This window comes from Rhineura floridana, chromosome 6, assembly GCF_030035675.1.
Source record: "Rhineura floridana isolate rRhiFlo1 chromosome 6, rRhiFlo1.hap2, whole genome shotgun sequence".
In the NCBI taxonomy this organism is placed as follows: Eukaryota; Metazoa; Chordata; class Lepidosauria; order Squamata; family Rhineuridae; genus Rhineura; species Rhineura floridana.
Genome location: NC_084485.1, coordinates 100,216,235 through 100,465,773, shown reverse-complemented (window position 1 = coordinate 100,465,773; position 249,539 = coordinate 100,216,235). Strand labels below are relative to the sequence as shown.

Here is a 249,539-nt window from a genome sequence, read left to right as displayed (position 1 = left end):
TCACCAGATATACACCAAAACATCAGCTGCTCAGCAACTTCCCTGAAATGATCTCTTAAGAGGCTGCTCTAACCCCTCCCTTTCAGGTTTGTAGCCAATAAGTGAAGTCAAGGTTGTGATTAACAAGGGATTTCTGGGCCTCCAGGCAATACCTAGACTCCATTGCAAAGGTAGGAAACTATTGTTTTTTCCTGTTTAAACCTTCCCAATAGGAAGCTTTAATCCAATACTTGATTTTCTGGGAGTGAAGCTGCAGTGCTAATCCCACATACCCAGAGGAAACCCCTCTGAATTCAATAGGACTAACTTTTGAGTAGACATGGTTAGGATTGTGCTGTAAATTAATGGGACTTTTGAATGAACATAGCAAAGGATTGTATTTCAGTTACATCTTTCTCTCCCCCTCCAAACCTATGGAATCCTAAATAGCAACATGAATTAATCTGTTGAGTAGGATTATTAGAAATTGTCAAATTAAATATAGGAGATCTCTTACCAAATACGACCACTTAAGTTTTGGAGAAATTGATCTTGAGCTGTTCCTGCTGACAATATTTAGCCAACAAATCCATCTGCTTGTTCAGACCACCCCTTGTCAAAGACAATATAATCCATATCATCTGCATATAAGAGAATACTGATCTTCCTATTTCCTCAAGCACACAGCACTTTTTGTATAGGTGTTTGATTATGCAAACATTTTAAGTGTTCACACAGATATTTTGCCATAGAATGTGCAGCTACCACTTGCTTTCAGATCGTCTTTGTCAGGTCTATAAATAATTGCACAATGTTCCACATCCATCTGCATTTTATTTATTTATTATTTTATTTATACCATGCCCTTCCTTCCAGCAGGAGCCCAGGGTGGCAAACAGAAACATTAAAAACACTTTAAAACATCATAAAAAGACCTTAAAATACAATTGAAACAAAACATTAAAAACATTTAAAAAACTTTTAAAACATCTTTAAAGAAAAGGGTTAAAGATATTAAGACATATTAAAAGCAATTCTAACACAGACGCAGACTGGGATAGGTCTCAACTAATTCTAATTCTCCTACTTAGTTGGAAACTCAGTCTATTGCTGCATACTTTACAGCAGGGCTGGGGAATGTATAGCTCTCAAGATGTTGTTTGACTACAACTATCATCAGCCCTGGTCATTGGCTATGTTGGTTGGTGCTGATGTAAGTTTGAGTCCAACATCTGGACAGCCACACATTACCCACCCCTACTCTACAGTATTCATGGTTATATGTAGTAACTTGATGACCTAGGAGTGTTTCCTGTATTTAATAAACATCTGCATGCCTGCAGCCACACACATGTGCACACAGACATACACACCTTGATATTACCATTTGTAACTATGTGTCTCAACAGCAATACCCGAAGCATAGATCATTAGCTGCAAGCCATTTCCTCAGTTCTTGGATAGTGACTGATATAATAAACATTAATATTAACAACTAACCTCATAGGAAGTGAGTGGTCAGAAGTCAATTGTTTAGAAGCTTCCTGTACATGAGGTACAAATAGTTCTTTTTCCAACAGAAGAAATCATCTCACCCACAAATCAGTATGTGGGAAAACAATAGGAGCAATACTGATGTCTAGAACTATGGAATCATGTGGAAACCAATGCAGTTCTTTGTTAGTCCAGAAAAGTTAATAGAATTTATTTATTTATTTATTTATTTATTTATTGCATTTATATGCCCCCTCATAGCTGAAGCTCTCTGGGTGGTTTACAGCAATTAAATACATTAAAAACAAGTATACAAATTTAAAACCATACCAAATTAAAACCCATAAAAATTGATAGGCAAGTTAAAAATGTGCTATTCAAATGCTGTTAAAAATGAATGAATGAATGAATATCACTAGTGTACACGTGCTTTCCCTGTCTCCACTCCTTGCACATTGAGAAGGAGGAAGACTAGATGGTGCAAGAGGATCAAATTCACATATACATAGCATAGGTATGTACATAGCATAGGTTGACTAACTTGATGGATGCTGATTTCAGCTTTTCTTGTATATGTCATAGTCCATATTACTGAACTTTCACCTTTGCCATACAGTCTTGGGCAAGTCACTGTCTCTAACCCTCGGTGTTCTATCAGTAAACATTTGAATAATGGTAACCAGTAGTGTAGTGTCAAATTCAGAAGTGCAGGGTCCCTTCATGATGGTCACAGCCACACCCCTTTATAAGAGTATACAGCCTTCTAAGATTATGGAATAAACTGGCCAGGCTTGAATACTGCTTTCTGCTTCTCTATCACTATCACCATTTGATTGTCCTTCCTCAGTGTCAAAGATATTCAGTGTCTACGTATTTATCTTCTGCTGCTACCAAAGTGCTTGATGAAGTAGATGGGATGCTATCATCAGGATTCACTGTCTCTTCTTCTGCAATTACAGAATTCTCATTATCCACAACTTGTCTTGGCTTTTTGAAGTAGGCACAAATAAAGGCTTGCTTGCAGTTGACACTCATTGGGATTCTTCCCAGTAGCTAACATTGATTGGCTTTCATGCTGATTGGCTCATAGGATACTGGAGACACAGGTAGACCGCTAGGACCTGGCTCCCCAAAAGCTAAGGGGTCTAAGACTCCACGGGACTCGGACGATTATATCCCTTATGACCTATCTTCCAAAGTTCACTACATATACTAATAATGACCTCAGTTCTCCAAGTGCTGGTCCTTATGTAGCCAAAATGGCACCATCCATACACAAGAGGGAGGATACCCCCCCCAAAATGGACTGCCTTCAAGTTGATACCCGACTTATGGCGACCCTATGAATAGGGTTTTTGTGGTAAACAGTATTCAGAGGTGGTTACTATTGCCTTCCTCTGAGACTGAGAGGCAGTGACTGGCCCAAGATCACCCAGTGAGCTTCATGGCTGTGTGGGGATTCGAACACTGGTCTCCCAGGTCATAGTACAACCCAGCCTTTCCCAACCAGTGTGCCTCCAGATGTTGTTGGACCACAATTCCCATTTTTCCTGACCATTGGCAATGCTGGCTGAGGCTGATGGGAGTTGTGGTCCAACAACATCTGGAGGCACACTGGTTGGGAAAGGCTGCTCTAACCGCTACACCACACTGGCTCTCTAGATAAACCCAAAGGTTTGCAAAAATACAACAAATGTTCAAGGGAGGAACCCTCAGGGGGAAACACTCTCCTCCCCCCCCCCAAAGAGCCCAGCTAGCATGTCCAGTGGCCATGGAATGCTGACTAGCTCTTGGGGGGGGGAGAGAGAAATCAAAGGAGAAGGGGAAATGGAATGGAGTAGCCTGGAAAGGGCAGGGTTCCATGCAGCCAGCCATGAACAGGACTACTTCACACTGCAGAATTTTCTTGCAGGTACCACTTGAAAAAAGTATGTTATCACTTTGCAAATGGAACTGTTATGTCATTATTTTTAAATTATGCTCAGGTGTGCAAGCTGAACTGATTAAGTTAGAATGACATAGTTTGATCTACCTTCACAGACAGCAGTTTGGGAACAACAACAATTGCAATCACACTTCCCAGTACATGAATTCTCTTTTACCACTATTGGGCAAGAAACAAACTGCCATGCAACCAACAAGATGCATCATCAGTGGGTTTAAGGGGGTTGAGCTGAGTGCATGGAACCACTGTTGTTGCTTCTATGGATGTAAGGGAGTGAGGTTAAAGGTAAAGGAAATACAAACAGAAAAACAAAAACAAAAGACAGTGATGATTTCCTAAATGCAATACCATACCAACTACAACAAGATTCCTATGAGTAAAGCAGTAAACTCAGCATCCCACAACCGTTTTAGGATTCCTAATAAAAAACCAAAACTAAAAAAATCCTAGCACCCAGTCAGCCAAGGTCACAGAAATCCCCATGCAGCACAACCTGACCCAGGGGCTGCAGTTAGTGCAGAATGCTGTGGCACAATTGCTAGCAAGAGTGGGACCCTATCAGCACATGATACCTCTGCTCTGAAATCTGCACTGGTTGCTGATTTGCTACCAGGCCAAGTTCAAGGTGTGCTTTCCATGCTACGGGTGCCATATGGTACTTGTTCTGCTCTTGTAAGAAATCATTCCTTTAGTGTTGCAGAACTTACACTTTGGAACTCCCTGCCTATTGACATTAGGCAGACACCTTCATTGTAGTCTTTTCAGCACCTCCTAAAACATTCTTGTTTAGGCAAGCCTACCCAGGAATGTAGAAGCTATTGTGTTTTTAATCTGTTTTTAACTCATTGTTGGCTTTATTGCTTTGAATGTTTTTAAATACCTCTCTTTAACGGTTTTTGCAAACAATACTATTGTTTTAATTCCTTCTGTAAACCATGTTGAGATTTTTTTACAATAAAGCAGTATACAAATGTTGTAAATAAACTACATAAATTTTTTGAGTCACTGTGGCCCTTGGGTCTCTTTCTACTTTGAGGAACAAAGGAATCTACCTTATACTAACTCAGGCCATTTGATACCATTTAGCTCAGTACTGATGACATGGACTAGCATTGGCTCTCCAGGATTCCAGGCAATAGTCTTTTCCAGAAGTTTTGGACCTTTGCATGCAACGCATATGCCCTGTCACTGAGTTACAGCCCTTCCCCTGTTTAAAAAAGTATCTTTTAAAATTACTCCTTCCAATTCACTAATGAATGTGCAGCATACCTAGGGCAGATCCACATCGTTCATTTAAAGAGCATTGAACACACATTTGAAGAGCATGAATCCCTCCACAGAATCATGGGAACTGTAGTTTGTTAAGGGTGGTGAGAACAATAACTGTGAGGGGGAAACAACACTTCCAGCATTCTTTAGGAGAAGTCATGCACTTTAAATGCGAGTTGGATGTGCTTTAAATGTATTGTGTGCATCTACTCAATAAGCTTTGCCTGCATGTAAATCATTTTAATTAATTTTTTAAAATGGAAATGGGCTACAAAGTTTACTTGGTGACCATGGGCTACTTACCATCTCTCAGCCTAATCTGTCCCTCAGGATAAAAACAACAAAGGGGAACCATGATAACCCCAAGGAAGAAGGGCACACTTAAAATGTAGAGGAAGTAATAATGTGCAGCCATAGTATGAAATCAAATACTTATCGGGACCTGGTATGAAGAAATATTTATATAAGCATGACTGTCAAAGATGTTTATTATTTCCACAACCTGTAAAGATATTTGTAGTGCAGTCCTATGATTGTTTACTCAGAAGCAAGTCCCAATGTATTCAATGAGGCTTACTCAAACAGGGAAACGTGCACAGAACTGCAACCTCAAGTGATAAGGAACACTCAACCAAAATTCAGAATCATGCCACTTTAAGCTGTTTTACAACTGTTTATATGTTCTATGGTTATTGGGTTTTAAAGGGATTTATTTCTTCTTGTGAGCTGCCTTGGTTTCCAGTCGGCAACCCTATCTCACAGGGTTGTTGGAAACACACACACACACACACACACACACACACACACACACACACACACACACACTAGTTTATTGTCCAAATGAGTTGGTCATTGCAGAACATTTTTTTAAAAATAAAATAAAATCACTGTTATTTTCGTACATAATACAATCATTGATATCTATGTAAGCCCTGCCTAATTGCTTTAAAAATAGGATTTGAGGGGGAGAAAGATTTACAACAGAAACAGTCCTTTGCTATCTTCACTCAAAAGTCCCATTAATTTACAGCACAATCCTAACCATGTCTACTCAAAAGTAATTCAATGGGGTTTTCTCCGGGTATGTGGGATTAGCACTGCAGCTTTACTCCCAGAAAATCAAGTATTGGATTAAAGATTCATATTGGGAAGGTTTTCAAAACACTGCCATCTTCAACAGCCCAGGAAAATTTAAACTTGTTTGACTCCTGAACACAAGAGAAAAAAAGACTTTTGGTACTGCTGAAAGCTATATACATACTCAATTTATGAGATTTTCAGATAAACAGGAAAAAACAATAGTTTTCTACCTTTGCAATGGACTCTAGGTACTGCGTGGAGGCCTAGAAATCCTTTGTCAATCACAACCTTGACTTCACCTATTGGCTGCAAACCTGAAAAGGAGGGATTAGAGCACCCAGTTAAGAGATCATTTCACAGAAATTGTGGGGGGCAGGTGAGCTGACGTTTTGGTATATATCTCATGAATCAGACCACCTAGAAACTTAATTTTTTTAAAATGAAAGCTGAGAGTTCGGAGATTAAGCTGAGAGGACCCCAAAATTCCAGAGTCTCCGGGTGAAAACCAGACACCTGGCAGCCCTAATTGGATCAGATCTCAGATGCCTGTTGTATACTGTAGAGTTTGACCAGGACATGGGAGACCCAGGATCCAATCCCTACCGAGTCATGAAGTTGACTGGGTGACCTTCAGCCAGTCACATTCTCTCAGACTAACCTACGTCACAGGGTTGTTGTGGAGGTAAATGCATGAATTACCATTTAAGCTACTGTGAGTTGCTTGAAGGATAGAAATGTAATAAAATAAAAACTTAACCAAAATATGGCTAGTTCTAGAAAGAAATTATAATCCAACAACTTTCTTGATATTATTTTATAGCACAAAGGAATGCTGATTAAACTATGGCCAATCCATACACCATTTTATTAAGCCTTAGATACACTGATTTAGCTTACCCTATTTCTGAAAGCCAGCGTCAATGTTGGTGATAAAGTCTACAAAGGAAAATCTGCATAAACTTCAAATACAGCTTCCAATAATTATTGTTTCCTAACAAAACACTTAATCTGCAGCGCAGGAAGTTCCTGTATGGATTATTAGAATACCCAGTTCTAAACACATTGTCTAGACAGTCTAAACAAACTCCATTGAAATATGGTTGCATACTTCACACTTCCTGACAGCTGGTATAGCACAGGGGGGAGGAGAGTCTGGCTGGGAATCGAGAGTCTGTGAGTTCAAATCCTCGCTCATGTCTCCTGGATGTCATTGGCCAGCTAAAGAACACCCCCACAGTGAGTGGCTCAGGGGTTATGTGCCCTGCCACCTGGGCAGCCCTGGGCAAGTTGCATAGACCCAAGGAGCCCAGTTGGCAGTTGCAGACAAGGAAGAGGCTGGCTTGTGCAGCTGTGGCAAGCTGAGCAGGCCCTAGTCAGCTAGAGAGGAGTAGCCTCAGAGGGAGGCAATGGTAAACCCCCTCTGAATACAGCTTACCATGAAATCCCTATTGATAGGGTAGCCATAAGTTGGGACTGACTTGAAGGCAGTCCATTTCCATTTCACTTCACACTTCCCTGAGTTGATAGGCTGGTATTCTAGGACAGCCCTAACTGGGTATAATTTTATTTAGATGAGAGAGCAGTGGATATACATGCTGGTTTTGTAGTGTTTGCCTGATTTACAAATACAGGAATAGAGAAAAAGCACAAATGGAGATAAAGAGGCACTCATACAAGGCTGCAGATAGACTACTCTGTGGCTGCATTTACATATCACAATAAGGCCACATTCACACCATACATTTATTCCACTATTATTCCATTTTAAACAGCCATGGTTTAGCCAGGCTTTACCCAGATTCTAGCTATGATACTTGGTGTCTGCTTAGCCCATTAGGTGGCCTGGATTTCCAGCTTTGGTGGTTTTTTTATGCAAGTCTCTAGGCCTTGTGGATCCAGAGATACAAGACAAAATGTGGAGGCTGTTTTCTGCCCATTTGTGGGAAATCAGCCTGTTCCTGCCTTCTACTGTTCTTAGCCAATGAGGAACACCACAGCTGTCCTGGGAAAATCAAGAATTTTAGTCTGCCTGCTGCATATACAGAATCTAGCAGTTTAGAAAACTCCATATGCTCACCTGACCAAAACATGCAGCTGCACCCCTTATCCATAGATTTTCTGGTTGAATCAACAAGGAGAAGCAGCCTTCATCTTCTGTGTTTCATGGTATGTGTCTTAAGTGATGAATGAAATGGGAGTGTCTGCCTGCGAACATGGAAGATGGAACAAAGGTGACTGAATCCACCAAACATTCCCTTTCCTGAACAAATACAAAATAAAAAACAAACCTCTCTGTAGAAAAGGCTGTGGTATTAGCCTTTGCATTTTTTCAGCCCTGCCCCCATCCTGTTAAATGGTGTTTACTCCTAAGAGCCTGTGTGGTGCAGTGGTTAGAGTGTTGGACTATGACCTGGGAGAGCAGGGTTCGAATCCCCACACAGCCATGAAGCTCACTGGGTGACCTTGGGCTACTCACTGCCTCTCAGCCTCAGGGGAAGGCAATGGTAAAACCACCTCTGAATACCGCTTACCATTAAAACCCTATTCATAAGGTCGTCATAAGTTGGAATCGACTTGAAAGCAGCCCATTTCATTTTCAAACATGCAGCTTCATTCACCTGTTGCCCGGCAGAGCAACTGAACTGATAATATTGAAAAAATTATTTCTATCTGTGTTACAAGTTACAGTGGTGTGTTCATTTCACATTTCCTAATTATTGGCACAGGCAACCTCTTGGTCACAATAATGGTTTTCATTTATGCTTTACTGGCTTTTTTTTTTATGTTGGCTTTTTATACTGCTCGACTGACTTGTTTTATGTTTGTTTCGATTTTGTGTTTTATTATGTTTTTATACTAATTGTGTATTTTTATTGTTTTTATTATGTTTATAAGCTGCTCTGAGCTCTGTTTTTTACAGTGGAAGGGCAGAATATAAATCTGCTTAACAAATAAATATTTTATAGAGTTGGAAACTAGAGTCTAGGTTTGAAAATGTAAGTAGTTTAAAAAAAAAAGATTCCTCACATCCTTCCTCAGTTTTTGATGGTAATTATTAGGCACCAAAACAAAACAACTGGACAATTCAACCATTAATATGCTTAATTTGCATAATATAATATGCAAATTAGCATGCCCAGATTTGTGGAACTGGAATATGGCAACCCTACAAATGGTTCCATTTCCCTCTTCACCTGATTCAAGCAGAGATAAACCAAGAAACTGCAATTAAAATTTGTTTCCCATGACATAGTTTTAAGCTATGGAATTCGCTTCACAAGAGATAGTGATGGCCACCAACTCAGATGACTTTAAAAGAGGATTAGACAAATTCATGGATAAGGCTATCCATGCCTACTAGCAACAATGGCTATTTTCTACTATCAGAGGCAGTAAGCCTCAGAATACCAGTTATTGGGAATCACAAGTGGGGAAAGTGCTATTGCATTCAGATCCAGCTTATTGGTGTGGCTTCCCATGGGCATCTGGCTGGCCAGTGTGAGAACAGGATGCTGGATTAGAAGGGCCACTGACCTTATCCACCAGGCTTTTCTTCTTATGTTCTTATGACATCTGAACGCAGAATCATTGGTTTCTTCCCAACAAACCAGGATCACTAGCCACCCTTATACCATGGTTTGTTCTGCCTTGTAATCGAGAAACAATCTAGGGTTCAGACAAGCTGAACTGCAGACTCCTGGTTTGTGTCTCACACACCAGGGGAATAGCAAAGCAGGAGTGATCAGATATCATGCACTAGCACACTGCTCATTTCTAATAAACCATGGGCAGGCAGACTTCAAGACCAGAGTGCCACACCTTCAATAAACTACAATAAACCTAGTGCAAGCTGGTGCCCATTGGGATGGTAGGGCAGAAGCCAGGGAGGTCAGCAGAGGGTGGAGCCGGAGAACATGCCTAGTGGAGTTCTGCTGAGTTCTACAGAGGCAGCACTGAAATTGAGGAGGAGGCTCTTCCCATGGACTAGTCCATCCTGGTGGTCATGCTGGCTCAGGGCCGACTGAGTTTGGTGGAATAACGTACCACTCTTCCTAATCGACCAGCCTCCACTGAATAAATCTGGTTTATTACGGCATGTGACTGCAACCAATATCAGATCTCCAGGGAGAGGCTATGTCCCCAAGGTTCTTTCAGTCAAGTCACACCTATTTTTTGCACTTACCTTAAATTTCCCCCTCTCCTCAACTGGGTTGGCATCATGTTATCCAAGCTCTGTTGAGTATCCTATTAAAAACAGAGATTCCCAATTATTTCCAAATAAATTTGTTCATTTTTAAGGTGCACAAGACTCCTTGTTTTTACTTTCTGATGTTTATGGAGGAGAAAAGATCAGTGTGCTAATTAACCAGCAATATGCCTATCAAATGAAACTGTCTGTCTGCTACCATGACAGCACAATGACACTTGCATAAAGGAAAGTTATTTAAGGATCAGAATGCCAGAAAAAGAACTCTTCAGTTGATAATAAAATTGGGTCAAGTGATATATGAACCCACTTCCTCTTTGATAAACATCTATTGTTGTTGGATTAGCCCTGAAAAGGCACTCTAGAGCAAAGAGCAGTTATGTGGAGCTAGTTCAATCACAGTTCTGACCTACTCATGGTGCAAGTGCTTATGAATGTCATAGATATGGTCTGGAAGGAACGCATCTGTGCTTAATGATGCGTTAGCTTCTAAAATTACAGTAAAAGTAGAAGCCTGCAGCAAAGAATTGGCTGGCTGGTTCAAATCAATGCATAAAATTCAGCCCCACTGTTTCTTGGCCTTCATTACTTGTCACGGTTGCCGGGATACAATGCTGCACGGACAACAGCGTAGGCAAAGCTCTTCTATGCAACAATTAAGATAGGGGTGGAAAACCTCAGGCCCACAGGCCCAGTGCAGCCCTCCAAGCCTCTCTATCTGGCCCTTGGGACTCTTCCTAGGCCACACCCGCTACTCTCCCTGCTTTGCACCCTCCTTGAGTGTTTTTTGCCTGGCTGAGAATGTGTCATTGAACTCTCTCAAGGTAGTGGGGGTTATGTGTAGCCAAGGGACTAGTCTAGTGTACAGAAGTAAAATTTACATTAATTGTTCTGCCCACTTTTGCCTCTGGTCCGGTGCATCACTGGCTTGTGGCTCCCAAATGTTTGCCCAGAAGGGAATGTGGCCCTGAGGCTGAAAAATATTCTCCACCCCTGCCTTAAAGGCACAGCAACTCTTGGCAGAGTTCTGACTCTAGAGTTTTGAACAGCAGTGGGGAATCTGTGGCATTCCAGATTTATTGGACTGCAGCTCCCATCAGCCCCAATCCACATGGCCAATGGTCAGTCCAACAATATCAGAACAGCCATGGGTTCCCTCCCCCAGCTCCAGACCAACAAACAATATGTCATCACTGTTCCATTGTCCATAATCCCCAAATATTCAAATCTTTCTTGCCTGACCTTTATTCTTTCCAACAACATAAGTCTTTCCTCTTCCTAAACTAATGGCTTTCGTTGTGTGTTTGTGTATCCGCCCCACTGGATGTGAATTGCTTGGAGAAGGAGGAGAAGATTCCAGGGAGAGATAAAATACTTTGGGAAGAAGCGAGTTCAGAGAGAACTACTGATTTCAACTTGAGATACGTCCCTAGGCATGGTTTTAGGAGAGGGTCGGAGATATAACGCAAATAGTAAGGGACTAGTAAGCAGGACCAGACTGTATATATCGGGATCTCTGTATGTTCATTTACTAGGACAGATGATTGGTACTGGCCATGAGATCAGGGCCGGCACCAGACCTCAGTGTGCCCCTGCCCCCCTGTATGCATGCACACTTAAATGCACCCAGTCGCACCACCTCTTGCATTGCTGCATCAGAGTGCATGACACCATCTTGAGTGATGGTAGGCATGTGCATGCAGTGTTCTGGGCCTTCTCCTGGCCTGGCTTTCACAACCTGTTAATCAGTGAGTGGTGGCGGAGATTGGTTGGTGCTGGTATTGTGCACCCCCCAGTGCCCCACCTAGAAATGTACCCCCCCGCCCAACAAGGAAGAGTGGCTACAGGGCTGCTACCTCTATCACCCATTATTTCCTTGGATCTCTGCTTACTTTGTTCATAACCTTTAGCTACCCTGTCTTTCAGTTAGTTGCCTCACCTCATGGATGACCACCTTGAATACTGTGTTTGTTTGTTTTTCCATATACACCTTTTTTAGTCACTCATGATGGCCTGTCTCTTCTGTCCTTTTCCACAAACCTCTTTCTTCATGTATGCTTCTCTCAGCTTTGTTTTAGGGTGCAATCCAACTCGCATTTCTGTTGGTGAGTTCTGGTGAGTTGGATGTTGAGGAGCCCGGGCTGTGCTGGCAGGGTCCTGGCTGTGCTGGCCTCTGCCAGCCTCTGCTGGCAGCAGCCCTCCACTGTGGCTGAGCTGTGGTGCTGCCAGGAGCCTGCCTGTGCTGCTGGGTGTCCACCTGGGATGGCCAGCCTGGTGAATAGAGGGCTGGTGGAAGCCGACGGAAGCCCTGAAAATGGGGTGTTCCGGGGTGTGTGACAGGAGAGGAGTCTTGGGGGGAGGGACTTACACAAGATTCTCCTTGCATTCAGAGCCCTCCCCTGGGCCCCCTGCAAACTCCACCGGCCAAAGGCTGGGGCAGTAAGATAATTATATAGCCACGAGAGTGGCTGTATACTATAGCCAGCATGGGTTTTTTACATTCCGCAATGTTAAATTGAAAATACACCCCATGCCATTCTGATGCTTCCCATAACCTCATTTCAAAACAAAACCTTACAAAACTTATAGTCCTGAACTCAGAAATGTTTGCTTAACAACCCTCTCTATTTTAATGGTGATACACAAAACAGTCAGAGAGAATAGACAATTCAAAGTGTAAAAAGAGAGGAAAAAAACCCAGAGCCCTTTTGGACTTTTTTCTCTGAGAGTTCTCATAATTTGTTGAAATTCATTAAAAATCAGCCATGTTCACAGAGTACCTGTAATCTGAATACTGACCTTGCCCCATACTCTGACCTTCATCTTCTGCAGTTTAAAAGTTTTAAAAATGCCTGGCTGATTTTTAATTAATTTAATACATTTTGGCTGGAACCCTATGATAACATCGGGCATGCTCAGTAAGAACCAACTGTCAGAGTTCTAAAAGCCAGACTCACAGCTGCTGGGCTTGCTGAATCAGGGGACCACACCCACACCAGACTTTGATTTCGCTTGAGACAGTCATGGCTTCCCTCAGAGAATCCTGGGAAGTGTAGTTTTTGGTGTTGAGAGGAGACTCCTGTTCCACTGAGAGAGCTTCAGTGGCCAGACTGGTTTAACAGTCAGCCACTCTGATTGAAGTCTGTGAGGGGAACAGGGCGTCTCCTAGCAACTCTTAGCACCCTTCACTAACTACACTTCCCAGGATTCTTTGAGAGAAGCCATGACTGTCCAAAGTGAAATAAAGGCCTGGTGTGGATGTGGCCAAGACAGCTTTGGTATAAATTTGGGTGGGAGGGTACATGTGCCTGCTGTAGAATAAAAAGGTGGGGGAAACGCTGAAAAGCAATGATACTGTTCACAATGTTTTCCTTTTGGAAAGGAAAGGGGCTTCCCCTCTGCCCAGTGCCCACCCACCCAATCTCCTCCCCTCCCTGCTCCTCCCCCAGGTCAGTGTTGGAGTATGACCTGGTAGACCAGGATTTGAATCCCCACACAGCCATGACGCACACTGGGTGACGTTGGGCCAGTCACTGCCTCTCAGCCTCAGAGGAAGGAAATGGTAAAACTACCTCTGGATACTGTTTACCATGAGAACCCTATTCATAGGGTTAACATAAGTCAGGATTGGCTTGAAGGCAGTCCATTTCCATTTCCAAACATGATTGCACAGAAATAAATCCCATTGAACTCAAAAAGTATGCAAATGATCAACCCCCCTTCTCCTTCCTTCTATCCCCCCTCTTGGCCCTTCCCTCCCCCTTCCTTTGCCCTTCCCTATCCATCCCCATCCCCTTCAAATCCCCTCCTTCCCTTTCCCCCTCCTTCCGCTCCCCTTCCTCATCCCCATGGTCAGTTTTACCTATCTTAAGCATGATTGCATGGAAGTAAATGCCATTGAACTCTATAAGCATGCAAATGATCAAACCTGCCCTCCCCTCCCCCTTCCTTTGGTCCCCTCCAATACACTCCTTCCCCCTCCCCCTCCTCCATGGTCAGTTTTTCCTATCCTAACCATGATTGCATAGGAGTAAATCCCATTGAACTCAATAAGCATGCAAATGATCAGACCGGCTTTTACCCTCCTTCTCCTCTCCTCTCCCTTCCTCCTCCCCTCCCCTCCTCCTTCTTTCTCCTCCCCTGCCCACTCAAGTCCTCCCTCCCTCTCCCCCTGGTCACTCTTACCTATCCTAAGCATGATTGTACGGGAATAAGTCACACTGAATTCAATAAGCATGCAAATGATCAAACCTGTCCTTCTCCTCCCCTCCCCCTCCTGCCTGCTTCCATCCCAGTCCTCCCTTCTGCATTTCCTCCCCTCCCCATCCCCTGTGGTCAGTCTCACCTATCCTAAGCATGATTGGAGGGGAGTAAATCCCACTGAACTCAATAAGCATGCAAATGATCAATCCACTTTCAGCAAACTTGCACAGGATCCCATATATGAATTCTGTAACTAATTAAACAAATATACATATGCAGATAAACAGGTTTTTGTTTTTACTATGAACAGAAAATGCCAGTCCTGCGAGAAAGCAGGTTGAATGCAGGTGGAGGAACTATAGAGAGCAAGCAGTATATGTGGGACATTATAGCTCTCAGAAGTGCTGCCTGTCAGCACTGCAGAGACAAGATTTGTTGTTCATATGAATTTCAGTGGATAGTGTGATCTGAAGCTTAGAGATGGGGGAGGGGCTCTGTACCTTTTCATATACTTATTCACTTTTTCCTTCACTTCCTTTAGTTAATGTTCCATGCACTGAAAAAATTTGAGTCAAGACAGTCTGTGATACCTGTTGGTCTTCCTTACAAGGTCATGTATACATGTCTACAAACCTCACCCATCTGTTATGATTTAAGTTCATTGGCACAGATGTAGTAGCTTGTTACTGAGCTGCAGCTATATTGGAAAATGTAATCAGAAATATCCCCCCCCCCGTTTGCTTGTTGAGATTCAAGATTTACAGTATATATATAGAGGAGGTTATTCTATCTACCTGTAACACTGGGTAAATAAGTAGCAGCGTAACTGGAATTTTAAAAAAGGATTTATATATATATATGCCGCCCTGGGCTCCTACTGGGAGAAATGCCGGGATATAAATCTAATAAATAAATAAATAATATAAATTCTGTACTTTAGTGTCTGAAATACATATATCTCTCTGCATAGCTTGCATCAAACATTGGATAAGAATGGAAAGACTATTTATTACTGTCCACAATTCTTAACATTCCTCTGTTTTATTTGCTAAAATTATTTTTAATGCTTGTAAAAAAGAAGTTTTTAAATAAATAAAGGTAGCCTCACACTGGGGCTCTTGTGTGTTATTTTTTAATGCAGTATGTGCCAGGGTCATGCAGTTATTAGATCCTCCACTCATATTACTCACTAATCTTAGGATTTATTAAGATATGTTCCATTTAAAACTGACATATGCACTTGATTTTGCTGGTCTGGGGGTCCAGGCCAGGCGCAAGGGCAATGTTTCAATGTCACTCAACCACGTAACATGTTGTACAAACCATCAGAAGTCTGGCTGGTAAGCAAGTGTGAATTGAAGACTAAGACATGCATCAGGTCTGGTAGGTCATTCTGTAGTTGTAAATTTGTGAAAGAAGCAATTAGTCTGTCCAGGAAGTCAGGACAGAGTAAAGGCAGCATAAGTGTGGTGAATGTGGAATGAACATTCCCTGCCCTGAAAACAGATACCTCAGTATGCAGCAGATGGATGTTCAATCCACTTTCATCAGACTTTACAATGTCTGGCTACCTTCATCCTCAGAAGCCCGGATCACAGATAGAGCAAGGTGGAAATTAAAAAACACAACATAGAATCTGAAAGTAGACTGGAGCAGAACTAGCACTTTTCTGTAGACAACATTGTGACTACAAAGGCTCTTATAATCTCTAAAGGAACAGGTTCATAGTCTGGGAGTCGTTCTAGACTCTTCCCTGTCACTTGAGGCTCATGTAGCCTCGGTGGCACGGAATGCGTTCTACCAACTTCGATTGGTAGCCCAGCTACGTCCCTACCTGAGTAAGGAGGATCTTACATCAGTAGTACATGCTCTGGTAACCTCACGTTTGGATTACTGTAATGCGCTCTACGTAGGGCTACCTCTGAAGACGGTTCGGAAGCTACAGCTGGTGCAAAATGCGGCGGCCAGACTGCTAATAAGAACGAAGCGGTCTGACCATATAACACCTGTTTTGGCCCACTTGCACTGGCTTCCAATACGCTTCCGGGCCAAATTCAAAGTGTTGGTATTAACCTATAAAGCCTTATACGGCACGGGACCTCAATATCTGTCGGAACGCCTCTCCCGCTATGAACCGGCTCGTACACTACAGTCTGCTACGAAGGCCCTCCTCCGGGTCCCGACTCATAGGGAGGCCCGGAGGGCAGTGACAAGATCAAGGGCCTTCTCAGTGGTGGGCCCCGAACTATGGAATAGTCTCCCCGAGGAGGTTCGCCTGGCGCCGACACTATCATCCTTTCGGCGCCAGGTTAAAACCTTTCTCTACTCCGAGGCATTTTAATTTTTTGTTAATGATTGTAATGTTTGTAATTTGATTTTAGCCTTTGCTGTTTTTAGATTGTGAAATTTGATTTTAGACTGATGTTTTTGTATTATATTGTATTTTATTGTATCTATGTTCACCGCCCAGAGAGCTATTGCTAGTCGGGCAGTATATAAGTTTTAAAAATAAATAATAAATAAATAAATATAGGTGTTGGTTACTTAGAGATAAGATAAAAGGTTTTCTGTGCGTATTCAGAGGTACTCTCAGGGCTAAGTCATGACCATGTCTGGGGCCTCAGGGGTCTTAGACCCCTTACCTTTTTGGGAGCAGGGTTCAGCAGGATCCCTATGTCTCCAGTGTCCTACGAGCCAATCAGCATGAAAGGGGAGTATGTTAGACACTTAGAAGAGACTTCTAACCTGCTTCCTTGTCCTTTCCTGCTGATTGAAGCCAATCAGAATGAAAGGAGGTGAGTTAGCCCCTGAGAAGACTCTTCTCACTAGCTAACATACTCCCTTTTCATGCTAATTGGCTCATAGGGATGTCTGTTGTTCTGGGAGAAGGCATGTGTGAGCACCGAAGAGTGTGGAGATGATGATGGAGAGCAAGCAAGCGAGTGAGGGTGTGTGGTGTGACTATCATGAAGAGACCTTGCACTTTGGAATTTGCTGCTACACTACTAGTCATGGTGATGAAAATAGACCATGTTCAAGGCTATTCAGGAACTTGTTAAGGCCTGGTTAGACAGCTAGAACAGGAAGCAAAAGCAATCTGCTTATAAGTAAGGAAAATGTACAATTCCATTAAATTGTCTTTCCACAAAGTGGAAAAATGAATACATTTAGATTACAGTCTTAGTGGGTCAGAAATAGAAATAGGATGTTTTAAAAAAGCAGAGAGAGTCAGCTTAGTGCCTATTCTGGACACTTCCCGAATTACTATTAATAGTTCCCTTTTAAACATCTAACTGTTCACCCTGTGCTCAGCGTGCACAATTTGAGAAATATATTATGTTTGGTACATTTTGTAATTATTTGATTTTAAAACCACAAAAAAATCATTTACCTATTTCTTCTTCCTTAACTACTGTAGTTGTTATGTGCATATACGACTATGATGGAAGTTTTGATTTACAGACAGGTTGCATGTTTAGGGTACAATCTTATGCCCACTCACCTGGGAATAAGACCCATTGAAATCATTGGTACTTCTCAGTATACATGTGTAGATTTCATTGTTGCACTGGGTACAATGAGACTTACTCCAAGGTAAATGTGTATAAGATTGCAGCCTTAAGTCACAGATCTTATTCGTATTCATCGGTCTCAAATAAAGGGAGTATTTTTAAAGATAGGGGGAAAACAAGGATAGAAAGGAAAATAGGAAATGTTTTAATGCGTGCCTAGAACATCTGTCCCACCATATGTTGGCTCAGTCTGCTTTTCCAAGATCTTTCATTTATTTTAAAATTTTAACTGTTAAACATTTTAAAGATTCAGATATGGTAAATTACAATCCAGATACTTTAAGATAAGAGACTTTGCTCAACATACCAATTTGGTTCAAATTAACTGGAAGGGCCTCGAGTGAATATGCAGTGTTATATGCAGGTAGTACTAGCTTCTGGTATTTGTCCATAACATGACAGTTAAATCGGATTATAATCTGGACCTCAAAGACTGGAAACCACTCTAAACAATGCGATCCTACACATCAGAGGTAAGATCATAGAGTTTATTGAGACTTCCAGTTAAGCATATATATCTAGATTTTTGCCCAAATCATTTGGTACAGTCCACAGTCAGAGACCAGGTCCCAACAGAAGAGCTTCTTTGAAATGAGGCTGTGGAAGATTTATTATTTTATTATCAATCTTAAACAAAGAAGGGATAACTTTCTGTGGATACTTCTGAGAGAAAATGCCTAGAACTGCTATTAAAAAAAGGAGATCTACATCTTTTTGTTTCACTTCCCAAAGAAAATATAACCTTTGGAGTTTCAACATGGGTCACGCATGACAGAATATTATTTATTTAAAAGATTTCTAGCCTGCTGTTCATTAAAATGATCCCAGACTGGGGACAGCACACTCATATATGCACAGCAAAAGATGTCACAACATGGTGGTGCTTGATAAGTACCAAGTTAACGCTGAGTCACCAAATTGTTGTATGACATACCTGTTTTAAAAAATGGCAGCACTACAGTAATGAAATCCTATGTGCTTGATCTGGCAGATAATGAAGGCGGCCCTGTTCTCAACTGTATACATGTTAGCAATTTCATGTTTCAGATATTGATGTCCATGTGAAATGTGTGCTTTAATGGAATTATGCAGTGTGTACTGATACAAAGACAAATCAAAGCAGGACTGAAACCAAACAAGATAGGATATGACAAAGCAGAGAGAATGCGGTAAGCAACATTTCAAAGCAATTTAATAATGAAAACGAAGCATTGCTATTTTAAATGTGATATTTTAATGTGAATATTCAATTAACTCTTTAAGTTAATTATTTAACAATTAATTATTTGTTACCAGTTCAAGCACAGTATCTAAACTATCCTGAGCAGGTCTGGGTCTGATCCATGCCTGCACAGGAAATTACCAAGCTTCCTGGAAACCCCGCATACACCACCGAGTTCTGTAGGAAGAAAGGTGGGATATAAATGAATAAATAACCATCTCTACCAAACATGAAATTATCTAGGGCAGTCAAGTGGTAGCTCCTGGAAAAAACAAGGATGTGAATACAGTTCAAACCCTAGGGGAATAAAGAATATAGACTTTCACTTTCTGTTTGTCAGAGACTAGTTCAGTCACTGAAAGAGACTGGAAAAGGCTGCTGATAGCAAAACACTTGAGGTGGTGCCTTGCCATGATGGGCTGATCTTGGGGAGTAAAAGGGGAGAAGCCTGGCTGGCAAAGGGGGATTGTAGAGAATATGGCGGAGTAGGAGTACAAAGTGGAAGTTTCCCATAACTGAGGGCAACAGCAAAACTACAGAGGAGGGGGAAATAGCAGAGGCAACTGGGGGGAGCAGTATTTGGGAGTGTGTTGTGGTCATTTCCCCAATAATTATTATCTAGCACTCGCTCCTATGACATAAAGCCAAAATAACTTCTGGAAAGAAGAGTTAGTGAGAATGTGGCGAAATAAGAATGTCAGCATATAATTCATTTTTTTAAAAAAAAGAAGTTTCTAGTCTTCAGACCACCAAACTCGAAAAGTCAAAAGAGTGTGAAGCTAGTAAAACTAGACAAAACGAGTCAGGCATATAAACGAGTTTCGATTTAACAGCAGATGGAAAAATATGGAATCTTCTTTAATCATCCTTCCTCGCCATCGTCGTGAGTCCTTCAGCACGTCAGATCTGGATCCCTTCTTTTCCTCTTCCTTCGTAGGAGGGACATGAAAACGACAACCCTACCAAGAATTCAATTCACTCCCAGCATTTTTAAGCAGAGTCACTGCTCACTCCCCCCGCCCCTCTCTTTTGTCCCGTGTCTTTCAATGGAGTTGGGAGGAGGCGTGTCCTTTCTTTTTCTCGCTTCCGTTCATTATTCTCACCCTTTCCGAGGCGGGATGAGCCTGAATCCCGACCACTCCCCCATCAGTGAGACATTTGGGGGTAAGCGGGACAACCCCTCCTCAGTCCTTACACCCACCCACCCACCTTGCCTTTGCCGGGCCATATATATACTAGGAGAGACGCACAATCTCTCCTCTTTCTTTTTACTGGGCAGGGGAAACGGGTGAATGGTGTTGTGCCGGCGGGTGGGTAAGCGCAACGACTTTTGGTTGCGTGCCACTCATGAGCATTACGGCACCCATTCCTGGTTCTTTTGACTGTTCTCCACCAGCGGCGGAGAGAAAAGCGAGAAGCTTTTCCTTTTGTCGATCCTGAGGAGCCATGGCCGAGCGCCGCGCCTTCGCCCAAAAGATCAGCAGGTAAAAAAGGGCCCGTGCGCGGCATGAAGGAGGCGCTGGTAACATCTTGGCCCCTGAGCGTTTGCTGTCGGAGGAGCTTGAACTTCAGTCTGTTGGGAGAAACGCGCTAAGGGCCTAGCAGGAGCAAAAAGATGTCTTGTCTCCACGCACCCTCTCCCCGAGACTGTCTATTGGGTTGTTGGATTATGCTTGATGGGGGCGGGCTGGAAATTGCTCTCATATGTTTGTGTGGTTTTGTGTGCGCCTATTGCTGATCCTGCGAAGAGTCACACCCTCTTGCCTTTCTGGGTCGCGCATTTTCCCCTGGGTTAGCTTGATGGGTGGGAGCCCTGTGTTTTCATGTGTATCATAAAGGGCACTGTGTTCTCTGAGTGACCCCAATCTAAAAACATTTTCTGTCTACTGGACACACTGTCCTCGGGCTAAGGGGCACGGGGTGCCTTGCAGGGTTTCTTCTATATCTGGCAGAATTTCCATGTGAGCGTTGTCCCAATATGTGGGGCTTTGTGATGTGCTGGGCTGTATGCTGGAGGAATAGGTGCACTGTGTGATTGTGCTCTGTTTTGTAAACTGCTTGCATGGTATCATTCCCAAAGTATGCTGGCCATATGTGTATGTGGCTTGTTTTTTCTGCTGTGATCTGGCTGAAAAGCTGTAGTGCATTGTCATTTTTTTGTCTTCACATTTGTAGAATTACTTGCAGGCCCTCCTTGTCATACATTGTTCCCTGGATTCCTCCATCAGGTTGTGTTGTTATATTTTATTCCCACAATCCATATGTCTGAAGTGTGTTTGTAAGAGCGTGGTTTTAAGCTGCACACCCTGTGCTCTTGTGGTGTTCTCTTTCTGTGAGGGTGAGTTTCACCATGGTTTTGTTTTCAAGGTTGTGATATTTGTATGTGGGTGTAAGAGGTTTGAAATGTGCTTTGAAAAGAATGGCGATACATTATGCTATAAGGTGAATCTGGGGTGGGTTCTTGTTTATGTATAGAAGACATAATGATGCCCTGTCTACTATACAGCATGGTAAATCCCTCTCCCTCCTCAGCCCGTGGAATAAGGTGGACAAATGTGATAATCAGGAGGAATAAGAAAACCCTCTACAATTTGTTGTTTTGCATGTCCCTCCAACTGTCATGCTATTGTAGTGGCACTCCCCTCAAATTCTTTTTTCACAGTAATGGGAAGTAATGCATTTTCTCAGGGTACAAGATGTAGGGGAAGTCCAGGCTTTTCAGATAAGTTCCAGGTTCTGCATTGCTGCATTATTCTGCTTCCCTCCTTTTAGAGATAACTTCTTTTTAAAAAGTCTGTGTTCTCCAAAAATATTCCTGCCAATTTTTCTTCAGTAGTATAGCCCACCTCGTATGTGAATTTTGGTGAAAGTTTATTAAATCAACATTTCCTTCCAACATGTTGTCCCGGTCTTATATTCACTAAAGGTATGCACAGTTCATAAAAGAGAAATGCCCAAACTTCTGGATTTTTCATAATGCTGGATTTTTGCATCTAACTGGGGGGCTTCTTTGTATCCCACTGTAGGCTGGTGCTAGGTTGGTCAGGACTCAGAAGTGCACCTTTTTGTGCTCCCCTCCTGCTTTGGAACTTTCTTCCATGGGGCATTAATCTGGCACCCTCCTTTTTAAGTTTCCACTACTTAGTGACAACCATTTTGTTTAGGGTGGGCTTTTTATTTGCCTTGGGTTTTATGCTGATTTCTAGAGTTTTGATCTCTCTGCTGTACCACCTATTTTTAATTTTTTAAAAAATATTTTGATCTGACTTACTATAATTCTGGAATGTTGTTAGGCACCTTGACTATTTTGTTTTCAATATTTTCAATATGTTATAGTGGAAAGATGACTTAGATAAATGAACTTTAATGAATGCAAATCTGGGAGAATGTGTTGATGAAAATTAAAGGAAAACTAGCAGATTTTAATCAGAATTCATATGCAAGTGTGGACAATATGACCAAATAAAAATCAGAGAATATTTTAATTTTTCAAAAACTGGAAGTACATTGCTCCCAAATTAGAGTTCTCTTTCCTAGTTGTAAATATAAACATTTTATTTTCCTACTAGCTTGTATGTAAGATGGTTAAGACATTCTTTTCTTTCTCCCTACCTATAAGTGTGTTTTTAGATTATAGCCATAAATTTGGGTAATTGGGAAAATATTAAGGAAACTAATATTTACTGTACGTGCATGTTGTTTGCCTGTATGTTTAGATAGGTGATGCTAATCTTCATGGTTGGCTTTTGGTTCATGTCTAGGGGCGTGGTCACAATTCCAGATTAAAAGATTTATGATATTGTGCAGTGCTTTCTTATCTTTTTTCTGTTACAGAATTATTAGAATTATATGAGTGGGACCAGCAACAAAATGTTTCAGAGTGGAGTGCACTAGTTCAGTTTTAGCGAGCCATGCCCTCTTCCAGAATACTCCATTTCATTTGCCCCTTCCCTTGACAGATATTCTGTGGCCACTGAAATTGCTCAATCCTCTTTTGGAGGAGGGGTGAGTTGCCCCAACTTTTCCTTAGGCTATTTTTCCCCATTTTTTTTTTTGTTCTGCAAACCTTTGGGTTCTCCTGAGCATGATGATATCTCCCCCCTTGTTTTTCAGTGGCTCTGTTTTGGCTACAGCCATGCCAACACTTCCCTGCTGAGTTCCCAGGGCATAATGACAAAGGACTTGGGCCACAATGCAGTTAGGGAAATCTTGCCAATGGATTTTGCAATGGGAGAAGCTCATTGGTTAAGTAAATTCCATTAAAATCAAAGGGATTTCCACTTAAGTGCATTCACAGTTAGCCTTCCAAGAAACTTCCTCTTTTCTCCTGGCAATTAGAAATGACCACTGTGTTTGGGAATCTGGGTCGCAGGTTGCAATCCTAAACATACTTACCAAAAAGCAAGCCCCCATTGAAATCAGTGGCACTAACATCTGAGTATACATTAATAGGATTGCATTGACAGACTTTTTTTCTCCTCTCACTGGTGGACCTAAAAGACTCCATTTTGCTTATCAGAACACTGAGTTATTGATCAAGCTTGCAAATGCTCTGACTACTTATCTGAAGTAGTGGCTGCATCAGGTTGACATTTGCCAGTTTAATTGTAGCTATTCAGAATAGAGCAGCAAGAAGAATGTTACTTTCATCCCTTCTGAATGGCACGCTGTAGCAGCAGTGACTGAAACTATTCATGGCAAAGGATCCCTCCAGAGGAAAAATGGGAGGGAAGAAGATGAGTGTCAATCTTTTTTGTCACTAACTTTGTTTATGGCTGAAAGAGACTAGAAGAGAAGGGCTATGTTTGATCATTTCATGCTAGTTTTTTTATTTGAAGTGTTGTTGTTATTATCATCATCATCATCATCATCATTTTGTTCACTTATATCCCGCCTTTTCCACACAACAGGGACTCAAGGCGGCTTACAAAAATTAAAACAAATACTGCTAAAAACATATAAGTAAAACATACAGAAAGTTTAATTAAAATGTAATTAAGCTATTAATAGAATTAAACCATTTAAGCATGTGTTTTAAATTGTTTTTATATTGTTTTAAATTTTAAAATTGTTTAAAATTGTTTTTAAAATATGTGTTTTAAATTGTATATTTGTTTTAATGTTTTTGATTGCTGTAAACCGCCCAGAGAGCTTCGGCTATGGGGCAGTATACAAATGCAACAAACAAACAAACAAACAAATTAATTAATTTAAAACATAGCAATTAAAAAAAACACAAAATAAAAATCAGTAAAACAGCAGCCTATTAAAAGCTCTTGCAGTCATATGCCAAAAACCTGCCAGAAAAGAAAAGTCTTCACCTGCCAGTGGAAGGACAACAGGGAGGGAGCCAATCTAACCTCCCTAGGAAGGGAGTTCCGGAGCCTGGGGACAGCCACTGAGAAGGTCCTCTCCTGTATTCCCACCAGACATGCCTGTGAGGGTGGCAGGACCAAGAGGTGGGCCTTCCCCAATGATCTTAAAGTTCAGACAGGCTCATATGGGAAGATACAGCATTTCAGATTGTTATCCAGATAGGAGAAATATTCTCTGGTATATCTATAAAAAGTGGGGATACACCAGCTAGGAGAAGGCTCTACTACCAATCTTGGATTTCATTTTCATGCAGGTTTTTAAATTTCATTTATGAATCACTTCCCTGGAGTGTTTAACAATAAAAACATCATAGAAACATCAACAATGAAACATTTGGGGGCCATAGCTCAGTGGTAGAGCAAAATGTTCAATCACCGTCATCTCCAGGTAGGGCTGGGAGAGACTCTCTGTCTGAGACCCCTGGAGAGCCACCCCCAGTCAGGGTCAACAATGCTGAGCTACATGGACCAGTGAGTCTGATTCAGGATAAGACAATTTCCTATGTTCCTATAAATAAAAAGTATTTCGAATCCATTACAGTTGCAGACTGGAATAAGAATCTCCACTTAAAAAAACTTATTGGAAAAGGAAAGCCTTCAATAGGCCTCAAAAAAGCAATGCCTGTCTGATATGTAACAGGAGGAAGTGCTAAAGGGTTGATGCCATCACACTAAAGGCCCAGTTGCTACACTTTACAGATTTCTGCCATGGTTCCCAACACTGGATAGGCTCTTCTTTAAAAAGATGCCTTTTAAAATACCTAAAAGACTCCTAGTGGAAACTATTTTTTTTTAATTGTTTGGAAGCCATGAAATGTTTTCACTGTTCTTGAAATATTGATATTTCAGAAGTTGGAAGTTTGACACTTAGGTCCCGCCAAGACATTTATACTCTCAGATTTTCTTTACTGTGAACAGCTGCACCTATAAAACAATTAAACTATTCTACAAAATGCTTAGATAATCCCAGCAGTAAAATTAGATGCTGTCCAGCCCAGAGGCGAAGGATTCAGACTGAGGCGAGGTGATGTCTTTTCCCCATTTTATTAAAGTTATAGTTACATCCAAAGCGGTGCATGTGATGTTCCTGCTTATAGTGTAAATATAAGTGTTCTTTATATAGAAGACATATGGTAAGTGGAGTGAAAGAGGAGGGGGGAGTACATGAGCAGTAGAATACTGGATGATTGGCTGAGCATTTGAATGGCTGGGAGTATAAATGGAAGGATGACAGTTGAATCTGGGTGGATGTTAGTAGGGTGGAGAAGAAGGTGTTTGGTGGTGGATGTTGGGAGTGTGGAGAAAGAGGTGTTTGAGGGTGGAGGTCAGGAGTGTGGAGAAAGAGGGAGTTGGAGTTCTGATTAATAATAAGTCAAATACAAAACAGGAATAGATGAAACCATACTCTTGTGAAACATTCTAAAACTAATCTTGTTATTTCTGATATTTAATAAATACTTATTTGGTTTACCAAAGGCCTGATCCTTGGCTGGGGGATATTCATACCAGAAGGGAGGGCAAGGTAATTACCAAGGCTGAACAGAAACAGTATCTAATGGTGGCAGCGGTGAAGGGAGGAATAATAACAATTCAAGTATCCAGAGCAACCCAGAGTTGTATGCGTTATCTATAAAGATACAAGGGGGTTGGGAACAGCAAGGTTTTAGGCCTGGGTTTGGTACCGAAACAGCCTTGGTTGCCCTGTATGATGACCTTTGTCGGGAGAGGGAGAGGGGGAGTGTGACCCTGTTGATTCTCCTTGATCTCTCAGCTGCTTTTGATACCATCGACCATGGTATCCTTCTGGGAAGGCTCACGGAGTTGGGAGTTGGGGGTAATGCTTGGCAGTGGCTCCGCTTCTACTTGGTGGGTCGTCAACAGAAGGTAGTGCTTGGGGAACACTGCTCGATACCCTGGACTCTCCATTGTGGAGAGTCCCACAGGGATCGGTACTGTCCCCCATGCTTTTCAACATCTATATGAAGCCGCTGGGTGCAGTCATCAGGAGTTTTGGAGTGCGTTGTCACCAGTACGCTGATGACACGCAACTCTATTTCTCCTTTTCATCTTCCTCAGGTGAGGCTGTTAACGAACTAAACCGTTGCCTGGCCGCGATAATGGATTGGATGGGAGCTAACAGACTGAAGCTTAACCCAGACAAGACCGAGATGCTGTTAGTGAGTGCCTTCGCTGCCCAGATGGTGGATGTTCACCCTGTTCTGGACGGGGTTACACTCCCCTTGAAAGAACAGGTTCGTAGCTTGGGAGTTCTTATCGACTCTTCCTTGTCTCTTGAGGCTCAGGTAGCCTCAGTGGCAGGGAATGCTTTCTACCATCTCCGATTGGTAGCCCAGCTACGTCCCTATCTGGACAGTGATGACCTCGCCTCAGTCGTTCATGCTCTGGTAACTTCTAGATTGGACTACTGCAATGCGCTCTACGTTGGGCTGCCCTTGAAGACAGTTCGGAAACTACAGTTAGTCCAGAATGCAGTGGCCAGATTGTTGACGTGGACCAGAAGGTCCGCTCATATTACACCCGTTCTGGCTCGTCTGCGCTGGCTTCCTATTTGTTTCCGGGCTAAATTCAAAGTGCTGGTTTTGACCTATAAAGCCTTACACGGCATGGGACCGCAATACCTGGTGGAGCGCCTCTCCCAATATGAAACTACCCGTACACTGCGCTCAACATCTAAGGCCCTCCTTCGAGTACCATCCCATTGAGAAGCTCGGAGGGTGGTGACTAGAAATAGGGCCTTTTCGGTTGTGGCTCCCGAACTATGGAATGGTTTCCCCGATGAGGTGCGCCTGGCGCCGACGCTGCTATCTTTTTGGCGCCAGGTGAAAACCTTTTTATATTCCCAGGCATTTTAATGCGTATTATTATATGTATTGTTGTATTTTGCTACTGTTTGATTATTTTTGTTTACCTTTGTTGGTTTGATTCTATTGTTTTATTGTATTTATATATTCCTGATTGCTTTATTTTATGTACACCGCCCAGAGAGCCCTTGGGCTTAGGGCGGTATATAAATTAAATAAAATAAATAAATAAATAAATAAGCACGCAGTCATAAAAGTAACCAGCTAGAGAGAGACTCAGGCAAAGTCTCTGGGAGTATTGGTTATAGGACGTGACTGGTGGTGCTGCCTAGCAGGGGGATCTAGTGAGATCTGTGCTAGAGCGGAGTGAGAAACCATATAAAGGACGGTCTGGACTGGTGGTATCCCTGGTGGTGCCTAGTGAAAGGCAGTAGCCACAAGCAGGTGGGAACCTGACAGGGAGAACTGGGAAGGGCGTCACAGTGCGCTTCACACACCTGTCTACTCTGACTCACTACTTTCCCTAACTATCCTAGCTAATCAGTCTCTGCGGTGTTTGGGGAGAGCTGACTCAGCACTTGTGCCTTGGGAGACACCTGCTTAAGTAGGGAAGGTTTTTGCGCGTAAGCGGCGGCTCCGTCTGAGTCCTACCCTTTGAAAGTCTCTCTTCTCACACAGTCTCTGGAAGTGGGATGCTGATTGGCTGGGAAGCATTTGAAGTGTCTGGCGGGGATTCCTGCACACGAGTAGATGGTACGATTGGAGAGTCACTTCCCAACTGCTTGGGCAATGGACTCGCAGGCAGGGCAGGAGCTGCCTCTGTGGAAGTGCCGGACATGGGAGTTCGAGGACTGCCAGAACCCTCCCTGCTCATCTCCCTTCCTCCGACTCCCCAAGGAACCTCCTCCTCATCTGACTCCCCTCCCTGATCTAACTCCCCCTTCATCTGGGGCACAAAAGATTCCTACTGGAATCCAGTTCTAATGGATTTGGAACATCATCCAGACTGCAAAAAATTCTGTCCTTTTGTTGTTACGGAAAGTGGCAAAATTCTCAATGATTTTATCAATGTTAAGATTTCACTGTAATCTGCAACTGGTTATGTTGGCTCAGTGCAAAGCCTGAATTGATTTCCTTTTTTGGCAGTTGTTCAGCTGATGTTACCAAAAAGAGTACTTCATTGCACTTTCGTTTTACTTCTTAATAGCCGCTTTTTATGTAACCTTTTAAACCATGGGTGTACTTGTGTAAGCCACATCTGTGTCTGAGGATATATGGACAACATGTTCTGGAAAACACTAGGTTAGAAGTCCAAAATAGGTGTCAGTTGCTCTGATGTTACAGATCCCATTTTTGGCTGTTTTATGGCAGAGGAAATAAAGGTCCAAAAGTCTATGGGCAACTTTCAGCAAAATCAAAGAATGACTGAATTTACATCAAGGGATTTTAAACAAAATATTGCTGGTGCAGATTGGTTGGCCATTATCAGAGCCTTTTACCAGAAATAGCATATAACTGGGCTCTTGTAGCATAGGGCAGGGATAGCCCCAGCCATCAAGGATGATGGGGAGTGTAGTAACAACATCTGGAGGGCACTATGTTGGCTATCCCTGAAACACTATCACATTATGATTCTAAACACATTGCACATCTTTTTTTTAAAAAAAAAATCAATTTCCTCTTTTAAAATACTGAAAGTTAGAGGGTGCAAAATGTACTTCTTAAAAGCAGTTTCCAAAATTTACATTTGGTCTTGAGAAATGCTCTCTATTTTTGTATGGGCTTTTAATATACTGTCACTGAAGCTTTGTTTCAGAAAAAAAACATTTCTGCAAATAATTTCATTGAAGCAGAAATGCAGTAGAGTATTTTTTAATGTTTTCCACCTCTGTGCAGTCTTTGAAATCTGATTTCACATGTAACAGACCTATCCTTTGGTAATATTTATTTATTTATTATACTTGTATACCTCCCCATAGCTGAAGCTCTCTCGGTTCACAGTAACTAAAAACAAATACTGTATTAGAAGTCACAGTTTCTCGTGGTGAAAGATTGTCAATGTGTGGCTTGTGGTTGCATCCTGGAACCAATCGGTAGATAAATTCCATAGGCTTAATTTTTTTTCTGTTGCCGGTGAATTGTTAGAACTAAATATATCCATGCCACAAGAAAGGGTAGCTAAAAGTTCCACAAATAGATTCAAAGTGCTTTTAAGGCAAACCATCTCTTTTTGCTGTAAGGTTGACTTGATCCTTAGCTTTATCATCAGGGCACTCCCTATAGAATTTAGGTCTAGCCTCTAGCTTTAAATATTAATCTGAATATCCCTGGAGAAAAATAATGTAGGCATCAGTATCATAGCGAATTTGATTATCTTGTTATTAGTCGCTTTTAAGGATCCTCCGTGGTGCAGAGTGGTAAGTGGCGGTAACGCAGCCAAAGCTCTGCTCACGGCCGGTGTTCAATTCCAACCAAAGGAGGAAGTCGAATCTCCAGTAAAAGGGGTCGAGGTCCACTCAGCCTTCCATCCATCCGTGGTTGGTAAAATGAGTACCCGGCATATGCTGGGGGGAAAAGAAAGGCCGGGGATGGAACTGGCAATCCCACCCCATATATACGGTCTGCCTAGTAAATGTCGCAAGACATCACCCTAAGAGTCAGAAACGACTCGCACTACAAGTGCGGGGACACCTTTACCTTTAGTCGCTTTTAGTACTTGGAACTAAGCCAGGTAGGTATTGTGTTTTTAATATACTAGTATAATACCAACATTCTTTACCACCCACTGGTTTAATATGCCAGTTTTATATAATAATTTCTAACCTTCCATATCCCGGATATTTTGGGCAGGTGAAAAGAGATTAAAATGTAAAATATCTAGTTTAGCAGATCTTCAGGAGAATTTGTAATGAGAACATCTAATTGTCTTGATATGATGGACAAATGGAACTTCAAAAGGATGCAATAGGTTGATTTTAGAGTTTGTTGTCCAATAAATCATAGAATAGTATAGTTGGAAGGGGCATATAAGGCCATTGAGTCCAACCCCCTTTTCGATGCAGGAATCCAATTTAAAGCATACCTGACAGATAGCTGCCCAGCTGCCTCTTGAATGCCTCCAGTGTTGGAGAGCCCACCACCTCCCTAGATAGATTCCATTGTCATACCACTCTAACATTTAGGAAGTTTTTCCTGATGTTCAGCTAAAATCTGGCTTCCTGTAACTTGAGCCCATTATTCCATGTCCTGGGATGATTGAGAAGAGATCCTGGCCTTCCTTTGTGTGACAACCTTGAAGAGTGCTATCATATCTCCCCTCAGTCTTCTCAAGGCTAAACATGCCCATTTTTTTCAGTCTCTCCTTATTCTTGTTGCCCTCCTCAGAACCTGTTCCAGTTTGTCTTTATCCTTCTTAGAGTGTGGTGTCCAGAACTGGCTGTGGTATTCAAGACGAAGCCTAATCAGTGCTGAATAGAGGGGAGTTAGTACTTCAAGCAATTTGGAAACTGTACTTCTGTTTATGCAGCTTGAAATAGCATTTGCCTTTTTGGGAGCCACATCACACTGTTGGCTCTTATTCAGCTTGTGATCAACAACAATTCCAGGATCCTTCTTGGATGTAGTATTGCTGAGCCAAGCATTCCCCATCATTTAATCTTCTCCTCACCTCCTCATCCAAGTAATTAATACAAATGTTGAAGAGCACTGGGCACAGGACTGAAACCTTGCTCGTTACCTCTAGTTTGAGAAGGAACCATTGATAACCACTCTTTGAGTACAATTCTGTAGCCAACGGTGGATGCACCTGATAGATGTTCCATCCGGCACACATTTAGTCTGTTTGCCATGGGACCTTACTCGTAAATGTTTTGATTTTATCAAAATCGGCTTTTCTGAAGTCCATGGTGTGCACATAGCTACTCTCAGCTTTTGCTTCCTTTAAAATCAAGAACTTAAGTAAACACGATCACTAGCTGCCACTTCTTCTACCAAGTCACATTTATTGGTTAGAATCAAGTGTAGGGTAGCCAATCCTCTAGTTCCTTCCTCCACTTTCTGTAGGAAAAACACAAGTCAGAAATTTCTTGGTGGGACCGTATTTGGCAGAATTTGTCTCCCAACAGATAGTGGGGTAATTGAAGTCCCCCATTACTACCATATCATGCCTCCCTGAAATATTGGCCATTTTCTTTTGAAAAGGTTCATCCTCATCTTTTCCTTGATTGGGTGGTTGGTGGTAGACTCCAACCACCATGTTCCTTTTATTCCTTGCCCCATTAATTTTAATCCAGATATTCTCAGTGGGGCTACCAAGCACATCCTTCTGTATTTCTGTGCAGGGATATATACTTTTAACATATAGTGTAACTCCATCTCCTTTTCTGTTCCTTTGTCATTGTTATGGTTGCTGATTCCCATGCTGTTTGAATTTGAATTATGGAATTGCATGGTGATCACATAGGACCAAGTAGAAATGTCAACCCCATGGTATCAAAACCACCTTTGCACTTGAGTTAAAATCACTTCTAGAAGTCACTGTAAAAAACCCTCAGTCCTGGGAAAGTAGACAAACATACAAAATTAGGCTTGCACAAATATACTAAATCAGGCTTGTGACTCACCAAGCAAAATGCACTCACCAGCCTTGCATTTTGGTTGAAACTGCCCCTCCCCGCTCGGTTAAAGGAAGTCAGCAAAACAAGAAACTTTATTAAACCACTTGTAGGCAACCGTAAATGGTTGGTGCGGTACATTTAACTTGGAGGTTCACAAGTTGTACAGGTGTTGTACGAAATGGACTGGCAAGACTGGTAGCATATCTAGACATAGCAAGTGTCATGATAAACTTATAGAGGATACAGCATCACTAACAATGCAATCCTACACATGTCTACTCAGAAGTAAATCCTATTGAATTCAGTAGGGTTTACTCCCTGGTAAGTGGGTATAGGATTGCTGCTTTTATGTTTTTTGCCTTACAGCTTTTGTAGGAAAAAGGGTCTCAAATTCAGCTTTGGTGTTAATTCATTATTCATTAGATTTGTCCAAGTTCTATGCAGAAGATTGAGCCAGGTAACACATACAATAAAGAGGTAATAAACACATCCTTTTAAAAATGAAAGGACAGTTTCTGAGAATTAGAACAAAAGCTACAGCCCTTCTCCTATAGCTGCATTCAGTCTGCAGACCACCTGGCTATTTCTGGTCAATGTTGATTTGATCTATGAGAATTCTAGTGATGGATGTTGGCAATGTAGTAGCTGTTGATTTTATTGTATCAGTCAGTGGTTTCATAAATAGAACTGATCAGGGCTCTATACATGTACTTCGATATATAATTTTTCTTTATGAAGAATAGTCAGAGTGTTCTACAGACCAAATTGAGAGTTTTGAGGTTTGGTTGTTCCAATTCTCAGAAGCTGTCCTTTCATTTTCAAAATAATATATTTGGCATTTCTTTAGCTTGTGTGTGTGTCTAAATTCTGTTCTTCTTGCTAACCTTACATGACATCACAGCCTGCAAAAAGCAGGATTCAGTGTTTTACTCTTAAGATTATCAAAAGCACTGAGAGCTCATCCCTCTGACTTGTTTTGCTGATGAAAGGAATTCTGGCTTGAAAGACAGACCTAATTGTTTGAAGAGTTTCAGGGACTCATTTGAGCATTAGATATTATCATTATTATATTAAATGTATATCCCAACCTTCCTCCTAAAGGAACTACCAAATGTCATAGATGTTTATTGGACTGCATCTCCTATTATCCCTGATCATTGGCCATGGTGGCTGGGACTGATGGGAGTTGTAGTCTAACAACATCCGGAAGGCTGCAATTGCCCCACCACTAGTATAAAGTATTCAAAGCATTATCTGCAAGAGTTCTTGCATTCCAGTCCTAAATACATGTATTCGGAGATGTATCCCACTGGTTTCAAAATACATTACTTCCATGCTTATGTTCATCATAGCTCAGGGCAGGGATGGGGAACCTGTGGCCCACCAGATGTTTCTAAATCACAACTCCATCATCCCTGATCATTGGCTAGGCTGACTGAGACTTATGGGAACTGTAGTCCAACAACAACTGGAGGACACAGTTTCTCCATCTCTTACCTAAAGGAGTAATACAGAGGAAAGGGGTCTGTTGTATTTCCATCATCTCTCTTCGGTGCTAGTGAGAGTTGGGTGCACCAAAATCTGCTCATTATTAGAAGGCAAGACATTATTGTAAACCATTCTGTTAAGGGGGCTAAAAAGGCCCTTTTACGAGGACACAGTGATGAAGAACACAAGAAGAACCTTTATTTTCCATTTGGTGAGCATCTTGTTTTCTCACAGTGGACTGTCCAGATGTCTCCTGGGAGCCCACTAATAGGGTATGATGTTGTGTACCCTTTGAAACGTGGAGGTTCTGTTTAGCTATTGATAGATCCATAATAATAATGCTTTTGGCCCTCCAGAAGTTGGACACCAACTCCCATCAGCCACTATCAGCAGGGCCAGGGACTTGCAAAATCCTCTTTTAAAGCTGTCTAAGCTTAAGGGTTATCACCACATTTTCTAACAATGAATTTCATAAATATGCTTTGCATGAAAAATTGCTTCTGTTTGTCTGTCCTACAACTACTGCCAATCAATTTCAATGGGTGACTGTGAGTACTAGTGTTATGAACATAGTTCTTCCTCTTAATTTATCTCCTGTGCTGTCTCTGTCTGTCCTCTTTTGGGCAAACAATTGCCTCCATTGCTGGCCTAGCATTTCTTTTATATCACTGGCTTCTTCGATGATCCCAGTGATGGAAAAGCACTGCAAGAATTTATGGACCTATGAATAGTCCTTTTGATGTCCTATGCCTGGTCTTGTCTTCACATGCATAGGGCTTGTGAAGGACTTTGGGTCAAAATACGGAAGATCAAAAGCCTTTACTGTGGTCTATACAGTGCCTTGCAAAAGTGAACAGACCCATGACCAATGCCCATATATTACTGAATTACAAATGGTACATTGTTATTACGTTCTGTATGATATTTTATTTTGAAACACTGAAACTCAAAATCAATTATTGCAAAGTGACATTGGTTTTATGTTTGTAAGAAATGTTTGTAAGAAACATAAAAAAATGGAAACATGTTGCTTGCATAAGTATTCAACCTCCACACATTGATATTTGGTAGATCCACCTTTCGCTGCAATAACAGCTTTAAGTCTTTTGGGGTAGGTATGTACCAGCTTTGCGCACAGTGTCAGAGGGGGTTTGGCCTATTCTTCTTGGCAGATTTGCTCCAGGTCATTCAGGTTGGTTGGATGTTACTTGTGGACCAGAATTTTCAAAGAGCACCACAGATTCTCAATAGGATTGAGATCAGGACTTCGACTGGGCCACTGTAGGACAGTCACCTTTTGTTCTTGAGCTACTCCAGTGTTGTTTTGGCCTTGTGCTTGGGATCATTGTCCTGCTGAAAAGTGAATTTCCTCCCAAGCTTGTTTTTTAGTGGACTGAAGCAGTTCTCTTGCAGTATTTCCCTTTATTTCGCTCTATCAATTCTTCCTTCAGTTTTAACAAGATGCTTAGTCCCTGCTAATGATAAGCATGCCCACAGCATGCTGCTGCTACCACCATACTTCACTGTAGGGATGGTGTGTCTTGAGGCATGGGCAGTGTTAGGTTTGCGCCACACATAGTGCTTGAGTTTTGGCCAAAAAGCTCTATCTTGGTCTCATCTGACCACAAAACCTTTTCCCGTATGGCATCTGGGGCACTCTCATGCTTTCTGGCAAACTCTAGACGTGCTTTCAGATAGTACTTTTTGAGTAATGGCTTCTTTCTTGCCACCCTTCTATACAGGCCAGTGTTATGCAGAGCTCTTGATATAGTTGACTGGTACACCATTACTCCGCTCCCAGCCACTCAACTCTGTGGCTTCTAAGAAATGATTGTTGGCCTCTCTGTGTCTCCTCTCACAAATCTCCTTCTGGTTTGAGCGCTGAGTGTTGAGGGACAGCCTTTTTCTTGGCAGTGCCTGGGTGGTGTGATGCAGCTTTCACTTCCTGATTATTGATCCAACTGTGCTCACTGGGATATCCAAACACTTGGATATTATTTTGTACCCTTTTGCTAATCTATGCATTTGTATTACGTTATCTCTCACTTCTGTAGAATGCTCTTTGGTCTTCATTTTCCTTCATATTCACAGCCTGATCAATGATCCTTTTCAACAATGGGGTTTTTATCCTGACAATGTGACAGCAACTTTAATGGTTCACAGGTGGAGACTAATGGTAAGGTAACTGTGTCCTCGCTAGGGCAGTTTCTTTCATCTGTGTAAACTGGGAGCTTCCACAACACAGGGGTTGAATACTTATGCAAGCAACATGTTTCAGTTTTTTATGTTTCTTACAAACATTTCCCAACATAAAACCAATGTCACCTTACAAAATAAAATAACATATGGAACGGAATTACAATGTACCATTTGTAATTCAGTAATAATATGAGAGCATTGGTCAGGGGTCTGATAACTTTTGCAAGGCACTGTATAGGTTATTTTCAAGTTTGCAATATAAATGTTTATTCCGTGGACAAAAGGTAATTGTTACCCTCATGTTATCAATGAAACGTTATTCTGGAGGATTCAAAAACAAATTATTTTCTGAATCATGAAGCCAAAGTGAAAATTTGTTAAGATGCACAGAGCAATCCAAACCCTAACTTATGTAAGGCTGGGAGGAGGTTTGGATTAGGCAGAAGGGTCTCTCTGCCAAGCTCTCCTGGTTCAGCTGGCTTCCTGTTGGCTGGCAGACATGAAGTAGGGAGCCAATGGAAAGCCCTCAAATAGAATATTCCAAGGGGATTAGTGGGGTTGAACCAGTCCATGACCCATTGGATCCTGAACCAGTCTCACTATCATTGTGCAATGCTGTTGGACCTGGATTGGGACCATTTGCCCTGCCCTTTCACCAAGGCTGTCATAAGCAGCAGGACTGCAGATGCGGCAGTGGTTCCGCAGTGCCCTGCCATGTGGATTGTACCCACATCTGGTAGTCATTGAGCTTGGTTGATGGCACCCTGAATAGGCTCATGTTCCTTGCCATTCCTTGGAAGCATAAGAAGTAGGAATTTCTCTGCAGGACAGAGTGAACCAAGCTCTCTGGTTGCTACTCTTTGTTTATTTTTTTTAAAGCAGACCAAAGAAAAATTGGCTGTTCTTTTATTTAATATGAAACAACACCCTAATTAATTTTTGTAGATATAGTGGAACTTTTTCTTCTAGATCTGTTCTCCCCATTCCTTCTTTCTTTCTAATTTTCTTCAGTACTCTTTTTCCTTTGCTTTTTTTTTAATAAACTCAGTTGTTAGGACATGATGCAGGTTCCTGTAAGTCAGTTGATAATCCACTCTGTCAAAGTTTTAAAATTAAGAATGTTAACAAAAAATAAATATGGAATTTGACTTGCATGTTGGATGCATATGTACAAATAAACACATACACAGGCCACGTGGTTGAATGCAGCTGACAGATTTTTTTTTATGCCATCACTGAAAGCAGCCAGCACATTGTATAACTGAATAAAAGAACTTTTCTCATTCTAGAACTGTGGCAGCTGAAGTTCGGAAGCAGATTTCAGGACAATATGGTGGATCGCCGCAACTTCTCAAGAACCTTAATATTGGGGGCAGCATTTCCCATCATACAACTGTAAGTAATTTTTAAAAATATATTTATCAGTGAATTTATCACTGTATTTGTGCGGATCACAAACTGCTTTAAGCTGGCTTTCTAAAATGTAAGAGTAAGTATGCGTGCTTGTTTATGAATTGCATTCTTCGACATGGATGCTGGATGTGTGGATACCCAAGTATAAAACCCATGAGTCTCTCCTTAAGTGTGAAAGGCATGCATGTAAAAATGAGGGCATACCTCTTTGCTGTATTTGGGTGGCAACTAGGTTTGCTCTTTTTTTTAGTATTTTAAAGGGGCATATCTGTACCCAAGGGCAAAAATTGAGAATTGGTCTTTAAAGGTAACAGGCATGTTTAGGAAATTAAGGTGCCAGCATGTATGTCTGCACAAGAGAGATTGGGTTGTGTGAATTCTTGTGCCAGATTTCGACTATGTAGTGTCAGAATCGACTGGAAGGCAGTCCATTTCCATTTCAGAGTAGCTGAGAACAGCAGCGTAACTATGGATTTTTACCCAGAGACAGCTACATATCTAAAGGCTGATCTAGCTTATAAATGCACAGTAGGATGTGAGATTTTCCTGGTTGTAGAGTTGGATACCATCCAGGATACTAAACCTACCAGGTCTAGTTCTCTTTGTGAAGACGTTAAGAGCTATGTGTAAAGAGTGGCATCCAAATTTTCCTTGTACATACACAAGGAAGCTTCCCTGAATTATTCCCTCCTCCGATTGCAGCCCCTGTGCCTATTTCTAGGCATTTCCCAAGGGTTTCCTGACCTTTAGGAGATGATTTTTGGAATGCTGGAGGGGCTGCCATCGGAAGAAGGAGCTGGTAAAAGAAGAAGAGGTTTCCTCACTCATAGTTTTGGAAGCCACTCTTAAATAGGTTAGTGCTTTGTGATTGCGAATTTAGCAATACAATACTGATGATTTAAGATATTGGAAACGTTTGTATAATTATCCCTACACAGATTTCCAGTACATCTATGTCTTTTGGATATTATTAATGTAAAATATTAAAAACAAGCAATTGATTCTTCAGTCTGGTCTGATCTAACTTTAGATGAAACAAGATTGGCTGTCAGACAGTGTTGAAGATGTATCTTTGAAACTCATTAGTGATAGCTGCATATTCAAGATAATGGAATTAGTTTCTGGAATGGTGGCAGTATCAGTTTGCTGCTTCAAATCTTCATAAAATTAACAGGAGGAAATAGCTACTGTGTATTCCTGACATTTCTCACTGAGAATTTCAGCAAGAAATATTAAGAGAGAGCCAAGGAGAATTTAGGAGAATGGAAAACAGTGATGTTAAATGCATCCCAAGCTGTTACAGGTTATAGTTCACATCTTGAATACTCCCACTGAAAAGTATTCCCACTGAAGTTGGTGGGAGGGCTGCAGCATAAGGGTTATGAGTTGCAGCTAGTTTCCTGCCCACACGGAATACCTTTAATTAGTGCGAATAGTGTTGTGTATTCATTCTCAGTTCATACAATCTATGACAGGGCAGTAACTCTAAGGAATTATCTGACTATGCAATGATGTGGAAGACTGCAAATCACCTGACAGTTAATGTAAAAGTCATGCTGAAATTAAATAAAAGGTAGTGCATTTGTTAAATCTTGTTTCATTTAAATATGAAAAGGTCAACGACTCTTACTCTTTCCTTTCATTTCTGAGACATTTCTTTGAGCTTTTGCCATTGCCCGATGGGGCACTAGAATTAGAGCAAGATTTATCAAGAGGGCTGGTAAGAATTCATTCTGCCATCTTGTGGTACTGTCTAGAAAAAATATCCACTCTCCTTCCAATACAGTTCCTCCAGATATATTGATAGAAAAACGATCAGTTGACTGAATGAGACTTTGAGACCCGGTTGCCTACTAAGTTTGCAAGCCAGATCACATCCCTAGACATTCAGCCTGTGCAGACTGAACAGTCATGAATTAATTAAATAATTAAGGTTCAAAGCCTGTACTCAGATTAAATTGGGATGTAAAAAGAAGTCAGAATCACAGGGCATAAGGTAACTGTCAGGCAAACTGATTCTATAGTATTCATTGATAAAAAGATTTACTTCTGGTGCCATTCTAAATTCATTTATCTTAGTTCTCTGCAATTTGGTGTTTTAAGACCCAGTTCAAACACTGAGCAAGACATCTGATATAGTGCGAGATGTATATGCTGATCGTTGCTTGTTTGAATGTGTCTGCACAATAAGCCTCCCATCTTCCTGCACATATCTTCAAACATCATGTGCCTTCAAATAAACAATTATCTCTTAATGATCATCTGGTCTACTACTAGGAGAAATGGATTTCTTGTATATACTGTGCTTGCATCGGTTGTGAGATCGTCCTCTTGAGAAAAAGAGTAGTTGGCAGAAGGTTATTGGCAGAAGCAGGAATGGTATCTAGATTTCTGGGCTTGCAACATAGTAGACAAATATGTATTTGGATATTTCCTGATTGAGATCAACTTTGCTAAGTCTCTTTGCTTGTGCACAAGTCTAGTGCAACATTTGTAAATAGTCATAATTTTTGTAAATGAAATCAGAGCATAACTGCTCCTGTTTGATAAGATGCTCCAGTTGAAAATGTATGGGGCTTTCATGGGTCAGTGATAAATGGTTCGCCAGGCACAGAAGGGCCCACTCCTTGCTTAAAAAGAAATAGAAATTAGTTTTTCATCTGGCACCATTACCCTAACATAACTGGCTGTGTAAATTCACCCTGATAGTGAATGTGTGTACTGAGACTCTCTAAACAAAATGTTAGGTTGCATGTTGTTGCATGCTGTCCAACAGTGTATAGTCTGAATACTCTCCAGTCCATTCCGTGAAGCTCATGTAATAATAATCCTGCATATTTAAAATACTGCACACCTCCAAAGAAGAGTGAACAGCATGTCACGATCACTGATGTATCCTTGCAATAAAATTTATTTATTTATTTAGGATATTTGTAGATGGTCCTTCATAATTCCACCGCCAGCTTTATGATTTACAGCCTACTTCTTAAAAACAAGTAAACCAACCTTCCGCAACCTGGAACCCTCCAGATGTTTTGGCCTCCCAACTCGCATTAGCCCCAGCTGACATGGTCAATGGTAAGGGATGATGGGAGTGGTAGCCCCAAATGTCTGGAGGGACCCAGATGGGGGAAGGCTCGTGTAAACAGTAAAACATTAAAACAGACCCCCAAAGTAGAGTGGAATGTTCACAAAAATGGCTAATGCTTAATAAAATATACAGTTATTAAAATGCCTGAGAAAATAGAAACATCTTCATCTGGTGCCTAAAAGATAATAAGATGGGCACCAAGAGGAGGGCATTTCACAACTGAGACAGCATGTATGAAAACCGGCTTGCTTATCGGTTAGTTGCCTTATCTCTGATGATGCGTGTACCCAGAGAAGAAGGGCTTCAGTGGAAGACATAAATTGGAGCAGATTCTGAATAATGCTAACATGCCTGTTCTATCTGTCACTTTTAAACAGAAATTCCCAAATCTCCCAACCCTCATCTACATAATCTTCTACCCCAGGCTTCTTTCGTCTGCTTTCTACCACCTACCTCTAGCCACTTTTTGTGCATCCATTCTGCTGTCCATTGCATTCATTAATGTTGTCCCAGCACCTTATGCTATCTGAGGATATCTGGCATAGGCCTGCAGTGTAATCAATTTCTATCCTGCAGGGGAGGTGGGATGCATATGTGGCTCGTTCTTTTAAAGGGCAAAAGGGAGAAGAAGATTGCTGTTACCAGGAAACTGCAGTGGATGGCAATTCGTGTTGTCACGCTGTCATACTTTAAGGGATAGGGCACTGGGATAGTGTCAGTCCAAAAGGTAAGGTGCAGCCCACTTACAAGGAGGCAGTTGTTGCTTGCCATTGATGAGCAAGTATGTGCAGCATGGTATGGCTGAAACAATGCATGTTACTGCATTGTAAACATTAGCTGTGGTACACTATCTATATTTCTGCTAAGTGACCAGAAAAAAAATCTGCTCTGCTTTAGTGCTTTCAACAACAGCTCGATCTACCGAAATGAGCAGGTAAAACTTTATATGCCATGGGTATAAACATAATCAGCTGTGAATCTTTGCAGGTTGAGCTGCTTTTAATGAATGATAATGCCTTTAATAAACGATAATGCTTTTAAAGGCACAGCCAGAATGGCTGGTTGAAACGTTGGCAGCCCTGTTTGCAAATGAGCTGGCAACACAGAGAGTGTTGGGGATCTTGAAAGACTGAACACTTCCCCAAATCTAGCACAATCATTTAACAATAATTAGTATTGGAATAGGTGAAATAGCACAATAATTGCAGGAACACACATAACTGAAGATTGGCAAGCTTCAGTGTAGTTGAGAGCTCTGTGCAGCAGAAGAACAACAAAATTTTTTCATTGTTACTTCTGTTTTTGCTCTACATAAAATGATAGAGAAGGAACTGCATTTTTGTTAATGACACATGAGTTTCCAATTTTCATTTTCCTCATATTGCTACATGTTTTTCTGTTTGTTTGCAAGGATGCCTATTCACAAGTATATAAATAGATCTAAGTTTAAAGGCATAAGAGCAGAGCCAACAAATAATATCTGGCAACTTTATGGAGATCTTGCAATGACTTTAATCCTGCTGGCTGCCATGATGATAATATTAAAAGAGGAAAAAATTACTGTTTTATTGAAACTTTGGTGAAAAAATTTAAGTCATGTAAAAAAATGAAAACCTTTATTTCGGTTTTCATGAACTTTTCTTGAATATTCCTTCCCTTTTTAACAAGAGAGAGGGGGAGAAAAGAAGGGTTAGGAAGAATGATTTTTGTACTAACAGGTTAAAAAGAAGAAAATTGTGTTTGGAAGCTAAAAAGGATAATACTTTTCATATTTAGAAATCAGAGTAAAGTGTTAGAATTTTTCCTGCTGGAAAATGTGGCTTAATAATTCTCACCAAGATGGTATTCCTGTGTCAGGGCTGTACTACTACAGATTTTAGGTGGTGGTAGGATTGGATCTGATGGAATGCTCTTCCTTATGAAACATTTCTCCATGTTGAAAACTTGAAAGTCATGGAGAGAGCTTCTTTCTGACATGCTGGTTTCCAGGTTTTGTGGGACAGCATTCCATCATGTGAACCTCTAACTGTAGTGTGAAGTGGTACAGGCCATACACAGGTTTCTGATCTTAATGAGAACTAGACGTTAATGCAGCACACCTTTTTTCGGAGTACTCCATAGAGTTTATTTCTGGGCAAGCATGCATAGAATTGGGCTGCATGATAGCTATATCTCATGACCTATTACATTCAATGGAGTTTTTGATGAGACTATGCAAGACCTAACTTTGCATGTGCCTAATAATAATAATAATAATAATAATAAATATTTATATACTACCTTTCCTCCAAGGAGCTGAAAGTGGTGTACATGGTTTTCCTCTCTCCATTTTATCCTCAAAACAACCCTGTGAGGTAGGTTAGGCTGAGAGGCAGTGATTGGCCCAAGGTCACCCAGTGAGCTTCATGGATGAGTGGGGATTTGAACCCAAGTCCCAGTCCAACTCTCTAACTACTACACCACACTGGCTCTTTTAAGTGGAGGACTGACTAATGTTATATCTATTCTGTTCTCTTACACGCTAATTAAACTTTGGTAGGTTTGCCAGTTGAGTGGGAGTGAGGGGAACAGCCTGTCTTTCTCTTGTGCTTTTAATAGTAGCTTCATGTGCAGAAATCTGCAGGCAAAGCTTTTCACAGCATACAGATAAGTATTGTTGCCTGACAATGTCTTCCATATCGCCTTGCTGATAAAGGCAAAGCTACAGTGACTGGCTGAAAAATTGACAACCCTTTTTTGGTGCTATACACATACTGCAATTCCTTGCTCTAATGTTTAGGGGGTTATGCTTCCTCTTTGTACTGAAAAGGAAGAGGCAGAAGAGAGAACAGAGATAAAAGCTCTCACATTAGTAAAGAATGTTGTCTGTTGTGTGTAATTGGTCTCTTTAATGGAAGATTTCCAGTGTTATCTTTTTTGTTTGTGGCAGGGCTCCTTTGCCCTTAACAGCCGCACTGAAAATAGAAATTGAGCATTACCATTGTATTGCCATTACAGGGAAAGCTCCACCTGGTGAATTTCTGCCTGTTGTACATCTGTTAAAGGCATAGACACACTGTTTTAAAAAAAGAAAAGAAAAAGGTATCAGCATTACTATGAAAGTGTTTAAAAGGCCCTAATCAGAACTAGATCTTTTAGCACCGATGTAAAATGGTTTTATTGCTCACCTTAGACGCATCTGAATAGGATAGCTATAGTATAAAAGCAAACTTGCTTCTTATGAGTACACCTTGAGCAGCATTTTGTATAATCATTCTGAACAGTGCTGAAAGATAAGTCAATATATGATGTAACCAATCTACATATTTAATCTAGGCAGTTTAGCTACATCTTCATTGTATGTGCATTGTATAAAACAGGTCAGTTAAGTTCACCTTTAGGTAAGCATCCTCATTCCTGAGGTACTGGAGAAAAATGTCGTCAATAACAGGCACATTTTCCTTTCTCCATACTAAGTTTCCTTCCAGCTTCAACAGCAGGTATTTCCTCCACGGCTGCCTGCCTCTGTGCCTTGCTTGACATTTCACGTTCCGGGGGGGGGGGGAAGCTCCAGAATTTTGGAAGTGTGACAACTTTTTCTCATCAGCGTTGGATTCTCAGAAACAAAATTAAAGTGCTCTGTGATCACAGTGAATTGGAGTCTTTTAGGTTCTGATCCATGCTTCCTTGACTTGTTCAGTTGGCAGACTCCTGATAAGTCCAGAGACGATGATAACTGGTTACATTTTTATTCCATGCTATCTCCCATGTTTTACCATCCAGACAGTGAATGGTGCAGAATCATCTAGTGTGTGTCATGGACATGTGGGGATGCAAACCTGAGCTTTCTCTTCTGTTGAGCTTCAACACTCTGTCTCAGTCTTTCCCAACCTGGACTTCAGCTGTTATCATCCCCAGTCAACACGGTCAGTGGGCTGAGTTGATGAGAGTTGCAGTCTGAAAATCTGGGGCACCAGATTGGGGAATCCTGCTCTGTCTGCCACTTGCCTGGTTCTATTGCTGTCCTCCTTTCAGAAATGCATATGGAGATGTGAAGAAACAGTTTCAACATCCTGGGCTGAAATTTTCTAACATTATTGTCTGATGGTGAATCGGTGGCTTTTAGTTTTGTGGTGGTTTTTGGCTCTTTCTATGTGTGAAATGATTTGTTGTTGTTGTTGTTGTTATGTGCCTCCAAGTCTACTACAACTTATGGCGACCCTATGAATCAGCGACCTCCAAGAGCATCTGTCATGAACCACCCTGTTCAGATCTTGTAAGTTCAGGTCTGTGGCTTCCTTTATGGAATCAATCCATCGCTTGTTTGGCCTTCCTCTTTTTCTACTCCCTTCTGTTTTTCCCAGCATTATGGTCTTTTCTAGTGAATCATGTCTTCTCGTTATGTGTCCAAAGTATGATAACCTCAGTTTCAACATTTTAGCTTCTCGTGATAGTTGTTGTTTAATTTGTTCTAACACCCAATTATTTGTCTTTTTTGCAGTCCATGGTATGCGCAAAGCTCTCCTCCAGCACCACATTTCAAATAAGTTGATTTTTCTCTTATCCGCTTTTTTTACTGTCCAACTTTCACATCCATACATAGAAATCAGGAATACCATGGTCTGAATGATCCTGACTTTGGTGTTCAGTGATACATCTTTGCATTTGAGGACCTTTTCTAGTTCTGTCATAGCCGCCCTCCCCAGCCTAGCCTTCTTCTGATTTCTTGACTATTGTCTCCATTTTGGTTAATGACTGTGCCAAGGTATTGATAATCCTTGACAAGTTCAGTGTCTTCATTGTCAACTGTAAAGTTGTATAAATCTTCTGTTGTCATTACTTTAGTCTTCTTGACGTTCAGCTGTAGTCCTGCTTTTGTGCTTTCCTCTTTAACTTTCATCAGCATTTGTTCCAAATCATTAATGAAATTATTTGTTTTTTCTTCTTGGGTTGTATTGTTTATATTGTTTAGGATTATAATGTTGAATTTTACTGTATTTATTATATTTTAATCTGTATGTTGCGTAAGTTAATTTTTTTGAGGAAACTAATAAATATAAAGTTGCACACTCTACTTACCCTCTTTACCTGTCCTACTGTTTTAGTGCAAGCAAGGCCAGGGCTTCAGTGGAAGAACCTAGATGCTGTTATTGCTCTTTAGAAAAATGTAATGTAATGTAGCACCTGAGAATGTATGTCTTTAAGAACAAATTATTTCTATTAAAGGCCGTGAATTCTAGAGCCTGCCATTTGGTGGGAAAATGGATATTTGTCAAGTTACATTTACCATATTCCCCCATTGTCATTTTGTTTTGTTTTTCTTAGAAACAGCCTGAGGTACATGGTGTTCTTGGCATCATTTATGAAAGCACCAGGAAATCCCACTACACCTACGAACATTCTCCTGTATATTAGAAATGGTTGTTAACGTTTTCTCCTGTGTTTTTCTCACAGCTCCACTGAATGGATTGCATATGGTGTAGTTCTTACCAGTTGCCAATTTCCTTTCTTGACAGTAACTCCTGTGTCTTTACCAGGGAGAGATTTAAGGGTACATCTTTTCCCAATTGGAAGCAAAACCTGCATATCTTAAATTTATCTCTGTTATGCTGATAATACAGATATGGGTCTTCTTCAGTCCTTCGCTACACAATCACTCAAACATCTGAAATATGGTTTGCCTGCGGGGTTAAATTTACTGTCTGTCTTGGCTACTTAAGGACCTTTTCTGTCTTAGAATATAGTAGAGCAGACTTTGATCTGCTTTACCTAATGCCTTAGATTTTTCTCTCTCTGCCCCGTGCTTGGTAGTACAAATACTATTTTATTGATTGAGCCAAGTAGGTCAAGCACCCATTTTAGTTGATTTTCCTTGACTGGCATGTTTGCTATTGTTCTTTTATAGAGAATGAAACATGATTTAAAGGATTCGATAGCCATTGGTAAATATAAAGATTTTAACTCCTAGTCTCTGTTCTGGTTCTGTGTCAGTACAGGACTTTTGTATGTGCAAGCACACACATATGTACTTTCACAATTAGCTGTTTAATCCCTGGCATCTCCAGTTAAAGGGTATGTGGTTGCAGAGTGAGGAAAGACTTTTTCCTGACGCTTTAGAGACCTGCTGGCATTTAGCGTAGTGGGCTAAAATGGAGACTCTTGGCCGAATTCTGTTTCAGACAGTTCCTCATGTTCATATATACTGTTTAAAGATATTTACATTTTTGATGACATATATATTTTTAATATGATATTATACACCACGAGAGTGGCTGTATACAATAGCCAGCGTGGGTTTTTCACATTCCACAATGTTAAATTGAAAATACACCCCATACCATTCTGATGCTTCCCATAAGCTCATGTCAAAACAAAACCTTACAAAACTTATAGTTCTGAACTCAGAAACGCTTGCTCTAACCCTCTAAATTTTCATGGCGATACACAAAACAGAGAGAATCAAGAGTTCAAAGTCTAAAAAGAGAGAGAAAAACCCCAGAGCCCTTTTGGACTTTTTTCTCTGAGAGTTCTCATAATCTGTTGAAATTCATTAAAAATCAGCCATATTCACAGAGTACCTGCAATACTAATACTGACCTTGCCCCATACTCTGACCTTCATCTTCTGCAGTTTAAAAGTTAAAAAAATGCCTGGCTGATTTTTAATTAATTTAATAAATTTTGGCTGGCAACCTATGATAACGCGGGGCATGCTCAGTAAGAACCAACTGTCAGAATTCTAAAAGCCAGACTCACAGCTGTTTGGCTTGCCAAATCAGGGGGCCACACCTACACCAGACTTTGATTTCACTTGAGACAGTCATGGCTTCTCTCAGAGAATCCTGGTAAGTGTGGTTTGTGAAGGGTGCTGAGAGGAGACTCCTGTTCCACTGAGAAAGCTCCAGTGGCCAGACTGGTTTAACAGTCAGCCACTCTGATTGAAGGTCTGTGAGGGGAACAGGGCGTCTCCTAGCAACTCTGGACATATACACAAGATTAAGGCTGCAATCCTGTTAATAAATCCAGTTGAACTCAATGAGGCTTACACATATAGAAGTTTACACTGTATGGCAATATTTTGTATTAGATTAGCCAGTTTCTTTAAATGTGTTACAAGCTGATAGTCATTGCACAATTCTGTTAGGAATGGACATGCAGAATAAAAGTAAATTAAAATAGAATGCAGAACATTTTTTCCCTACTCATATTAGAGCATTTGAGATGCACTTAGAACAAAGGCTCTTAAAACTAGGCTTGTTCTTTTGATCACTTGCAGCATATTTGGTCCTGTCTTGACAAAATAGCTCGTGCATCAAATTCCAAGACACTTTAAAAATGAAATGGCACTAGGAAATACAACAGTGTTGTATGGATGGAATAACAGATAGACATGCTTAGCTAACACATTGCTCATGTTGTAGCAGGTGATATTGCAGAGATGCAGGTAGGAGGGCAAATAGAAACAAGCGTTGGCTGGCTGAGAGAAGCACTAAAATACCGCAAAATACTGTGTTTGACATCCAGGGAAGGACAAAGTCGATAGGAAGCGGAGTTTTATTTTCAAGCTAGAAAGGGGACATAACAGTGAAGAATAACAGAGCCTTAAAGACAAAACGCTTGAGTGTCCTTGTAACGGTCCAGTTATAAACATTTGAGATAGGGTTTTATAATACAAGCACTGACAACTTTAACTCCACCTGTGCCCTCTCACCAGCAGAGCAGGCTGAAGGGTAATGGTTTATATAAACTCAATCTATCAAACTGGTATCTTACTTTAGTTAAGGGCTGTGTGCACATTTATATAGATATAATGAATGTATATCTTTAGGATGGCTATTCCCTTATAAGAGATGTGATCTACTGAAGAAGGCAGAATATTTATTTATTACTGGAAATGCCGAAGGCATTATAGTAATAATTTGTGGCTCTTTGTTGTGGGGGTGGTGCTGATGGAACTATTTCCCAGCTATTTTAATACAGCTATAGAAAATCATACTATTAAACGTGGCCTTGCACTGTTGCCAGTAGTTGGTGTAGTGTGGTAGAGTAAATCTGGTGCTCCCACTGGTGCGCCCACACAGTCCTGACCTTGCCACTGCCCCAGCCAGGTAAGCTGTATTGATGTTGGTGTCAGGAGAGTGACTCCATGGCTGTGCCTCACCAGACCGGCCACTGTTGCTTGTTGCCTAATACATCTGTAGAAAAAGTAAGCTGAAGTCAGTTGCGAGTTAAAGTTCAACATGATCTTGACTGTCAGCTTGACCTCCAGTGCTAGATTATTGTACAGTTGTATTTGATACAACTGCCCCTTTTCTTCAAAGTATTTTACAATCCTATACTTGTCTGCTTTGAAGCAAGTACTATTTAGTTCAGTAAGACTTACTGCCAGGTAAGCAGGTGTAGGATTTCAGCCTTAGGAGCTTAGCAGATTTCCAAACTTGATGGCCATTGCTTCTGTATTTTACAGTTCTTCTTCTTCACCTTGTAGTGACTACACCTTGACTAGTTAATTTTACTATTGCATTCATAAATACAACAGTACAAAGAGTTCCAACTAATCCAGTTTCTCCCTAGAGATGTTATGCAGAAAAACTTTCTGACATTTAAACCAGAAAGGAGAGTTAAGCTTTCTAGGCTCCAATGTTAAGCCTACATTGTGTTTAAACTTATAATTAAAACAGAGTTGTGTCCTGCTCTTTGTAATATAAGGTGTTTACTGGGATTCAAGCTGATAGAGCTGCATGAGGCTTTGCAGCATTTTATGACAGAGTGACTAAACCTGTGGCTTACCAATTTGCCTAATTGTAGCCAGTGCGGTGTAGTGGTTAGAGTGTTGGACTACGACCTGGGAGATCAGGGTTCAAATCCCCACACAGCCATGAAGCTCACTGGGTGACCTTGGGCCAGTCACTGCCTCTCAGCCTCAGAGGAAGGCAATGGTAAACTCCCTCTGAATACTGTTTACCATGAAAACCCTATTCATAAGGTCGCCATAAGTTGGAATTGACTTGAAAGCAGTCCATTTCATTTTCATACTGGCAAGCTGGCACCTCCCCCCCCCCATGATTCCTGAAACTTTCTTGAGTTGGGCTGGAATGTTTAACCATGTACTGGCGTCATATGGTTAGAAACTCTAAGCATTTAATGGTATTGCACAAAATTAAAACAAAAATTGGTTGAAACATCCCTATAAATAGCAATATGTGTGTTTAAAACTGTTGTGCTGTGTGTAGTTGTGTTGCTTAATTTTGTTTAAAAGCGGCACCAAAGCAGCAGAGAGTAACAGCAGATGTTGAAATGCGAGTATGCCAGCATGTGCGTGCATTTGCCTTAGAAAGCAGGCTTTTACACTGCATCAGCATCACTGAGACTTGAGACTCAGTAAAATAAGAAAAGCTACTTTATTTAGAGAAATACATAGTAGATAGAAAAGGCATACCTAGTTCTAACTAACTAGCTAAGTTGGAGGCGTAACGCCCAGGTGTGGCAGGGATTAGCCTCATGCTTGGAGAGAGCAGAGACAAAGGGAGTCTCCTCTCTCCTGGTCAGCCGGAGAACAAAGGAATGGAAAGGGCAGAAGGAGGAGGGGCAGGTAAGCTTCCCTAAACGCGTCACAGTCCAGTGACAGAAGGAAGTCAGTCAGAGCATCACAGGTAAAATGTAAACAAAGCCTATCCATCTGGAGGACCCTAGCTCTATCTTCCTTCTGGAGCTTAAACAAAAGAACAAAACAGGAGTTGCTCTTGCCCCACTTCCAACAAAAACAGCATCTTACTTGCAAAATAACAAGCTACTCTACACTCTCCATAGCAAGGATCATAATGATGTCCAAACTTTGATCCTACTTGAATAATATTTGTAAAGATAAAATGTTGTTGCTGTGCCTATCGCTGATCACAAAGACCAGAAATAGTTAGACATAATTGATGCTATAACTGTTTCCCATGATCTATTGACAGAATAGTTTTTAAAAATGGGTATTGTTGGAGTCACATGACAAAGCAGCGACTAATGTCAAAGAATGAATTAAAGGACAGAACTATTAAGATGAAGAAATTTACAGTTATAGTAATCTAAGTCCTACTTAGAGATGTGAAATTTCCAGAAATTTTGAAGCCATGGAAAAAACCTTTTTTTCTGTTTTTCCCCCCAGAAAAAATGTAAATTTTTGGAAAAAATTGAAAAAGGCAATATTAGCACTTTTTACAGATTGAAAGTCACTTTGTTACTTCAGGAACATAAAATGTAATTATGTACAAGTTGGTTTGGCATAAAATTATCACATTTGGTATATTAAAAGTACATTTTATTCAAACAATTATTACAAATTGATTTACTTTTTAAAATTTTTACATTTTTTGTAACAAATGGATCTACAAGATCCTGACCGTAAGGAACACCTGAACTGGAAGGAACTAATTAATTTAAGAAATTTAGCATTGAATTCAATGATAATGTCGGGCATGCTCAGTATGAACCAACTGTCAGTGTTCTAAAAGCCAGACTCACAGCTGCTGGGCTTGCCGAATCAGGGGGCCACACCCACACCAGACTTTGATTTCACTTGAGACAGTCATGGCTTCTCAGAGAATCCAGGGAAGTGTAGTTTGTGAAGGGTGCTGAGAGGAGACTCCTGTTCCACTGAGAGAGCTCCAGTGGCCAGAGTGGTTTAACAGTCAGCCACTCTGATTGAAGGTCTGTGAGGGGAACAAGGCATCTCCTAGCAACTCTCAGCACCCTTCACTAACTACACTTCCCAGGATTCTTTTGGAGAAGCCATGACTGTCTAAAGTGAAATAACAGTCTGGTGTGGATGTGGCCAGAGGCTGGTTTGGTTTAAATTTGGGTGGGAGGCTACATGTGCCTCCTGTAGAATAAACAGGTGAGGGAAACTGTGAAAAAGAATGATACTGTTCACAATGTTTTCCATCTCCTCCCCTCCCTCTCCTCCCTGCTCCTCCCCCCCAGATTCACCTATCCTAAGCTAATATCAACTGTTTTAATATAGTTGCTTCCTCCCTGCTAAAACAAGATCAGCATAGTATGTCTTGTTTCTGTTATTTGGGCTGACTGCAGGTGTTGCCACCACTAACCATATGCTCAGCGGCACATGTTACCAAAGTCTTCCAAGCTACACAGGAAGTGGATTAGACTGTGAAAGACCAAATTGTGTTTGCATTTTGACAAATCTGTAGGGCAGTACAGTATCTCAGAGAGGAGGTCAGGTCTCCTGCTCCACTGGTGCATTCACTATAGCTGCCCAGTTTCCCTGCTTTTTAGATAGAAATATCTGTTGGCTATAGGTACATTCTTAAACTGCAAGGTTTTTTGCCTATTAGTGAATTCTCTCTTATCCAGGAAAGACGCTCTTTACCTGAATTTCAATCATGCAATTGCTCTGGGATATGGGGAGGGTGAGCAGTGGCAAAGTTGGCATGATGGATACATACTGGCAGGAGCTCCACATTGGCTCTGGTCTTGAAGCTGGTCTTCCTACAATTGAGGCCCGCATTTGGAGACTTAAAGTGAAGCTCTGGCTAAAGCTACAGTTTCTTCCTGTCAGATTGGCCCCCTTGGTACTGATCGACTCATATCAATCTAACTGGCACAAGTCTATGATCAGGAAATTTGCAACTCTTGGTTTCTTGCTCCCGACCATTGCTACGATGGGATTTTCTAGAGCGTTATCAGTTATTTCCCAACGTATACTGGATATGGAGCTTCAAACCCACTTAGCATCGGCAGCATCCAGGCTTGATGTTACCTCCATCTCCAAGGGTTTTGTACCTGCGCAATATTTTACTAATCTTTCCAGTGCTAGACATAGAAAAGCATTCACACTGGCGAGATTTGACGTGCTTCCGTCAGCTCTCCTAGAGGGTAGATATCGTAGAATTCCTCAACAAGAGCGGCTATGCCCATGCGGGATGGGGGAAGTTGAAACGGCATCTCATGTGCTTCTATCTTGCCCATTTTATCATGACATTCGTTCATCAAATATAACTTCAATTACTCAATTGATCCCAGGCCAGGACCTTTTATACTATACCAGTTACCTTTTATCGGACCAGTATCCAGAAATTACTCAGTCTGTTGCAAGGTTCTGTGCCACTGCAATTATCATACGCAGAACACTTACTAGCTCTGCTGGTGTGTTTGCACTGTGCCAGCCTCTCTGTCGCCTCACCTATTCCCTTTTTCCTCCTAGTATGCCACAGCAGCGGCAGTGACGGAAGACTGGCTGAGCAGCCCCATCAACTGCTGCTGCTCTCAGCTTACCACAATTTGCCTACCTTATTGTAAAGTAGGATCCTGCATATATTCCATGCCATGCCAGCCTGAGTTTTCTTGGAAGAAGAGTGTGGTACAAATTGATAGATAAATAATATTATTTATTATTATTATTTATTAAATTTATATCCCGCCTTATGGCCAAAAGGCCCTCAAGGCGGCTTACAAAAACACGAATATAACACATCATAAAGCATAAATACAATAATGCAATTCTCAAAATTAAATAACAAATAACATTATTAAAAGAAAAGAAAAAACATTTAAATGTGTCACAATAAGAGAACCAAACACTTTATAAAAAGGCCTAGATAAAAATCTTCAATTTCCCAGCAAATAAGTAGCATTTTTATTTTTAACATGTAAATATACACAGTATATAAGTAGCCAAACAATAATAATAAACAACAAACTAATGAGAACATCTCAATAAATATACAATTAAACAATCCCCACACACTTCACAACAGTGTTTAACAAAAATATGCTATAGTCCAAATAACAGCAAAATAATAAACACATTGGCTCAAAGACCACCAGCATGTTGATAAATCATACTTTATTTTGTGAAGAACATAATTCCCCTCTCTTTTCGTAACGATGGGGTTTAAAAAAACAAAACACATTCCCTGTCACATCAGTTTATACTCATTTTAAGAGTCTGTCACATTTCTTTTCTTCCTGGCCTGTGTACTTCCTTATCTGGCTTCTATATAGTAATGTAGAGAGTCAGCGTGGTGTAGTGGTTAAGGTGTTGGACTAATCCCCACATAGCCATGAAGCTCACTGGGTGACCTTGGGCCAGTCACTGCCTCTCAGCCTCACGAAAACCCTATTCACAGGGTCGCCATAAGTCAGAATCGACTTGAAGGCAGTAAGTACATATAGTAATGTTTGTTTCACATACAATTTGAAGTCTTAGATCTTCGTAGGATTGTAGGCATTTTGCATTGCAACACTGCTATGACACACCAAATTTGTGCTTTCCCTCCAGCTTTTTAAAGCTATGGAACCTAGCAATTTACAGGGCTGGAATTCTGCTGATTATGATTATCACATGTTTTGGAGAGGGAGAGGGAGAGTGTTCTTGCCAGAGGCAATGTTTTTACATGGGAAATGTGAGGGGGAAGAGGGAAGAGAATCTACTATTTCAGATGTATAAGTTACATTGGGAATGAGAGTAAAGGCAAAAGAATCTGTCCCACAAGAAATCTATGTCACTTATCACCAATTTGAAATTAATGTCTCCATCCATTGTTTCTGGCAGGCAAGGCTAATGTGTTTCACCCTAGAACACATCAGCACTAGACACTTAAAACACTACCCTTTGTTATGTGCCTTCAAGTCGATTATGACTTATGGTGACCCTATGAATCAGCAACCTCCAGTAGCATCTGTTGTGAACCACCCCGTTCAGATCTTGTAGGTTCAGGTCTGTGGCTTCCTTTATGGAATCAATTCATCTCTTGTTTGGCCTTCCACTTTTTCTACTCCCTTCTGTTTTTCCCAGCGTTATGGTCTTTTCTAGTGAATCATGTCTTCTCATTATGTGTCCAAAGTATGATAACCTCAGTCTCATCATTTTAGCTTCTCGTGATAGTTCTTGTTTAATTTGTTCTAACACCCAATTATTTGTCTTTTTTGCAGTCCATGGTATGCGCAAAGCTCTCCTCCAACACCACATTTCAAATGCGTTGATTTTTCTAGTTCTCTCATAGCTGCCCTCCCCAGTCCTAGCTTTCTTCTGATTTCTTGACTATTGTCTCCATTTTGGTTAATGACTGTGCCAAGATATTGATATAATCCTTGACAAGTTCAGTGTCCTCATTGTCAACTTTAAACTTACATAAATCTTCTGTTGTCATTACTTTAGTCTTCTTGACGTTCAGCTGTAGTCCTGCTTTTGTGCTTTCCTCTTTAACTTTTATCAGCATTCATTTCAAATCATTACTGGTTTCTGCTAATAGTATAGTATCGTCTGCGTATCTTAAATTATTAATATTTCTCCCTCCAATTTTCACATCTCCTTCATCTTGGTCCAATCCCACTTTCTGTATGATATGTTCTGTGTATAGATTAAACAAGTAGGATGATAAAATACACCCCTGTCTCATACCCTTTCCAATGGGGAACCAGTCAGTTTCTCCGTATTCTGTCCTTGCAGTAGCCTCTTGTCCAGAGTATAGGTTGCGCATCAGAACAATCAGATGCTATGGCATCCCCATTTCTTTTACGGCATTCCATAGTTTTTCATGATCTACACTGTCAAAGGCTTTGCTGTAATCTATAAAGCCCAGGGTGATATCCTTCTGAAATTCCTTGGTCCTTTCTGTTATCCAACGTATGTTTGTGATATGATCTCGGGGGTCTCTTCCCGTTCTAAATCCAACTTGGATGCCTGGCATTTCTTGCTCCATATATGGTAAGGGCCTTTGTTGTAGAATCTTGAGCATTACTTTACTTGTGTAGGAAATTAGGGCAATAGTTTGATAATTACTGCATTCCCTGGGATCCCCTTTCTTTGGAATTGGGATGTATATTGAACACTTCCAGTCTGTGGGCCATAGTTTAGTTTTCCATATTTGTTGACAAGTTTTTGTCAACATTTGGACAGATTTGGTTTCAGTTTCCTGTAGCAACTCGATTGGTATGCCATCTGTTCCTTGTGATTTGCTTCTTCCAAGTATTTTAAGAGCAGCTTTCACCTCACCGAAAATTTCTGGTTCTTCCTCATATGGTTTCTCCATGAATGATTCTGTCATCGTTGCATCTTTTTTATAGAGTTCTTCAGTGTATTGCTTCCATCTTCCTTTTATTTCATCTTGGTCAGTCAATGTGTTTCCCTGTTGATTATTCAACATCCCTACTCTTGGTTTAAATTTCCCTTTAATTTCTCTAATTTCTCTAATCTTTTGGAATAGGGCTCTTGTTCTACCCTTTTTGTTGTCCTCTTCTATTTCTATACAATAACGTTTGTAATAGTTCTCTTTGTCCCTATGTACTAGTTGCTGTATTGTTGCATTTAGGGTTCTAACCGTGTTTCTATCTCCTTTTGCTTTTGCTTTCCTTCTGTCTTTAACCATTTCTTCAGTTTCCATTGAGGTATTTCTCTCTTTTTAACTAAAAGTACTGTCTTTTTGCATTTTCCCCTGATTATGTCTCAGACTTCAGTCCACAGTTATTCTGGTTCTCTGTCAATTAAGTTTAAAGCCTTAAATCTGTTCCTTATCTTTATATTCTTCTAGGATGTTATTTAAATTGTATTTTAGGTTATGATTGCTTTGTTGTTGTTCTTTAGCTTTACTCTGATTTTCAATATTACCAGTTCATGATGTGTACGACAGTCTGCTCCTGGTCTTGTTTTCACTGAAAGTATGGAACTTCTCCATCTTCTGCTTCTAATTATATAATCGATTTGATTCCTATTTTGACCATTTGGTGATGTCCACATGTACAGTCGTCTTTTCGGTTGCTCAAAAAGTGTGTTTGTGAGAAACAAATTATTGGCTTCACAGAATTCAATAAGTCTTTCTCTTGCTTCATTTCTGTCTCCTAAGCCCCATTTCCTCACAATTCCTAGTTCTTCTCTGTTCCCTACTTTTGCATTCTAGTCCCCCATGATTATCAGCACATCTTGTTTTGGTGTGTGATCAATGTCTTCCTGTACTTCTGCGTAAAATCTCTCCAATTCTTCTGTTTTTGCTGTTGGAGCATAGACTTGGATGATGGTTATGTTAATAGGTTCCCTGTTAAATCTCATTGATACAACTCACTCAGACCTTGCATTGTACCTCTTAATTATTTTTGCTACATCACTTCTCACTATTAAAACAACCCCGTTTCTATTTAATTTCTCATTTCCTGCATAATATATTTTGTAGTTGCCTGATTGAAAATGTCCCATTCCCGTCCATTTTAATTCACTCACACCAAGTATTGTAATGTTGATACATTCCATTTCTTGCTTGACAATTTCTAACTTTCCCTGGTTCATGCTTCTCACATTCCATGTTCCTGTTGTGTGCGTCGTACAACTCCGGACTCTCCTTTTGCATCTGTGCACATCAGCCTCTGGGCTTCCTTTCACCTTTGACCCAGCTGCGTCATTAGTCACAGTGCTACTCATACTTGTCCTTTGTTCTTCCCCAGTAGCTCAGTGAGTGCCTTCTGACCTAGGGGTCTCATCTTCCAGCACTATCTCGTGTTGCATTTTGGATACTTTGTTCATAGGGGTTTTGTGGTAAGAGGTATTCAGAGGTGGTTTACCATTGCCTTCCTCTGAGTTTGGATGCATCTTAGTCTGGTGTCTCAGCTTTGACCATTCCTCCTTGGGTGCCCCTGCTAGGAGTCTAGCCTCTTGGTCTAGACTCCTGATGGCATTGCTCTCAGCTTCTTCAACACTCTCAAACTCCCTCACCACGTTAAGGTGTGCATCCTAGAGCGGGACACTACCCTTTAAACCAATTCAAATGCCCTGATTTTACCCAAGAAACCCTAGGAACTGTAATTTGTTAAGATATACCGACAATTTTGATAGAGATTTATCAGAATTGCAGTTGTCAGGGTATTATACTGGCATTCATGGTTTTCCTTAAGAGCTCAATGTACTCTAGTTTGTTTAGGTGTCTGAATGTATTGTGTTTGGAGGTGACAAGGCAGGCTATTATGTATTCCCTGTCTATTTGTATTCAACTTTTCTTTCTCATTGTTTGCCTCCCTTCTGTTTCCCCATCCTTTGTCATCCTTGGTGTCCCATCTGGATGGAATTTACAATAAGCCATGGTCTCACTTAAATACACATCATGTTACAATATTCTGCCTTTGGGGAAGTCTGGTGATCATGGAATGAGAAATGGCCCAGTGCAGTTTAAGACTTGTCTTTGGAAGGTCTGGGTTATTTAACCAGAGGCCCCAAGTTGGTTCAGGCTGTAAATGTACCTAACAGTGTTCTGGGGGGAATGGCACAAATTCAAGAGAGATGCACTTTCTCTAAGAACTGTTTCACTGGATTAGACCAAGGACCATTTTTGTCCAGCACTTTGCTTCCAGCAGCGGTCAGCTAGGTGCCTCTGGAATATATGCAGGATATAAATTTATAATAAATAAAATCAAATAATAAATAAAAAATAAAGACAGTGGCTGTCCCATGTCGGTTTTTTCCTCCAATAGTCTTGACTAACTGCAGCTTTCTCAGGTCTCAGTTGAAGTTTTTTTCAAGGCTTGGTACCTGTTTGCAAAACGTGCAGAACTGCTGACCTGTTGGCCCTTCTTCATCTCCCCTTGTGGAAGTATAATTTTTGCCCCTCTCCTCACAGTGTTGCACTGAAACTGTAGCTTCAAAATGTCTCCCTCCCTCAAAACACTTTGAGATCAGTGCCCTATTTATTTGAGAATATGGTCACACTAACTCTTGATTCATGTAGGCAAACTCAGAGGCTGTATTTGGACATCATAATAAACTATAGTTTAAGTTGAGGTGAATGAGCCTCAGCAAGCATTTGGTTCATGCTCTTCACCATCTCCCTTCCACCCACAATATTTACTTAATATTAAGTTTAATATTAACTATGGTTTGTTTGAAACAAGTCAACCTGAATTGTTGGTTTGGAAGAAATAATAAAGCATGGTTGAACAAAAATGGAAGCAAAAACTGGAGCACTGTGGTTTAGCATGGTCATTAAACAGTTGCAGATTGGGATAGAAAACTCTCTTGACCTATGACCGAATCCTGACGAAAGAGCAACCAAACTTTATGCATTGTATAGTCAGCTATCTCTTGTTATATAGTCAGCTATCATGTGATTCTATTCAGTATTCCAGCTTCATATTCAGAGTATTGTTATTTGCCATAATCACTGCTTGACCATGACTGGGAGGTCTACATTATTTATACTGTAAAAAAATTAATTATCAGTTTTGGATAGCAGAGTATACGATAGCCAAGTCTTCATAAGGAGACAGTTCCATTGAGGTGGCACTGTAACTCACATGTCCCAATCCCAGTCATCCTCCCTCACCTGGACCTGGTGTTTGAGCAGGCACTCCTTCAAATACCTGGTCCCACCAAGTAGCTGCCTTGTGAAGAGTGTGTTCCTATTGGTATGCTCCCCCTACCCATACAGTTGGGGTCATCTGTTTCCATTCACCAGGCACAAAAATTATTATAGTGCAGTGGTTCCCAACCTTTATGAGTACAGGACCCCCTTTATAAGCTCAAAAAAAATTGTGACCCCCCCCTCCCACGCTAATTGTAATTTTAACTTCTGTTAAGTGAAAAAAATGGTGTGTGGCAAAATCACATCTCCAAATATCCCTTTCTATGAAAAGCTTCCTTAAGACAGGGAGGCGTTGCTTATGTTGCTTTCGTTTCTTAATGCAAAGGTTCATCAAATTGGTATCCCCCTCCCCCCACATAATTTGAAGATGTACTGTCCTGTCTCCCAACACCAGTGGGTTACAGTGTTGGGCTAAGATCCATGTTCAAATCCCCACCCAGCCATGAAGCCCACTGAGTGACCTTGGGCCAAACACAGTCTCTCAGCCTGACCTATCTCGCAGTGTTGGTGTAAGGATAAAATGGAAAGGGGGGGAACTATGTGCACTACCATGAGCAACTTGGAGGAAATGCAATAATGAACAAACAAGCAAATACATTTCAGCTGCAGTATGCAGACACCAGCCTCAGCCAACCTGCTGAGCTTTTTTTTAAAAAAAATAAAATAAAGAAGCAGCAATGTGGTAGTGGTGGGGATGCTAAAGGTGAAGTCTAAAGGGTGGATAGATGAGTAGGGGTGTTAGTGCGTTTAGCCCTTGAGGTGATCATTAGAACCAGAGCTTGGAAAAGTTACTTTTTTGAACTACAACTCCCATCAGCCCCAGCCAGCATGGCCACTGGATTGGGCTGATGGGAGTTGTAGTTCAAAAAAAGTAATTTTTCCAAGCTCTGATTAGAACTGATGACTTGGTTAGCGTGCACAGGGGGAATGAGAGTGGAGTCGAAGACAGATCAGCACATGCACACCCACAAACGCAACTGCCCCTCCTGCAATTGTCTGCATGAGTGCATGCATTTGGGCACGTGGGAGAGGGGAAGCCCTTCCAACATCTTGGAGAGAGAAATTGGGGGGTGGAGTGTAGGTGGAAGAAAGGGGGGATGCTGGCACACATACTTGGCCTCAGAGATGGAGGGCAAGCAAGTCTTGAGCTTCCTCACTGCTCCTTGGCTCCTTCTGGGCCGAAGGTAAGATCTGGGCAGCCTCACAAATAAGAACAATTTTTAAAAGGAGATGACAGTGAATCAGGAGCCAAGAAAGGCAGACAGGTTGGCCACCAGGAAGGAAGGAGGAAAGCAGCCTTTCCTTACAGCAGCCTTTCCCAACCAGTGTGCCTCCAGATGTTGTTGGACCACAACTCCCATCAGCCTCAGCCAGCATTGCCAATGGTCAGGAAAGATGGGAATTGTGGTCCAACAACATCTGGAGGCACACCGGTTGGGAAAGGCTGCCTTACAGCCTTGCTTCTTTTTGCTTAACAAAAAGCCCTCTCTTGTTCTGAGTAAGGGTGTCGTCAGCAGTGGCAGTGTGAGGAGACGGGAGTTGGTGATAGTAGTCCCCTCTTCTTCCTGATAGCTCCAACTTCAGTCTACTTTGGCATCTGCCACGTGTTCTATAGGCAGATGCCTGCCCTCAACGCGCCTGAAAGACCTTCTGGAGCTTCAGCAAAAGTCCTCCCCTCTCATTTGGAGCAAGGGAGAGGTGTTGTCTGCAGCAGCAGTGGGGAGCATACCACATCCAGATAGTGAAGACTTTTTTAAAAAAAAATAGTAAATAATTCATTTCTTTACTGTTCGTGGTCCCCTCTGGATTACTTCACGGCCCCCCTGGGGGTCACAGCCACTGTTATAGTGCATACTGAGGGTTGGACCAGGATCTCCACATAATGATAGCTCATGCTTCCTCTGTCCCCAGAATGAGCCATTAAGTTATGATGACAATGAGTGTGAACCCTGATAAAATGAGGTAGTGGCTTTCACAGGGTCCCTTTTCCATCATGAGCCAGGCATAATAATAAATATGAATAAATAATATTATTTAGAATTTACATAGGACTTTAGAATGTTCAGAGTGCTTTGAATACCTGTATTATTACCCCCACCCCATTCCAATTGCAGACTGGGATGGGGCAGGGCCGGATTATCCATTAGGCTGAAGCCTAGGGGCCCGGAGCTCTTGGGGGTCCACGACCCATAGAAGCAGGACAGGAGCCGCGGATCACGGGACAAGAGCTTCTGAACCACCCACCATCCCCCCACTTCGCTTACCTTTTTCTCCACTGTTTTTTGTGGTTTGCCATCAATCAAGATGGCGGCCGAGGTTTCCCTAAGGGGCTGAAGCCTCTGCTGCCATCTTGGTTGATGGCACGCATATGCGCTATACACGCACATTGCTGCCATCAACCAAGATGGTGGCAGAGGCTTCAGCCCCTTAGGGAAACCTCGGCCACTATCTTGATTGGTGGCAAACCTGTGTGCGCAGTGCGTGCAGCCGCAAAAAAAGCAGAAGGGTAGGTGAAGCGGGGGTGGATGGGATGGGATGGAATGGGATGGTGGGCAGCTCAGAATCAGCCTAGGGGCCCTCCTCAGCTTAATCCGGCCCTGGGATGGGGCTGAGTCTGAGAGTATAATGGTCTGTGAAAGGTCACCTGGCAAGTTCATGGCTCAGCTGAGACCTGAACTAGCAACTCTCCAGCTTATATCTTGCTCTCTTCGCCATTATTCTCCATCATATTACAGTTGGGAGGGGAGGTAAGAACTCATGGAACTTGACAGGTTAGCCTCCATAAGTAGTGCATACTCTGCCTCTGGAAACCCTTGCTGTGGGAGGCTAATAACACTCTTTCTGCTCTGACTTTGTGCTGCTGATGCAGGGGGGACTACTTATATAATCTCTTAAATATATAAGAGAGTAAGGGAAAGCAACATATGTATCAGCTCTCAGGGCATGACTCTTTAGTTTTTGCCACATGGGAGCTAAACAGCATTGATAATAACTGCAGGAGCAATTTATTTTCATTTTATTTATTACATTCGTACTCTTTCTTTCTCCCATGACTGAAATTAAGGCAGCTTACGTAGGGTTCCCTGCTGGTCTCCCATTAAGGCACTGGCCTGAGCCGCACCTTAGCTTCAGCAAGTTGCCTGCATCATGTGCCTTCAGAACAGGCCCTGGAATTTTAATTTGGCCTTGTCAGTGTCCCATAATCTTGTCCATACAGCTTGATGGGATGACGAGGCTGGCAGGAACTGTTGAACCTAGCATATGCCTTCCCTGGAATTTTAATTTAGCCATGTTTAATATCCTGTATTCTAATCCATATACCTAGATGGTGGTGATAAGCCTAGCAAAGACTGGACAGTCTACATAGCTGGCTGGCGGGTTTTTTTAGGGGGGGAATGATGGTTATTACTAAAGAAGATAAATATCTTCTTTTCCCCAGTGATGTAACAAAACAGCATCTGGATGTGTCTATATATATATATATATATATATATATATATATATATATATATATATTTGCCTGGAAACCTTAACATCTAATAAAATTGACAGTCGTATGTATTGCTGTTTATTAGCTGCGGAGACAAACAAAATATGCAGTGTGGGAAAATTAAGTGCAAATTTTTGGTTTTCTTGGGTTTTTTATTTTTATTTTTATTTATTTATTTAATTTGTATCCCACCCTTCCTCCCAGCAGGAGCCCAGGGCGGCAAACAAAGCACTAAAACACTTTAAAACATCATAAAAACAGATCTTAAAATACATTAAAACAAAACAGCGTTAAAAACATTTAAAAAAAAATTTAAGGGTTAAAAACATTAAAAAACATATTAAACAATTCTGACACAGATGCAGACTGGGATAGGTCTCAGCTTAAAAGGCTTTTGTTGAAAGAGGAAAGTTTTTTTATTTTTGTAGGTGCCTCTTACTGAACCTGTGGATCCAGTGGATTTGGAAGATTACCTTCTTACACATCCAGTTGCAGTGGATTCCGGTCGTTTGAGAGACTTGCTTGAATTTCCTTCCGATGATATTGAGGTTATCTACAGTCCTCGAGAATGCAGGACACTTGTGTCAGCGGTACCTGAAGAGAGGTAAGGGCTGAAAAGCAGATGACTTGGTCCTCCATAAATGCACATGAATAGGTATGGGAGATGGTCTGGTTGAAACTATCAACAGGAGTTGGACATTATTTATTTCCCATTTTCTTCTTTTCCTTCCCCACTCACAGCTATGCACTGGGACAAAGACACCTTTGAAATAAAAGGAGGCACAAGTTATACAGGGATGGACAGATGACAGTGGTGAAAGAAGCAAAGTGTGGGGCCTTAGAGAAGGGAACTGTACCTCTTGAAATTCTGGGTTGAGCTGAAAAGGAAATGAAAGAACAGTGAATTGACTAGGAGTATGAAAAGCAGAGGACCTTGAGGGACTTGTGACATGTGGTGTGAAGATGGAAGACACATTAAAGAATAGAGATTTTGGAGAAGGAAGCAGTAACCTAGGCAGGTCAACCTAGATAGGTTACTTTCCATCCTAGTTTGTTTAGTCTTTAGCATCCTGCTGATGTAATTGCTTCTTCTCAAACATTACCTGAGCTATATAGGAAGGCACTAAACTACAGCAGTGCACATGTTATTCATGTAATGTTACATTAGGCCTACTCGCTTTCATGGGTATTATAATTGTTAACATTCATACAGTAGCATAAAGTGGTTTGGGATTTCTTGTTTGACATGTTTTGAATAAACCTTGAATTAAGGGAAGGGTACCTTCCCTTAATACTGTAGTATCTAGTGATATTTGGGGCATAATATGTGTTTGCAAAATGCAACTTGTATTTATGATGATAGTTTGGTCTGTCAGCCTAAAATAAAGTAGAATATTTGAAGATACCATTTAGGTCTGTTTTTTCCTCTCTGTAGTGAAATGGACCCTCATGTGAGGGATTGTGTAAGAAGTTACACTGAAGATTGGGCCATTGTGAACAGAAAGTAAGTTGTGTATTTAAAGAGATGTAAAGTGATATATTTAAAGTTCTGTATTTAAAGAGCTGCTCTTGACCTGTGTAGGGGGAGGAGGCTGATTTTCAACGGGTAGTTTCTATATCAGTAACTACTCAGAGCTGATATAAGACCATATTGTACTTTTACATTTATCATTTTTAGGCAGATGTCCTCAGGGATACCTTCCTGAAAAAGGAAGATAACTTTCTGAATGTGTTGGAGAGATAATAGGAAAAGTATGGTCACTCCCCCCCCAAACTCATTTTTTGTCCTACTTTTTTGATGTGGTAGATACTTACAGGAAGCAAGTTAAATAAAAGGGCTTGCCATATACAGTTGAGAGAGACTGCAGCTGAGTAGTTCAGTGGTCCGTGGGATGACTCATAAGTTTTGATTGAATGGGATCTTTTTGTGTGAGACTAGAGTATATGCCAAGTTTAGTGTCCTCCAAGAGCTTTTTCAATCATTCGGTATTTTAAAGACCATCATTAACTACTCAGAGATTTATATAACCAGGCAGAGAAATAAATGCCAAGAAAAGAAGAAGGAGAATGGGGGGAAAGTCTGAAAGCAAGAAATAAAAAATAAAAACAAAAACAAAGAACCACTTGTGATAGTACAGGCGTGTCAGTTTCTTTATGGTCAGGTTTAGATTATCATTATTGATGTTATGAACTGTGGTTTATGAAGCCAGGAATGATCATTGGGGCACAGGGCTCCTCCCTCGCCCCTCCTCCCCTTTGCTGCTGACTTTGGCACTTCATTCCTGGCTTGTATTAAGCCACAGTTCCCTTTACATCTGAACTGGGGATACTCTGACTTAATGTCAGTAAATTAACCAGGATATTAAGTCAGGATCAGAAGGAGGAATGTCATACGGGATTGCCAGTTTTGGCAGCAATTGTTCACATCTAGTTCTGCCTGTACAATGCCTAGAGAAATTATTTTATGAGGCATCTCATAACTATAAAAAGTAAATATGCCTCAAGCATTCCCTAGAGCAGCCTTCTGCAACATGGTGTTCTCTATGCTGGCTGGGGCTGATAGGAGTTGTAGTCCATAACATCTAGAGGGCACCAAGTTGGCAAAGGCTACAGTAGAGTGACACTGATAAATATGGAACCCTAAGGGATTGTATTTTCAAAGTAACACCCAGTAGCAATTTAAAATATGTTAATGCTGTTGGACATTCTTCAGGCACATCTATTACATTTGGCAACCCCAAGTGTTCAGTATCTAGTCCCACCTGTAAGTCTTTTGTTGTTCTTTCTTTATTTGCAGTCAGAATGGAGACTCCAGTGAGATAGCAGAGTGCTGTCATCTTCTCTGGAGGCCAGAATAAATCCACAGATTTCCCAAGAGTTGTCATTAATAGTTCAAATGATATGTTCTTCACTATGTAGGTGAAATAGAGAAGGGAAAGGCAGAGAGTTGTCACCTGCCAATAACAATCAAATGCTAAAGGAATAAATTTAATTTGGCTTCTGTGAAAAGGATAATACCAACACACTGGGTATGGGCAGGTCTCAAAAGATTAAGCTAGAATGATCACAACATTGCAGTTGCCTTGATGTCAGAACAGACATGGGTTTTTCCCAATATATGCAACACCGCTGACAGACACTGTTTTCTTTCTCTCTCTGCTATAACAACTGTGACTCCTGAACACCTCTCTTAGGAGCTTCTTTATTTCTTCTGACTTGTGCATTAAGAGCAGGGATGGAGAACCTGTGTCCCTCTTAATGTTGTTGGACTCCAACTCCCATCAGCCCCAGCCAGTATGCCAACAGTCAGGGATGATGGGAATTGTAGTCTAGAAACATCTGGAGGGTCACAGGCTCCCCAACCCTATAGACTATGTAGCAGACTTTGCCAGATTATATATATCAGTACTATCGGAGAGCCAGTTTGTGCACAGCATAAGAACGCCTGTGTAGAAAGATTAGTCCAATAAGATGTTGCATGGGGTGGAGAAAGTGGACAGAGAAAAGGGTTCTCTTTCATAATACTAGAACTGGGGGCCATCCAATGAAGCTGAATGTTGAAAAATTGAGGACAAACAAAAGAAAGTACTTCTTTTCACAGCATGTAGTTAAACAATGGAATTAACTCCCACAAGGTGTAATGATAGCCTCTAACATGGATATCTTTAAAAGAGGATTAACTGATTCATGAAAAATAAGGGTATCAATGGCAGCTGGCCATGATGGTTATGTTCTTCCTCCACAGTTGGAGACAGTATGCCTCTGTATTCCATTTGCTTGGAATCACAAGTGAGCAGAATGCTGTTGCGCTCATGTCCTGCTTACTTCCCCTTGCAGCATCTGGTTGACCACTGTGAGATCAGGATGCTGGATTAGATGGGTCTTTGGCCTGATCCAGCAGAACTCTTCTTATGTTCTTATTAAAAGCCGCTGGGTTGAGGCCATAGGGTTGTATTCAACTACATCCTACTCAGAGTACACCCATTGAAATTAATAGATCAAAGTTAGTCATGCTCATAAATTTCAGTGGGTCTACTCTGAGTAGGACTTAGTTGAATCCAGCCCATAGAATGTAAAAGAAAGTTTATATGTCAAATAGATGCAACTGTATTTTTAATAGACAAGACCTTAAAAGCAGCCATAATTCGATTGCTCATAAAAATATATTTTCTAGGGAGGGGCTTAAACTTTCAGATGTTGTTCGTAGTTTCTGCTTACTTTTGCGGGGCAGAGACATTGCTTAATAGTTCTATTTTTTAATAGATATCACAAACTGGGCACAGGATTTAACCCCAACACGTTAGACAAGCAGAAGGAGAGGCAGAAAGGCCTACCCAAGCAGATCTTCGAGTCTGATGAAGCTCCTGATGGCAACAGTTACCAAGATGAACAGGTAGTGTGTCTTATTAAGCCTGCCTCTTTAAAAAGTTCACTTTGTTAAAAATTTGACAGATTTTTCCTTATTTCACATTACAAACTGCATTTAATTTCTTCAACTTCAGGATGATCTTAAAAGACGGTCCATGTCCATTGATGATACGCCACGGGGCAGCTGGGCTTGTAGTATTTTTGACTTGAAAAACTCCCTCCCAGACGCTTTGCTTCCAAATCTTCTGGATCGAACCCCAAATGAAGAAATTGACCATCAAAATGATGATCAGAGAAAGTCCAGCAGACATAAGGAACTTTTTGCATTGCATCCAGCTCCAGATGAGGTATTGAGAGATTAAGTGAGGCTTGTTCATACTAGCCAAACCTACACAAGCACCAGGTGCACCTTAGATTTGCCACCTCTACAGCAAGTTTATTGATTGATTGATTGATTGCACTTGTATACCGCCTCATAGCCAAAGCTCTCTGGGCGGTTTACGGCATCCAAAAACATTAAAACAAATATACAATTTAAAACACATATTTTAAAAACAATTTAAAACACAATTTAAAAATTTAAAACAATTTAAAACACATGCTAAAATGCCTGGGAGAAGAGGAAAGTCTTGACCTGGCGCCGAAAAGATAACAGTGTTGGCGCCAGGTGCACCTCATTCATCTAGTGAGTGGTTGCCTGTTATAGTAGGAATATATATGAAGCCTTGAATTCAAGAATCTTATTTTAAAAAGAGAGGAAAAATAGTGTGAAGACCTATCATGACTTGTTTGGCTTCTGAGCCTTTAGACTGCAACTGTCTTACCAAGGAGTAAAATCCACTGAGTTCAGTGAGTCTGCTTATATGACTAACACTGGATATTGTCTCTTGGCTCTAGCATAAGAAATCAATCTTTTAGTATGACAGCACATACATTTTGAAACTCCCTGCCTAATCAGGCAGGTGCCTTCGCTGTACCCTTTTCAGCACCTGCTTAAACCATTTTTGTTTAGCCTATCCAGACATCTAGAAAGTTCACATGTGTTTTAGTCTCATTTAGCTTACTGTTGATTTTAATTATCTTTTGAATGTTTTTAATATCTGTTTCATTTTATTGATTTTATTTATAATTTAATGTTTTATTCTTTTTGTAATCCCCTTAGAAGTTTTATTACAATCAAGAAGTATATAAATTGTATTTCCCAGCTCGTGTAGAAAGTGTAGAGGGAAATCAGGTGAGCCAAAGATTTTAAAGGGATTAACCCTAAGACTATCTTTGTTTTTGTTTCCATGGTTTTACTGCCAAAGGTGCCTAAAGCAGCATATGATTAAAGCACAAATGTAGACCTTTTGGGCATTGCTTTCCAAGGTACTTGCTTACAGACCTTCAATCCATTGTTCTGTAGGTACCCTAAATTAAATCCTTTCATTGTTATTTATAGCTGCAGCAAATGCCACATGCTATTAAATCTGAAGTTTAAATTGTACTTATGTTTTAGAAGAGGAGAAAATCTGTTTTGCCTTCTTTAGCCATTTAATAATACACTTGGTTTGTGGAAGGAGTGCATGCTTTACTTACTGGATTTGTGCCCAATTGCAGGAAGAACCAATAGAAAGGCTGGGCATCCCTGAAATCCCCAAGGAACACTTTGGTCAGAGGCTTCTTGTGAAGTGTTTGTCTTTAAAGTAAGTATTATAGGTTAAAATTGTTTTTTAATAAGCACATATCTACCTATATCTATACCTATGCTTACATTTGATCAGTACAAAATATAATCAGTGCACTTTGTATGATAATAATGAGGACTGACAGGATTATCAAACCCACACAATTAATTTTACAAATTCTACAGAGAACACCTTAATGTGCAAAGAGAACAGGAGATCAACTAAACCATCCCATCATATGTACAAGAGGCTGGATGTAATTACACAATGAGCTTACCCCAATATTCAAACCTAACCATGGATATAATTAATATCATTCCATTTTCCTACTTCCCATATCTGAGATGTTTTTGTAAAATAATATATAGTATATATTAAAGTGCCATTCAGTGCAGTAAAATAAAGTAAGTTTTAATTTAATGAAGGCATGTGAGTTTTCAGAAGCCCATTTAAAAGCCAATAAAGATGGGACCAAGTTTATTTCCCTTGGAAGTTCAACAGATATGGGATCACTACAGAAAAGGCCCTGTCTCAAGTACCTGCTATATTGAATGCACGACCACAAATTGATCTTGATGGCAGGCCCATGAACAGTGCCTCTGAGAGTGCACTCGAGGGCTGAGCCGGTTCGTAAGGGTTGAGCTGGTCCTTCATGTAATCTGGCCTGAAGCTGTTTAGGGCTTTAAAAATCAATACCAGCACTTTAAATTGGCCCAGAAATGCACAAACAGCAAATGCAACTGTTACAATAAAGTTGTAATGTGTTCTGCACATATTCATTCATTCATTTGAATAAAGATATGTATCAAATCTCAGAAGATTTTGAGCCTATTTAGTCTTGTCCACAACCTTAGATCGGTGATTAACACAGACAGTTGCTCTAGCTTCTGATGCTAAAACTTGTAATAGCTGGATATATGGCCTCAGTGGAAGAACATGTTTTAGCTCCACCCTTTTGCACCACCAAGTAGCAATTGAGGGCAAGCAAAACATTTAGGGGTTGAAACTCCTTTTCTACGAGGAAAGGTTAAATTGATTAGGGCTTTTTAGTTTAGAAAAAATGGACTAAGGGCGTACATTATAGAGGTTTATAAAATTATGTGTGGTGTGGAGAAAGTGGAAATAAAGAAATTATTCTGTCATAATACTTGAACATTATGGTCATTCAGTGAAATTGATTCAGGATAGATGAAAGGAACTACTCCTCTACTGAACACATGATTATTATATGGAATTTGCTGCCAGAAGGTGTGGTGAAGGCCACTAGCTTAGCTTATATGACTTTAAGGGAGACTAGACAAATTCATGGAGAAAATGTTTATCAGTGGCTACTATTTATGATGGCTGTATGCAACCTCCAGATACTAACTGCTGATGTGCAAGAGCAGGAGAGGACTGTGGCCTTCAGATCTTCTTTATAGGCTTCCCTTAGATATCTGGTTGGCTGCTGTGGGAAACAGGAGAGGTGTTTAGTCTGATCCAGTGGGCTCTTCATATGTCCCTGTGCAGCAGCCATTGCCAACCTGGTGCCCTCCAGGTGTTGTTGAATTACAACACCCATCAGCCCCAGCTGGCTGGAGCTGATGGGAGTTGTAGTCTAACCACATCTGGAGTGTACCATGTTGGCAAAGGCTGTTATAAAGTCTGCTAAAAGTCTCTGAAGGTTTGGGGATTGAATGAGTCAAACCAGACTCTTTTCCATAGTCACTGGCCTTCCTCCTTTGATTACCACTTGGCAGGGTTGTGTTGGTTTGTCCATCTGGGCGCACCTCTGTAGCAGCTTTACAACCACCTTTGTAAAGCTGTCAGACCTTCTCCAGCTCAGAAGACAGCAATTCTAACTGACTTAGTGGCATGGCATACACATGGCCATACTTGCATTTTTACTTTCTGTATGCAGTTGTCTGAAGAGTCAGCTGTTTCACTTGAAGTTCTTTGAAACTTGCAATGCCATGATGTAGGAAATGATCTGTCTTTGAACCAGCAGTGGCATATAAGGGGTAGAACGGCAATAACTCCCTCTCAGCAGCGACACTGAGCATGCTGGGATGGGGCGAAGTGAGACTGTGGTGAGGTCACAGGAGCTCTCTATCCACTACCATCAACCCAGTGCTCTTTCAACCTTGCTGAGACTTTGCCCCATCCTGTCAAGCACAGTGCTACTGCCACTGGAAGGGCCCCATTGCAGCCTATACTGTAACTTATTTTGTATCATTGAAAGCAAAGCAGTCTGTGTTTGTGCATGTGCAGACGTGTATTATTTCGTAGCGGAGGCACTATCTCTCTGTCCTGCCCACTGTTAACATTTGGCTTTTGTCCTATGGACAAAATATTTTTTTTTTTTTAAGATGAGGCTTTACAACATCAGACAGTCAACTGACTTGGGAAGACAAAGCTGAAGCTTGAAAAGCAGGATTGTCTCTTTAAGACTTGAGACCTTGGGCAGTTAGCAAAGCTTTCACTGGGGAGAATAGAAACCTGTTAAACAAGTTTAATGAAGTGGAGCTCTTGAATGTAGGGTTACCTGCAGTTGGTTCATTGCCTATAACTCTTCTCTAATAACATGAGGTAAAATTTTACTGGCATTCCCTTAGAGAAATAAAGCACAAAACTGATTTTCCACAAGGCTGTATTCATCTTGTGTGTCCTCAGTTAGGTCATCCCTTATTGTTAGGGAGCTCCAGTTAGACAAGAGTGCCTCTCGTAACAGAGATATATGTTGGACTTGCCTTCTAGAGGGGAACCACTTTAAGTCCTGACACTAATCCAGATGATACTATGGTGTATCCTTTTACAGGATACTATAAGGCCCTATACCAAGATGCAGTAATAGGAGATCTTGCCTGCAGCACACAGTTATATAAAAATGGATTACTGCAGTCAATTAAGATTTTCTTTTTATAAAAGTCATTTCATATTATATCTTAAGAGATGTTGTTTGTCTTTAATGTACAGAATTCATGTTTATCTTGTGCTATTTTTTAAAATACTCAGAATTGTGTGAAGTATCTGGAAGGATAAATAAAAGGACAGTATTTAAAGCCACCTTTTGCTTATTTTAGTAAACTTAAGGTTGCATACTCAGTCTGAATACTTAAAGCTGAATTCTGTTATTTTATTTTTTAAAAATATAAACAACATTTATTGAAAATTCTACAAATGAACAACAATAATTTCAGGTATACATATCATAGATTTACAAGCCAGTTAGAATTAGTTATATGTAGTTATTTTCTACAATATACTAATATAAATAAAGTATACAAGCAGAATAAGTGTAACAATTATAAAAAGGAAAAAGGTAAAGAAAAAAATGGAGAGATGCTGATAATATATTGTGCCCAAAGAAGCATATAATACATTACATAAATAGACAACATTCTGTTTGTAAGCATTGTGAAACACTATTCCTATACAACTGCACATATAAAATCTTAAACCTCATCAAGGCAATCTAGAGATTTAGGAATTCTGTCTTAGAAATAGAGTTCAACCATAGAACCATTGCTTCTGAGATTTATTTGTTCCTATTTCTTTTAAAGAAGTCAATAAAGTAATACAAAATTTCAGTAATTAGCTATGACAGCAACACTTATTTATATAGATAAAAAGAACATTATTAGTCAACAAACTAATAGTAACAGACAGCAAAGAGTCACATATGTCAACAGATTCTTCCAGATCCCAGTCGAGGAGAAGGAGCATCAGAATGTCCAGAAGCTATCATAAACACAAGGGCATCGTCCTTTCAAAGAATGGGTGATGAGCAATTATTGGAATTAGTGGGACTTGCTTTTGACTGCAAGTGTTTTGTAACAGTGTGCCTATTTCTGTTAGCAAAAAAATTAACTAACTGCCAATAGGTTTCATCAATGGTAAGAGAAACAGTTTTGAGACTTACCCTTCTTCTCTTTGTTCACTTCTGCTAGTGCTAAGAAATATGGAATCCATGGTGAAGATCCAAATGATGCAAAAGAAACATTTGCGTTGATTTCCATAGGGTCAGAGTAATGTAATTAATTCTGCAATTGACAGCCTTGCATAACTGCATTTAAACTAGATAAACCTATATGCGATTAATACCCTATCCCTAAACACTTAATGTAGAAGGCCTGTTGATTTTATGTGAACAGGTTCCGCATAATGGGCTTCTGGTTGGGCTTTAGCACAGTTTACTGTCCACACCCATTCGCACCTCAGAGCTTAGCATTTTAACCTCTCCCACTGGTTTTATTAGAAGTTATTTTCAACTAAGTATGTTTAAGGATGTGAGTAATTTAAGATTCAAGTAAGTATGTTTAAGAAATATGCAACAGGTTTAAAAAGGTTTATGAGTTGCAATATATTAATGTGCATAGGCTGTTATGCAATTCAGCTGGCAGACAACCTGTTCTAAACATTTGTTACACCAGCATATTCATGCTTAGGATGGGACATGCTAATTGGTGTTGCTTATTAGGCCTCTTGCGGGATTGGGGTCTCTGTCACAGATTTAGGTTTTGCAGGACAGGCCTCTAGGTGGCACAGCTGATAAGCAGAGTCTGCAGTGTGCATTTTCCATAAGCTGAGCAGGGGCATCTTGTCACGTTCCTAGTTAGAGTCTTGGGCAGAGAACAGGTGGTGGTTAATTGCATCAGTAGAGTGAAAAGATGTAGTAGAGCAGATTAAATAGAAACATGATTAGGAAAGGAAGCAAACAAGAAAGCAAAGTTTCAGAGAGATGCTCAGATTTTGGAATAAGGTATAAGGTGTACCAGACATGCATAGTCTGGAGGCATGGAGAGGAAGATGCATAAGAGTTGAGGGTGAACTGTCTATAATCAGAGAAATAGGGATGGAATATAAATGAAGCAATGAGGTACACAGTCTGCAAAGGCGAGGCAGTGGCTAAGGAAACCAGGTTCCAGAAGGTCTCTGGCTTGAGTCTCCTCTTGACCAGAGATACTGACATCAGTGAGAAATTGTAAAACAGAACAAGGAATGGTGTTGCAGACTGCAAAGGCAGTGCTGATGCTTTGGACTTAAGGGGAGTTTCTTTGAATTCAGTAGGTTAAGGCTTGTCGTAAGTGCACATACTACACAATTTAAGGGCTGTGTGGATGCTGCTGATTATGAAGTGTGCCATTGTACAGCCTCCATGCTTTTCATTAGTTATTTAAGCATATTGAGAGACATAGCAGCAGAACCAGTAAAAAAAAACCTTGGCAATCCTAATTCCACTCACTTCCTTATTCTTTCTTGTGTGGAGTAGGCTTAATTTTAGGGAAGAAGTTATGAAAAAGTATCCCAAAGTTATCTTTTGTGAGCCACACAGTTATAGCAGCATTATTTCAGGGGTAAAATAACCTTGTATCTGTTTGATTTTGTGTAAAACTGAAAACATCTCACAAATAAAACTAATGTTCTTTTCCCTTCTTTTAAAGATTTGAAATTGAAATAGAGCCAATTTTTGCAAGTTTGGCATTGTATGATGTTAAGGAAAAGAAAAAGGTGAGTTATTTACTTGGTGTTTATTTCCTTTCTGTGGAGTTTGAAGCACATGCTGGAAGATGTAGGAGGTAAAATTGCCTCTCTTCTTAGCAGTACTTGTAAAGTCTTCACTGGAATATTGTGTTCAGTTTTCATCCCCACTGTTTGAAATCACTCTGACAAATTAGGAAGTGGGATAAAAGGAACTGGAAATATTATAAAAAGCAAAACCTATGAAGAATGGCTGGATACAAAAGGCCAGCCTACAGATTGCCACCTTATTTATTTAAAATACAGTGACCTTCGCTGAAAACATGTACAAATTAACAGAAGCAGAAGGTATCTGATCCCAGCTCTGGGAGCTGGACTTGATGGGCCACTGAGTTTGTTCCATTTTTATCTTTTTATGATTGCCAGCTGTAATTTTAACCACCAGAAGAATCAAGTTAATTTTAAGAAGCTGGATTTATGTGTTCAAAGCTTACACTTAAAAATCAAAGTTATCCAAATTATATTGACTTGTGAGATTATCTCAATGACAGGCCCATTGAGTGCTCGGTTCTATTACTTATCATTTAGGGCCTGAGATGAGAAGAGGGTAGGAATGGGACCAAACATTCTGGGCAAAAAAAGGATTTTTTAAATTTAACCCCTATCAAGTATGATTTCAGAATCTCTGATCAATTGGAATTCTGTTCTATCAGCATACAGACAAAATGGAAAAATTAATAAGAAAAGAAAAGCAGTTTGTTCTTATTAAGTTTCAAGAGCATAAGGTGCATGTGTTAGCCAAAGGGAAATATATTTTACCCAAAAATATCATCTGCAGCACAACAAAGTTCAATAAGCCTCATGATAATTAAAACCATGGGTTTTTTACCAAAACACTACTAAACCCTAAGTTGCAACCCTGCGACTCTAGGTTGCAGCTAGACGGGGGTGGTGTTGGTCCCCATTGTTACACTGAGCCATCCAAACATTAGCACAGCTATACTGGGATGATTTCCATACCTACCTAGCACCAGGTTTGGGAGGAAGGTTGAGACTCCTCTCATCATTATTGCTGGAAGGCAATGAAACACCATGGCAAGGATGAGTGGGAAAGTGGGCCCCTAGCTTTGCATGCTGTTTGAGTATACTTGTTTTAAAATCATTGCTCGAGCTCCATCTCCCTCTGCAAGCACCCTGTCCATATGACTACTGGTCTGGAGTGTTTGCACCTTGTGTTGGGTTAGAGTGACAGACTGGGGATTCTGTTGGTATACTGCCCACCCTGCTGCCCAACAGACTCCCTAGCTGAGCTGACGGAGGTGGTCTCGGGTGTACTGTTGAGATCCCCCAGACTGTTGGTTCTGGGGGATGTCAACATCCATGCTGAGGCCACGTTATCCAGGGTGGCTCAGGATTTCATGATCTCCATGACAACCATGTGACTGTCCCAATATGCCATTGGCCCAACACATGTAGCAGGGTATAGTCTAGACTTGGTATTTGCAACTGGACATGGAGATGATGATCTGAATGTGGGGGGCCTTGCATCAGTCCCTCTGTCATGGACAGATCACTGCTTGCTGAAGTTTAGACTTACAGCGACTTTTCCCCTCTGCAAGGGTGGGGGGCCAATTAAGTTGGTCCGCCCCCAGACTAATGGATCCGGATGGTTTCCAAAGGGCTCTGGGGAGTTTTCCGGCTGACAGGGCTGGCACTCCTGTTGAAACCTTGGTTGAACTGTGGAATACAGAAATGACCTGGGCAATTAACACGATTGCTCCTGAGAGCTCTCTCCTGTGTAGAGCTCGTACGGCTCCATGATATACCCCAGAGCTGAGAGCGATGAAACAATATAGGAGACAGCTTGAGTGCAGATGGAGACAAACTCCTGGTGGATGCAATTACACACTGGTAAGTGCCTATGGTAAGCTGTATTTAGGGGCAGTGAGGGCAGCAAAAACACAATATTTTGCTGCTACTATCAAATCATCAATCTGCTGCCCAGCAAAGCTCTTCAGAATTGTCCAGGGACACGCTGGCCCCAAGGACATGATAGATCCATCTGAGGACCGCTGTAATGAATTTGCTAGGCACTTCCAGGATAAAATCTTTAGCATCCACCAGGACTTAGACTCCAGTGTTATAGCAGGTGAATCAAGCGAGGTATCCAGAGCACAGCCGTGTCCCAATTTCTTGGATGAGTTTCGGTTGGTATAGCTTGAGGACGTTGATAAGGTGCTTGGACAGGTTCATGCAACCACTTCTGTGCTGGATCCTTGCCCTTCTTGGCTAATAAAAGCTAGCAGGGATGGAACAGCCGGCTGGGCCAGGGAAGTGATTAATGCCTCTCTGCGAGAGGGGGTGGTCCCTGGGTGCCTGAAAGAGGCGGTAGTGAGACCACTCCTGAAGAGACCCTCCCTGGACCCAGAAAATCTTAATAATTATAGGCTGGTGGCAGATGTTCCATTCCTGGGCAAGGTCCTTGAATGAGTGGTTGCGGGCCAGCTCCAGACACTCTTGGATGAGACCGATTATCTGGATCCATTTCAGTTGGGTTTCAGGCCTGGTTTTGGCACAGAAACAGTCTTGGTCGCCCTGTATGATGACTTCTGTCAGGAGAGAGACAGGGGGAGTGTGATTCTGTTGATTCTCCTCTCAGCGGCTTTTGATACCATCGACCATGGTATCCTTCTGGGGAGACTGGCTGAGTTGGGAGTGGGAAGGACTGCATGGCAGTGGTCCCACTCCTACTTGGCAGGTCAACTCCAGAAGGTGGTGCTTGGGGAGCATTGCTCGGCACCCTGGACTCTCCAGTATGGGGTTCCGCATGGGTCAGTTCTGTGCCCCATGCTGTTCAACATCTACATGAAGCCGTTGGGTGCGGTCATCAGGAACTTTGGAGTGCATTGCCATCAGTATGCTGATGACACGCAGCTCTATTTCTCCTTTTCATCCTCTTCAGGTGAGGCTGTCAATGCACTGAACCAGTGTCTGGCTGCGACAATGGACTGGATGAGGGCTAATAAACTGAGACTCAATCCAGACAAGACAGATGCTGCTAGTGGGTGGTTCTTCTGACCAGATGGTGGATGTCCAACCTGTCCTGGATGGGGTTGCACTCCCCCTGAAGGAGCAGGTTCATAGCTTGGGGGTTCTCCTAGAACCATCTCTGTCACTTGAGGCTCAGGTAGCCTCGGTGGCACAGAGTGCCTTCTACCAGCTTCGGTTGGTGGCCCAGCTACGCCCCTATCTGGACAGGGATAACTTGGCTTCAGTTGTCCATGCTCTGGTAACCTCCAAATTAGATTACTGCAATGCACTCTACGTGGGGCTGCCTTTGAAAACAGTTCGGAAACTGCAACTTGTGCAAAATGCAGCAGCCAGATTGGTAACAGGGACCAGACGGTTTGAACATATAAAACCGATTCTGGCCCACTTGCATTGGCTGCCTGTATGTTTCCGAGCTCAATTCAAAGTGCTGGTTTTAACCTATAAAGCCTTACATGGCTTGGGACCACAATACCTGATGGAACGCCTCTCCCGACACTAACCCACCCGTACACTACGCTCCACATCCAAGGCCCTCCTCCTGGTGCCTACTCTGAGGGAAGCTGGGAGTCTGGCAACAAGGGAGAGGGCTTTGTCAGTGGTGGCCCCCAAATTATGGAATGATCACTCTGATGAGATGCAGCTGGTGCCAACACTGTTATCTTTTGGGCGCCAGGTCAAGACTTTCCTCTTCTCCCAGGCATTTTAGCATGTGTTTTTAAATATTTTTTTTAAAAGTGTTTTTAAATTTGTATATTTGTATATTTGTTTTTAATGCTTTTATTTGTTGTAAACTGCCCAGAGAGCTTTGGCTATGGGTGGTATACAAATGCAATTAATTAATTAATTCATTCATTCATTATAAATAAATAAATAAATAAATAAATTTGTTTGCCAAGTTATACTTCCCTAAAATATCATTAGTGTATTTTTGTTTTCCTGGTTTATTTTTAAGTAGGCAAAAGAGATATTGGGCAAATATATATTGCTGGAGCCAAGTGAACACTGCAGCTAGCTAACAGTTTTTTTTGGTCTGCTATAAAAAGCTATTCATAGTTGGCAGGAATGTGAAACTAGCATATGTGCAGTAACATTTTTCTATGTTGTATTCGATGAAGACTTTGGAGATGTTAAAATATATATTTCTAAGTTTAAACAATATATAGTAATTCGCTAGCATCTTCTTTTAGATTTCAGAGAACTTCTACTTTGATTTAAACTCTGAACAAATGAAAGGCATTTTGCGTCCTCATGTCCCACCTGCTGCCATAACCACACTGGCCCGGTCAGCCATTTTCTCTATTACATACCCCTCTCAGGATGTCTTTCTGGTAATAAAGGTAAGAGATTGATTTCTTTTAAAAATGAAATATGGCAGAGAAAATTGTTTTCAAATGTTATGTTACAGTGATTTCACTGATGTAATGTCCACTAATATAACAGCTTTGAAACACATGGAACAGAATATGTTTAAAAAGACAAATGGCACACGATTAATTGAAAAGGAAATCTCAATATATGATGAACTTAAGAAAATATGGAAAGATATGATGAACTTAAGAAAATTGTAGCTTGTCATAAAAGAGTAACTGATCTCTTAAGCTTGGCAAACCTGATTAGTTCGGAGATTTATAGATAAAAATGTTAATAAGTTGTTTCCCCAAAATTTCAAAAGCATCATCATCATCTTATTACCTGCCCTTCACCGGTAGGTCCCAGGTTGGGCCACAACAATATAAACACATTATAAAAACAGTTAAAACAAATTACGTTCACACCTAGAGATGGTATATATCTCAAGTGTGAAAAGCCAGGGTGAAGAGATGCATTTTCAGCATATCACAAAAGCTGTACAGCGAAGGTGCCAAACGTACCTCTATCGGGAGAGAGTTCTAAAGGTAGGGGCTGCCACAGAGAATGTCCTCTCCCAGGCCACCCCCCCCCAAACGTCTGAGGGCTGTGGAACTAAGAGGGACCCTTCTACCAATCTCAACACCTGAGAGGGACTATAGGGAAGGGAGGGTATCTTTCAGATATTTGAGGGCTTTAAACACAAGTGTGAGCACCTTAAATTAGGCCTAGAACCGAACTGGCAACCGATACAGCTGTTTTAGAACAGGGGTTATATGAGATCTAAATAGAACCCCAGCCAATAATCTGGCTGCTGTATTTTGGACCAGTTGAAGTTTCCAAGTATTTATTTATTATCATTATTTTTACCCCACCCTTTTCCCAAAACTGGAACTCACGGCGGCTGTAATCTTCAAGAGCAGCCCAATGTAGAGTTCTTTGTAATAATCCAGTCTGGAAATTACTGGACAATGGAGTACAGTGGCCGTCTCTGTTCAGAAGGGCTGAAGCTGCTGAACCACAGTGTTCTCAACCTCCACCCCACTGAGATACTCCAGAAGGATACCATGGCCAACAGTATCAAAAGCAGGGTCACACTCCTGACACTCCTCATCTCTCTCCTGACAAATGTCATCAACCAGGGTGACCAAAGCAATTTCAATGTAAAGACTGGGCCTGAAGCCAGGCTGGAATGGATCCAAGTAATCAGCTTCCTCCAAACATGCCTGAAACTGGACTGCCACCATTTTCTTAAGCATCTTGCCCCAAAAGTGGGATTTTTGCCACTGGGTGACAGTTGTTTAATGCTTCTGGATCGAGAATGTAGAACTTTTTAAACCATGAGATAAAATACATAAATGTTATTGAATAATGTAATGCGTATGGTATATGTCTACTGGATAATATAATTAGCCTGTTAATAATGTTTGAGGTCATATGTAACCCTCTCTCTTTATATGGTTATTACACAAAAATCAGATATCGACTGGACATCAGGAAAAACTTCCTAACTGTTAGAGCCATATGACAATGGAACCAATTACCTAGAGAGGTAGTGGGCTCTCCAACACTGGAAGCATTCAAGAGGCAGCTCGACAGCCATCTGTCGGGAACGCTTTTATTTGGATTCCTGCATTGAGCAGGGGGTTGGACTCGATGGCCTTGTAGGCTCCTTCCAACTCTACTATTCTATAATTCTATGATCAACTGCCCAAAGTTATCCTAAGTGAATGAACTGGTTCAGACTTTGATTCCCACTGCTGAGAAGATAGACCATAAACAAACAAAAACAAATAAAAGCAACACAAATGTTGTACAACTAATTAAAACAGAAAGACAAATAATGGGTGATATCCAGTGTCAGCAATACTCTGAGTAGAGCCATTGAAATTAATAACCATAAGTTGGATATCACTCAATAGTTCACAATGAGGGTTCTGCACCCAGTCTGGATGAAGGAAATAAATGTTCTAATTGTTAAATTGTTAATAAATCTTTAACTCTGTAACTCTGAAGCACGTATTATTTCCTGGCACTACAGGTCCCTAATAAGCTAAAGTTTCTGTGCTCATATAACAACATACAAAGAAATCTGTTCATCTGGGTACATCTTGTTGGTACTGTGTTTGTTGATTTTAGCCTTCCTTGATAGAGAAATCTGAAAGGAAAGTAACAACATCTTCTAAAACTCAGATTCCATATTGACCCTGGTGACCTCTTAGTCTTGCTGTTTCCTTTAGCTGACTGGATCCAGTCATTCTCCAATGGAAGGGAAGAGGTCAATCTCAAGAAGTTGGCTTTTTGATATTAAGAAGTAGACTATGTCCAAAGGCATATTGTTCCGTGGACAATGTTTGCTTTGACCTTTCTTGCCTTAGTGTTGTGACATTACCGAACTCTGAAAGCAACTGGGACAATACAGCAATGCTTTAGCCTGGGGGAGATACTTAGGAAAGTTGCATTGCAATAGACTTCTTGCAAAAAAAACTTCTTAATGCCATGGGAAATATGAGATTCACATTACGTTGTCCCAAATTGCCCAAGCAAGAGGGAAGCCTCATTGACAGCAGCATTAAGAGGAGATTCTGTTCTCAGATTTTGCACATGGCTCATTGCATAGGTTCTGAAGCCAGAATCTGCATATATTCACAGTAGTTGATTTTTATAAGATAAGAGAAAAAGATTAACATCGTGCAACTGAGATCAGTGTCTCACTTGTGCTTGCACGTTAGTGCTTGTAAACGCAATGAGATGAGCCTAGCTATCAGTCATTTGTTGAAAACGGTACTAAGTTAGCTTTGTGAGAAAGAAAAGGACATGAGCAAGATAAATAAGCCAGAAAAATAGCTTGTCATATGAGGCAGGTGCATACATTTTGCCCATCATGTTCTTTTTTAAATTGCCCGCCACCACCACCACCACCATCAGTTAGTTCACAAAAAAACTGTTTGCAATATAGTCTGGGCCCAAATGATATTTTTGGCAGTGTGAGAAGAATTAATTTTTGAAAAATTCCTTCCTCCAAAAGTTAACCGTAGTATGAACTCATGCAGCATTCCTCAACCTGATTCCCAGGAATGGTGGGAATTGTAGTCCAAAACATCAGGAGGGTACTGGGTTGAGGTTGGCTGATCTACATGCCTAGCTGCCCAACAAATGGTGCTGTCAGCCTTAGCAGCACCATTTGTACTTTTGAAAGAACGGGAGGAGGGAATTGAGTTCCATGCCAAACTTATCCCCCCATCTGTATGTAGAAGTATGGCTGATTTCATTATCTCCGTCACAGATTATCAGTGCTGTCAAAGCTGACCTTGCTGACCATCTGTTTGATGCTGTTTGGAGCCTGTGTGATAAACACAGACATCCAGTATCAGATGTTGTGCATGCATCAAACGTTTGCATGTGTATTTCCAGATCCAGCAGGAGGAGCACATGCAGAAACCTATTTCTATGGCCATATTACCTTACTGGGGTGACTGGATATATGAGTATTGGTTATTTTCTGGGAACAAGTGCGTTTCCTAAACATTTTCCTCCTGCTTCTCTAACTTGTTTCCTTGCTTCATGCACATATATCTTTGTGAGAAAGAACTATTTGGGGTAATGGATGGGGCCTGTTCTTCTCTGGTTTATAGCACAGCCTGAGTTTCTGTCTCCCCACAATCCCTTAAGAAAGCCACAGGGATCTAAGCCTAGATAGGTGACCTCACTCTGAATGAATGTCACATTATTAGCCTGTGTCAGTAACAGTTGATTTGGGTTATGCAAAAGGATCTTTAGAAATATAAATGCCAAAAGATAAGAAACAAACCGGATAAACTTGTCCATCAACTTAAAGCCTCTTTCTTGCTTCAAGGCTTAAATTCTTTCTCTTAAAGAAAGATAACTAAAGACAGTGGTTCTTTCTGGTACCTTCCAAAATTTGCCTTAAAGAGAAAATAATATTTCCTGAAACGATTGCTGAACTGTGTCTGTTTTTAAAATTGTCATATATACTGATAGTGAATTTATTCTCTTGAGTGTGGGTCCAGATGGAACCACAGTGTCACCGTCCATATACAAGAGGGAGCTATCAGCAGGCTTGGGAGAACCCCAAGGTTTGCAAAAGTTCAAAAACACTGTAAGCTTCTTTCCAGTCTGAACTTTGTAATAATTATGAATGTTTATTTCTGAAGCATTTTTATATGAAATTCTTTTTATATATATACAAAATATACCCAGAGAATTGAACAAGTAACAAAACATCAGAATAGTAGTTACTTCATACCAAACTAAGAGACAACACAGCCATTAACACCTATTCCAAGGGTCACGGAGTGTGGGGGGGGGAATGGGGGAGTAGGAAAACCCAGAGGAAAGAATGCAGTGTACTACCTAGGCAGGCCTCCCGGTCAGGGAGTTCTAGAGCATAGCACATTTGACATAGGAACATAGCAAGCTGCCTTGGTCAGATCCTTGGTCTATCTCGCTCAGTATTGCCTACACTGACTGGCAGTGGCTCTCCAGGGTTTTCAGGCAGAAGTCTCTCACTGCCCTATCCAGGCATGCTGGGGATTGAAACTGGGACCTTCTGCATATGAGGCAGATGCTCTACCACTGAGCAATGGCCCTTTCCCCAAAGCCCAGAACTTACAGAAAATTCTGGAAGAACACTAGTCTGTATGTAACTGGGAGCAAGGAAATTGCTCTAAAATAAATATCTTCATTTAACAACCGTAGCCTTAGTCCAGGTTCTTATTTCTAAGAGTCCAAGTGGACTCAACAAGTTGCAGTTTGCATTGCTGGTGCAAAAGAGGAAGACCAGTCTTCCTGATTGTGGGGGTGGGCATCTGGGTGGGTAGCTTAAACTATGTTGGTTAGTTAATCAGTTCATTTTGTGTGTGTGTGTGTGTGAGAGGGCGAGAGAGGGCGAGAGAGGGCGAGAGAGGGCGAGAGAGAGGGGGAGAGAGAGGGGGAGAGAGAGGGGGAGAGAGAGGGGGAGAGGGAGGGGGAGAGGGAGAGGGAGAGAGGGAGAGGGAGAGGGAGAGAGAGATGCATGGGTCTCCAACATCACGCTTGCCTTTTTCTTTCCTTCTTCACCAATCATACCCTACTCCCTGACCCCACAGCTGGAAAAAGTATTACAACAGGGAGATATTGGGGAGTGTGCCGAGCCATATATGATTTTAAAAGAAGCAGATGCTGCAAAGGTAAGCAGTTTTCAGTGTTTTTTAATCCAAATCCAGGTTGTGTCCTTGTGGGATAGTTGCCTTCATTGGCCAGTGTGGTACAATATTAAGAGTAGTGAATTTGGATGGAAATCCTGTTCATTTGCATGACTTGCTGAGAGGCCCTGGGCAAGTCACTGGGCTGGTGTGGACGTGATTCCAAACATGTTTGGTGATGTGTCATCAAGACATGTTCTTATATACATCCTGCTGCTGCGTCTTCACCTTACACTCTCCTGACTTTGATAGCAGACTATGTTTTGTGCTTGCTTTCCAAACCAGAATTGTATACCATAATCAGACTGGTTTGAAATTCTGCTTTGGAGGGCATGTCCAGTAGTTTGCCAGCTGAGTTGTAATGACAAATTATGGTTTGCCATGAAAGGAAGCAAAATAGAATGCCCAATGGGAAGTTCATGAGATGAGGGGTCACTTGGGTGCTGCCAAGCCATGGTTTGACATTACAGGACATTATTAAACAGAGAATAAGCTTTGTTCCTGTTACATCCATACTTTCTTATTTCCTGAATTATAGTATTGACTTAAAGCCAGTTCAAATGTAATGAGAAACTGTGCTTTAACAAATTGCAAAGGGTTTCAAGAGTGTAGAGAGAAGGAAGGAGAGTGTGTGGGCACAGCACTCATTCTTGGTCTAATAAACTATAAAAAGTGGCCTACTAGCCATTTTCACTCATAACAGTGAATGATGCACTCATAACAGTGAATTATGGCTCTTGGCGTAAGAAACCGTACTTGACACTGTAAAGAATTCTTGTTGGGGGGGTCAATTCCCAAGCCCAGGGCAATTGATCCAGCCAGGCACAACCTGTGCCACCCTTAACAGTTGAGTTAAACCAACACCATCCCTGTAAGGTAGGTAGACTGCCACCACACCTTAAACCTGGTCATGAACTCTGGGCCAAGGGGAAACCTAAAGTGCCAGAAATAGACCTGCCAAGGATTCCAAAAGAGTTAAAGATGCACTCCTTGTCTTGGAGCCTTAAGGCAAAATACACAGTTATATGGTAGTATGTGGCTAATTGGCCAAGGTGCTGGATTCAGAGCCAAATTGTCCCTGCAATAAGCACACACTGGTAAATAAGAGGTAAAAGGTAAAGGTGTCCCCGCACTTATAGTGCGAGTCGTTTCCAACTCTTAGGGTGATGTCTTGCGACGTTTACTAGGCAGACTGTATATATGGAGTAGGATTGCCAGTTCCTTCCCCTGCCTTTTTTTACCCCCCAGCATATGCCAGGTACTCATTTTACCAACCACGGATGGATGGAAGGCCGAGTGGACCCCAACCCCTTTTAATGGAGATTCGACTTCCTCCTTCCATTGGAATCGAACTCCGTCCGTGAGCAGAGCTTCGGCTGCGTTACCACCTCTTACCACTCTGCGCCACGGAGGGTCTGTAAATAAGAGGTAGCTTTATTAAAATAAAAGTGGAAAAATGTAGCAGCAAAATAATTCCTTAAATCAAACATCCAAAAGGTTAAATAAAATACAATAATTACAGAGAGCTCAAGTTACAAGAAAATTAACTAATCTGTCTAGCCTATTCTATACTCACACTATAGGAAGATAGGCAGTATAACTTTGTGGTTCCAAATCTCCCCCAGAGATATGTAGCCTGGATAGCAAAAGGAAGATGGAACCCCAACATCAGGTAATACCAAGGAACATTGGGGAACAAAGACCCAGAATCTTAGCTTCACTTTTATTGGAAAAAGCCCAGCAACAGCCAGGAATTAATTAGCCAATCATAGGGCTTTTGGATGATGAAATCTTCCAGAGCTTTCGTGCCTAACAGTTGCGCTCTTCTCCAGCCTTCCCAGGCCTGTGGCCTTGGGGTGCCAGTCTCAGGTTGATAAGCAGGTGTTCATACTCACTGCCTGATTAATTGGATTCAGCTGTGGGAACTGACAGTCTCATGGCCTTCTAGAGGCCCTAATTCAGGCACAATGTTTCCCCCACAATTCCTTGCCACAGAACCATCTTTATGAGCAAACCTTAGCAAACCAGGTATTCTTGACAGACACAAGTTGCATGCTGGTTGTAGCAGCCCAATTGGTACACCAGCAGCAACAAAATGGTTATGTTTATGTGAAACAAATGTGATCCTGGGTTCCAACTTAAAGCTAAGCCAAGGGTAGCCAGTGTAAGTGCCCATCCAGATGTTGTTGGTCTACAGTTCCAGCATAGCCATTGTCAGGTACAATGGGAGCTGTAGTCCAGCAAAATATGGAGAGCACAACATTGGCTACCCTGTGTGAAACTATCCCATTTCTGGTTTGTTTATCAGTTTGCACCTGGTGAGAAGAGAAGTCAGATTAAATAGGCTGTGTGGACAGTATGGTTTATTAAGCCAAGAACCTTGGCTTACTGTTATGTGTGAATGTGGCTCCTTCCTTTCAGTTGTATTACTGAATTGTTGTGAGGATGAAATTAGGTACAGTTTTAACTTCCCTGAGCTTGTGGCATAAGTCTGAAAAGGATCATAAATAAATAATAGCAAGATCTGAGTCTATTTTGCCTTTTACCTTGAAGCATTTGTTTGGTGGCAACAGATATTTCTTCTGTAGCTATAACATAGCTTGTTATAATTAAGAGACATATTTGGAGAAATCCTTTGAGTTCTGTTACTGTCTCAGTTGCAGATTCTGCGATTGTCACTTTCACCCACAGGCATGTCCTTTCATACTACCTTGCATATTTAAACTACTTTAAAGGGAGGTTTAAGAGTTCATTACATTGCTCAGCAGAATAGTAGAAAATATCTTTCATTAGAGTAAGAGCTGATCTCTTGTGACCACAATCAAACACTGCAGCAAATCATGTCTGTTTTTGTCTCCTCTACCTCTTAACCAAGAATGATAATATTCTTTGCTTCATAGAAATGTGGCTAGTTTCACCTGTTGAACACCCTTAAAACATTTGCCAGTTTTGTATGTTTTTCCATGCATTAATGAAACATTAATCTTTCTATTTCTACTATTAAATCTTTCTATTTCTGCTATTTCTACTCTTTCTTGTAGAGACAGTATTAAAGTTTCAGGAATGTTTTAGTTTTGTAAGTTTTGAGGTTTTACTTTTGCAGAACAAGGAAAAGCTAGAAAAACTGAAAAGCCAATCAGAACAATTTTGCCAAAGACTTGGCAAATATCGCATGCCTTTTGCATGGACGGCCATTCATTTAATGAACATAGTCAGCAGTGCTGGAAGCTTGGAGAGAGACTCTACAGAAGTTGAAATTGCTGCAGGAGGTAAGTAATATATTAGTTAATTACAGAGTGACTCTTAATCTTAGGCTAAACTACTTATCACATCATTTATGGTTTTGAAATGGTGTGCTTGAACTGCTTCTGATCCAGATTGGAGCTTTGCAGCTGCTTTTTCTTCAAAATAAAAGTGGCCAGTTTAAGCAGACTGTTTCAAAGGCATGAATAACATCACATGAAGCTGTGTGGAGTAAGAGTGATGTGGAGGAATATGGTACTGACTTTCTCTCCATTGCCCACTATGGGCATTAAGATCAACAAATGGAACCTGGTTAGTCTTACCACAGTCTGATGATTATCAGCTTGTGGTGACATGGAGGTGGGCTTTTTCACTGGTGGCACCAGTGTTGTGGAATGCACTCCCTACTGAAATACAAAAGGATCCATCTGTATTGGCATTCTGTTGGCTGACGTCCCTGTTTGGACAGGCATTCTCTTGATCTCTCAACCTGACTCTCCTGTTTTAATTGCTGTGCTCTTTTTAATGGGTTTGTCTTACTGTGTATTTTAATTATGATGTATTTTTAATTATTGTGTATTTTAACAGTGTTATGTAATTGGTTTTTATATTTTGTAAACTGCTGAGAAGCTTATTTTGGCATTAAGTAGTATATAAATAGTATATAAATATGCACAAAAACTTCCCTGAACATGAGCAGCATTTCAGAGCTCCCTAGTGCCTTCGTTTTTCACCTGCTGAGCTCTTTCAAACTAACGATTCCCCATGTTCATTCTAAGGGTGGTACAGTCCTATAGAAGACTGTAGTATGTGCTCCATTCCTAACTTTTCAGTTTTCTCTGAGTGAATGTTAGGGGCTGAAATATTCTTCTGCTTTCAGCTCCTCTTATTCTGTGTCTCATTCTTCTGTCATGTGCTCTGTACATCTTCTACAGCCTTTCCTTCTTTATCCATCAAGTCGTCTTGCTCTCTCTTTTAAAGCTTTGTTAAAAGCTGCTGCTTCAGTAAAAAGCTTTTCCTGGATTGCCATAAGTGCCTCCTATTCAGCGTTGCCTGATATCAGTTGGCACTGCTTCATCTTTGTTTAATTTAGTTCTGTCCTTTCTCTTGTCAGCCTTTAATTTGGACTGTATATCTGGCCAGGACCATGCCACTTTTGAGTCCCATGCTAAGCACATTTGTTGATGCTAAATAAACATTAAACAGTTGATGCCCAGAACTCTTTTACACACGGTCTGCTATATTTAATATTGCCCACATTTGGAGAAAGGATGCCACATTTAGATGGATCACCACTCTGACCCTATAAAGTTGTTCTTGCAGTTTTTTAATGCCTCGGGGTTTGGATTGGGCCTGGTGCACAATATATGTTTATCAGCTTGTTTTGCCTATTCTTTCCCTTGCTCAGCCCTTGTAATGGGGTGAAATGAAAAGAACAAGCCTGTAATAACAAATAGGTTTATCTTTCAAGGATTTTATTCATAAGCCATCTGTTATGCTCTCTAAAACCAGGCCGCTAAGTCTGTGAGAGTGTTATAGGCTGATGAGCATTTTCCAGAGGAGTGGATTAATCACTGCAGACTGCACAGCTCATCTAAAATTACTGTTCAATGTCTTTCTCAAGCTTCCCCTTCCAGAACTGCCAGCTTCATCATTTTTTGCAGCAGGAGAAAAACATAATTCTCCACACGATAAAGACTTTCATAATAGGCACAAGGCACTGGGGTACAGTTGCTGTGAGAGAACCAGAGGTATTCAGCTGTGCTCCATGGTTTCCTAGTGTCTCAGGAGTGTAATTGTCTTAGCATTAACCACCTATTCTGTCTTGCTTTTCTCATGATTTCAGACAACTGCATTTCTCTTCACATGCTGGTTCCTAAAACATATGTAGTTACTTGACCTTTTTGTTTTGTTTTTCCTGCTTTCCCTCTTAAAGAACGCAAAGGATCTTGGTCAGAGAGAAGGAATTCTAGCATCGTTGGCAGGCGTTCATTGGAAAGAACCACTAGTGGGGATGAGGCCTGCAACCTGACTAACTTTAGACCAGCTACCCTCACAGTGACTAACTTCTTTAAACAGGTATTACACAATTCATTCTTATGGCAACGTTACAACACAGTCATCATCATAGTTCATACTTTAGGGATTGACATGAAAGTTTTTAACCCTAGAAGGATTCATGTTCATAACGTAAATATTTTGTTTAGGCTAGGGCAGAATTCCATTTGGTCTGTCAATGGCTTTCGCCGTGGCAACGTGGATGCACAAATGTGGGCAGGTGTTGCTCTTTCAGTTTAAGAGTGTACTGGCCAAATAGCATTACCTTTCCCCGTCTACCTCTAATTATATGATTAAGCTCCAGGATATAGAATGTGGGTTTTAACTGATGTTACAGTCAGTGCCTGGAGAAAGAAGGCAAAACGGTCTAAGGCAGTGTGGGGAACCTGTGGCCCTTCAGAAGTTGGCGAGCTACAGCTCCCATCAGCCCTGGCCATTGGCCATGCTTGCTGGAGCTAATGGGAGTTGTAACTCAGCAACATCTGGAGAGCCAAAGATTTCCACCTGGTCCAAGGCAATGTTAGAACCAAAATTTGCAGTTAATTTAAATGTCGTCATCAATAACATACTAAGTCTCCAATGGACAAGTTGATGCTGGAATCAGAGTTTCTAACACTGGAGAGCCGTGTGGTCTAGCTGTTGGGGTATTGAGCTAGAACAGGGGAAATCTGGGCTAAAATCTCAATCAGCCATGAAGCTGTCTGGATAAGGGTAAGGGAGAACCATATATGCTGCCATGCACGGGTTGGAAGTCAGAATATAAATATAGAAAATAATCAGAGTAACAACGTTGAAAAGTGAGAGTCGGACATGGATTGAGGCTGATGTTGGAGAACAAAGGCATATCAGAAGCACAGGATGCCTTCCAGAATTGATAGGCATTGGGCTTGAGTGGGAAACAGGCATGAAGCAGAAAAGGATCCATGTCAAGAGCTCTCATCTTCTGATTGGAAGGACAGGAGCATTATGTGTCCATATCTGGGATCCAGTGCAAGGCATATCTTCCAGGCTCAGGTCATGGTGTGAGTAATGACCAGCTTTGAATGCATGTTACAATTCTGTTCCAAGTGCAGAATATAGTACAGGACAAAGAATTTAGCTTCTTGATTTTATTGATTTATTTCTTTAATAAATAGATTAATATCTCACTTCTAGCTCAAGTCCTCAGAGGAGCTAAGAACATTAAATAAGACACAGACCAAGAAATACACCAAGAACCATATGTTTAAAAAATAAAACTTAACAACCAGCCCCACCAGTCCAAGAGCTGGCATCAGATGTTCCTTCTCAAAGGGCCGCTGCTGTAAGCTGGCTCTGTGGGGAGTCAGGATGGGGCAGTCCAAGTGGAACAAGGCTTGATGTTGTCTTTCTCTATTTCCCTCACTCTGTCCTTTGATTGGCATCAAAGCAATGTCTGGTTGTTACAGATGCAAATACATGCTTGAAAATACATTAGTGATGCTTTGGGAAATCTCTGGAAGCAGAGGAGATATAGAATCAAAATGAATTATGCAAAATACTGTAAATGTCCTTAATTTGCATAATCTATACAGGCTTCAGAATTCACTTTCTCCTGGCACAGAATTTGGATTTCTGTAATGCAGGAATTTTATGTATACAACTTTTAAGGATAGAGTATATGAAGCCCTGGTTGTGACCTGTGACATAACGCTGTCTATGCCCAGAATTGTTAAGACTAATGAAGAGCACCTTCTTCTTTAGTTTACTCCTTGTGCAACCTGATAGAGCAGTAGGAACATGTAGAAAGCTATTTTTTGTTTGTTTGTTTTAGAAAGCTATTCTTGATGCTGCTACTCAACTGTGGAATTTATTCCTCTTGGAGATTCCCTCAAGTCTGAGCATCTTTAGGAAATAGTGTGTGATACATTTGTTTGAGACTGTTAAGCTGGTATGCAGGTGAAGCTGCTTTAATTGTTAGGGTAGGTTGGTTGATTCCCAAATGACAGTTTTAAAATACATGTTTAAGCTGTTTTTAGCCAAGCTTTCAGAAAGGGCAAGCTAAAAATCTAAATAAAAGAGAGACTTATGGTCAGGGTCAGTGAATCATCTAATAAGATTATTTGGTTGTTGACAAGGATACAGGTAAAACCAAAGTACATGTTTTGAGCAACAAGTAACGGTATCAGGAGAAAGATGTACCAGCTCACTGTATTAAAAACTAACTAATCAATCAGGTTCAATCAATTCAGGGATGACAGTTAAGGTAGGCTTTGCAAGACTGGTGTTTCTTTGTGTCGCCACCACAATACTAGCAATACTAGCAAAGGTGGTCAGCACCTTGCTCTGCTAATCTGAGAAAGCCTGGGTTATTAGTCCACTACTTCTTGGCTTTTGCAAGGAAGCAGATTGAGCGGTTTATAAAATGAGGACTTGGAAATACATATCATGGGTCAGCTCAGAATTCCCATAAGCAGCATGGAAGGATTAAGAAAGGTACATTTGCAATATTTGTGTGTGCTTTCAGATGAATTTCAGATGCAGCTTCAGAATTTTCAAAACTGTTTCTATATTAAGTATACTAATTTGTGGACTATTTTAAAACCAAGGTTATCTTGGCACCTGTTAATAATAATAGCAACCTATCATGATTATTATTTTTGTTCTTTTTCTTAACTTTCATTCTTGCTGACTGCTGAAGTAACTACATTTTACATAAATTCTGTGTTTTCAGCATTTATATTCTAATTCCCACCATCCCTAAACAGGTCATTATACTAAAAATCCAGTTTGTCTAGTACATGGCAGATAATGAAAATGTTCACAATGTGAACACTTTTTCTATTACTACAAAATAGCAAATACATTAGCATTTTAACTACCATAAGCTGTAGTGGTTCAAGCAGTGTGACACAACCTCATTTCTGCTAAGAAGGATAGATATCTCTGCTCAGCTCCCTAGGAACTTTGACCATTTATTATTACTAGTGAAGGTTGCCAGTCTGCACTGGCCTCTACAGCATACATCAGATGCACAAAGAGGCATCACATATAGAAATCCTTGACCCTGCTATGTCATCTATGTGTTGGGTGCGGATATCTACAGGAGAAATCCTACACCCATCAGCTTTCTGTGTGTGCTGGAAACCCAATTGTGCATTGCTCAGGCTTGTATAGGGGCCTACCTATGTAGACTTTTACTAATAGATGTCCACATGGTGGAGCCATGGAGTGAAGCTGCACAACCTTGAAGTGGACCTAGTGGTGCAACCCTTTTCTTATATATAGAAGCTGCCTTATACTTTGCCTTATAGATTGGTCCATCTAGCTCAGTATAGTCTACACTGACTGGCAGTGGCTCCCTAAGGGATATTTTCAACCCTACTTGCCGAGGAAAGAGCTATGGACCTTTTCCAGTGATGTCTCTTCATGTGATTCACATGTTAAGAGGACAAAAGTGATCTATAGCATACCCTCAAGATGAGTATCATCCTGCACTTTTTAAAGCCACTTACTATTGTGCAGTCTCACTAAACTTTCAATGAAATCTTTCTGCAATGTGGTTTGATTATGGCAACATAAAGAGAAAAAAATCCCTCCGTGTTTTAATTTTTCTGCTAGAGGCTCTTCAGTGCTTTTGTAGACTCAATGGTCCTGATACTCTTCTAGTGTGATAGGTATTACTACTGAGTTAAGGGAAGTTGCACTGATCAGTTTAATCAAGAAGTCAGAACTATACAACTCTTTTATGTTTGAAAAGGAGAATATAAGAGCATTAGCAGTTCCTTATATCCTGAAACCATTTTGGTCTTTTTTTAATTGGAGGTTTAATGTAATTAATTCCTGAATAATGCAGAAAAGAATTTAATCTAGTTATGAATATATCATAAATGAAAAGAGAGAGGAGCTCTTTCAGCACATACTCCATCACAAATGCAACGTATCAGTGGTTATTTTATGATAAAGTTCTTTGAAAACTTGAAATAAAAGGGTTTTTTTGGCAACTCTTTATTTTTTATTAACAATAGGAAGGTGACCGTCTGAGTGATGAAGACCTGTACAAGTTTCTTGCAGATATGAGAAGGCCATCTTCTGTTCTACGGAGACTGAGACCTATCACAGGTATCTTTTGTGATCTTTCTGAGAAGGCTGAGAGAGTTTTGATGGAGACTTCTAGTTTAGTAGTACTGCGGACACTTTGAATGGCTTCCATTTTGTTTCTTTATCTGCTTAAAATATTTTGTTATACAGTAATGGTATGTGGGCTCTGTGAACCATTTTATAACAGATGGGTAGCTTCCATGAGATTCAGATGTTGAACAGACAGCTAATTTAACTCCTTACTTTTCTGTGCTGAACTATAAAAGCAATAATTAGAAATAAATATCATTCTCTTCCACTACTCCTCTGAAACTGTTGTTTCAGTGGCTGCTCCCATTTTTGGCTTGGAATTTATAAGGTTTAATTCCTTTGGACCTGAAGGACTCAAATTTGGGCTCCTAGAAAGAACAGAGTGGTGGGCCTTGAGTCATTCTTGGTACCAGTGATTGTTTTTCCTACAGTGTCTTAAGTAAATAAATCCCCTTCTGGGGATTGACAATCCTAAACTTCCAATAAATTATTTGCTATTGTATCTCCTTGCTTTCTCTGGAAAGGAATTAGGAACATGTGCTTTCTTGTAGTTTCTTTTTGAATGTTATACTTGGTGTTTCAAATAAGTCAGTCCCCAAAAATGATCAGATCATAAAACTTCTTCTTTCTGGCTTAGCACCTGACCATGAGGGGCTACTAACAAACCTTCAAAATTAGTAAAACTGAGGTTATCCAACCCCTTATACTCTTAGTTGCCACCAGTCCCTTACTAAAACAAGAAAGAAAAAAAAATATAGATCAACATAGTAGTGTGTCGCTCTATACATGAAAGAAGGCATTGAATCCAGCAAGCTCGAAACCCCCAAAGAGGCGGACTCCTCCACAGAATCGTTGTGGGTGGTGATACCATGCCCCAGGAGGGACTTAATACTGGGAACGATCTATCGTCCCCCTGATCAAAATGCTCAGGGAGACCTTGAGATGAGGTATGAAATTGAGGAAGCATCCAAACTAGGAAATGTGGTAGTAATGGGTGACTTCAACTACCCGGACATAGACTGGCTGCATATGTGTTCCAGTCATGACAAAGAAGCAAAGTTTCTAGATATTCTAAATGACTATGCCCTAGACCAGTTGGTCATGGAACCGACCAGAGGGACGGCAACCCTGGACTTAATCCTCAGTGGGGACCGGGACCTGGTGCGAGATGTAAGTGTTGTTGAACCGATTGGGAGCAGTGACCACAGTGCTATTAAATTAAACATACATGTAACTGGCCAATTGCCAAGAAAATCCAACACGGTCACATTTGACTTCAAAAGAGGAAACTTCACAAAAATGAGGGGATTGGTAAAAAGAAAGCTGAAAAACAAAGTCCAGAGGGCCACATCACTTGAAAATGCTTGGAAGTTGTTTAAAAACACTATATTAGAAGCTCAACTGGAGTGCATACCGCAGATCAGAAAAGGTACCGCCAGGGCCAAGAAGATGCCAGCATGGTTAACGAGCAAAGTCAAGGAAGCTCTTAGAGGCAAAAAGTCTTCCTTCAGAAAATGGAAGTCTTGTCCGAATGAAGAAAATAAAAAAGAACACAAACTCTGGCAAAAGAAATGCAAGAAGACAATAAGGGATGCTAAGAAAGAATTTGAGGAGCACATTGCTAAGAACATAAAAACCAACAACAAAAAATTCTATAAATACATTCAAAGCAGGAGACCATCTAGGGAGGCGATTGGACCCTTGGATGATAAGGGAGTCAAAGGTGTACTGAAGAACGATAAGGAGATTGCAGAGAAGCTAAATGAATTCTTTGCATCTGTCTTCACAGTGGAAGATATAGGGCAGATCCCTGAACTAACATTTGCAGGAAGGGATTCTGAGGAACTGAGACAAATAGTGGTAACGAGAGAGGAAGTTCTAGGCTTAATGGACAATATAAAAACTGACAAATCACCGGGCCCGGATAGCATCCACCCGAGAGTTCTCAAAGAACTCAAATGTGAAATTGCTGATCTGCTAACTAAAATATGTAACTTGTCCCTCGGGTCCTCCTCCGTGCCTGAGGACTGGAAAGTGGCAAATGTAACGCCAATCTTCAAAAAGGGATCCAGAGGGGATCCCGGAAATTACAGGCCAGTTAGCTTAACTTCTATCCCTGGAAAACTGGTAGAAAGTATTATTAAAGCTAGATTAACTAATAAGCACATAGAAGAACAAGCCTTGCTGAGGCAGAGCCAGCATGGCTTCTGCAGGGGAAAGTCCTGTCTCAGTAACCTATTAGAATTCTTTGAGAGTGTCAACAAGCATATAGATAGAGGTGATCCAGTGGACATAGTGTACTTAGACTTTCAAAAAGCGTTTGACAAGGTACCTCACCAAAGACTTCTGAGGAAGCTTAGCAGTCATGGAATAAGAGGAGAGGTCCTCTTGTGGATAAGGAATTGGTTAAGAAGCAGAAAGCAGAGAGTAGGAATCAACGGACAGTTCTCCCAATGGAAGGCTGTAGAAAGTGGAGTCCCTCAAGGATCGGTATTGGGACCTGTACTTTTCAACTTGTTCATTAATGACCTAGAATTAGGAGTGAGCAGTGAAGTGGCCAAGTTTGCTGACGACACTAAATTGTTCAGGGTTGTTAAAACAAAAAGGGATTGCGAAGAGCTCCAAAAAGACCTCTCCAAACTGAGTGAATGAGTGGAAAAATGGCAAATGCAATTCAATATAAACAAGTGTAAAATTATGCATATTGGAGCAAAAAATCTTAATTTCACATATACGCTCATGGGGTCTGAACTGGCGGTGACCGACCAGGAGAGAGACCTCGGGGTTGTAGTGGACAGCACGATGAAAATGTCGACCCAGTGTGCGGCAGCTGTGAAAAAGGCAAATTCCATGCTAGGGATAATTAGGAAAGGTATTGAAAATAAAACAGCCAATATCATAATGCCGTTGTATAAATCTATGGTGCGGCCGCATTTGGAATACTGTGTACAGTTCTGGTCGCCTCATCTCAAAAAGGATATTATAGAGTTGGAAAAGGTTCAGAAGAGGGCAACCAGAATGATCAAGGGGATGGAGCGACTCCCTTAGGAGGAAAGGTTTCAGCATTTGGGGCTTTTTAGTTTAGAGAAAAGGCGGGTCAGAGGAGACATGATAGAAGTGTATAAAATTATGCATGGCATTGAGAAAGTGGATAGAGAAAAGTTCTTCTCCCTCTCTCATAATACTAGAACTCGTGGACATTCAAAGAAGCTGAATGTTGGAAGATTCAGGACAGACAAAAGGAAGTACTTCTTTACTCAGCGCATAGTTAAACTATGGAATTTGCTCCCACAAGATGCAGTAATGGCCACCAGCTTGGACGGCTTTAAAAGAAGATTAGACAAGTTCATGGAGGACAGAGCTATCAATGGCTACTAGCCATGATGGCTGTGCTGTGCCACCCTAGTCAGAGGTAGCATGCTTCTGAAAACCAGTTGCCGGAAGCCTCAGGAGGGGAGAGTGTTCTTGCACTCGGGTCCTGTTTGCGGGCTTCCCCCAGGCACCTGGTTGGCCATTGTGAGAACAGGATGCTGGACTAGATGGGCCACTGGCCTGATCCAGCAGGCTCTTCTTATGTTCTTATGTGTCCAGGAGTGTTACAAAGTTTAAAGAGGTACAAGGCCAACAAAGAGCCATGGGTCAGTGGTAGAGCACATGCAGTGCATCCAAACAGTCCCAGATTCAATCCCTCACATCTCCAGGTAAAATCTGGGAATGTTCCCACTCTGAAATCCTGGACAGCCACTGCCAGTTAATGTAGAGAATACTTAACTAGATGGACCAATGGTCAGACTCGGTACAAGGCAGCATCTTATATTCCATGACCTAATAAAAATATAGATGAGCAAGTGGTCTTTCAGAGAGAGAAAAAAACTCTTAATTTTTAATGAGAACAAGACACTTGCTTAAAGGAACTCATGTGTGTGTGCATGCGTGCGTGCACGTGTGCGCTTTGGGGAGGATATAAAAATGAAGCATGTGAGCATTGTTTCCTTGGCCTTTGCCAAAGCAGTAACCTTAGTTAGTAACCAGAAGTTGCATATCATAGCTCCAAGTTTTAGTCATAAAGCAGAAACTTTGTGATGCACAGCTTCCAATCTTAATGCACAAATGTAATTTCTTCCTTTGCAGGGAGAGCCTAAAAAGTGTTCCTGAGTGTAAACACTAGTTTTCCATCTCTTGCCCTTCCTCTGCATCCCTTCTTCCTCATCAGAGGCATTTAATGTCAGCACATTCTTCAGAAAGTTGGGTGTGGTTTCACGAGACATTGCAAATCTGTTTTTCATGGTCAACTGTGCAGTAAAATTAATTTCCACAGCAGCTATAACTCAATTAGTGTAAGAGAAATTATGTTCTCAAATTTCAAGTGTAGTAAGCAGCCTTTGTTGCAACGCTATAGTCAAAGTACTCAAACAAGTGATACCCTAGACAAAAGGAAGACTAGTCATTAATTTCACTTCATATTCTATTGGCCCCATCACTGAAAAAAACACAGTTTGGCTATTATTGGCTATTATTTGCTCAAAGCAAGCAGGACAAATTTTTATTTCTACTATTACAACTAGAGTTTATACAGAAAACCCAGTCATCTTAATTCCACTCTATCAAGATACCCAGCAAGTGGCTGTTTGCAACATTGATTAAACTACTGTTTTTTTCTCCACATAGCTCAGTTGAAGATAGACATTTCTCCAGCCCCAGAGAATCCACATTACTGTCTAACTCCAGAGTTGCTGCAAGTGAAACTTTACCCTGATAGCAGAGTACGACCAACAAGAGAGATCCTGGAGTTTCCTGCAAGGGATGTTTATATTCCAAATACAACATACAGGTAATAGTAGAAATTAGGTTTTAACTAGCGCACACAGTGCATGGAGTCATCTTCATCTAGATGTAGTGATTGAGGAAAATCACACAGAGATTGATGAGTCTGTTTAGGATAATCACACTTTCACCAATCGGGTAATTGCTCAGAGACCAGAGAGTCTTCAGGGGAATCTTTTTAATTTCTCATTTAGTGAATCCATAATAGTTCCCTCTCGTTTTTTGTTTTTGTTTTTACTGAAGCTGGTGAGAGTCACCAATTCTTAGTTTAGTACATATTCAGAAGATCACATAAGATATACTGATTCACAGGCTCATTGTTATCCTGTTCACACAATCAGAAACTCTGATTTTTAATTTTTTTTAAAAAAAGCAGATGCCACCAGTCTTTCAGTTCCTATATATAGGAATGTTCTCCTAGTATTGTATTCACATTTGCTTAGCTTAATTCTAGATTTTATTTGGCATGTTTTTATTGAATATACTAGGACTTACTTCCACGTAAATGTGGTTAGAATTGCACTGTAGGAAAATCAGTAAATAGATACTATGTGACCAACTAAACCATAGCTAGTGATCTTGTGAGCACCTTTCAGGTGTCCATTCCTGCAATGGCAGGATAGGCACTGAGTTGTTCGGCATAATACTATTCCACATCATAGGTTATATGTAAACTTGTACATCCTACTCTTCTTTGAGGAAGTATCTACAATGCTGTGTAGTGCAAACATTTCCTTCCAAGTATATTAGCTCTCTAGATAAGCACTCATTTCCATCTCTGAGAGCATTTTCCTCAAGGTTAATTTTCCCTAGTTGCTTCTCCCTAAGTTTTCAGCATTCTGACTCCTTCCTTAGAAGTTCTTCTGTCTTCCATTTAACTATCTAGCGCTAGAGTAGACTGAATCAGTTTTTCATCATTTGGGCATAAGCCTGGGAAATGAATACGTAACCATTGTTTCATACATGGAAGTTGCAGTATGAATACTGGGACTTGATTCACACAAAGTCACTGTTGCATAGGATACACTTCTCCCTGGTTTGGTTCCATGCCATTCCATCAATATTTTGATCGAGAAATTGCAGGAGTAGGGCAAGTCACATGGCTTGTGTCATGCCACTAGCCATTTTGGTTACTGATACTAAGATGAGAAATGATAATCAAGATTGAATTTTAGTTATGTGAAATGCTATGATGCTGTATCACCTAAAATTGTCTCTTTATATTGGGATGGTTCAGTTTTGAAATCATGCTTGCTAAGCCACTCTAGAGTTGACATGATTCCAAAACCTTTGTTGCAAAATTTACTGCAAAGATAAAGACCCTATGGTCCTCCAGATGTATAGCTCCCATTATTCTTGACTATTGGCCATCCTGACTGGGGCCAATGGGAGTTGGAGTCCAACAGTATCTAGAAACTATGAAACTCACATCCACTGGATGCAGTAATGGCCACCAACTTGGATGGTGTTAAAAGAGGATTAGATAAATTCAGGGAGGATAAGGCTATCAGTGGCTATTAGCCATGATGGCTATGCTGTGCCTCCATGGTTGGAGGCAATATGTTTCTGAATACCAGTTGCTGGAAACCATAGGAAGGGAGAGTGCTCTTGTGCTCAGGTTCTGCCCGTACGTTTGCCATCGGCAACTGCTTGGCCACTGTGACAACAGGATGCTGGACTAGATGCACCATTGGCCTGATCCATCAGGCTCTTCTTGTGTTCTTATGGAGGTCCTTCAACCCTGATTTACTGGATCACAAAACCCTCTAGGCCAAAGAACCATATTGAATTAAGCTGAAAGGTGATTTTCTCCAAAGTTGGTTTTATGTATAGAGTCTTAACTGTTCAGATAGATAGACTGGAAAGAGCTATAGTTTTAAATAGTGTTTTTAGCAATCACATATGAAAAACTGTAATTATTATAGAACAGTTGTTACAACACGTGTCCTTGGGAACCTGAGTGTGTGAACCTGCCACCCACATGTCCCACGAAACACACCTTGAGAGGAGGGGGATCTTTTGCTATGGATAAAACAAGCACTTTGCCCTGAAATGTGCGTAAATGATGCGTGTATATCCCAATAAATGCAGGTCCAAACCAGGCTGAAGCAAAGCTTTCTTTTATTGAGAGAAAAGAGTAGAATAGTATTACAAAATTCCTGGGTGCATGGCAGCATTACTCATTAATATCCTAACCCATTCATAACTTAAAGAGATCAAAGGACCCTGTTACTATAAGGAGTGACAGGTAGGAGAGATTACCTATCCTACGCCCAGGAGTGGGCAGTGGAATGCAGCTGAAGCAAAGTGAAGGAGCTCTGACCAAAAAGCAGGAAGTTATGAGGAGACATAGAATCACTGCCTGTTCTGTTCCTGCAGTGCCACATTGAGTTCTTTGAGAGCGTAGTTACACGTGTTGGAGCTCAGATCACCGTTACCCCCCCTCTTAGATCTCAAGCCTTGCTTTTTAAAGACTCTCTTCCAACTCCCCTGAAAGGGGTGTGGATATGAGGTGATTTTGTGTGTATGTGTGTGTGCATGTTTATTGCTGACTCTGAGAAACTCGGGCGACTTTCTAATGCTTGCTTTGAACAATGGGATAGTTCTGCTAGGCTTGAGGGAAGTTTGCCAAGGAAGAAGATAACATTTATTTCAGTTTCTCTTGGTTATTTTTGTTGCTCACAGAATTGCCTTGTGCTGCCCCTTTCACAGTACCTCAGGAATGCATAGCCAGTAAGACAGCAGGGGGTGTGGGGTGGGAATTATAGCCCAGAATGCTCCAGGGCCTTGCACCTCCTTGATTCCACTTGAAACAAAATGGAGTGTGCTGAACATTCACAACACATTTTTCTCTAAAACTTGACTTTCTTCAGGGATCAGGTCAAATTTCTTGTTTCTCAAGGAGAAATTTAATTATCTTCAATGCCAAATCATGAAGAGAGTTTGGAAGGTAATCCTATGTCTCTTTTCAACTATGTATATTTTTAGGAATTAGGGCAGAGGGATAATAATTGTGTCCAGCCAACCATCAGGGAGTGCGCAATAAATCAATGCAGGTAAAAGTCTTACCAAGGACACAGTGCTACCAAATAACGTATATGTATAATACAGTCATGCAATCTTTACAGAGGACCTTGCTGTCACTGGGAGTGGTGGAGGGCCACTGGAGTGGGAAAAATATTTCTAAAAGTGATTGATATGGATAATTAGTTTGTATTATTAAACAGTGAAAATTCCTTATAATTAGAAATGGGTCATCAGTTTGTTAATGTAATAGTATTTGATAGCAAATTTGTTTGTTTAACAAATATCATTAAGCCAAGCAGATGATGAGCTGTACAAATGTTCAAAGCCTTCAGACCAGTAGCAAATCTGTCAAGAATTTGCAGTATGCTACAACATTTCAGGTACTCCACAGCAGCTGCAAGAAATACTTCAGTATCTCCTCAACAATGCAATGATGCCAAATGAAATTCAGAGGGTTACCGATTGGATTTTTATTTTTAAAATGAGCAAAAGCAGATATTTCTTTGCACAGTACATAATTCTTATCTGGAATTTTGCCATAGGATGCTTTTAAACATTTTTAGATTATATAAGATACTTGAAGGTTTGAGCTAATGTGGTGAATAAGAACAACCAAGACACTTGTGGCACCTTAAAGATGTAAACACATTTCTGATAGACTTTTTAGCCTTTAAGATGTCACAAGACTTCTTGTTTTTGCATCGATAGACTAACATGGCTACTCTTCTGGAAATTTTTATTACAGTTGTAGATACTGTAGTATAGTGTTAGATTAGAACTTGGGAAACTAGGGTTCAAATCCCCATTCAGACATTATGCTTACTGGGTGACCTTGGGCAAATCCCTCTCTTTTAGCTAACCTATATCAGTGATGTTCTGAGAATAAATTGGGGTGAGGGCAAGGTCACATGATTGACTGTCACGCCCACATGTCAAAATTCCTTGCCCTTTACGAGCCTCCTCACACTTCTCATTTCCATCCCCGTTGTGAAAGGGGAAAGGAAAGGGGAAGCATGAGGCAGAGTTAAAGAGCAGTAATGGTAAATTGTGCAGCAAAATTAATTTCCACAGATGCTATAACTCAATTAATATACTAATGTGAGGAATTATGTTCTCCATTGAATGGAAACCACTTCCCCCTCCTTGAGCAACTTACTGCCCATCAGCTGCTTGCTGCAACAAAGGAACTACTGGGATCCCACTTTAAGCTCCCAGTTATTCCTTTTAAGCCCTCCCTTACCCACCCTTACATCTGATGCTGTGTATGGCTTCCCCAAAATGGCCTCCTGGGCCAAATGAAGAGGCCTGGTATTATTTATTTATTTATTTATTTATTTATTTATTTATTATTATTATTATTATTATTATTTATTGCACTTTTAGACCGCCCTTTAGCGACAAGCTCTCAGGGCGGTGTACAACAAGATAAAAACAGATTAAAATACAGGTGTGGGTACAATACAATATGAAAACATATTTAAAAACAAAATTAAGACAAAAAATTAAAATTAAAATAGATTAAATTTAAAATTTAAAATTTAACATGTCATGTTTGGCCCACTGGATGGAGGCTCCTCACCGCTGCTATATAGTTCTGACTTCCAGACTGTGTGGATTAACGGGGGCTGCTTCTGAATGTTCCTTAGACATCTCTCAGTTGAAAGGATATTAAATTAGATGGACAGTTCTCCCAACGCTTCTGCTGCACAACTCTCCCAACTCTGCTTCTGTGTAACTGTTTCTGTTTTAAATGTTTTATTGTAACTTAGAGTCAAACTTAAAACAAATTTACTTACAAACTAATAAATGAATCCAATTGAATCATGAAAATGCCTCAGGCTTGTCTACACTGAAATGTAGCTATTTATTGGATCTGTGTAAATCAGGCTCATAGGTCAGTCTTAGCCCTCCAGGGGATCCAGTTTGACCCGCGAGGCCATTTCCGACAAACCACACCCACTTGTCAAGCATACACTTGCAGCCAAAACAGCTGCGGAAGGGAAGTGACAGGGAAGGGAGAAAGAAAGGTGCCTTTTGCAAGCGTTGGCATGCTTTGCTCAAGGAGGGGGAAGTGATTTCCATTCAATGGAAACCATTTCTCTGTCCCAGTGATGCTCTTTGAAGCTTCACGCTGCTTGTTTACTCCTCTGAAGGCCTGCATCTAAAAGGCTTTACTTGATTGTGAGTACCTTTTCCCTGCTTTTTAAATGCCGTCTTTCAGAGGTGTAAACAAGCAGTGCATCACTGGGATGGGGAACAGTTTCCTTTGAATGGAACCCTCTTCTCCCTCCTTGAGCAAGACATGTTCTGAGGTTTAAAGGACCAGCAGGACTGTTTCAAAGCCATTTGCAAGCAGCAAAGGGCTTTCAAACAGCACCCCCAACTGCTCTTTGAATCCTCTATAACTGAGGCTTCAAAGCACAGCATCACTTAACATCATAGTAACAGCCCCACCCATCTGTCAAGCTTGGCATGGTTAGCATGTGATACTAAATCATGGGGTAGCTCTACCTAGACAACTCTTACCAAGCCCAAGCAAAGCATTGCGCTCGTGCATGCCTACTGCCCTGCCAAGAAAAGGACTTTTACCAAGCTTACTTTTCCCTTTTACAAACTCTGGCTGGCTCAGGATGCCAACATAATCCATGGTTTGAAATTGGTTTATTATGAAACAGACCACAGTTTGTTTTAAACCAAGATTTCTGGTTCATAATAACTCTATGGTGAAATTCTTTCAACTTGGCAGAAGTCCTCCCACCTACGTGGGAGAGGGGAAGGGGAGTCCATGAGTCTGATACTTCACTCAGACTCATTGAGGCTCATCCACATAGTGCTAAACATGGTTTAGCTTTGTGCGCAAGTGTTGTGGTTCTCTTTCCCTTCTCTCAGTAGAGGCTAGCACAAGGGGTTGTGGGAGGCTGCCATTGCCACAGTGGTGTCCTGAATTAAAGTTTTCTTGGAGGAGTGAATGGCAGACATTCTTTTACATAGAAGAAACTTGGGGGAGGGGGTACTTTGCAACACTACTATGGCAGGAGCAACCCCTGGGCACTGGGAGAGAATCACATTTTCCATCCCACCTGAACTGTGTCTAGAACTGAGCACATTAATTTTGTGCCATCTGGTTCAGTGGAAGCTATTTGGATGGGGAGAGAGAGACTAGCCATAATTGGGGTCACAGCTGGGGTGCAGCAAAAACATGTCTATTTTCCCTCATATGAATGACCAGTCTTTGGGGAGACAGACAGATTTTGCTCCCCCTGTATCTTACATTGTGTCCTGTTTGTTTTCTTCCATAGAACTCAGTGAAAGCCATTGATTTTAACAGGAACCACTAAAATCTTCTAAAGGGCAGAGCCTTCCCTGCTGCATCATTAAGATCCACTGTAGTGGATTTTGTCCCCCTAAATGTATTCTGAAAGCAAAAGATTACTCTCTGCCATCAAAATGAAGTGGCTTAATTCTCTTCTTTGGCAGTCCAGACTGAGCCAGACTCGGCAAACCAGGCTGTGGTGGGCTGGTGATCTGCTTTCCTAAATCTCATCCTTCCTTGCGCTACCCCAAGATTTTTCCTTACCACACTTTTTCCAAGCAGTGATGACTTGTCCTAATTTCCCTGCAGCAAGATAGGGAAGCACAAGCCCAACCTGGGCAAGCTGCTTCCTTTTGGTATGGTAAACATCTTTAGATATAGCTATCCCTCATGCTAAGGAAAGCTTCCTACCAAGTCTGAAAATCTATCTGCCCTTGTCAGTCTGCTGATCTTTTGATCATACTGGGTTGATCATACTGGGTTTTTATATATTATAGCGATATAAAGAAAATATACCATTACAGTAGGATGGAATTCTTTAGTCTGATTTCTTTGGATACTGAAAAGTGCCTTCAGTTGTCTGTGACAGAAGTAGAATGCGCTTTATTGGATAAACTCCAAATGGAGATGCTCAGTCAAAATTTTCAAAATCTGTGGGATGTATCATCAGTTTGGTTGATTTGAGAAGATAGGGTCTTCCTTTCTGAGGCTTCCAATAAAGTCCTCTCTTCTTTTCTAGTTTTCCTTTTGAACTTGGCTTGATGTATTTTCCATTCAAGCTTGTTTCTTCACATGCACTATACCACCAACCACCTGAAGATGAGATTATAAACACCTTTTAATTGATGTGGCACTGTAATGTGATTCTATGGACCAAGGGTGAGGTTCATAGAGCCCCTTTCAGCACCTGAACAGGCATTCATGTATACAGGTGGATTTCTCATTTCTCCTCATGCTGTTGTTGAGGCACTTCTGAAAATCCTTGATTGTATCAAGGGTAGGTTCTTGGATAGTGCAGGGAGTTGTGAGGGGGAGAGGTGAAAGGGACTCTGAAGAACTGCTCTGAATAACCATGTATGAAGCTGCTGTACAATCCTCCAGAGAGGGTCACAAATCCTCAATATTCATCTCCTGTCTCTATAGGAAGCTTCCTTATGCCGAATCACACCATCGGCCTATATAGTTTGCATTGACTGGCAGTGGTTCTCCAGAGTTTCAGACAGGAGATATTCCCAGTTCTGCATGGAGATACCAGGGATTGAACCTGAACCTCCTGCATGCAAAGCAGATGCTCTACTGCTGAGCTATGGCCTCTCCTTTCTATCTCCTAAAGTTCTGCCTGCTGTTCAGTTAGAGAGGGAAATATATGGGAGAGAAGGTCTAGAGCAAGGGATGGGGAACCTGTGGCCTTCCAGATGATGTTGGAATCCAACCCCCATCAGCTGCAGCTAGCATGGCCAATAGAGAGGAATGATGGGAGTTGTAGTCCAATAACAACTGGAGAGCCACGGGTTTTCTGTCTTGCGATTTACTTGTTCAGAGAGTCATGGGATAGCCTTTCAGAATAATACAGAATGCATGTGGAAAATTGCACAATTGGATACTCCTCCAGAACAATAACTCCCCATTTGTAAAAAGCTATCATATTGGGCAGAAGAGTTATAGTCTGACATACTAACTTTTTGGGAGCAGAGAAGTTTGTTTCTAAATGTGGGCAAGCACTACGTGCAATCCCTCATCCAGCATGCTTATTTATTCAGATTTTGCTGCTGGCTCCTAATGCGTCATTTTCAGGACATAAGCATGTGATTCTTGCACTTAGGGGTTTTATAACAAGCTGATAGCTACTATTAACTAATATATGTTTTTCTTCTGATTTATGATAAAAGCTAAAAGCAACAGCTTGTATAGAAAACGTCTACCTGAATCATCTTCTGGACAGTTGACTTTTCTTTCAGTGTTGTTACTGTGATCTTTTGTAGAGAATGTCACCTCTTTCTGTTCAGGCAGTGCATTGGGGATATTCCCAGTAATCCTGCTGAGAAGGACAGCATAGTCTTTTTCTGGACCTCCCGTTGTGAATGTGTACTCAATATAACGTTTGTTAGCTCTCCAGTCTTCCAGCTCAATACGCAGGATGTAATTTGCTTGATTTACAATGGAATAGATCTTTTGTAGGCCCAGCCAAAATTCTCCTGAAAATACAAGTTGCACAAACTGGACTAATAGGATAGACTGAAGGCAAGACATAAGCAAGTTCAGTTTACTAATTGTGTTAATTAAGTAGATGATCTGAGTCTTGGGAACTCTTGAACTTTTAAGGTAATGTCTCTTTTCATTTTTTTAATCACTTTTAGATTATGCTTTAATGACCAATTAAAAAGGGAAACTAAAACTAAATATGAATAGAATTGAACTTTGGAGCTTGTCAAAATCTGCAAGGGGCAATGTGCAAGGATACTTCACAAAAGTGTGAATGAATATCTGATAAGTGAAGCAAGTGGCATATTAAAAGTGGCCTTTTAAGTTGAGACCTATCCCAGTCTGCATCTGTTAGAATTGCTTTTAATATGTCTTTTAATATCTTTAACCCTTTTCTTTAAAAGCTGTTTTTAAAGTTTTTTTAAAATGTTTTTAATGTTGTTTTGCTTTAATGTATTTTAAGGTCTTTTTGTGATGTTTTAGAGTGTTTTTAGTGTTTCTGTTTGCCGCCCTGGGCTCCTGCAGGAAGGAAGAGTGGGGTATAAATAAAACAATAAATAAATAAAACTTAATTGCAATAGAAATTGAGTGTCAGCCATGAGAAAGAAAAGTACTCTTAATGTCCTTTACCACATCACATTTAAATTCAACATTTTAAGTGCAGCACAATCCTAAATATGTCTAAGTAGAAAAAAGTGTACATTGGATTCTACCTTTAAAAAAAGTAATTTTTTTATACCTTTTTGACCAGAGTATTATTTTATTTATTTATTTATTTTATTAAATTTCTATACCGCCACATAGCCGAAGCTCTCTGGGCGGTGTACAAACTAAAACTTCCATCTACAATTAAAACACATATTTAAACAATTTTAAAACTACATCCAAATTTCAAAATTGTAAACATTTTAAGACAGACAAAAACACATATTAAAATACTAAATGCTAAAATGCCTGGGAGAAGAGGAAAGTTTTAACCTGGCACTGAAAGGATAGTAATGTTGGCGCCAGGCGTGCCTCATCAGGAAGATCATTCCACAATTCGGGGGCCACCACTGAGAAGGTCCTCTTTTTTGTTGTCATCCTCCGAGCCTCCCTCTGAGGAGGCACCCGGAGGAGGGCCTTCGATGTTGGGCGCAGTGTACGGGTAGGTTCATATCGGGAGAGGCGTTCCATCAGGTAGTGTGGTCCCAAGCCGTGTAAGGCTTTATAGGTTAAAACCAGCACTTTGAATCGAGCCCGGAAACATATAGGCAGCCAATGCAAGCGGGCCAGAATCGGTGTTATATGATCGGACCGCCTTGTCCATGTCAATAGTCTGGCCGCTGCATTTTGCACGAGCTGCAATTTCCAAACCGTCTTCAAAGGCAGCCCCACGTAGAGCGCATTGCAGTAATCTAATTTGGAGGTTACCAGAGCATGGACAACTGCAGCAAGATTTTCCCTGTCCAGATAGGGGCGCAGCTGGGCCACCAACCGAAGTTGGTAGAAAGCATTCCGGGCCACCGAGGCTACCTGAGCCTCAAGTGACAGGGATGAATCAAGAACAACTCTCAGGCTGCAAACCTGCTCCTTCAGGGGGAGTGCGACCCCATCCAGAACAGGTTGAACATCCACCATCCGGTCAGAAGAACCTCCTACTAGCAGCATCTCAGTCTTGTCTGGATTAAGCCTCAGTTTATTAGCTCTCATCCAGTCCATTGTCGCAGCCAGGCAATGGTTCAGCACATTGACAGCCTCACCTGAAGAAGATGAAAAGGAGAAATAGAGCTGCGTGTCATCAGCATACTGATGGCAACGCACTCCAAAGCTCCTGATGACCGTACCCAACGGCTTCATGTAGATGTTAAAAAGCATGGGGGACAGAACTGACCCCTGCGGCACTCCATACTGGCCAAAACCAGGCCTGAAACCCGACTGAAATGGATCCAGATAATCGGTCTCATCCAAGAGTGTCTGGAGCTGGCTAGCAACCACTCATTCCAGAACCTTGCCCAGGAATGGGACATTTGCCACTGGTCTATGGTTATTAAAATCTTCTGGGTCTAGGGAAGATTTTTTCAGAAGTGGTTTCACTACCGCCTCTTTTAGGCAGCCAGGGACCACTCCCTCTCACAGTGAGGCATTAATCACCTCCCTGGCCCAACCGGCTGTTCCATCCGTGCTAGCTTTTATTAGCCATGAGGGGCAAGGGTCCAGAACAGAAGTGGTCGCGCGCACCTGTCCAAGCACCTTGTCAACGTCCTTGAGCTGCACCAACTGAAACTCATCCAAACAATCAGGACAAGGCTGTGCTCTGGATACCTCCTGTGATTCAACTGCTATAACATTGGAGTCCAAGTCCTGGCAAATGCAAATGATCTTTTTCTGGAAGTGCTTAGCAAATTCGTTACAGCGGGCCTCAGACGGTTCTACCGTGTCCCTAGGGCCAGAGTGTAATAGCCCTCGAACAATTCTGAAAAGCTCTGCTGGATGGCAAATGGATGATTTAATAGTGGTAGCAAAGTATTGTTTTTTTGCCACCCTCACAGCTCCTAAATACCGTTTAGTATAAGCACTTACCAGTGTATGATTGCAGCCATCAGGAGTTCGCCTCCATCTGCACTCAAGCCGTCTCCTATATTGTTTCATTGCTCTCAGCTCTGGAGTATACCATGTGTTGACCATTGAACCGCACTGTCACTGAGTTTGTTTTCCATCAAGTCTGAAAACTGTAGCTAGGGGGAGTTACGTCTTTGCCCAGTCTGGGAACGGACTGCCAAGGCCGTTGCTATGGTAACCATCGTGATAGACTGGGAAAAGTTCTAGCAGCTATCTGTGTTAAGCTGAGTCTTCTGTGTCATGCCTCTGAACTGAGAGGTTGTCTTCTGTTTTTACCTTTGGAGAGAGATGTACCAGAAGGGGGGTAACTGAAGAAAAAACTCTACATGTATTTACTCTTAAGCCTTTGGCCGTAATGTCTTAATAAAGACTCTTAATATGATCTAATGCTCTGAAGAAGTTTCTTGCTCAACTTAACTCCAACGTAATGTATGCTGTTTCACGCAACAACGCACACACGCCAACACCATGGAGCTGTATGAGCTCTACACAGGAGAGGGCGCACAGGAGCGATCATGTCAGCTGCCCGGGTCATTTTTGTATTCCACATTTCGACCAGGGTTTCGACAGGAGCGCCAGCCTTATCAGCTGGAAAACTCCCCAGAGCCCTTTGAAAACCATCCGGATTCATTAGTCTCTGGGGGCGGACCATCTTAATAGGTCCCCCACCCTTGCAGAGGGGAAAAGTCGCTGTAAGTCTAAACCTCAGCAGGCGGTGATCTGTCCATGACAAAGGGACTGATGTAAAACTCCCCACCTTCAGATTACCATCTCCATGTCCAGTTGCGAAAACCAAATCTAGAGTATGCCCTGCCACATGTGTTGGGCCAATAACATATTGGGACAGCCCCATGGTTGTCATGGAGACCATGAAGTCCTGAGCCGCCCCAGATAAGGTGGTCTCGGCATGAATGTTGACATCCCCCAGCACCAAGTGTCTGGGGGATCTCAGCAGTACATCCGAGACCATCTCTGTCAGCTCAGTTAGGGAGTCTGTTGGGCAGCGGGGTGGGCGGTACACCAACAGAATCCCCAATCTGTCCCGCTGACCCAACACAAGGTGCAAACACTCCAGACCAGTAGTCACATGGACAGGATGCCTGGAGAGGGAGATAGAACTCCTATAGACCACAGCGACCCCCCCTCCCCGACCCTCAGGTCTACCATGATGCTGAACCAAGTATCCCGGTGGGCACAGCTGGGAGAGACTAACTCCTCCCTGCTCGCCCACCCAGGTCTCAGTTATACATGCCAGATCGGCTGCCTCATCCACAATTAAATCGTGGATGAGGGAGATCTTATTATATACCGATCTGGCATTTAAAAGCAGCATCCGGAGATCTGAGAGCTGGCTGATATGGCAACCAAACAACCTGTGGGTGTGGGAAGGACCGGAACAAGGCACAGCCGTTAACTGCCTGGGCCGAGTTCCCCTCACCTGGCAAGTCCTCCGCACAACGCCATATCTCCCTCTACCCATCACTACACCAATGGCGGTCCCCTCAAATCTTCCCACTCGGCCATAAGTCCTCTCTCCCAGGCACATGGTGCAAAATTACACCCACACAAACCAGATATATATACACTCACACCACGTAGCCCCCCACCCCCTACAGAGTAACTATATTAAGACTCTTTTGCAGTAAAGCTGTTGATAGTTTGGACTAATGGAGCCATTCCAAGTTGGGAAAGATAAGTGATAAACGACATTTGAACAAAAATAGCTAAAAAGACCAGGCATACTTATTTTAAGCAAGAATGTGATGTTGAATTTATGTTGCAAATTTCATCACTGGGCAAACTTTGTGCAGTGGTATGACAGCATGCCTTTGATTTTGCTGAAGTGGGAAAGTGTTACTAACTTTCTCTTCAAGTCAGGATTTTTTCTAAAAGCTCGCCTTTGAATTTAATTTTTAAAAGTAATTTCACTCATACTGTGGCTTCTTGTGTTGTGTGAACCCTTTGAGATATGAGTTGGGGAGACTTCTTAAAACTGAATTTCTTTCTTTCCCTAAATGTTAGGAGGTAAATGAGCATATGTTTGTATGTGTATTAGTGGATGGATATATGTACTGCATTACTTGAGTGATTACATTTTTTGTTTTTATTAAATCCGAATCTATACTAGGTGTACAAACCTAGAAGCTGCTGTAGGGCCCCTGATATGTTTTAACATTTTAACGAAGATCATTGTAAAAACAAAAACACAAAATTTCATCTTGAGTGCAGGAGCCTTTCCCACACTGTAGCCAATCCATATTGTGTTCTAAATGAGGCTACTATAGTCTCCAATAAATATAAAAAGAACTGAAATTATCTGTAAGAAGCTATGGAAAGCCAGAACAATTTGCAGCCAATAGAAGGAAATTGAATTGCATAGAGCTTGTTTGTGTCTTCATTGCAAATTATAGCACATGTCCCAGCTGGGGGGAAAGTGTTAGTGCTTTACCAGCTTTTTGAGGTAGTCTGCATATGCAGTATTTCCTTTTAGAAGACTTTGTGATCATTCAGACATCTTCACAGAGTCACATATGCTCAATATTTTGGGATGTCCCTTACCACTTTTTGAAATCAGCTGCCAGTGAGTTCAAGTGAACTGCAAAACCATCAAGCACATGGCCAACCACACTTTGTGGAAATATTTCCTATACTATGAATGTAAGGGCAACTACATCTGTTATTTTCCCTGACCATTGGCCATGTTGGCTTAGTCTGATAGAAGTTGGAATCTAACAACATCTGAAATCCAACAACATCATTTAGGAAGGGAATCTTTAATCTTAGACATGACTGCTCTATATATTAAATAATCAATGGAGAGCCCATAATGCAATGATAACAGCGTTTCCTTAATATGCATAAGGTCCTGAGTTCAATTCCCAGCAATTTCTGGTTAAAAATGATAGCAAGCGTAGGAAATGTCTCTTCCTGAGATCTTGGAGAGCCACTGCTTGATAGGCCAGTGTTTTAACTATAATGCAACTTCATATGAGTAATACTGTACAGTAGGGCCCCGCTTTATGGCGCTTTGCTAATGCGACGGTTTCAATTAGACGCAATTAGACTAAAGCTCCACTCATACGGCGCTTGTTCCGCTTTTTTGGCAGTTTTCAGGCGTCACATGCCATTCTATTCAATGAGTTTCGCTTTTCGGCGGTTTTTGCTTTTTGGCAGGGGTCCGGAACATAACCCACCGTATGAGTGGGGCCTACTGTATAATAATTATTTCAACAATAGAGCAATATGTTTTGAGACAAGCCTAGATGCTAGGTATATAGGTAACACTACCGTTATGGCTATAGTTTGAGCTGAGATGTCCAGTGCTACATCTTCTTCAACTTTGTGGGATTAATTTCAGTTTATAAGGCCTGATGACATGAACACATTGCCTTCAGGGATGCGTCCAACCAGGGCCGGCTCCAGGAATGCTGGGGCCCTTGGGCATCAGCTTGCCCTGGGCCCTGGCATGTGTGCACATGCACATTCGCGTGCGTGTTTGTACCCCACCCCCACCTACCTGTCTCCTGTCTTTTACTATTGCCATTAACCAAGATGGTGGCTGCGGCTTCCCTAAGGGGATGAAGCCTCCGCCGCCATCTTTGTTGATGGTATGCATGCGTGCTACACGCGCACATCTCTGCCATCATCTAAGATGGTGGCAGGGGCTTCAGTACCTGAGGGAAACCGCAGCTGCCATCTTTGTTAAGGGCAACAGTAAAAGACAGCAGACAGGTAAGTCGGAGGATGTGGGGGGCCTGCGGATCACGGAAGAGGAGCAGAGGGGTGGCTGAGGGCCCCCCTGTAGCTCCAGGGGCCGTCGGCCCTGTGCCCAACCTGGCCACCCTTTAGAACCAGCCCTGCGTCCAACTATATGTCCTCTTGATCCCTGTCCGTCATGGCTATTAAAACCAAGCTGAGGAGGGCTGACTGGGTGGGTCCAGGGAGTGGTAAATATCTCTTTGTGTGAGGGGATGGTGCCTCCTGCATTAAGAGGCAGTAGTACAGCCATTACTGAAAAAACCATCCCTGGAGCCTTTAGTGTGGCAGGCCCTGCCCTGTGGAACTCCCTACCAATAGAGGTTCAGCAGGAACCATCCCTTTTTTCTTTCAGGTGCCTCTTGAAAACCAAACTTTTTAGACAGGCCATTTTACATGGTTTTTTTTTTCTTCCAACCTATGCAGTATTGGTTGATGCTTTTATTATTGTTTTTAATGGTGTTTTTATTGATTTTTAATTTTGTAATGTTTTTGTATGTTCTAAGTTCTCTTGATGTACTTTTATGAAAGTGTGGCTTATAAATGCTTTAATAAATAAATAAATACAAATTATTAATTTGCAAGTAAAACCAATGAAGCTGGTTAAACTATTTGTGGACTAAGTAATTTCAGGACAGAAGTTTCAGTAACTGCTTCACTAAGTGATTTCAGGATAATTGCTGATATATCTTGCTTAGTGTTCTGTGTGGACAAATGACATTGCCTCTGATTCTTGCCCCCATGTAGCACATCTGTTGAAGCAGATTGAAATGTATCTTTAGCAAAGTCTGCTAGAGGATGTGTTTGTTAGTCTGTGCCTTGTGTCCTAGGTGGATGATTAACCAATGCAAATAGGGGTGGTTTCTCTCTGCCTGCTCTTTTGGTGGTATGATTGGCTGGTTAAGACTAGAAACCAGGATTTTGTATCAACGGAAACCTGTTAAGCTTAATGGCTGACCTAGTGCTATTCATTATGTGGTGTACTTGTTGTACGTGGCAAGTTCTCTAGCATCCCTTATGAGGTTTAATTTTAATATGTTATAAAGGTTCTTGAGTCTGCTCTGGACTTCTTTGGTCAAATATTTTCTGCAGAACACATTTTCAAATGAGACTCAAAGGTCAAGAGCAAGACTTAAATTGATTTCTGTTTGATATAATGGAAAAATGCTTTTGTCTGCATTGGGTAGTTTTTTAGAACAGCTTATAGATGGAGGCTGTGTATGGTGCATACTGCTGCAGGCACCTGGAAAGTGCTTCCTTACAAACTTTCTTACTCAATGGGATGGAGACCTTTTGCAGTAGGAGAAGATGGAAGTAGGCACTACCTCTTGAGACAGGACATGACAGCTGTAAATACTAAGGATACTGGAGGTAATCCTGTGCTTGCAAAGAGGTAAATTATGAAAAGTAAAGAGGATGATTTTGAGGCCCCATCTGCACTACCTATACATTTAAAGCAGTACCATACAACTTTAAGCAGTCATGGCCTTCCCCCAAAGAATCATGGGAACTGTATTTTATTAAGAATGCTGAGAGTTGTTAGGAGGGCCCTATTCCCCTCACAGAGCTACAATTCCCAGGATTCCCCATGAAGAGAAATGGATTGTTAAACCACTCTGGGAACAGGGGGCTCTTAACAGTTCTCAGTTTTGTGTTGTACAGTTCATGTGTGTCAGACTGTAGGCATATGTATGTTAGGCTGTAAACTTTTAGGCCGTAAACAAATATGAAGTGCTCTATACTTGCAAATGTAAAGGTAGAACTGGGGGTGAGGTTACGGTGTGAGATTCTCATCCTACATTGTGTATATATTGTAAACAGCTGCATGGCAGATATGTTTGGATCCATTGATAGGAACCAGTTTTGTCTGGTTGTCAAATCAGATTGACTTTCTTTTCCGTTACCCACTTTGAATCTGCTTTTAGCAACTTGGGCTTCTGAATTGCATACTGTCTTTGATGCTGTGTGCATGAAATACATTAATATCTGATTCAGTGGTGATCTAGATCTTAAACTGTTCAGCATTTAGCAATTAAGACCAAAAATGGGAGCAGAAGAAATTAACTTAATTGAAACCAAGCCCAAAATAACAAATGTTGAGTCAGCCCCCTTATCTCTCAAAGGTATGTTTCACTCATTTTTGTGTGTTTCTGTTGGCATCCCGTACAATCAACTAGCATTTTAGCACATAAAAACATTTTCATTATCTAGGAAAATTATGTAGCAAAAAGAAAGCATTTATCATCAGGGTTGCCAAACCCATTTATATATGTCTCCCAGGTTTGGTTGAAATCTATAGATCCATCAGATCTGCTTTGAATAAATGTCCACGAGCTTTCTGTATATGAAGAAGGTGAATAAACTGTAAATATTGCCTGTTTTGCTGTTTTTTGCCCTTTGTTTTTGAACTGCGGCAGACATAGGGCTTGTTCATATTTCCCCCCCACATGAATGCTATACACAGTTAAATGTAGAAGACAACTTGGGGTGCATTCTCTGTCTGTCTGTCTGTCTGTCTGTCTGTCTCTCTCTCTCTCTCTCTCTCTCTCTCACACACACACACACACACAGTGTAGAATGTTGATTGAGCTGACATCTCCGTACCCTCCATGGGTATGAAAGTTATTCATGCCATCTGTCTACTTCCAATTGGAACATAAGTTATTGACCTAATGACTGTAACAGATTTTTTAAAAATATGTCTGCCTGTTTTCATTAACATATATCCCCAGAAAATAAGGTCAGGTTTGCCCAGAAGTCACAGGCAAAGAAAACAGATGATACAATTGCACATCAACATCAGCAAGATAGCAATTATGATATTTGATACAGGGTAGATAAACATGCCGTGGTCCAAGCTATCAAGACACTGGTTGCTGCCAGATTGATTAACCACACACTTCTTTCTTAGAGCTGCTTTGTGAGGTAGAAGAGGTGGTAGAATCATTATGCTTCTATATTCTTGTCCTCAACTTTTCCTAAATATTTAGAAAGGAGACATAACATACCTTCCCATCAGAAAAATACATTAATTCTAGAATATGCATTTCCTATTATAGCCATGAAAAAGTATCATATATCACACTATTTGCTTTACATTTCATCTGACTCATTTGCATTTGGTTGTGAAACCCAGAAGAGGAAAGTAACAGTTGAAGTAAATACATGTATGATGTCTTTTAATGTTATTAATGGCAAAGTGCGACATAGTTGGATACAAGATGTTAAAATATGCTGCTCAATCATATATAATTCATAGGGAATGCTCAGTTTTTGCGTGGTAGAAATTCTTTTGTTGAGCCCATGTGATTTCTGCAGTTCACTTTGACAGCGCTAAATGTTATCAGTATTTGTGCGTTCTGATCAGTATATGCACTTCACATTAGTGGGAAGGGCCATAGCTCAGTGATAGAGCATCTGCTTTGAATGCAGAAAGACTCAAGTTTAATCCTCGGCATCTTCCGATTTGGGTGCGAGAGATTCTGGTCTGAAACCCTGGAGAGCTGCTGCCAAACTAAGCTAGATGGACCAATGGTTTGACTAAGTACAAGTCAGCTTCCTATGGTCACTGATGGTATATTTAACGTAATTCAGGGCAGAAAGTGCAGTCCAAAAGAGCAGGATAAGTTTTAAATGGAGAATAAGATGGCCACTGTCACAGCTAGGCATACCTGTTTTCATTTCACAATAGACGTTAAATGCATTGGATCCACAGGGCTTGATAGAATAAATTCCATTAGATCTTTCACCTCTGTTGTAAAACCAAGTGCAGTCAGTAGCATTGCCTAAAACCAACAAGAGTTTACAAGTTATAGCTGCATTGCCAAAGACAAAAATTTAGAAAGATTCAGTGCAACCATGCAGAGATACACGCCTTTTTCAAGCAGCCATTTAAACAGTTTCTGTTCCTTAAGGTACATTGAAATGTACTCAGTGTTGTGTCAGGGACTGCTGGGGTAGGATGTAGGAAAGAATGCCATGAATTATCCCTTTGATGGATGATGATGATGATTTCTTGTTGTTATTGTTATTAATTCATAATAATAAAGAAGATTCAGTTCATCATCATCATCATCATCATCACACTAGCAAATCCAGTTGATGAGCACCAGTAGAATTGTAGCCAAAACAGTACTACTGAGAAACAAGAAGGAAGTATCAACATGCTTGGGGGAAGCTCAAGGCTTGCAGAAATAACATCATTTTTTAAAAAAGCAACCGAAAGGTACAGACTCCACCAAAACAGCCAAATTAGCATGCTCAGTAGCAACAGAATGTGACCGGGGGGGGGAGCAGACATTGAAAAGAAGGAGGGGGTAAGAGGGAGAGAGAGTAGAATGCCACATTTGTAGGGAGTGCCTGGCTGGAATCCTGAATAGGAGCACTTCTTTTCAGAGGGAGTATTCACTGCAACCTTTTGTGGTAGGTCCTGCTTGTTTTCCAATAAGAATAAAAATTAAGCAGTGTGGCTTTCAAAGATGCACACCCGTAGCAAAATATATACTAGACGAGTACTCACAGATGATAGTGTACACAAGGATTTTTTTTTTCCTCCACAGGGCAATTACCTTTATAATCTTGAACTGTAGCTGTTGTGTTAAGTGTAATATGCCTTGTTTCATCTTTTTTCAAGGCAAATAAATATGTGTGTTGTCTTGAAAACCAGGGCTGTTTAGCTGGAAAGACAGAAAAAATATTTATCAATCTGTATTTTATTAGGGAGGTAGGTCATCCATCTACCTCCAGTTTGGGGCCCAGGGAGAAGAGGTTTACTGATGGTCGAGACCCCTTACCTTTGCAGTCAATGTCAGAGTTTGAAACATCTGCTTCCCCAATATCTACAGCCATGGGTGGGGCATACTCACTTTTCTTACCACTAGAGTATTTCTGGAGGCAGTCAGCAGTATTCTGGAGCTAGGTCTGACAATGGTCAGGAGGATTGTTAACTGAAGGAAGTGTTATCTGAAGGAAGTGAGCACAGCTTGTTTCCTGAAGCCAACACAATGAGCATAAAATCCCTATGTCCCAAGAGTTTTCTTGGGGTGAAAGGTGGCTGCTCTTCCATTCCAAAGTGACCATGGAAAGGGAAGGGAAACAAGCTCAGCGTTGGTGCCCTGTTTTCTTGGGCATGAAAGGAGCTGTCCCTTCCTCTGAAGAGATTGTGGGGGTAAGAGAAGGACTTGGGGTAATGCCTCTCGACCCAAATTCCTCTCCCCAAAGGTCACCCCTGAAAGAAGGGAGGCTACGCCCTTCTCCTTTTCCAAAGTAGCTATGAGGGAGGCAGGAGTGGAAGAACCATGAAATGCTTTCAGCTGTCCAAATGTATAAGTAATTCTGGAGGATCCTTGTATATTCAGTGAAAGATTATGTCAACCCACAGGCAACAGGTAGCTGAAGTAGTTATGACTGTATTTAAAAAATGTGCATAAACATACACAGCAACATTCCAAGTATTTTGAAGACAGTGCACCCTGATCCACTCGTCTTTACGCACATGAAACCCGTTTGACTGTAGGAAATTTCCTAATAATTTCAGTGGAAAGTAGATGTGTGCAAAAGAGTGTGCCCCTAGAATTTCATTGGAAAAGTTAGCTTATTCCAGAAGTCCATATGTTCTACATAAAGCAGCACTAGAGTTTCTTTGGAGAACTTTGCTTATTCCATATAGGTGAAATGAACGTCTGGGTAGGTGGGTTAATAAAAAGCTTTCCCACCCCACAAGGTGCCACCAACCCATTTTTCTATTGGAAAAATCAGAAACTTGGGAGAAATTAGGGGTGGGCTGTTTTTCCTTATGAATTATTTTCTAATTTAAAAAGAACGAGTGAAATGTTTTTTAAGATAGAATTTTTAAATAATTTGTGTTAGCTCCACTGTAGGGCAAGATTAGCATGGTTTCTAACAACTATATGTGATAATTATGTGGCAGAAGTAATCCAAACCTCCATTATGCCACTTTTTTGGTGCTGACTTCTGCGCACAAAATGGGCAGGCCGGTGGGAGACCTGGTCGCAATATCCCAACCAGCAGAGCCCAGTGGAACAACCTGAAATGGGACATCCCAAGAGAAGTGGGCAGTTGAGCTGGCCTGGGTCCTGATGGCATGGGGCTTTATCCTGTTATAAATATAGCAAACACTACAATTTTAAGTGCTCAGCTATACATTATGTTTTATTTTTAAAGTAGCAGATTATATTTAGGTTTTATTTTAATTCCAAGTAATGCACATATTTTAATTCCCCCCTTTTGGGGTGGGTATCTCCTGGGAAAGGTTGACATGATGGTCTCTCTCTATTTTTTTCCCCATGGCTTCAAGATTTCCAGAAATGTTACATCTCTAGACTTTTTATAATAAAGAATGAGATATGTAATGCCAAATAAAAGTACATGTTTTTTCAGAGCATCTGATGCATTCATCATACTGCAGTATCATGGTCTGACATCTTTTTGCTATCTATAAGCATATGAGTGTTTGCCTTAATAGTGAACCTCCTTAAAGCTGTTGTGTGTTAATAAAGTTATATGTTAGTGGATGTGTTTTGTTGATCTCGGTAGGACTTATGTATGTATGTGTATTTAAGGTTACTGCTACTGTGAGCAAAAAAACCAACAACTCTACACATTAATTGGATCTCTTTATATTAACTAGAAAGTAAACAGTATATTATTATATATGTCCCATTGAGTTTAATGGGGCTTACTTCCTAGGAAGCATGCTTAAGATTGCACCCCTAGTTTGCAGCCCTTTTTTCATTTACCTGGGAGTAAGCTCCACTGAACACTCTAGGACTGACTTTTGAAGAAGCATACATAGAATTGTGCTATTAGGTGCGAATCGTACATAGTGCATGGCAAACTCAGGTCTGCCCCCAGGTTATCCAGCCTCGGTCCTTGATGATTGTACCTGTGCATTATATGTTGTTTCACATATGAGCTTGTTGCTCTTAAACATCGTATGTTTAGATGTACACCTCAAAGCATAATGTGTGTAAAACCTTTTCAGTAACATTCAAATTTAAATATAGCAAGGAAAGCTTATATTTTCATTACAATTCTGAAGTTGCATTGGAAACACCCAGTGAACATAATACTTTCCACAAATTTCCTTAGAGCATGATGGAAATATAGGACAATTATTTAATATTCATGTAAGGGTATTTATTCCCTCTCCACGTTGCTATTTGTTCAATAGCTGGTTCTTTTTCCATTGCTTCTTTGTTTCCCCTATTTCTGCCTCTGTCTTTTTCTCAGTTCACAGCTATCTCTCAAATTCATCTAATACCATGAAAAGAATACCCAGAATAGAGAAGTTGATTCATAAACAGCAATAATACCTTCTCCTCTAGGACTTGTATTTGTTTTTGCTGTTTGCCAATCTGGGCATACTGGACTTGGACAATGTTGAGAAGGGATCTGAGGTGATTTTCCTGCTGCTCAGTGAAGTTCTGCAAGAAAGCAAAAACAGCGGCTTGTATCCTAAGAGCAGAAGAGAAAATGTATTTGTGTAGTTCTATAAACTCTGGAGCAAGCTCTAGCAGACGTATTCCTGCAATGCAGCATTACAATGTGTTGCAGCATGAGAAATATGCTGAATATGGAAGATCAAGACCAGGGATAGGGAATCTGTGGCCTTCCAGATATTGTTGGACTACAACTCCTGTTAGTCATACTCACTGGGGCTGATAAGAGTTTTAATTCAACAACATCTGAAGAGCCGCACCTTCTCCATCCCTGATCTAGGTTTGTAGCATATGTACATGGGCTATAAAAAGGTATTGAGAGAGAGTTTGTGCAAACGGAGGGATGTTTCTGGATTTGGGGGTCACTTTTGTCTCCCAGTATTCTTTTGCCAAGTTAGAAACAGTCCTTCTGCTGGCAAAAAGGCACCTTTGAGTCCAAGTAAATTTCACCAAAGACTGTTGCCTTACCATGCTGAAGAGAACTAGCAGACATTTCCTTAATCTTATTTAGAATTGATAGTTTTTTGTAGTCAAATTATACAACAATCCCTTTTTGCTTTGTAATCTATGGGCCTTGTACTCTGCCCTAAAGTGACTGGCATCTTGGAACTGAAGGAAAGCCACTACTTGGTGACAGGAAATTGCTTTTGTTACCATCTGTTTTGGGAGTCCTCTGCCCTGCCCCACCAGAAGCAGCCATTTTGCTGGAAATGACCTTTCTTGTAGGACCTTTGATACCCAAAGGGATGCTTAGGGAATTTATTCTTTGAGAATACCTATACAGATTGACCTGATTCACATGTGTCAAGCTAATGTGTAGACTAGACCTTATCTACTCAGTTTTGCAAAGCTAAACATGAAACTAATCTTGCCTAGTATTGTACAATTGACATCCATTTACTGTTGCGAATGAAAATATGACATGAAAAATACTCCGCAGAAAAAGAAAGCACTGGAAACCTGAGACTGCAGATATTAGTGCAATAGCATCAGTAATGACTTTATGGGTTTGGATTACATCAGTAGTCAGATCACCATTTTAGTTGACTTTGGCTCCACTAAATCCATTTCATATCTACTACTTACTTTAAGTGATGCAATTTCTTCTGGCTCTTGTATTTCAAGCTGGGTCTTGAACAGTTTGGTTAATTTTTCTTCCAGCTTCTCTACTTTATCCTGAAGTTGATTCTTCTCCTGTGAAAGTATTTCTATCTTGGAGTTCAGCTCCAGAGAGATATTCCTTATCTCTTCATTATGGGCTTGCAATCCCAAAGTTGTATTTTTTAGCTCTTCTTCTTCTTCTTTTATCTCATTGGCTTGTTGTGAGATCTCATAAAAAGATTGGTCAAAAATGTTAAGCTTCCGAAAGATGTCATCCATTTGGTCCTTGGTCTTGATAGCAAAGTCTTTAAGGCCACGCCCAAGCTGGAGCAGTCCATGGGCTAGTAATTGCACATCATCTAACATAGCAAACCTTGACTTTGGCTCAGGAGATACTGGTTCAAAGGAAAAGTGTTCTCCATCTATTCTTGATGAAATAACCAGAGAAATTATAAAAAGTAATACTAGAACTATTTTCATTGTCTTTCTGCTTATGATCTACTAGTAGCCTTTGAAAAAGAAATACTTTTCCAAGCTGCTGTTTGCCTTTCCAAGTGGTAGTTCTAGTAGGACTTAGTTTGCCTATAAATATATGCTGCTGAAAAGTCAAGTTGGGGTAGTTGATAATTAAACCTGAATGAATGTAACCTGTGTCCTCTTTAGTCTCTTTGCATATCTAGGCAGATGAACCCATCTGATCAGTGTTTTATTACAGTGATTTTTCGTTCTCAGCATATATAGTTTATTTATTTATCTTATAAATATATTTGTATGCCACTATTTAATTAAAAAAAACAAAGCTGTTTACAAGCCAGAAAAAAACACCCCAGAAAAAAACACCCCATACAGTAAAACTATTAAAAATACAGTAAAAGCAAAGGTCAGTTATTACAAAAAGAGATATTAATTGCCTGCATAAACCTGGTGGAACACAAATAGTTCAGGAATAGGCTAATCTATCTAATAAAAAGTTAATTTTAAAACTCTGCTTCCATATGAGTTTTCAAATAATGCCATAATGATTGCTATTTATTTCCTGTATTCATACATAATGCTTAGCCATGGTTTGTTTTAACCATGGTTTGTTCAACAAGTTATGAGCTGTCTCATAGATGAGCAAACAAGCCACAACTTGTTTCTCCAAAGCTTGGTTTGTTTTCCAGCTGCTTAGCTCTTTCCTCTGTAGCGTAGCAAATGTGTGGGATGGGGTGGCAAAAGAAACCACAGTTAAGCAAGACGGTTAGGTTCTGACATAATGCCAAACCATGTTTTGTAAGTTAACAAATCATGGTTTCACATCATGGTTTGTTACCAGAAGACAAACCATGGTTAGACTGCTGGGCTCAATTCTGATGTTCAAACATACCATGCTTAACACACCCGGACTGAGCATTATGGATGAACCAGGCCATTATCTTGAATTGAAAATCCAGAGCTGAACTTTGCATGCATAGACTATGGTGCAGTGTGCGTGTGTAACACACACACACATGCAGTTATAATATACGTACAGACATCTGAAACTAAACATGGATCAGAACTACCATTCCACACAAATCCTAACCCAAAAATTTCACGTTTTCACTGTGGTATAAAACTACAGTTAAACACACATATGGAATAGCCATACAATAGAACCTAGAAATACAGGTACAGACTAATCTCCCACAGCACATGCTGTTTGGCCCTGTGTAAAAATGCATATGAGCAGATAGCAAGTATCCATAGTAAACATTTATAGAAAATCAGATATTTTGAGTTGATATCCTGTTCTGTATTTAATTAATTAAAATTTAGTTCATTTTTGTCTTGCTTTTCAGGATCAGAATGACTTGTAATGAAACATCACAATGATAAAAGAACATCATTAGTCATGAAAATGAATAGATAAGTGGAAAAACCAATCCAAATCCCCTCCTGCCAGCTGCCCAAATAGGTCTTCCCAGGGGAGGGGGAGGGGGAAGGGGAGGGGGAGGGGCTGAGATGGCCACGTATCCTAAGAGGCTACCTAGCCTTACTATTAAACTTGACCAGTTGCTCCAAGACCTTGCTGAGACTTGGCTGCAGGAGTACTGTCCATGGTCCTGAATCCACACCTTTATACTTTTGCACTCTCTTGCCTGCCTATCTGCCTGCCTGGGAGCCAGGAACTACTAATCTCCCCTTGCCTGGGCCATCATCCCTCCTTGGTGGTTGGCATCCCTGTGGACCATAACAGCAGGGGACTAAAATCGAAAGGGAGGGGGATAAGTGAAAATTAGGGGGCAAAACCCACCATATTGTGTAAACAGAAGTGGTTTCCTTTATACTTTGGGGCACAACTGAACCCAGCTGTTTTTAAAGGGGATATACAGTTGTAAATTATTTGGAAGACTCTGAAAATTTTCCATTGCATAGAAGTTTTGAAATAATTCAAGGGTTTTTCTCTCTCTTGCAATGCTCTCAACATCAAGCCAAGTTTGTGTTTGCTCAGCTTTTTTTAGATGAGTAAATAGATGAAGGTTGAACACAAAGATAAACTTTTAACCAAAACTTTTACAGGTTTCGTTTCGCATAAAAATATTTTAAAATAGGTTGTGGTAGCTATGGCATATATAACGGGTTAGATACACAGCTTGTAGATTGTAGAAACACAGCAGAATAAAATAATTCATTGAAGGGGAAATCATAGGGAAAGTCATGAAAATCAGAAGGGTTGCTGTCATTGGAAGTGGATTTTATCCCATCCCCTCCTACATGCAAAACATGCACTCTAATACTTAGTTATGGTCCCTTCCTGAAAGTCCTGCTTGCTCATAATTCTCAAAATATTCAGCCCACTGATACTTGGAAACCATAATAAGCATTGGTATCTTCTGTTTTCTGCTTATAGTACACAATAATTTGCAAAATATAAGTAGGAAAGAAAATAAGATCCGGCTGGATCAGGCCCATCAGTGGCCCATCTTGTCCAGCATCCTGTTCTCACAGTGGCCAACCAGATGCCCATAGGAAGTCTGCAAACAGGACCTGAGTACAGAGCATTCTCCCTTCCTGCTGCTTTTGGCAACTGGTTTTCAGAAGCTTAATGTCTGTGATTAGCCTTATCTCCCATGAATTTATCTAATCCTCTTTTAAAGCCATCCAAGTTGGTGGCCTGCTTTAGGATGCACAACTTAATGTGGTGAGGGGGTTTGAGAGTGTTGAAGAAGCTGAGAGCAAAGCCGTCAGGAGTCTAGACCAAGAGGCTAGACTCCTAGCAGGGGCACCCAAGGTGGAATGGTCAAAGCTGAGACACCAGCTTAAGATGCATCCAAATTCGGAGGAAGGCAATGGTAAACCACCTCTGAATACCTCTTACCATGAAAACCCTATGAACAGAGTATCCAAAATGCAACTCGAGATAGTGTTGGAAGAAGAGGCCCCCAGGTCGGAAGGCACTCAACGAGCTACTGGGGAAGAACAAAGGACATGTACAAGAAGCGCTGTGACTAATGACGCAGCTGGGTCAAAGCCGAAAGGAAGCCCAGAGGCTGATGCGCACAGATGCGAAAGGAGAGTCTGGAGTTGTACAACGCACACAATAGGAACATGGAATGTGAGAAGCATAAACCAGGGAAAGTTAGAAATTGTCAAGCAAGAAATGGAACGTATCAACATTACAATACTTGGTGTGAGTGAATTACAATGGTTGGGAATGGGACATTTTCATTCGGGCAACTACAAAATATTTTATTTAGGAAATGAGAAATCAAGAAGAAATGGGGTTGCTTTAATAGTGTGACTGGATGTAGCAAAAGCAGTTAGGAGCTACAATGCAAGTTCTGAGCGAGTGATATCAATGAGATTAAACGGGAAACCTATTAACATAACCATCATCCAAGTCTATGCTCCAACGGCAAACGCAGAAGAAGAGGAATTGGAGAGATTTTACACAGAAGTACAGGAGGAAATTAATCACACACCAAAACAAGATGTGCTGATAATCATGGGGGACTGGAATGCAAAAGTAGGGAACAGAGAAGAACTAGAAATTGTTGGGACATGGGCCTTAGGAGACAGATATGAAGCAAGAGAAAGACTTATTGAATTCTGTGAAGCCAATAATTTGTTTCTTGCAAACACAACCAAAAAGACGACTGTACACATGGACATCACCAAATGGTCAATATAGGAATCAAATTGATTATATAATTGGGAGAAGGACGGGGTAGTGCGACCGTGTTATTCTTACTTGATCTCTCAGCGGCTTTTGATACCATTGACCATGGTATCCTTCTGGGCCCACTTGGTGAGATGGGTATTGGAGGCACTGTTTTACAGTGGTTCCGATCCTATCTCCAGGGTCGCTCTTAGAGAATAGCATTAGGTGACTCTTTCAGACCCCTGGCAGTTGTGTTGGACCGCTGCCTGGACTCAGTGGTGGGCTGGATGAGGGCCAATAAACTGAGTCTGAATCCTAGCAAGATGGAGGCATTGTGGGTTGGTGGTTCCCAAGTTTGGTTAATTGGTCATTTGCATGCTTTGGATGGGGTTGTACTCCCTCTGAAAGAGTAGGTCCGCAGTCTGGGGGTGCTCCTGGATCCATCTTTGTCACTATAGGCCCAGGTGACCTCCATGGCTAGGAGTGCCTTTTACCAGCTTCAGCTGGTAAGACAGCTACAGCCGTTTCTGGACCGGGATAGCCTGACCACTGTTGTCCACGCACTGGTAACCTCCAGGCTGGATTACTGTAATGCACTCTATGTGGGACTGCCCTTGAGGTTGGTCCAGAAGCTGCAGCTGGTGCAAAATGCGGCGGCGAAACTGCTCACTGTGGCAGGGTATTGCCAACATGTCACCCCGCTGCTGAAAGAATTGCACTGGCTGCCCATTTGCTACTGGGCCAAGTTCAGGGTTCTAGTTTTGGTGTACAAAGCCCTATACAGCTTGGGAGCAGGATACCTGAAAGACCGTCTTATCCCTTATATCCACAGTCGATCACAGCGCTCTGCAGGTGAGGGCCTCTTGCAGATACCATCTTATCAGGAGGTCTGTTCCGCACAACATAGGAAATGGACCTTTAGTGTGGCGACACCTACCCTGTGGAATTCCCTCCCCTTAAATATTAGGCAGGCTCCATCTCTGCTATCTTTTTGGCTCCTTTTGAAGACTTTCCTCTTTCAACAAGCCTTTTATGTTGAGACCTATCTCAGTCTGCGTCTGTGTTAGAATTGCTCGTTAATATGTGTTTTTTAAATAATTTTAACCCTTTTTTAAAAGATGTCTTTAAAGCTTTTTTAAAAATGTTTTTAACTTTGTTTTATTTTAATGTATTTTAAGGTCTGTTTTTATGATGTTTTAAAGTGGTTTTAGTGCTTCTGTTAGCCACCCTGGGCTCCTGCTGGGAAGAAGGGCAGGATATAAGTCAGATGAAGAAGTTCCATACTTTCTGCGAAAACAAGACCAGGAGCAGACTGCGGTACAGATCATGAACTGGTTGTATCGAAAATCAAAGTAACGCAAAAGAAGAAGAACAAAGCAATCATAATGCCAAAATACAATTTAAATAACATCCCAGAAGAATATGAAGATCAAATAAGGAACAGATTTGAGGCTTTCAACTTAGTTGACAGAGAACCAGAAGAACTATCGACTGAAGTCAGAGACATTATCAGGGAAGAATGCAAAAAGACAATACCTCTAGTTAAAAAGAGAGAAAGACCTCAATGGATGACTGAAGAAACTCTTAAAATTGTTAAAGACAGAAAGAAAGCAAAAGCAAGAGGAGACAGAAACACGGTCAGAACCCTGAATGCAACAATACAGTGACTAGTATGTAAGCAGAAAGAACCATTACAATAGTTATTGTATAGAAATAGAAGAGGACAACAAAAACAGAAGAACAAGAGCCCTGTTCCAAAAGATTAGAGAAATGAAAGGAAAATTTAAACTGAGAGTAGGGATGTTGAATAATCAACTGGGGAACACACTGACTGACCAAGATGAAATAAAAGGAAGATGGAAGCAATACACCGAAGAACTCTATAAAAGAGATGCCAGAATGACAGATTCATTCATGGAAGAACCTTATGATGAAAAACCAAGAATTTTAGAATGTGAGGTGAAAGCTGCTCTTAAAATACTTGGAAGAAACAAATCACCAGGAACAGATGGCATACCAATAGAGTTGTTTTTAGCTACTGAGACTGAATCTGTCCAAACTTTGACAAAAATCTGTCAAGAAATATGGAAAACTAAACAATGGCCCACAGACTGGAAGTGTTAAATATATATCTCAATTCCAAAGAAAGGGGATTCCAGGGAATGCAGTAATTATTGAACTATTGCCTTAAAATCCTACACAAGTAAAGATTCTACAACAAAGGCTCTTACCATATATGGAGCAAGAAATGCCAGGCATCCAAGCTGGATTTAGAAAGGGAAGAAGCACCAGAGATCATATCGCAAACATGGATAATGGAACGGAGCAAGGAATTTCAGAAGAAAATCACCCTGTGCTTTATAGATTACAGCAAAGCCTTTGACTATGTAGATCATGAAAAACTATGGACTGATTTAAAAGAAATTGGGGTGCCACAGCATCTGATTGTTCTGATGTGCAACCTATACTCTGGACAAGAGGGTACTGTAAGGACAGAATATGGAGAAACTGATTGGTTCCCCATTGGAAAGCATGTGAGACAGGGGCGTATTTTATTACCCTGTTTGTTTATCACCCTGTTTGTTTAGTATCATCAGCAAACTTGGCAATCTGACTGCCCTCCCCTAATTCTATGTTGTTTATGAACAAGTTTATGAACAAGTCCCAATACCGAGGCTTCTGGGACTCCAATTTCTACACCCCTCCATTGGCAGAATTGTCCATTTATTCCTACTCTCTGCTTCCTGCTACTTAACCATGACCGCTAAGCTTACTCAGGAGTCTTTGATGAGGTATCTTGTCGAAAGCTTTTTGAAAATCTAAGTAAACTATGCCCACTGGATCATGTCTATATATGTGCTCGTTGACACTCTCAAAGAATGCTAATAGGTTAGTGAGACAGGACTTTCCCTTATCAAAGTCATGCTGACTTTGCTTCAGCAAGGCTTGTTCTTTTATATGCTTAATTAATTTATCTTAAATAATACTTTTTACCTGTTTTCCCGGGACAGATGTTAAGCTAACCTGCCTGTAATTTCCGGGATCTCCTCTGGATCCCTTTTTAAAGATTGGCTTTACATTGGCGACTTTCCAGTCCTCAGGTATGGAGGCAGATCTGAAGAACAAGTTCTTAGCAGCGTTTACTGATGAATGTGTTTGCCCTGCGACCCAGTATGTTAGCCCGTTTGCCAAATAGATCCACGCACAGTTCTCGTAAGAGTCTTTTACTGACAGAATATAGAATACAGAATACAGATACACTTTCCTCTACTTTCCTAACACCATTACAACCCCACACCTTGTAGTTTCTGTTTCAAGGATTTTTATAGACAGGGTAAGCATTGTGCCAGCTGCAAGGCTCTGTCCTTGAGCTTCTGTACACTCTTAACCCCTTACTGTCTTTCTTTACAGTCTTTCTGGAAAACTAGACTATCCAGCAGCCTACACAAGTTTCATATTTTTGTTAGAAGATCTGCAATTTCAGATTTGTTCCGGTCCTTCTCACATCCTCAGGAATGTTGGTTGTCCTCTCAGCCAACTCTCAGATCTCCAGTTGCTGCTTTTAAATGCCAGATTGGTACATAATAAAATCTCCCTCGTACATGATTTGATTGTGGATGAGGCAGCCAATCTGGCATGCATAACCGAGACCTGGGTGGGTGAGCAGGGAGGAGCTAGTCTCTCCCAGCTCTGCCCACCCGGGTACCTGGTTCAGCATCAGGGTAGACCTGAGGGTCGGGGAGGGAGGTTGCTGTGGTCTATAGGAGTTCCATCCCTCTCATCAAGCACCATGTTCATGTAGCTACTGGCCTGGAGTGTTTGCACCTTGTGTTGGGTCAAAGGGACAGACTGGGAATCTTGTTGGTGTACCGCCCGCCCTGCTGCCCAACGGCTTCCCTAACTGAGCTGATGGAAGTGGTCTCGGAGGTGTTGCTGAGATCCCCCAGACTATTAGTACTGGGGGATGTCAACATCCATGCCGAGGCTACTTTGTCTGGGGCGGCTCAGGACTTCATGGCCTCCATGACAACCATGGGGCTGTCCCAATATGTCAGTGGCCCAACACACGTGTCAGGGCATACTCTAGATCTTATTTTTGCTACTGGACATGGAGATGGTGATCTGGAGGTGGGGAGTTTTACATCTCTCCCTTTGTCATGGACAGATCATCGCTTGTTGAAGTTCAGACTTACAGCGGCCTTTCCCCTCTGCAAGGGTGGGGGACCTATTAAATTGGTCCGCCCCCGGAGACTAATGAATCCTGAAGGTTTTCAAAGGGCTCTGGGGGATTTTCCGGCTGATAGGACTTGCGCTCCTGTCGAAGCCTTGGTTGAAATGTGGAACGCGGAGATGAACCGGGCTGTTGACACGATTGCTCCTGCGCGCCCTCTCCTGTGTAGAGCTCATACAGCTCCATGGTACACTCCAGAGCTGAGAGCGATGAAACAAGATAGGAGGCGGCTTGAGCGGAGGTGGAGGCGAACTCCTGACGGATGCAATTATGCACTGGTAAGTGCCTCTACTAAGTTGTACTTAGGAGCGGTGAGGGTGGCGAAAAAACAATATTTTGCTGCCACTGTTAAGTCATCTCTTTGCCGACCAGCGGAGCTCTTTAGAGTTGTCCGAAGGCTACTTCATTCTGGCCCTAAGGACTCGATAACATCATCGGTAGCCCGCTGTAATGAGTTTGCTGGGCACTTCCAGAATAAGATCTTATGCATCCATCGGGACTTAGACTCCCAATTTTCAGCAGTTGATCCGAATGAGGTGTCCGGAGCACAGTCTTGTCATGTTTTATTGGATGAGTTTCAGTTGGTTCAGCTCGAGGACGTGGACAAGGTGCTTGGACAGGTGCGTGCTACCACTTCTGCTCTAGATCCTTGTCCTTCTTGGCTAATAAAAACTAGCAGGGAAGGAACAGCCAGCTGGGCCAGGGAAGTGATAAATGCCTCTTCACGAGAGGGAGTGGTCCCTGGCCGTCTGAAAGAGGCGGTAGTGAGACCACTCCTGAAAAAATCCTCCTTGGACCCTGAAAACCTTAACAACTATAGACCAGTCGCGAATGTTCCATTCCTGGGCAAGATTCTGGAACGAGTGGTTGCTGGCCAGCTCCAGGCGCTATTGGATGAAACCGATTATCTAGATCCATTTCAATCGGGTTTTAGGCCCGGTTTCGGCACTGAGACAGCCTTGGTCGCCTGTATGATGACCTATGTCGGGAGAGGGACGGAGGGAGTGTTACTCTGTCGATTCTCCTTGATCTCTCAGTGGCTTTTGATACCATCGACCATGGTATCCTTCTGGAGAGGCTCGTGGAGTTGGGAGTTGGAGGTACAGCTTGGCAGTGGTTCCACTCCTACTTGGTGGGTCGTCTCCAGAAGGTAGTGCTTGGGGAACATTGCTCGACACCGTGGGTTCTCCAATGTGGAGTCCCGCAGGGGTCAGTTCTGTCTCCCATGCTTTTTAACATCTACATGAAGCCGCTGGGTGTGGTCATCAGGAGTTTTGGAGTGCGTTGCCATCAGTACGCTGATGACACGCAGCTCTACTTCTCCTTTTCATCTTCTTCAGGTGAGGCTGTTAATGTGCTGAACCGTTGCCTGGCTGCGATAATGGACTGGATGAGAACTAACAAACTGAGGCTCAGTCCTGACAAGACTGAGATGCTGTTGGTGGGAGGTCTCTCTGATCAGATGGTGGATATTCACCCTGTTCTGGATGGGGTTACGCTCCCCCTGAAGGAGCGGGTTCGTAGTTTGGGAGTATTTTTAGATCCTTCCCTGTCACTTGAGGCTCAAGTAGCCTCGGTGGCACGGAATGCGTTCTACCAACTTCGGTTGGTAGCCCAGCTACGTCCCTATCTGGACAGGGAGGACCTCACCTCAGTTGTCCATGCTCTGGTAACCTCTCGATTGGATTACTGCAATGCGCTCTACGTAGGGCTGCCTTTGAAGACGGTTCGGAAGCTACAGCTTGTGCAGAATGCGGCAGTCAGACTGATAACGAGGACCAAGCGGTCTGAACATATAACACCTGTTCTGGCCCGCTTGCACTGGCTACGAATATGCTTCCGGGCCAGATTTAAAGTGCTGGTTTTAACCTATAAAGCCTTATACGGTGCGGGACCTCAGTACCTGCTGGAACGCCTCTCCCGATATGAACCTGCCCGTACACTACGTTCAACATCGAAGGCCCTCCTCCGAGTTCCGACTCATAGGGAAGCTCGGAGGACGATAACAAGAACTAGGGCTTTCTCAGTGGTGGCCCCCGAAGTGGAATAGTCTTCCCGATGAGGTGCGCGTGGCGCCGACATTGTTCTTTTCGGCGCCAAGTTAAAACCTTCCTCTTTTCTCAGGCATTTTAGTTTTTTAGTTTTAAATATGTTGTAATTGATCTTAGATTTGTGGATTTTTATATACATGTCCCTTGCACTGATTTATCGGATTTTATTGTGTATATTTATATTTCTCTGTTGTACACCGCCCAGAGAGCTATGCTAGTTGGGCGGTATAGAAACTTAACAAATAAATAAAATAAATAAATTTGAGTTCTTTGAGAATTCTTGGGTAGATGCCATCCAGACCTGGCGATTTGTCAGTTTTTATTTTGTCTATTAAGCCTAGAATTTCAGCTCTCATCACCATTATTTGCCTCAGTTCCTCAGGTTCCCTTCCTGCAAATGTTAGTTCAGGTTCAGGGATCTGCCCTATATCTTCTACTGTAAAGACAGATGCAAAAAAATCATTTAGCTTCTCTGCAATATCCTTATCCTGCTTTAGTATGCCTTTGACTCCCTTATCATTTGAGGATCCAGTTGTCTCCAAAGTTGAATTTAAGATCTCCAGCTTCATTATTTTTCATTCAACGGCTGTAGCTCCATGAACCTACACCTCCCCCCTTAATTCCAAATCTTTAGAGCAGGGGTGAGGACCCTCCATCCTGGGGGCCTCTCTATCCGGCCCGCAGAACTCTCCCAATGCTACATCTCTCACTGGCCCTGTGTCCCTCCCCAAGTGTTTTTGCCTGGCTAGAATGTGCCCTTGAACTCTGACAATGCTTCATGCTTGTCTGGATGGAGGATATTTCCACTGGCATGTGGCCTTCAGAAGATTGCTCAGGAGGGAATGCAGCACTCAGGCTGAAGAAGGTTCCCGACTCTGCTCTAGAGAAAGTAACATCACCAAAAAGGTTGCTAAGGCCACTAGTTCATAAAAAAAAAAATGGGCCAGTGCCTAAATCAGTCCTCAGAAGAACACTGGTCTTAATACAGAGATCATACAGCCTGTCTTTGCAAATACTTTCAAATTCCTCTCTTAAGCTACTAATAATATTTAATGAAAGTTTTATGAGAAAAGTATGTTTTAAAGTAAATTTTCATATCCGTTTTTATTTGAAAAATCACATTGAGGAGCAAATGTATTCATGCCAGAATGAGGTAATTTAGGAGAGCCACAAAAGAAAAAGAGGAAATCCCTCAACAGCTGCCTGCAGAAATAATAAAGAGAACATTGATTAAGCAAGGTGACCAATGGGGATGAAATTCCAGGGCTTAATTCAGCATGAAGGTCTTCCTTTGAAACAGAAAGTATGGTCTGTCTGCTAGCTTTAGCATACTGTGCTGTATAGGAGGCAGAAAGATAATGTGACTCTATAAGCCACCATTCTCTATAGTACAAGAACCATACAAAGTTTATTAGGCTGGATCCAAAGGTTTGTCTGCTTCTGCTGGAATAGGAACCTTTGGATCCAACCCACTGAGAAGGGAGAGTCATGGTGGAAAGACGTCATGAGACAGTAAGGCTGTGGCTCACCTATATGGTCAATGTATGTAATACGTAGCAGAGTATGTCCAATATCACACACATAAGTAGAGCATGGAAATGAAGAATGCAAGTATGGTTGTATGAAGTGAGTGACTAAGGAATTTCATATTAAAACTCATAGGCTGTAGTTCTCCTGTTTAATTGTATCTTATGGGTTCATCTTAATCTTGTCAAAGTGGGTGTAAAATAAAATTGTCTAATCAGAATAGCAGTTGCAGATCAGTCCTATGCCTCTTTACTTGGAAGTAAATCCTGCTTTGTTCAGTGTAGGTTTGTTTAGAACTGCAGTCATAGGAGTCATTTGGCTGGATCCAAAGGGTTGCTTGGGCTCACACAATAAGGATCTTCACACAACACAAAGTTGTGTTTATGACTGCTGCCTAAGACACTTTGGTTTATCACCATTGTGTATGCACTAGTCATTATGTAATATGTGCTTATTTTACAGAAATCTTCTATATGTCTATCCTCAAAGCCTTAATTTTGCCAACCGTCAAGGATCTGCTCGGAATATCACTGTAAAAGTCCAGTTTATGTTTGGAGAAGATCCAAGTAATGCAATGCCGGTATGGTGGATGTATGTGTGTTCCTTTTCATTTTGGTAAGGGTTTGTGTATGCCCCAGTTGGTTTTCAGATGTGGATGCACACCACATGTGCTGTGATGGAGATCTACATTTGGCAGTATGCACTGTACGCCATGTTGCCTCTGTCCCTATCAAGGCCAGAATGGAGCACAGTTCAGATTCAACTTAAATATTCATGACATTTATGACATAAAATTTTATGACATTTGTGTTATCTATCTAATAAAGGTATACCCTGCTTTTTCAGAAGTCTTCTCCACAAAGTGGCTTGCACTGTGTCTAAGATTGCTTTACACTTATTACAATACAGAAATAAAAGAAAAAAGGAGGCAAAAAATGCTCTATACATTAATGAATAAAACAGCAAAGCAACATTGACAACTGACATTTTGCTTATATTGGTAAAGGCTGTTGGCTGTTAGTGTAACTTGTGTCTTGTTTTGTTTCCTTTTGTAGGTGATCTTTGGAAAATCCAGCTGTGCTGAATTTTCAAAAGAAGCATACACAGCTGTTGTTTATCATAACAGGTAAAATGCAGAAGATGCTTTAGAAGTAACTATCACATGATACTATATAAACAATGCTATTAAAATCAGCGGCTACACCAGTGCAGCAGTTATGTTTTCAGTGCTTTTGATATAAATATAAAGCAAATGGTGACAAAGGCCTTGTTAATTCTTCAGTCCTCTGGGCATATGGACAGTGTAATGTATGATGCAAACATTCATCTGATCCTTGCCATCTGGTGATGCCATATTTTAGACTGCAGGATTATTGGTTTTATTACTATGTGAACTGGCCATATGATTTGAGTTGGCTGTTGCAAAATGTGTTACCTGTGGGAGAATTTGGCAGCTGGGGTAGAGCTTGGCATATAGACTTGTTTAAGAATCCCATGAGTAGGCATGGCACATTAAGACTTAAGACATGAACACTGCAGCAGCCTTTAGATAGGATGGTTCCTCAGGTGCTCTCCATTTAATGACCCTAATAATCTCCATTGTACTAATGCTTTTGCATTATTTCTTGTAAATATTCTACTATTTTCAAACATTTCTATGAGATACAGTATATACCCTGGATTGTATTCAGTGTAGTCCTAAGGTGACCGTTCCATCAGCACAAAGATTTCTCCTTGTGCACCGGAATGTTTTGTCTTCATCTCTCCCCGTGTGACCCTTTAAATCTGTTCTGTGGTTTCCCCCAACCCTCCAGCATAGATTTGGGTATGGTGCGAGGCACACATGGGGTGAGAGGGGAATCCGGTTGTTGTTAGCGCTAATCTTTGTGCTAGCACAAGAATTTAGTTGAAAACTGCTCTTTGTGAATAAATGCATAAAAACTATACCCATTAGGATGATGAGCATAAACTAAAAAGATCCATGTCATGCTAACATGCATAATATATTTGAGATGAAGAATCTGACGTTTTAATTTTGCGGAACGTTAAGTGTTGGAATTCCAAGTTCAGAAATGCCTGGCAATATATAACATTGCAAGATGGTCTGTATTGTACAAGACACTGAGTTGAGGGCTTAAATGGTCTTTTACTTAAATGAATCTGTAGCCAGATTCATAAATGCCACTTTTAAAAAATGTTAATAGTTGTGTTCCAGTGTTTTGAATTTGAATAGGTTGGATTGTGCGGAATATATTTTTCCTGAAATGATGCCCAGATTTTAGTCTTAATCTCCAAGCAATTTAATAGGGCAATAAGCCCAATGAAGGGTAAAATTGGTTTAGGACTGATGACAAAGTGCCCAAATAGTATTAAAATTAAAAGTGTCTCAATCCCATTTAAACCTCATTTGGTTTTTCAGCTATTTGTCATTCTTTTGACTTTTGAACCACACACAACTTGACTCTGGTGGTATGTTGAGTATTCTAGGAAAAACACTTAAAAAACCAGGAGGGGTCAATATATTTTCTCTGGTTTTGGTAGCCAGGGCTGGGCAGCCACCCAAAAGCTGAGGTTACCAGGACCCTGTACCTCCCCAGTAGGAGAGGTGGAGGGCTTCAATGGTGCTCACATGCACCATGTGAGGCTGGGGATAATCTCCTGCCCAGCTTCAAGCTTGAGAGAAAAATTTAAGATCATCTATTTTGCACTGCACCTGAACGCTGTGTCCAAAGTGTTGTTCATAATGTGCAATTTTCAGCTCTCTTCATTGAGCTTATAGCTGATGAAGCTGGGGAGAAAGGCAGAGAATTGTCCTGACAGTTGTGATATTTATTGATTTCTTATTGCATTTGTATCCTACCTTTCCTCCAGGGGTCTCAAGGTAGCAAACAAACATGGTTCTCCCTCTCCCAATTTTATCCTTTTATCCCAATTTTAACAACCCTGTGAGGTAGGTTAGGCTGAGAGGCAGTGACTGGCCCAAGGTCACCCAGTGAGTTTCATGGCCTTTCTAGTCTGACACTCTAACCCAGCCTTTCCCAACCAGTGTGCCTCCAGATGTTGTTGGACCACAACTCCCATCAGCCTGAGGCTGATGGGAGTTGTGGTCCAACAACATCTGGAGGCACACTGGTTGGGAAAGGCTGCTCTAACCACTGCACTACACTGGCTCTCAACATGATATGCTGAAAGTACTTCTGAAGTTCTCTGACGAATGAATAAATTTATCCTCCTGTAATGTACTGTGCTTTTTTAAAAGTACCTTAGTGGTTTAGCACTAGTTGTAATTTCTCTAGCAAGTCTCCCATTCTATAACTAGCTAAGCGAGAACGCTAAGCCATTAAAGATTGAAAGAATAGTAGTTGATTATGCAAATTAGAAGTGTTAAATTCATCTGAAGGTAGAATTTAGTCTTCTGAGATTAGGGAATATGGACTGAGTAGGCAGAGATCACATAAAATAAATTACTAATTTTTCTGTTCTTTCTACTTTTCATATCAAAAGTTTCTATTTAAATGAAGAAGATCAGCTGAGCTTTGAAAAAACAGGCATCTAAATGTAGTTATCTAGATTTCAAACGTCTTATATTCACAGATAAAAACATTTTATCTCAAAACAGATCTCCTGATTTTCATGAAGAAATCAAGGTTAAACTCCCTGCCACGTTAACTGACCACCACCATCTGCTTTTCACTTTTTATCATGTCAGTTGCCAACAAAAACAAAACACTCCACTGGAAACTCCTGTTGGATACACGGTAAACAAACACACACACGCACAGACAACCCCCCCCCAACAGTTTAACTCCAAGTCCTCTTCCTTTCATTCCTCCTCCCTTAATTTTTCATCCAGGTTGGGGTGGGGAGGAGATTGGGAGGCACAGATATGCTTTAGTTTGTTGAGTTCAGTTTTTTTCAGTATTCTAGTCACTTCTGTAAGCTTTGGAGTAGTGCTGCGAGTTAGTCAGATTCAGTTCTTTGGCACCACTCAGCATTATGTGACTAAGTTGGGATTAATCACCCACTGCAGTTCTCAGAAACGGAAACTACAAGAAGAGAGGCAAAAGCTGGTGGCAAAGAGAAAGAGTTATTGTCACAGAATGCAAACCATAAAACCTGGCCTTTTTCTGAGTATCATTCTATAAGAAGGAACCTTCCTATTCTACCTTAGCTTGAAGCTTTCCTTTCCTTTTATGGTTTTCATTTTCTGGTCTTAGCTTTCCCTCTTTCTTTCAGAGCAGGGGTAGGGAACCTATTTGAGCCTGAGGGCTGCATTTCCTCATAGACAATCTCCCAGGGGCCACACAAGGTGGTGGAGCAATGGATGTGTCTCACCTAGCTTTGTCCAGTAGACTACATTCCAGCCATGCAAAAGTCAGAGGTTCCTACACACACACCCCTCCATCCTTCATCCAGGCAAGCAAGAAGCTGATTCACCATTCAGATACTAATTCCAGCCAGGCAAAAACACTTGGGGAGGATGCAGAGTGAGGCCAGTGAGGGGCATTGCCTGGGAAGAGGGATATGATCTGGGGAGAGCTTCAAGGGCCTGATAGGGAGGCCTGGGGAGTCCCTGGGCTTGAAGCCTTCAATCCTGCTTCAGAGTAAAAAATGGGAAATATTTCTGTTCTGGCCAGCACAAAGTCTATGTGCCCTTGAACCCAAATCCTTGTGATTCTGATAGTGGTGTGTGCTGTCCCTATCCTATACCTTCAGATTATAATTTTTAAAATGGTGATGATGAAAATAATAATAAATTTACACTGGTGAATTGAAGATGTTCCATGCATACATGAGATTTTGTGCTGCCTTTCCCACATTACAGTGGATCCCAATGCTTCAGAATGGACGGTTGAAGACTGGTCAGTTCTGCCTCCCTGTTTCGCTGGAGAAGCCCCCACAGGCTTATTCTGTGCTCTCTCCAGAGGTCAGTAATTCCTTGGCTAATGTGACTGATCATGACAATAAGCAATAAGTGACTGAAATATTCTGACTGCATATTTTGATAGCACACATTTTCAAAGCTGTTCACCTCATCCTCAACTAATATTGAATGGAGTGTCTGCTTTTGTTAGAACTATCTGAACGGAGCTTTGTGCTTTGTCATTGTAATCAGACTCATCAGCGTTTTTGTTATTTCCTTTTTTTTCCTCAGGTGCCCCTGCCTGGAATGAAGTGGGTGGATAACCATAAGGGAGTTTTTAATGTAGAAATAGTTGCTGTGTCGACCATTCATACACAGGTATGTAGCAATGGCAGTCGCTATAACATGGGAAAGACTTGTAGCTGATCTGGATATAAATAGCTAAATTTCTCATATCTCTCTCACAGAAAGAGATGCACAGAAATGTATTTTTGTTTAGTTAAAAGTATAATACATTTTCAAAGCCATACAGCTTGGTATATTTTGTTTGAATTTTTCTCTGTGCAGGACCCTTACCTCGATAAGTTTTTTGCCCTTGTTCATGCCCTGGATGAGCACATGTTCCCTGTGCGGATAGGTGACATGAGAATTATGGAAAACAACTTGGAAAATGAATTAAAGAACAGTATTTCAGCTTTGAATTCATCTCAGCTGGAGCCTGTGGTGCGATTTCTCCATCTCCTGCTTGACAAGCTAATCCTTTTGGTTGTAAGACCTCCAGTTATTGCAGGCCAAATAGGTATTTTATTTGTTTGGATTTTTAAATGAACAATAGACCTTGAAATGAACCTTCTTTGATTCATTAATTCAGTTACATTTTAAAGTGTCATAATGATATATAAGGTGTAAAGTAAATGTACTGCCTTCAAGTCGATTCCGACTTATGGCGACTCTATGAATAGGGTTTTCATGAGGCTGAGAGGCAGTGACTGGCCCAAGGTCACCCAGTGAGTTTCATGGCTGTGTGGGGATTTGAACCGTGGTCTCCCAGGTCGTAGGCCAACACCTTAACCACTGTGCCACACTGGCTTTCGCGGTGTAAGGTACAGACATTTTCATTTTTCATGGACATGTTCAAGGACGTTTTCGTTGTTCACCTATTAGTTTTGGGGGGCATGACCAAATTGAAGGCTAAGTGAGTAGAACCATGAGGAGATGTCTGGAGTTCACTAGGCACATGTTTCTGTGTTGCTCTCAATAGAGTTATGCCAGAGCTGGCTCAATGCAGTGCCTTTTTCCATGTATTGTAGTATGAATAATTTAATATACTATGGAGTCATTCTGAGGACAGCAGTGTAGTATATCTGGCCAGCTCTGATACATAGAAGAATTGCCTATCCATCTCAATAACTTTTCAGAAGTATCTGTTATGTATTCTTCTCTGCAGTGATAGTGGGTTGAAATGGAGGGAAGCAAAGCCTTCTGAATGTGACAGTAGGCAAATTCCAGTTGGTGCCCTTGTGCTTATGGAAGGGCTTTTGAACCAGTGGAGGGGTCCACTAATGGAAGAGGAGCAGAGGCACTTTTTTTCATTTTCCCTGTGCACCTTCCAGAGCAGGTTGGAAGGTGGCATGGGAGGAATGCAGGAGGAAGGGGGCATTGGCAAAAATTACCTCCCCTCCTCTTCCTTTAGTGGATGACTCCACAGGATATAAAGCACTTCTGTGACCAAACTGTATTCAACCCTGTCTTTGTATGCTATCTGAACCATTTCTTACCTAATTCCTTGTTGGAGCTGATGACTTACACTATTTATACTATTCAGCATCTCTGAAAGTCTAATCATTCAAGTACTTACATGTCCATTGAGGCTCAAATTTAATAATATTTAAGCTGCTATGCAAATCTTTTTCATGGGAAATGATGTGGATTTAGCTTTTTTAATATAGCTGCTGTTGTAGTGAGGTTGGCTTTATTGATAAATAGCTTGATGACAAACTCTTTGGTTTATTTCTTCGTAGTAAATCTGGGTCAAGCATCTTTTGAAGCCATGGCCTCTATTGTAAACAGACTCCACAAAAACCTAGAAGGAAACCAAGACCAGCATGGCAGAAACAATCTTCTTACTTCATATATTTATTACGTGTTTCGCTTGCCAAATACCTCTCCTAATTCACCAACATCAGGTAGACTCACTTTTGAAATGTTCTTAGGTTGGAAGGTTGGAACTGGAGGGCATGGTTTCAGGTGTTAGTTGAACTGAGGATTGTCAGGCTGGGGATTGAACTGGGGAGTGTCTCTGAACCTGGTTTTAGCAAGGAAACATGTGAGGTAATTAATAAAAAGGGCAGTGCTCTTAACCATGGCTTGTATGTCACAGAGCAATAGTGCAAGTGGAAGGTACTTCTGCCTGCAGGGAGAGGAAGTCTCTAATGTATCCCAGTTTCCACTTCCCACTATTGCCTATCCTATCCCACCTTGCTGAATAGTCCCTCAGCTTCAAGGATCATATTTCCATGGAATATAGGGGGTTGCTGCTGGAGGAGAGTGGCAGAAGAGCCCCTTTTCCCTATGGTTTGTTGAATCAAGGCTCATATATGCAGGGTCTTTCTCTCACCACTGAATAAGTGCGTACATCTTGAGTAGGGAAAGGAAGAGGCACTACATGTAGATATTATTGCATGAAAGTGCTTCCTTTTAAAAGCTTCAAATGTACTAAGTTCTGGAGACTGGTGGGAAGTGAATGCAACACAAAGGATGATGAAACACAAAGAATCTGACAAGTGTGTCATTGAGGAAGATAACAGAAATGACTTGTACTCAGAGTGGGACTAATGGGGTTACTGGTGTAGTTTCATATATTTAGTCATATGCTTACCTGTTGAGGTATATTGTGCGCCATTGTTTTAGGTTCTGGTGGCTTGGGAGGATCAGTACATTATGCTACCATGGCTCGTTCTGCTGTTAGGCCAGCAAGCCTAAACTTGAATCGCTCCAGGAGCCTTAGTAACAGCAACCCAGACATTTCTGGAACTCCAACTTCACCTGATGATGAAGTACGATCAATCATTGGGAGTAAGGTAAGATTGCAGTTAGCTGAGGTTACTAGTTCTTATATTAGTTAAAACGATTAGGCTATCAGCCAATGAATAAGAACTGCAATCCTTTAGTTTTCAAGCCCCATTGTGGTCCAGGCAGTATTCCCTGCTAGAATTGGACACACCTTGCACCCTAACATATGCCATAATGTAATGTTCGGGAAGGCAGCACCCGAAGGGAGCCCTCAATCATAAGCAGGTTACTTTTCCAGGTGCCTACTTGTACAAGAACAATGGCAATGAAAGAAAAGGGTCTTTTATTGTGAAATTCTGACCTTTAATTCTTCCTTACAATCTAAATGATTTTATGAGCCACTTTAAAAGCATTTTACACCGTTATGTGAAAAATCAATCGAAGACACTTTATTTTTTTAAGTAGTCGACCCATTTGTATAAAAGGGCAAGATGGAAATGGAAGGACCAAGGAATTTAATAATTTTTGAATGATTAAAATAAAATAAAAAATCACCCCAAAAAGGAATACATGTTGTTCTTATTAAACATTTAAGGCTTTGACTGGAAATGCTCAGAATATTTAAGTATCCATTTGATGGTCTTGCTAATTAAACCACTTTGACCTTTTTGTGAAATGCCTGAGGGAGTAATGTGCACATGGAATTTACCTTGGATATGATAAGTTTTATAGCAGCTGCCTGGCCTGAGTAATTTGGCAATAAAAATGGATAGAAGCTTTCTTATAGAAACATTTTCTGCTTTTTAATAAGTTGAATGGGATAATGTACCTGCATGGCTGAGATATTGTAAAATTTTGGGTACACTGAAGTCAGTCGCATCTGTCAGTTTTACTTTAAAGTGTAATGCTCTCCCCTACCAAAATCTAATTTGGGGCTCTTTGCTGTGTTTCTGAAATCAAACTTTGTTATGGAAAAATTATGGATTGGATCATTATTTCATTTTTCCCATCCTGCAGCCTCTGAAAATGGTAACCCGAGTGTCAGGGAACCTGACCAACCAATAAACCTGAACACTGTGGAGTGTGAGGTGGGGGCTGAAGTGGGGGAAAGGAATTGCCCATAATTGGGTAGTGGCACTTGTTTAATTTGGGCTCCTTCTGGGAAGAAGGGCAGGATATAAATTTTAATAATAAATAAATAAACTTGAACAGGAAAAGGACATCATTGGCCCTCAAGCTGGTCAATGGGCTTTTAAAAAGCATATCTACACAGAGCCTGGTGTGAAACACCAACCAACCACAAATTGGTTCCTACTGAAACCTTGATTACAGGATGGTTCTCCCCTCCCCCGCTATTGAAGCTTATTTAATGTGAATTTCTAAACTCCTAGGACTGCTTTCATATTTCTTCATGGTTTATAAACTTATCTCTGACACCTGGATCATTTCTTCATCATTTGCCAGGCAATGTTTAGTTCAATGTTTAGTAGCAATTCACAGGAAACCACAATAGTTTTTAGACAGACATTCGGGTGCATCTCTGTGCGGATATGGATTTGTATGAGTGCCCAGAAATGTACATGAGTGGCCTTCATTGCTGTGAGATGGTGAATAGCAGCCTGATGAGGCTACACATGCAGTTATATAATTTCTCTGAAGTAATAAGATGTAATCATTAATCCAAATTCAGGCAAAATTCTTTGCAGTTAAGCCCCACTGAAGTTAATAGGGCAAGTTTAATCACGACTCATCCACTAGTTTCAATGAGACTTGAGCGTGACTTACTGACTTTGGATTTGGATCCATATTTATAGCATCACAACTGAGAATGTTTGTATTGTACATTCAATACAAAATTATTAAAAATAAAAATAAATTAGAGGAAATTCAGTAAAATGCCCTTTATTGATGGCATACAATATTTACATGCACTATGGTGGTTGGTTGGGAAAGTGATGTTTTAGCGTGTGTGTGTACGTGTACAGAGGGGGAAGAATAGAAATAACCCTCTGAACTAAATCTTAGGTTGTTTTAACAATACTAATTGTATTGAGTACACTGGGTTTCTTTGAAGGAATTAATTTTCTCTACATTTCCTATACTATGTGGCATGCAATATGTAACATCTCTTTCCTTTCCCCTGCTGCTTTCTGTTATGTGCCCAGGGCTTAGACCGCTCCAATTCCTGGGTAAACACTGGTGCTCCAAAAGCTGCCCCATGGGGATCCAACCCCAGTCCAAGTGCAGAGACTACACAGGTGGTGTCTACATTAGAGCTTTCTTCTTGCCTTGGCTGATACTACTTTTATACAACATTGTATCCTCTCAAGTTTACACTATGGCCTCCTTGGCTTGCTTTCATCTATTTTTGAAGAATTCTCATCCCCCCACCACCACCACCACTACACTGCATGAAAAACCACCAGCTATCAACACTATTTATTATGTCCTTGTATTCCAGTTGTTTCTGGATTTATGAAATATTGATACTATATATTTCTTTTCATTCTTTTCCTTCTTTCTTGAAAATCCACCTTTACAAAGCTTTTAATTAGGTGCATATTCCTAATGGAAACATGTACTAATAATTCCTGCAAAACATAAGGTCTTGTGTTTTTTTTAAAAAAATGCCACTTATAATTTTTACCATTTTCATAATGCATACTCCTTCTTTGTCCATCCATCCCTTTGTCATGTGAATAGGTGACTGCAAAACATTAGAACACAGTTGTTGTCTATGTTATATCCTAATCTTAGCTAATAAAAATTGGATACTAGGGGAAAAAGTGTTGTAAGACACTTTTGTTGCAAAGTATGAAATGTGTAGTGACTTGACACTTTAACCTTTGTTGCTTTCTTCTTAATACAGTACTGCATGATTATTTATTTATTTGATTTTTGCACCACCAGACAAATGAGTTAGAAGTCAGTTGAACATCCCCTTCAGCTTTCTCTTAAAAAAAATCTTCAGTCACAAACAAATCTGATATAAAATAATGTTATTCCAGTCAAAAACTGTAAGAGTTAAAGCCAAATTTAAGAATAATAAAGTAACATTTTGTAATTCTGTACAATAACAATTGATATTGGATTATACTTTTGAGATAACATCCCCATGTTTCTTTAAGCTGGAAGGAATGGTGCTGATACCTTAAAGCAGCCTTTCCCAACCAGTGTGCCTCCAGATGTTGTTGGACCACAACTCCCATCAGCCTCAGCCAGCATTGCCAATGGTCAGGAAAGATGGGAGTTGTGGTCCAACAACATCTGGAGGCACACTGGTTGGGAAAGGCTGCCTTAAAGTGTTACTGTTTTCTTGATTTATATGTCAACAGAATATAATGTTGCTATAGACTTGCTTCATGCTTTGCAACAGTAAATATCTTTATGCAAAAACTTGCACTTGATGTTTAAAGAAACTGAAGCCCTAAACCCTGCAGATCTGTTTTAAACAAACAGTTGAAATGTTTGTTAAAATACCACAACGTTCAGTATTAGCTGTAATAATGACCCAGTTTCTGTGATCATTCGAGATTTTATAAGCCATGGTTTATGAACAAATGTCACAGTCAAGCATTCTTCTCTGCCCCGCCCCTGCTGCACACCAGCTTTGGTGTAAAGGCCTTCGCTTTTGTATCCAAACCAAGGAACAATGTCATAATTTCAGGTAACAGACAAGGAAAATAAGCCAGAATTATATCATATCCTGTCTTACTTTCTGGGTTTGTTAATTATCATTGTCAGAGTACCCCAGTTTAGATGTACAAGCAGGGATCTTCAAAACTGGAGGGGGGAGAGGAGAGGGGAGCAGAGGGGAAGAGCACTTGCCCCCAGCATTCATTCCCAGTTTCATAAATAATGGTTTATGATTCCTCAAATGATTGTCCGAACTGGGCCTTTATTTGAATGAGATCTGCACAAAAGAATTTGAGACCTAGATATGTCTGTTCATCGTGTCCCAAGCTGCAGATGTCATCCACAGGAAACTTTAATGTGCTGTCATCATTCATTCATTTCCACTCTGTAGGCTGCAGACAGAAGTTGTAATCGTATGTCTTCGCACACAGAGACGTCAAGTTTCTTACAAACATTAACAGGACGATTACCAACTAAAAAGGTAGATCTTAGTGAAGACAATTTAATGTTGTGTAGAAGGCAGGGAAGTTAAGTTCTTATAAACTATTAAAGCCATTTCACAATGTAATCACAATGTATCCTGCATTTGTGTCCTGATTTTGAGAGTGCTGAGTCAACCAGAGCTGTGGTTGTTCTTCTTATAAACTAGGGCTGCAAACTCTTATAAAATGATACAGAAGAATCACTTATGTTCAAAAGATTCCTACTCCCAACCCCCAGTATTGGTTAGTTACTCAACAGCAGTACACAGATTAAGCCAATGCATAAGAAGTGTGAGTTGTGCGGTGGCTCTCAGTTGCCATTTTCTGTCTTTCCTGTCCATGAGAGCCAGAATATAATTCTGCTGAGGCATCTTCGGTATTGGCCTTCATCCCCTTTACCCAGACTGACTTCTAAGAGAGGGGACCAGGAAGGACCACTAGAGGCACTAAACTCAGCTAGGAGCCTCACAGAATGGGTCATTTCAATCTCCCAAATGGGGGAAACAGGAGAACAGACAGGAGTTCCTTCTTGTCAAGTGTCTAGCAGAGAGGTTTTCCCTCTTCTACCTCCTTCTAGGAGGCTGTTTATGCTTCCAAAATTTCTGTATCTAGCTTTTAGCTTCAACGGGTCTCTGTTCTCACGTGCCAAACCATAAATTGGTTTTAAAACTCCTTTGAGGAAAGGGCCAGTTCTTATTTTACAAGAGCTTCAATGTTTCTGTTTTGCTATGGTTCTGTCCCACACCTCTGTGGTAAGATCAGAATAAGAGAGAGCATAGGAACATGTGAGAAGTAACTGATAGCATGATTATTTCCACTCTAGCACGGTCCCGTCTCGCCTCCCTCGCCCACCTCCTACAGGCCTAGGAATCAACCACTCTCTGGTGCTTTATAAAAGCCTTTTTTTAAAAAAGCCATCCCTGCATAATTAGCTTTCAATTTTGCCCCTTTGTGGTGTCAAGAAAAGGAAGATAAAAGGAAAGGCACCTATTCAGGAACCAGAAGAGAGAAGCTCATGATAATTTATACAGCCTAATGCCTTATGTTTATCATCTTTGCCAGAAGCACAGTTACAAGCTGCATGTTAACAGAGCTGACTGAAACAACAAAGCAGATTATAATTTGCTGTGTAATAACGTATCATTTTGTGCACCTTAGAGGTTCTCCTCTTTTTGATCCTGCTAATAAAAGGCCAGGCAAAATGTTTGAAATGAATATAAACATTTTGAGGAAAAGAAAGAGAAAATTACTGTGGACCATGGTGATATTAAATATTTCTCTCTCACGCATACACACACTACACTGCTGTGGTCTGACGTTGCTACTCAAGTATTTCATCGAAGGACATTTACCATTGCTGTTACCTTCACATTCATTGTCTTGCTTATTCCCATCCTTCACTGTGATTGTGTTCAGACATAACACTAAACCATGATTTAGTTTTATGAGAATGAGCCTGGCTGCCCCACTTCTCTTCCAGTATGGCCACGAGGAGGAGAGTGGAAGCTTTCACTTCCACTTTAGATTAAGTATAGTTTAGTGTGTTATTCAGTCCGTGAACTGTGGTTAATCTTAACTATGGTTAATGAAAAAAAGCCAGCTTCACACTTGTTTCCGTCAACCATAGTTAAGACCTACCACAGTTTGTCCATGTTTGAATAATGCAGCAAGCAGTACTTAATACAAAATGGAAGCAAAAGCTTCCAGATTCGTCCTCATGTCCACATTGGAGAAAGAAAGAGGGATCATGTGAGCTCAGGGAAGCTAGGCTTGCTCTCAGAACTCTGTTTCTGAACCAGCCCTGTGTGTCCATTGTTGTTGTTATTCGGTTGTGGGTTTTTCTTATGGATTATGAGTTTGAGAATTATTATACAACTGATATCAAATGTGAATTTGAATCTGGTTAGCTTTTTCATGAAGAACTGGCCTTACAATGGGTTGTCTGCAGTGGGAATGTACGTGAAGCAGCTCTCCAGCAAGCATGGTTCTTCTTCGAACTTATGGTAAGAGAACAAGAAAATTTGCTTAATGGATTATTTTACTTTGTTTTCCCTTAAATTTCACTGATTTCACAGGTGAAATCAATGTACTTGTGCTAGTGCAACAGTTGAAATGATCCCGAAGGATTTTTCCAAACAGAGATGAACTGAGACTGAGGAGGGGAAATAGGCAGGCATCTTCTCAAGAACGTTTTCACAGATCCTGCTCAGTGATTGGAGGGGGCTCAAAATGTTTGTAGAAGTGTCCCTGTTGCCAAGACAGTTGTGAGAATGCTGTATGACTTGGCATTCTGTGCTGCAGCAGTTTCATTCAAGGCCAATATTGGGCAGGGGGATCAGTATTGTTGGGTGCAGCCAAGGGCTATATCCCAACAGGGGGGCTATTGCCCAGCCCCAGAACCCACTGACCCTCTTCCTGCTCTTTACTTATCTCTTTGTGTTCACCTGTGCTCTCCCAGGAGTGTGAGCAGTGAGATGAGCCTCCATGCTCCTCCTGGGCAACGATTCAGATTGGGCCCAGAGTGAGAGGGGAAATGAATGGGCAGCAGTGATAGTGGTGAGGAGAAGGAGAAAAGCCACACCGGAAGGAGCTACTACTGAAGGCATCTTACTGCAGGGCCCCACCAAACCTGGTTTCATTGCTTGCTCCTGCAGAGTTGCAAGAAAGGGACCAAGTCTTTTGGTTGGCTAGATGGAGCTCTGATTGCATCACATTTACCATGTGATGTATAATCTTCTCATAACAAAGAAGAAATAAATAAAAAGGAAAGAATAGCTGAGAAAAAGAAGCAGTTTGGGCTGGGAGCAGGCCTGCTCTTTTTTATTATTATTTTAAAGGAGAGGCTGGGGGATATTTTGCACCACTTGAAATCCCTGGAAATGTTTAAAAATGAAAATTCAGCCCATCACCAAAGAGAATGAATCTGTAGCTATTGTAACTGTGAAATCTAGTTTAAAGAAAAGTATCAAATCACAATGTAGCTGACTTTGTCCTCCCACTGCAACTGACTGTAACTGGTAATATATGTCTCCTCCAGGTAAAAAGTATGGTGCATCATTTGTATTTTGCTGACAAACTAGATGCTCTGAGGAAGAATCGTTTTCCAGAGCGCTTCATGGATGACATAACTGCTCTGGTCAGCACAATTGCCAGTGATATAGCCTCCCGGTTTCAGAAGGTACTAGAAGCAATTCAGCTGTACTCTTGACAGAATTTAACTCCTAATCCTGAAAGATAACTTCCAAATGCTAAACAAGTTATTGGATCAGGGCCTTAGTATGAAACTCCAGTGTTAATCTATGTTGTGACACTTTGTTCTTTTCCTTTCCTTTTTTCCCTCTTCCAATATAGGATACCGAAATGATTGAGAGACTCAACACTAGTTTAGCATTCTTTCTCAATGATCTACTATCTGTCATGGACAGAGGATTTGTCTTTAGTCTTACTAAGGCTTACTACAAACAGGTACAGTGACAAGACTCCAGATAAAAAGAGGCAGGAGTGGGTTAGCATGAGTTGAAAGCGGAGAATCCTTGGAAACTGCAGCAGGGAAGAGGGAGGAAAGAGAATAGGGGCAGGAGGAAAATTCCTAAGATCAGCTGGCTGGTGGAGTGATAAGAGCTTGGCTTTCAGCATAGAAGGTTGTCAATTTGAGGCTGAAAGAACAATTTACTACCATCTGGGAACAAACAACGGGGGAGGCTGTCACCATTCTGCCCTTCTTGTGAGTCTCCAAATGCATCTGTTCAGCTGTTGTTGGGAACAGAATGCTAGACTGGATGGATCATATCCTGAATCAGCAAGGCAATTCTTGTGCTTCTCAAGGAAGTAGGTCTGGAGCTGTATGGAAAAGCTTTGGTTTATTCTCTATTTAAACTAGAAAATAGAGGGCATATTGCTTATTTTTTATGGCTAGTGAAACATGCATGACTTTTTGGTGACCTGTTTCTCTCCCTAGCAGAACAGGGATGTTTGTTTTGCAAATTGTGTGCAACAGTGGGCCAGTGTGGCCTGTAACTCTTTAATTGTGCTTTCCCCAACTTTACAAGGTGTCATCCAAGCTTTATTCCTTACCAAATCCAAGCACTCTTGTGTCCTTGAGGCTGGATTTCCTTCGCATTGTCTGTAGCCATGAGCACTACGTTACTCTGAATTTACCATGCAGCCTGTTGACACCCCCTGCATCCCCTTCACCTTCGGTGTCTTCAGCGACATCTCAGGTGAGCAGCATACAAAAGTAAGCATTGAATAGACATTGCTTGCATTGTGGAATAATCACCCAGTGGGCAGTGGCAGCTGATACAGAATCAGATTTGTTTTCTTAGCACTATTCTGCTCTGAAGACAGGTTCTCCTTTGCTGCTCATTTGTATAATCAGCATGCAGATTTGTTTAGAAAAGTGCTTTAAATTATATGGGTGCTGGACAATCTGTAGAACAGAGTTTCCTAGGGAAGCCATGTTGAGTGGCAGAGTACCAGTATCTGCTACAGTTTCCCATGTTAAGGTGCATTGAAAGTATGTGTCTGATCCTTGAAATAGTCTATATGGCTTGCCTAAGAATGAATGCATGCAGCAAGCTCTGTTGGACAGTTCTTACTAATATTCTTTGTAGAAGCCAATGCAAAAAGAAGCATTATATAAATTATCCAGAAAAGTCACTATCTGATTATAGATAACGTATCTACTCTAGGATTTTTTTTTAGTGCAATCCCATTAGAATAGGATTTAGAAGCTGAAAAACAGGGTTCCAGGTACAGAGAAGAAAATCAGATGTAATATGGAAGATTTTCTGTCTCATGGGTTCCACAAAGACATCTGTGCTGGGCCAGAGGAATCCAATGTTATCAGCCATCAATTGTGGCCAGTGACGTAGTCTGAAAATGGATAGCAGTAGAGGCTTGGCTGATCTTAGGAAAAGTAAGATTAACCGTATAGGAAGCTCTACAATGGTCATTTTTATACAACCAAAATCACCTGTAGAATTTTGAACTTAGAACAGTGATTTTATCAGCAATTGTTCTTTGTTCAAAAATCCTCTTACTCTTGAGTTTAGTATCTGTGTTGGGGATGACCAAAGATTGTGTAGAGATCAGAATAAGATCTGAGTATCTTATGATATTTGAGGACCCAGCCCTTGCAATTTAGTAACCTGAAGTAATACAATTTAGAAAGATATCTATCCCTGATGAATTTTCCATTACAGCATTATGAACTGAGGCCACAACTGAAGAAGTCCAACTTCTACACAAATGCAGTGCCATGCTGAAGCATAGTCAAAAAACTATTCTGTTGAGCAGGGGTCACCAGTGTGGTGCCCTCCAGATGTTGTTAGACTACATCACCCGTCATTCCTGATCACTGGCCATGCTAGCTGAGGCTGATGGGAGTTGGAGTCCAACAACGTGGAGGGCACCACATTGGCTTTCACTGCTGAAAAGATTCCAGTTTCACAATTTGAAAAGTATCCCCACACAAAATCTGAGCCACTACCTTGCTTTGAAACAGTTTTAAAGCAGGGTATGCTAGAAAGCCACCTTTTCTAAGATAATATGGTACCCAAGGTTCTAGGGGCTGAAAGCTTTATTATATCCATTTGAGTCTTCCAGGGAAGCATATCTTTAAAATGAATTCCTAGATATTTGAATTCATAACATTGGTCAACTGGTTGCTCATCTAATCAGAGGTCATGGATTCGTTGCTATTATACTACAAGGAATCTGTGACCTCTGATTTCTTCCCTGGAGAATTTACTGTTTGATTGTGGAATAGATGGAAAGAGGACCAGCAGTTTATCTGCAACACAGCAATCACTGGATGATCTCACGTATCCCCCTGTGACAATAATAGGGCCAGCAGCACCCCATGAGGGGGGGTGGAGCAGGAGCAGTGCCCTGCCAGCAATGGGGCTGCACTCTGCTTGCCAAAACAGGATGGGGCAAGGTAGCAAAAGGTTGTGGTTTTCCATAAGTACATGCAAACCTTAGGGGCTGCTACCGCCAATCCTGAGCTGCGCCACCTCACCACAGCTCCACCTTGTCACCATCCTAATGAGTGCAGCACCCTATGGGCTGCTGCTGCATTAGGGCACTATGCTTCCTATTATTATTCTCTCTGGGAAAATGGGGGGGGGGAGAGAGTTGCTTTAAAATGATGACTAGATGCTACACCACTCCCAGTAAGTATAATAAGGTTCATGCCCACCATGATTATTAAGAGCCAGTCACCTTTTTCCATTTGTGGTAGGCATGCCTCATTGCAATCAACTATTGGACAAGAATAAGAAGACAAATTGACTCTGTTATAAAACTTGCACTTGCTTTATTTACACAAGATAGAGGGAATTTATCTGGTTTTTGCAGCATGAATACTGCATGGAAAAAACAGCAGAGCTTATATAATTCAGATTTTAAAAGAATGGGAACAGTATGCAATTCATGGCTAAGCTTACCTGTTACATACAAATTAAGTAAGGTAGACAATAATAATAATTGTTGTTGTCTGCCTCTCATTTAGAATGCAGGTCCTGAGGCGGATTACACGGATTTAAAAATACAAAGCGTACATAAAACCATACATAAACAAATCCATGAAATCCTTAAAGTTCTTTGGAAAAAGCAAGTTTATATTGCACATTTATTCCTACTGTACATTCATTAATTTTTGGAACAGTAACACTTCACTCACAACAGATATACATATTTAAGATTGTTTAAACTTTCTGTAATTGTACATTCATCTTATATATTTCATGCTTTGCTCCTATGTTGTTTGTATTTATCTGAGTAATTATTAGTATTATGTTGGAAGAAAACTTTATCCTATGGATGCAGTTCTGTCTTCAGAGGTGTAGTGCCTATCACATAACATGTAGCAGGTTTTACTTACTGGAATCATGCATATGAGGAGAGCAATGTTTGTATTAGCTTAACAGGACATCTGTGGAATCTTTCAGGATCTGCAAATGAAAGACAAGTATAGTACACAAGTCTCTTGAATATGACTTCCTTCAGCCATATCTGTTAGGATTACCAAACCAAAATTGTCTGCCTGAGGACAGTGCAAGCTATATATTCTAACATAAAATATATATAATAAAACTTAGGAATGATGGTGTTTGTTTTTGTAACAGAGTTCTGGATTCTCAACAAACGTCCAGGACCAGAAGATTGCAAATATGTTTGAACTGTCTGTGCCATTCCGCCAGCAGCACTACTTGGCAGGCCTGGTGCTTACTGAGCTGGCTGTCATTTTGGACCCTGATGCAGAAGGGTGAGTTTTACAATTCTTTCTGGCATCTCTTTATGTCTGCTTAGATTGTCACTTTGTCACCCATAGATCTTTTCTATCAGAGCAGCCTTTCTGGCTCAGCATCATGAGGCAGCCATCTATATATAGGGTGATAGGTGTGTCGGGGGGGGGGGAGGCCTGTCCATGGACACGCATCCCAAGAGAAAGATTCCTTTAATGGTACTTTATCTACCATAGAGTCAGTGAGAACTCGACTGATGCATGGGGCTCTGGATGGTAGTATAAGCTTTGATTGCTGTGGAAACTAATATCTTCTTTGAAATGTATCATCTTTATGCAGGTTATTAAAAATACTACAGGTACTGTCAACTCTAGCTATTCTGGTGTAGACCCTGTCAGCAAATCAACAGATTTTCATCTCTATAATTTCCTTACATTTATACTATAGCAACCCCATCTGAGAAATAGGTGAATTGTGTTTTTTACATGGTTTCTGGTTAGAGATGTGAAGACCTGGAAAAATGGAGGGGTTTTTTCCCAGGGTAGGTTTTTTCCTTCCATTTTTTCCCAATTTTGACTGGGTTTTTTTCCCCCTGGTCTTCGCATCTCTATTTCTGGTTCACCAGGGAGCCTGCTTTGGTGCAGTATAAATAAAACACCTGGCTGCATGTGTGCAATCTCTAGCGCATAGATGTCAAGGTCGCAAGCCACACTTTGTAAAGCTGAATTCTGCAATATGAATTGGGGTCTACTACTTTTCTTTATGATTTCATTCACATGTATTGTGTGGCATATCTGGCTTGCTTCAGGCATCTGGATTTTCTTGTTCCTTGTACAACTGCCTCTGAAATAGTCTATGCTGATCTCAACTGCTGAGGATCAATGGGGACTCTCCCCCATTTTCTCATTTGTGGCCATCAGAGACTCTGGATGCAACCATTAAGGAAAGATGCAGAAGTCTGACAGGAAAAGGGGGAAATGGAGCAAAGGGGCAGGAAGTGTTAAGAGAGCTAAAGCAACAAAGTCTAGCTGGCAGGAGGAATAGTAGGAGTGTTGACAGACCACACTTGCCCCCATTGGAAAAACCACCATCAGTTTTTCTTCTGATTATGGACCTGTCCCTTTCACCAGACAAATCAAATCAAATGAAGGGCATTTACTCCATTGATCTATGAGGAGACAGGAGAAATAGGCTCATATATTTCACCACTGCAAAGGTGGTTGCTGCCAAATACATCTTTGAGGACCACTGGCTAATCTTAGAGGGTTTGCATATGAACAGATCCTGCTTCAGTGGTTAAACCAGGGGGCATGAAGATACTGGCTCCATTTACAGCTTTATTGCAGATTAATTCAATAAATGACAACATGTTTATATCTTTAATGTGAGTGTGTAACTGAAAAATACACTGTACACAAAAAAACAATATCAGTGTGTGTGTGTGTGTGTCTATGTATTTACCAAGTCTTATTTGCTCTAAAACTATTAACTAATCCTTCCAACCATACTCTATTTTCACAGTTTATTTGGATTGCATAAGAAAGTCATCAATATGGTACACAACTTGCTATCCAGCCATGACTCCGACCCACGGTACTCTGACCCACAGGTAAAGGCCAGAGTGGCTACACTGTACCTGCCTCTGATTGGAGTGATCATGGAGAGTGTGCCCCAGCTATATGATTTTACAGGTATTTTGAATGCTATTATTTGCTTGTGCATTAAGAAAAATGGCAAATTAACTGCCAGATAGTTTGTACGGCTGCCTGAGGGCTGCCTTTCACTTGAACAAAAAACACTTTTGTTAAGGAAGAGGCTCCTAAACTGCATTCAAGAAATAAGTGCTTACAACCTGGAGTGTCTATATCAATAAAAAAACATTGCACCTAGTTGCATGGGACAGGTCAGGATATATGGAGATGTCTTCCCTGCTGAGTGTAGCTAACGCTGTTCAGTTATTTTTATTTTATTTTATTTAAAAGATTTCTAACCGCCCTGTCAATAGAACGTGATATCACGGTGGGATGCAGTTGCATCAATAAAAATTTTAAATACAGCAACAGTAAACTCACAGCTTTTAAACAATAATGTCAGACATGAACAAATCTCAAGCCATTTAATTAGATCTCTGCAAAGGTTTGCTGAAAAAGATATTTAGTCTATAGTGGGCCTCATTCAAGACGATGATTAAGAGTATTGGGCTTCCTTATTGAAATGTAGGGTTCTCAGTCTGAGAATGCAAGATACAGTTCTGCTGCTTAAGCCATGCACATCTAACCTTATAAATTGCCTGCATGGGATCAGAGCAAGATGCCCACCTCTTTGAGTGGGCTCACTTCACTACCACTCTCTCCATTGCCCATTCACTTGCCCTCTCTCTCTCTGGGCCCAGTTTGCACCACATCTCAGAAGGAGGGAGATCAAGGCAAGTGGTGATTACTACTCCTCCTTTGCTCTTGTCCCTGTTGGCATGCTTGAGTAGGCCAGGTGAACATGCATCAACAACGAGGAGGAGAACTAAGAGTCAGCAATGAGGGCCCTGCTTGGATGTGAGCCTTGGCACATGCCAAACAATGCCAACTCCTGTTACCCATTCTAGATGGGCAACTGCTTGAGAACCATGTATGAAACAGTGGTGGACTACGTAGGCTAATGGAACTCTGACTCAGTATGAGGCAGCTTCATATGTTTCTATCAGCAAGCTGTTTGTATTGTTGATATCCTAAACCAAGGCAAAGGAGGCGACATCACACTTTCATTCATGTAAATATGACTGCACCCTGAACATACATATTTTGCTTGCTTGCAATCTAAAATGAAGAGTGATTTTACTACTAAGCCTCCAAATCAAATGAAACATTAATTTTGGGAGGGGTGGTGGTAAAATGGCATATGCTTGTGATCTTTCATTGGGACTGGCATATTTCTCTACAGAAAATCATAATCAGCGTGGAAGGCCTAGCTGTACAGTGGTGGAGGACTATGAAAATGAGGGTGGCAGTATGATAAGCCAAACAGTTGCCATGGCTATCGCAGGAACCTCCGTCCCACAGCTCACCCGGCCCAGCAGTTTTCTCCTCACATCATCGGTACAAAACCCTCCAGAACAGCTGTGAACAGATAAATATGCACGCCCTGTGTTTGCAGGGCAGTCAGAGTGGATGGCAGTCACGACCACGAACAGATGGCACTTTCTTGCAAGATAGAGAGTGGGTGGGAGGAGGTGACAAATAGATTGTGCTGGAACAGATTATCTCTGTTCCTGAGAGATAGTGGTATAATAATAAACTCTTTGTCTGGACATCAAGATTTAAAACTTCTCTTCCCCCTTGTGGAAAACACAGAAGAAAATGTATGTTATTTTAAAATGCAGAGGGATGGCATTACATCTTTTTTATCCAGCTAGAATACCACTAGTTTTGGTGGCTACTGGTGTTCATCTTTTGTGGAGGGAATGGAAATTTTGTTCTCATTTAGGTGACTTATTCTTTGGATGAATACTTTTAGTATGTTATATTTGCATTGTTTTATTGAATTTCTTACATATTGTGTATTTCATTATTGTAAATTGTTTCAGGATGCCCCGGTTGTGTAAAGCAATGGTTACATATCATAAACTAAACTAGTGTATTTATTTAAAGGATTTATATTCTGCTTTTTGAGAGCAATCTCAGAAAGCAGTTGACAAACAGAATGTTAAAATATAGTTCAAAGCAATATAAGATACAATATAACATAAAATATCCACTTCATGACTATGTCAGTACTTAAACCCAGCACAAAATAAATTCAACCAGCCCCCCTTCAAAAGAACATATAAGTAGCTTTATTTAGTCAGGCTGATATTCAAAGTCCTGTCTCAGTAACCTATTAGAATTCTTTGAGCGTGTCAACACGCATATAGATAGAGGTGATCCAGTGGACATAGTGTACTTAGAATTTCAAAAAGCGTTTGACAAGGTACCTCACCAAAGGCTTCTGAGGAAGCTTAGCAGTCATGGAATAAGAGGAGAGGTCCTCTTGTGGATAAGGAATTGGTTAAGAAGCAGAAAACAGAGAGTAGGAATAAACAGACAGTTCTCCCAATGGAGGGCTGTAGAAAGTGGAGTCCCTCAAGGATCGGTATTGGGACCTGTACTTTTCAACTTGTTCATTAATGACCTAGAATTAGGAGTGAGCAGTGAAGTGGCCAAGTTTGCTGACGACACTAAATTGTTCAGGGTTGTTAAAACAAAAAGGGATTGCGAAGAGCTCCAAAAAGACCTCTCCAAACTGAGTGAATGGGCGGAAAAATGGCAAATGCAATTCAATATAAACAAGTGTAAAATTATGCATATTGGAGCAAAAAATCTGAATTTCACATATACGCTCATGGGGTCTGAACTGGCGGTGACCGACCAGGAGAGAGACCTCGGGGTTGTAGTGGACAGCACGATGAAAATGTCGACCCAGTGTGCGGCAGCTGTGAAAAAGGCAAATTCCATGCTAGCGATAATTAGGAAAGGTATTGAAAATAAAACAGCCGATATCATAATGCCGTTGTATAAATCTACGGTGCGGCCGCATTTGGAATACTGTGTACAGTTCTGGTCGCCTCATCTCAAAAAGGATATTATAGAGTTGGAAAAGGTTCAGAAGAGGGCAACCAGAATGATCAAGGGGATGGAGCGACTCCCTTACGAGGAAAGGTTGCAGCATTTGGGGCTTTTTAGTTTAGAGAAAAGGCGGGTCAGAGGAGACATGATAGAAGTGTATAAAATTATGCATGGCATTGAGAATGTGGATAGAGAAAAGTTCTTCTCCCTCTCTCATAATACTAGAACTCGTGGACATTCAAAGAAGCTGAATGTTGGAAGATTCAGGACAGACAAAAGGAAGTACTTCTTTACTCAGCGCATAGTTAAACTATGGAATTTGCTCCCACAAAATGCAGTAATGGCCACCAGCTTGGACGGCTTTAAAAGAAGATTAGACAAATTCATGGAGGACAGGGCTATCAATGGCTACTAGCCATGATGGCTGTGCTGTGCCACCTTAGTCAGAGGCAGCATGCTTCTGAAAACCAGTTGCCGGAAGCCTCAGGAGGGGAGAGTGTTCTTGCACTCGGGTCCTGCTTGCGGGCTTCCCCCAGGCACCTGGTTGGCCACTGTGAGAACAGGATGCTGGACTAGATGGGCCACTGGCCTGATCCAGCAGGCTCTTCTTATGTTCTTATGTTCTTATGTTATATCCTGGTTGTTGCCATACTAAAGAGATTATCATCATTTTAATTCTTCTTTTGTCTTCAGACTTGCAGGCAGCACTCGACATTTTCGGCTGAGTCAAGTCGGAACCTTCTAATCTGTCTATTGTGGGTCCTGAAGAATGCCGACGAAAGTATTCTGCAGAAATGGTTCACAGACCTATCTGTGCTGCAGCTTAATCGCTTGTTGGATTTGCTGTATCTATGTGTTTCCTGCTTTGAATACAAGGTATAGTAATAGCAGGATTATTACAGTCACACTTTTTTTAAAAGAAGTGAAGTGGTAATCAGAAGCACACCACCTCTACTCAGTTGAAAGTGGATCTTCTGAAAAGAGTCCCTTTGTGTTTCTCATCCTTTAAGTCTTCACCAAACTAAATTCCCATCAGAAAGGGAAGCTAAATCTCTGTTTCTGCACTTCTGGAGGCTCAGTCCTTCTTTACTCAGCCATTCATACATTCCTCTGTTGGTATTGCGCCCACTGGATGTTCTTGAGAGTCAGTGAGTTTGTATTGACTACCTCTTCCAAATGTTTCATGGAAGGGTCCTCTGCTGTTTACTGTTTTCCTGAACAGCTGACTGATGCACAGTGCTGCAGGGAGCCTATAATACAAGGGCAGGCAAGAGAGCAGACCTCGGATGAATCAAAACGTCAAATACACAGTATATATACCACTCTGTAGCAAGTTTAACTGTCTTAGCTTCCCCCAAAGGAAGGTGAGAAGTGGAATTTGTGGATACTGAGAATTCTGTGTTAGGGCCAGGAAGCTGCCATCTACTGAGTCAGACCAGTGGTCCATCTAGCACAGTACTGTCTAAACTGACTGGCAGTGGCTCTCTAGGATTTCAGGCAGAGTTCTCTCCCAGCCCAACTGGAAATGTCAAGGACTGAATCTGGGACCCTCTGCATGTAAAGCAGATGCTTTATCACTGAGCTACCCCACTCCCAAGAGATCCCCGGGCCCCTTCGCAGAACTGTGGTTCCCGGGACTCTGAATAGGAGCACTGAGAGTTAAAACAGGTTTTCATTTATATTGTAAACATGCCCCTAGAATCTTCTGATCACTTTTATTCACAGAAGAATAGTTTGTTAAAACGATGCTTGTGTATTTCCAGCTGCTGTTTCTCACTTTCAATTGTGCAAGCTTCTCTTCAGATAATTTTATTATTTGCTTTATTTATTACCTAAATTTATTAGTCACTTCACAAACTACCTTCTTGTGGAAAAACAGCAATCAGCTGCAGTTCCTTGCACGTAAGTCGCTTGCACTTAAGTCGCTTGCACTTCATGGGCCCTTGGGTTTTAGTTGTTTTTAATGTGAGTGTTTCTTGTTCTTGCCCATTTTTTGTGAAACATCAAGGGTAAGAAGGTGTTTGAAAGAATGAACAGCTTGACGTTTAAGAAGTCAAAAGATATGAGAGCAAAACTTGAAGAGGCTATACTGGGGAGCATTGGGGCACGGCAAGAAATGGTACGGCGAAGCAGGGGACAGCTGGGTAAGTTGGCAGTTGCCCTTGACAGAAGTAGCTGAAACAGAAGGCCTGTTCACACATATTATACAGCCATGAGAGTGGCTGTATACTATAGCCAGCGGGGATTTTTCACATTCCGCAATGTTAAATTGAAAATATCCCCATACCATTCTGATGCTTCCCATAAGCACATTTCAAAACAAAACCTTACAAAACTTACAGTCCTGAACTCAGAAACACTTGCTTAACGACATTGTCAATTTTCATGGCGATACACAAAACAGTCAGAGAGAATAGAGAGTTCAAAGTCTAAAAAGAGAGGAAAAAAACCCAGAGCTCTTTTGGACTTTTTTTCCTGAGAGTTCTCATAATCTGTTGAAATTCATTAAAAACCAGCCATGTTCACAGAGTACCTGTAATCCTAATACTGACCTGCCACATACTCTGACCTTCATCTTCTGCAGTTTAAAAGTTTAAAAAATGCATGGCTGATTTTTAATTAATTTAATAAATTTTGGCTGGAACCCTATGATAACATCGGGCATGCTCAGTAAGAACCAACTGTCAGAGTTCTAAAAGCTAGACTCACAGCTGCTTGGCTTGCCTACTCGGGGCCATACCCACACCAGACTTTGATTTCACTTGAGACAGTCATGGCTTCCCTCAGAGAATCCTGGGAAGTGTAGTTTGTGAAGGGTGTTGAGAGGAGACTCCTGTTCCACTGAGAGAGCTTCAGTGGCCAGACTGGTTTAACAGTCAACCACTCTGATTGAAGTCTGTGAGGGGAACAGGGCGTCTCATAGCAACTCTCAGCACCCTTCACTAACTACACTTCCCAGGATTCTTTGAGAGAAGCCATGACTGTCCAAAGCAAAATAAAGGCAAGGGACAGCTTTGGTTTAAATTAGGGTGGGAGGCTACACGTGCCTGCTGTAGAATAAAAAGGTGGGGGAAATGCTGAAAAGCAATGATAGTGTACACAATGTTTTCATTTTGGAAAGGAAAGGGGCTTCCCCTCTGCCCAGTGCCCACCCACCCAATCTCCTCCCCTCCCTGCCCCTCCCCCAGGTCAGTTTGGGACTACGACCTGGTAGACCAGGATTCGAATCCCCACACAGCCATGAAGCTCACTAGGTGACGTTGGGCCAGTCACTGCCTCTCAGCCTCAGAGGAAGGAAATGGTAAAACTACCTCTGAATACCGTTTACCATGAAAACCCTATTCATAGGGTCAACATAAATCAGGATTGACTTGAAGGCAGTCCATTTCCATTTTTAAACATGATTGCACAGAAATAAATCCCATTGAACTCAAAAAGTATGCAAATGATCAAACCCACCCTCCCTTCTCCTTACTCCTATCCCCCTCTTGCCCCTCCCCTCCCCCTCTCTTTGCCCCTACCTACCCATCCCCTTCCAATCCCCTCCTTCCCCTTCCCCCCCTCTTCCTCCTCCCCATGGTCAGCTTTACCTATCTTAAGCACGATTGCACGGAAGTAAATGCCATTGAACTCTATAAGCATGCAAATGATCAAACCTGCCCTCCCCTCCCCCTTCCTTTGTTTCCCTCCAATACGCTCTCTCCCCCTCCCTCTCCCCCATGGTCAGTTTTTCCTATCCTAACCGTGATTGCATAGGAGTAAATCCCATTGAACTCAATAAGCATGCAAATGATCAGACCTGCTTTTCCCCTCCTTCCCCTCCCCCTTTCTCCTCCCCTCCCCTCTTCCTTCTTTTTCCTCCCCTGTCCACTCCAGTCCTCCCTCCCTCTCCCCCTGGTCACTCTTACCTATCCTAAGCATGATTGCATGGGAGTAAATCACACTGAATTCAATAAACATGCAAATGATCAATCCTGTGCTTCTCCTCCCCTCCCCCTCCTGCCTGCTCCCATCCCAGTCCTCCCCTCTGCATTTCCTCTCCTCCTTCTCCCCTCCCCATCCCCTGTGGTCAGTCTCACCCATCCTAAGCATGATTGTGGGGGACTAAATCCCACTGAACTCAATAAGCATGCAAGTGATCAATCCGCTCTCAGCAAACTTGCACAGGATCCCATTTCTTACCTCCCGGATTAAAAAGCAGGGAAATTCACTGATAGGCAAATATTTCTTATATTGCATTTCATTGTATTATAATTTGCATTCCATTAGAATTCAAATTGTAATATAATTCACTAATAGGCAAAAAACCTTGCGGTTTAAGAACATACCTATAGCCAAGAGATATTTCTATCAAACTTTAAAAAGCAGGGAAATTGCGCAGCTATAGTGAATGCACCAGGGGAGCAGGAGACCTGACCTCCTCTCTGAGATATTGGACTGCCCTACAAATTTGTCAACATGCAAACACCATTTGGGTTGGTCTTTCACAGTCCAATCAACTTGCTGTGTAGGTTGGAAGAATTTGGTAACATGTGCCTCTGAGCATATGGTAAGTGGTGGCAACACCTGCAACCAGCCCAAATAATAGAAAGAAGACATGTGCTGTGCTGATCTTGTTTTAGCAGGGAGGAAGCAACTTTAAGACAGTTGATATAGTTCAGATCGTCACTTTAAATATGTCTGATTTACATTGCAATTTTAGTGAAGTTTCCTATATGAAATCATTTTCTTTTGTTTCTGTTTCCATGATGATGTGAAGTACAGCAAGCAACACTTTGCAAGATTTACACTAAAAAAAACTCCAAACATAATTGTGGAATTATTTATTTATTTATTTATTACATTTGTATACCGCCCCATAGCCGAAGCTCTCTGGGTGGTTTACAACAAATAATGGCACTGACTTCTGCAGAATAGTCTCCAGTGGACCTCAGGAGTGTCTCAAATTGCACAAGATAAAACAGTGGGAGGTGAAATATATTCTAGCAAAATTCTAGGTGTGCTCTATGTTTTTAATTGGCCGTGCCCACCTTGCCTTAAATAAAGTGGTTTAAACATAGCAGGCTGAAAACATGCATCCTCTTTTTTCCAACAGCTAGAGTCATTGCTGAAGTAGCAACTTATTGTAATCAGTCTGATTTTACATCAAACTGCAGTTTCAGATTCAACTATTAATGCACTCAAAATAGAAATAGAACATAACCAACAATTTGAAATACAAAAGGCTGTCTTCACCATCATATGACATTGACCAATAAAAAGGCTTTGAAATTAATAAAAATCAATTTGACACAGATTTCTAAGATGAATAATGAGGGAAATAAAATTTTCTAGTTTAGATTATCTGTAGAAACATTAGTAACACAGGAAAGAAGCAAAGTAAGAACACCAACAAACATAGAAAAATATAATTCTCTATCTTTGGAGATGGCAGGTGTTGCCACCACTCACCTTATGCTCAGAGGCACATGCTACCAAATTCTTCCAAGCTACACAGGAAGTGGATTGGACTGTGAAAGACCAACCCAAATGGTGCATGCATTTTGACAACTTTGTAGGGCAGTCCAATATCTCAGAGAGGAGTTCAGGTCTCCTGCTCCCCTGGTGCATTCACTATAGCTATGCAATTTCCCTGCTTTTTAAAGTTTGATAGAAATACCTCTTGGCTATAGGTATGTTCTTAAACTGCAAGGTTTTTTGCCTATTAGTGAATCCACATTAAGAGGGCTATATGTGATGAACCGAGTGAGGTTGCTGTCCTGCTACAAGCACTCACCTCTGCAGTGATGAGGCAATGCAAGGCTAAGCTCCTATGCTATAGGAGGGCAGGGCTCTGATGTTGCTTCAGCAACAGTCAGCCTTTAACTGAGTCCTAAATAGGAGCAGCACTTCTGTCCCAACTATAAGCTCTATCTTCACTGAAAGGTGCCTCTCCAGTTAAAGGGGCCCAGCCCACATCAGTGGAACAAGGGAGGCACTGATTGTACTGGGTTGCAATGGAGCTCTCTGAGTCAGAGGATGGTGATGCAGCATCTCTTGTAACTGAACTAGTTTTATGAGCTTATGAATAGTAAAGTCTCCTGATAGCTTTAACTAGAGATTAGAGAACGGGGTGGGGAAGCCTTAGGCTCAGGGGCTAAATTTGGCCCTCTAGGCCTCTCTGTCTGATACTCCATGACCCTGCTCTGATTTTGTTGAAGTGCTTTTGCCTGACTGGAATGTGTAATTTTGATAACCCCTCTTGCTATCTGGATGGAGGTAGGGTGTGAATGTGTATATGTGTGTGTAAATCACTGACTTTTGCATGGCTGAAATGTAGCCTGATGTACACAGGTAAATGTTACATCTGTAACTCTCTCCCCCTTTTCCTCTGGACCTGTCCATCTCTGGTGTGTGGCCCTGCCAGTTGCTCATGAAGGAATATGGCCGTTGGGCTGAAAAGGTTCCCCACCCCTGTTCTAGAAGATGGCGTAGATTTTCTCTCACAGTTGCTTTGAAGATGGTTTATTTTGTATTGAAAAGGGTTAGTTAACAATGATGATAATGGTCATACTTCAAAATGAATCATCTGATGCCTCAATGGGGTTAATCATTCCCTGTGTGCAGTAGGGTGTCATCACAATACCAGTATTTGCCTTCGACTGCTGCATTTGAAAATTTAATATTAAAAATATTTTTAAAAAAACATTTGCTTGGCAGAAAGAAGTCCTTCTGGGAGTGCCTTTGGAAGTCAAGAGAACTTGAGATGGAGAAAGGATATGACTCACTGGCGACAGAATACAGAAAAACTTGACAAGTAATGCTATCTTACCCAAACATTTTAACATTGGAATGGCCATTTGGCAAATATAGGGACTGGTCTCGCCCCTTTTGAAGCTTAGTGGACCATAGTCTGAGCAGATTTAGACCTGAACTGAGCAAGAACTAACCTTGTAAGAATAACTTTGAAAAGTAGCTATCACACATGCAAGCTGTTTTTTAAGACAAATGGAGGTGGCAATCCTATACCCACTTATCCAGGAGTAAGCCTCATTAAACTCACTGGGACTTGCTTCTAAGTAGACATGTCTGGGATTGTGCTGTAAGCAAAGTCTGCCCATGCACTGATAAGACTGCTACGACATGCTCTAAGTTACAGCCACAAGCCACTAGATATACTTGCAGAGCGTATATGTGCCGTCGGTCACTTACTCCATTAGAGCATTCTGGAGTTCTCAAGGCTTGCTTCTTTCCTGTCCTAATCCAACACTTTGATTATTTTTCCACATGTGCTGTGTTTTTAGAAGCCACAAACCAGCCAGGTATTGTAGTATTGGTATCCTGCTGTGTTGGTTTGGGGTTTGGTTTTGTTTTGTTTGGGTTGCCAGTTTGTACTTTTGCGTACTTTTGTCATTGCAAATGCTGGCTTTTAATGCTTGGCAGCAGCTTTGTAAGCCTGTGTGTGACTGCAGTAGTCCCTTTTGTTGTATAAGCGCCTGCTGGTGTTTGCAGTGGTTGGGGTGGGTAATTAGGTGTAGGATTTATGGTTGCAGCTTTGCTTGGCATGCTTTTTGTCTTCTTATAAGGCTCTTGAGTGCAGATTGGTAGACCAAAATTCTTTGCAGAAGGTTTTGTTTGGATTTTTTTGGCAACATGAATTTGCTATAAAATGTAAGAGCGTGTACAAGCTGCTCAGGATGTCTCCTTTTGTTTGTAGCATGAGGCATGTCTGCAGTATGGTATGAATATTGCAGTCAAGTTATGTGTTCCCTGATAATCCAGTGACACCATTAATGATGCAAAAGAATTGTGTCGTTTTAATCCTTCATTTGGCCCCCATAAAATTCTGGAGAAGTTTGGTAAAAGAGTCCAACAGCTGAAATGTAAGAAGGTCACGTGCTGTATAAACTGCAGACAGGAATAACCGAAAGATCCATATGGCTCTAAAGCACTCTCCTGTTTGAAACCCTTGCAGCACATGCAAGACCAGGACATTTACTGCCTTCTGAACAGTTCAGTTGTGGATATACAGAGAGCACCCTTAAAACACATATTTAGCCCTAGAGATAACACTAGAACCCAGCCAAACATGCTAATATATCACAGAGCTTTGGACTCCTTGCCAGCGTTTCCCTTTTTCTGACAAAGGCTCTACATGACACAGAAATAAATTTGGTAAAATGCCATATGGAGAGCCACAGAAAGTCACTGTTGACAGTACTGAGCTAGAGATCTGATTCAGTGTGCTTTTGCAGGCTCTTCACATGAATTAATATTAGGTTGTCCTGGATGAAACCAATTTTCTAGATCCATTTCAATCAGAGTTTAGGCCTGGTTTGGCATGGAAACTGCCTTGGTCAACCCTGTATGATGCCTTTTGTCAGGAGAGAGATAGGGGGAGTGTGTCCCTATTAATCCTCCTTGAACTCACAGTCGCTTTCACTATCATTGGCCATAGTATTCTTCTGGAATGACTGTCCAAGTTGGGGGGGGGTGGCATTGCCACCTCCAGACGGGTGGAGCTTGGGGAGTGTTATTTGGGCCTGTGGAACCTTCAGTGTAGGGTCCCACAAGGTTCAGTTCTATTCCTTATGCTGTTTCACATCTAAGTGAAACTGCTGAGTGGGGTCATCCAGAGTTTTGGAATGCATTGTCAAGCAATATGCTGATATCTGCAGGTGTGGCAGCGGATGTACTAGATCGATGTTTGGCCTTGGTAATTGCCTGGAGGAGAGCCAACAAACTGAAACTTAATCCAGATAAGACTGAGGCACTGTTAGTGGGTGGTTCCCTAAACCAGATGGGTAGGGCAGGGCATGCTCTGGATGGGGTTACACTCCCTCTGAAGGAAGATGGAAACAATTCAGGTAGCCTGATGGAATGGCTACTGCTCAGTGAAATGTTGCAGAAGAGGCAAAGTCAGCTGGCCAACATCATCAGATTCCAGTGTTCCATCTCCCATGAAGGAAGAGTTCGACACCATATAGGAAAGCATACTATTACAATGAAAGCATACTATTACAATCCTGTCCAAACTCGTCCTTCCAAAACCTGTCCAAATGAGTGGGTTGTGTCTATGTTGCTTACGTATGAATGTACTGGATTGTTAGATATTAGTGGTACTTTGAATTTCAGTCCAGAGAGATTGTAAACTGTATATGATTTTGGACAGACAGTCACTGTACTTGGAGAGTCATTTTACAACTGGGACTTCTGGCTGAATCATCCAGAGTCCCTGTGGCAGCCAACAATAACATGAAAAGTTAGTGTTGAGGGTAGAGCGTGCCTTTCCCCTTGCTCATCTCCACAAATATGCTTTCTTTTCACCATGTAAGGACTGGAATAGAAGTTGCCCTTGCGTGTACACATATACAAACTCACAAAGACCTGGAAGCAAGGATGAACGTAATGCTCCTAATAAGATTTTTAGCAAAGACCTAGTATTAATCAGTTTGACAGTTCAATGGAAGTGAAGAGGACAATAATACTTGGAAATATAATCAAACTCTACCATTTCAACAATGTGAATATGTGTGTACATGTGTTTTAAAAGTAAAACTCAGACAGTGGGCACATTGCTAGCAATGCATTTTGTCTGCTCTAGATTGATGCACACAATGGCAAGAGCAGCTACCATTTATAACAGATATTTGCAAGCTTTTGGTGCAACTGGAGGATTCTTTATAGCACATCAAAACATCAACAGGATGTTTCATACATCAGACATAGATTTCCATTGGTACCTACTACCCAGTAACGTTAGTCAGATATTTATTCCCTTAGCACCACCATGTGTTCACATCATGAAGTGTCATACCGTCAATCATATAAGGGAGGGAAGGGGTGATATCATATGTATGTGTTGTATAATTTTGAAATTAATAAAAAAATAAAAATACTGTGTTCATTGATGTAAACATGAATAAAATGTTGATTTTCTTTAGCATAGCCCATTTTACTTACCAAACTACGGGTGTATTCAGTGCTAGTTCTGCTCAGAGTAGACCTATTGAAGTTAATAGACATGACTAACAGGTTCATTAATTTCATTGGGTCTACTCTGAGAAGGGCTTTGCTGGATGCTTTGTAGTTTTAATCATTGACGAAGAAATGGTAGGCACCATTTGGCTGAGCAGGGAAACCAAAGGAAAGAGCAGAGCTTGGAAAAGTTACTTTTTTGAACTACAACTCCCATCAGCCCAAGCCAGCATGGCCACTGGATTGGGCTGATGGGAGTTGTAGTTCAAAAAAGTAACTTTTCCAAGCTCTGGAAGAGGCCACGATCCTATGAAAGGGAGGAGGATATATACAGATTGCTTATGCTAGGATTCAAAGAGCTACTTCAGTTGCACCCCCTTAGGTATGTTTGGGAGGAGCCATAGATGAGTTTTAGTGCACATATTTTGCATGCAAGAAGGTCCCTGGTTTGATTCCTGGCTTCTCCAATTATAAAAGGATTGCTGGTAGATGAGATTGTAAAGACCTCTGTCTGCTCAGTATAAGGCAGATGGTCTGTTCAGTAGGATGTTTTCCTTTGAGTAGCAGACCGCATTCCACATCACCAAATGCTGTTAAAGTCCCCTCTGTTTTTGTAGGGTTTTACCCAGTAGCAAAGTAGGGAACATGGTCATATGAAGCTATAATAAGAAATCTCCCAAGCAACCTTCTAAACAGCAGTGGATTAATAAGATTTGGAAGACCATATTTCTGTACAAACTTACTCTGCAGGTGCAACAGTTCTAATTTAAAAAATGTAATAGTACCATGGTTTCAGTTTATCTTCAAACTTCTGATCAGATTCCAACAAAATGCAAATGCATTTTTTTCTGATTGTGATTCAGCTGCATAACATTTGCACATCCAAACTTTCTCAGTGGTTGTAGTGAGTTTCTCCTTAGGTAAAGGATGGGAAACCTGTGGCCCTTCAGATGTTGTTGGATTCGCCACTCCCATCAGACTCAGCCAGTATGGCCAGTAGTCAGGGATGATAGGAGTTATAGTCCAGCAACATCTGGAGGGCCGTGATTTCCACATCCCTGCCTGAAGCAGCAGTTTTCCTCTCATTGTCCTACCAGCTTACCTAATATACTATGGAAGTGAGTTTCCTTTTTCTCTTTTTTAGAGATCTTGTTATATTGTTCTGTGTGTTCTTTTTGTTGCTGGCATATATAGCTTTATTTCAGTACAAAATTCCAGGTTATTTAGATCCAGGTCAGATCATTACTCCATCTAGCCCAGCAATATATACTCCAGTTGGCAGCAGCTCTGGGGATCTCAGGAAGAGGTCCTTGACCATTGGCTATGCTGCTTGAGCTAGATAGAAGTTGGAGTCTAACAACTTTTGAAAGGCTAGAGGTTCCCCATCCTTGCCTTAACTAGCGATGCCAGGAATTAACAGGGCTTGGAAAAGTTACTTTTTTGAACTACAACTCTCATCAGCCCCAGCCAGCATGGCCACTGGATTGGGCTGATGGGAGTTGCAGTTCAAAAAAGTAACTTTTCCAAGCTGTGGGAATTAAACCTGTGACCTTCTGCATGCAAAACAAGCGGCATAGCTGTTGCTTGAGAAACCCAACTCCAAAGCCCCCTCCTCATTGTGAATGGAATGGAATTGAAAACCAGTTGCTTGGCTGTTTGAATAAAAAGGTAAAGGTGTCCCTGCACTTGTAGTGCGAGTCATTACCAACTCTTAGGGTGACGTCTTGCGACGTTTACTAGGCAGACCATGTATATGGGGTGGGATTGCCAGTTCCGCCCCCGGCCTTTCTTTACCCCCCAGCATATGCTGGGTACTCATTTTACCGACCACGGATGGATGGAAGGCTGAGTGGACCTTGACCCCTTTTACCGGAGATTCGACTTCCTCCTTCCGTTGGAATCGAACTCCGGCCGTGAGCAGAGCTTTCGGCTGCGTTACCGCCACTTACCACTCTGCACCACGGAGGGTCTTTGAGGCTGTTTGAATACCAACCATGATTTTCTTAAAAAATTAAAATCAAACAATTTGGTTATTTCTTTAGTACATTTTTACAGAAGATATTATTTTTGGTGGTTTGCAGTGCTATAGTGTTCTGTTAAAGCATGATATTTGTCTGGTAAGCAATCTTATTTCTCCAACTAGAATAAAGTTTTTTTTAAAATGCTTTCTTTAGATCACGGGCTGAGATAGAACATGAGGCGCTTATTGATGGCAACTTGGCAACTGAAGCAAATTTGATAATTTTGGATACCTTGGAGATAATAGTTCAGGTGAGAATGATAAGGGACATTTTACAGAATTGCTGATGTTCTGAATGGCCTAATGCTGCTATGTGTAAAGGATTGAGAACTGTTGTTGTTGTCATTAAATTTATTACCAGCCCTTCACCAATAGGTCCCAGGGCAGGTCACAACAATATAAAATACATTAAAAACAGATTAAAACAAATTACTACTGGGCAAGACAATGCCCCCTGTAGAAAGCGTCTTCTGAAATGAATAACATTGTGGCCCTGTAGTGCTACTGTTTCTTCTGGCGCTTCCTAGATGTTTGTCATCTCTAAGAGATCAATGGGCATCTACTTCTAGGAGTCACATCAGCAAGGAGGGAAGGGCAGGGTATACTAGGACCAAAAAATGCAAGTAAAATGGGCAGAACCTACTTTTCCTTCTCTCTCTCGCTTTAAAATATAATCTGTAACTTCTTTGGCCTTTTTTAAAAAATCTGCTAAGCTTTTTAGTTGGTAGCCTCCTGGTAGCCTCTTCCAGGGAGGGAGGGAGGGAGGGAGGGAGGGAGTGTGTGTGTGTGTGTAAGTGTGTGTGTGTAAGAATGCTGAACTAATAGCACAACATGTGCTATGAGAGCAGGGCTAGTTTTATTGCAGAGTGTCTCTGAGCATGTTGGGCGTTTCCCTTAATTGTCATATATTCCCCTCACTCTCCTTGTCTATGGGCTTCAGAGGTCTCAGAATTGGTTATTAACTCTCTATTGTACACATTTGTAGTGCTTCTGTTTGATGTTGCAACTCTAAAGTTAACTTTCTCTCCCTTTCTTTCATTGTCTTTGGTTGCAGACAGTCTCTGTGACAGAGTCCAAAGAAAGTATTCTTGGTGGAGTGCTGAAGGCTCTTTTGCACAGCATGGCTTGCAATCAGAGTGCTCTTTATCTACAACACTGTTTTGCTACTCAAAGGGCCTTGGTCTCAAAGGTGAGTGTTCTAGGGGTGGAGGACAAAATGGAAGGGATATTGTCTGATTTGTCCTCTGAGCGTCTTCAGTGTAAACATTTAGCACTTCATTTAAGTTAGAATTTTGTGTGAATGTTTAGCTGCCTTGTTTTGTGATTTGGAAAGAGTTTGATCTACCACAGTTCTTGCCAGTAAACCACAGTTGGGGACCTTCTTTGCTGGAGTGGGTGCACAGCTGGGCTAAGGAGTTACAAGAGCAGATCATTCTTGTAGTCCAAATAATTTAACATTGTCTTGGCATTTGGAATGTCAACTGAATGACTTTTCTCTTGTGTTGTCATTATAGTTCCCAGAACTGCTGTTCGAGGAAGAGACCGAGCAGTGTGCTGACTTATGCCTCCGACTCCTGCGCCACTGTAGCAGTAGCATTGGCACCATACGCTCACATGCCAGTGCCTCTCTATACCTCCTTATGAGGCAAAACTTTGAGATTGGCAATGTAAGTATAGTACAGAGGGCAGGGAACCATTTTCAGCAGAAGGGCCATATTTCCTTCTGGAAAACTTCTGAAGGCCATGTGCCAGCAGGAGTGCAGACATCCAGGGTCTCAGGGGGTCTTAGACCCCTAACATTTTTTGGGAGCAAGGTCCCAGCAGGGTCCCTATGGCTCCAGCGTCCTACAAGCCAATTGCATGAATAGCCACTGAGAAGAGTCTTCGAACATGCTTCCATGTCCTTTCCTGCTGATTGGAGCCATCACAGTGAATGGAGGTGAGTCAGCCACTGAGAAGACTCTTCTCAGTAGCTAACACTCTTTCATGCTTATTGGCTCCTAGGGATGTCTGTTGATGTGGGAGAAGGCATTAACAAGGATCTCATTCTTAACCCCACAGCAAAAAAGGAGGGAGGGCTGTGACTAACATGAAGGGACTCTGCACTTCTAAATTTGCCACTGCACTACTCTGTGCCAGCAGTGGGCAGGGCCAGAAGCAAAACTGGGCAGAACAGCAAATGTACATTTTACCTTTTGTACAGTAGGCTACTTTGTACACATACTCTTGCATCCCTTCTCGATCCTCCATCCAGGCAAGCAAGAGGCATTATTAGAATTCAGGGACACATTCCACCCAAGCAAAACCACTCAGATGTGAAGCAGGGCCAGTGAAGGATGTGGCCTGGGGAGAGTGCCAAGGACCAAATAGTCCCCCACCCTGGTGTAGTGTTTTTGCAAGCATGGTCCTTATCTAAACTGTGGTGCAAGTGAGGACAGGCGAGAAGCACTGTTTTTTTAAGGGATGCATATTTTAAATGAAAATAGTCACACATGGACCAAATGACTTATTTTGTACTTCACATTCAGAAGTGTGTTTCTGGACACTCTTTAAAGGAGAACACCTTAATCCAGAATTAAACAACCCTGCCATAATTTAATCATAGGGAGGGAGGGAGTTTTCAAAACAAAAGAGTTCAGGCCAGGCCCCTTCAAAAGAATCAGACAAGATTTCTGTATTTTCTGGTTTGGGACTGTGATCCCATGAAGCTGATGTTGTTGAGAACATGGCATTATCTGCTTAATAACAGTTCTTCTGTTTCAGAACTTTGCCAGAGTGAAAATGCAGGTGACCATGTCACTCTCATCCTTAGTGGGAACATCTCAGAATTTTAATGAGGAGTTTCTGAGACGTTCTCTGAAGACCATTTTGACCTATGCTGAAGAGGATTTGGAATTAAGGGAGACAACATTCCCTGATCAGGTTAGGAGGAATGCTACTTGACATAGAAAGGTATTGCCTGTTTGATGTCCCTGACACCTGCAGTGGAATTCCTCATTTAATTTTCAACTAATTTGCTTTTAGATTCAATAGGAATATCAAATATCAAATGTTTCCTTTTAGAATGAACAGAACACTGTTCATTTTAACAGTGCCCTGAAGGTCCAGTCCCAAGATGTTGATCCATAGTGGAACTGTAGATGTTGCAAAAGTTCAAAGTAAACATGAAGTGATACATGAAGATGTAAACAGATTGGGTGATTTTTGTTTGGGTTTTTTTGGACTATAGTCCCTGACCATTGGCCATGCTGGCTGGGGCTGATGGAAATTGGAGTCCAGCAACATCTGGAAGGCACCAGGTTGATTCCCCCTGGTTTATTTTGTTACTGTGTTTTTTGTATTTATCTTGCATTCTGCACCCCTTTGAAATCTGATATGAAAGATGGTATAAAAGTGTTTCATATAAAATAAAAATAGATGTTGAGTTAAGGTTCTAAACCAGACTAGAATAAGTGGTGACATGTACAAATAAATTGAAGTCTGACTTGACATTTCTTAGAAACTGTTCAGTCATCTAATGCAGCCAGCCTTGCAGAATGAATGCATATATACAGAATTAACAAATATTGACTGATGACAAATGTAAAATTTGAAATACCGGAGGGAAACTTTGGTGGGCTGCATTTGAAAAATAACCAGTGGCAAGTGATTTTCTAATTTGAATTCCTGTCACACAAGTCCAAATACTTGCTTTGCTCATAATATTTGTTTAAGATAAATCTTTTGCATTTCAGGTTCAAGATCTTGTGTTCAACCTCCATATGATTCTGTGTGATACAGTTAAAATGAAGGAGCACCAAGAAGACCCAGAGATGCTGATTGACTTGATGTACAGGTACAATCTTACTGGATCTTCTTCCATCTAAGAAAACATAAGTAAGTAAACATGCACTGATGTGAATCTTTTGGGTTTTTAAAAACTAGAATTGCCAAGGGTTACCAGAATTCCCCAGACCTACGACTAACCTGGCTACAGAACATGGCTGGAAAACACTCAGAGAGGAGCAACCATGCAGAATCTGCACAGTGTTTGGTTCACTCTGCAGCGCTTGTGGCTGAATACTTAAGCATGCTCGAGGATCGGAAATATCTCCCTGTAGGATGTGTTACATTTCAGGTAATGCTTTTTATTTACCAAACTGCACAACTGGGCTTCTTGCCTTTCCACAAAGCAGTGGCAAAAGGTCCCAGAAAACATAACATTGTTTATATGATGAGAGCATTTTCAAGAAATTCTGTAATATGATTGTATTGCTCCACTTAGGCAGTTGGTATAATACATTTGAAGCACATTAACTAAAAGCTATTTCTGTTACTAATTCCAGCCATGTATAATGATTTCCAATTCTTGTTTATCTTCCTAATGATGCCTGAAGTAGTTTCGTCTCATAGATGATGGAGCTTTGGTCCAGCTGTCTCCCAAAAAGAGACTAAACCCATATTTCAAATTAATATCCTGCATAGTAAAACACAAAAATATATTGCTAATTGTTCTCTCATGAGCCTTGACTAGAAGCCACCATGGCAAAAAAAAGCTGCTAGGACCAAGAATAGTGCCTGTGCTTGGTTAACTTGAGTAGTTGCTTAGTGCCTCATTAGGCACCAGGACAATCACATTCTAGAGACAACTATGTAGATTGGCTCTTCCATTTAACATTCTAGTTGCAACTGCTGCCATTCCCTCAGTTAAAGATATTGGTTCTTCCACCCAGGAGTGGCAGGTGTGAGAGTTGCACAGAAGACCCATTGACAGGCCAACAAAATCATAGAAGCAGTCCTGACAGGAAATAGCCAAGTGGGAGAGAGTTCAAAGAAAGCAAGTCTTGAGAGGTATTAAGAGTGCAAGACTAATCGGGAACTGTGTATTGTGCTTTGAGAAGGTGTTTGAGAAGGTGTTTGAGAAGGGATGGAGAACTTGTGACCCTCCAGATGATGATGGACTCCGGCTCCCATTAGCCTCAGCCAGCATGGCCAGTGGTCAGGGATGATGGGAGTTGTAATCCAACAACATCTGTGTGGCCACTGGCTCCCTATTTCTGTCTTCAGCAAAGGCATTTTCATTGGACACTCGTAGTTGTTCTACAAGTAAACAATTATCTTACTAGATGCTTTCTGGAGACCTCTCTAATAACTTTTTATTTTCACTGGTGTCCCACTCCAGAAAAACACATTATTCTCTGTTTGGTTCAAAGCTATGTAAATGGCCCCATTGTATTAAACTTTTATTAAATGTTGATATGATCCATTTGAACAAAGCTTTAGTAGAGCGAGCATGGTGATGAATGAATTTTAAATAAGGGTTTAGTTGTTTTTTTCACAGGTTTAGGACTTTGAAACCGTTACTGCTGAAAGTAAACATTTATATTTCCTCAGAACATCTCCTCAAATGTTCTTGAAGAATCTGCTGTTTCTGATGATGTTGTATCACCAGATGAAGAAGGGATATGCTCTGGAAAGTATTTTACTGAAGCAGGTCTGGTTGGATTGCTGGAGCAAGCTGCGGCTTCTTTCTCCATGGTAGAAGAGTTTGATACATGTATTTAGTAAAGTAATCCCTTTTTTGTTGTATAGTACTGTAGAATGATCAGTATTCTACACTGGGGTAGGGAACCTCAGGCCTGGGGCCAAATAAATGCATCCCTCTGGACTCTCCCCAGACCATGCCCCCTCTCCCTAGACTCTCCCCAGACCATGCCCCCTCTCCCTAGACTCCACCTCTTACTAGCCTTGCTTTGCATTCTCAGGTGCTTTTGTCTGGCTGGAAAGTGTTTTTTGAACTGTAATAACGTCTCTTGTGTGAGCCAGTGTGGTGTAGTGGTTAAGGAGTTGGACGATGACCTGGGAGACCAGGGTTTGAATCCCCACATAGCCATGAAGCTCACTGGGTGACCTTGGGCCAGTCACTGCCTCTCAGCCTCATGACAACCCTATTCATAGGGTCACGATAAGTCAGAATCAACTTGAAGGCAGTACATTTACATTTAACACCTCTTGTTTGCCTGGCTAGAGAGATGGTCAGGGGTGTGTGCATCGAAACCCCTGACTAGCATGGCTCAAATACAGCCTACTGTACACAGATAAGAATCACATCTAATGCTTCATCCACTTTTACCTCTGGCCTTACTCACAACTAGCATGGGATACCCAGAAGGTTGCTCACAAGGGAACGCAGGCTGAAAAAGGTTCCCTATCCCTGTTCTGCATGTTAGAAAAGATTGGGCACAACTCAGATGCACGTTGCAAAGTATCTCAATGGGCATATTTGCATTTCAGCCTTTTAATTCCACACAATTCAATGAATCTGAGCCATTTAAATGGAAGTGGCACTGGTTGAAGTTGTTTATGGACCAGACCACATCTTTTGTGCCATTGGGAACATTGCTGAGCTGATCCCAAAGTATTCTGTACACAGCCATGATCTGGCTGTAATGTGTATTCAGTGCTTGCCGTGAAACCTTTTAGTTCAGCTCTACAATTCCTGAAATTTCTGTGTTGTTGGAACCCAATTTAAAGGGATTCCTTTTTTATATATAACTTTGGAATATTTAGCAGCCACTGCCACTGGGTCTGCTGGGAGCTACTTTCTTATTTTCACACCTGGCCTCAGACAGAGATTGATTAGTGGGGATTGATTAGTCAGCTGTGTAATTGAGTGCCCCAGAGGAGGTGGAGGAGAATAAGGTGATGCTAAGCAGCATGTTCCCCCAGAATCAGGTAGCCTGGGTTGTTCCATCAATTGAATTCAATACCAGCCAGTTCCCTTCTACCCTGAGCCCTGCTGAGTCAGAGTAGTGAAGTGAGGATGATCCCATGAATGAGCAAGTAATGGTTCCATCCCTATGTAGAACCCTAGAAGGCAGGGAGGGAAATTACTCCCTCCTGTGATTATTTTGTACAAAAAAAGGCAGATTTTTCATGTAATTTCATGTGTTCTTCAAATCTGATGCAATATGTGTATGTTTTGTACTGTGGAATGTGCACTAGAGTGCACTAGGTTGGCTCACCTTCATGGTAAGTCAGGGCTCACCAGAGTGGCACCCCAGCACACTTGCCTATAGAGGTCTTCCTAGGTTCCCACAGAAATCCCTCCCCATATTGAAATTAGGCTTGAAAGAGGCATTCTCTTGTAGCCAATAGAATATGTTGGGGTGCCCACAACAGTTTAAAGACATAAGAACCCCCCTGCTAGATCAGGCTGAAAGCCCATTTGATACAGCATCCTTTCCTGCTTTAAGGTTTGTTCTTGGCTTACTGCTTATGGTTTGTTGGAGAGAAACAAACCATGAGCATTGGTTTGCATATCACACTAACCCAAAGCTTGTGGTTTGTTGCTCCCATCTCCAGGCAGGCTAGAGAAAAACTGGAGCAATTCACTGTGGTGTGTGAACCAGCCCAGTGTCTTATGTGAGTGTATATTGCTGCCTGTACATATCTTTGCAATCCACCAGGCTGAGATAGCAGCTTTTGTGGAAGATGCTGAAAAACACTTACCTGATTAGATTCTCCATGTAGCTGGCATAAATTACTTTATTTAATATAATTTATATACTGCTGAATCATCAAAAACCTCTAAGCGGTTTCCATAAAGCAATATAAAATATTCATTCAAAATACCAATATAATCTTTAAAAGACTGTCTTATACTGGTGCCCATCATATTTAAATCAATCCACAGTGTACGCTGTCTTGTGAATGTGTGGCAAAATATACATTTGCACAGGTCTCGTGCGTGACTATGTATACACTAATTTTAAATGCATAGGGTTGTAGAACCTACTCAGAGTAGACCCACTGAAATTAATGAACCTAAGTTAGTCATGTCTATTAACTTCAGTGGGTTTACTCTGAGTAGGACTAGCATTGAATACCACCCATAATATTTGTATCATGTATTACTCTATTTGAGAAACCAAAGTATCCCAAACAAGCCTTGCAATTTCAGTATTGTACATTTAGCATTTTAATAACTTATTGTACTCAGGATGCAGCTTGTTTATTTTCTTGAATGAAATCTGATAAACACTGTTTTGTAGGCTGGCATGTATGAAGCAGTCAACGAGGTTTACAAAATCCTTATTCCAATTCATGAAGCTAACAGAGATGCCAAGAAACTAGCCACAATTCATGGTAAACTCCAGGAAGCATTCAGCAAAATAGTTCATCAGGTAATGACTTGGACTCCTGCCTGCGGTGTGGAGACTGTAAAATGTATTAGTGTCATTCCCCCCCCCCGCAACTTATACAAAACCCAAATGACATTTGTTTTCCAGGTCACCAAAGCACTCAAAATATGGAGAACTTGTGGACAATATTACAAAATGTAAAATCAGCAAAGCTAAGGTAGCAATTAGGCTCCAGATGAATTAGGATTGATTTTTTCACTTACGTCAGGTTACCGTTGTGCATTGTGTTTGGCTCTACAGGCCTCAAATCTATTCCATCTCTGTTTTCCAGATTGAAGGCTGACTTCACAACATACAGAAGTGTCAGTGTAGTTCAGGTGTTTTTACATTGCAATCCTATACATGTTTACTCAGAGGTAAGTAGGTATAGGATTGCAGCCAAAAACCATTGCTTCTGCCAGTTGAGTCACATTGCTTGCACAGCCTGGGGATTTTATTTTATTCTTTGCATTATCTTGGAGCCATCTTGAGCTACTCGATTGGCAGGTACCTATTTTTTGTGCTGCTGTTGCTCTGTATTTGTGCTAAAGATGGCCTGCACTGTGGATGTTGTGTGATGATGGATGATTCTGCCTTTGGATGTGGAGAACTAGGCTGGAAGTATACCTGCAAGATGTGTCAGGGCCAAGAGAAGACCCCAGTGCATGGGTTACAGCTCCAGTGTCACCAGTGGGGAACATGGAGTGGGCTGCTCCAAGTAGTCCCACCCTCAATGTCACATGCTCTCATTTAGGCCATCCCATGATATCTGCATGTGCAGCAGAGGAGCGTGTGACATTGGGGGCAGGGCTACTCAGTGCTGCCCCTGCTTCTTTCTCCCATGGTGATGAACATAGGAGCTTTCTATGGTATGTGGGGCAAAGTAAGGACAGGTTTGACCCACAGCAGCTGTAGGTTGGGATAAGCAGAAATAAGACTCACAAACCTGTGTTTCCCACCAGGTCAGGCTTATGTGAGCTCTGACATTAACCATGGTTTACAGGCATTTGAAACCAGGATTTAAAGCTAAATAATTGGTGCTTACATGAGCACAAAGCTGCACAAAGCTCTTGATCACTTAAACCCTGAGAAATGGGCAACACTGCATCTGCTCAGGGCTTCAGAGGCACTGCGGCACTGGGATAAATATCTTTCACATTTGTTATATTTTTACTTCCTGAATTTTAGCACATATTTTAGATATAATAAATAAATTTAAATCTGTTTATCGATATCCTATGGTAAACATCGTCTGAACAGCTCACTGTGAAATTTGATGATTTTTTACCTAGCGCTCCAGCACAAATAGAAAATAAATTGCAATGACAACACAAAATAAATGTTGACATTCATTTCTTGGAAGCTGAAGTTTTGTTTCAAACTTGGCCTCCAGCACAACATTTTAATTTCTCCAGCAGGATTGACCTGGTTCTCAGTGGCTGAACATCAAGCTAGAATGGTTGAATGCAATGTAATAATTGCTGATTGTCAGAGAATTCACATTTACATTTGATGGGTAATGCCTAATAATGAAGAAGAGAGTTTCCCCATGCTTAAAATTTCTTCTGGGCTATAAAATGAAAGGCTAACTTAAATGTGAGGCCCCTAAGCATCTTACTTATTATTATTATTATTATTTATTACATTTGTATACCACCCCATAGCTGAAGCTCTCTGGGCAGTTTACAACAATTGTCTTATCGTTGATGGTCATATTTTGGCCTTTGAGAAGGAGTTCTGATTTTGTTTCTGTGACATACCTTTTTTTTTTTTTTTTTTACTTTTTATTACACAGAGTACTGGCTGGGAGGTAGGTAATGTTTTAGTTAGTTGAGAACACTAATAGAGCGATCTGATGACTCCTGCCAATGCTTTGCCCACATGTGCTAGCTGTGGGTATTTCTGTTGCTGTCTGCTATTGGCCTGAATTAATTAACCAAAAACATACCAGTAAAACTGTTGTGGTCATTTTAGACAATTTAGGTAGTGCATGAATGCCTCTGTATTATGAAACTAATCAGGTTCTTTGGTTAATGAGCCACTTTTTACCATCACTAGTTTGCTATTTTTATATTCCATTTCTCACCAATATTGACACAGAATACCATCTCTTCCTACCATATTTTCACCCCCAACACAGAGGTCGATTTAAGTTCTAATGCTCAAAGACGTTGAATGAAAAAACTGTTTTCCATTAGAAGGATGTTCACTAATATCATATAACTGTACCATTTATCCTCTTATGTTATGTTAAGCTCCTAGCAAGAGTGAAATTAATGGGTTTAGACCAAGCTTCCAAATCCCTCAGAATTAGGTCATGAACTTCAGTGAATGTCAGGATAGTCCTTTGTTTTGATTCTCGGATGTACAAAATTCAAATTCTTCTACAGCTTTTAAGTGACCTAATGCAGTTGAACCCAATACATCTGGATCCAAGCCATGAAAATAATCACCAGTCTATAATAAGAGCAAGCTATCAAAGATCTTGTGCTAGATACAACCCACCAATCTTGCCCTGATTTATATGAGAATCCCAGGTTCTTTCCTTCTTATTTTAAGGTAGTATCAAGCCTTCCTGGTTTCAGGTTTTCTGTGGTGGGAGAAGAGAAATGCTGAAGGATCTGGGCAAGTAAAAAACAATACCCAAATTTATTGTTTACAGTACAGAGATTCACATCAGGTTTTATTGGGCTATTTCAGCAGCTTCCCCTACTGAAAAGCCAAACTTCTCCTTAAACTGCCTTGGGTTTAAGTCACATTGCTAGATTGCTGTCATAGAACTCTTATGATTTCATGTGGATATCAAGAGTTTTGGGGAGCAACTAATACTTTTGGGGCAGGGTGTTTGTTTTACAGCAGGGCTATTGTACCTTTCACAGCTTCATAAGAGCCAGAAATTCAACAGGTGCAGTTTTTCCTCCTGTATCTTTTGACCAGAAAAAAGGGGAAATCCTTAAGAAAAACCCACTCAGTTTTCTTTCACATTGGAAGATACCTGGGTTGGGATAAAAATGTCACAGAATAGGTGCAGCATGTCCATTAACTGTATCTCTCCATCTGCCCCATCCATGAAAGTAACATGCAAACCAAGTTGATTACATGTAGTGCTGAGCCAAAACAGTATTTTTAGTGTCATTTTAACTCTTCAAGGGTTGTCATTTGCCCCCTCAGCAATTCGTCCATTTTTTCTTCCTGGTTACTAGAAGAAAGTTTGCAAAAAATCCCAAAGGCTGGGTTTCAGGCCCCAGGAAACTGCAGGCTCTGAATTAGCCCACAGAACATAGCTCAGAGAGGCTCCAAAACCGTGGAGGCAATCCCTGAATTTCCCTGACCAAGTTCATGAAAGCTCCCCAACCTGACTGAATGCTTGGATATAGTCCCTATAAAATCTCTGACTGATAACAGCCCTGTTGTAATCCCACCTCCAGCCCCGCCTATGGTCACATCGGCTGGGGGAAGGCATATAGAGAAGTATATGAACTAGGGACTTGGCCACAGCTTTAGTTTAGTTGGGGAGCTTTTCCAAGCTTCCTGAAGCCATCTTAGAGATTATACAGCTCCCTTACTTTCTGAGCTGTGTGCCCTGCAGGTCAGCTCCTGACACCTTAAAAATCAGCCTTTGAGAACTGTGATTAGTGTCTGCACTTGGACAAAAAGTAGGAAGATACTTCATTTTTGTGTGATTTGATTAGCTGTTTGAAAGCTTCTGATACTGTTCTACTGTGGCCATATTGAGCAACTGTCCAACCCAGCTAACTTCTAGACTGTCACACCATGACAAAGTGGCAACTTAAAGACTAACAATTTTATTTTTTAGATGCCACAAGATTATTTGTTTTTGCTGCAACAGACTAACACTGCTACCCTTTGGGAATTTGTTATAATGGAAAATATTGTGACAAATGGCCAAGGCCATAAATAGTCAAGGTTGAACCCTGACATTTGGCAAAGAGTGTGCTAAATATCTCTGCTTCCTCTTTTGCTACAGGATAGGTACATTCCAGAGAATGGCCTGGTTTGCATTTAACACTTAGCCATGGTTTAATAAACTGTGGTTTATTTTGATCATCTGAATCTGGCCCAGTGGCTTAACCATGGTTTATTAACAATGAACAAATCATGCTTCTAAGCCATGGTTTGTTGATAGCTTATAAAGCTTGGCTTACCTTAACCATGGCTTAGTGTTACATGTGAACTCGGCCAATGTCAGTTGCGCTCAATTCCCATGGAAATCATTGGTGATATAAGACACAGTTAATCCCTGTTGATTTCAATAGAACATAAGCACCTCAAACCTGCTTGCAGTTGTGTCCGATATGCACTGACAAAATCTCCATCTTCATTTGAAACCTATAGAAGTTATCTCCAAATACATATATTTCATCTATATTTCATATAGACACATTTTTGTAAGTAATTTTAAGAAATTTGTACATAGCTGAAATATGTGTGTTTTTGTATTTTTTGGTTGTTGCTAGTAAATATGTGTATGGTTTTCAGATTCCATCCCCACCCCGCAAAAAAGCTGATTTCTGCTTCTGTTGTTTTTTTTTTCTGGCCATGTTGCTCTGTCAAATAGAGTCTATCTTACCATTCCTATTGGGGAGACCAGCTCTGTTGACTAGAGTTTTGGTTCAGAAGAGCAATTACAGACAAGCCAAACTACCCTCAAGGCATGTAATGTCAGGAGCACTAATGCCATGGCCCTCCAGCTGCAATGATAGCCTTGGGGGCCCAAGTTCAGTTTTGGAGCCAGCATGCATTTTTGTACCGTCTGGGATCTGTACTTTAACTCAAAGGCCTAACTTGGGCCTGTCAGACATGTGGTCCCTGGATGTACATGGCATGTCAGCTATCTGTTTAAACCCATTAGCTGCTTGTGTGGCACTAGGCAAGTTTTAGAGGCGATTCAATATATTATGCCTGTCCTGACAAGGATAGTTTTAAAAGTTTAATTTTAACCTGAAATATAACGGAATTTGGCTACTTTTTGGTATGACATGTCAGAGCAAGTGATGCTTGTAAGCTGCTTATTTTAAATGAAAAACAAAGTTCATGTCACAGGGACATCTCTCCGCCTAGCTGAGTGCTTGCTTGAAGAGGCACCCATATAGTTTGGTTGCTTCTGTCCACAGCACCACCCTTGAAAATGAGGAGTTTCCGGGTGGTGTTAAAAATGGTGCAAAATTATGCCATAGGAGGTAACCAAGGCACAAGGATAATGTATGAAGTCCTCCCCCTATTAGTGGCTGTTCAGTTAGTGGGGTGACAGCCTGTGAGCATCTTTTCTGAGCAATGTGTGTGATTCTAAATCGACCCCTGAAGTATATCCTGCCATCAGTTACAATCTTAACATCATTCAGTAATGTTTTATTGCATGGTAAAACACACCCATGGTTTATGTTCTTGTCCACTGCTTTGCACTTCAAGTTTCCTCTTGCTGGACATTTCCTCCTGTGTGGCCTTTACTATCCATTGCATGCGTTTTATGCAATTCCTATTTTTAAAGTACTTTTTTTGTTTATTTGCTGCCAAATGCTGCTTATTTGTTTTTGATTTTCCCTAATTAAAATACTTTCTGTTTTCTCCTCTATTGCCCTGGTTGCTGATCCTCCTCCCCACTTTTACTGTTGTCTGTTGTGGTAAGTTCCTACTAAGTTGTTGGTTTTTGGTTTTTTTAAACTCCTATGGCATCCCCCAATAATTTCATTTTACCAAAGACTTTTGCCAGCTCAGGGATTTATGAAATGCCACACAAATTCAGCTCAATTTGGCTTATGTTGAAAAGTTAACTCCCTAAGTTAAATGCAGGTGGGTGGGGGATTTTCTCCCTAGCAAGGGGGTTGAACTTTAACCTTTGGTTCCTTCAACTCTGATGTTATGAGTTCAGAAACTGGATTACCCAGGAACTATGAATTACTGAAATGAAAAACTTAGCATTATTATCTCTTTATCCAATCAGCCTTGGAATATTTGCCAATCTCTGTTGATAACAGTGGGCCATGTTTGGTGTCCATTTTGTTGCTCTTGGCTAAGTAAATCTAGCTGGCAAAGCTTTTGGTTCATGTGCAGAAGAAGCCTCTTAAAACTTTAAGCCCAGCAGGTATTTACCATGCATAACAACATATTATGAACCCTTCATATGTCATGACCACTGTTATACCTGCTCTGCCAGTTCTGTAATGACTCTACAGCGTTCACCTTCATTCTCTTTGCCTCCCAAGGACCTATTATTTTTCTCAAAATAATAGATTGAAATGCTTTATAATAACTCCCTTTCTCATAACAGCATTTTAGCACCTCTCAGAAACAAAGACCATGGAGTTTTAATTTGTTTTATTTGCTTGAAAGCAAGGATTTAATTTCTGTGAAAACCTTTGATCAAAATTATAGAGCCTTCATGTATTCAGAACCCACTTCAAACAATAACATGATGCTATATGATGTTATTGCCATCCCCATCTTCTGCCTGTTGTTGATGGAACGTTATGCTTTGGTTCATGTGTTGCACACATTCCAGCATGCTCTGGGTTGACATTTCCCAAAAAAAATCTTCTGAGGCCATCGGCACCCCATCAACACCCCATTCCTCCCCCCCTCCCAATTAATGGAAGCTAAATAGAAAGAACTTTCCTTTTAAACACCATCTCCTAATTTGTCTTTGGTGACCATTGTTAAAGCAATTAGGCGATCTATTAGAAACTCTTCTCATAATAGTACTTCTAATTCATTACATAACAACAAATATTTCCTTAAGTGTCCTCATGACAGTTAGGGCAGTTTGGTTTGTCCAAGGCAAACAACTTAGCTTTCCTAGTTTCAAAAATAACAGACGTGGGTCTACAGCTGTGGAGGGAGAGTCTTCAGGAGAGCAACTTGGTTTGGCTAACAGTCAGCTTGAAGAGAGTTGCAATGAGCTGGAGTGCCTTCTGTGATCAGCTCATATGGGGGCAAGTACTGTCATCTGTAAAATTATCTGCTGTTACTCAGTCCATTCCATCAAGTTCATTCTCACTTTTAAGGACCTTTCCATACTTTACATTTTCCTACAAGGTTAATATTCCCACATTCCATGAAGGAAAAAACACAAATGATGTGTATGATTCATATGTGAATTATGCATGGGTGCCTGTTTTTCCACGTGTTTCTGTGCTGAGAAGCAGTGGTGATTCCCACTGCACATGGCAAACAAGATATGTGTGTGCTTTCCACCATGACGGTCAGTATACATGCTTTTTTCTTACATGGAAGCAATATCACTGTAGGAGAAATATCATGCACAAAGTGGCCCTGAGAGACTTCTAATACTTCCTGTTGTCATTGAAAATAACAGTAAGTGGGTTTATGTTGGATGAAAGCTATAAGTGTTGAGAATGGGTAGTACGTTGGTAGCTGTGCTAGACGTTTAAATCTTTGCTTTAAGTAGGGATGAATTCTGTTCCATATGTCTATGCTTTTTCACAGCCTTATCCATCTCTGCACAAGCCCTGGCTTTATTTGACTGTATTCAGTTTCCCTCTTGGGCTTTGTTGTTCTTCCCAGGGAAATGCCGCCTGTAATTCACAACATTTTAATGACATTTAGTTATTTATCTACCCAGTCTCAAGAACTCTGGTTAGGGAATGCTTAGTGTGATTAAACCCTCAATGCTATTTAAATGTGCAATATGCATATTGGGTTGCATCAAGATTTGCCCGACAATAAATTAACTCAAACTACTTAAAGCATCCCAAACTAAGGAGCAGTTAGGACCACAGCAAATGTGACACTGAGGCTGCAATTCTATACCCATTTACTAGGAAGAAGCCTCTCTGAACTCAGTGGGGCCTACTTTTGAGTACACATATAGGATTGCACTGTGAGTTCCCAGTCTTTTTCCCCTTTGGATTGTTCTGCTGAAAAAGAGCGTCCGGGGCTGCAGCTGAGTGGAACAGAAGCAAATAGGAGAGGGCTGCCCAGCTATTTGTTGCCTTGGTGTATACCTACTGAAAATGACCCCTGGCAAGCTACTGTCCTATCCTGGAAGAATAGGGGGGAAATCTCCCATTGGGAGAAAATCAGCTTTAAGAGAGGCAGTGTTCACCTGCCATTCCAGACTGGCAGGCTGTTTTTGGTTTAAAAAAATATGCAGACAATTGTAGCACAGAACTCAGTGGGTGGTATTTAACAAACTTTTTGTGTTAGCACAAAGATTATTTACAGTGTAAGGGGATCCCCCCCCCCGTAACATCCTTAAATCTGATTGGGAGAGTTGGTGGAACCCTCACAGCAGATTTGGGGGCGGACATTCCATCACACAAGGAAACGTTTACCTTAGAGCTACACTGAATACAGTCCCAGGTCATGTCTTGTTTGGCCTCCAGGTTTGTCCATGGCGTGTCTGCACAGTAACCAACTTTTCAGGTGAAGGGGAGTTGTATAATGGAAAACTATGTAGTCACACACACTTGGAAATTCTAATTAATGAAAGCATCCAGACTCATCTTTGCTGCATGGGGGGAGGGGGGTTGCATGGATTTCTCTTCCACGTGTCATGTTTACCCCCAAGAGATGTGATGGACTAGCAGGAACTCATTTTTCCTATAACATGTAATGTGGGCTTTGCAACAATTCTGGAAAATTCACAAACACACTTTGGCAAATGTCCAAGGGAAAAGAGTCCCAAAGTTGTAGGAGTCACATATAATTGTGAATATAAGCCTAAATGTAACCCAAAAGCATAGTTTATATATGACGTTAGACAAGTGGCTAAGATAATCTTTTTATCCACAGCTATTTCACTAGTATTGCACTTTCAGAATTGCTTTTAATATTACTAAACTTCTCTCTGAAAACATATGAATCGATCTGGGCATGATTTAGTAGGTGTGTAGCTGCAATTTGGATATAGTTATAACTTGCATCAAACTTATGTTAATAAAGGCCAATTGAGCTTAACATTGATTTAGGTTGTGCAATCTTCCATGAAGGCAAGATGGGAAAAGTTTTCTGTAGTCTTTTGCCATTTGTTTAAAGAAACCAATTCCCTACACTGACTCCCTGGGCGTTCTCCAACTTCCACTTTTAGGTTGTGCAAGAAGTAGTCACCCAGCTGTTTCAAGCTGAGTTGGACCATACTGACCTGTTTTAACTTCTGACCAGAATATTTATCTAGTATCAGAGACTTTGCTTTTGGCCACAGTAGATTATCGGTTATTGGAGAGCAATGAAATAAACAACTGTTTTAATGCTGTTTGATGGGTTGGCGTTACTTCAAGAGTAAACAGGTGATCACAGAACTGCTCTTCAGTAGTCCTGGTTAGACGCTTGTAGAGAATGGTGATGGGCAATAACTCGAGATCTTCTCTGTGACATCCAAGTATCATTTTATCCTGAATGTGTAGAGCAACATCATGAAAAGATATGGAGTTTACTGATGGTTCTACTTCTTTTTTTCTTTATCCAGCCCTGGACCTGAAATCTTGGTTTCAAAGTGTCTGCCCACAATTTGGGGGTGGATGTAGGCAAGATTATTGACTCTGAATCCAGAAAAGACTTTAGTTGATGGCTGTTGGTAGGCCCTGTGACCTGAAAAGATCAGAAACGCCTGTTGTTGTTAGAAATTATAGTTTTGGCTTCCTTCAGCTATCTAAAGTTTGCAGTCTTACTGGGCTTCTGGCACCCAAGAGTTCTTGATACTAACTCCATTTGGTGAGAAGGCCCTCCCTTTTTTTCTCAAATTATAAACTATCAACCGTAATACATGCCTTCATGCTCTCAAATGTTGACTGCAGTAATGCATTCTACCTAGAACTTTACTTGAAGATTGTTCTGAGGTTACATTGCCACCTGGTGATGATGAAGATGATGGTGATGATTACCACCTCCTGATGGGAATGGGCTGCTGGTGCTCCCAGATCTATGCTGACATTTTAGTATTTCGGTAACAATTAGCGATGCAGATTATGACTTGTAATACCATAAGTGGCTTAATCCTAAATAGCTTAATCCTTGTGAATTTGTAGAGCTTTCCTTCTTTTTTCTACATCCATCCTGACTATTAGTATAATTCCTTCTTACCAGTTTGAATGGCAAGATCTCACTACATGACCCATAACATGGAACTCTCTTCTCTTGGAGGTTTCCCACAAACCCCAAGCCTGAGCATTATCCTGTCCATCCTTTCTGCCCAAGCTAATGGAAGCTAGTAGGAGTATTGGTTTATCTATTTTATGCCTCTTCTTTTTTTCTGTTAAGCATCTTTTGAAACATATAACTGGCCCTGAGGTATCAGGATAGGGTGGGATGCAAAGTTCAACAAGTAGAATTACATACAAAGGAGATATGTGATGCACTGAGTGCTGCAGCATAACTGTGCCATGAGAGTAAAGGTGAACATTTGGAGTCCTTTCCTTAGCAATATTTGTGACATGTGCATGCAGTGTGAATTCTTTCGTTTGTGACTTGGTGGAAAGAAGTTGCAGGTTTGGTGGCTTTCTTATCAATTTGTTGCTCTCTGTCTTTCAGTTACATTTTTTCTTCCACAAAAGTGTGCGCTTTCCAGTTCTAGTGGCACAAGCATTGAATGTGTTAAGTGGGTTCAGTTTACCATTGACCCAAATGGAAGCAACTGCCCGGAATCTAATAAAGGACCTTCTGTGAACAAGACAGTTTAGGACTATGATTCACCCCAAAAATTATGCATCCAAAACTACTTGTTCATTAGGAATCACTAAAGTCAGATCCCCTACTATAGAAGGAGATAGATGGAAAGTTGACATGTCACTCTGCACCTCAAGTGCACCAAAAACAAAAAGTGGGAGAAGAACCTATGAGGCGTTCCTGGCAGGAAAGATGGATTGGCCTAGACACGCTTGTGAAACATCAGAACTACCCATACAATTGCATGATGAGATCCCAGTGGTGCTGACATTTTATGCCGTGCATAGAATGATCTCATGGACTGTGTGACTACAGGAAAGTTTAGTGATGGTGTGTTTTTCAAGTCACCACCCCATGTCACTTTCACCTCGATTAAAAAACAAAATTATTCAGATAGTAGACTGGTTGCCATAGTGCTCTTAACACTACAGTACCTTCACATAGAAAAGAAGCCATGAGAGGCAGTAATATGATGCTGTACCATTGTGCAGTCTCTCATGGCCCACATGACAAATGCGGAGGGGAATCTTTCGACCAAACCATCTTCTCCAGCCTTTCAGCCCAGACTTTTGTCATTTTCTTAAATGAGAAGGTGCTAAGAGCAAATAATATAATAGCAGTTATTCTCCATGCTTATTATTTCAGCATTCTTTTCTGGTGATGACAGAGTCCATGACAGATTTTAGGCTACAGTCATGGAGAGCCATAATATGCAAGTAAACTGTTGGCCCCAATAGGAGTCCTTCATAATTCTGTTGTGACCCAAGCCTTCAGGGAGTTGGAAATTTGGCTTAGTCCAAACCCAAAGTGACACCAACTTAGCCAGTGTTAAATCTGCACTGCTCCACCAATATTGATAAAGAAGATAACTACAGAAGTGTTCCCTTTTGTAAGGTTGCTTTCTCGGCTATTGCCAAAATTGCATTCTAGATGTATTAGGTTACCTAAAGTGAACCCATTCTTCTTATGCTGAGCTGAACTGAGTTTTATCCCATTGCATGATTGAGGTTAGTTTTCCCATAAATCTCATAAGAATATGGTTTAATTTTAAGTGTTTCCCCATCTTTACTGTAACATGTTTTAACTATCGTGCTTCTGGTTGTTTTGTTTATTCTTGCATGGCATTATGTTTAATGGGGGAATTAAAAACCATTAAAAGATGTGAATGTGCCTTTGTGTTGAAATGCCATTTATCTTTCCGCATCTAGGACGGTAAGCGGATGTTTGGTACATACTTCCGTGTTGGTTTTTATGGGACTAAATTTGGAGACCTGGATGAACAAGAGTTTGTTTACAAGGAACCAGCTATAACAAAACTGGCTGAAATTTCTCATCGGTTAGAGGTGAGGTTTCTTCAGCAAACCTAAAACATAATCATACAGGCTTTCAGAGAGTATATAAAAGGACTCTATCTAAGCTTTAGTTCAGTTCTGGGAGTTTCATCAGATAAGTTCAGGGATTGCTCAGCTCCTCTTTTTCCCCAGGTAGCATGCCATCAGTGGGCCACCACAACAACCAAGTAGGTGAGATTATGGCAAAGCAGCTCTTCCCATGCTGGTCAACAAGTGGGTGAAGAAGACCCTTGAGGCCAAATAATCTCCAATTACCTTTAAAGGGCAATCAAAGATTGCAGCCATGTTTACCTCACTTTTTTAACCACCACAAGGCAAATATAGGTTCATGTGTACCTTGTACCAAGAGTTCTGAGTCAAGGGTTGCATTCAGACAATCATATCTTGGCTTAATAAGCCGAGATGTGAATAATCCTCATGTACCCCCGCACAGCTGCTTCGCTTCTCCCTTCATGCAAGCAGAGAATCAAGCCAGAAAGACTCAGTTAACCATAGCTTCCCATTACATCCAAACTGGGAAACAATGGTTTCGAGCTTCCAAATGAGCCAGGATATGAAGCCATGGTTTAATGTTGGCTCCATATCCTGATGTGTTTAGGAGATATTAACCATAGTTTCCTAATTTGGACTAATAGGAAACTATAGTTTTTGAGACTTCCTAAATTGTTTATTTGCATGCTTGAAGGCTTGTTAATATCTTGGCCGAGTGTGGTCTTTTAAACTTTTTTTGCTGCACACTGTGCAGCATATGATGGGGATGGGATTTTACTACATTGACGAAATACCTTCAGCCAGGAGACATCCAGACTTGTTTCCAGATTATTTTTTTCTTGCTGTAATTCCACATAATTGGTTCTCCAAAGTTCTGCAAATCATAGCCTTTTCTAGCATAGCCCACAGTGTGGCCATAGTCCTAGCTGTATATCATATGATTGTACTAACATCTTGTGCCAAACCTTCATTTAAAATTGAGCTTCAGATTGTGCTTTATTGTATCTTGTTGATCATTTCAGGGATTTTATGGAGAAAGGTTTGGAGAAGATGTTGTTGAAGTTATTAAGGACTCTAACCCTGTTGACAAATGTAAATTAGATGCCAACAAGGTAAGAAACTAACAATAAGTATCAGGTTGAACATTCCTGTATCTGGTATGAGAAGTGCCTTCATTCCTGACTTGCACATGACTACACACCATTCTTCCACAGAAAAATTAAGTGGATATGGCGATGCTATATCAGAGCCATCTCTACCCAGAATCTCCCTCACCTTGTTATTTACAACCTTCAGTCAATCTAAATCAGTGGTTCTTCACCTTTTTTGGCTCACGGACCCCTTTGAGAGTCTGATGAAAACAGACAATCCTGGTTGAGAGCTTAATCTAGTATTGTATCACTTCATAAATTATTTTCTCCAGGGAGAATGGGGCAAAGGTTGTTTACTGATTTCTATAGCATTGTAACTGGCTCTGCATCATGGAAGTGTAATAGAGAAAATTTTAGATGGATATCATTTCTCTCTCAGTAACCCCCAAAGAATCAGGAATAGCCTGTCCTCAAGTTTTTTAAAAGTCTTCTTCACCTGTTAAAAAGGGTTTCTATTTGTCTGCTTCTTCCTCAGGCAGAATACTTTTTTAGTATTTTGGTGCATGAAGGGTTGAGTTTCCCTTATTGTTGCAAGGTGGCCGTGTGTGTGTATGTGTGTGTGTGGTATCCAATTACCACTAGTGCAATGGGACTTCCCCCTCTCCTTCTCCCATGCGCCCCCCTTAATCTGTTCTAGGGGTTCCCCAAACCCTCCAGACCAGATTTGGGGTGGGCTGTGTGCAGGGAAGGAGAGGTGGAAAGTCGTGTTGCACTAGCACTGACAGGACACATTAGAATAGTGCCCTGTGTTTTCCTTTCCATTAAATGTTTAGCACTCTGCAGCCTCTTGGCTGCCTGTACTTTGCAGTCTGAAAAATCGTCAGGGGAGAAGTTGCCTCAGGACATCTTCCTCTGATTTTGAATTGAAACATGGGACGCCAGGGAGACTGGCTACCAAGCGCCTGAGGTCAGTGTGGTCACTGATTTTGTTTTTTACAGAAGTCCTTCCTTTTATCTTAAAACAAAACAAAACTTCATGCACTGATTTAATTAAAAGTAAAAAGAAAACACTTTAATAAACAGCAATGAGCAGTTCTCAGGCTAGCACAGTGTCCAGCATTCCTTCTTCCTTATGCTTGAAGGAAAGCCTAGTAGAGGACATCATGGGGTTTTTACTCTGCAACCCAGGAAAGGTGCAGAGTGCAGACCACCGAGGAGATGATTTGTAGAATGAAAGGAAAGACCTGCACAAACACCCCTTGGCCATCTTGAAGGTAAAGTAAGCTCAACAGAAATCCTGCACTCACCTGTGTGAATTTCTCAGAATTGTTCCTCCCCCCTTTGTTAATATTCCAGTGCAGTTTCTTTTCTCATTAACTGAAGAACAATAAAAAAAATTCAGAAGAAATTTTCAGCACAGCACTAGTGCACACAAGTACATGGCAAGAGTCAAATGAAAGAATGAAGAATATTGGGTTCAGGTGTAAAATGGAGGAAGGTGACTATTTTTCTGAATAAAAGAGTACTTGACTCTGAATAAGTATGTCTTGTTCATACAAGAGGTTAGGGTTCTCAATAATTAATGAATAAGTGGTGAGATGTTGTCTTGATTGTATTAGAATGGGAGGTAATTTTGGATTTTGCATGTCCAAGAGCTCCTTATCCTGAGGCAAAGAAGGCCAAGATACTCCCTTGCTGGTATCAACAAGTCTTGCTGGTATCTTCCATGCTAGGGATAATTAGGAAAGGTATTGAAAATAAAACAGCCGATATCATAATGCCGTTGTATAAATCTATGGTGCGGCCGCATTTGGAATACTGTGTACAGTTCTGGTCGTCTCATCTCAAAAAGAATATTATAGAGTTGGAAAAGGTTCAGAAGAGGTCAACCAGAATGATCAAGGGGATGGAGAGACTCCCTTACGAGGAAAGGTTTCAGCATTTGGGGCTTTTTAGTTTAGAGAAAAGGCGGGTCAGAGGAGACATGATAGAAGTGTATAAAATTATGCATGGCATTGAGAAAGTGGATAGAGAAAAGTTTTTCTCCCTCTCTCATAATACTAGAACTCATGGACATTCAAAGAAGCTGAATGTTGGAAGATTCAGGACAGACAAAAGGAAGTACTTCTTTACTCAGCGCATAGTTAAACTATGGAATTTGCTCCCACGAGATGCAGTAATGGCCACTAGCTTGGATGGCTTTAAAAGAAGATTAGACAAATTCATGGAGGACAGGGCTATCAATGGCTACTAGCCATGATGGCTGTGCTGTGCCACCCTAATCAGAGGCAGCATGCTTCTGAAAACCAGTTGCCGGAAGCCTCAGGAGGGGAGAGTGTTCTTGCACTCGGGTCCTGTTTGCGGGCTTCCCCCAGGCACCTGGTTGGCCACTGTGAGAACAGGATGCTGGACTAGATGGGCCACTGGCCTGATCCAGCAGGCTCTTCTTATGTTCTTATGTAACAGAGAGTGGTGACTGGTCCTGAAACATGCCCTGTCCTTGCTGCCAAATTTTGCCAACTAGCTGTTATAGACAAGATAAAGATCTGAGAGATAAGAGTGTGGAGGACAAAATGGACGCAAGCTTGTGCCCTCCACTTGTGTGGTCCTAATTTTGTCTCTTCATCCCTAAATATCACGATCCTCCTTAATGCTCACTCATAAAGATACAAATTCTGCTGCGGGAGCAGTGCCAAGAATGAGTGACACCTATGCATGGTTGCTGGTTGATTGGTTAATATTATATAGTGTATTCTTACTAGGCTGTTTTTCTACCTCAGGCCTATATACAAATAACTTACGTGGAGCCTTACTTTGACACATATGAAATGAAGGACAGGATAACCTATTTTGACAAAAACTACAACTTGCGGCGATTCATGTACTGTACTCCCTTCACATTGGATGGCAGAGCTCATGGTGAACTGCATGAACAGTTCAAGAGGAAGACAATCTTAACGACGTCACATGCGTTCCCTTACATTAAAACCAGGATTAATGTCATTCACAAGGAGGAGGTAAGCCCTATACATATGAGAGGAAAATGTCATAAACAGAGGGGAATAACAAATATAAAACATAATATGTTTGATACGTAGTTTCAGCTAATTAATTATCAACATGTGTTTTTTGTATGTTACAAAGGTGCTTTTTAAAATTTGGTAGCCTGTGAGGAGTTTTTGCTTCAGTTGTCAGATTTTGATGCTGGTGATCATACTTGCTATTATTGTCATTATTATTAGTGAAATTTTATTTATTTATACAGCTGGTATAGCACAGTGGGGAGGAGAGCCTGGCTGGGAGTCCAGAGTCTGTGAGTTCAAATCCCCGCTCGTGTCTCCTGGGTGTAAAAGGCCAGCTAAAGATCACCCCCACTGTGAGTGGCTCAGGGGTTACATGCCCTGCCACCTATGTAGCCATGGGCAACCTGCATAGTCCCAAGCAGCCCAGTTGCCCCCTAGCTGGCAGTTGTGGAGAGGGAGGGGGCTGGCTTGTGCAGCTGTGGCAAGCTGAGTAGGCCCTAGCCAGCTGGGGAGGACTAGCCTCAGAGGGAAGCAATCATAAACCCCCTCTGAATACCATTTACTATGAAAACCCTATTCATAGGGTCACCATAAGTCAGGATCGACTTGAAGGCAGTCAATTTCCATTTATTTATTTGCTTTGTAGAAATTGTTATACTGCTCCCCCAAGAGTCTTGATATGGTATACAAAATTAAAATATAAAACACAATATAATAAAATAAACATATCTGAAAACAGGTAGGATCAAAATAAATCAGATATTGGAACTCAGCACCAGCAGGGAGCTGAGTAAGTTTTACGGAAGCACCACAATGTTACCAGCAAAGGCACTTGTCTCAGTTTGGTGGGAAGGTGATTCCACATAAGAGGTTCCACAACAGAAACGACAACAGGGAAAAGTAAAAACCAAGGGAAAGGTAAAAAGGAAGAATATGCTCAACATGCTCACCTACCTTGTACTGAAGAAGAGACCCATAGCCCCAGTTCAAACATTCATCCAGAAATGCTCTATGTTTGGTGAGGGAATAGCTATTCACCCCTCTCTCCTGCCATGTAGAGAACCTTTAGAGTGGATGGCAGCCCTTTGCATGAACACCTGCTTGGGTGGAATTTCTGTCTCACGCATCATGTGGAGGGGCCAGTGGTAAAAGTCAGTGGTTTGTATCCAAAGTATTGCTAAGTCAGGCTCTCCCTTCAGCACAATGATTTCTGCTTGTACAACAAGACTTTCCACCATCACATGACTCACCCCCTAAATCTGTTCTAGCAGTTTCCCTAACCCTCTAGAGCAAATTTGAAGAGGGCACACACAGGGGAAGGAAAGTGGGAGAAAGCCCCGTTGCCCATGTGGACATTCTTGTGGTGATGGCATGCGTTAGTTGGATACCACCTAATATATGTGCCAAACTGACCCATAGGGTTAGTGCAGTACAGACAAAGAGGTGTATCACAAATTGCTGGTTGATGGCTTGGCTGCCCTTCGCAGACCAAACTCTATCAGCATCCCTGCCTAGCTACAAGGAATCGCACATTATATTTTTGCAGACTATGGGAACTTTGTACTCTGCATATGGCAACTAAAAAACCATCCAAACTTCTCCTTTTCCTTATTTAGGAGTCTAAATTAAATTTGCTTGTAACCATAATGAAAAGGAAAATCCCTGAAGTGTTTCTGTTTTTTCTTTAGATAATATTGACACCAATTGAAGTTGCCATCGAGGATATGCAGAAAAAAACCCAAGAACTAGCTTTTGCAACACATCAAGACCCAGCAGATCCCAAGATGCTCCAGATGGTGCTTCAGGGTTCAGTAGGCACAACAGTAAATCAGGTAAGAATATAGAACTCATAGACCCTGTCAATTACTTGATTACAGAGATCTTCAGGTACAAAAGTTAGACTTCCTTTTTAAAAAAATATTGTCAAAAATACCTTCTGTATGTAATGCATGGTGAGGATTCTTATCTTACTTCCTTGTGAGTCCCAAGTGTCTTCAGAGCTCCAGAGTGCCTCATGTTCAGAGCCACTGGGTGAGCCCCTCCCTCTTTCAAGTCTAGGGCTCTTCTCATTCATCGGCACACTCTTAGGTTTCTTCATTTATACTCCTGTCACTTAGCCCATCACCGGAGCATGCTGCACCAGACTTTACAAACCATCCTTCTCTTACCTGTTTCTTCCTTCCTTGTTACTGCTTGCCATTTCCATTTATTTGGCTGTAATCTTTCATTAATTCTCCCTTACTCCTGCTTTAGTCTTACTCCTGTCCCTTGTTTTGTTCCTGGTTTTTGCCTGTTTATTAGCTGACTCTCTGCTTGTTTCTCCTACTCCAGTTCTTGCTCAGTCACACAATGATGTTCCTTTCTCCTGTGCATGGAAAAGCTGATCTCAGGTGGGTAGCTAGCTCCACCTAGCAGTTGAAGGCAGAAGAGTGCTAAAGAGTTGTGTTTTTTTTACAAGGACCTCCTGCTTTGCGCAGCTCCTTATTTCAGTTTCTCTTCTGCCTTCCACCAAGAACGGTTGATCTGGCTCCTCTCTGCTTTCAGGCTTGTATAATTTGGTGTTTTGTTCCTATTGCGTGTCTGTACTTTTTCCTTCCTTTACTGTTTCCTACGTGTGTCTTGTTTAAAACAAAAAAAGAGGTTTGTCATTTTACGTTTCTCGCCCCCAAGACTTCGCAGCTGTGCTGAGCCGTGCACAAACCCGCCACCCCAACGCTTTGGCTGCAAGACTATTGTCTTCTTTGTTGGACTCTGCCCCCCCCAGCCTTGTTTTTCAGGCGTGTCTGTGCCTGCCAACCGGCAATCACCTGACTGGCATCCTCCTTTCATGGTGTGAGCGGGGATGTCTCTTGCAGCGTGCTCCCCAGGATGCCGAGTGCCTGCCACCCCCTCCTCTATCCTCTTGCCTGCGGAAGGCCTCAGCGGGATGCTACAGCCACGGGGGAAGCATATTCAGCCACACACACACAGCTCGTCAGCGCCTGGCCCAGCTATTATCACAGCCCTTAGCCCCCATAAGACCCACAGAGTGGTTTGCACCCATGGGGAAGGCAACACGCAAATTGGACCACCCACCAAAGAAACCAAAGTCACTTCAGCCTCACACTACAGTGGAAGTCGTGCCTCCGCCATTATCCAACCAGGCCCTAAGGCCTTTAGGTTCTATTGAATCCCAGACGAAGGCAGCCACAGTCCACCCCTCTTCCAGCAGGCATGAGGTGGCTGAGGCATGTACCGTCACGGGCAGGTGGCTCCACAACGACTGGCACCTAAGAGAAGTAGGGGAACCAGTCATGACAGGCAACAGCCTGGTGATGCACAGGGGGCTGCACCAAAGGAGGCTCATAGCATCATGTGCAGGTCACAGAGGGACCTGGAATCCCTATCTGAGGAGGAAGATACCCAATTCCAGCCCACCCTGGAGGCGATTTTTTCTACATCGTCTTCTGAGGAGTTTGAAAGCTGCCTCAAGACAGCTACGTCTCACCAGGCGTTACAGGAGAAGAGGGGTGAAGCATCCTTTGTTTCACCCTCTTCACATCAGGAACTCCAAGTTCAGGGGGTTGTGCACAACCCACACTGTTTACATGCTACAACAATTAAAGGAACAGCTGAGAGATTCTCTCCTAATGGACCTAGCCAGAGATCTTTCCACATCAGCGGCTGAGGCTCGACACCCCACACAGGACACACCAGCCACCCACTCCGCCACCTTCAAGAGCGCAAGTGACACAGGGCTGCACTACATTCTGCTCTTCTTCAAATGCGCCCCAACCACTGGGCAGGGCATCACCAGACCCTTACGCCGCTTCACAGGGCAGGCATCTTCAACTTCAGGAGGAGGCAACGGTGGACCCAGACAATGAGCTGATTGTCCTCGATGAGGAAGAATGGAGTGGAGATTCAGAGTCAGAGGAAGTAGTGACCAACAGGATTTTTCAAGAGGCTCATTTCCTTCCACTCCTGTGCAAGGCAATGGAAGCTCTGAACCTAAATTCTCTGGAAGATCTTCCAGCTTCCTCAGCATCTAGAATTTCGGCTGTGTGTCCAGACCCAAAACCCAAGCCAAGGCTGCTAAAACTTCCATCACTGTTGCCTAAAGTGATCAAGCCCGAATTTGATGCCCCGCTGCAGTTCAAGAAATCGGTTGCTACTGCCAACAAATACTATACGTTGGAACAACACATCATGGATTAACTCAAGGTTCCTCTGGTCAATGCCCCCATAGTCAATTTACTAAATCCATCCTTGAACCCGAAAGACTTGGATGCCTACCTCAAGGATCCATCAGAGCACAAGCTGGATCTAGGCTTTAGGAGGATTCATGAGGCCAGTGCACTCTCTATTAGAGCAGCAGCAGCAGCCTCCTCGGTCTTTGCTAGAGCATCCCTGCTATGGCTAGAGGACCTATTGGACAGCAGGATCTGGCTCAAATCCGGAAGTCTCTTCTGAAAGTCTCGAGAGCAGTGACCTTTATGGCAGATGCATCCATGGACGCCATGCAGTTTTTGGCAAGGTCATTAGCACTGAGTGTTTTCACTTGAAGGACTCTATGGTTACACCATTGGGAGGCCGATACTGCAGCCTGCTCTAATCTCGCATCTGAGCCCTATTTGGGTGGCAAACTATTTGGCGACGACTCCCTAGCTGGGGTCTTGGAGTCGAAGGAAAAGAAGAAAGCTATGCCTTCTGCCAAAAAGCAAGAGGACAAACGATTCTTCCGTAGACCTTTCCATCCTTATTTGTGCTCCCAGTCCTTTCGAGGCTCCAGGGCATTCGGAAGAGCAAAGAGTCCCGTACCAGCCGTCCCTTCCGGAATAGGCAACGTACCCAGTCTAAAAGCCAGCAACCTTTCCCCAATAGATCGGGTTTTGGATCCCAAGCTCGGGGGAATAAGCATTGATTCTGATGCCAGCGTTCCTCAGGTGGGAGGACACCGTCAACACTTTGCCCACCGCTGGAGGGACACGTCTTCGGATCAATGGGTACTGTGCACCCTCAGATATGGACTGAGGCTGGAATTCCCCTCCCTCCCTCCAACCAAGTTTATCCCCTTCCCCCTCTCAACGTCTCTAGACAAGTGGGAAAGGATTCTTCAAGTGATTGCCCACTTTCTGCATATTGCAGCAATAGAGCCCATTACAACATGCAACAGGTTTTCAGGAATCTACTAATTATTCTTCACTATCGCAAAAAAAGACAAATATTTCAGGGCAGTACTCGATTTGAAGAACTTAAATCAGTTCATAAAATACCGCAGGTTCCGCATGGAAACTTTACTGTCCATCAAGGAGGCATTGAGAAAGGGAGACTTCCGACTTCCGGGAAGGGTGACTTAGCCTGTGCCTGCTTTTGAGACGGGCTCCTGCCTCAAAAGAAGCTTATTCAGATATATCAGTCAGTTTTTTCTTTTTTTTTTGACTGATTAAACTTCTCCCGGGTAGGGAGAAACGAAGAGATTAACCTCAAAGCCTATTTTTGTTGGGACGACCAGATCTCATTAATTTATGGGACGAGGTCCAGCCGACGAAGGTGGGACGGATTTTTAACAGCAAGCTCTATCTGATAAAGCGAACGTTCACCTTATCTTCTAAGAGAGAACGCACTAACAGGCAAGCACCCTTCTTTCTATATTTTTCTTTTACTTGACTTAAATTGTTGCTGTTTAAAAGAGATTTGCCAGATTGATCAGTTTTTGACATCTCACTGGGGAGCCATAACTTCTCTCTGCTACGCACTAATTAATAGCTTATCTCTGTTTTTGTTGCAAAAAGCTGTCCTGGATTTGCATTCTAAAGATATACACAGAAGAGGGATTTCTATTCCAGATTTTTATTTTGAAAAATATTATACTGTTTTGAGACTACTCTCTTTTTGGTCTATTTTATTTTGACGAATCTGTTTCTTGACGATTGCCATTAATTGTTTCGATCCTGGGAACTGCATTTTGTTTACTTAACTATTGGAGAGATAAGGCTGTCTGCTCTGTTTATACTGTGATGTCACCAAGTTTGGAGTATTAACCCAATTGTTGCTGAAATAAGAAGTGGTTTTCCTATATTTTTCTTTTAAAATGGCAATTAAGAAAGTGGCTGAAAATCTGGAAATAACTATGTTTCAGAAAATAATGGATGAGATTGAGATAATGAAAATTGAATTGAGTAAAATGAAGCAGGAGATTAAAGATATAAGGGTCCCTGTGAGAGAGGTGACCCTGGAAGGGGTCCCTGTGAGAGAGGAGACCCCAGAGATTGGAACAGGGGTCCCTGTGAGAGAGGTGACCCTGGAGACTGGAATAGGGGTCCCTGTGAGAGAGGAGATCCCGGAGATTGGAACCAACGTGGAACAGGAACAAGATTTGGAGTCTATGGACTTTAGAAATAAAATCTATTGTTTGGAACTCAATGTTATCTCTGAAGAAATGAATGAAGATTCTAGAGATAAAGTTATCAATGGCATGGATAATCTTCTGGACTGGAATGATGTGATGGAGCCCAATATAGAGAAAATCTATGGAATTAACTGCAGCCATGTGACAATGGAAAAACTTTTAAGAGATGACCCAGTGTATTTTGAAAAAAAGAACAGAGATATGATTTTACAGCAGTATTTCAGCAACCTATTCAGAATGGATGGCAAGAAAATATTTGGGATAGAGGTAATCCCCATCAGACTCTTACTATATGACTATGGCTTTGACAGCAAGATTATTATGGAATACTGATAATGGAAGATTGGATATTGAAATTACTGGACTTAACAAGATTACTGAAGATGGAAGATGGAAAATGGAACTAATAGAGATAATAGAACAATGGCTACTGAAATTATTGAACCTAACAGATTCTGATGTGATGGATTAATTGAAATGTTTATTTTGACTATGGTTATGACAATAAGATTATCATAATTAGTAATGAGATGGATTAATCGATATGCTTATCTGGAAAAAAAAATTGATAGATATATTTCTTAAAGAATTGAAACCTCTCTTTGACTTTTTGTGGAAAGAATAAAGTAATGTTTATGAGATTTGATGATTAAGTAAGATAACTACTGGAGGAAAGTGATTTTATAATATGACTTAAGAGACAGGATTGTTATATATTATAGACTTATAACTGATTTGATCTTTGACAAATGGGAAGTCAATATTTTACTCTTTATTTTTTATTTTTGTTTTTTTTTTTCTCTTTTTTTCTTTTTGTTTAACTATTTTTGATTTTGTTTTTTGTCTTTGAATGTTTTATGATTTTGTCTTGTATGTTTTATGAAAATCTGAATAAAAATTATTGAAAAAAAAAAAGAGAAAGGGAGACTTCCTCTCATATATCGATCTGAAGGAGGCCTGTCTGCATGTCCTTATTTTTCCGCCTCACAGACGTTACCTCCAGTTTGCGGTGGGGGAGGATCACTTTCAGTACACGGCCATGCCCTTTAGTCTGGCATCTGCCCCCAGAGTATTCACGAAGATCGTGGTTGCTCTGGTGGCACACCTCAGGACGCAGGGGGTCCATGCCTTTCCTTACCTGGACAGCTTTCTGCTCCAGTCTCCATCCCTCCACAAGGCTTGGGAAGATCTGCACATCACCCTAGCATGCATCAAGGATCACGGCTTCCTTGTCAACCAAACCAAGACCCAGCTTTGTCCAGCCCACCGCATAATACTTTTGGGGGCCACCATAGACTCGCAGCAGGGACTCATAATATTAGCTCAAGACAGAGTAGACAAGATAATTACAGCTGTCACACAGCTCCTATCTTTGCCTTCAGCAGATCTTATGCACCTGGCAGGTATCTTGGGGTTGATGGTCTCGACCTATCAGACTACAACATGGACACGTCACCACTCTCGACCACTCCAGTGGGCGCTACTGCCTTTTCAAAGCGACACTGCTGCCATTCGTCACTGGAAGGTAGCACTTTCACCAGTGGTCTATTGCTCCCTGCTATGGTGGGTGCACAAACCCAATCTACTAAGGGGAGTGCCATTCCAGGACCCTCCATGGCCCCTGATCACCTCGGATGCCAGCCTAACAGGCTGGGGAGCCATTTGCGATGGCCAGATGATACATGGGTCTTGGTCACCACAGGAGTCAGTACTTCTAATCAATCTTCTGGAGCTTCATGCAATTCAGCTAGCCCTGAGGCACTTCACGGAGATCAAACGGTTGGGGGTGGTACAACGTATCTGCCAAATCACATTTAAATCATCAGGGAGGCACATGCTCCCCACAACTACAGAAGGAAGCTGCCCTACTGTTCAAGTGGGCGGAAACACACATGGACTTGATCCTCGCGGAATACCTTAAGGGGGAAGACAATTGCCAAGCGGATTGGCTCAGCAGACAGAAGGTGCATCAGGGAGAATGGAAGCTTCACCCATGGCCTTTCAGGAAATAGTGAGACACTTCAGCAGAGTCGAGGTGGACCTATTTGCCACACACCTCAACTGCTAGGTGAAAAGATTTTTCTCCAGTTACATGACACCACAGGCAGAAGGCATAGATGCTCTGGCGTCCCAGTGGCCCCCCCACCTCTTCCAATCATTCCCAGGGTACTTCAAAAGATCCGAGCCAAAAGAGCAAGAATTCTACTGATAGCTCCTGGGTGGCCGAGGAGACCCTGGTTCCCGGAACTCGTCGATCTGTTGATCGATCCTCCGTGGCAAATTCCCCTCTTCACCCAGACCCGGGATGGCTGGCACTTCATGTCTGGAGAATGAGAGACGATGCCTCTTAAAAAGAGGCTTTCCAGCTCAAGCAGTGGAAAATATGATGTCCTCAAGACGCCCTTCCACAATTAGAATAAGACTACATGGAAGGCCTTCTCGACGTGGTCACAAAAGGGTTTAATTCCAAGGAAAGCAGGTATCAGTGACATTCTCTGCTTCCTATAGGATGGCTTGTCTTTGGGTCTTAGGCCAAATACTCTCAGACACCAGGCTTCAGCCCTTTCTGCAGTTCTGTCTACATCTCCAGAGAAACCGCTGGGATCTCATCCATTACTCAGGCGTTTTCTACATGGGGCAATGGCATCAGCACCTCCTACAATCCATCGTTGCCCAACTTGGGATCTACACAAGGTGTTACGGCCTACAAAAGCCCCCTTTTGAACCCCTAAGTCAAATTTCTCTATTTCTCCTATCCTTTAAGGTCATGTTCCTTGTGGCCATTACTTCGGCCCGGAGAGTGTCTGAGTTGAATGCTCTGTTGACAAGAATTTCTGTGTGTTTCATAAGGATAGAATAGTCCTACGTACTGTCCCTTCTTTTCGTCCTAAAGTACTGTCTACCTTCCACTGTCAGCAAGAGCTGGTACTTCCTTCTTTTTGTCCTAATCCCATTCACCCCACAGAGAAAGCCTGGCATTTGCTGGTTGTGCGAAGAGCCCTGAAAGTGTATAAAACAAAACATCTCCGTCAGACAGTTTGTCTCCTTCCACCTAGCATCTTTAGGGAAAAAAGTGTCTTTGTCCACGCTCACTAGGTGAATCAAGGCATGTATCACACTGGCCTACGCCTCTCTAAAGTTAGCCTGGCCGGCCAGGATAGTGGCCCACTCAATGAGGGCAGCAGCCACATCGGCAGCATTCTCACACCATGCATCTATCACAGAGATTTGTAGAGCAGCTACTTGGGCTGCTTCTCCTGTGCATGGAAAGATGATATCAGGTGGGTAACTAGCTCCACCTAGTGGTTGAAGGCAAAAGAGTACTGCTGATGTTTTACTGTAGGTCCGTTCCCAGTCTGCGCCTGCTCCGTCCGCAGTTTTTCTCTTTTGCCTTCACCGAATCTGGTTGATTCCTCTCTGTCTCCGTCGGTTCAGGCTTGTATTGTTTGTCTTTTAAGTCTTACCGGTTTCTGCTGTTTCTTGCCCTCAGTATATGTTTTGTCTTCCCCTGCTGTTTAAAGTTTAAAGTTTAAAAACAAAAAACAAAAAAGCTCCTTGTGTCTTTCCTCCGGATTTTTCTCGGTGGCAAGGAGCATTCAGCCCCTCCCCACGGCTCCTGGGGCCATTGGCCTCTTCAGGCTCCCTCCCCAGCCGAATTTGCTACCGTTCCTCCTAGTCAGCAACTCATAGCGTTGGCAGCATTAGCCTTAGAGGCGAATTTCACCGGAGCTCGGAACTCAGGCCCACGCCTCGGATTTTCGCGCTCCCTTTCAAGCGGCTTCGTTTTCCCTGCTTCATAGCGGGGAGGGGCAGACGCACAGACGCCATAGCAGGTCGGCGGCAACAGCTTCTAATCTTTCTGCTTTACCTAGCCGCTTATTAGACAGCGTTGTCAATCATTACCAGCGGGAGCCTTCCATTCATATTTTCATTAACCCCGTAAGTCCCGCAGTGTGTGCCCGCTATGGGGAAAGCCACACACAAAACAAAGCACCTCTCAAAGGGGTCGAAAGTGCTTCCCCGCAAGCCAGCGACAGGCGCAGTGCCAGAACTCAGTCCCATCCTGGGATCAGAGCAGGCTCATTCTTCGGGGGATCATTCTGAAACAGTGGTGGCCCGCCCCTCTACCGTCAGGCACGAGGTGGCTGAGGCTCAGGTTTTGGCGGGCAGGGTGGCTGCAGAAGGCAGGATTCCTGTTCCACATAAGGGAACCTGTAGAGAAGGTCAAGATTCCTACCACCACTCAAGGGACCAGAGGGACCTGGAACCCCTGTCTGATGGGGAAGGTGGCCAGTCTCACCCTTCCTTAGACGCTATTTTTTCTAACAACTCCTCGCCTGAGGCCTTCACAGGGTTTTTGGAGGAGCCAATCCCTGTCCAACAAATTCATGATGCTGGTGGGCACAGGCTTTATCCATCTCACACTCAAGCTCGCCCTATTCAGCTGGAGCTTTCAGCACATTCAATTCAGCAATTAAAAGAACAGCTTAAGGATGCCCTTTTAATGGATCTGACTAGAGATTTGTCTTCTCAAACTGCATCAGGCTCACAACCCTCAAGGCACCTGAGGGCGAACACACGCCCTTCCCCGGGCCGCACATCCCCAGACCCCTATGCTACATCGCAGGGCAGACACCTTCAGCTCCCAGAACAGGAGCTTATAGACACAGAAAATGACTTGATTGTGTTGGATGAAGAGGAATGGAGTGGGGAATCAGAATCTGAGGAGATTTTATCTACTAGAATATTTCAAGAGGCTCATTTCCTTCCTCTGCTATGCAAAGCGATGGAGGCTCTTACCCTCACCTCTACAGAGGATCCTCCTACTCGACCCTCCTCGAGAGTCTCAGCAGTATGTCCAGATCCAAGGCCTAGGTCTAGAGTATTGAAGCTTCCTTCTCTTCTCCCCAAGGTGCTCAAATCAGAATTTGACATTCCCTTGCAATTCAAAAAATCAGTTTCGGTAGCCAACAAATATTATACACTGGAACAACCGATCATGGATCAGTTGAAAGTCCCGCTCATAGACGCGCCTATAGTCAATCTATTGAACCCATCATTGAATCCTAAAGACTCAGACGCTCACCTTAAGGATCCTACTGAGCGCAAGATGGACCAGGGACTTAGAAGAGTGCACGAGGCTAGTGCGCTTTCAATCAGGGCAGCAGCAGCCTCTTCTGTGTTTGCTCGAGCCTCCCTACTGTGGTTGGAAGACCTGCTAGATGGCCCACAGCAGGATGCAGCCCTGATACGCAAATCTCTGCTGAAGGTCTCTCGGGCAGTTACCTTCATGGCAGATGCGTCAATGGACGCCATGCAGTTTGCAGCTAGGTCTCTCACTGCAGGGATCTTCACGCGAAGGACCCTTTGGCTTCGACATTGGGATGCAGACCCTGCAGCTTGTTCGAATCTTGCCTCGGAACCCTACGTGGGTGGCAAATTATTTGGGGACACTGCCCTCGCCAACATATTAGAAACCAAGGAAAAGAAAAAGTCCATGCCATCCACCAGAAAAAGGGAGGATGGAAGGACCTTTCGCCGCTCATTCCATCCATATCACTTGTCGCAGTCCTTTCGGGGCTCACGTCCCTTTGGAAGACAGAAGGACGCCCGCTCCAGCCATCCCTTCTGGAACAGACAGCGCAACCAACTTAAGTCCCAGCAACACCTCCCAGGTCGATCTGGCCTTGCATCCCAGGCACGTGGAAACAGAAATCAGTTCTGACGCCTCCACCTCGCCGGTGGGAGGCCGTCTCCAACGCTTTGCTCACCGATGGGAGGACCTATCCTCCGATCGCTGGGTCCTCCGCACTCTTCGATACGGCCTTCGCCTGGAGTTTTCCTCCACCCCCCCCCAGCGAGATTCCTTCCATCCCCTCTGTCAGCAAATCCACACAAAAGGGGCAAAGTTTTGAGATCAGTTTCCCATCTCCTACGCATGGCAGCTATCGAGGCAGTACCTCCAGGGGAGAGGTTCCTGGGAAACTACTCTCTGTTCTTCACCGTCGACAAAAAAGACGGTTCATCCAGGCCAGTATTAGACCTCAAGACTCTAAATTGCTTCATAAAGTACCGCAAATTTCGGATGGAGACCTTACTTTCCATCAAAGAAGCGCTGAGGCTAGGGGACTTCCTCTCATCTATCGACCTGAAGGAAGCCTACCTGCACATTCCAATTTTTCCCCCTCACAGAAGGTATCTGCGCTTCGCGGTGGGACAAGACCATTATCAGTTCAGGGACATGCCCTTTGGCCTGTCGTCCGCTCCCAGGACATTCACCAAGATAGTGGTTACCCTGGTGGCACACCTCAGGACATAGGGGATTCATATTTTTCCTTATCTGGACGATTTTCTGATCTGCTCACCGTCGTTACACAAGGCATGGGAGGACCTCCATGTCACCCTGACCTGTCTAAAGGATCACGGTTTCCTGATCAACGAAGCCAAGAGTCATCTCTTTCTGTCCAGACGCATCACACATTTGGGAGCGACTATAGACTCTCAAAATGGCCTCATTACGCTATCTTCAGACAGGATCAGCAAGATCCGCAAAGTGGTGTTGCATGTCCTATCCTCCACCTCTACAGACCTGATGGAGTTGGCAGCACTTCTCGGTTTGATGGTATCCACGTTCCAAACGACACCATGGGCACGTCATCATTCCCGCACTCTTCAGTGGGCGCTGCTGCCATTCCAGAATGACATAGCGTCCAGGCACCACCGCATGGTCGCTCTGTCGCCACAGGTTCGTCAGTCGCTGTTCTGGTGGACCCAAGAGCTCAACCTGACGCGAGGCGTCCCTTTCCAGGATCCACTCCACACCCTGATAACGTCCGATGCCAGCTTATCCGGATGGGGAGCCATCTGCGACGGGCAGATGATTCAAGGCACGTAGTCGGCTCAGGAATCCGCACTGCCGATCAACCTACTCGAACTACGCGCAGTTCGTCTGGCCCTCAGGCACTTTGCGAACACCAGACGGTTAGGGGCAGTGCTTGTCAGAACAGACAACGTGTCGGCCAAATCGTATTTAAACCGTCAGGGAGGCACACGCTCCCTCATTCTTCAGAAGGAGGCCTTTCTCCTCTTCCAGTGGGCGGAGACCAATATCATATCGATAGCGGGAGAATACCTCAAGGGGGAGGACAACAGCCAAGCGGACTGGCTCAGTCGGGAGAAGCTGATTCAAGGAGAATGGAGACTTCACCCACAGTCCTTTCGTCAAATAGTGGAACGTTTTGGCCACATTCAAGTAGACCTCTTTGCCACCAGTGCCAATCGGCAGGTGCAGAGGTTCTTCTCCCGATACGCGTCACCAGGCGCGGAAGGGATAAATGCCTTGACTTCCCAGTGGCCTCCGGGCAGACTATATGCATTTCCTCCAATTCCAGTGATTTCCAGGGTACTCAAAAAACTTCGTGCCAAAAGGACAGCACTTCTATTGGTGGCTCCATGGTGGCCAAGGAGACCTTGGTTTCCAGACCTTCTCGACCTGTCGGTGGAACCACCATGGAAGATTCCAGTGCGAACGGACCTGCTCTCTCAGGGACAGCTCCAGTACCCAGACCCAGAGTGGTAGGCACTTCATGTCTGGAACTTGAACGGAAGAGACTCTTGAAAAGAGGCATCTCTCCGCAAGTAGTAGAAACCATGATGGCTTCTAGACGCCCATCCACGCTCAGAATTTATGAAAGCACTTGGAAGGCCTTCTCATCCTGGTCGCAGAAACAAGGGGTTCTTCCTCGAAAGGCGGGAGTAAAAGAAATCTTGTCCTTCCTGCAAGATGGCGTATCTTTGGGTCTCAGACCAAACACCCTGAGGCGCCAAGTTTCAGCCTTATTGGCAACCCTCTCCAGATCCCCGGATAAGCCAATCGGATCTCACCCCTTCGTCAAGCGTTTCCTCAGGGGAGCAACGATAACTGCACCTCCTACGGTGCATCGCTACCCAACTTGGGATCTGCATAAGGTTTTGTCAGCCCTTCAAAAACCTCCATTCGAACCCCTGAGTCAAGTTTCTCTCCGTCTTCTTTCCTTTAAGGTCTTGTTTCTCGTGGCCATTACTTCGGCCCGTCGAGTGTCTGAATTGAATGCCCTGTCTGTCCATAAAAATTTTTGTGTATTCCATAAGGATAGAGTAGTCCTCCGTACTGTCCCTTCCTTTCGTCCCAAAGTGTTGTCTGCCTTCCATTGTCAGCAGGAGCTGGTCTTACCATCCTTCTGTTCAAATCCTGTCCATCCTTTAGAAAAAGCCTGGCACTCTCTTGATGTGAGAAGAGCCCTTAAAGTTTATATTTCCAAGACTAAATCATTTCGGAAAACAGATAATTTGTTTGTCTCCTTTCACCCAAAATCCATGGGGAATAAAGTCACCACATCTACACTAGCCAGGTGGATCAAGGCATGCATTTCCTTGGCATATGCCTCTCTAAGATTATCCCGGCCCGCCGGGTTGGTAGCTCATTCTACTAGGGCGGCGGCCACATCAGCGGCCTTTTCCCATAATGCCTCTCTGGGGGAGATATGTAGGGCAGCCGCATGGGCCACTCCCAATACCTTCATTAAACATTATAAAATAGACTCCTATGCTTCAGCCGAGGCAGCCTTTGGTAGGAGGGTGCTACAGCATGTCCTCTCAGATCACTGGTACCCATAGCCCAGCAGTATTCCCACCCTACATGGGTCAGCTTTGGTATGTCCCACCTGATATCATCTTTCCATGCACAGGAGAAGAGACATTTGGTCTTACCGTGAAATCGGTCTTCTCTGTGCATGTCAAAGATGATATCAGGGCCGCTCCCTATGACGGCTGGGCTGCCTGTCCAAGCGCTGTTAGACCTCGAGCAGAGAGTGTATGAGTACTGTTGTCTTGTCTTTTTGTGGTATTATTTCATTTCTTTCTGTGGGCTTGTTATTAAAAAACTGCGGACGGAGCAGGCGCAGACTGGGAACGGACCTACAGTAAAACGTCAGCAGTACTCTTTTGCCTTCAACCACTAGGTGGAGCTAGTTACCCACCTGATATCTTTGACATACACAGAGAAGACCGATTTCACGGTAAGACCAAATGTCTCATCTAATACGTTTATTAAACACTATAAGATTAACGCATATGCATCAGCAGAGGCAGCTTTTTGGAGCACGTTCTCCCAGATCACTAGTGTAATCAGCCCAGCAATGTTCCCACCCTACATGTGTCAGCTTTGGTATGTCCCACCTGAGATCAGCTTTTCCATGCACAGGAGAAAAAACATTTGGTCTTACCATAAAACAGTTTACTCTGTGCATATCAAAAGCTGATCTCAGGACTACTCCCTAGGAGAGCTGGGCTGCCATCACTGTCTTTTTCATCTTAGGCCTACAGCAGAGAGCGTATGAGTGCTGTTGTCTACTGTTTCGTGTCGATGGTTCCTATTATTTCTCTTTGTTCTTTCCTCCTGTTGGTTAGCTTGTTATCAAAAACTGAAATACGGAGCTGCGCAGAGCAGGAAGTCCTTGTTAAAAAAAAACTCTTTAGCACTCTTCTGCCTTCAACCGCTAGGTGGAGCTAGCTACCACCTGAGATCAGCTTTTGACACGCACAGAGAAAACCGTTTTACAGTAAGACTGAATGTCTTTTCTGGTCTCCATTCCATTCCACCCATTTTCACTCTCTGTCATCTTCACTCTCTCCTTCACACCAGGCTCTCATCCCATCTTCAGACACACTCTCTTTCATTCACCAGCTTCCATTCACGCTCTCAGACTCTGCTGCCTCTTCTTTCAGCCCTGCTTCCTGTCCTGTATATGAGCTTGTTAGCTCCTGTTTTCTCTTGTCTTTCTCTGGGGCTGGGACCCACATCTGATGTATCTCTCACCCCGCCTTAATCCTCTGTCAGGCTGAGCAGTGCTGTGTCTTCAGCACAGTCTCCCCCCAGTGTCACTTCCAGTCCAGCTGGTTCACCTTGCAGTTGGACCACTGACACCACAGGGTACCAAAGAGGATGCCCTCCCCATGATATTGTTATAAATAACACCAATAATGTATATGAATAATTTTCTTGATATTGAAGAACTGAATACTTTTGAAGCAGTGGTCACCAGGGTGTATACAAATGTACATAGTGTAGAAACCCATTCACCCAGATTTATTCTCTGGAGCATAATAAGAACATAAAAAGAGTCTGCTGGATCAGGCCAATGGCCCATCTTGTACATGTTCTCACAGTAGCGAACCAGATGCCTATGGGAAACCCACAAGCAGGGCCTGAGTGCAAGAGCTCACTCTCCTCCTGCAATTTCCAGCAACTGATATTCGGAAGCATGCTTCCTCTTCCAGCCTTGGAGGCAGAGCATAGCCGTCATGGCTAGAAGCCATTGATAGCCTTATCCTCCATGAATTTCTCAAATCCACTTTTAAAGCCATCCAAGTCGGTGGCCGTCCCTGTCTCTTGGGGGAGCAAATTCTATAGTTTAACTGCACTGGGTGAAGAAGCACTTTCTTTTGTCTGTCCTGAATCTTCAGACAAAGATTCAAATGGGATCTGTGCGTTAGCAGTAGAAGCTAGCTGTGCATAGGTTGACTGGAACCTATGATGTAATGAGCCACTTCCCTTCCCAGAACAGTTTAAAAAAATCATGCAGACAGATGTAGATTTCGCTTATTAAAATTGCAGTCCTATAATACACATCTGCTCAGGAGAAAGTCCCACTGAATTTAATAGGGCCTATTCCTAGGTAATTGTGTAGGATTGCAGCCTACATCTACACACGACTTTTAAAAATTAGAGGACAGCAGCCCACCAAATAATAGGGGATGGTGTAAGATGGATGACTGAATCAGCATTTGAATATTTGGTATGTCTGTCAAATGCATTGTGTGGGGGGAGCCAAGAATATTCTTTGTGATGGGTTGTATTTTATGGTATATTTATAAACACGCCTATAGTAACCAGCTACAGCTGTAATATAGGCAGTAATCCTACTGGGAGAAAGGGTGGGTATCAAACAAACAAATAAAATCAAAAGCAGTCCTGGTGCAGCTTTATCTTCTCCCTGACGGCTGCATAAATGTCCACATAGATGCGAAGAGGGAGTTTGTGGAGTGTGGCTCTTCCCTCCACAGGATGTCTTTAGGAAGAAGGTGGCCTTTCCAGGTCTGAGCCCTGAGCAGTTTGGACAGCATGGATCTGCTAGCAGCCAACCTTGCTTTAAAGCATGTACAAAATGGGCATGAATATCCCAAGAAGGCAGGTCACCCTGTCCACTCAGTGGTCATGCACTTATAGTATTGTGTATCAGCTAAAGGCCTCTAGTGGGGAGACAGCCTAAAGAAATATTGCATTATATGAAGTCTTCTGTGTCTGTGAAATGCAGAAATAATCTCATTGTCTTCCTGTAGAAATATCTCATTATTTATTTATCTTCCTCTTCTGTTAAGGGACCACTAGAGGTTGCACAAGTTTTCTTGTCTGAAATACCCAACGATCCTAAACTCTTCCGTCACCATAATAAACTACGGCTTTGTTTCAAAGACTTTACAAAAAGGTATTGTATTGGTTCCAGTGAGCACCTCTTTTTTTACAGTTGTCCTTAAAAAATCATACTAGATGCATTGATTGTTGTTATGTGGGCCTCGTGAGTTACTGCACATTTCCCACATTTCAGCCTGATGTATGTTGCTTTCATACTACAACTCTACATAATTTGGAAAATTCATTGAAACTTAATCCCACATTTCCTGAAAAAGCACTGCAAAGTTACACAATTGATTTGGCATTTATTAAGTGGCACTAATGTTCTTTCTGCGCACACCGGCCTTGATCCATGAATGCCAATGTAGCTCTGAATTCCTTCATGTGCAGGGACTTCCCCTTTTTCTTGTCTCTGCAAAGGGCATTCTGGACATGTACACTGAACCTTTTCCTGCAATTAAACGGGAAACACAGAAAGCCTCTCCCTTCATGGCGCTTTGGATTGTGCTCCCTATTAAATTTACCTTTCCACAAAATGTTAAAGAACCACGTATATGGCATAGGCAGCTGTTTGGGCACAGAAGCAGTGGGCTTCTTTCTTTCAAGATGCCGTTGAACAGCCGTAGAGAAATAGGATGACCAGGGTGACTTGGGGGCATCTCTTCCAAGTGACAGAATGGCTGATGTTTTATTGTGTGAAAGCCAACTTTGGCATTGCAGTCACACTGCCTTGGAAACAAGTCCCATCCATTTCAATGGAATGTACCTCCAAATAAGTGCAATTCGTTTTGTAACCCAAGGAGTTTAAATGTAAGCAAAGGGAAACTGACAAAATGCTGCTAACTGGCTCCTGGAGGGTAGGTTGTGATCATTTGCCCACTCTGAAAATGTTGTTGTTGTTTTGTAGGTGTGAAGACGCACTGCGCAAGAACAAAAGCCTGATTGGGTCAGATCAAAAAGAGTATCAGCGAGAGCTTGAAAGAAATTATCACCGTCTCAAGGAAGCACTTCAGCCCCTGATCAATAGAAAAATCCCCCAGTTATACAAGGCTGTCCTTCCTGCTCCTTGCCACAGGTCATTCTAATATATTTTAACATCTCTTGTTAATGGTTTTTATTTTTAAAATGTCTCTTAGATAGGAAAAGAACATGAAAATGGAAATTGGATGTTCCTACTTGTAGTGTACATCTACCTCAAAGTTTGATGGCTTTTCCACTGTCCTGGGCAGAGTGACAGATTGCCCATATGTTGCCTGGTGTGTCCCCAGGCATCACAAATTTCTCAAACTTGCTTCAGAAGAGCAATCGACAAGCAGGCTGCAACTGTGGTGGCCTTGGGGCTCCAGGACACACTGAAACAGGAGTGGTCACTCCTCCAGCAACAGCCGTAAAGACACTTTCAGGACTCCCTCTAATTGGTACAACCCACATGCACTTAAGGTACAAGCTCCTACTGAGAGGAAGGGCTGGATATAAATAATAAATAAATAAATACAGCTTTATCTGAGAAGGTTAGCTTCAGATTTTGCACACAGAATAGACTCAAGGGGAAAGAATGGTTGACATTGCCTTCTTTGAATTGGTTACATTTTGTAATTCATTGTTTTTATGATGTGTGTTTTTGTAAATGGTGTGTGTTGTGAGCCTCTTTGGGCATGTTCCAGTGTGGAAAAGTACCATATAAACAGAATGCAATGAAACTAAAAATTCAGAAGAGGGTATTTTTTTTACACAGCTGATCAATCACGTTTCCCAGGATAATAGTCCCTTGTGCAACTGGGCATTCAAGCATCCAGAAAAATATTGACAGGATGGGTCTGTAGATCTGCTTGAAGTTATACACTGCTCTTATATCCTGCTGGAACTCAACCCCTGACTTAAGAATCAGACACTCATTTCAAATACGTATCTTGTAGGATCTGCTGCATAGACTTTGGTAGTAAATTTGCTAAATGTTGCTTTTTTCCTAGTAGGTGCAGCATGAAATGAAAATGTGGCTTCCCAATACACAAATTTAAGGTTTGGTTTTCTGGGAGAAATTTCGGGCAGTATTCAACCCTACTGGGAGGAAGGGCAGGATATAAATCTAATAAATAAACAAATAATAAATAAATAAACTCGTCCCATCAGTGCAAGGATTTCTACTTGCACAATGGGACTTTCTCCTCTCCCTTTGTGCACCCTTAGGGGAACCCCTGAAACAGATTTAGGGAGCACACAGGGAGGGGGGAAGTCCTGTTGCGCTAGCAGTAATGCTACATTGGATACGACCCTTAATTTTGTGCTGATGACTATAACACTAGCAGACAAACTGCTTTTCTAGGTCAGAACAGTGGTTCATCTACACTACCCATGATATACTAAAATGAAGCACTTCAAAGTCTCATTTATTTCAGTGGAGCAGTTAACTATATGCTGAAATCCCTTCCAGTTGTCAGTGAATAGTTTTAACTGGATGGTGTCCATCATCTCTGACAGTGGAAACTGAAGGAAAAGTATACAACTGATGGGCCCATTGAATTCTTGATTCTCTGTTTGCAGCTTCTAGCAGAACTGGGTGAACTGTGTTGACATTCCATTTGAGGCAAATTTGCACAAATTCTTAGAACCACTGAACCCACATGCGCCCCATGTAGCAGTCCTTGTCATGATTAATGCACTAGCTTGGGACTAGTTAATTTCATAGAGCAAATGTAAACACTTTGTGTAGCAGAATGTTATTCACCACCAGAGAGCATGACTGTGTCATTCACAGCTTAGAAAGGAGTAGCTTATCTCATTGTTTTTTCCTCCCCAGAGATTCCTTCAGCAGAATGAGCCTTCGCAAAATGGACATCTAAGCACCTTAAAAGGCACTTAAGAGTTTTAAGGTACTGAAAAAACAAGTGCAGTGTCATCAACACCAGACATTTTTTATAAGTTTTATTTGGAAATAAAACAGTGGACTTTGTTCCGGACACCTTGCACACATTTTACTGATTTATGCGAAAGTATTAAGTGGCCAAATTTTCCTTCTGAATTATCAAATACAGGCTTAAAACTTTTTTAAACCCATGGCAACGGTATGAACAGTACTAGCGTGACTGTAAACACAACTGTTTTTAAAAACATTTTTTAATATTCAGAGGTACTCTAAATGCATCAACCATTATTTATAACATTCTCTGTTAAAAATTTTTTTATTCATATATTTAATTTATACTAGGAGCATTTTCAAATGCATTTAAACCATTTTAATGCAGTGTTTATTTTAATGGTACCATTAAATATTTGAATGTTTACACTTTATTTCTTGGTGTATTAGCTTTTAAATTCATTTCTCTTCATGTGCAAAAAGATCCTGGAGAAAGGTGAGTGTGCATATGGTTTAATGGTGCAAACAATGCTTTCTTGTTTTTTTTACTTTTGTGTCATGTGGCCGGCAGCGTATGGTTGTGTTTCTGCCTCAAACTACTGGGTTGACCTTGGGGACAAGGGGGTCTGTAAAAGACAGCCTGTTTCTAAAGCTCTAATTTCCAGGTGCAAACATTGTTTTGTGCCACTCCAAGTGATGCAGGAACTTTATTATTTATTTATTTATTATTTGATTTATATCCCGCCCTTCCTCCCAGTAGGAGCCCAGCATGGCAAAAAAATAAAATAAAAACACTTTAAAACATCATACAGACATTTAAAATATATTAAAATAAAACATCTTAAAAACATTTTTTTAAACTTTAAAAACATCTTCTCCCACAATCCTCTCCACAGAAGCAAACTGTGAAATTGCCCATTTCAGAGTCTTCACTTCTGTTTTGGGCTCTGGTGAAACTACAGAAGAGTTGTTATATTTAGTTTCTTCAATATTATAAACATTTGAATACATCTCCTCTGGCTCCTTCCATATGAGAGCCTGAGCATTTGATGGCTTTAAGCAGATGTCCACTTCCCAGACTTCAAAAGAAATAAACCCACAATGTATTGAATGAAGGGGAGGGGTGGAAGTAGATGTGTGTGGGACACTTATTGCTTTGGCCCTCAACCACTTGCCTACAAGGGAATGCAGGCCTCAACCCCAAAGACTGCCCACCGCTGCACTACATTGACACAATTTGCCATTTCCAGCAGTGGCTTTACTTGAGATTTCAATCTGCTCTTGGGTTCAGTAATTTTCAGTATTTGCTTTCAACTATAATGCGAGACAAATTCATCCTAATAGTTCATTCTCCAAATGCCTATGCTTATGTAACCAAAACACAAGGCTGTACTTATGCACCAGAGGGAGATGGCAGCATCAGGTTTGGTCAAACGCCAATGTTTTCCGAAGTACACACATAAAACAGAACAAAACAAAACAACTAAGACCCCCCCCCAAATCCTGCTCAATGAGAACTAAGCACGCTCATTCTCTACAGAATTCTAGCTCACTGTAAGAGGGGACCAGAAAACTAGAAATGTAGTAAAATACCCTTACGATACACATATATGCAAACATTTGTTGCCTTCAAACTTTATGCTTTAAATGTTCACCTGCATCTAAGTGGTCCTCATAAATTTGGATCCCCTATACAGGTACTTAGCGATGTAAGTGCCTTGGATAACTAATCTTATATCGTTACTTTAAAAGGACAAGTAAAATAATTTTCATACTTACACTAAAATCAGTAAGTTACTTAAATAAAATATAGAAAAAACAAAGCCCAAACACCAAATCATGAGCCCACCATACCCAGTTACCTTGAAACAGACATAAGTGAACTTCACATCCCTTGACTATTTGAGAAACAGCGATGGTAAAGAGACAAAGGGAAGGAGAAATTGCTTTTCAAACAGTCTTGATACTTTGAATGTATACAAACTTGACATGTGTGGCAATGAAGAAAAGAGTAATTTTTCCTTTACAGAAAGCAATTTGATTTATTTTACTATCAAAATTTGATTTTACTATCAATTACAAATTTACTCTAGAATGTGAATACAAATAACTTTGTTTTTTAAAAAGCTAATATACAAGTAGTGTGATAAAATTAGAACCACTTTTAAATGCTACTGTGCTCTTAGGGGATTTTATTTAACAGACTATATATACAGGTTTGTATTGCTAGAATGATCTCTATAAAATATATAAAGTGAATTTTCCACTTTTTAAAAAATATATTGTCCCATTTTTACAGAATTTAAGAGACTGGTGAATTAAATTTTGTAGGTTGACAGGTGCTCTTCAGTGCTGATCTGATGTAAAATTATTTACATAGTTAAACAACCTCATTCTACAATTTTCTTATAAAACAGCAGGTATGGAGTAGATGTAGATGACGAAATAGGGGACAGAAGGTTGAGAAAGTCTTTTTCCTCCGTAACTTTCACTTCAGAATCATCAAAATGTAGCCACTTTCCTTCATACTTTTTCAAGCTTTCCATTATATGCATCACTTTGTTTTCTAGTCCATTAGTAGTACCAATTTGCTGACAGTGTTCAAACTCCACAATTTCTTTAGCATGGCTACGCTCCACATTTCTCGTTTCAGTGACCATATTAGCTATCCTCTCAGAATGGGTTGCTTTGTTGCTTGGCAAATCACAATCAGGCTTGCTTTTTTGCCCTCCAAGGAGCCCCACAGCGTCTATATTCTTTTTATTCAATCCTTTATTAGGTTGAGCATTTCCACTGACTCTAAAGGAGACCTCACCATCATCATAGTCCTCAGTGACAGCTCTTGCTTCTTGTTCATTCAGTGGCTCTGGATGAATTTTACAAAATGGATCACTTATGAAATTGTCCTTATCTAATTCTAAGCTATCTAAATTTGTAATTTTAACAGAGGCTGTATAGTGCCCACTGCTGATTGTAATACCACTGTGCATCACTACGGCAAATAGTCCATATATTTCATTGGCTGGGTTTATGCTCCAATCATCCAAGGATAGTTTCAGAGGTGTCTGTAAAGGAGTATTTATCTTGGAGAGCCCACCGTAACAATCAAACCTTTTGGAGAAAAGTGATATATGTAGTCAGATTACATTGTCACTTTGCACAGCTCTTTTTTAAAATAAGACAAAAGTTGTTTAAAAACTTTAAAATTCAGTGGATTTAATTTCCTGTTGCTCTAGTATACCAGTCATTCTTGGGGGGCGGAGTTTTATATTTACATTATCACCCAGTAGTAAGATTAAAATTGCAAACGTTGGGCTCTGTTGCTTAGTTTCAAATTTCCAAAATATTAAGATAGTAGACCTAATTTCTTGCTAATTCAGTGACAAAACAAGAGTCTCTCAATTATTATAAAAGACAATCTAATTTCTTGTCACATAATTAATGATCAGAAAATGGAGTTTGAATTTCAAAAGACTACTGAGTGGGTATGCAACCTGCACAGGTGTTTTTGTTCAGGTAAAAAGCACTACAGCAAGACACAAGCCAGTTTTTCTTTGTTTTGCAGCCATGCAAATTTGGAAATTAATGTTTCCTGGCATTCAAATTCATATTTAGGACAATAGTGAAAAAATCTGCTTGTTTTTGAGCAATGTTCCAAATAGATAATTAATGGCGTATCTGAAACTATTCACACTTAAACATCCAGTAAAGCAATATAACAAAAGAAACTCTCGTTTTTTTACTCTGACCATCGTAGTTGTTGCTTGAGCTCTAAGATGGCACAGAACATTCATAAATGTTTTACTGCTAAGAGGTTCCAGTGACAAGTGCAGCTCTCACAAATGACATGAAGTCAATTTGCTTTTAAAGAGCTTGCTGGGCCATAAGACATGAAGGCAGTATGCCTTAGGGAAGAAGTTGACTAGCTTCCAAAGCTACCTTTGACAACAGAATGGCATGGTATCAAACAATGAGTGTTCTTGCACTCGGGTCCTGCTTGCGGGCTTCCCCCAGGCACCTGGTTGGCCACTGTGAGAACAGGATGCTGGACTAGATGGGCCACTGGCCTAATCCAGCAGGCTCTTCTTATGTTCTTATGTTCTTAAATAGGGGGAGGTGTAAAGTGGATTCCTTGCTGATTTGAAGTTTTCAACCAAATCAGCTAAATAATTGGCTGCAGGGCTTTAGCAACAGGGTAAATTTCTACCAGTAATAAGTTCCAGTTATCTTTGCAATGATGCCCCTATTTCAAACCAATTGCTACAAGCACTTGCACTACAGATATTAGCAAGCATCCAAATTCCATATCTCACTGTTTTCCTATTTTATTTTTAAAATGCAAGAAGAGTTTTTGCACACAGTGAATTCAAAATGAAGACAAAACTGAACTTTGAGGCCCAAGGTACCTAGTAAGTTTGAAATGGGAATACCTAATGTCAATATTATTGCTTGAACTGGGTGTTTAAATGCAAGGAAAGCCACAAAATAGTGGCAAATAATAAATGGGAGGGTTGGTAAATTATTTCGTGCATTATAAAAGTCACCTGGATATAATTCAGTGGAAATTAAGAGGATTGCTATAATGTCTCACTGAAAAATATCATTCAATACACAGTGTGTTGCTGAAAAATCTTTTTGCTTCAAGTCATATTTCACTCATAATATAATAAACTGACCTCTTCATTCAATGAATGAATGATATACATATGTCATGTAATACTTAATTTAAAAGTATTATGACTTTCAGTGAGATATAAGTAAACAATGGGAAGAACGGGACTAGTTCTATTTGAATTTTCTAACACACATTTAAGAATCTTAATGGATTGACACTCATTTTAGAGTTTGCAGGTGATAAAAAAGTAATAAAACAATTTGTTCTCACTCACCCATCAGCCTTGTCTGGCTAGTGGAGTACTTGCTAGTTTGGCTGCTCCACAGTGAGGCGCGCTGTACACAACAACAAAGTGACCAAACAAACGGCAACATTCCTCCCAACCTTAGAACTAGAGCAGTGGGCATTGCCATACAAGTGCCATGACAATTCCTGCCCACCCCTGTTGCTCCAAGGTTGGAAGGAAGACTTGCACATAGTGAGGGAAAACATTACAAGCCTGAATGAGCAGGAAGATAGTATGGCAATAGTAGCAACAAGTGTTGAGGGGGGGCGGGGTCTTGCATTGCTGATGGGCTTATGAGAAAGCCAGGGGAGTGAACACCCTACAGGAACTCATTCATTGATGCTAGGTGCCTAGATGTTACATTTTATTTTACATTATCATTGCTGCAAGATTGGACACCAAACGGTGGAAACTAAAAATCCAAGTAATAAAGAAATGGTTGATACAACTTGAGGATAATGATAACATGCTTGAAAGAAAATGGAAATGATTTTATGTACTGGAATGTGAGTCATTAATAGCTTTTTAAAAAACTAAGTTATTAAGCACTGATTAAGTTTATACTATTCTGATAATTAAATATAGAGCATCTGTTTTGAAAGAAGGAACAATTTTACACATGATTAAATCAGTCCCCTTGGGCCTTAGTAATGTAAAAAAATAATCACTATTTCTCAGCTGTCAGTTCAGATGTGAAGTTGTGAGTTCTCTTTCAGCAATGCATAAAATATCTTACCATTGCCTAATCTACTCCTCTAGACAGCTGTCCACTTTGTCTGCATTTAGGTCTGCTTAAGCATTGTATTGTATGCTGTATTTTAAAACTGTTGCAACATGCCCTGGGACCTTTGGGGGAATAGATACAGAAGCAGCAGTGGAGGAGATTTTAGCGTGGTCTGGCTCCCACATGTGCCGAGATCGTTAGGATGATTTATAGGGAAGAATGCTAGTCTTTTTCTTTTTTGCTTTATAATAATACATTAGGCTTTTAACCTCTGACCAAAAGAGGTGGAAGAGAGGATTCAGAAAACACCATGTTGCTCGCAGCCTGGCCTGACCTGGGGAACTACCTTCCTTTACCCCCGCCTTCCTCAGTTCTTTCAAGCTACAACTAGTGCAAAATGCGGCGGCCAGATTGCTGACAAGGACCAAGCGGTCCGAGCATATAACACCTGTTCTGGCCAGCTTGCACTGGTTGCCAATATGTTTCCAGGCTAGATTCAAAGTGTTGGTATTAACCTATAAAGCCTTATACGGTGCGGGACCATGATACCTTGCAGAACGCCTCTTCCGATATGAACCGGCCTGTGCACTACGTTCTGCTACGAAGGCCCTCCTCCGGGTTCCAACTCACAGGGAGGCCCGGAGGGTGATGACAAGATCTAGGGCCTTCTCAGTGGTGGCCCCCGAACTATGGAACAGTCTCCCCGAGGAAGTACGCCTGGCGCCGACTCTGCTCTCCTTCCGGCGCCAGGTCAAAACCTTCCTATTCTCTGAAGCATTTTAAGTTACACTGATTTACTTTTAAAAATGTTTATGGTATTGGATTGATGATTGTATTTTAGTATTATTTTGTTATTCATTGTATTTTTATGCTATTTTATGTTCACCGCCCAGAGAGCTATTGCTAGTCGGGCGGTATATAAATTTAATTAATAATAATAATAATAATAATAATAATAATAGTTACAAGAAAACATTTGGCTGTGTCATGATGAAATGAAAGATGTGACTTTTTCTTAATAAGAGGATTTTGCTTAAGGGAAAAAGTACACTGAGATATATCGGCATGGAGATATTTTAGAATGGGCTGGAAACTTGAACACCACACGTGGTCTGACATTTATTCAAACAGAATAATCACTACAGATTTCTCCATTAAGCCATATCTAATATGATTCTTTCATTCACCAAACATTTGAAATGATAATAAAAATAAAGGTAGTAGATAGAACCAGTAATTTTAAATGCATACCATTTCTGGAAGTCTATGTACATACAGTTGTGTGCACTCTCCATGCGTTCAGAAACACCAATCACACAAGATTGCCAATCGTGTAAGGAGCCTATGTGTGTACAACTATACTTGCATAATTTTCAGATGCTGTGTGGATGTCAGGAGCACAATCTTAACTGAACTATAGCTCATGTTCCTCTTTCCAAAAATTAAATTAAAGTGGGTTCCATTTTATTAGCCTATATTTGAATAAAGTTTTAGTTCCATTAATGAGGGTTTTCCATGTGGTTTGTTCAATATACTTACTCTAATCCTCTAGATGCAAAGCACTTCAAGTGGATGGTTATAACTTCAGGTATTTTATCAAATAGAAGACTGCGTTCAGCTTCTGTGTAGTGACGACAGTTTTCACAGTAATATTTATCTTCTCCCACAATCCTCTCCACAGAAGCAAACTGTGAAATTGCCCATTTCAGAGTCTTCACTTCTGTTTTGGGCTCTGGTGAAACTACAGAAGAGTTGTTATATTTAGTTTCTTCAATATTATAAACATTTAAATACATCTCCTCTGGTACTAAGGCAAGCTGCCGATCACAGTGGTAAGAGTATGAGACATTGGGTAAATATTTTAAAAGTAGCAACAGGCTGAAGAATTACACAATGGATATGCCAGGTTTCCAAAACATATGGTCTCCTGTGATCTCATGACTCCCAAAAGCCAAGTCGCCATCCCCATACTAAGCCAGCACTACTTCGGTACAGCCAAACACAAGACAGGTTCTTCAAGGTGGGGAAGCAGCAGTGATGCATTTAGCACCATCCTGTTAGTTTGCAGAGCAGTTCTTCAGGTCCTAGAACTATGCACCCTTCCATATGCTAAGACCTGTAGTGCAAGAAGTATGTCCTTGCCTTACATAGGATACCATGCTTTATTTTCATTTCAACAAAGTTACAGAAAATATGATCAATTTTTTTTAAGCAAACAGAATTGGGCTATGTTATAGAATAACAAGAGAGCCAGTGTGGTGTAGTGGTTAAGGTATTGGACTATGACCTGGGAGACCAGGGTTCAAATCCCCACACAGCCATGAAGCTCACTAGGTGACCTTGGGCCAGTCACTGCCTCTCAGCCTCAGAGGAAGACAATGGTAATCCCCCTCTGAACACCGTTTACCATGAAAATCCTATTCATAAGGTCGCTATAAATCAGAATCGACTTGAAGGCAATCCATTTTTTTCATAGAATAACAATATTCAAAGACTAAACCAGCATACTGGAGCATGTGCATATCACCCTCCCACAACACACACTTATTTCTGTTGTCAAAAGGTTTGAACAGTGTGATGCAACTACAAAAAAAGGCAGTGTGATTTTTGAGCTGCATTAAAGCAATCTTGGTTTCCAAGTAACAATTCCACCTTATTCTGCACTTGTCAGTTCTCATCTGAAGTACTGTTTCCAGTTCTGGGGACAGTACTTTAAGAAGGATATGGAATTAATTCAGTGGACAACGATGATTATCAAAGGGTATGAAAAACAAGCCCTATGAGGAAAAGCTAAAGGAACTGGGCTTGTTTCACCTGAAGAAAAGACTGAGGGGGCATATTTATTAAGAAAACTTCTATGGCATTTGCACCTTATGAGGCAAGTTATAACTTTTTAAAAAATGACATTAAAAAATTGAAAACAGCATTAAAAAAAATCCAGCGGATAAAGCATTCTAAAAAGAATGTTGAAAAGGCACTTTTCAAATACCTGAAGGGCTGTCATACAAAAGAAAGCAAAGCCGTGTTTTCCACTGCTGCACGGTAACCTAATGACCTTCAATTACAGGAGTTACGTTTCAGTTGAGCATTTTAACAAATCAATGGTAAGAATGGAACCAATTACAGGGAAGGGCTCTCCCTCGCAGGAGCTGGGCAGCGATCTCTGTTGGGATACGCTCTACCTCTGAATTTCCTGCAACAAGCACAGGACAGACTAGATGGTCTACAACAGGGATTGGGAACCTCTAGCTTGTGGATCAAATTAGGATCCTAATTTGAGCTGCAAGGCAGTTATCACCAAACCATGCCCACTTGCCCTGCCCCCGACATATACGACATCAGGTGGAAAGCAGGTAAAGGCGTGGCCTTTGATCTGAAGTGCACTTCCAAGTGGTTTCAATAGAAACGTGAAAACATGACATGCTGATGGACTGTCAGAATGCAACAACAAAAAGGAATGATAAATCTATATACAGAAATGTACACTCCGTAATTTAACTACAGCTGGCAAGGAAGGTATATTGATGCTCTTACCAAGTATCTTCTAGCACACAGTACCAAGAAGAGCGAAAAAGAATATGAATGATATGCATACTTAAAATTATGTCCTGTGGTTATACTTACTTTCAGAATTCTCTTCCATTTTTGAGAGTTCATCTTTTTGCACTGGCACACTGATATCTTGGAAGTCTTCTCTTCTCTCAGTGAAACACTCACACTCTAAACAACGTGTTCGCAACACCAACTGACCCTGGAAAAGTCTCTCTACTAAATCAAAGACAGCAAACTCTGTACCTAAAAAATAAGTACGTACTAGATTAGGTTACACTCTTTCTCCTGAACATATATTGTGAGAGCTCTCTGAATGTTGTCTTACTATAGCTCCTCATGCTGCATCTGACACTGTTCCTCAAAGTCCCTTGTCTGTAACTGGGTGTGGGGTTTGAGGACCTGAAGAAGGAAGAGGGAAGGCTCCAGAGTGTAGTTGAAAGACCCTATGCTCAGGCCAAAAGCTCCAGCTGTGGCTCTTTGGATCGCTTTAGACCACACATTATATGAGCAATGTAGTTCATATCGGGCACTTCATTTGTTAGGTATTATGTTTGGGATGTATTCTTTGATGCTGAACACAGTACTCTAAAGTCATTACAGCCCTATATTTCAGATGCAACCTACAGCACGTTTACTCAAAAAAGGACTACGAGGAGGTGTATCATTTAGGAAATTACTTTGTACAGGGTGAGATAAAGGATCCTCATGCATAAAGAATCAACAACTGTGCCAGGCGCCTTCTCACATCTGAAAAAGAACATTACCTGTCTAACTCCACAAGAAATCCGAGCCATTATTTTCAGTTTTCTTCTTCATAAAAAAAGAAAGAAATTAAATCCAGCTTTCTAATAAGTTAAATCCAGAAGTACTGGAAACAATAGTAATACCTTCACTATATTTGCCAACTCAAATCTAGTTAATCCAGCCCTGAAATACACTTTTGTTTGCTTTGGACAAGGAGCAACCATCCCAGCTTGCCCTACAAGAGAACTACACTGAAGGGGCTAAACATGCATCTCCATCACTTCCTTCCCAGCCTTGTGCCCTGCCATACATAGCTAATGCCAGGAGAAAGGGCCAGGGCTTGATGCTTGTAGTGAGCATATCGCAGAACTAACACACAAAGCTCAGCCATGAGACATGGTTGGCTTAGTTTTCTTCCTCCTGGGGTTACAGCCAATCCTAAATTGGCTCCTCAGAAGTAAGTCCCACTGAATTCAATGAGGCTTACTCCAGGTATGTATAAGATTGCAACCTTAATGAAGCATAAAGCATGTGTTCAGCCCTCATAGCTTGACTCTATGGTAAAAACAAGACCCAAACCAAAGATCTACTACAACAACAAAGAAGCAGAGGAGTGCAGCCAAATCAGCAATCTGGTTTTCCCACTCCAGTAAAGTAAATATTTGGCTAACCTCTCTTGTATTGTTTTTCAATTCCTTTTTCAACAGTGCTCTCAATAGATGAATTGCAATATTCTTTCCTTGCTTGGTTACCATTTTCACACTTGAGGAAACTGTCTGTAAATTCACTGTTGTCCATTTCTTTAATTGGCTCTTTGATTCCCAGGTTTGCTGTCAGCTTTCCCAAACTACAGAATTTAGAGAGAATGCTAGGTTGCTTGTTTGAAGATTTTAACCAATTTAATCTAAGTCTGGATTTTTTGTGAGTTGGCTTTGTATTTTCATTTTCAACACATTTAATGGCTGTTTTGGACTGATTTTCTAGTTTTTCCTCCAGTGCTTTTCTCTTTGACCGGGTCCGTCTCTGATTTTCTTCTATTCCATTTTTCTCTTTAGACACTTTGGATTTTTTCTTTTCATTGCCATCCTCCATATCACTTTTTCTTTTTGCTTTTCCTTTATCTTCACAGCCCTCACTAACTTGGCCATTGAGCAAACTAACATCCTCAACAATACCAGTGCAGTCAATATCCTGATTAGATTTTTTCTCTAGTTCAGCTGTGGGCTCCTCCAGTGATTTGGGTTTCAGTTCTTCCTTCAAGAGCTGACATGTTTCTTGGATATGTCCCAGTATACACTGTAATACTTCTTGGGCATCATGTTGCAAGTATCCCTCGTACATAGGGTTCAGCTCCCTTTAAAAAAAAAATCACAATCCAATACACAAAACAGGCAAGACATGTCAACAGCAGTCAAAAATAGTTTTGTTACTTATGGCACAGTTTAGACAAGGATTCATGAGCATAACCAAACTTGGTGGGGACCCTTTTTAACGAACACACATAAAGTACAATTCAAGTTGATAAAATGTAGACAAGGTAGTTCAACCGGGGGGGGGGGGGAGACCCAAAATTAAAATGAGAAGATGTACAGCTTCATGAGTTGCCAAATTTTGCAGGCTATGATGTATTTAGAAACACAAAACTATAATTTTATGACAGATATCTGTAGACTGAAATTTAAGATTATGCCTATCAGTCACTTAAATTGATACTGTCAGAGAAAGCTCTAATCTGCATTGTTGCTGGGCTACCTCACAGTATCAAGTGACCAGAAATAAATGCAGCTACTGAAGAAGTTGCTGGAAAACATTTGTAAATGGGGATAATCTAACACCTTTAATAGAGGGCTGTCTTTCTATATCAAATTACAAGGTTCATTATCATTTGGCTCAAAAATGGGTAGAAATACAGCATTTGTACCTAAGTGTGTTCAGTAGTCTTCTAGGTTGAGTAGCAAGTTCATCTATGTATTTTTCTGAATTTAAGAGAAAACTGGCCTGAAGCTGTTCAACTGAAACAATCAAGGAGTGTAAACTACAGACCAATTCATAGCTTGCAAGACAATCTTCTTTAATGGCCCCCTGTAAAGACAGAGAAGTGTTTAATTTTTTTAAAAAAATTCTTGCCTCCTTTTCAGCTAGCTGCATGTTTTTATCATCCTATTTAAAACATTCATGTATGATTTCTTTCTGCGCATCACCTCAAGCCATTTTGATAGAATTATTCAAAACTTCAAACATATAAATGTTATTAACATCATATAACTTCAAACATATAAATGTTATTGTCATGAACTTGTAAATTTGTTAACCTGGTTTTCTTGTAACATGGCTCAGATACAGGGAATTGTGGGAGTTACATCTTGGAAGGAGACAGGCCTCTGTGAGAGGAAAATATTAAGTTTCGTTTCCAGCTGCAAGCAGTTGGGAGGCCTGAACAGAAACACCTGTTTATCTCTGCTAATCTGCTGGGAGCCTGGTACTCAAGGCCATGCGGGCCTGAGAAGGTTGAGATCAGAGATGGGAGGGGGGCCTGCAAGGCGCGAAAAGGTGAAGAAGCTTCGGGAATAGGATTGCATCAGAAAGCCCCGATTGGTTAATTCATCCTGAACCGTTTTGTGTCTTTTTCCTTATGTATAGGGGCTGAGACCCATAGCCTTTGTTCCCTGGATGTTCCTTTGAATGTTTCTCCCTGGACATTCTACTGGATGTTCCCTTGGGATGTTCTTGGGATACCTATATGGGGTTCCACTGCTTCTTACCAACCTGATGCTATTCTCTCTGAGGAGAGATGAGATTTACCAATAACTACCTCTTTAGTAAGTAGAATAGGCTGCTAGTTAGTTTATTATTTTCTGTTGTGCGTTGAACTCTCTTATGTTATACCTAAACCCTTGGTTGGGTGTGGTTTTGAGGAATTGTTTTGCTGCTATGTCTATATTAAATCTGCACTTTTTAATACAGCTAGTTCTTATTAACCTGGTGTATTCATTGAGTGAGGTAAGGTTGGTTCTGAATCCAGCACCTTGACCACTGACCACAAACTACCAAGAGTAAAAGCAGGGAATGTACTTTGGTTTTACCAGAGGTTTCTGGACAAGGGCTGTTTGTTTGGCTCTTGTCTCTTTGAACCTTGGTTTACCTATTTCTGGGCTCTGAGTTCCCCTAGTTCAGAGTTCAACCAGTAAAGGGGTGGTGGCAGCCTATCTTCTACCTTGCAGGGTTGATGTTGGTTTGCACAGCCTTGGCAAGGGGAATTTGGTGATTGGGTTCCAGATCAATTGCCCAAGGTGAGGGAATTGGGTCTGAAGCATGCACCCCGTGCCTCTTGGGGGCGTGAGGGCATGACAGTTATTACCATCATTCTCATTGCGAGCAAGGTATAGAAGATATGGAATTAGTGTTTAATGAATTCCAGACTGCAAGAGATTAAGATTTTATTCTCTAAAAGTGACTACACAACAGCCCTAACAAACACCCTAAAGCAGATCTATCGGGCAAGAACTGTAGCTCATTGGTAGAGCATCTTGCACACAGAAGGTCTGAGGTTCAATCACCAGCATTTCCAGATAAGGCCAGGAGAGAATCCTGCCTGAAATCCTGGAGAGCTGTTTGCCAATTAGTGTGGACAATACTGAGCTAGCTGGACCAATGGTCTGGCTCAGTAGAAGGTAGCCTCCTTGTGCTTCAGTCCTAGTTCTGTTTTCCATGCCATACCATGCAGGGCTGTGGAGTCAGAGTCGTGGAGTTGGGAGCAATTTTGGGTGGAGTCGGAGTCGGAAGAAATGTACCGACTCCGACTTCTTCATAAATGGCAAATGTATATCAACTAGTAATAACAAATTTACTGTGGTAAAATGGTAGCACAAGGCATTTCATCCCCACCACGTGAATCCAGAGCTTGGAAAAGTTACTTTTTTAAACTACAACTCCCATCAGCCCCAGGGATTGGGCTCGTGGGAGTTGTAGTTCAAAAAAGTAACTTTTCCAAGCTCTGGATTCACGTGGTGGGGATGAAATGCCTTGTGCTACCATTTTACTACAGTAAATTTGTTATTACTAGTTGATATACATTTGCCATTTATGAAGAAGTCGGAGTTGGACAGTAGAAAAATAGAAGAGTCGGAGTCAAAGGTCTGGCGTACCGACTCCACAGCCCTGATACCATGTAAGGCATTATCCATCTATTCAGGATCACATTTCACCAGTTTTAACATGGGTGGGGAACCTCTAGCCTACAGGCCTAATAAGGCCCAAATTTGGCATGTAAGGCCATTTTTCCTAACCCACACCACTTACCTCACACCTGCTGTCATATATGACACCAGGTGTGGGGCAAGTATGAATGTGGCTACAAATGAACAATCAGGAACCTAAAGTGAGCTCCCAGATATTCCCAATAACTTACACTACTTAAAACAGACTTCCCCCCTTTTTAGCAAGTGATTTCAATGCAAACTGCTTTGTACTAACAAGGTAATCCCCTTGGAAGGCACACTCCCACCATCAATCAGCTGGTCCAGTTCTAGATATCTGCTTTAACATAAGGTTAAAAGCAAAGTCTAAATTACCAGTCTAAACACAGTCTAAATTACCCTGCTTACAGAAGCAACGTACTTCATCATATCCTTCCTCCCTAAGGAAGAAGCCAAAGTTGATTAGTTTATGTTGAACTCACAATATAGTGGCCTTTGTTAGTTACACTATACCTAATAATGGACATTAGTCTCACCTTATCAATTTCATCCTTTAAACTTTCCTTCTTGTTTGAAATTATATTAAATAGCTGTTTCACTCCAGTTTTAAAGCCAGGGCAAAAATAAAGTACCTAAAATAAGAACAAGACAAACAGTAAAATAGAGGAGCACACTGTATGTGAACCACATCTTTGGCTATACATTTGTGTGATGTGGTGGAACAAGTACTTAACTTAGCTCAGGGAGGCCCGTGTTCAAATCCCTGCTGAGCCATGAAGCTCACTGGATGACCTTGGATTGGTCACCACGTGACCTGGTTCACACAGATCACATCCTAGTTTATGGATGAATACAGTTCTTTTGCATACAAGCCAAGATATTAAGCAGATACTAAACCATATCTTAACAGCCTGGCTTGCTTGTAAACCGTTAACCATAGTTTCCATATTCATATATAATGGGAAGCTATCATTAAGAACAGAATCTTGACTGTATAGCCACTTGTTCAGTGAGTCTAGCAAAGCAGCAGGGAAGGGACTGAATGTAGGAACATGCCACTCATTCATAACCTGGCTTATTAAGCGATGGTTTGATTGTGCAAATTCACCTGTTCTTGCAGTGTGGCCAAGAGAATAGGGATGGGATACAAATTTAATTTTAGAAGATGAAATCAGGACGCTGTAATTGTACATAAACAGAAGTGAAGAAGTAAGTCTAAATATGTTGGGAGGAGGAGGCAAAGAGCTTAAAGCTATATTCTTTTTGCAGCAGATGCCACTACCTCCTTACAGGTCTTTTGCCCGAGCTAGAAACTGAAGAACCAAGCTATATCTATTCAGAGGCTGGATTTGGCTCAGAGACCTTGTATAAACTGACCAAAAGAGGTAGCTTTATTACAAAATGATATAAGTGTTTCTGGCACAAATCAGTGCATCAATACTTTACAGAAAAAATTAAGATTTATAAGTAAAATCTTATAGTAGAAATATTTCCCTTTAAATTTTCTACCCATGTATACATTTCTACAAAAGGCCCAGGAACTTTTAAGAATATAAAGAATGGAGATGTATCTTATTTTCAGTCATTTTGCTTCAGTTTTAGAACTCCATTCTCTGACAAGGCCTAGTAATCAATAGGCAAGTGTTTTGATACAGCAGATATCTGGACAGAGGGGGGCATTATGGGTTAAGCTGCTGTAGGTTTTACTGGTATTGTGGTTTTACTGTAGTTTTCGTGTTCCGTTTTCCTGGTTTTCATTTTGAGTTTTGAACTTTAAAACACTTCCACTGAAGATCTTGTTAAGCCAAATTGCTTAACTTTGGCTGGAACTATGCTCATCGCAGATAGATATAGCTTTTCAAATTTATTTTCGTATTGTGCAAACCCTTACTAAGAAAAATGTGTCTCTGAATCTGGTAAGTACCTTCAGTATCTGTGCACAATGTATATTTGTCCCACAACACTTTATATCAGGATATAAATATAGGACAATGAGAAGAAAAAGCAAATTAGCCAAGTTATGAGCATATGTTGAAGCTAAGTTTTGGTTCTGATCAGTGCCTGGATGGGCGACTGCTTGGGAACCACATATATGCTGCCTTGGGTTCCATGACGGAAGAAAGGTGGGACATAATTGAAAGAAAATAAACATTGTGTGTGCTTCAAGTCTCCATTAAGGGGAAAAGTACAAATACTGCTCTCTACAGCCTTTCTTCCACAACTTCTTCTATCCAGCACATGTAAATACTTACAACATAAGCTTTTAACACCATTCATTCACACAAAACATTTTAGTCACTATACTTTCTAATGTGTTATGAGTTTACCTGAAGTATACTGTTAAGATAACACGTGTTGCCGAGATTGTTCAAGCCCACGAAAGGTAGCATGCTGTCTTTTTTGTCACAGCAGATAGGTGAAAGTGGCTGTGCTGCAGGAACTACCTGGTCACTATCATACACAAAATATAATTTTTATTCCAATATACACATGTATGTCTTCTAAATTTAGAAATTATAACCTTTACTAAAATGCTAAGAACTGTTTCTCAATCAGTGTTGTATGTAATACACTGTTTATGTATTACATAAAAACTGAATTCCAAAAATGAATTAATAGCACTTATAGCACATAAACCTCATTTTGTATTTTGACACTTTAATCCATTATTTATTTAAAAAAGATTTCCTCATATAGAAACAACCTGTGAGGTATCAGAAACTTGCATATAAGAATAAAAGTGTACAGTGCAATCCTACATGTATTTATGTGGAAGTAAATCACACTTAGTTTAGTAGTTCTTCATTTCTAGTAATTGTTCTTAGGACTGTATTCCTAGAATCCTTTTCACCAAATTTAATGTTTTAAGGAAAATATTGACTTTTTGTTCTGAAAATAGTATGTCATCCAAAACTGGATATGTAGGGTATAGTCTATCCAACTCTTAAGTCATTCACTGCTAACTACATAAAAAACAATTTGCCACCGAAATAAAATATCAGTAACCAATATGAATTTAGTAATAATGTAGGAGCCTCTCCAAAGAACACCATTTACAGCCTTCTACTAGGAGAAACGGAAGCAAATATACTCAAGGGAGGGGTATACTTTTTAAAAAATGGTAAGCTAATGTACTGTAATAATTAAAACACAGCAAGATTTTGCACAACTGATATACTACATGCTTAGTGCAATACAGAGCTGTATGTTGTTATGTGCCTTCAAGTCGATTACGACTTATGGCGACCCTATGAATCAGCGACCTCCAATAGCATCTGTCATGGACCACCCTGTTAAGATCTTATCAGTTCAGGTCTGTGGCTTCCTTTATTGAATCGATCCATGTATGGTCTTGTATGGTCTTCCTCTTTTTCTACTCCCTTCTGTTTTTCCCAGCATTGCACTATAACCAACACAAATATAGAACTGATGACCCACCTTCCCCCCCCCCCAAAAAAGAAGAAAGCCTGTAAAAGTTCATGGTATATTGTGATGAGCAATTGAAAAACAAACTCTTACACACATTTCAGAACACTCATATTCTGAAGCCTGTTGCTCATTTTCTGCCGAGTCTGCAAAATCCAGAGCTCTTTTTGTTTCCCTTTTCTGAAAAAACTTCAATGACAGTCTGCTTTTTTTCGTTGAGGTGCCTCTTGAAAGCCCGTTAGTGTCACTGGCCAACACGCCTGGCATTTTCCCCCCTCACCAGAACGTTGAGGAACGAATGAGACAAAATTGCAATCTGCAGTCATGCCTGTTAAAGCATATAAAAGACCACGTTTACGTTTTGTAAGTGGCAGCAGAAATTGTGACGACACTGCTTCAAGAGTAACCCCTAAGTGAACCGGTAAAACAATCATACTTTATCAGCGCACAATGTAACTCTGATTGCTTTGATCCTTTAAAAAGCTCTCTTTGCCCTGGAAATTTGTTCCCTTTATTAAGGACATGCGGTTTCCCTTTCCGGATGTTGAATGAAAAGGACAGAAGTGACCCAGCGCAGGAATCGCAAGTTGATGGTCGTGGCGCAAATCCTATCTACCGTACTTAGAAGGAAGCCTCAAGTTATCCACGTACTTGAATAAACATGTTCAGGATCTTGGATTTAATTTCCAGGCACACAACTCCGCGGTATCACCCCCCTCCCCCAAACACTACTTTCTGGTTGCAGCAGCCTCAAAACCCGATCCCTAAATGTTCTCGCCGTCACTAAACAAGCGTGGCGCCTCCTGCGACGAGCAGGAAAACCGAAAGCAAAGAAACCCCTTCAAAAGAGACAGGGACTCATAACTTCCCCTTCCCCCCTAAAAAAAAAGCCGCGGAGAGGGAGTGGAGGACTTTCCTCAGTTCATTCAAGCTACCAACGTTGGAAACGTACCCCAGATTGTAGGGCGGGAAAAGGAGGCAGGCAGGGAGAACGGGCTATGACTCGAGGTTCCAGACTCTCAGAGGCGGCGAGATTAGATTCCCCCTCCCATGGTTATTGCCTCAGAAACCCACCAGAGGAACAAGGAGGGAAGTGAGAGGAAATGGGGAGGGGGCAGACAGCTTTCCGCCCGTCAGATGGAAACACGCACAATCGCTCGCACCCTCCGCTGCCGATTCTCAGGCTCACTAATGGTGGCGCGGCCGCATCTCCTCACCCGCTACATCTTCTCGTTCTGCCAGGTCCCGGCTGGTAAGGCGTGGGAGGGAGGGAAGGCCGGCAGGGGGGCGAAAGGAAGACGCTATCCCGGAATATGCCCCCTCCCCAATTGCTGTAGACTGAGAGTTTATTGGGTTACTCCAATCTCAGCCACCCCCCCCCAAAAGGGAAAGTTGGCGCGTTTTGCACACAGCCAGGACCCGTTTTCCAAACGCGTTTCTCGCGCCGGGCTTCTTACAGCGACTGGCACGAACGCCGGTTTACTACTAGTCACCGGCGCCACCCGCGCAGGTCAGGTAAGGCGGTAAAAATTATGGCACGTTGTTCCCCACGCTTGTTTGGTGGTCGCCCCCGCTTCTGCTCCACGCTAAACAACTACGGCCTCTCCCTCCGTTCTCTCAGATTCAGGCAGATGGCCGGCACAGCTCAGAAGGGTCCTTGCGCAAATGCGCGCGCATACAAGGGTAGACGCCTGGACAAAAAGCTTAAAGCCCGCTACATAGGAGACGGATTGAAGAAGAGAAAATATGAATTACTACCGTTTTAACCCCGCCTCACTTCGAAGTTTGGCCAATCGCTATCTGCTTTGACTAACCAATTACTTTACCCGTAAGGGCCGAAAGAAAGCAGAGCGATATTTAAATAGTGGCAATATAACGGTTGCTGGGAGGCAGACTTGAAAGAACGTAGAAAAAGGCGCGAAAGAGGAGCCATAGACCTTAAAAAGAATGTACTCGCACGCATTAGCCAGCTTCCGTTTTGACGTGGAATGCTTGTTTTGCGCTTCAGTAAGGCTAAAGGCAGGAAGTATCTGCATGCAGGTCAATTGGGAGAGCCAGTGTAGTGTAGTGGTTAGACTGAGTCGGACTGGACCTGGGAGTCCAGCGTTCAAATCCCAGCTTGGTCACGAAGTTCATTGTATGACCTTGGGCCAGTAACTGACTACCTAACCTACCTCGCAAGGTTGTTGTGAGCATAAAATGTGGAAGTTTATATACCACCTTGAGCTCCTTAGAGGAAAGGTGGGATATAAATGAAATAAATAAACACAAGAGCATCTGCAGTGCAATTGAGCATGAGGTGGGTGGACAATTTAATTAACTTGCTGTACTTGTGGGGGTGGGGATGCTGGAAAGCCAAACAAGTCATTAACAGAAAATAACCAGTGGTAGAAGGAATAGAGGGCAATAACAGCAGGAATGGGGAATCTGTTGCCTTACAGCCAGCAGCAGCTGGTAGCTCTATCTCAGTGGAGCAGTGGAATGTGCTCCTGGTTTTAGTCTGAAACAGCCACCCATTGTCACTGCCTACAGATGATGGACTCCCAACTCCAATCAGCACCAGCCAGTACAGCCAAAGGTCAGGGATGGCAACCTCTAGATCAGCCTTTTTCAACCAGTGTGCCTCCAGATGTTGTTGGACCACAACTCCCATCAGCCTCAGCCAGCATTGCCAATGGTCAGAAAAGATGGGAGTTGTGGTCCAACAACATCTGGAGGCACACTGGTTGAAAAAGGCTGCTCTAGATGGCCACAGTTTTCCTATCCCTGCCCTAAGGCTAAAACTACACTTTTAAAAATAATTTTAAAAAACAAACCACTTTTCTTTCAGTGGAAGGGAAGGCTGTGAAGTTAATAATAATACTGGAGGAAGGGGGTAATTAACTTTTCCCCTGTGGGCAATTTTGGTGATAAAGATAGCACCCTCTCCTAAAACCACTTCATGGACAGGGAGGAAATAAGGGGACTGAGAAAGCTACAGTGATGGTTTTGAGCACAAATTTGCCCACAGGAAATTAGACACCCCCTTCACTACTGCTTCCGTTAAGATCAACTGTGCAGTCCCTGTCCTTGCTGCGTTCATACCACCATGGAGAGACTTGATAACTCTGGATTACACAGCAGGATTCTCGTAAATTTCTCTTTGTCTCAACAATTAATCTGCAATATTAATAAGACTACAATGTATGACTGTAGTAAATCATTCACTCACAGTTCCCCACACAGAGACACCTGCGATAGACACACAGAGACACCTGCAATAAAAACAGTGTCCTATATTTGCAGTTTCATTGGCAGGACATTTTATAGATGGTTAATATCTAAAAACGGTAGAAACAAAAGGGAACAGGCACCAAACTGAAGACAGGAAGGAGAGACAGGCTCTGGTGCTGGGTAAAATTTATTGTAAGCTCGACGCGTTTCGGAAATTATCCTTCTTCAGGAGCTAAAAACATTAAAACAAACTCAAATCAATATCATGGAGACAACACCATGGTCTTAAACATTAACAAAATACTTTTAAAGACCACACTCCATATAACTCACTTTACACACATTTTAAAATACCATTATGTTGTATCCCTGAACATTAACATTGAACTAACATCTTATAAAACTATACTGTGTGGCTCAAATTAGACAGAATCTTGTACTGGCCATGACAAAACAGCTTCAACATAAAACTCTCTCACCCTCCCCAGAAAAATGAAGACATAGACCTGTACTGACCTGTGGAGATCTGTTTCCTTTACTCTGTCCAGGCAATGCACATTCTTTATGGCAACATTTTAAAATATTTGTAAAGTGAGTTATATGGAGTGTGGTCTTTTAAAGTATTTTGTTAATGTTTAAGACCATGGTGTTGTCTCCATGATATTGATTTGTTTGTTTTAATGTTTTTAGCTCCTGAAGAAGGATAATTTCTGAAATGCGTCGAGCTTACAATAAATTTTACCCAGCACCAGAGCCTGTCCTTCCTGTCTCTAATATCTAAAAACAACAGTTTCACATGCAATAAAGACCTTAATCAGAAAGAGCATTGATCCCCCCTGTCTCTTCTACTTAGTTTTCATAAGGGGAGGGGGATAGCCCAATAAATAGGTAAACATTAAAATCCTAGATTTGTCCCTTTGTCCCTTATGTACATTTGTCACTTCTACCCCAGGGGGCAATAGAATCCTAAAGTCTTACCTAGTGGGATTGTCAGTGTGACATGTAACCAGTACAGGAAGCATTAAAAAAGGAGGGGCTAAATTAGGCAGTGATTCTTATGTTCCAAATTCGAGAAGAATGAGAGGGGCACAAAGTTCATGAGAAAAACAGTACCAAGAAATACAGTGAGAATAGTTCTGGGGGAAGAATATAGACCAGGTATTTCCAGCATGGCACTTGCAGGCAACATTACCCCCTATGGCACCCAGGAAAGGTCTCAGTAAATATCACCTCAAAAATCCACAGTGCTCTTGCTGAAGTGGTTATGACACATTTACCTGGGTCACACATATCTGAAACAGAAAAAAAAGAAATACTAGTGAAATTATGATGGACAGAATGTTTAATTATGGATGCACCTAATTGTCTCTGAAACACTATCTGTTTTATGTTTTAGATATGGCAGCCATTATGCCACATCCCCACGACAGTCATTTTGTGTTATGTCATCACACACACACACATCAGCCATTAGTGGCTGATGCCTACAGCACTTTCTAAAAATTCAAAATGCCCATTGACCCATAAGGGTTGGCAACCCCAACAGACACTAGAATAGGAGGTGAAGAATTTTCTAAAGCAAATTCAGTTTACTCACCTAGTGTACTACCATATGCTTCCACTGACCTTGTTTACGAGAGAGGGTCCCTGTTATATATATATATATATATATCATTAGCAAAAGTTACATGTGTCTCCAAGAGTCTGCATGTATGTGCACTGCACATATGACCCTTAAACATGCTTGCAGGAGGGGGATCTTTTACATGGGTCAACCATTTACTTCCCTGGGCAAGTATCTAAAGCGGGGTGAGGAACCTCCAGCCTCTGCATCAATCATGGCCCTTCAGGGGTCCCTTGCACCAAACCATGTTAACCCACCAGCTAATCCTGCCTTGGTTGCTCAATCCTATTCTCAGTAGGGAACAAGATCGCACAGCAACAGCAGCAGGATTTAATTTCTGCTCAGCAGCTGAGTAGGGATTAAAGCCCTGCGCAAAATTGCCTTCTGAAGCAGTACATGCACACAATTTACTACAAAGATGCTTTTGCAAAGGCTTTAAGACACCTCTTGCGCTCCCTTTGCTCAAATTGGAGATCAAGGGCTGCCTTAAAGCCTTTATGAAAGCCTTCCCATTCCCTGATACTGGAGGGGGAGGGGGAGATTTGGGAAAGCCTGAGCAAATCACCTCCCCTTCGCCTTTAACTCTGCAGTGTCAGGCAGTTAAAGCGGGAAGGGGGGAAGACTCGCAAAGCCTTTTCCAAGTCCCCCTTCCCCCTTCAAATCCTCAGGAATGAAGCCAAATTGGGGCTAGGATTTGGGAGACAAAGGTACTTTGCTATGAAGCTCACTTATCATTTACCCTAGGAGCCCATCAGCAGGAAAGGGGAGGCATGTTGTTAGCTACTGAGAAGTGTCTTCTCAGTAACTGGCTCACCTCCTTTCACTCTGATTAACTCTATTCAGCAAGAAAGGCCAAGGAAGCATGTTGTTAGCCAAGTGAGAAGACTCTTTGCAGTGGCTAACATGCACCCCTTTCATGCTGATCAGTCTGTACATAGGGACCTGCTTGGATCCTGCTCTCAAAAAAGTAAGAGGTCTATGACACACACACACGTGACCCTGGACGACTAGAACCCTGTCTATGATATAACAAAGCTTCTAACATAACTATGTTTATCAAGCAAAAGCATAAAATGCTCACCCTTGTCACAATTAAGGAGTAAACTATACAAACACTAGTCTTACTGTTTATAGATATGCAGAAATTAGAACAGTGCATGAGTATCCTTATTTTCGTCTGTGAGTCATCAGAGGATATTTGTAAAAACCCACTCCCAAACATTGTTAATTCAACAAAAGAGCTTGGCACCCGTAAATCCTTTAGTGGTTAACGGTGGAAAGATCAACAAAATAGGCTGGTCAATATTTATAGGTTCAGTTGGGGATCGATATGGACATTGGAAAGAAAAGTCTTTTCAAAAGATAAAGGAGAAAATAGTACCGGACAGTTATCAGATAATTTTCTTTTAAAATGTTGACTTGAGGCTTGTATTTTGCCAAGTCAGAGAAGGGAAGGGAAATTTGATAACTGCAGGACTGCAGCACTGATTGAGAATGCCTGTGTTGTAACAAGTGGATTTGGTGCAGATACGATGTTATTCTAGGACAGCCTAGGGTGCCCTCCAGATGTTTTGGACTACAATTCCCATCAGCCTCAGCTGTCTGGAGGGCATTAGGTTGGGGAAAGCTGTTCTAGGTGATGCTTTTATTCAGAACAAGCTGGTTATAACAGGTGTAGATAACAACTCAGAGCTTTCTGGGAAGAGGAAATGCCTGTTAAACCACTCCGGCAAACTGTAGCTCTGCAAGGAGAATAGGGGTCTCCTAACAACTCTCAGCACACTTCACCAACTGTACTTCCCATGATTCTTTGGAGGAAGGCATGATTGTTTAAAATGGAATAAAAGTGGAATAAATATCTGGTGTGAATGTGGCCATAGTCAAACCTGTTTTGGTCCATATTAATCTGTGCAGCTCAAAAATAAAACTAATGGGCCTATATTTAATTTTTGAAAGGGGTTTCTTTTATGTCCTAGACACAAAAAGAAATCTTTAAGCTCCATGGTAATGCATCAAAGCAATGTTATTTCCTTGTATTATAAGAAGACCTGCATATAAATGACAGAAAGGTAGAAACAGGGAATGGTGAGGGGATTAACCTGCATATAAATGACAGAAAGGTAGAAACAGGGAATGGTGAGGGGATTAATCTGATACACACTGTCTCCACTAGATGGTGCCCAGATTGTGTGTACAGTATTTTGTATATAGCAACACATAGAAGGATGGCCATAGTCATCACCCTGTCTGTGTCTCAACTTACTGTTTTTTCTACTGCAGCTGATAGTATTCTAACCTGCAGCTGACAGTACTCTGCTCATTTTGGATGTTTTATTGGTTTCAACAGAACTTGCACCATAAAGGTATGGTTGGGATTGCAGCTTCTGCAGTGCTTTTAGCAATCATGAGGGTATAGCAATAATTTTATTTATTTATTTATTTATTTATTTTATTTTATTACATTTCTAGACCGCCCTATAGCAATAAGCTCCCAGGGCGGTGAACAGCATAATAAAACAGATTAAAATACAAGCGGATGTAAATACAATACAGTACACAATAAAACATAATTAAAATTCCAAATTTAAATTCAATTTAAAATTTTTTAAAATGCCTGGGCAAAGAGGTAGGTCTTTACCTGGCGCCGAAAAGATAACAGAGAAGGCGCCAGGCGTATCTCGTCAGGGAGGGCGTTCCATAGTTCGGGGGCCACCACCGAGAAGGCCCTAGCTCTAGTTGTCGTTCTCCGTGCCTCCTTATGCATTGGGACACGGAGAAGGGCCTTCGACGTCTAGCGCAGTGACCGGGTAGGTATATAGCGGGAGAGGCGTTCCGCCAGGTATTGCGCTCCGATGCCGTTAAGGGCTTTAAGGCCTTAAGAGGATAGTAAAGCAAGTAAAGCAAGTTCTGCTATCCAGAATATCTGTTCTGCTTGTTCAGTAATTAGATTGCTACTCTGCTCCTAAACCCATTACTTGGACATGTCCAGTTTATTTCAATAGAACACACCTTAACGTAATAGCCTCCAGGGAACCTCAAATGTAGCAAAAAAACATATATATTCTGTTGCTGCCCTCATGGAAGTCTCCCTCTCCCCAAAAATGTTGATGAGGACTGGGGAGCAAGGAGAGTTGAAAGGGGATGTCTACATGACGGGCACTTCCAGATAACCTGTTTATTGAGCATTCATCCTGATTTGTTTGCAGGGTGATTAGATGACATTAGCTATTTAATAAGCATTCGTATTGTATATCAGGAAGGTCATGTTAAACAGAAGAAAACAGCTCCCTTCAGGTCAAATGTAGCATTGCCATGTCTCCAGATTTCACCTGGAGACTTCAGTTTTTGTGGGTCCTCCCCAGGACTCTGGGTGAGCCACCCCAATCTCCAGATTTCTGGTCAGCTGGGGGGGCGCAACAATGGACCCAAATCTCCCTTCCCCAGGGAGATTTAGGCCTGTTGACATGCCCCCAGCTTTACAGCCAGGTGCATCCCATTGGGAGGCAAGGAAGAACTTACTCCTTGCCCCCATGAATGAATGCAGCTGGCTTCAAGGCCGGTGCAACAACAGGGTCCAAAGCTCAGGAGATTTAGGCTTGTTGACACGCCCCCCAGGCTTCGGAGCTGGCTGCATTTGATTGGTGGGGTGAAGAGGAACTTCCTCCTTACCCTCCTGTCAAATGTAGCTGGCTCCGAGACTAGGGAGGCACAATAATGGCCCCAAATCTCCCTTTCATGGGGAGATTTAGGACCATTAATGCACCCCCCACCTTTGGAACCAGCTGCAACCCATCGGGAGGCAAGGAGAAGGAAGCCCACCCCATGACATCTGCACATTTAGTCAGAAGTAGAATGCCATTCAGGTTGCTATTGCCACTCCTTCTTTCCCAAATGGTTTCTGGCCATAAATCAAAATCACGGCCAACTCTTGCATTGAAATCGCTCAGGAGGATAATTTATCCTCCTTAGGTATAAGATGGTGTCCAGCTGGGTATAAAATTTTTCCTTGATGTCTTCATTAGCATCTAATGTTGGTGCATAAGCACTTAGAATAGTTGCCTGCTGGTTTTTGGCGAGTTTTAATCGGAGAGTTAAGAGTCGTTCATTAATGCCAGTAGAAACTTCTGACAAGAGCTTCACAAGATCATTTTTAATAGCAAAGCCTACTCCATGTATTTGTTGTTCTTGTTCAGGCAGTCCTTTCCAGAAGAAGGTGTAACCTCCTTTTTCTTCCTTCAATTGTCCCTCTCCTGCTCTTCGAGTTTCTTGGAGTGCTGCTATGTCAGTATTAAAACGTCTCAACTCCCTCTCAATGATGGCAGTCCTGCGTTCTGGACATTCACTATCTGTATTGTCCAGCAATGTCCGTATATTCCATGTTCCAAAGTTCATTTGTCTTTTGCGACTGCTAAGTGGTGACTCCACTGGACGCGGTGATCCAGTCAGGGAGAGAGATGAGGCAGACTATGTTTAGGGCACCTTTTCTAGCCACCTCCCCATATGAGGTGAGCAGAGTGGATCCTGAATAGGACTGCTCAGTCGTGGGTATAGCTGCCGAACTACTCAACTGCCTCGGTCCTTGAGCCAGGACGACTGAGTCTATATCCACTGCCCATGTGCCGATCCATGACTAGGGGCTTCCGGATTTCACAGTCCTGCCCCCGTTGCCATTCACCAATCGCCATGGGACTTTTGTTTTGTTTTGGTTGGAAGACGCCTGTGCGTGAATTTGTTTTATGTGGGGAGATCGGTGCACAACGATCAACACACAATCTTGACAGAAAAAGGCTTGATCCAATTTTGGATAACAATGGCTCTCAAAGTGATCCATTCAAAGTGGGATCAGGCGTCAGGGTTGCGTCATTGCTCCGACCTTATTTGCTATTTTCATCGCCATGATTCTACACCTTGTTGAGGGGAAACTTCCCACTGGCGTGGAAATCACATATCGAACAGATGGAAAGCTTTTTAATCTTAGTAGGCTGAAAGCAAAAAGTAAGGTAATTACAACCTCTGTCGTAGAACTTCAATATGCCGATGATAATGTAGTCTCTGCACATTCAGAGGAAGATCTTCAAACTATCCTAAATGTTTTTGCAGAAGCATATGAAAAGCTTGGCCTCTCGCTTAACATCAAAAAACCCAAAGTGCTTCATCAGCAAGTGTGAACCAATCCCTCTGTAGCGCCATCAATCCAGCTTAAAGGTGCGAAGCTGGAGAATGTCAATCACTTTTCTTATCTTGGCAGCCATCTCTCTGTAAAACCTGACATCGATGCTGAAATTCAGCATCGTCTGAGCTCTGCGAGTGCCGCATTCTCCTGAATGAAGCGTAGAGTGTTCGAGGATTGGGATATTCGCAGGGAGACCAAAATGCTTATTTACAAACCCATTGTACTACCGACCGTACTGTACGCCTGTGAAACATGGACCATCTATAAATGCCACTCCCAACTTCTTCAAAGATTCCACCAACACTGCCTCCGGAAAATTCTGCAAATTACTTGGAAAGATAGGCGGACTAATGTTAGCGTATCGGAAGAAGCAAAGACCACCAGTGTTGAAACAATGATCCTCCAACATCAACTTCACTGGACCGGCCACGTTGTTCGAATGCCTGATCACTGTCTTCCAAAGCAGCTCCTTTACTCCCAATTTAAGGATGAAAAACGGAATATCGGTGGACAGCAAAAGAGGTTTAAAGATGTTCTCAAAGCTAATCTAAAAAAATGTAACATGAGCATCAAGAACTGGGAAGCCTTGGCCCACGAGCGTCCCAATTGGAGGTCAGCCATTCTCAAAGGTGCTATGGACTTTGAAGAAGCATGAGTACAGGGCGAAAGGGACAAACTAGCTAAGCAGAAGGCACGTCAGACAAATCCTCATTGTGACCATCTTCCATCTGGAAACCACTGTGGGAGGCTGTGTGGATCCAGAATTGGCCTCCACAGTCACTTACGGACCCACAGTTAAAGACCTTACCCTGAAAGACAATCTTACTCGGCCACAAGTGATCGCCAATGAATGAATGAACAATTCAGAGCAGAGATGGCTAAACTTTTTTGAGCCAAGGACAACCCATAAACAATTTCCCCAGGGGCAAGTTTGCATGGGTGAAGTGTAAAAGTGGGTGTGGCCATATAAAAATGGCATCACAGTAGGAGACACAGGGAGTGGTCAGTAAATACATTATTTGGCATCACAGTGTGGTACATATGGAAGCCACCAGTAAAAAAAAATTAAAATATTTTTAATTTTCTAAATAAATGTACTAATTAGGATGAGAGCCTTGGAGGGCCACAAAAAAGCTTTTGGCATCACAGTATCACAGCATGGGACCTATGGGAGCAGTCAGTAATTTTAAAAAATAAAATGGAGTGATTTGGGGTGGGTTACAAACCTTATGGTATAGCACCCCACCAGGGGACCCACAGGAGCAGTCAATTTTTAACAAAGCTAAACAAAAATTACAAAATAGGGGGTCACATTTGGGGGATCACAAAAAACCTGCTGGGGGGATGGATACAGGTCATGGGTTAGCGACCCTGAATTGAGAATGTGCATTGGAAAAAACAGTACTCATGTCTTCCATGTAAATAGTGAATTGGCCCCAGGGCTTTTTTGTGTGTGATGGTACTCATTGGTACGGAGTACTGTTGCCTCTTTTTTTTGCCACCCATGGTAACTATTTTGTGCTGGCGACCATGGCACTTTTATCAAGACAGTACCAGCACCTCATTTTTTACAAAAAAAAAAAAGCAGTGATAGGCCCTAAGGAGTTCTGGAAAAGATCAGTTACTCCTTTCAGAATGAAGCTTCCTGAAGGACTTCAGTGACTCCTCTAACAGATACTCTGTGCTTTTAGTTCTACACAACACAACAGAGTGATAAAAATGGCACCTTTTATTACAGTAAAAAAGAATGAAATATTGTAAATCCATCAAAAGCAAAACCAACTGAACACCTGGAGGACAAAGGCTTGTTCCATTTAAGATAGAACACAAACTCTCTGACTTGTATCTTCAGAAGCCATGAGTTATGTTTCCCTCCACTTTACTCATAAGATGGCATTCATGTTACACAGGCATTGTTCCCTATGCAGTAGGGCCCCGCATTACGGCATTCCGCTGATGCAGCAGCTTTCAAGCAGGGGAAATTCCCCGTTGTAAAGCCGATTTTGCCATTTTGCGACGTTTTTGCGTCATTTTTTCACGACGTGGCCCATTATAGTCTATGGGGCCGCGCTTTACGGCGATTTCTGCTTTACGGCGGGGGGCTGATCCCTAACCTGCCATATTAGCAGGGCCCTACTGTATGGGCTTCTGTTTTTTGCAACTTTTCACTGACAGGATTTATATTAAGAAAATGAAATTCTCTGTAAGATGAGATTGTAGCTTTGTAAATATTTCATATTAAATATGAAACAGATGCATTAGATTCACATACCATCATGCTACATCATTTAAAAGTGACCCTTAATGTCAACTTGTTTTTATTTTTTTTAAATGTACAGAAGCTAAGAAATGAAAATGCTTACCTTGGGTGGAGTTTGTAGAAAAAGTAAATACATTTCTTAATGTAAAGGTATAGAAAGAGTTTGTGGATCTTATATTTGCAGTTCAGTTAAGTGTTTAAAAAAAGGTTCAGAGTAAACCGAAACATTGCTTCAAGGTGATATACATATGCGATATGCATATGTAAGAAGATAATACCAATGATATCATATGTGATCATGTACAATAGAGATTGACAGATCAATCTATTGCTGGTCTGTGTTCCATATGTGTTCATTGTATCTAGTTTATGCAGCCATCAGTGGTGTTTTTTTTAAAAGCCTGAGATTTCACATTTTTGTATCTGTTTTTAACGAACTATACATTTTATACATTTTACCTTAAAATACACACTTTCCAACAGAGGGTTGGAACAAGCACATCATTCTTTTTTAAAAATCTGTAATTGTTTGAACTGGAGTTATTTCTGCCCATCTACTGCTGGTATATATAGAAAAGGGAAAAATTATGCCACTTGCAATATGAACCATAGATTTACAACTGTGCGTTTTACTCTTTAAATATCCAGCTTTTAAGAAATGTCTGGCTTCCTCTTGGAAATAAAAGACAGTCATATATTTGAAACTTGTCAACTGCTTTTCCAAGTCACTGGATCCAGGATTCAAATTTATTGAGAAATCGAACCCAAAAAGGCTAATTAATATTTACAGTTAAACAAGGCCCTATCCATACATATTAATTAACTTTTGCATATCTTCAAAACAATTGTCAACTGTAAGCAGCCCAGGATAGTCTGTTAAGCTTCCACATCAAATGATGAAGAAGTTGAGAAATGACTGTCAGGCTACTAATGTTACACTACTCAAGGTACATCTTATGAAGTATTCTATCCAAAAGCACTTTGTGGTCAGTACATAACACTTGGCTGATCACTTTGGCTTATTTTACTGACAGCTTGAGAGAAATTAGAGGAATAACTAATATATCTGTTTTCTCTGATACATGAGATAAATTATGACAGAATGATCACAAACAGCCAGCTGTATGTTTTCACACATATTATAAGAACAAAGGTATTACTGAATTATTACTGTTCATTAGGGTTGCCATGTCAGAAGCATCCCAAACCATGAGATTTCAGGGACAGGTCCTAGTGCTGTTATTAAGCATGATACATTAAGCATCAACTACAGTGTGACGTACCTGTAGCCTATAAATATGATGGATGTCAGCAAACCTGGAGAGTCACTTAAGGGTGGCCCTCCCTTTGCAAAGGCTCAATAAAGGCAAGCATTCACGGTACTCTGGTCTCGTCTCTATTCCTTATTGGCAACTCAAGGAATATAGAGTCCCTATCAGTCTGGCCTCCATTCAGGCTTGACTCCTTTTGTAACAGTTGCTTGGAGCATACCACTCAAACAAAAAATTCTCTGATTGGAAATTAAGATAGAAATTTTAGCTAAATCAGAGTGTTCCCGGGGCCAGCTGAAGTGATGGGATCATTCCTTCCCACCTTCTTAGGGAGCCTGGGTAGGGAACATTTAATCTAGCCTACTTGCTTCTGGCAAGAAGGGTTTAAGTGCCCTCAGGTCAGTCCAGTCACTAGAAGGCCATTGTAGGAAGAAGGGAGCCTAGTATTGTGGAGATGTTAGATGGGAGCACTCAGGAGTAAAGATGGATGCCCTTGAAGGCTGCAATTCTAAACACATTTACTAAGGGACTAAGCCATACAGAACTCTACAGGACTTACTTCTGAGTTGAAGGAGTGCTTTCTATGTTACGGGTGCCACATAGTACTTGTTCTTCTCTTGTAAGAAATTGATCCTTTAGTGTAGCAGGACCTACGCTTTGGAACTCTTTGCCTATTGACATTAGGCAGGAGCCTTCATTGTACCCTTTTTGGCACCTGCTAAAAACATTTTTGTTTAGGCAAGCCTACCCAGACATGTAGAAGCTATTATGTTTTTTAACTGTTTTTAACTCATTGTTGGTTTTATTATTTTGAATGTTTTTAAATACCTGTCTTTAACGGTTTTTGCCAATAATTTTTAATTCCGTCTGTAAACTGCTTTGAGGGTTTTTTTTACAATAAAGTGGTATATAAATTCTGTAAGTAAAATACATAAATAAATTTCAGAGACACTGTGGCCCTTGGGTCTCTTTCCTCTTTTAGGAACAAAGGATCTGCCTTATATTGACTCAGGCCATTTGGTACCATCTAGCTCAGTACTGATCTACGTACATCTACATCTTTATTGTTTGTGGTCATTGACCAGCTATACAGGTACAAGAATTTAAACCTCATTCCTATAGAAAATGGGCATTAATTTCTAGAGATGCAAAATCCAATAATGAAATTACTTCATCTTTTATGGATGCTTTACATATGAATTATGTAAATTAGTTTATTGTTCCATACTTTTTTCTCTTTGTTTGTAATGTAGGAGGGGGTAAAAATGTTAATTTTTACAAGTTGCACATATTGTCAAGCATATCTAGACATTTTTGTGTTGATATGCTCAAAAATAAAAGTAAATATATTTTAAATATCTGTCATTTTCTAGATTTTTATCACTATCATAATGTTTCGATTCATCTGAGGATTACTGGAAATTTGGAAACTATAAACCCAAAATACACATTTTTGTTTCCATTCCCATGATTTACACTGGTATTGTGAATAAAACTTTAAAATAATGGATATGATGCTCAAGTCCATATTTATTCCAAATAGGTTTATGAGATCCCAGCATAGACATGGTTTTAGAACCCTCAGCTCCTTCACGACTATATGTCAGGAGTACCAGAAACCTTCCTGAATAAAATCTAGATTTGGGACAAGTCAACATTCTGCTAAACTTTAATTCATAATAGAGACACAGTTTCCTAGTAGTACACCAGGACATAGAGTGACATGCCATAAATGAACAAAGCATCACTTTCCTTTGTAAACCAAAATAATGACTAAGAAAAATACTGGTGAATCAGCAAGGACTCCTGAAAAAGCAGCACTTTTAAATCCATACATCTCTCTGTTGTCTACTTCAAAGGGTGGCCACTTACACAACACCCAAAAGAGGGCACAGATTTGAATACAGTTTGCGCATATCAATTTACATCTCGATAGTTGCAAATGTAGAAATAATTGCTCTAATATAAATAGAAATACAGTTCATCTCAGGATGGTGAGAAGACTGTGACCAGATGACCCGTGTCCCTGCTCAATCTGCTGTCCAGGTGCTAACTGTTGCTGGGAAACTGAACGCTCCTGCTCTCCCTTCTTATGATTATTTATCTTTTAACCAGATTTGGACTAGACAGCCTTTCAAATACAAAACTATCCTCTGACAGCCCTTCAAACAGAGGACCATCTTCTGCAGGGCAGGTGCCAGAGGGTGGCCAGGTTGGGTCATGGCCAAGGGCCCCTGCAACTCAGAGGGGCCCCTGAAGGACCTGTCCTTAGGATGGGAGGGTGATGCTCCCATTCCACAATCCATAGCAGCATCGGGTCCTGCAACCCAACCCTGCCACAGATTGTGGAGAGGGAGCTCCCAGGCATCCCCACCATACAGACAGTGTGGGCATCAGTAAGCCCACCTGCATGCCCCACCTACCTCTCCCTAAGGGGATGATGCCCCTGCCACCATCTTGGTTGATAGCAGGCATGCACACTATGTGTGCGCATCATTCACACAACATGAGAGGTAGCTGGGGTGTGTGTGGAGGCTTATTGAAGCCTGCTCTGTCTGTATTGGGGGGGTGTCTGGGAGCTCCCTGTCTGAGATCCACCACAGGGTTAGCCTCATGCCACCTGTATGGGAGGGTGTTGGGCTACGGCACTACCAGCTTCTGGTGCCCAAGGGTCCAGTCATGCCTGGCACCAGCCCTGATCTTCTGTAAAGAAGTACACATAGCCATTTGACACCTGGCCCACTAGAAGCTGCAGACTGAGGTTTCACTTAAAATGTAAGGAAACTATTATCTTAACATGCTGAGATATGAAATTATTCCTGACGAAATGTATATTTAGAGTTTAAGTAGCATAAATTTGAGCACCACCTACAAAATTCTCCAAGCTTTGGATTTCCCATAGAGTATGCAGACAATGTTGCTTGGTGGGGGTGGGAGGATCAGAAGAGAGCTGGTGGAGAGAGCAAACCTGCATATGGTATGTGCAGTGAAAAATGTTTGGATAAGATTAAACCAGCCCCAATTCTATAAACTTTATAATTGCGGTCTGCAAAAAAACCTGCACTTGGAAAACCAAAAGCTCCCAATATACTTTGCCAAAAATAACTACATACAGCACTTGAAAAGCACAGCTTTCCAGGAGGCAAAGTTTGTAAGGACCTTGAGGGAGTTTCCATTACAAAGCATTGCCCCTGCAGGAGAATTTCCTGCAATCTTTAGTTGTTTCTGTGCTACACATAAACCATGGGAACCCCAGCCAATTTAAAATCCTGCTTCAGCCCCAGGGTATTTCAACATTAAACCTATAAATCTAATAGGCTTCCTGCATGGTCAAAATTATGGTGTGAGTTTTGTGGACATTGTGCAAATTGTACATATACCATATGTTCCTTTATTAACCTCCCTTCTGAGGCCCCACCACTAGGTAGAGATTGCACAGCTGGAAAGATGGCAAAGTGCTCTGATTTTCCTGAAGTGCCAGAGTGACAAAATCCATTTGTCTTTGGTAGAGCAGGATAATTTTTGATCAAATGCCTTCTGATTGTTTTGCTCCTAGAGCTCTGCTAATACAGGAAGTTTTGTTTCATGTAATGGGCTGCAATTTATAAGAAAAGAGCCAGCTGTTAAACAGTGTGCATGGTAATAAAACAAAATCAAAGGGGCACTTGCCTGATTTGCTATAATAATAGCCCCATAAAACTGTTTCTCAAACTTGATACCTGCGGTAGAGTTTCCTCTGCCCTATCACCAAATTAAATGAGAGGCATACGTCATTCTTACACACACACACACACAAAAGCTACAAATATTTTTGCAATAATCTCTTAGGCGCATGGCTAAGGATCCTCTTTGCAAATTCATGATAGCTAGGGATGGGCAAATATGTCAGTTTTGGTTTCTAATTTTTCCAGTCTTAAGTTTAGTTTCCCATGTCTCCACATTATTTTGCAATTTGTTTTCAAAGTCCTCATAAAAATTCACCAACATTTTAATACAAATTTCTCAGATCATGCACATTTTTGCATGCAGTTTCCCCTAATATAATGCAATAGTTATATGTTGTTTTATGTATTTATTTATTTATTTATTGCATTTGTATACCGCCCCATAGCCAAAGCTCTCTGGGCGGTTTACAACAATTAAAAACATTAAAAACAAGTATACAAATTTAAAAACACATTTTTAAAAAGCAATTTAAAAGCACATGCAAAAATGCCTGGGAGAAGAGGAAAGTCTTGATGTGGCGCCAAAAAGATAACAGTGTTGGCACCAGGCTCACCTCGTCAAGGAAATCATTCCATAATTTGGGGACCACCACTGAGAAGGCCCTCTCCCTTGTTGCCACACTCCCAGCTTCCCTCCGAGTAGGCACCTGGAGGAGGGCCTTGGATGTGGAGCGTAGTGTATGGGTGGGTTCATGTCGTTCCATCGGGTATTATGGTCCCAAGCCGTGTAAGGCTTTATAGGTTAAAACCAGCACCTTGAATTGAGCTTGGAAACATACAGGCAGCCAATGCAAGCGGGCCAGAATTGGTTTTATATGTTCGAACCGTCTGGTCCCTGTTACCAATCTGGCTGCTGCATTTTGCACAAGCTGTAGTTTCCAAACCGTCTTCAAAGGCAGCCCCATGTAGAGCACTTTGCAGTAATCTAACTTGGAGGTTACCAGAGCATGGACAACTGAAGCCAGGTTATCCCTGTCCAGATAGGGGTGTAGCTGGGCCACCAACCGAAGTTGGTAGAAGACACTCCATGCCACTGAGGCTACCTGTGCCTCAAGTGACAGTTTTCACTCATGGATGCATTTTATGCACACTTTACTTTCATATATGCCTTGTCTACACATTATTTGGCTGGGGAACTGCATTGCAAAATTCAGAGACAAAGGATGTCTGTGTTTCAGTTTGCACATTGTTTCAGAACATGCAAATTAAGTGGATTCACCTTTAAATGCGAACTGAGTCAAAATTCTCCCCCATTCCCTTGGCTACAAACCTGGGAATAAAGGGCACAGGTCAACGGGGGGGCACATGTTCATCATGCAAAAAGTCTCTGGGGCAATCTCCAGCATCTCTAGATAGGACTGGGTATGCCCCCCACCTGAAACCCTGAAGAGCTGCTGCCAGTCAGTATCAATAATACTGTGCTAGATAGACCAATGCTCTGACTTGATCTAAGGAAGCTTCCCA

General features: G+C 41.5%; 3 protein-coding genes across 23 annotated transcripts; 1 reads left to right on the top strand and 2 right to left on the bottom strand.

Annotated features, from left to right (window-relative positions):
- The first annotated feature begins 20,068 nt into the window (after positions 1-20,068).
- On the top strand, positions 20,069-219,720 carry DOCK7 (dedicator of cytokinesis 7). 14 transcript variants are annotated; one of them, XR_009763566.1, is made up of 52 exons: positions 20,069-20,455; positions 36,761-36,866; positions 62,219-62,394; positions 63,226-63,294; positions 66,054-66,183; positions 66,293-66,505; positions 67,758-67,843; positions 73,249-73,315; positions 77,524-77,673; positions 82,792-82,872; positions 85,991-86,156; positions 88,067-88,209; positions 92,175-92,268; positions 96,946-97,108; positions 132,956-133,073; positions 133,549-133,619; positions 136,113-136,251; positions 137,319-137,420; positions 137,649-137,735; positions 137,925-138,156; positions 139,379-139,543; positions 140,268-140,437; positions 142,535-142,627; positions 144,397-144,486; positions 146,395-146,490; positions 147,525-147,665; positions 147,839-147,952; positions 148,537-148,707; positions 151,618-151,757; positions 153,259-153,428; positions 154,672-154,826; positions 157,026-157,208; positions 158,341-158,476; positions 163,032-163,128; positions 163,616-163,633; positions 168,464-168,560; positions 169,364-169,498; positions 169,824-169,976; positions 171,073-171,231; positions 172,044-172,144; positions 172,234-172,426; positions 173,683-173,826; positions 176,343-176,474; positions 178,267-178,281; positions 188,330-188,455; positions 189,478-189,567; positions 192,327-192,563; positions 194,258-194,401; positions 210,379-210,485; positions 211,320-211,487; positions 212,386-213,282; positions 219,152-219,720. XR_009763566.1 is itself a non-coding variant. In XM_061633258.1 (52 exons), the coding sequence occupies exons 1-51, from the start codon at positions 20,418-20,420 to the stop codon at positions 213,250-213,252; spliced, it is 6,414 nt and encodes a 2,137-aa protein (XP_061489242.1). In that variant the 5' UTR covers positions 20,069-20,417; the 3' UTR covers positions 213,253-213,282; positions 219,152-219,720. The 14 variants fall into 14 exon arrangements, 13 of the variants coding, with proteins under 13 accessions (XP_061489242.1, XP_061489248.1, XP_061489247.1 ...); XM_061633258.1 differs by having other exon boundaries at positions 213,210-213,282; XM_061633264.1 differs by lacking the exon at positions 219,152-219,720 and having other exon boundaries at positions 212,386-212,431; positions 213,210-213,243.
- On the bottom strand, positions 104,073-121,111 carry ANGPTL3 (angiopoietin like 3). Its single transcript, XM_061630500.1, is given in 8 exon segments — positions 104,073-104,254; positions 105,364-105,642; positions 114,249-114,338; positions 115,672-115,785; positions 116,569-116,638; positions 116,641-116,676; positions 119,335-119,445; positions 120,547-121,111. Coding segments are annotated over 8 exon segments (1,377 nt in total). The 5' UTR covers positions 121,042-121,111.
- USP1 (ubiquitin specific peptidase 1) lies at positions 215,330-235,267 on the bottom strand. 8 transcript variants are annotated; one of them, XM_061633282.1, is made up of 10 exons: positions 235,253-235,267; positions 234,021-234,063; positions 230,907-231,137; positions 229,711-229,834; positions 227,920-228,015; positions 225,109-225,269; positions 223,859-224,541; positions 222,516-222,686; positions 220,431-220,632; positions 215,330-216,377 (listed from the first exon to the last, which is right to left on the bottom strand). In XM_061633282.1, exons 3-10 carry the CDS (start codon positions 231,074-231,076, stop codon positions 215,657-215,659), a joined length of 2,328 nt encoding a protein of 775 aa, XP_061489266.1. In that variant the 5' UTR covers positions 231,077-231,137; positions 234,021-234,063; positions 235,253-235,267; the 3' UTR covers positions 215,330-215,656. The 8 variants fall into 8 exon arrangements, with proteins under 8 accessions (XP_061489266.1, XP_061489267.1, XP_061489262.1 ...); XM_061633283.1 differs by lacking the exons at positions 234,021-234,063; positions 235,253-235,267 and adding an exon at positions 234,539-234,558; XM_061633278.1 differs by lacking the exons at positions 234,021-234,063; positions 235,253-235,267 and adding an exon at positions 231,762-232,538.
- Positions 235,268-249,539: the final 14,272 nt, after the last annotated feature.

Excerpts from the sequence above, each read along its gene's own strand:
- DOCK7 (XM_061633258.1), top strand. The coding sequence starts at position 20,418 with ATGGCCGAGCGCCGCGCCTTCGCCCAAAAGATCAGCAG. Across the intron at positions 63,295-66,053 it reads TGGGCCATTGTGAACAGAAA|ATATCACAAACTGGGCACAG; the intron begins GTAAGTTGTGTA and ends ATTTTTTAATAG. Across the intron at positions 171,232-172,043 it reads AGACAACATTCCCTGATCAG|GTTCAAGATCTTGTGTTCAA; the intron begins GTTAGGAGGAAT and ends TTTGCATTTCAG.
- USP1 (XM_061633282.1), bottom strand. The coding sequence starts at position 231,076 with ATGCCAGGCGTGTTGGCCAGTGACACTAACGGGCTTTCAAGAGGCACC. Across the intron at positions 225,270-227,919 it reads TAAAGGATGAAATTGATAAG|GGGGCCATTAAAGAAGATTG; the intron begins GTGAGACTAATG and ends CTGTCTTTACAG. Across the intron at positions 224,542-225,108 it reads AGACTACTGAACACACTTAG|GGAGCTGAACCCTATGTACG; the intron begins GTACAAATGCTG and ends TTTTTTTTAAAG.